The sequence below is a fragment of the Oryx dammah genome, unplaced genomic scaffold (genome assembly GCF_014754425.2).
Source record: "Oryx dammah isolate SB20612 unplaced genomic scaffold, SCBI_Odam_1.1 HiC_scaffold_1, whole genome shotgun sequence".
Taxonomy (NCBI): Eukaryota; Metazoa; Chordata; class Mammalia; order Artiodactyla; family Bovidae; genus Oryx; species Oryx dammah.
In genome coordinates, this window is record NW_024070185.1 from 98,268,986 (window position 1) to 98,512,778 (window position 243,793).

At 39.1% G+C, this 243,793-nt stretch overlaps 2 protein-coding genes and 1 long non-coding RNA gene across 3 annotated transcripts in view; 1 reads left to right on the top strand and 2 right to left on the bottom strand.

The window, feature by feature from the left end:
- Positions 1 to 26,079, bottom strand: part of SVEP1 (sushi, von Willebrand factor type A, EGF and pentraxin domain containing 1) — a 200,005-nt gene extending 173,926 nt beyond the window's left edge. Inside the window, exon 1 of the mRNA XM_040239945.1 lies at positions 25,055 to 26,079. Coding sequence (XP_040095879.1) covers positions 25,055 to 25,591 — 537 coding nt within the window. The 5' untranslated portion in view covers positions 25,592 to 26,079. The remainder of the gene's footprint in view (positions 1 to 25,054) is intronic.
- Positions 26,080 to 103,337: 77,258 nt separating this feature from the next.
- On the top strand, positions 103,338 to 196,631 carry MUSK (muscle associated receptor tyrosine kinase). The gene is made up of 14 exons (XM_040238549.1): positions 103,338 to 103,585; positions 116,674 to 116,800; positions 121,210 to 121,361; positions 126,154 to 126,281; positions 127,662 to 127,803; positions 157,323 to 157,447; positions 163,501 to 163,660; positions 173,908 to 173,914; positions 181,365 to 181,628; positions 186,808 to 186,983; positions 192,211 to 192,412; positions 192,919 to 193,110; positions 194,473 to 194,621; positions 195,793 to 196,631. Exons 1-14 carry the CDS (start codon positions 103,507 to 103,509, stop codon positions 196,473 to 196,475), a joined length of 2,586 nt encoding a protein of 861 aa, XP_040094483.1. The 5' UTR covers positions 103,338 to 103,506; the 3' UTR covers positions 196,476 to 196,631.
- LOC120862534 lies at positions 192,069 to 243,441 on the bottom strand. The gene is made up of 3 exons (XR_005720799.1): positions 243,228 to 243,441; positions 206,600 to 206,745; positions 192,069 to 192,376 (listed from the first exon to the last, which is right to left on the bottom strand). It is a non-coding gene; the product is annotated as an uncharacterized LOC120862534 (long non-coding RNA).
- Positions 243,442 to 243,793: the final 352 nt, after the last annotated feature.

Here is a 243,793-nt window from a genome sequence, read left to right on the forward strand (position 1 = left end):
CACTATGGAAAACAGCAAAGAGGTTCCTCAAAAAATAAATTTGAGTTGCCATGTGATTCAGGAATCCTACTGGGCACCTACCCAGATAAAACTGTAATTCAAAAAGATATGTGCACCCCTATTTTCATAGCAGCACTATTCACCATAGCCAAAACATGGAAACACCCTATATGTTCATCAGATGAATGGATAAGGAAGATGTGGTATGTACACACACACACACACACACTGTAATACTACTCAGCCATAAAAAGAACAAAATAATGTCATTTGCAGCAATATGAATGGATCTGGAGACTACCATTCTAAGTGAGGTAAGTCAGAAAGATAAAGACAAATACCATATGATAGCACTTATATGTAGAATCTAAAATACAACACAAGTGAGCCTATCTATGAAATAAAAACAGACTTATAGACATAGATAACAAGCTTGTGGATGCCAAGGGGTTGGGGGTGAGAGAGAGATGGGTTAGGAGTTTGGGGTTAGCAGATGCAAACCAGAAATACATATAGAATGGAGAAACAACAAAGTCCTGCTATAGAGCATAGAGAATTACATTCAATATCCTGTGATAAACCAAAATGAAAAAGAATTTTAAAAAGAATACACACACATATACATACATTTATGTATAAACTGAATCCCTTTGCTGTACAGAAGAAATTAACACAACCCTGTAAATCAACTACAATTTTTAAAAAATACCATAAGCTATTCCTACGACTTTCCTCATCCTTCAAATTGCAAAATTTCACCAAGGTTCATCTGTTATTTAGTTAACATTTTTAATTTGAGTACTCAAATATTCTTCAGTTCAAGGAATGTTTATTGCTTTACATTGATGAATAGTATATCTGGGAAAAAAAGGTATTCATCTGTTGGTTCATCATTTTTCCAGACACACTCTATTCTTTTATTTTTATCTCGTCCTACTTCCTTCTGAATTTGGTGGAAATGTCTCAAGCTTTTCTTTCATATCACTGGTTTTATGCGGTGTTGCTTTTCTTCTACTTCCAATTAAAAATTAATCCTGGATCAACAGATATCATACTAAGTGAAGGAAGGAGATAAAGACAGATATCATGATATCACTTATATGTGGAATCTAAAAACATGATGTGAATGAACTTGTTTACAAAATAGAAACAGATTTACAAACATAGAAAATAAACTTATGGCTACCAAAGGGGAGGGAGTGGATAAATTAGGAGTTTGGGATTGAAATATACACACTACTGTGTATAAAATAAACAGGATCTACTGTATAGCACAAGGAACTATATTCAATAACTTGTAATAACCTATAGTGGGAAGTAATCTGAAAAATCAGATATATATAATGGAATCACTTTGCTGTACACCAGAAACTAATACAACATTGTAAATTAATTATACTTCAATTTTAAAAACTCCTTAAAAATCACCTAAAAACTGGCACTTCAAAACAGAATCCTAGCATTGCATTTATTTTTCTTGTTACAATATTTCTTTGTTTCATAAAGTTTTCTCTTGATTCCTTTTAGCTTCTCAGGCAGTTTTGCTTTCTTTTCTCCCCTTTGTTTATTTCATTTCTCATCACCATTTCAGTGTTTTATTTACATATGGTAAGTACACATAACAAATGCTTTCTAGGATTTAGTTCTGTTTTTCATAGTGAATTCCTGAACTTTATCTGTATCTTACACTCTATCTTTATTTTACTTAGCAAAAAAATTCAAAGAAACCAGATAGGAGTTTTTTGTCCTTTTCCTCATCCATGAGTGAAGAGGTATAGCCAGTCAAAGTGTTTGCAGCAAATGATCAAGTGGGTAAATTAGTGTTGGAATACATGGCTATAACATTTGCTATCATTATTATTATTATTGATGAAACAAATTGAAGTGATTAGTGAAGAAAGAAAGAAAGAAGAAAGTGTCATTCGCTCAGTCGTGTCTGACTCTTTGTGACACCATGGACTGTAGCCTTCCAGGCTCCTCTGTCCATGGGATTTCCCAGGCAAGAATACTGGAGTGGGTTGCCAGTGAGGGTTAAAAATAAACCACACACTGTGCCTAGAAACAGAGGGTCTAGATTAGCACTGTCCAATAGAACTTTCTGTGATAATTGACATGCTACCTTTGCTGTTGAATAAAGTCGTCTCCAGGCACATGTGGCTACTGAATACTTGAAGCAACTGCAACTAAGGAACCACATTCATAATTTTATGAATCATATGAATTTATGATTCATACATTTAATTTTAACTAGTATAAATTTAAATTGCCACATCTAGCTAGTGTCCACAATGCTGGACCATGTAGGTCAAGCCTAGACACAGACTCATCCCTGAAGGGGAAAACACAGAAAGTCTAAGTAGGCCCATAAAAATATTCTGTCAACTCAAGACCTGTAAAATCAACTTGAAGATTCAGATGAATACAAAATTTAATGCTGAAATAAGAAGAAAGTGAAAAAGAAAAGAGGAAAGTAACATGATAGAACAGCACTTGTATCTGTAGGATTTAGAAAGCCTTAGCATCCTGAAAACAGGAGCTGAAAGTCATAGAAAGGGAGCAGGCTAAGAGGAAAACAGAAATATGCAGGAGAAGAAGGATCTGAAAAGCAAAGAAAGCCAGGAAACCAAAAAGGCAACAAAAGACAGAAATCCACCTTGGTGGTAGTGAGACAAAACAAACTTATGGTTACCAAAGGGGAAAGGGCAGGAGGAATAAATTAGGAGTTTGGGGCTAGCAGATACAAACTACTATATATAAAATAGATAAACAACAAGGTCCTACTGGATAGCACAGGGGAATATATTTAATATCTTGCAATCACCTATAATGGAAATGAATTTGAAAAAGAATATAGAAAAAATATATATATGTATAACTGAATCTGACTGTGTGGATCACAACAACTTGGGGAAAATTCTTAAAGAGATGAGAGTACCAGACCACCTTACCTGTCTCCTGAGAAACCTGTATGTGGGTCAAGAAGCAACACTTAGAACCTTATACAGAATGACTGACTGGTTCAAAATTGGTAAAGGAGTATGACAAGGCTGTATACTGTCATCCTGTTTACTTAACTTATATAGAGAGTACATCATGTGAAATGCCAGGCTGAATGAATCACAAGCTGGAATCAATACTGCTGAGAGATACACAGATACACAGAGATGCTCAGATACACAGATGATACCACTTTAATGTCAGAAAGCGAAGAGGAACTAAAGAGCCTTTTGATGAAAGTGAAACAGGAGAGTAAAAAAACTGGCATAAAACTCAACATTCAAAAAATGAAATTCATGGCATCCTACCCATCACTTCATGTCAAATAGGTGGGGAAAAAAGTGGAAACAGTGACAGAATTATTTTCTTGGGCTCCAAAATCACTGCGGACAGTGACTGCAGCCATGAAATTAAAAGACATTTGCTCCTTGGAAGAAAAGCTATAACAAACCTAGACAGCATATTAAAAAGCAAAGGCAGCACTTTACCAACAATGGTCTGTATAGTCAAAGCTATGGTTTTTCTGTTTGTCACGTATGGATGAGAGAGCTGGACCATAAAGAAGACTGAGTGCTGAAGCATTGATGCTTTTGAACCATGGTGCTGGAAAAGACTCTTGAGAGTCCCTTGGACTGCAAGGAGATCAAATCAGTCAATCCTTAAGGAAATCAACCCTGAATATTCATTGGAAGGATTGATGCTGAAGCTGAAACTCCAATACCTTGGCCACATGATGCGAAGAACTGACTCACTGGAAAAGACCCTGATGTTGGGAAAGATTGAAGGCAGGAGAAGAGGACGACAGAGGATGAGATGGTTGGATGGCATCACCGACTCAATGGACGAATCTGAGCAAACTCCAGGAGATGGTGATGGACAGGGAGGCTTGGAGTGCTGCAGTCCATGGGGCCGCAAAGAGTCAGACACGACTTAGTGACTGAACAGCAACAACAACAACGTAACTGAATCACTTTGCTGTATATCTGAAACACTGTAGATCAAATATAATTCAATAAAAATAAAGTTAATCTATACGACAAATAAGATTCAGAAGATCTTTGTCCTTTATTCGATAAGGCTCATTTCTCAAATGCAAAAGTAGACTAAAATTAAGTCTTTTGCTATTATACAACATAATAATTGTGCCAATTAAAACAAAATAATAACCTAAGGCACTAAAAAGGCACTCAATAAAATTTTCTGCCTTTTTATGAAGAAAAATTAGAAATAAAAAGATAACTCAGTAATATGATAGAGTATTGATCTCAAAGAAACACTGTAAGTCATGCTCAGCTGTGAAAATCAAGCATATTTCCCAATTAGATAAGGAGCAAATCAGTAATTCTAAGCATTTTCACTCTTATTTTAAATCTGTTTGAAATTTCTAGCCAAAGCAATAAGACAAAACCATAACTAGCATTGCATTTCTTAAAGTTTCTACTCTGTATCAAAAAAATCAAAATTAGAAAGCAGGGGACAAACTAGACAAATAAAGCTTATCAAATAGAGCATTAAGGCCTTTAAAATATAAGAGAAAACTTCTCTATATCTCTAAACAAAAAGATTTTGAAAAATAAGAGAAACAAGGGGCTTTTTTTTTAACAAAATAAAGACCCCCCAAAATGAATTATATTTGTCAGAAAATGTGAAAAACATTTAACTTTACTAACAACCAAAATAAAGTTCAATAATAGAAACACTATTTTTTCTCTTCTCAAACGGTCAAAGATTTTTTTAAAGTTAAAAGTTGTAAAATACGTGGGAAAGAGTACTTCTATTGAGAATGCCACCTGAACTGGTAATCTTTGGGAGTACAGCATGACTAAGTGGCCAAGGCTACAAAAATGTCCTGTGATTTGAACTACAATTATACAACTATCTTAAGGAAATAACCATGGAAACTCATAAAAAGTGATCAAGAGGATGAATATCTGAGAATAACTTGAAAAACAGAAACTACAAACAACATGAAATGTCAACAAAAGATTACTGGTTTATACTGCTGCTGCTGCTGCTAAGTTGCTTCAGTCATAAGTTACAGGCAATCATGAAATATCCTTATATTAATATTGTTGAATAATATTAAATGAAAAAGTAGCTAACCAAAAATAATGGTTTTATTACATTAGTGTGCATGTGTGTGTAAAGGTACTACATGTTCGTACGCATATGTACGAGAATGACTAACAGCGTGTACATCAAAATGTTAACTCTCTCTTGGTAGTATATTTACATGGTTTCATTTACCTCTATTTTTTACTTTTGTATCATTTCCAAAATTTCTCTTCCTTTTTTCTCTATTCTTCCCCTAGGGAATGTCATGTGAACTCAGAATTTTGAGTCTCACCCATAGACTAATGACTCCTAAATCTATTCAAATAAACTCATACTCCTAATGTGAAGCTCGAGTGGCCTAGTGGACACCTCTGCCTGAAGATGGCATATGTCCCTCAAACTCAATATATCCTCTCATGAACAAGTAATGGTTCCCTCCTCCTGTTTTTCAACTATGGGACCATAATCTATCCCATTTTATAAATCTACAACCTTGGAGTAATCTGTGATGCCTTCTTTGTGATCCATCGCTTACTGTAACCCATCCAGACCTATTTATCTCTGTATCATCTACCTGCCTCATGATCCGAGAGTCCCCGGCTTGGTGTAGGTACCAGATACTGGTTTTGTTTGGATCCATTGTCGGAACTGCCATCCAACTTCTTGGTCTGAAATACTGAACTAATCATGTTTAAAAATTCCATGATTTTTCCCTCCACCTACAAAATAAAGTCAAAATTTCTTTACAAATCTTTTTATCACCTAGTCTTAAATAACATTCCCAGTCACATTCCATACCTCATCCCTATCATCTACTTCCCCAACCTACCTCTTACACCATACTCTTGCTACATCATACTATTAAGAAGTTTTAAGACATATCATGCTTTCCTTCTGTTTGTTCTGTCTGGAAATAAACAGCTCTTTCTTATCTCCCACTATGAATATCTCCACTTGTACCAGCTCTTTGGAAGCCAGATCAAAGTTCATCTCCTCAGTGAAACTTTCCCAAACATTAAACCCACCTCAGTGTCCCGCACTACCTTCCATTACACCAACCCCATCATAATTACAGTTAACACATTTGTTGTTCAGTCGCTCAGTCATGTCTGACTCTTTGTGACCCCATGGACTGCAGCACGCCAGGCTTCTTGTCCTTCACCATCTCCCGGAGCTTGCTCAAACTCATGTCTACTGAGTCAGTGATGCCATCCAACCATCTTGTACTGTCATCCCCTCCTTCTCCTGCCTTCAATCCTTCCCAGCATCAGGGTCTTTTCTAATGAGTCACATACATCTGGCCATATCCCAAGCTAGCAAGATACTCTACTGCAAGACTGACTCATATTTTTACTCTACTGAAGATCAAAAAATAACTATGAAATAAGTGGATGAAACAATAAACAAGCAGATGTCTTAATTTTCACTAGCTATATGTCCAACATGCAAAATAAGCTAATAAATTACAGGCCAAAAATTTTGGTACAGTAATTTTGCTATGCAATTGTGAAATGAAAAAAAATCTTATGAATGTTATAGTTTAGACTTAATCCACCAAACCTATATTGAGCCTCTACTATAAACCAAGCACTGTGCTACAGATTTTTAATTATTCTATTTGATGACACAACAGAACCACTCACTAAAAGCAAACAAGCCAAAAGTAAAGCAATGACAAAAGGACAAGTAGAAAGACTATTCTGCAGTGACTGAGCTTTCCTCTTCATATTGTAATATAAAATCAGTTATATAGAGTAAAGTCTTATTTGCTCAGGCTTTCTAGACTGAAAAAAAATGCTGGCTTGAGTAAATTTAGGCTATTTTTTATAAGTCTAGCCAAATCAGTGGAGAAGGCAATGGCCACCCAGTCCAGTATTCTTGCCTGGAAAATCCCATGGACGGAGGAGCCTGGTGGGCTGCAGTCGATGGGGTCGCGAAGAGTCAGACACAACTGAGCGACTTCACTTTCACTTTTCACTTTCATGCATTGGAGAAGGAAATGGCAACCCACTCCAGTGTTCTTGCCTGGAGAATCCCAGGGACAGTGGAGCCTGGTGGGCTGCCGTCTATGGGGTTGCACAGAGTTGGACACGACTGAAGCGACTTAGCTGCAGCAGCCAAATCAGAAAAGACCCCGAGGGTCAAAGAAGAACTTAATCTCAGATTTATGGTCACAGAGTTTTTCCACCCACACACATGCTTTAGTTATTAAACACAGACACAAAACATTCTAAAGTGGACCCACTGGGACAGTACATCAAATTGAGAAATGGTGTGCACGGGAGTTGATGAGTAGTAGACTTAATCCAGACTATAAAAAAAATCAACAGAAGAAACACGCAAAAGATCAAACAATCTTTCAGTAATGCCAAATTCCACCATCCATTCTAAAAGCATGCCAGGAATAAAGAAAATGTGGATAGCAAAAAGTGCAGTTATCAGAATCCAAATGACAACAAAAGAGGGCTAAATGACATGTCACTCAAACTGCTAATTTACTACAAAATAATAAGATAAAAATTCAAATTTATGATTAACAGTGTTATCAATCTACTTATAAAATGATTTCAGCTGACATATTAAATGTCCATACAGTATAACTGAGTAGCTGTTAGCCCATAAAGTCAGAGATACTAGGGAGTCTATTCTTTTGCCCACATCAAGTGGTCAAAGGAGAAAGCAACCTTGAATGATACCTGAGTATCATTTAATGGTTTTACAAACGACTGAGGCAAAGAATACAAGGGTACTAACTTCATATAACAGAAAGAATAAACCAATGGGCAAAAACATGCTTGAAGCATTCTCATTAAATTTAATAACAAGGCTAGACTGTCTCATTACTTCTATGTGGAAAGTCTAATATAATGAGGCAAGAAATGGAAATGTGTAATTAAAAAATTTTGTATTTTTTCAGATGAAAGAGAATTAAATTGTGAGGAAATACTGAGAAATGTTGAGAAAGAGCCATGCATGGATGACTGTTTTAACTGCAAAGTTCTGAAATGACACTGACTGGTAATACTTAAAAATTCAGTTGTGATAAAATAGAAAGGCAATTTCTGGAGAATTTTACTGTATGGGGAAATTTTCAATTTGCAGCTTTAAAAATAAAACTTAAAAAACATTCTTTTACTACATAATTATATATGTACTTATACACATATGAAAATAGAGTAAAAGTAAAAACTATAATAGCTATATTTTTCTGTTTCACCTAAAACTATTAATTGATCTATTATTTACATAATAAGGAAAAGATACAAAAATTATTTGTAGAGAAGCACTTGCAAATGGAAGTCGGTAAAAATCTCTGAATGGTTACCCTTGAATTAAAGGTATGTGGACTATTTCAAGATAAAAATTGATGAACGGTGTTTTAACCATGCCTGGTAGTCAATAAAGATTTGATATCCACTGAGCTAGCTTAAGAAAAGCACAGGGGTTATTGGAAGTATATAAATATCTCTCTCCAAACCTAAGAGCAAGGAGAAGAAATGGGCTTTAAGAAGAACTGGAACCAGGAATGATCAAGCCACAGGAACCGAGGTGGCCGCTCCCTCCAACCTCCCATCTCTTTCCTCCTGGCGCCATGCTGTATCATATTTCAGCTTCTGTCACACTGACAGGATTCCTCTGGTTCTCCCTGCATCGTCTTACCTCTGTTTCCTACCTACTGGGAAAAAAGTTCTACTCTCTCAGAGTTCTTTGTGCCTGAGTCCAAGTTCCCAGGAGAAAGATTACAAATGATCCATCTGAAATGCTGGCTTGTCACCCACAATCCATCCAGAATGGGACAATCTCCACAGGGGGACAAAGGATTGAGGAGGAAGACGGGTGTGAGTCTCGGGGGGAAATGGATGTTGACATGGACTACAGAAGAAATGAGCTACAAGGGAAGGAAGAATCCAATGCTGTGCCTAGACCTGTCCAGCAGAAAAACTGCTTTGGAAATTCATGAGGTCAAACTGTCCTTCCAAAAAAGCACCAAATGCTAGGAAACATGGTGTAGAGAATTCAAGTGTAAACATGTAACTGAGAAAGTAGAAACACATTATTTATGATTCAGAGCTGTCAGGAAAGATGTCTTTTTACCAGGTATTTCAACAGTAACTATGAAGGAAAGCTTAGCGGGAGCTTGTACATGTGTGCATACTAAGTCACTTTAGTTGTGTCGGACTCTTTGCAACTCTATGGGCTGTAGCTTGCCAGGCTCCTTTGTCCACGGGATTCCCCAAGCAAGAAAACTGGAGTGGGTTGCCATGCCCTCCTCCAGGGGATCTTCCTAACCCAGGGATTGAACCTGTGTCTTTTGCGTCTCCTGCACTGGCAGGCAGGTCCTTTACGACTGGAGCCACCTGGGAGGCCCTTAGCAGGAGTTTAGAATATTCTAAAGACACAGAGAATCTAACCATTCTATTGTAAATATCTGGGCTTCAGGAACAACCCAACTTTTAAAAAAGCCAGACATATTTTACATCAACTGCACTGACGCATGGGAGATTTAAAGACGGCTGAGGTTGAGAGGAGATTCTCAGTTCATGAACTTACTGTGTCTTGTATTTGGTATGCTGCTGCTGCTAAGTTGCTTCAGTCGTGTCCGACTCTGTGCGACCCCAGAGACGGCAGCCTACCAGGCTCCCCCATCCCTGGGACTCTCCAGGCAAGAACACTGGAGTGGGTTGCCATTTCCTTCTCCAATGCAAGAAAGTGAAAAGTGAAAGTGAAGCCACTCAGTCATGCCTGACTCTTAGCGACCCACAGACTGCAGCCTACCAGGCTCCTCCGTCCATGAGATTTTCCAGGCAAGAGTTCTGGAGTGGGGTGCCATTTAGCCTAAATTTATCAAAAAAAAAATTTTAACTGTAACATTTATTAGCATTCTAAATAAATGACATTTGGAAGTTTATTTTTTCTTTTTTTAAAAAATATTTTTGTTTTGCTCTGTATTTCAATTTGTATGAAGATCTACATTAATTGCCATTACGGTGTTTCTTTTTTTTTTGCAAATCTCTTTTTTTTATCATTGGAATAAAACTGCTTTATAATGTTGTATAGTTTCTACTGTGCAACCAAGTGAATTACCTGTATGTACATATTTATCCCCTCCCTCGACAGCCTCCCTCCCAGCTCCCCCATCCTACTTCTGTAGGTCATTTTACAGAGCATTGAGCTGAGCTCCCTGTGCTATACAGCCGCTTCCCACTTGTTATCATGTAAGTGTTTCATATCTTTAACAAAACTGTAATTAGACCCCAAATGGTTTACAGTTGAGTCTGCATAGAAGACTTATCATATGTATATATTTAAGTGATTAATCAAAGACTGTAGTCATATTTACATCCATCATCATTCAAAGGTGTTGACTTTTAAAATTACTATAGTATAGTCTCTAGTGAATTAAACGATTCTTATAAATACATGCTTAGAACACTGACAATGTTCCTTAACTATGCACTCAAAATACAAATGAATCCAGTTCATTACCTAAGGTACTTAAAAGATTTGTCTAAGCATTGATGATCATGGAGCCGATTGCTAAAGTGAGGTTTTCTTATCTGAAGAAACTACTAAAATAGTCTTAAGGGTGATTGTTTTTCTTTTGTGAGCTGGAACGGCATATTAAAAAAAAAAAAAAAAAGGAATGTAATTACTCAGAGGAACACTGAGTATCCCAGATCAGGATAAATTAATTTAGTTGGAAGACCACGTTTTATACTGAGGCTTGGCAAATAAATTTAGAGACTTAAGTTTACACAGTAAGACATTTTGAGACATGGTGTCAAAAATGGACCAGCAGTGATCAGCCTTTCAGTAGGAGCTGTCCTTTCCCCAGAGGCAAAGGTTCCAATGCCTGCCCCGTTTCTGGGTCAGTTCTTCACTTCTCAGCTCTCTGATGGTATAAACTAGAGGAGGGTGCTAGGCAGATGCCAAAGGAGATTGGGTAGGGCTGCACCTGCGTGTGTCCTAAGTTGCTTCAGTAGTGTCCTGCTCTTTGTGACCCTATGGACCACAGCCCACCTAGCTCCGCTGTCCAGGGGATTCTCCAGGCAAGAATACTCCTGGCAATGAGAATACTCACTCCAGGCAAGTGAGTTGCCATGCCCTCCTCCTGAGGATCTTCCCAACCCAGGGACTGAACCTCCGTCTCTTCCATCTCCAGCTTTGGCAGGTGGGTTCCCTACCACTAGCACCACCTGGGAAGCCTGTAGGCCTGCACAGCATCCATGAACTCTGAGGACTGTATCACTCGCAGCTGGTGGGTGGCTCTCTTTAAAATGTGGACTGTTCATTGCTTGTTACTTTAAACCATGGGTCCCAGTGCCAAATGTGAGACCACAGAGAAAGTCCTACATCACATCCTGTTGCCAATGAGTACTTATAATGTAGACTTTTTACTACTCATTAGATACAAACAGCCTAAACTTTGGTATCTTTATTGCTAGAAACTTCCAACAATCACTGCCTAGAATCACCACTTTGGGAGCAACATTTAAAAGCCAAGCATGCATATTTTAAAGGAAATTGTGACTAAAAGGAGAGAAATCTTGGCTAGAAAAAGTACTGAGAAAAACACAAATAAGCAAATAAAAATTGCCTGATTTCTTTCAAAGTCAATGATAGTTTCATCTGGAAAGGTAAAACCTACAAAACAATCAAGATGAGGCTGTATTTGCAGACATGACTTGATTAGTGTAGGCCAAGTTGAAAGAGATGCCATTAGCAAAACAGTCTATCAAATAACACAGCTGAATGCGGCTGAACACCCCAAAACAGCAAGCAAACAGGCTGCCTATTTCTGCATAGGACAAAAATTGCGATTAAAAAAAAAAGAACTTTGAGAGCTAGGGAAGAATGGATTATGGAAAATGGGTCCTTTGAGGCATTTATTTACATGTGGTGATATTAATGGATTGTGTGTGTTAGTCGTTCAGTCCTGTCCAACTCTCCACGACCCCAAGGACTGTAGCCCACCAGGCTCCTCCACCCATGGAATTCTCTAGGCAAGAATACTGGAGTGGGCTGTCATTTCCTTCTCCGAGGAAATTAATGGATTAGAGAGCATCTTTCTGCACTGAGAATGTCTTTTTTTTTTTTTTTAATGAAGGAGAAGGAAAGAGTGGCTTTATTTCTTTGCCAGGCAAAGAGAGAGCACAGTGGGCTAGCGCCACAGTTACTGTCAAGAATGTCTTTGATGAGTGAAAGTAAGAGGGATTGACGGGTTAGTGGGTCAGCATCCCTCTCTGTGTGTGACAAGCCAAAAGGAGGGCCACGTTCCCCTAACCTCTCAGCAAGTGATGGAGTCAGTTTCCACCATCTGCACCCTCAGCACTCTGCTCTGTGTCACATCGTGGCCATCCGAACTCCTCTGAGCAAACGGCCAGACAACCACTGTCATCTGCGTGCAGATTTTTATGTGAGTTTCGATCCTCAAGAGGCATTGTGACACTAGGAAGGAGAAAGGGGACAGCTGGAGGGCGTAACAGAACATGTAGGGTCAGTGCTTTCAACCCAGGACAATCCTCCAGTTCGGATGGGTTTGGTGCAACAGCATTTGGTGCTTAACAACAACAACAAAAAGACTGGAATTGTTTCACTTCAATTTCCTGAGAATCAGCCTAAGTATCATTTTTATTTCTTAAATCTGAGCTGTAATGTGGGATAGAATATAAAGTTCTTAAGACAATTTAGGTAAAAGCTGAGATTTAAAAGGATTTTTATACTTGAGACCAGTCGCTTCAGGCTACACCTCCAGATGCCCCAAAGGCATGTCTTCAGTCATCTGTGTCCAGATGAGCAATGGTATGTCACTTCCCAGTAAGTAACACATGTTCATTATAACTAGTTTTTCAAAGGCAGAAGAAACGATTTAAATTAATAAATATATTACGTACTGATAACTATGGTTAATATTTTGACATTTTCTCCCAGTTTTACTGAGTACATTTATTTTATGAAACTGGACTTTTACATATAAACACACAGAAAGTTTTGGCTTATTTAATATGATATTTGGCCAGTTTACAAGGCCATTAAATCACCTTTAAAGATAGGATGTTATTGAATATATTTCACTATGAATATGTTTTTATTTTGTTAAACTTGGAACTTGGTTTTCTCTGCCTCTAGTTTCTGGACATAGCGTCAGCCATCAGAGTTACCCTCTGGTACCCCTATAACCCCATTCTTACTCTTCCCCTGGGAAGGGGGCTTCCTCAGCCTCTCCCTCTCCCCTTTTCTTTGGCCTTTGGCAGCCTGTCTGTGTTTTATAAAGATAGGTTCCATGTGTCCAGCAGCACCTGCTTCTGGGGATGCAAGTCAATCTAATTTAAAGGTTCAGTTTTAGGGAGTTATGCACCTGAGCCACATTCTGTATTAAGCCGATAAAGGCATTCTTGATTCTCCACCTGCCTTCTGCTGTATTATCATTCAACTGATTCAGAACTCAGAGATGGGAAAGGTGTCATCTATTAAACTCTTCCAAATCACAGCCAGATTGTATTATAATTCAACTGATTTAGAACTGTTGCATTATAACTCAACTGACTTAGAATTCAAGAAAGGTGGGTCATTTATTAAACCCTCCCAAATCAAAGCAAAATGGTTTCCAAATTCCTATTCCAAACAATGCTGGGATGAACAGCCTTTTACAGGAACCTTTGTATGTTTCTTGAATGATTTCTTATGAGAAGCTAGTTCTTTGATGGGTGATAACTTAGTTTTACTGTTCATACTTTTAAGACTGCAAACCTACGGACAGTTTACCATATCACTCTGGAAACATACCGCCAATGTTTAAATACACAGATGTATTGTGAATGCTCTACATGAACAGAAACACAGCTATTAAGAGAAAGATCTTGAAGACAGAGGAAAAAAATGTTCTCAAGAAGGTCTTCCTTGACTGAGGGAAGAGACCCTTACTCTAATAAAGGTGAGGAAGTATGGTTAAACATAGAGGCTCTTAAGTTTAGAGATGGAACTACTAAAAATTGAAAGAGTTCACATCTGAGAAAATTAGAGGTATATGTACTAACTGTATACACATTACAGACATTTTAAATATCACTGGAAATTTTATAAAATTGTATTTTACATTAGCAACCAGGATATCCTAGAACCAGTAGAGCACGATGGACAGTGAAACACTGAAAACTTCCAGGATCATTTCAGAGGGAATTAATCGTGCATCAAACTCATGTACCTCAAAATATATTTTCTATACCCACTCTTGAACTGGAAAGATAGTAAATGACTAAGTGGGCTTCCCAGGTGGCTAAGTGGTAAAGAATCTACCTGCAATGCGGGAGATGCAGGAAACATGGGTTTGATCCCTGGGTTGGGAAGATCCCCTGAAAGAGGAAATAGCAACCCACTCCAGTATTCTTGCCTGGAAAATCCCATGGACAGAGGAGCCTGGAGGGCTACAGTCCACCGAGTCACAGAGTTGGACATGACCGAGTGATTTGAGAACAGGCATGTGCACACAGATAGACACACACACACACATACACACACACACACACACACACACACTGACTAAGTACATTTACTCTATAAACTTACTTTACTCCATAAATGATTCAGTCTTATAATAATCCCTGCTAAGAACTTTATTTCAAATGTTTTTTCTCTATTAATCTCATAGGAAGTTTTGTCCTTAATTTTGAAAGACATCTATTTGCAAAACAAGCTACAAAACAAGGTAGCTGTCACTATCTCAACATATCTAGTTATCAGACCCTCTCCTCAAGGTTATAGCTTTCACATTCACTGAAGCTAAGAAGAAAGTATGCTCTGAATTCGAAAAAATGTTATTGTTTGACCCTTTACACAAAGAAATTGGCAACTGCTTGAATGACCTCATGACAAAGACAGATAGCAAGGAAGGTGAATATTTTAAAAACCTTTTCAACAAAATAGATTAAGAAAATGCACTTACTAATGGACTGCAGATTTCATTTTCTTCCCACTATCATTCATTTCAAGTGAAGCGCTGTAACAACATTCGTGGGCTACAACAACATCTCAGAGAATGTTTCCTATCCACAATTAGCCCCCAAGCTAAAGCAGGTTACTGTATGTAAGCAGATCCTATGCCAGAAATACATTCTTCATACGGCTGGGGGAGATTTAGAGAACAGTCTTAAAAATCTATGGGAAAGACCGAGATAATACAGAACAGGAAATTCCTTTTAATGTAGAAGTCTCTTAACCTGACAGCTTCCTCTGAAAAGTCAAAGGAGAACCACATTTTCCTGAGAAAGGTTCATTTGGGTTTACTAAACTGACAATAAAATATTGATTATATTTTGTGGGATGCATTTGTTTCCCCGTGATGCTCAGTATAATCTTTCATTTGGGGGTGAATGCCATATTATTTAGAAGCTTCTGGGAAACTAAGACAAGAAGTTTCTGTTGCCAAAATTTAAACAAATTGCTCAGGAACTTTCATATCTTCTTTCTAAAGAAAAAAAAGTATGATTTTAGCACAAGGACAAACAAAGGTATTTTGCAGTTAGGCAAGGTCTGGCTCTGCCATCTTGAGCTGGGTTAGGCCATTTGAGGAAGAAACAAGTGGATTTCCAGACATTTCTTTGGTCACACACACACACACAAACACACACTCTTCCTGACACACTGGTTTGGTAAAGACCCCTCATCCCTTCCTCAGTATCCACATTCTCCTTCCTCTTCAGTAATAAAACTCCATAAAGCTAAGGATGGGATTGAGACCAGGTTCCCTCAATGAGATCTATGTGAAAGTACTGTGTGAATTGCTACAGTCTTCTCAAAGACCAATGTGACTATCTTTGTCTTTTATTCCTTCTGGGGCCTGGCATGAGCCCCTGATGGTAGGAGCTCCAATAGCCATCTTGGACCATGAGGTAAGCAAAAGATGATTAGAGCAGAGGGCTGAAAGTAAAAACTCTGGATCCCCGAAGACAGAGAGCTGCCATATTTGCTCTGACTTTTCTAGTCAAAACTTAATTTGAGAGAGAACCAACTGTTTATCATGTTTAAGCCAGTGGTACTTTAGATTTTTCTACTACATCCAGCTAAATTTAATCTTAGCTAATTTATTGAGTTAAAAAGCAAGCTCAGAAGACAAACTAGAAGGGACTAAACCATCTCAGGGTCTGCCAATGATCTGTCTGTGTTAGAATGTGGAACACAATCAAGGATCACAAAATGAAATTCTAAGTATCAGGTGGTGGTGGTTAGTTTCTAAGTCATGTCCGACTCTTGTGACCCCATGGACTATAGCCTGCCAGGCTCTGTCCAGGCGATTGCCCAGGCAAGAATACTGGAGTGGGTTGCCAATTCCTTCTCCAGGGGATCTTCCCAACAGAGGGGTCGAACCCAGGTCTGTCTCTTGCATTGCAGGTGGTTTCCTGCATTGCAGGCAGATTCTTTACCTGGGCACAGGGAAGCCCAAGTGCCAGGTGCTGATTAGTTGTGAGAAATCACACCCAGAATTGTTACGTATTCTAGTCTGTCAAGAAAAGGCAATGGCACCCCACTCCAGTACTCTTGCCTGGAAAATCCTGTGGAGGGAGGAGCCTGGTAGGCTGCAGTCCATGGGGTCACTAAGAGTCGGATACAACTGAACAACTTCACTTTCACTTTTCACTTTCATGCATTGGAGAAGGAAATGGCAACCCACTCCAGTGTTCTTGCCTGGAGAATCCCGGGGATCGGGGAGCCTGGTGGGCTGCCGTCTATGGGGTTGCACAGAGTCGGACACAACTGAAGCAACTTAGCAGCAGCAGCAGCTAGTTTGTCAAGAGTAAAGCTCCAAACTCAGATTTTTTTAAAAAAATGCTATCTCCTGATTTTAAAATGCCTGCCAAAGTTAAAATATCTAGTAAATATGCATATATATTTTAAAATACACAAATACATACACATACATATACACATAGGCCATATATATCACACATATTGAAGGCCAATTGAAAAGCAGCCATAGAATGAATATAGTTTTAAAGCCACAGTTTTTGTCTTCTGGGTTAGACTGGCATTATATGTTCTGTAACACTTTCAATGTTCTGGAGATGGAATTCCCTGCTTCCCCCTGGCTTTTGATGCAACTCAACACATAAAGGTAATATAGTAAGATGTGGGTGGCGGGTGGGGTGGTGGAGGAGAAAGACCAGATGACAAATCAGATATCTTGATTGACTCTGCCTTTGGCCTTTACTTAGCCTTGTAAGTAGCATTTAGTTACCTAACCTCTCCTTGTATCCATGTCTTTTCTGTAAAACTAATTCTGTAAAATCATAACATAAAAGTGCCTTGTAAATTACAGGTCACTTTACAAATTAAAGGTATATCTGGTCAAGAATGAATACATTTAATAATTCTCCTTCATGGTCATTGTTAAGAGAAATCCTCTCTAGCACATTTTTACCTCGAGGACACTGGGAGAGGCTTTCCTATCTTTTGACCACAGAAGTGAACTAGAAAAAGCAGTCTACCCTTCCTCTGTGTTTAAGTATTAAGTCATCGACCAAGTATCTTCATGATACATTTTGACCAAACGTCACAGAATACTGGTAGCCAATAGTGACGTGTCTTTAACAGTAACACAGATACACCTTCTGAATACATTTCACAGTGCTCTGTATGCTGGGAATAACAAAACTAATAAAATATGCAGATACTAGACTAAGAAACTGGAATTCAATATTTGATAATTATTTGTGCACGTGCTCCCTCTCTCTTCCTCTCTCTCTCCCTCAAATGATTTTCAGTACCATCTTTACCTGGGAAATATATAAGAGGTCTGGTTCAGTTTAAGCACTGAGGCTTCATTCATGCATTCATTCACATGTCTAACGTACTGATGGGATTACAAAAGAAGTTCTTATAGAAGACCAAGGCAATACGAAAACTGTTTAAAAATTTAAGAAGCACAAAAGAGAGACCGTTTTCAGAAGCCCATTTAGAAAGATCATCTTTCTAGTATCAGTAAAGAACTTAGCTCCCTCGACAGAGAGCAATTCCTGACATTTAAATCAAGGGTCTCTGAGTCTGGAGGAGCTGAATCCAGTGCAGACTGAATGACTCCTTCCCGCCCTTTCCAACAGGGAAGGAGAACCTACACCTTCCTTATTCCTTCAGCATTCAGGTCATCAGAAAGACTGCTGCACAGATTATTATTGGTTCATTGTATGAAAATAAAATAGCTCTAATCTACTAGCCTCTCACACAACTCCAGGTTTTATCAGAAACATAAAAGTGGATACTTTTTTCCTACGAGGCTGAGAGCAGAATACTCCCCGGGTAAAGGCGTGAACACGCACCAGTGTGGACATATAACGATGATCTCCTTTCCTTGAAGCTGGGAGGAGTTTCTGCCTATCTATTCCCAGGCTTGTGTCCCTCTAAAGCGCAGATTTTTGGAGAGGCAGCATATTCCCCACCAGAGGATCATATTTCTGGAACTCTGGAGCAAAAAAGAACTTTTTTTCAAAGGAAGCTGCATACTATGTTTGTATAACAGATAGCATAAGTGAAGTGCAAGGAGGGGCTCTAATTTTATTATAATGTGAAATGCTTAGATGTTGAAGAGTTCTGCATGCAGAAAGGGGTCAATCCAAAGATACACACTTGAGGAAAGGCAATTTTTAAATACATGATGGAGAGAAAAACCAAGAAGAAAGGTTGTTCTGAAATAGTCATCCCTTGGAAAGGAAAAGCTGAAGAGCATTTCGTTTATTTTTTAAAAGACTTTCATGTAATTAAGTTCAAGGTGCTAAGTCTTTCCCCTATTCTATTGATTGTGTCTCTGGAAAGATCTGTACTAACTTCCAATTTCACTGCTTTTGTCCTATACTCTTTGATAAGTGTTGGGGGTGGTCCCCAAGAAAAAATATCTACATTGCAGTTCATCCATTCAAATAAAGTGTGTCCAAGCATATATTCTCTCATTAAGTGGTACAACTCTGACACGCTATAAAAAATGAAGCAACACTGTTATCCTTTTTGTTTTGTCAATCATATGTACTGACAGATAACAGCAAATTTCAAGTTGGTAAAGAAAATTCTCCATCTCGAGATTATAAGAGGAATAAGATGTCTGAATTGGGAGGGTAACCATGTACTTGCGAGTATGTCAATATATGTATGTTTATGTGTTTGTATATTTGTTTGCCTGTGTTTGTGGCTGTGGATAGCTGTGTGGTTATTCAGTTTCAAACGGAAAAGTTTTGAAAAACTCATTTTCCTGGGGTTTTGAGGTTTGAAAACCTCAAAAATGTACCTGTGATTTTCAATTTCACATCAAGGCTAGACCACAATCAGTTCCAATATCACCATTCTATGCCCACAGGGGAACCTAAAAAGCTGTCTCATCTCCATGAAAAAATGTCTAAATTCCCAAATCAAACCACACAGCTTATCATTTTCAAACTAATCTTGTGATAAAACAGACTTTGATCCCTTTGCCAAAATTCCCATTGAAACTTCTTCTAATGCCATTTCTAAACACTGATCATCTTTTATCAAATTTCTTCATGAATATCTCATTTAATTAAACCTAAGCATGCTCATCAGAGGCCTGGCAAAGTTACAATAACGACATGCAGGTTGCCAGGTTAGACAGGAACTGAGCCCAGCTGACCCTCTCCTGCACCTTCTTATAACCCAACCAAAATGAGAAAAGGAAAATAAAGTCAAGGGAAAGTTCAGTTAACACAAACGTTTGAGAAATCCCTGCTTGTTGGATTACAAATGGATCCAGACTGAAGAAAGGCACTGGGACCTCTTTGGCAATTCTACTTTCCAAGCCAGGATGTAGTATTTGGAAGGAGAAAGCTGAAGACAGAGCAGGTTTTGAGGAGAGCAGTCTGTACTCGACTCATTATGCATTTAACTGTTTTGGATCAACAATACTGAAAGGCCCTGGGCAGACCTGGCCAAGCCAAACAGAGGAGCTGGGCTATGGCAAGTTCTTCCTGGTGCCGCGAGGTTCTTCTCCACCAGGAGTGGAGGCCAGCAGAAAACAGCCTGTAAAACTGAAGCCTGCCTGGGGCAACTGTTAACAGTTCAATACACAGGGGGCATCTTTAGTGAGTTCTTTTCTCTCATAGAGGCCTTTCAAAGGTCACAAGACAGGGGGAAAAACACAAATGAAAAGTAGATTCAACACACTGATAAAATGGTAGATGCTGTCATCATAAACAAAATTCAAAGGCAAGTGAAACACAGAAAAAATACCTGCCGCAGACTTGGGGACAGAAAGGTTAATATCATTAAAATTTAAAGAATATTTGCAAATCGCTAAGAAAAAGAACCACTTGCAAATAAAAAATGGTTAATAATCCCAAAGTCTTTTAATAGGAATTTTTCAAAAAAGCTATATATGGCCAGTGTATTTAAAAAGTATATGAAAAAAGTGTTCAACCTCACTAATAAGAAAGGACAGTATAAAAATAAGATTCTATTTTTCACATATACTAACCTGCGCTGGCTGTATCCTAGATATGGACCTACGCACTGCATGTAGGAGTATAATTTGGTACACATTTTCTGCAGAGCCACTTGGCACAGGTTAGCAAAGGCCTTAAAAACAGGCATCTTCTCTGAAGGAATAATACCCACCAGTTCAAAAATTTGTATTAAGGACATTATTAGAGATATGAGCAAAGATTTGGTCTCACCGTGTTGCTCTTAACAGCCTGTGTGTATGTTAGTTGTTCAGTTGTGTCTGACTCAGTGAATCCATGGACTGTAGCCCTCCAGGCTTCTCTGTCCATGGGATTCTCCAAGCAAGAATACTGGAGTGGGTAGCCATTTCCTTCTCCAGGGGATCTTCCTAACCCAAGGATCAAACTAGGATCTCCTGCATTACAGGTGGAATCTTTACCATCTGAGCCACCAGGAAAGCCTATAACAGCCTAAATACCTGATAATAGGTAATTACATGATACAAATAAATGCACATCCTGAAATGGAATACTGTGTGGCCATGAAAAATGATAAAGTAGAAATGTATTTCTTATTATGGAAAAAAGACTGCAAAATATGATGGAAAAGTTAAGTTAAAAAAGATAATATACAGTATGATGCTTCTTTGGGTAAACATTATTTATACATGATATATGTACATGTATGAATATATACCTATTACCTAGACAACTGCAAAAAATATCAAGATGGATATGTGCCAAAATATTAAAGTGTATTTTCAGAAAATTTTTCTGATTATTTTATCTTCTAAGATAAATACTTATTATAAGTAAAATAAAATGTGTTTTTTAAAAAATGAATCAAACAGAAAAACAAGAATCTAGATATAGAAGTCATGTTTAAAAAATCAACATTTCTTTACATCAAGAATAATTGTTTAACTGCTCATATAACTCAGTAACAAAACAAAATCCAATCCAGTTGAAAAGTGTGCCAAAGACCTAAATAGGTATTTCTCCATAGACATACAGATGGCCAATAGGCACACGATAAGACACTCAGCATCACTAATTGTTAGAAAAATGCAAATCAAAATTACAATGACGTAACACCTCACTCCAGTCCAAATGGCCATTATCAAAAAATCTACAAGTAGGTGGCACTGGTGGTAAAGAACCTACCTACCCGTGCAGGAGACATGAGAGATGTGGGTTGGATCCCTGGGTTGGGAACAATCCCACTCCAGTATTCTTGCCTGGAGAATCCCAAGGACAGAGGAGGCTGGTGGGCTATAGTCTATAGGGTCACAAAGAGTCAGACACGACTGAAGTGGCTTAGCACAGCACAACAAATGCTGGAGAGGGTGCGGAGAAAAGGGAGCCCTCCAACACCCCTGGCGGGAATGTAAACCAGTGCAGGTGCTATGCAGAACAGAATGGAGGCTCCTTAAACTGAAAACAGAGTTGCCAGAAGAGTCAGAAATCCTACTCCTGGGCATATACCCAAGCAAAACTGTAATTTGAAAAATACATGCGCCTCTCTGTTAATAGCAGCACAATAACTAATACATGGAAACAACCTAAACATCAACAACAGATGCATGGATAAAGATGGTGTGGTGTGTATATATATATATATATATATATATAATGCAATATTACTCAGCCATCAAATGTATGGAATAATGCCATTTGCAGCAACATAAATGGGCCTGGAGATTATCATACTGAGTGAAGTAAGTCAGAAAGAGAAAGACAATTACCATATGATATCACTTATACATGGAATCTAAAATACAACGCAAATGAACATGTCTGTGAAACAGAAACAGACTCACAGATATAAAGAAAAGACTGTTTGCCACAGGGAAGGGAAGTCAGGGAGGGACGGACTGGGAGTTTGGGATTAGCAAATGTAAACTAGCATATATAGGATGGATTAATAATGAGGTCCTACCACATAGCATAGGGAACTATATTCAATATCCTGTGATAAACCATAATGGAAAAGAATATGAAAATATATGTATAACTGAGTCACTTGGCTGTATAGCAGAAATTAACACAACATTGTAAATAAACTATACCACAATAAAATTTTTTTAATTTTAAAAAATAATTGTTTAACATTTAATTTGTAAAGATGCTATTCATGATAGCAATATTGAATGGAATACATTTAAGTCTAAATTTGAAAACTATATGCAGGACTTAATTAGTAGAAATCTATAACTTTATTGAAGGATATGAAAGAACTGGTTAAAAATGGACATACTATAGTCTTGACTTGGAAGGACTATAATTATAAAATGTAAATAATTCCCAAGTTAATTCTATATTTTCTATATTGAAATCAAAATCTTGGCTGGTTTCATTTGGAATATGTAACAATGAATTAAAATTTCATATTAAGTAATAAATATATGAGAATTGACTTAAAGAGAAAAAATAAGAAAATGGAGACTTCTCACAATCAGGTATTTAAATAGATTGTAAAGTTATAATAATTAAATCATGTTTGCAAAGCTTAAAATTAATAGATAATAGGATGAACTATCCTATTATCCAGGATAATAAAAAATTCATAGGAGGCCAGGAGAAGCTCAAATACCCATAAACTTTTAGTGTATGACAAAAGAGGCATTCAATTAAATTAGAAAAGGATGAATGGCTGGTAAACACATGATGCTGGGGAAACTAGTTAACTATTAAAAAATAAAGTTAGACATCTTTGTCATACCATACACTAAAATAAGCTCCTGATAGATTAAACTGTGAGATGGGAAAATATTTCTCTGATATGGGAAATGAGAAAGCTATGCTAAGAATATAAGCAAATGTAGGATTTAAAGACAAAGTTTGATAGATTTGACTATATACAAATTTAAATCATCCATTTAACCACACTGTGATAAACAAAAGCAAAAGGCAGTGAGCTGGAAAAAACAATGCAGCATGTATACAAATAGTTACAGGTCTTACTATATGAAGAGCTTTTACAAATGATCAAACCAACAAACAAACATACACCATAGTTACAAAATGGTCAAAAACAATGACCAGGTAATCATCAAAGGAAAAATATAAATGCCCAGTAAATGTATTAGAAAATACGCATTCCACAATAAAACGAAAACCATTGAATTTGCTAAAATGATACCTCTGTTCACCTACCAAATAGGCAAAGATATTAAAAATATTGGCACATGTTACTGGTGACCCTGTGGCAAACTTACTGCTGTGGTACTCTGCTGAAGTGAAGTGAAAGTCATTCAGTTGTGTCCAACTCTTTGGAACCCTATGGACTATATACAGCCCATGGAATTCTCCAGGCCAGAATACTGGAGTGGGTAGCCTTTCCCATCTCCAGGGGAATCTTCCCAACCCAGGGATCGAACCCAGGTCGCTCGCATTGCGGGAGGATTCTTTACCAGCTGAGCCACAAGGGAAGCCCCAAAATACTGGGGTAGGTAGCATATTCCTTCTCCAGGCGATCTTCCAGACCCAGGAATCCAACCGGGGTCTCCTGCATTGCAGGCGGATTCTTTACAAACTGAGCTATGGGGTGGGGGGTGGGGGAACTCTGCTGATGGGAATGTAAATCTATACAACCCTCCAAGGCAGACCTGGACAAAATGTATCAAGTAGTTTACAGATGTTCACATCTCTTAATTAAGCAACTTTACAGAAATTCTTATTAAGGAAGTAATCAAAGGGGTCTATAAATATTTGTGTTTACCAAAACTTTTGTTCAACAACAGATGACAGGTCAAATAGATTATAGACTATAATAATCTAGCTAGAAAGGTCAGTATATAATAACTACATTATATTAGATATATACTCATATAGATCATTTCATGATATAACAGTGAAAAATGTAGGCTACAAAACAGCAAGACACTAGTTTGTTTTAAAGTATGAGCAGATGTGCATACTGGGCAAATATTCAACAATATGTAAACAGTGGCTTTTTAAGGGTGATGAGATTAGAGGGTTTTTCCCCCTTTTCCTCCGCTGGTTTCATTCATTCCACACACACTGGCTTGCTATCGTGTGCCCAACATCTCTATAGGCTCTAAATTTTCTTCAAATGAATATGCATTACACTGTAATCAGAAAAAATTACATTTTGGCAAAGTAAAAGTCCAGCATCTGAAACTGACTTCCTTCTTTTAAAAGTCTGGTAAAGGACTCAGAGCAACGAAGTGCATATTGAAAGTATAAAATCACATCCCAGAGAATTGGGGAAATGTTCAGATCACTCCACCTCTTACCTTTAGTGACACTTCCTAAAACATACTCACGTGTTACAGTTTGCCCATAGTTTGTTCCCACGACAGTGAATGTGAACAGCATCTCAAGGACTCCTTCCTAATAGAGTTCTCAAAGACCACTTAATGAGCCTGACATCTCCTTAAGCCTTTAAAATCCATCCTTCCAAGGGAGCCCCCTCCCTTCCACAACAGGTAGGTATGATTCTGACTTTGGAGATGGGGACGCTTGACTTGGGGTGCTATGGCTGGCCCGAGGCTGAGCCCGGCTTATAGCCGGGCAGGCGGTGGTGGGCGGGAAGGGCACCTTACCGCGGCTTGCTGGAAGGCGCCCTTGGTGTAGGTGCCACCGCCTCGGTAGGTGATGGCCGGGATCTCGCGGCTGAGCAGCGCGCACTTGTGTTGGTGCGCGCGGCGGGAGGAGATGTAATCGACGCGCGGCACCACGTTGTTCTTGGACGAGAAGGTCACGATGGCCACGCGCGTGGCCGTGGGCACCACGGGGAAGTCGGACAGCAGCTTGCGGACGAACTTGAGCTCGCTGAGGAAGTTGGCTTGGCCCACGCTGGACGACTCGTCCACCAGGAAGACGAGCTCCAGGCGCTCGCTGAGCTCCCGCAGCCGCCGCACGCGTCGCCGGAACGCCTGGCCCAGCCGCTCCACTTTGCTCTCCGCGGCCGCCGCGTCCTCGCTGGGCGCGGGCGGCTCCGGCAGCCGCCCGGGGGCTCCGGGCGCCGCCTCGGGGAAGAGGCGGAAGCTGAAATTGCGCGACGGGGACAGCTGCTGAAAGGTCGCCCAGCCTGAAACCAGCGCCAGACCCCAGCAACAAAAGGCCAGGCGCGCCCACATTGCGCTAGAGACGGAGCGGCCGTCCGGAGCGCAGGCGTCTGCCCAGCGCGGAGAGATGCTCGGGCGCCGGGATCGCCGAGGGGCGTGCGCGGCGCGGGGCGTGGGACGGCGGCCGCGAGCCTCAGCGCTCTCTCCTCGGACACTGGGGACACAGTCCAGACTCCTCCGGCAGCCCGAGAATTAGGGAGGGAAGGCGCGCGCTCGCTACCCCTCTCGCTCCCGTCTTTTCTCTCCCCTCACTCCTCCTCCTCCTCCTCGCTTTCCCCGAAGCCTATAAAATGTTTGAAGGCAAGGGGGCAGTCAAGAAGAATCTCCGGCTTCCCTCCTTCTCTCCCTCCTCTGTCTCTCCCTCTCCCCTCGCCTTCCTCTATCTCTGCCTCTATCTCTCTCCTCCCCCTTCTCCTTCTCCTCCCGGGTTCAAGCCAAAGACTCTCGGAGATTCCATGACACCAGAACCCCGCGTCTGTCAGGCTGTCAACATTCCCGCAGCAAGCGCACCAGCGCCGAAGCCCTGATTGATCCCATATGTCTGGCAGGAGCCGCAGAGGAATTCACTGGAGATGGATCCAGATACCGAGAGTGCCACAGTAATTGGAAACACTTTGTAGAGGAAAACACACACGGACTGGCCAGGGAGTTGAAAGCATCCTTTGAAAACTGCTTGCTCACCTTTTGTGTCTCTTTCCCCTTCTCCGGGGAAACCTCAAAGCCTTCTCCAAGTGAATGTTTTATTCGACTTTTGTGGTGGGGCTTTCTGATCGGTGGGGTGTGTGTGTGTCCTTTTGAGGGTCCCCTCCGACCACAATATATAGGGGTTGCATCTACCTCTATGCAGCCCCTAGAATGACTGTCGTGGCGCTGCACGCGTGCATTTATTCATCCGTTTGGTTACCCCTTCGTTCATTTAGCAAATATTTTCGAGCACCTGTTGTGTGCTAGGACACCTGGAATATAAGGAGGAACACAAATTGACATAGATCTTGTCCACAGGAAACTTACAGGGGAACAAGTGATATGACCATTAACCACGTATTTCATAAATAGTGTATATAATTACATCTGACCATGCTAAATTCTATGAAGATCTCAGGCAGATAGACTTGAGGAAAGGTCAGGGAAGCCTTCACTGAGGACGTGAAGTCTGTGATGAAATCTGATGATGAGTAAGAGTTTCTATCCTCCAGTCCTCTCTTATATGCCCATGGCCTGTTTCAACAGGTGAGACAGAGGCCTACCTCCTTGACTTTAAATGGCACCTAACACATAACTGCATACCTACACAGGTTGCCACCTTGGGGTAGTTTTTTTTTTTTTCCAAAACAAAACCCTGAAAGGGGTAGTGCAAGTGCAAAGAAGAAGTAAACTTTGCAAAAGAGATGGAGTAAACTTTGCAGAAGTAATTCTAGTGAGGAGTCAGGAGCCTTGTGCAGGTACGTTTCTGCCATTATATAAATCACCTGAACCAAGACACTTCCAAGTCTTAGCTTCAGTTTCCATATCTATTTCATGATGGAAATCAATAATCTCAGAATTTCCTTTGTCCCTAATGTCAGATGATTTAATTACATCTGTATTTAATGAAATATCTTCACAGTGTATATAATGGTTGAAGTTTTAGGACTCTGTAGTCCGTTTGCCTGGAATGAAATCTTGACTCTGCCATGCAGTCATTGTATGACCTTGACATCAGTTTGCTCATCTGTAAAATGGAGTAATATTAAATAATAGCATATTAAAGTTATTGTGAAGATATCATACAAAGTTCTTAGACTAGCCCTTAGAATATAGCATGTGTCTACAAATGCTGATTGCTATTATTTCCACATTTAATAATGAATACTGTTCAGATCTTTATTTTTCTAGTAATATTTCTTGACCGTCTACCATGCCAGAATATTAGATACTGAGGTATTAAAGCTGAGTAAGACTCAGCTCCAATCTTCCAGAAGTTCAAAGGCTATCAGAAGAGAAAACAGACTTTGCAAACAATTATAGAGCCGTAGGATGATTGCAAGGATGGGGAATAGGGAGCAAGAAGAAAAAATTCTCAATCTTCCTGGATCTTCCCGGGGAATAAGCAAGACCTCATTTGAGCTGAGACTGTTGAAAAAGAGAAAGTCTGTCCAAATTTCATCTACTCTGTGTTATTTCAAATACATCATTAAGAGCTAACATTTCAGGACCTTTATGTGCCAGGCACCATGGCAACCTCTATGTGTACTCACTCATATGTTCCACAAAAACCCAGAGAGATAGACGATTGTTTTAGTACTTTCTGGTTGCAAGCAATAGGCACCCAACTTCTCCTCACTGTAAACAAGAAGGGATTGCTTGGCTCAGTAACTAAACTGGAGAAAGGGCAAGGGTGGATTTGTCTCAAAAAAGCTTGGAAAAGGAAATCAAGAACGACCTAAGTCTTCCATTTTCCTCTTGCTTCTGTTTCTCTTAGAATGTTAGATTTAGTTTGTGTCTTCAGATTTATGAACTGAAAAGGAAAGACTTTTCCCCAGGAGCTCAAGTTAAAAACAATTCAACAAAAACAATGACCACCATGACCTTAGAGAAAGATGTCACTGAAGCATGCATGGGTTATATGCCCATCCCTGGCCCAACACTAGGGAGGGTGTGTGTTGTGCTTAGTCGCTCAGTCGTGTCCAACTCTTTGTGACCCCATGGACTGTAGCCCGCCAGGCTTCTCTGTCCATGGGGATTCTCCAAGCAAGAATACTGGAGTGGGTTGCCGTGCCCTCCACCAGAGGATCTTCCCAACCCAGGGACTGAACCCAGGTCTCCTGCACAGGCAGATTCTTTACTGTCTGAGCTACCAGGGAAGCAGTGGAATGCATGGGCCATTATAATTGCCCTAACTTAGGGCATATGCTTACTGTGGCAGAGACTGTTAGTCACCTATCTAGTACATCTCTTCTAGAAGGGTCTAGAAGAGAAATAGAGCTCCTGAGTTTTTGCTGGGCACAGAATTACCCCAAATGAAGATTATATATCCCAGCTTCCGTTGCAGATGGATGCAGCCATATAGCTAGGTTCTGGGCAATGATATACAAATCCTGGTTTTGTGTGGCAGCTTCAGAAAACCTCTTTAAAAGACAGCTGCTCCCTTTGTCTGCTGTCTCTTCCTTTCATCCCTTATTCCATTTTCTACCTGGAACATGAGCCTGGCAGCAGACATCTAGCAGCCAGCTTGGATCATGAGAATAATGGCCACATTCAAGCAACAGGTGAGTAGTAATCTAGAAAAAGCATGGATTCCCGCACACTTCACAGAGCAGAACCACCATACTCCTCTCAGACTGACTCTCTACCCCTTTTGAGTTTTCCTATTACATTCAGCTGAACTTGATCCTGTATAATAAACTCAAACCTGGAGCCATGGGAGCTATCCTCTCAATACATGCTTTCATAAATGCTACGGGAGAGAAAGGAGGATATAATGAATTACTCACTACTCCAAAACACATCACTTGTTTCATTTCATTGCCAAAAAAAGATGTATGGCCATGTATCATTCCAAAGGTTGTGAAGTACAATCTTAACATTGCTCTAGAAATCAGAAAGCTAGAAACATTTGGTGAACACAGCAAACAATTACAATATTGAGTCATATGAAATGGGAAAACAGCTGAGTTCAAAAAGAAAAATCGAGAAAATTCTGGGAAGCTTAATGCCCTAACATTGAAGAGATTCCTATAGAAAAGAGTTAAAAATCAGTTTTCGCAAGGACTTTCTGATCTTTAGTTGGGGATAGTAACTTCACTTGGTGCCTGCTATATTACCTATAACTATGGTGAAGTACTTAGGAGTGTTCAACTCTAGCAGAAGTTTGTAATTGAGCAACTGTGGGCATTTGATAAAATTCTTCTTTTCTACATTTTTCATCCCAGCTTTTCTTGGAATTTTTGTCTTTTTTGGCACCAAAAAAACCACCCAATTAAACTAAAATCGTTATTAAAATGTTCTTTAAAATTATATTTGTCGTATAGTAATGTGTACTTGTTCATGACCCTATTAAATAATATTACCAATCAACTATTCTAGTAAATGCCTTGTATTCAAAGTATTGATGAAGTAACGATATTCTGCTGTGGATCTAAGTGCACTGAAAGTTTCCTGGATAATTCTGACACATGCCCTAGGGGCAAGAGCATAAGACCAACATACTCTAGCATTGTATATTTCCAGTGAGCTAAACAGTCAGGTCTACATTACCTATGCTTGTGATAAGGAGTGGAGACTTAGAGCAATCTTGCCTGTATGTTATCAAGATTATTTCTCTGTGCTTGGCACTGCCCCCCAGAGCTCTCTATTGTGTTATGCTCTTTGGTCTAAAGCAGTGATTCTCCTGGAGGGTGATTTTGCACCCCCCTGACTTCCCTACTCCTACTACCAGGGAAGACCAGGAAATATCTGGAGATCTGTGTGTATAGGGGGGGACAGTGTAACCGGCATCTAGTGTAGAGGTGGGGAATGCAACTAAACATCCTATGATGCATGGGACAGCTCCCACAACCATTCAGCTCAACGTGTCAGGAGTGCCGAGGCTCAGAAACTCTGGCCTGTATGACAATTAACAGACACAAAATAAGATAAACTTTCAGTATAGGAAGTAAGTCAGAGAGAGAAAGACAAATATGTGTTATCACTTATATGTAGAATCCAAAATATGACACAAATGAGCTTGCCTATGAAACAGAAACATGGGCATAGAGAACAGACTGGCAGCTGCCAAGGGTTAGGGCAATTAAAATGGAAAAGTCTTCAGAAGCAGGAGAGCAAGCCTCTGATATGCTTCTGCTCTGCGTGGACACTGCTTGGATTCCGTGCGTACATGCAAGCACAGCAAGTCAGGCAGCACCTTAGATGAGACAGGGAGTGGGGTCTTGGATTCTTGAGCCCCTGGAGGTCTGGCCAGCCCCCTGGGTTCTAACCAAATGCTATGATTCACAAGGTTAAACACACAGCAGTGTAAAAAGTTTCAAGTAAAAGCAGAGCTGAAGTTTTGCATGTAAACCAGTCTGCAGCCTGGGATCATAAGCAGGAGCCCACCAAATTTTAATCTGAAGTCTCACCTGTTGGGTCAACACACCGCCTGGGACCTTTTCCCAACTGGGACTCCAGTTTGCTGTTAATGAGGGACTTCCCAGCGCTGTTTAAATCTGGATGCTGGTCAGCCCAGTTGCTGATATATGTGCTGTTACTATTCTCTATTGTTTCTATTTCTCTTCTTTTAATGACTGTATATTAAAATTAAGTCAATTAACCCTCTACTAACTATTGAAATTGTTTATGTGTGTGACAGGTGGCTTCTTTTGTTGAAGAGTCCTTCAAACCTAAAACAAAAATAAAACTTGCAGCAAAACACAAGAGGTTAGGGGAGGGATGGAGTGGGAGGTTGAGGTTAACAGATGTAAGCTTTTATATATATAATGAATAAACAACAAGGTCTTACTGTTAGCACAAAGAAGTATATTTAGCATCCTATGATAAACCATAATGGGAAAGAATATTAAAAAGAATGTATGTTATATATGTACTGAATCACTTTGCTGTACAGCAATAATTAATACAACATTGTAAATTAATTATACTTCAATTGAAAAAAAACCTTTCACTCAAGCAAAAATTAAGACTGAGAAGCAACCTAAAAGTACTGAAATGACACCATAGCCAGACTAAGAAAAATGCCCTGGGATTCATCTCATGACATAAAGACTTCTGTGAAAAAGGAATGTGTATTGGTGGTGTAAGGGAGGGGGGATACATCATATTTTTCTCGCTAGCTGCACACTGATAAACAAGAAACTGAACCTCAATCCCTGCCTATCCAATGGGACTTTTATTAGGGACATCCACCTCCACTCCACCCTTCACAGCAACCATCTTCCTGCATTAAAGCAGGTGCTGTAAAAAGGATGGATTTGAGGTAGGGGGGAGGGAAGGAGAAGGAAGAAAGCAGAGTGTGATGCTAGCTAAATGTCCTTCTGAGATGCCAAGAATCAAGCCCAGTTACTGGAAGCAGAGGGAGGAAAAGTTTCACTTTCCATGCATGCTGGGCATGGGGTCTTGTTTTAAAATCTATCACAGTGTTAGTGAATCACAGCGACAGGCAGTAGGGACAGGAGGAAGATGCCACCTGGTGACTGTATTTTATAAGACTATCTTTCAGTTGTGAATTTAATAAAAAACATTCTCCCCTGTACAGCGACTGTTTAAGTAGAATTATCGGAAGATGGAGTTCATGGAGTCCTAGCAGTGGACATTGTAAGCAATTAAACAATTAAATAAATAAAAATAAATGTTGTCAATCTGGCTTTAACACCTTGTGGTAGTTGTCATTTAGTCGCCAAATCCTGTCTGACTCTCTTGCAACCCCATGGACTGTAGCCACCCGGCTCTTCTCCACAGGATTATCCAGGCAAGAATATTGGAGTGGGTTGCCATTTCCTTTTCTAGGGAATCTTCCCGACCCAGGGATTGAATCCATGTCTCCTGCATTACAGGCAGACTCTTTACTGCTAAACCACCACGGAGGCCCAGTTTTAACACAAAATACAGATTTACAAAGTGTTTAAATAAGTATCATTTTATGTGCTTATTTCATTTAATCTTGCCATAAATCCTCAAGTAAATATAAAGGGCATTCCATTTCTATTGGTGAAGAAATAGAGCTGTATGAGGGGGCCATAATGTCTGGAAATATAAATGGTTTATTGCTGTTACATTTTAATGCCTGGCATGTTTAACGTGTTGGCTCTTGCTAGCAATGCAAGCTTGCAGTGAAGGTGGTAATTAACACATCATTTGTGTCCATCACTGCATCTGTATCTATAGTGCACGGCCTTAGATAACCTGATCTCAAACCCGACCCTCTATCCTCGAACCTATCCTCAGCTAAACTTTGTTAGGACTTACATCTTGAACTGGTGAAAGGCACATGGATTGAGAATTTTTCATGTGGTAACAAAAGGTACCCCCAGTTTCTAGAATGCTCTTGGACTATTATGTTTACAGTGATCATTGCCTTTACTTCTTCAGAGATAGTCATCCACAAAAGAGCGTGCCCAAAACATGGCCTGTGTCCTTGAATTTATGAACCAACTTTCCAAAGGTACTCTCTTCCAGAAGGACATGCATTGAAGGACTCTAGATTCACTGACAGGACCAGCCCTCATGCCCACTTAGAAGTAAGAGCTTAATGTGTTCATCTTTCATCATTTTCAACCTGTAAAAAATACAACAGTATCATTTATATTTATAGATATTATATCCAAGGTCAAGGCTTGAACCAAACTCAGTTTGTGATCTTCACCATAATTCTGGAGGTTGCTCTGCTAAAAACAAACAGTAATAATGATAAAAATTTTTAAAAGGCATATTCTTTTTATCTTTATCTCGTTTTTTTTCTCCCACCAGCATGTGGAATAGAGAAAGATCAGAAAAGATAATTAATTTCCTATTGACAAACTATGACACCACAACTCCCATGTGGAGGCAGCCATAATTATAGTTACTTTATAAAATTTAGTTTTAAATTATCATGCAGTAAAATTGACTTTTAGTGGGTGTGCAGTTCCATGAATTCAAACACATACACAGATTCATGTAACCACATCCACAATCAGGATACAGCATAGTTCCATCACTCCAAAAAGCTCAGTTTTGTAGTTACGCTGTCTCCTGACTCCTAACGCCTGGCAACCCAACTGATCTGCTCTCCATTACTGTGCTTTTATCTTTTCAAAAATCATACAAATGGATTCATATAGTATGCAATTTTCTGAGATTAGTTTTTTTTTCATTCAGCAAAATAACTTTGAAATTCATCTAAAGTTGTGTACAGGTTTTTGTGTGAACTTAAATTTTTATTGACTTAGGATAAATACCCAGAGGTAGGATTACTAGGTCATATGGTAAAGTATCAGAGAAGGCGATGGCACCCCACTCCAGTACTCTTGCCTGGAAAATCCCATGGACAGAGGAGCCTGGTAGGCTGCAATCCATGGGGTCGCGAAGAGTCAGACATGACTGAGCAACTTCCCTTTCACTTTTCACTTTAATGCATTGGAAAAGGAAATGGCAACCCACTCCAGTGTTCTTGGCTGGAGAATCCCAGGGATGGGGGAGCCTGGTGGGCTGCTGTCTATGGGGTCGCACAGAGTTGGACACGACTGACGCGACTTAGCAGCAGCAGCATGGTAAAGTATGTTCGGCGTTATAACAAGGAGCCACGATATTTTTCAGGGTGCTGCACATAGCATTGCTCACTCACAATAGAAATGCGTGCGTTCTAATGGCTCAGCATCCCATTCAGCACTTGGTACTGTGTATGTTTGTGTCTACATGTCATATGTGCATATATATTATAGATATGATTCTAGATTGATAGTACTCCTCTTTTTCTGTTACCTTGAGTCCATTATTGAGCCCATTCAGTAAACTTTAAATTTCAATTATTATGTTTTTCAGTTCTACAGTTTTCACTTGATTCTTCTTTATATCTTGCCTGAGGTTTGGGAAATACAAAAACAGGGTGAGCAAACACACACACACACGCTTTTCCACTCTAAGCCTGAATTTGAATGCCTCTTGTGAATCTCTCTCTTTGTGTGCCCATGCCTACTTGTGACTTCAGACTATAGCACTGAGCCACAAGGGATTTCAGAGGGGGGAAAGTGGTAAACTCACTGCTGATCAGTGGTATTTTATATTCTGGTCTTCTCCCCCAAGTCACCTGCTTTATTAACTTTTCTGAGTCCTCAAATCGTGGTTACATGCACCCTCTAGATGTTATAGTTGTCACTAGATGGGGTGGAATATACTTATACCGTCTTACTACTTAGAACTAGTATCACTGTGTGTGTACATGCTCAGTTGTTCACTTTACAGTTAAATAACAATTTTATTTTCCTTTACTACTCTTCCCAAGGTTATCTGCTCATTTAAACTTTCACTCTTTTTAAGAAAGTCTTAGTAATTTACACTCTAAGTTAGGAAATTGTCCTTAATTTAAATGCAGATTTAAAAATTATTAACTAAAACTTTTAAATAGCATGCATTTTCAATTATTATATTCTCCTCCATATAAATGGTATTATTTAGCTTCTTTCCAATGTTATACATTGGGTCATTTTACTTTTTCCTCTCTTGATGCTTTCATAAACATTTTATTTATTTTGTGGTGCTTTTTAGGGACCCAGTGCTTAGACTCCTTATTTTCTGATACATTAATTTATGCTTTTATCCTGAATAATATTTTATAGTTCCTTGAGTCCTTTATTCATTATCATTTATTGTCTTTTAAATAGAGCTCTTAAAGATATCATTCCTACTGAGTGTAACTTCAGCTAAACCTCATGTGCAGGGTCATTATTGTTTTCTGTGTGTGGTGGGGGGCTAAGTCACTCAGTTGTATCCAACTCTTTGTGACCCTTTGGACTGTAGCCCACCAGGCTCCTCTGTCCATGAGATTCTCCAGGCAAGAATACTGGAGTGGGTTGCCATGCCCTTCTCCAGGGGATCTTCCCAATTCAGGGATCGAACCCAGGTCTCCTGCATTGCAGATGGATTCTTTACCATCTGAGCCACCGGGAAAGTCCCACTGTTTTCTATGCAACATATAATTAGATTTTTATTTCCTCTTTGGTCCAGAAATTATTAAGTGGGAAATTTCTTTTCTTTTCATGTTATTATTTTAACTCTGAGTATTTGTTTGTGTATTTTGTTAAACTATTTTAAAATTAATTTTCAGTTTACTTCATCGAGGTCAGAGAACAGGACTGTACATTTTTGTTCTTATTAAAATTTCTTGTGACCTAATATATGACAAACAGTAAAACATACCATTAGATTTTGAAAAAAAAAAGATAAGCAGTTTTGGTTGTAAGACAAATTGTTCTGTCTTATAAATCAATGTTATTGTATACATTATTCAAACACTCCATATCCCCATTCACTTTAATCTAGTCCATCTGTTTAAGACTGAAAGTATGTTAAAATCTGGTACAGTCGTTTTTGACAATTTTTAAAATATTTTTAGGGTTTGCTTTGTATTTTCATGATATATTAAATTTTACCCACAAATATTTTAAAAGTTGTATTTGCTGTGAGTAAATACCTATTCATAAACAAGCTAACTACAGCTTCAACAACATAAAATTAGCCTCTATTCACTGAATATATATATTTACCTTGAATTTCACTGTGTCTGGATGACGCCTCCGCTTCACTATAATTATTATCATCAACATGATCAGCATTACTGTTTTCCGTTTGCTTGCTATTTCCTTACTCAGTCTTTTTTATCTCCTTTTTTAGTCTGTTTCTCTTTGAAATGCCTTTGGAGGAGGAGAGTAGAATTCTGATGCATTGAATGAGTGAGTGAAAGTCATTCAGTTGTGTCTGACTTTTTGCGACCCCATGACTATACAGTCCATGGAATTCTCCAGGATAGAATACTGGAGTGGGTAGCCTTTCCCTTCTCCAGGGGATCTTTCCAAGCCAGGGATCAAACCCAGGTCTAACACATTGCAGGCATATTCTTTACCAGTTGAGCCACAAGGGAAGCCCAGGAATACTGGAGTGGGTAGCCTATTCCTTCTCCAGTGGCTCTTCCAGAACCAGGAAAGGAGCCCAGGTCTCCGGCATTGCAGGCGGAATCTTTACCAACTGAGCTATCAGTGAAGCCCCATGCATCTGATGCATTAAGGAGACAAATATAATTAAATCATAAAGAAACCAGAAGATATAAATGAACATTTCTAAGATTGTAGCATGTAAAAGGTTTCAAGCATGTAAACAAAGGAAGAATCACAAAAAGAACCTTTAATTTATTTGACCACATAGCCATTAACACTTTTATCATCATAAAATATCATAAACAATTTAAAAGGACAATGACAAATTGGAAAATGGCAGAAAAAAAATCTTATCATCCTTATATATAATGCATCTTGTAAGTCTACATTAGCAAGGCAACTGAGAATATAGACAAAGGATAATGAAAAAAGAAATTCTAAGAAGAATAGATGCAAATGGACACCAGTCATATGAAAAGCTATGGAACCACATTTATAATTATGGAAATATGCATTATAGCAAAAACAATAAACTTTTTTTTGCATTTCATGTTGGCAAAAATTGATCAATATATATTCAACTGGAACTGGCTAAAGCTGGGTTGGCAGACACAAAGCACATGTGCTTCCATTCTTCCATCCCTCATTGAGGTTAAACACCACTTATTTATTTTAGCATTCTTTGCTGCTGGATCCAGATGTGGTCTTGAGCAGTCCTTCCCATCAAGGAGTACCAGGTCACCACTATTAACTCTAGATGGAATGTATTTGCCATTCCCAAATTTTGATAAAAGTGGGCTATTCTACATGGTTAGCCCTTTGCAGTCTGATTCAATAATATGATTTTTTTAAGGTATAATAATGATCATACAGGGCTTCCGAGGTGGCTCTAGTGGTAAAGAACCTGCCTGCCAGTGCAGGAGACTTGAGAGAGGTGAGTTCGATCCCTGGGTTGGGAAGATCCCCTGCAGAAGGAAATGGCAACCCATTCCAGTATTCTTGCCTAGAGAATTCCATGGACAGAGGAGTCTGGCGGGCTACCACCCATGGGGCTGCAAAGAGTCAGATATGACAGAAGCGACTTAGCACAGCACAGCACAGTGATCGTATATCCTTTACCTAGGATTCCTTTCTAAGGAGATAATCAGAAATGAGCACACACACATTTATGTACAAGGCTGGAATTTACAGTACTAATTATAAAAGTAAAATGTTGGGGATATTGGAAATAATCCTAACATATAATAATAGAATGGTTAAAGCATATTAAATACATAAAAGGAAAATCTAAATATTATGCTTATATTTTAAAAAAATTAATGTTATAAAAACACTCAATACATCCTGTTAAATTGGGCTGGGGAGGCTGAAAACCCTGTTATGTAAACTTTTTAAAAAAATATACACATAGAAAAACATGACAAAAGTAAACATATAAATATGTAACAATGTTTATCTTAGAGCAGTAGTTAGCAACTCTTCTTTTATCATTGTTTTAAGAGGGTGGAAAGACAGACTCTAACTCATCACAGGGGAGTGGCAAGACCACATGGCAGAAAATCATGTGGAAGGAAAGTATTATTATGGACCTCTTTGAAAAATATATTGTCACTCGATGTTAGAAGCAAATCTGTAACGTTTAGGAATCTCCCACCTGCTCTTTCAATTGGCAGCCTCATACTTGAGAATTTTAATTCTTCAAAGAGCTTTAATATATTCAGGGGGTCTTAAGCTAATGTAAAGTCTAAAAAATAGGAACTTCTCTCTCAGTTCACTACTTGATAAAGAACCAGTTTGCAGTAACACAATTTATCCCTTATGGAATGTGATTTGATCTCAGACTTACAATGTTTGCAAACATGTACAGTTTAAAATGAAGCAACATACTCTGCTAATTTCTGTTTATCCTGTTAATTCTTGCACTGTTTTCCTCCAGCCAGATGTTTCTTATGCTTAATTTGCCTAACAACATTCAGACTAGAAAACCATTCTAGCATTCAAATGATGAACCAACATACCCAGATTTATTTTCCATATCCTTGGCTCTTTCTAGGTCTGTCTTGCATTTTTCAGCATCTTTAATTTCTATTGAACCCAGATGGAATCTATGTTTGTCAGGAAAGAAAGAAAACAAAACATGTGACAGCACTTTATATTTTTCCGTGTTATGTGGAAAAGGCCTAAAGATATATATTCTTAAAATTATGCTAGTTTGAATGGTTTTTAAGACTATATCTCCAGACTCAAAGCTGTAATACTTCTAGAAAAAAACATAGGTAGTACACTCAGTAATGCAGGTCTTAGAAACATATCTTAGGATCTGTCTCCTTAGAGAAGAGAAAAATAAGCAAATGGGACATAAGCAAAGTTATAAAGTTTTGCACAGTGAAGGAAACCATCAACAAAACAGAAAGGTAACCTACTGAATAAGAGAAGATATTTGCAAATGATAAGGAGTCAATATCCTAATTATATATAAAGAACTCATACAACTCCATATCAAAAAAACTAACATCCCAATTAAAAAATGGGCAGAAAAGTTGAAGAGGCATTAGATGGTCAATAGGTATATGAAAAGATGCTCAACATCACTAATCATCAGGGAAATGCAAATCAAAACAGCAATGAGATATCACCTCATACCTGTCAGAATGGTTATTATCAAAAAGACCAGAAGTAGCAAGTGGTGGTAAGGATGTGGGAAAAAAGAGAACCCTCATATACTGCTGGTAGAAATGTAAATTGGCACAGCCACTATGGAAAACAGTATGGAGGTTCCTCAAAATGTTAAAAATAAAGCTACCATATGACTCAGAAATCCCACACGTAGGTAAATGAAGAAAACGAAAACACTAATACAGAAAGATATATGCACCCCAATGTTCATAACAACATTACAATAGATAAGATATAGAGGCAACCTAAGTATCTATCAACAGCTGAAAAGATAAAAAAGATGGCAATATATATTCAATATACACAGACATATAATGGAATACTACTCAACTATACAAAAGGATGAAATTCTGCCATTTGTAACAGCATGGATGGACTTGGAGGGCGAGTGAAATAAGTGCTTAGGGAAATAACTAGACAGAAAAAGACAAATACTGTATGTTTTCATTTATATGTAGAATCAAAAAAGTAAAACAAAAAGTAGAACAAAACAGAAACAGACACAGATACAGAGAGCAAACTAGAGAGGAGAGGCTTTCCCTAGAGGAGAAATATGTAGGAGAACCAAGATATATGATGGGGATTAAGAGATATAGACAAATAGATATAAATAAGTTACAAGGATATAAGGTACACATGGGAACACAGCCAATATTTTATACTAGCTTAACATGGAGTATAGTCTATAAAAATAGAGTCATCATGCTATACACCTGAAACTAACAGGGCAAGTCAATTATACTTCAATTTAAAAAATCGTGCACATCAGGTGTTTGATTTAACAAAGTGTGGTAGACAACTGTTGAAACGAACCCTAATGATCCCTACCTCTTGATATTCATTTTGGGTCTTTCTAATTCTTTCCCCTTGAATGTGGGGGTGTTCTTAATGATTCACTTCCAACAATAAAATATGGCTAAAGTGTTGGGATGTCACTTTCAAGATTAAGTCACAAAGACCCTGTTTTCCATTGTGCTCACTCTCTCCCTTTCCCACTCTGAGGAAAGCCAGTTGCAATGTCGTAACTAATGATGCTTGACGGAGAGGCCCACAGGGCAAAGCACTGAGGTCTCTGGCCAACAGCCAACAGGGGCCTGCCGTCGGTCAACAGCCAGGTAGTGAGTTTCAGAGTAGGACTTCTGGAGCCCATCAACAGTCATATGAGTGACCTTGGAAGCAGATCCTCCCACTGTCAAGCCCTAGGATGACCGTAGCCCTGGGCAACATCATGGCTGCAGGTTTGCTAGACACTTTGAGGCAGATAACCCAGTAACACCTGGAATCCTGAGCCTCAGAGAATGTTAGATACAAAAGGTTTATTGTGTTAATCTACTACATTTTAAGGTAATTTACGATGACAGTAGCAATGTGGGCACCTAAAGCCCATAAAGAAAGCTTATGTCTTTGACGTAAGAAGAATAAACAAAAGGGCCCATGTGGGTCAAAGAGTTCAAGGCAATCACTGTTATTTTTCTTTCTTTCTTTTCTCCTGCTACTTCATCCTGATGGCCATCTCAGTAGCATGCTCTATACAACTTGAGAGGAACCCTGGCTTTCCAGTCCAAAAACTAGAAAGAGGAATCTTAAGGGACAGAGCATATAGGGGAAATTTTAGGGAGAAGAGATCTGGAGAAAGAGATCCTCTAATTTTGTGTATGAACTGACCCAAGTCCTTAGTCATGAGCTGAAATGCAAGAACAGACACAAAGAACCATAGCTTTGAGAATGAAACTACAATAATAACCAATATCCATTATTCTAGACTAACTCCTATGAGGTATGTGCATGAAGCAGACTAAACAGCACAGTAAGGGTTTTGAAAATTGACCTTACATTAGACTTGTCATCCATAGAAGGAGAGATAGAATGTGTGGTCTAAACCTAACTGGGTTTATTCTCTATAAAAACAAAACAAAAGACAAAAAGAGGTATCTCCAGAGGATTTTAACAAGACCTAGAATCTTGCAATATAACATTCAAAATGTCCAGGATACATCTCAAAATTAATTTTTTAAAAATCAGGAAAAAAGAAAACTTGGATCACTTTTTCCTAGGAAGAGACAATCAACAAATGCAGACCCTAAGATGGTCTAGATATTTGAATTATCAAAGATAGTAAAGCAGTTATTATAGATATGTCCCATAAGATAAAGGTGAACACTCTAAAAATATATTTTAAAAGTAGAAGTTTTGAGTAGAGAAATTATAAAAGTGAATCAAATAGAAATTTCAAAACTGAAAAATGTAATATCAGAAATTTAAAAAAAAATCCTCAATGGGCTCAGTGGCAGAAGACAATGATGATAACAAAGGAAATATTCAGTAAACTTGAAAATAGACACATAGAAATTATCCAATCTGAAGAACAAAGAGTCAAAAATAGATTGGGGGTGCTGAAGAACAAAATCTCTGGCACCTGTAGGACAATATCCAAGTTCTAATTTTGTGTCATTAAAGTCCCAGGAGAGAGAAAAAATAGATTGGTGCTACACACACACACACATACACACACACAAAATATATGAAATAATAGGTGAACACTTAAATTTAGTGAAGAGATAAATATACAGATTCAAGAAGTTCTGAGACCCATCACAGGATAAACTGAAAAGAAAGAAATCCAGACATATCATAATCAAGCTATCAAAACCCAAAGATTCTATAAATACACACACACACACACACACACACTTGGTTGTGTCCAATTCTTTGTGACCTCATGGACTATAGCCCGCCAGGCTCCTCTGTCCATGGAATTTTCCAGACAAGAATACTGGAATGGATTGACATTTCCTCCTCCAGGGGATCTTCCCAACCCAGGAATTATCCAAGGGGTAAAATGTAATGCTGCAAATAAAGGAAGAACAACAGAAATGGTAAATATCAAGGTAAGTAGACTGTTTTTCTCCTTTTACACATTCTCTTCATATAAGTATAGCTATCACATGCAAAAATTACAGCATTGTCTGATGGGGCTTTTAATGTGTATTACAACTATAATATAAAGAAATTGATATAAGGAACTTAAGTGGATGTAAGGCTTCTACATTTCCATGTTTCAATAAAAAACAGAGACTTTTAGGTTAGATTTTCCAAAGGACTCAATTTTATGCTGACTATAGGAAACTCATTTTAAAAGTAAATATAGTGGATTGATAAGAGTAAAAAGAAGGTAAGAGATACACTGTGAAATCACCAATGACTTCCCTGGCGGCTCAGACAGTCAAGAATCTGCCTGCAATGCAGGAGACCCAGGTTTGACCCCTTTGTCAGGAAGATCCCCTGAAGGAGGGCATGGCAACCCACTCCAGTATTCTTGCCTGGAAAATCCCATGGAGAGAGAAGCCTTGCAGGCTACAGTCCATGGGATCAAAAAGAGTCAGACACGACTGAGTGACTAACACACTATATTATCACAGTCAGAGTAGACTTTAGAACACGGAAATATTATTAGGGGTGACAAAAGACACTAAATATTGATAAAGGGGTGAATTCTAGAAGATAAAATAATCCTAAAAGTGTATGCTTCTAACAACAGACCTCAAACTACATGAAGCAAAAACTGATAGAACTGAATAAAGAAACAGACAAATTAACAAATACAGTTGGATATATCTATGCATGTATATGTATATGTTAGTTCCTCAGTTTTGTCCAACTCTTTGCAACCCCTTGGACTGTAGCCATCCAGACTCTTCTGTCCACGGAAATCTCCAGGCAAGAGTTCTGGAGTGGGTTGCCATTCCCTTCTCCAGGGGATCTTCCCGACCCAGGGGTCGAATTCAGGTCTTCTGCATTGCAGGCAGATTCCTTACCATCTGAACCACCAGGGAAGCCTGGAGATATCTATAGTTAGTTATTAATAGAAGAACTTGACAGAAAATCAGCAGGGATAAAGAAGACTTAAACAATACTAACTGTCGTTTATAGAACATGCCCTACAATAAGAGCAGAATACATACTCTTTTCAAGTGTTCACAGAACATTCATCAACAAAGATGATATCTTGAGCCATAAAATGAGCCTTAATCAATTTATATGAATTGAAACCATATGAAGTATGTGCTCACTACAGTGGAATTAAAACAGAAATAAAAAATTAGAACATCTGGAAAAACACCAAACATTTGGAAAAGAAACAACCCATGGAGCAAAAAAAAAAATATCAAGAGAAGTTAGAAAGTAACTTTAACTAAATGAAAATGAAAATACCATATCATAATATATGGAGTGCAGTTAAAGTAGTACTTAGAGAGAAATTTATAGCACTAAATGCTTATATTTTAAAAGAAGGACAGTCTCAAGCTGATTTTTTAACCTCATATTAAGAAACTTGTGAAGAAAAAATTAAACCCCAAATGAGTAGAGGAAGGAAATAATGATTGCTTTATTAGGGGCATATACTCTCTAAATAAAGGAATAGGAATAAATGAAGTGGAAAACAGAAAAAACAGTAGGGAAGAATCAAGGAAACCAAAGAGTGATTCTCTGAATAAAACTCAAGCCCAGATAGATCATGCAGAGGAAAAAAGTTGCAAATTACCAGCGTCAGGACTGAAAGAGGAAATATCACTCTGTAGTGATATTTCCAACACACATCACAAACACAACAAAGGGATACTACAAACAATTCTATCACACAAATTCAACAACTGATATGAGATGGACCAATTTCTCAAAAATTACAAACTACCAAAATTCACCCAAACCAAATTGGGAGAACTGTAGAGCATCTATCTCAGGAAATGCTCCAGGGCTTTACTCAGGACCAGCCTGCACCCAGTGTGCAATTTCTCCAGCCTCAGGATACGTTCTCATCTCCATAGCTCCAGCTACCATCAAAGCTTCGTCCTGAATCTTGGTCCTTTTTTTCACTGGTCCACACTTTTTGCTATAAACCTCTAATTCTACCCCCTTCCCTTCCCAGACTATTGTTTACTGAGAGGTGAATTAATACAATTTTTAGGAATGGATAGGTTAGGTTTGCAGAAAAATTTGAAGAATCCAATTAGCCTCTCTTAGGAGCCCCTGTGCCCATTGCCCTCTGCCTAAACTTTCTCAGCAGCATTTATGTACTTTGTATTAATACACATTCAAAGCACTTGCCTGCCTCTCTCTTCATCCAGCAACCCTTCTCCCCAAATCACCAGTTTTCAGTAGCATGTGGCTTTTTTCATGAGTTTTATTTCCTGATTTAAAAGACCGATAGAGACAGAAAACAGCAGAATTCTGTAAAGCAAGTATCCTTCAATAAATAAATTAAAAGATCAATAGAATCCTCAGAGAAACTAAGCTCCTTGCCCGAAAAATTGATACAGGTTAGGATGCTCAAAGGATATCTGCCCTAACTCTTCACTCTATTTTAAGGGCGACCTTGATGTGTTTTATACAGCTTATGTCTGTAGATTTATGGTTTACGCATTAACACCTAGGGTCCTTCCTCTCCTGTCAGCTTTCCAGCTAGTATTGTGTTAATTTATAAAGTGAAAAATAAATAACCTAAAAGCATAGTTCTGAATTCTGTCTGAAAGTGAAAAAGAAAGTCATTTTTACTGATTTCTTATAATTTTGGAGCGGTATTCCCGAACTAACAATGCCTGTGAGGGACAAACATGTTCCCAGGCAGCAATTGCCAGCATCTGGATAGGCATGACAAGGTGCATTCCTGGCAATATTTTGAGAAAATACAAAAGCAATGGAGTGTGCAATAGACTCACTAGTTAAGCCATGAAGTTATACTGTTTAAACTTCCCAAGAGCCACCCCCATAATTAACATGGATTTCTTTAAACCACCAGAGCTGGGCTTCCTTCCTCTCCCACACGCCCTGGGAATTTTAACTTTCATCCAAGACCTTCCCTTAAGACCAGCAGGTCATGGTGTTTATGGTCTCGACAAAACTGGACTTTTCCTGTTGGTCACATATTGACTAGTTCCTCATTAAAGTGATCCCCACGTTGGCAGAAACACATGAATGCTGCCACCAGTGCTTCTCTGAGCTGAGCCCTAGCCCTGTCTTTTTTTTCCCCCCTAATTGGTGTATAGTTGCTTTACAATGTCGTGCTGGTTTCTGCTGTACAGCAGCGAATCAATCATAAGTATACATGTATCCCCTCCCTCTTAGATCTGCCTCCCACCCTCTCATCCCACCCATCTAAGTCATCACAAAGTACTGAGCTGAGCTCCCTGTGCTGTACAGCAGGTTCCCATTAGCTTGCCCCATCTTTTTTGTTTGTCTTTCAGAACCAGCATCAGCAAGTGCTCATCTTGCTTTCTAAGCAAATATAACTCATACTTACTTCTTTCCTACCTTTTGGCAGCAGCAGGCTCTGTTTACTATCCTCTCTTTCTCTTTCTTTATGCTCAGCCCCTTCTCTAAAGAGGTATTTTTTCTTTTTGTTCTCTTGTTTCCCTTTCTAAATCCCTAGGAGTATAAAAGCTAGGACTTGGTCTGCACTTTGAAATGTCTCCCACACTCGTGGCGTGACTGTCACTAGAGGGTTTATATTAGATTAAGTGAAGAAAACAAATGAAGTGTGAGAGGAATGAAGGATGAAAAAAACTCACCTGTGATAGCTCAATCAAAATGCCAATGATTCTTTACAGATAAAACATAATGTCACCCCATAACTTAAATTCTGAGAACTGCAGCCAGTTTTAGTAATCACTAAAATAAATGTGCCTAGTCTTTCTCCTTTAGAATAGTGATTTTCAAATTTGAGTGCCCATTGGTATCACCAGGGAAATGTTTTAAAATACTGGATACCTAGATCCCATCCACAAAGATTCTGATTTAACTTGTATGGGTTGCAGCCTGTGCACCAAGATTTTAAAAATTTCCCCAGGTGACTGTATTGTGCACCAAAGGGACTCTATCATGTAGGAAATTTCAGCAGGATCAGAAGTACCAGCAACATTTAATAAAACATAGATTGCTAGAGTTTCTGATTTGGTTGGTTTGGATGGGGGCCTTGAGAATTGCGATGTCTAACAAGCTCCCAGCTGAAGCTTATGGTATTGTCCCAGAGACCTCACTTGAGAACCGCTGCTTCAGAGAAATTTCATGTGCATCTGAATCACGTTTCTGTGCCTGCTGCTGCTGCTGCTAAGTTGCTTCAGTCGTGTCCGACTCTGTGCAACCCCATAGACGGTAGCCCACCAGGCTCCCCCCATCCCTGGGATTCTCCAGGCAAGAACACTGGAGTGGGTTGCCTAGGAGTCTGTTAAAAGATAGGCCTGCTTCAGCACAACTGGGATTGGATCTGAGATTCTGCATTTCTAATGCATTCTCAGATGATACCAATGCTGATTCCTGGACCACACTTTTTTTTTAAGGTTTTTAAAATAACATTTATTTCTTAAAAGTTAACATGTGCATAATTGGAAACCCCAAAGCACAAGAAGTAAAAAAGTCATTCATAATCACAAGCAGTTTACCATTTCATGTGCCCTTCTAGATCTAATTTGTCTATTTTAGCAACTAAACATCCATTTTTCTGTAATTAAGATCATACAATTATGTATTGTGCTGTTTCACACATCATGAATATTTACCATTTCAAAGTCCCCAAACTATGAGTATTTTGATAACCAAGAATACACTATAGCAACTCACTCTGGAAGGAAAAAATTATAATCCTGCCTTACTTGGCAACAGAAATTTCAGAGAAGACAAAAATGGCAACAGGCCTCTAGATAAAGATACTGGCAGAGTCTTGATTAAAATGCTACATTCCCTTAATGTTCAATTAAAGACAAGACATAAAGCAACAGAATACACAAAATATATGCTTCTAAGATGATTCATTATCTAATCGAAACTATTAAAGTATTAGCTACTATGTATGTTTCCATTGAATTAATTACTTAACAATGTATTCCTATAGAACAGCCAAGAGATGCACACACATCCGTGGTTATCATCAAAATATAAATATTCATTGGAAGGACTGATGCTAAAGCTGAAGCTCCAATACTTTGGCTACCTGATGTGAAGAGCTGACTCATTAGAAAAGACCCTGATGCTGGGAAAGACAGAAGGCTGGAGAAGGGGAGGACAGAGGATGAGATGGTTGGATGACATCACTGACTCAAAGGACATGAGTCTGAGCAAGCTCTGGGAGATGGTGAAGAAAAGGGAAGCCTGGTGTGCTGCAGTCCATGGGGTTACAAAGAGCTGGACACGACTGAGCAACTGAAAAACAACATAAATATGAACACATCGACTTACAGCCTTCCCTTTATACTTCCTTCTGCCCCTCTGCCATTGGTTTTTAGGGAGGGCTGTGTCTTCTGGACCACACTATTATAGCAAAAGATTAGAGTATAGGAGGTCAACTACTAAGAGTACTCATTAAATAAAAATGATTTTGTGAAAAGAGTTAGGAAAAAAATTGGTACCAAAGCACCAATTTGAAAGGAGTTTTCAATAGCAATTTCAATATCATTACACAGATAGATGATAAAAATATTATCAGCTTCTTTGGTAAATATTTGTTACAAAAGTCAATGAGTATTGAAAAATGTCAATAGGTAGTGGATACTACTCATACTGTGATCATCTTTCTTTCTCTTTTTTAGTTTTCTAGGCTTCTGCCTTCTCCTTCCACCAATTAAATGCTTCCTTTATGCATATTCCTGGTTTTGGCCCCATATTTTCATACTCCACACGTTCTCCTTGGTGACCTCATGTACTCTCAAGTATTCATGTCATGCAAATCTCCATTGACAGTCCAGACCTCCCTCCAAACAACTTGTTAATCACTATGGGCATCTTCAAACTCAGCATGTCCAGATGAAGTTATCTTCGACAACCCTTCGATCTCCTGCCCCAACCATTTCTCTCCTATTATCCACACCCCCCAAATTAACTTCCAGTGATTGTCATGACCCCCATAATAACCACTGGCATTAACTTTTCCATGTGAAATTCAGAATCACCTACATTCATTGATCCATGTGGTCTTTTCACTCATTCATCACCATTTTCTGCATATTTATATAAGAAGAACATCTACTTATCTCAGCAGTAGTCTTGTAATTATTTCAAGGCTTTTTCAAATATATTTCTGTGAATTTACAATGCAAAATATTCCATCTTTTAACTTTGTAACTTTGGGCTAAGAAAACAGTAATATTTTTACTCAAGTCATCTGGGTCTTAGAGATAGCATGTACTTTTGATAATTATATTTGAAATTATATTTTATACTTATCTTTAAAAATTATTTCAGGAATGTTATTTGCTAAATTGCTTTTCCTTTTTGTTTTCCTGAGTGTATTACAACTAATTTGCAATTTAAAGAAAAATCTGAAAAAGCTTATATTTAAACAATTTCAAATGAACATCACAAATACCAAATGATCAAATTAAAACATTAATAACTGGAGATGACTCACATGTTTCCTAGACTTACTGTCTTGTCTTAATGTTATTTTTCCTCGACATTAAAAAAAAAATTCTTTAGCACCATCTGCTTCTACAGCACTTTGCCATGTTTTAAAAATTTCATTCCCAGACTCTGCAGTTTTAAAATATCTCCATGAAAGTTTCTTAAAGGAAGTCAATTGGAACAAGAGTTTCCATTCCTCTCAGTTTGTTTCTTAACAAACATCAGATGAATTACTCAAGACACATGGAGCCACATATTTTTTGTTATAATCAGACACATCCCTTCTCATGTTCCCTATGACCTTATGGCTATATGGTGCCTGAAGAAACAGTATTTTATGTGCTGTATACACAACTTGTGCAATAATTTTACCTTAAAATATGTGGATCTAGTTCTATAATCTGAACCACAAAATGTGATGAATTTCCATGTAGTCTCATTCATTTTATAGATAAACACTTAACAAATGACTAGATTACCAAAATAAATTCTCCAAGGGACACAGATGGACTAAAGCAATAATTCCAGCAAAATAAATCTGATAAAGTAAATAGACTCTTCCTCTATGAATCAGATTCCTCCAGTTTGGGACAGCAGTAATGGAAGATTAAGTGGCTCACTTTTTCACTGTGTACAGCTCAAGTCTGATGTTGATTTAGAAATAGAAAGAAGTGGCATTAAGATAGTGATGGTGAAATTGTGATAGAAGAAATAGCAATAGGTCAACAGTTTTCTTAGGAAGTACAAATGTGGGTGTGAAATTGTTTACCAGTATGTTTATCCTTGGAGAAGGAAATGGCAACCCACTGCAATATTCTTGCCTGGGGAATCCTGTGGACAGAGGAGCCTGGTGGGCTGCTGTCCATGGGGTCGCACAGAGTCGGACACGACTGAAGCAACCTAGAATGAATGCATGCATGCATATTTATCCTGTTAGTCATTATTCAACATATCAAACACTAGCTGTGTCTAAATTCTAGACTAGCTTCTGTAATGAATCAGTAATTGTCTTAATAATTGTAAATGAAATTGATTCATCATCCTAGAGATGCACCTGGACTCCCTTCCTTCAGTATTTTCTTCTCTGGTCCAATTTTTTCACATACTAACCAGAATTAACTTTGTAAAGTTAAAATTACATCATAAGATAAGGTTCAAGCCCCCTAGTGTGGTTTACAGAGACTGGACGCTTTCACAATTACTTACCTCTCTGCCTTGCACTCAACCTTGACCTCCGGCCACACTGAATGACTAAGCATTCACAGCAGTTAGGCATTTCCACAGCCCAAATGCTTTTGCATCTCTCCTTGTCTGTCTCTTTTTTTCCTTGCCTTTTAGTTTCTGGTTTAAATATTTCCTTAGCTAAAACTTCTCTAAGAAATAAAACCTGGTAAGGTGAGCCTCTTATGCAGCCAAATGCTCTACACCTGAGTTCTACCCGTCAGGTGAGTCTCTTATGCTTTCCACCCTTGAGCACCTAACACAGAAACTTATTAACTTTTCTGCCTCTCCTACTGGAGTGGCTACCCTTCAAGGACAGTTGTTTGTTCTGGAAATCTTGCTGTGCGAAACAGGGCCTTGGTGATAATTGGCTGAATGAGTAAATGGAAAAATGGAATACATTTTTCCAATTTATTTTCATGAGGTCATTTTATAGTGGCTTGTGAGTGAAGTAAGGAAAATTATCCTTGGCCTTACTACTTGACTACGTGGACTTAAATATTTGATGGTAAATGCACATACTTAGGTGATTCCTTCCACTAAGTGGCTCAGTGGTAAAAAATCTGCCTGCCAAGCAGGAGACATGGGTTCAGTCCCTGAGTCAGGAAGATCCCCTGGAGGAGGAAATGGCAACCCACTCCAGAATTCTTGCCTGGAGAATCCCATGGACAGAGCAGCCCACAGGGTCGCAAAAGGGTTGGAACAACTTATCGACTAAACAACAACGACAACAATGCACAGGCTTCAGCATATTCTCCTTTTTAACACATTTTAATTTTAATTTATTATCAAAATGTTTTTACTGAAATCAGTCTTTCCTACTGAGAAGATTAACAGCTGATTGTTGCTTTGATGTATTATGATGAGTCAAAATACAAGGCAACTGCAAAATCAACTTAAATTTATTTTCTTTTCCTCTTTTTTGAAAGCAGAGTAAGAAGGAATTGCACTAACAAAAATTATTTCCTGGTTGAATTTTACTTTCATTTTTTAACTTTCCCATATTTTCCTAAACATTGACAATGAAAAGGTCAAAAAGGAAACCAATCAACACTTTTACACACAGGAAAGAACAGAAAAGATAATGGTTTGTTCAAATGAGAGATTAGTAGTATGGGTCATCTGTGACTTTCTTGCTACCTTTAAATTCTATAATTTTATGACTTCTCAATTGTACTATGTAAAAATTTGTAGATTTCAATCCATCCTACATACAGTAGGGATTCACCTAGAAATGTCTGTGAAATGTTCTCTCATGACAGAAATAATGAATGAAAAAGTTTACATCTGACTTTAGTCATAATAAAAGGTAAATGCCTTGCACACAGTAAGTACTCATGAAATATTAAATGAATAAGTCTACCAATTGGTCAACAAATGCTATTAATAAATGAAGTTTGTATATTAAAATCCTGTCTCTGCTGCCCTCCAGTGGCTCAATGACTTAACTCTGAAAGACTTCTATTTCCAGATCATTATTTGAGGGGAGTATGAATGTTCAGGTTTGGAAGACTGGCAGTTTTCTTGGGCAGTTTTGCATCTGTTCTCTGATATACCACCTTGGTGCATCAAGACTAAAGCCCCAAGACCAAATACATGATCCATCTCCTCCTATTTACAGAAGGTTTAACTTTAGCAGTAGTAACAGATGTTATCAATACGTAGTAACATTTTAGATTATATAGATTTTTCATTTGTAATCACATAAAACACCCTGTAAGAAATAGTGGTGGACTTCCCTGGTGGTCCAGTGGCTAAAGCTCTGTTCCCTCAGTGCAGGGGGCCTGGGTTCTATCCCTGGTCAGGGAAGTAGATCCCACATGCTACAACTAAAGATCCTGCACGCCACAATAAAAATCAAATACCCTGTGTGCTGCAACTAAGACCCAGCACAGTCAAATAAATAAAGTGAAAAAAAACAGTGAAAATGACAACAGTAATTGCAACTTTTATTAATATTAGAAATAGCTCTGGCCTTTCACTAGTATGAAAAGTGGGTGATAGTGTTGTTATATGCTTTTAGGCATGAGGGTTTAAAGAAATGATACATGCTAAAAGCAGCCTGGGATGCTAAATTTACATGTAATCTGAAAGTAGTGCCATATATAAAAATGTTCTTAGCAAATACTATCACAAATATCAGCTCTGCAATCAGGTGAGCTATAGAAGAGAATCTTTGTATTGTCTTGGCCTGTGAGAATTACATCCTAGAGTAGGTGCAAGAGAAAACCTTTTTGTTTCAAAAAAAAAAAAAAAAAGGATTTTTTGACATTAGCTGTGAGCTAACTGCCAGATCGCCTGTGCTTCAGGCCTCGTCCTGGAGTTTTAGATAATCATCTCCAACTGAATCTTTAAATATTTACCTTCTCTTGCTATTATAGTTCTTCTGGAATTTCCTTTCAGTTGTAGCCAAGTTAGTGTCTAAATTCCTTCCTAGTCTGCCACTATGTCTCTAGGTGATGTGATTCTTTCTTTTTTTTTTTTTTTTGCTCACCCACAATCTATCATCTTGAATAATAGTCTCTTACTTAAACGTTCTTGGTTTTTTTGGCTTTCATTCACTAACCATTTATTATATCCTTTTTAAAATTAATTTTTGCTGGAACATAGTTGCTTTATAATGTGTTAGTTTCTACTGACAGCAAAGTGAATCAGTGAATATATATATATATCTCCTCTTTTTTGGATTTCCTTACCATTTAGGTCACCACAGAGCACTGAGGAGAGCTCCCTGTGTTATATGGTATTTTCACATTCATTATTTATTTTATATGTAGTATCAATAATGTATATATCAATCCCAATCTCCCATTTCATCCCACCCTGCCTTACCCCCTTGGTATGTATGTCCCATTTATCCTTCATAATAATATTTGTGTTTTTATTAGTTCAGTTCAGTCGCTCAGTTGTGTCCGATTCTTTGTGACCCCGTGGACTGCAGCACACCAGGCTTCCCTGTCCATCACCAACTCCCAGAGTCTGCTCAAACTCATGTTTTCCTTAGTTTCAATTACATTATTAATTTTTCTTAGTATCAATTACATTATTAGAATTTTGTGTATTTTATTAAAGTTTTAATAAACTCTTGGGGTTATTTAACATTTGCATAATTTTTCTACTTTTTACTTCACAATAATTTTGCAACTTGTTTTCAGTTAATAATATGTTGGGAATATTATAAAAGAAAAATTATTTTTAAAACTAAATCCTAAGAGAATAATTTTCTCACCAAACCATTTTTATAACAGTGAAACATTTAAAAAGAATAAGTAAACTGAAATAAATGTCCATCAAAGAAGATGTATTATATAAATTCAATATCATAAAATGCAATAATATTCACTAATTAAACCTGTGTTATCTAAGTATTCATTTGTTTGTTACAAGTCCATAAAATATAAAGTTAAAATTACATTTTGTGAGTTAAAATTTTAAAGTATTTTAAAGTATTTTTTCCAGTTTACAAATGGATATCCATGGGGTATTGTGTGTATGTTTTATATGTTACATATATGCACACATACATGTCTGAAAGAATATAATCTAAGCTACTAACAGTGATTTCATTTATTTTTAATTGGAGGATAATTGCTTTACAATATTGTGCTAGTTTCTGCCATACATCAACATGAATCAGCCACAGGTATACTTATGTCCCCTTCTTCTTGAACCTCCCTCCCACCTTACATCCCATCCCACCCCCTCTAGGTTGTCACAGAGCACCAGGTTTGAGCTCCCTGCATCCTACAGCAAATTTACATTGGCTATCTATTTTACCAACCTAGATAGCATATTAAAAAGCAGAGATATTACTTTGCCAATAAAGGTCTGTCTAGCCAAAGCTGTGGTTTTTCCAGTGGTCATGTATGGATGTAAGAGTTGGACTATAAAGAAAGCTGAGCGCCAAAAGATTGATGCTTTTGAACTGCGGTGTTGGAGAAGACTCTTGAGAGTCCCTTGGATGGCAAGGAGATCCAACCAGTCCATCCTAAAGGAGATCAGTCCTGGGTGTTCATTGGAAGGACTGATGGTGAAGCTGAAACTCCAATACTTTGGCCAGCTGATGCAAAGAGCTGACTCATTTGAAAAGATCCTGATGCTGGGAAAGATTGAGGGCAGGAGGAGGAAAAGGGGATGACAGAGGATGAGATGGCTGGATGGCATCACTGACTCAATGGACATAGGTTTGGGTAGACTCCAGGAGTTGGTGATGGACAGGGAGGCCTGATGTGCTGTGGTTCACGGGGTTGCAAAGAGTCGGATACAACTGAGTGACTGAACTGAACTGAACTGAATGTATGCCCAAGGTTACTTTTTCAATTCATCCCTCCTTCTCTTTCCCCCACTGCGTCCGCAAGTCTTTCCCCTGACTACATCTCCAATGCTGCCCTGCAAATAGGTTCATCAGTCCTATCTTTCTAGATTCCATATATATGCATTAATATACGATATTTGTTTTTCTCTTTCTGATTTACTTCACTCTGTGTAATAGGTTCTTGGTTCATCCACCTCATTAGAACTGACTCAAATGCATTCCCTTTTATGGCTAATATTGCATTGTATGTACGTGCCACAACCTCTCTATCCATTCATCTGTCAGTGGACATGCAGGTTGCTTCCATATCCGAGCCACTGCAAACAGCGCTGCAGTGAGCACTGAGGAACATGTGTCTCTTTCAATTATGGTTTCCTCAGAGTAAACCTGTCAGTTAACCCAGTAGCGGGATTGACTGGTGTGATTTTATCTGTCGTGTGCTTGCTATTATCTTCATCTAGAACCAAAAATATCCCAACTTTCATTATTCTTCATGAGGCCTTTCACCGAATTCAGTTATGCCTTAAAATTCAACATGTATTATACTTTAATACAATTTCCTGAACACAAAAATGTTATGGAGATTACACATACACACACACACAAAAAAAAACTGGGATGTTTTTCATTCTTATTGCAACAACAGTGAACCGAGAACACACTGAAAAGTTATTTTAGGCCAAGTTTATGGTACTTCTGTTACGGCAGCCCTAGGAAACTAGTATTCTTTAGGAAATTATCCATTTTATCCAGGTTTTATAATTTCACTCATATAGAAGTCTATATATAAAACAATTTCTTATGATTTGTAATTCCTTCTGCTTCAATTTTGTTTTCTCTCCATTCTTTTTTGCCTTTTACTTTCTTTTTAAGTTAGAGGTATTTTGTCTATTTTATTTCACCTCAAAATAAGGATTTTGTTTATGAATTAGAGATATTGTTTTCTACTCTGAACCTCAAAAATTCCTGTTTTACCTTTACTATGTCTTTGATTAGGGCTTCCCTTGTAGCTCAGTCGATAAGGAATCTGCCTGCAGTGCAGGAGACCTGGGTTCGATACCTGGGTTGGGAAGATCCCTTGGAGAAGGAAATGGCAACCCACTCCAGTATCCTTGCCTGGAAAATCTCATGGACAGAAGAGCCTGGTGGGCTGTAGTCCATGGGGTCGCAAAGAGTCGGGCACGACTGAACGACTAACACTTACTTACTAACACTTACTTTTATCTCCTTGGTTTCTTTTTGTTGTTTACCTTTATTTTTTCCTTGTTTTTGGTTTATTTTGTTCTTGCATTTTGAGCTGGCTATTTAATTCATTTATCCTCATTCTTTTATTTTTATTCATAAACATGTTTAAGGCTTTGAGTTTTCCTCTCACCAGTACTTTAAATATCTTCAACAGATTCTGATATATAGTGTTTTCATTGCTACTGGTTTTCATTAATTCTGTAATTTCAGTTTGTATTTCCCTTTTCACCCATTAAGCAGAACTCATTTAATAGCAGGCTTTTCAACTGCCAGTTGGACATACATCTATTTATTTATTTATCATTAATAATTTTTCAGCAGATGTTGACAATTTGATCTCTGGTTCCTCTGCCTTTTCTAAAACCAGCTTGAACATCTGGAAGTTCACGGTTCATGGACTGCTGAAGCCTGGCTTGGAGAATTTTGAGCATTACTTTACTAGCATGTGAGATGAGTGCAATTGCGTGGTAGTTGGAGCATTCTTTGGCATTGCCTTTCTTTGGAATTGGAATGAAAACTGACCTTTTCCAGTCCTGTGGCCACTGCTGAGTTTTCCACATTTGCTGGCATATTGAGTACAGCACTTTCACAGCATCATCTTTCAGGATTTGAAACAGCTCAACTGGAATTCCATCACCTCCACTAGCTTTGTTCATAGTGATGCTTTCTAAGGCCCACTTGACTTCACATTCCAAGATGTCTGGCTCTAGGTGAGTGATCACACCATCGTGATTATCTGGGTCATGAAGATCTTTTTTGTACAGTTCTTCTGTGTATTCTTGCCACCTCTTCTTAATATCTTCTGCTTCTGTTAGGTCCATACCATTTCTGTCCTTTGTTGAGCCCATCTTTGCATGAAATGTTCCCTTGGTATCTCTAATTTTCTTGAAGAGATCTGTAGTCTTCCCCATTCTATTGTTTTCCTCTATTTCTTTGCATTGATCACTGAGGAAGGCTTTCTTATTTCTCCTTGCTATTCTTTGGAACTCTGCATTCAAAGGGGTAAATTATAAGATTCTTAATTCAAAAGTATCTTCTTCAGTCTGTCTAGCAAAATAGAACTTTCTAGATGGTTTTCATTTTTCTGTAGGGGATAAAGAGAATGATTATGTGCTCTTTGATATTTCAATTTCCTTTTGTCTTCTAAGATCTTAAGTTTCCATCTCTTGCATCTTTTTCTCATTTATTATGAATTTTCCAGGATGTTTTCCCCATCTGTTTAACCCCTATATCTCCCCAAACTTACCTTTTTCTAATTGCCTCCTTGCATCCTCTGTACATGTCTCAGTCCCTTCCATGAGGTCAGTACTCCTTTTCAGTATTTTTATACTTAGGTGTGGTTTTCTTTTTCTAGAAGTAATTTCTAGATTAGCCTTAAGCCCGCTGCCAGTTTTTGTTTTCTCACTTCAAGCAGTTTTTAATAGACTGCTTTGGCTCTCCATTGACACTTCTGTAAGGAATGTGAGCAGTCACTGGTATTTTGTTCTTTATTTTTCTAGTTTTACAAGTGATTGAAAGTTTGGACATTCTCTACTACTAGAGTTTGTACAGTTTTATTTCTTCTTGTTGTTCTGACTTTAAGAGGATATGTTGAGAGACGTGAATTTACACCATTGCCATTGCCTTCAGTTTAGTTCAGTTCAGTCGCTCAGTCGTGTCTGACTCTTTTGCGACCCAATGGACCACAGCACATCAGGCCTCCCTGTCCATCATCAACTCCTGGAGTTTACCCAAACTCATGTCCATTGAGTTGGTGATGCCATCCAACCATTTCGTCTTCTGTCGTCCCCTTCTCCCACCTTCAATCTTTCCCAGCATCAGGGTCTTTTCAAATGAGTCAGTTCTTTGCATCAGGTGGCCAAAGTATGGAGTTTCAGCTTCAACATCAGTCCTTCCAATGAACACCCAGGACTGATCTCCTTCAGGATGGACTGGTTGGATCTCCTTTCAGTCCAAGAGACTCTCAAAAGTCTTCTCCAATTCAAAAGCATCAATTTTTCAGCACTCAGCTTTCTTTATATATAGTCCAACTCTCACATTAGCTTCCCTAAATTCTCCCAAGTTTAAGTGGAACATTTTAATATATTATCATCATTAAAAGTAACTTTGTAAAAAAAATATATATTTTTAAAGCAAAGCAAAAAAACATCCTGTGAAGTGCATGAGATGCTTCACAGCAGAAGACATCTAAGTCTTCAAGCCTATGTTCCAAAAAGAACTGTTATGATGATTCTGGAATCACTACTAATGACCTTTGCGATACCAAAGGAACATGTGGAAATTGCAAGGATACTGCAAGTGGGTAAATGCTGTTGAGATTTTCACAGAATGGATTATGCAAGATAACTATAGCAATTTTGACTTTGAGCCCAAGTAGCGTTCTAGGATGATGCAGAAGGCATTTGGAGTTACTCAGATGAAGCACTAGTTGAACACGGGTTCATTGTAAAGAAGTACTCTCAGGTTAGCTAGACTACTGCTTTTGACAGGATGGGTCAATTTGGGAATAATGTGAATTATAATGAATCTGGAATTGAAAAGACATTTGTCAAATCCTTTATTACACCCTTTTGGGCAAGGTGGAAAAATATAAGCTGTATTATAATATCATCGTTTTCTTAGTTGCTCTAAGCTAGCAGACCAATTTGTGTTAGGTGCTCACTTCACTATATAAAAGAGGTCCAACAACACATTTTTTTACCCCATTCTAAACAATTTTTCCTTCTTTGTTTCATGTTATTTTACCCCAACTTCTGACCTGATTCATTTTCCCATTTATGACTTTACCATGAGGCTCAGAACTGTGGCTAATTACAGTTTGCTGTCTTAGCAGCTACACTTGGCTAGAATTCATATTCTCTCTTTAATTACTGCTGTGAAAAGGGCTGACTGTAAATTAAAGATGATAAAAGTATAAATAAAATGAAGGAATGAAAGAATGACAGACTCCATAATAAAAATTTTGAAAACTGTTTTTAACAGCACCAGAAATATGTAGTACTAAGTAAATTCCATAAGATTCCCCATATATATTCTTTTTCTTATTTTATGATGTTTAATTTTGATAACTACCATCTTCCCTGAGTTCTAAACATTTTGTTGTTGTTGTTCTGAGGAAACAGCCCCAAGATGATCAGCAGATGGCACTGCTAACTTGAGGAACTAATTCCTAGATGAATTAAAAATTGGAGATGCGACTTAAAAAAAACCAATTAACAGTCACCATTTTTTTCATTGTACTAGTGTATGGAAGAATAATGAGAAAATAAAGTTAAGGAGATGGAAGAAATTTTTAAATTAGATAAATAACATATAAAATCACTGTGAATATTTTAGTATATCAGTTCAATTCAGTCGCTCAGTCGTGTCCGACTCTTTGCGATCCCATGAACCACAGCATGCCGGGCCTCCCTGTCCATCACCAACTCCTGGAGCCTACCCAGACTCATGTCCATTGAGTTGGTGATGCCACCCAACCATCTCATCCTCTGTCGTCCCCTTCTTCTCCTGCCCTCAATCTTTCCCAGCATCAGGGTCTTTTCAAATGAGTCAGCTCTTCGCATGAGGTGGCCAAAGTATTGGAGTTTCAGCTTCAACATCAGTCCTTCCAATGGACACCCAGGACTGATCTCCTTTAGGATGGACTGGTTGGATCTCCTTGCAGCCAGGTTTTATAGTCAAATGTTAAACAAAAATGGAATATATCCTGCAAAAACTTAGTGACTAGGTTTTTTTTTTTAAATGAACAAGGTATTTTAAACAAATTGTTATGTCATCTTTCTCAGCAACATGATGTTTTATGCCTGTAAAATTATATCATAATTTAGTTAACTAATAACATGTCTGATATTTGGGTTATTTCCAATTTCTTATTCTCATAAATAATCCTTGTGCCTAATACCATGTTCACAAACATTACAAACTGAACTGTCTCCCCAGAGGAGAAATTTTTACAAGTAGAACTTCTGTTTCAAAATATATCTAGATTTTTAAGGTATTGTTTTCAAATTGGTCACAAGAAAGGCTATACTAATTTACATTCTCCTTTTTGCTTTATTTGTATACACTAAATATTATATTAAAAAGCCTTGGTGGACTTCCTTGGTAGTCCAGTGATTAAGAAGCTGCCTGCCAAAGCAAGGGACATGGGTTCAATCCCTGGTCCAGGAAGATTCCACATGCCCCAGGGCAACTAAGCCCACGTGCCCTAGAGCTCACAATCCACGAGAAAAGAAGCCACTGCAACGAGAAGCCTCCACACTGCAACTAGAAAGGATCCCCGGCTTTCCGCAGCTAGAGAAAGCTCACATGCAGCAATGAACACCCAGCACAGCCAAAAATAATAAGATAAATTAAATAAGGAAAGCCGACTCTATTTTTTTTAATGCATTTGCTTCAAAATAGGTACAAAAATTAACTTTTAAAAGTGTCTTTTATTAAATATTTTCTAACTTTCAATAGGCTTATTATCTGCTTGATTTTTAGAAAATTCATATTCAAGTCTTTTACACCTTTTGGAAAATAGAATAATCATGATTTCTCTGCTTAATTTGTAAGCAGTCTGTATATATTAGAGCTTCCCAGATAGTTCAGTTGGTAAAGAATATGCCTCCTATGCAGGAGACCCCAGTTCGATTCCTGGGTTGGGAAGATCCCCCGGAGAAGGGAAAGGCTACCCCCTCCAGTATTCTGGCCTGGAGAATTCAGGCCAGAATATACAGTTCATGGGGTTGCAAAGAGTCAGACATGACTGCGTGACTTTCACTTTTGTATATATATTAAGGTTATCATTGCCACTAAATATCTCAGTACCATTAGCTCAAGAGTTATTTAAGAGAGCATCATTTTACTTTAGAAAATATATTTATCTGCAAAGTTTATTAAATTTTTTGAGTATTTTTTAGAATTAATTTTAACAAATATCCCCAGGGCTTATGAAAAGGGCTGATCTATAATTGTATATTTTGCAGTCCTGTTACATTTCTCTTATTCTTTATATAATGCTATTTATTTTTGAATACTTGATTTCTCATGGAGAAGAGAGGCCAAAATTTTCAGCAGTTATGTTTCTCTTCAGTTATATTTGATTTTTCTTTATATATTATATCATTATATGATTATTTGATACATTAAAGTTAATAACTCATACTTTTAGTGTGGATCTTGCATTTCAGCTTAAAGTCTTTTACCTATTTCAATTGTTTCTTTAAAAAAAAACTCTCGAATTATACTTAGTATACCTAATTAATATATCAATTGGTACATTATTAATTCATTAGTTAAGAGATGCTTCTAAAGTGGTAGAAACGTTTGATCTTTTCAGTAGCTTTAAACATTTTACTCATAATATCGCCTAAGTTTTTTCAATGGCTTCTTCAAACTGTCCCACAGGTCTTGGGCTTCCCAGGCAGTGCTAGTGGTAAAGAATCCAGAGGAGGGCATGGCAACGCACTCCAGTATTCTTGCCTGGAGAATCTCCATGGACAAAGGAGCCTGAGGGGCTACAGTCCACAGTGTCACAAGGAGTCGGACATGCCTGAAGTGACTTATCACACACATGCATTCTAAATTAATAGAATTATAATTCCATAATATAAATGCTATAAAAGAGGATGTGTCTCTTAAGCACTTCATGTTTAGGGAGCTGCCTAGTTGGAATAAACTATTTCTCATGTAATTCAATGGACTTTTAAAAATAATAGTATTCACTTGACAGAGTTTTCAGGCTAGGTGTGTTTACCCATCAAAACATCTCCATGAAGCAGATATTATTATTATTATTATTACTTCTACTACAACATTTTAGGAATGAAGACCAGAAAGATTAAGTTATTGCCCACAGTAACACAGCCAGGATCCAAACCCACACAGCAAAAACATCTGAGTTTGTGGTTTTAATTCCATAACCAAGCCAGAGAGAGAGGCCTGTGAATAAAAACTTAATGTGCTGATTTTATTTAAGACTCTATAAGACAACAGTGTGTGGCACAGTATTGCTGGTGGCTGGGGTACCCAGTGGCAGCACTTGGCTACCACAGTGAAGATTGTTTCCACGGGTTAGGGAGTATTAGGAGACAGACCTTTAGGCAGGCCTAGCGACATTATTACAGTGAGCAGTAGAAACAGCGACAGTGACGAGGGGCACTGAAAACAGGCTAAGCAAGGTGCTGACCAAGGAAGCTGGGGCGAGACAGGAAGATAATCGCCAAGGAGCAGGTCTAGCCTCAGCTGGGAATTCAAGCACACACACTGTCCCCTGGGGACTTCCGATGAGCATGATAGATTCCAGGACCTGATGCCGCAGGAGGCGGTGAAGTTGAAAGCAGCAGATTTGGCTTATTTCTTGACAAATTGTCCTCCTTCTAGCTGTCTGCTGCTTTAATCTCCTTGCTTTCCAAGGGACTCTCAAGAGTCTTTGCCAGCACCACAGTTCGAAAGCAACAAGGAGATCAAACCAGTCGATTATAGAGGAAATCAACCCTGAATACTCTTTGGAAGGACTGACGCTAAAACTCCAATGCTTTGGCCAACTGATGTGAACAGCTGACTCATTGTGAAAAGACCCTGATTCTGGGAAAGATTGAGGGCCGGAAGAGAAGGGAGTGACAGAGGATGAGATGGTTGGATGGCATCGTTGACTTGATGGACGGAGTCTGAGCCAACTCCAGGAGATGGTGAAGGATAGAGAAGCCTGGTGTGCTGCAGTCCATGGGGTCGTGAAGAGTTGGACACAACTTGGTGACTGAACAACAACCTGTCTGCTAGTGTGGCCTAGAAAATATAGGACTCTACTCTGGGGATGGGGAGAAGCTTTATTGACAAAGCAAAGGCAGTATAATCTACTTGGCAGGAGTTACATTTGCAAAAATCGAAAGATTGGTTTACACGGCCACAGTTCATATGTGACCTGCAATGCTTTGTGATGGCTTAGATCCAGTTATCCTGATCCTATAAGTCTTTTCACTAAAGCATCTGCAAATGATAAAAATAGGGCTTGGAACATAGCTAACACAGGATTTAAAAAAATCACCCATGGGACTTCCCTGGTGGTCCAGTGGTTAGGAGTCTGCCTGCCAATGCAGGGGTAGTGTTAGTTACTCAGTCATGTCTGACTCTTTGTGACCCCGTGGACTACAGCCTGCCAGGCTCCTCTGTCCATGGAATTCTCCAGGCAAGGATACTGGAATGGGTTGCCCTTTTCTTTCTCCAGAGGTTCTTCCCTCCCCAGGGATTGAACCCAGGTCTCCTGCATTGCAGGTGCATTCTTTGCCATCTGAGGCACCAGGAAAGCCCCAGTGCAGGGGACACAGGTTCAAATTCTGATCTGGGAAGATTCCACATGCCACTGGGCAACTAAGCCCATGTGCCATAACTATGAGTCCTCGAGCTTATGCTCTGCAACAAGAAGCCACTAGAATGAGAAGCCCATATACCACAACTAGAGAGCAGCCCAAGCACGGCAGTGAAGACCCAGCACAGCCGAAAATAAAACACAATTTTAAAAAATTTAAAAAAGAATCACCCATGGGTTATACACCATAGTGTTTCTCATGAGTGATTACTAAACTAGCCAGAGTAGATATCTATCATTTCACCAGCAGAGCTGAAGCCCTGGGTGATCTTAGGGAAAGCATACACCTGAGAGTCTTGGTACAGACACCTCTGGTGACCACAGGCCTCCCATATTTCAAGCAACACTGACCCTCAGCTGAAAACAAGTGTCTCTCTTAGGGGCGAAATCAGTGACCAATGGACTGAGAGATTTTTGAATTTTGATGATAACGAAATGAAATTCTGTTAGAGTAACTAGCCAAAAACAAAATAAAACAAAACAGGTGACTTTCAATGGCACAAAAATTAGATTGGCCTCAAACTTCTATGTAATATTAGATACCAGACCACACTGAAGAAAAGTCTACACTCAGATCCACTGCCTTCCACCTGTGGAATCTTCAGTAGATACTCTCTGATTATACAAAGCTCCAGCAAATACATCCACTATGTATACTTCTTGAAAAGAAAAATATTTCACTCAACATAAAAATGAACCAAAATTCACAAGATGATTTTGAGACACAGAACTGAAAAACCCATGAATACTATATAGAATTACCTAGAGTGTTATGAACATGCCTACAAAGATGGGTATAAATGTGAAAATTATTAATTTATACATGCAGATGTATATTTAAAAGCAATACAGCAGAAATTAATACAACATTGTAAATCAATCATACTTAAATAAAATAAATTGTTTAAAAAGGTAACACAAAATTATGGTGAGGAATTTAGGTAGTCAAAAAAGTAGAGAGGAAAAAAAAATTATTTGTAATTCTGTTTATGAAAAAAAAAAAATCTTAACAGAATATTTCCTCCTACTAGGGATATGCATGTTGTAAACCATACTGTAAGTTTTATTCTTACATTTGAAAATTTAATGGATAAAATATAATAGTCTGAATTTCTAAAAACATAATTTTTAACACTTCTACATAATATGATATTCTACAGAAATCCCATAATTTCAAAAGATTTCCCTTTGGGAGCCATTAGATCATGTAGTGATGTAAATGTCTTTTCATCTCTGCATTGGATAGAGTCCTGAAAACGAAATTTAGTGAATTAAAAGATATTATCTTTATAAAGTTCTTGATAAAAATTTACAATTAAGGGATTCCCTGGTGGCTCAGTGGGAAAGACTCTGCCGTCAATGCAGGGGACCAGGGTTTAAACCCCGATCTGGGAAGATCCCACATGCTCTGGAGCAGCTGGGACCATGCACCACAACTACTGAGCCTTACTCTAGAGCCCAGGAGCTGCAGTCACTGAAGGCCTAGAGCCTGGGCTCTGCGATAAGACTGCACAGCATAACCGGAGAGAGCCCCCGCAGGCCCCAACTAGAGAAAAGCCTGGGCAGCAACAAACACCCAGCACAGCCAAAAATAGATAGAGAAAAATTTAAAAATCCTAATTAATTTATACAACCAGCATTTGTGTGGGAAAGTATTGGTCTCACTATGTCATCAATAACAATGATTATCTTTAGCAAATATAACTTTCCAATTAGGAAGGCACGTGTGTGGGCAAAGTCACTTCAGTCATGTCCCACTCTTTGCGACCCCATGGACTGTAGCCTACCCGGCTCCTGTGTCCATGGGATTCTCCAGGGAAGAATACTGGAATGGACTGCCATGCATTCTTGCCTGGAGAATCCCATGGACAGAGGAGCCTGGGGGGCAACAGTCACAGAGCATCGAAAGAGAGTCAGACGCAGCTAAAGTGATTTAGCATGCACGTCCACCTTATGGCTTTCACAAAACTCAGACTGGGCCATTTTCCTTGGGTAAATGTGATTGGCCAAGGAGTCAGGCAGTAAATGTTCTGTCTTGATATGTTATCTTAGCACACTTGTCTATAACCCGACCTCACACACCCGTCAACCAACGAGACCCACTTTTACCAGCCCATCCACTGCTCTTTCCAGCCCTGAGCTAATGTCCTATCATTGCACCATGCACCATATAGAGTGAAGTAAAGCAAGTTAGGGTTTGGGTGGGAGTACAGCAAAGGAGATCAAGCCAGTTCATCCTAAAGGAAATCGACCCTGAATATTCACTGGAAGGACTGATGCTGAAGCTCCAATACTTTAGCCATCTGATGTGAAGAGTGACCACTGGAAAAGACCCTAATGCTGGGAAAGATGGAGGGCAGGAGAAGAAGAAGAGGAGACAGAGGATGAGATGGTTGAATGGCATCATGGACTCAATGGACAGGAGTCTGAGCAAATTCTGGGAGACAGTGATGGCCAGGGCAGCCTTGTGTGCTGCATTCCATGGGGTCAGAAACAGTCGGACACAACTGAGAGACTCAACAAAAACAACAACAACTGTCTATTACATGCTGCCTGTTGACCAACATTCTCCTTTAACTTGCTATTTAGAAATGGGGAACCAATTCTTACTGGTACATTTGATTTAATGCTTTGATGAGATGAACCTTAATAATATCAGGAATTAAGTCATTTTTGCAGTCACCAGCTGCTGACTGGTACCAAGTCATGGCTTGTACTTTATCACCACCATACCAACTGCACAAAGCTGATGGATCCTGTTTTTCTCTCCAAGGTGGAATGATAACTTTAAGAAACTTTATATACACATTAACATTTACTATTTACATTTCTTTGAATACTAATTAGTTTGAGAATTTTCATGTTATTCAGTTCAGTTCAGTCGCTCAGTCGTGTCCAACGCTTTGCAACCCCATGAATCGCAGCACGCCAGGCCTCCCTGTCCATCACCAACTCCCAGAGTTCACCCAAACTCATGTCCATTGAGTCGGTGATGCCATTCAGCCATCTCATCCTCTGTCGTCCCCTTCTCCTCCTGCCCCCAATCCCTCCCAGCATCAGGGTCTTTTCCAATGAGTCAACTCTTCGCTTGAGGTGGCCAAAGTACTGGAGTTTCAGGTTTAGCATCAGTCCTTCCAATGAACACCCAGGACTGATCTCCTTTAGGATGGACTGGTTGGATCTCCTTGCAGTCCAAGGGACTCTCAAGAGTCTTCTCCAACACCACAGTTCAATTCTTCGGTGCTCAGCTTTCTTCACAGTCCAACTTTCACATCCATACATAACCACTTGAAAAACCATAGCCTTGACTAGACAGACCTTTGTTGGCAAAGTAATGTGGCTGCTTTTCAATATGCTATCTAGGTTGGTCATAACTTTCCTTCCAAGGAGTAAGCATCTTTTAATTTCATGGCTGCAATCACCATCTGCAGTGATTTTGGAGCCCAAAAAGTAAAGTCTGACACTGTTTCCACTGTTTCCCCATCTATTTGCCATTAAGTGATGGGACCAGATGCCATGATCTTCGTTTTCTGAATGTTGAGCTTTAAGCTAACTTTTTCACTCCCTTCTTTCACTTTCATCAAGAGGCTTTTTAGTTCCTCTTCACTTTCTGCCATAAGGGTGGTGTCATCTGCATATCTGGGGTTATTGATATTTCTCCCTGCAACCTTGATTCCAGTTTGTGCTTCTTCCAGCCCAGCGTTTCTCATGATGTACTCTGCATATAAGTTAAATAAGCAGGGTGACAATATATAGCCTTGACATACTCCTTTTCCTATTTGGAATCAGTCTGTTGTTCCATGTCCAGTTCTAACTGTTCCTTCCTGACCTGCATACAGGTTTCTCAAGAGGCAGGTCAGGTGGTCTGGTATTCCCATCTCTTGTAGAATTTTCCACAGTTTATTGTGATCCACACAGTCAAAGGCTTTGGCATAGTCAATAAAGCAGAAATAGATGTTTTTATGGAACTCTGTTGCTTTTTCCATGATCCAGTGAGTGTTGGCAATTTGATTTCTGGTTCCTCTGCCTTTTCTAAAACCAGCTTTAACATCTGGAAGTTCACGGTTCACATATTGCTGAAGCCTGGCTTGGAGAATTTTGAGCATGACTTTACTAGTGTGTGAGATGAGTGCAATTGTGCTTGTTATTCATGTTATTAGGTCTTTGTAATTCTACAACTTATGTCCTTTGTTGAACTTTATGTTAGAAACGTTTTCTTATTAGTTTATATGAGCTCTTTGGGAATGAGTAATCAATTGTAATTTCTGTAACAGATATTCACCCTTAATCTCTCTTAGGTAGAGAATGGTCCTATCTCACTCCTGATACCTATAATAAATTCTATGTGCATTAGATTCCTGGACATATTCTGATCTTGCTATCACTTCTTCCTAAGGGAGAAGCAGGATCATGATCCACTTGATGAGTTTGGGAGCTAAATCTATGCATACATAGCTCAGTACTGTTTTCAAGGGGCTTCCCTGGTGGCTCAGCAGTAAAGAATCTGCCTGCCAATGCAGGAAATGTGGGTGTGATCCCTGGGTCAGGAAGATCTCCTGGAGAAAGAAGTGCAACCCACTCCAGTATTCTTGCCTGGGAAATCCCATGGACAGAGGAACCTGGCGGGCTATAGTTCACAACGTCCCAAAAGAGTTGGACATGACTTAGGGACTAAACAACAACCCCTTTCAAGTCTTTTCTAATTTGAGAGCAAACATCCCCCCCACTGAGACAAAAGGAACAGCTTCTTTTCTGCTTTCTCACACTGTAGGTTCAACAGGTGCAAACCCCAAATGTGAAGACTTGGGTTGCTCCAAGGCTGCCTATGACTGGACAGGTGGTGGTGATTTAGTTGCTAAGTCATGTCCAACTCTCTTGCGACCCCATGGACTGTAATCTGCCAGGCTTCTCTGTCCATGGGATTTCCCAGGAAAGACTATTGGAGTGGGTTGCCATTTCCTTCTCCAGGGTGGACAGGTACATAAACCAATTCAGGGGCTCTGTGATAGCAAACTGACTTGTCTATTTCCCTGTCTGGCAATACTCTCCAAAATTAGCTTAATAATAATTCAGTATTTGGCCTCTATCTATTGACTCATTTCCTTTATATTTCAACTGGTTCATTTGTTGGGCAGGGGAGAAGGATACTATTTACTGAAACTTTGAATTCCTATAATTTGTTTTTTAATGATGTGGTATCTTAATAATACAAAGTAGTTTAATTTTTATAAAGTCAAATGTTTCATTGCTTTCCTTTATTCCTTACATTGCTTTTATCCTTAGAAAATTTGTTTGCATGCTAAGATCATTCAGATTTATCTATAGTTTCATCCAGCACTTACATAGTTTGGTTTTTTGTTTAAATCTTTACCATATGAACCATCAGGGAATTTGAAATTATCTTATGAACACGATGTAAAGTGTAGATTTCTTTTCCAAATAATTAAGAAAACACCCTGGCAGAACATTTTTGAGTAATCCTTTTTATTCACAAACTTGCAATGACCTTATCATATACTAAACTACAAAATATGTACACATGGCCTCACCCACAGCACTATCAGGATCTGGGACCTACAGGACCAGGGTGTGGTAAGGAGCCGGCAGATAACTCTAGTGGAACCAAGAGCATTGTGTCAAAGATCAGGCCATCTAGACCTGGCAGTCTGGATTCTTGCCAGCAGTGCTGAGACCCAAGGAGGGCCAGGGAGCCCCAGGAACACCAATTAATGTCCCAGATAATGAGCCTATACTGCTGCCTTTGAGAGGACTGGGTGCTGGTGGGCATAGCCAATGGCTAACAGTGGCTGCAGCACATCACTGGGGGCCGGAAGTCCATGGTGAGATGTAAGAACAGCAGCTAAACTCTGTCTAAACTTCTCTTCCCTCCACCAGTGATAGATGAGCACTGAGATGGCCCATCTGGTCAGCATCTACCCAAGGTAGCCAAGGTGTTCCTGGCATCTGAGATCTCTTCCATTCTGTGCTGTGATGTGTCCCCCCATACCTGCCTGATGGTCATCAGGGCTCAGCAACTACTACTAATGTACCAGATCATGTAGTGAGGGACTCGCCACTGTTGTCCTAACTCAGGGTCTTTTGGTGTGTTTTTTTCCCTCCAAGGGTCAGGGGAGGTGGTAGTGGTGGAGCTGTGTGGTGGGAGCCTGAGTTTCTTTGACGTTGCAAGACTGGATTGGTGATCTTTGTTAAAGCAACCAAGGAAAACAATACCCCTCTACGCATACATATGCTATGCATACATACATATATTCATCTATCTGTGTGTTTACATACATATTAGTATATGTCATGTCTCCGGATTGTCAATTATACACCCTGTTGCTTCTTTTGTCAAAGTTCTATTTTCCAATTATGATAGCTTCATATCTTTTTCATTAGGTAAGGAAGATGGTGAAGGACAGGAAGTCTGGGAGATGGTGAAGAACAGGGAAGACTGGTGTACTGCAATGCTTGGGGTCACAAAGAGTTGGACACAACTGAGCGACTGAACAACAACAAGGCAAGTTCAACTTTGCACAGTCTCGTTGTATGAATACATGTTATAATAAAATACCATTTTATCAAATTTGCTAGCAAATGTTAATCTCCTACAATAAACTTTTATTATTTTGTAAGTGTGATATCTACACATTGTTCATCCCTGTGAATCAGGCGTGGACTGGACTGTGGTTTGCACTACCAGCTGGCCTGCTACATGACTGAGAATGGTCTCCACCAGTCACAAACTACATCTGTTTGTGCCTCTGTTTGTTAGACAATCTGGCACCAGGAACAGCTGAGAAGAAAGATTGAAAACAGCTTGCTTGATTGATGTGTCTAGAGTTATCTCTAAATCCAAATAAAATGTTAAGTGCTAACAAGAAATCATAAATCAGGCTTGTCTCTCTCTGAGCCAGGAGAAGTCTCACTAAAGCTCTTATGACACCCATTTGTGAGATACTGGCTTGCATTCAAAAAGAGATTTTAGACCTGCTTCTTCTACACAATTAATTAGGTTACATTTCTAACCCAATTGAGCTGTGAGGTGTAGCGCAGGGCCGAGCATTAAAGTCATGGTGGTTAAAACTGTTGGAACTAGGGTTGTCCACCAGGTAAGAGGAATACAGCACCAGCTAAGAATGCAGAAGGTGGTTGATGCCAAAGGCTATGTTGGGAGAGCAGCTGTGATCCAGGAGATGTGTTCGTGGGCAGTGAGATGGACAGGGTAGCTGAGCAAAAGTCAGTAGGACATCAACCTGGGGGACACCCCAGTACTAAACCTTCATGAGTAATGACAAAAAGTTTTCAAAGGAACCTGTATACACTGTAGGTGGGAATGTAAGTTGGTCCAGCCACTATGGAAAACAGTATGCAGGTTCTTCAAAAAACTAAAACTAGAGCTTCCCTCTGACCCAGCAATCCCACTCCTAGGCAAACATCCAGACAAAAGTATAATTCAAAAAGATACATGTACCCCTATGTTCATAGCAGCACTATTTACAATAGCCAAGACATATGCGCATGTGTGTGTGTTCAGTCCAACCCCAGACTGTAGCCCACCCGGCTCCACTGTACATGGAATTTTCCAGGCAAGAATACTGGAGTGGATTGCCATTTCCTACTCCAGGGGATCTTCCAGGCCCAGGGACCGAACCCTCATCCTTTGCATCTCCTGCATTGGCAGGCAGATTCTTACCACTGAGCCATTTGGGAAGTTCATCCAAGACATGGAAACAACCTAAATGTCCATTTACAGATAAATAAAGAAGATGGAATGCTACAATGGAATAGTACTCAGCCATTGAAAAGAACTGGATAGACCTAAAGATGACCATACTGAGTAAGCCAGAAAGAAAAGACAAACACCATATGATATCACTTATATATGGAATATGAGGTTATGATAACCTCAGTTATGCAGATGACACTATCCTTATAACAGAAAGCAAAGAGCTGACTCATTGGAAAAGACCCTAATGCTGGGAAAGACTGAAGGCAGGACGAGAAAGGGATGGCAGAGGATGAGATGGTTGGATGGCATCGCTGACTTAATGGACATAAGTTTGAGCAAACTCCAGGAGATGGTAAAGGACAAGGAAGGAAGCCTGGCATGGGTTCACAAAGAGGTGGACACCACTTGAGCAACTGAACAACAACAAATATGTGGAATATAAAATACAACACAAATGAAGATACCTTTGAAACAAAAACAGACTCACATACATAGAGAACAGATTGTGGTTGGCAAGGGGGGAGGGGTGTGGGGAAGGGAAGGACTGGGAGTTTAGGCTAAGCAAATGCAAACTAGCATATATCGGACAGATAAACAACAAGGTCCTCCTCTATAGCACAGGGAACTATACTCAATAATCTATGATAAACCATAATGGAAAAGACTATAAAAAGGAATATATATATATATATATACATATAATATATATACATAAAACTGAATCACCTCACTGTATATCAGAAACTAATGCAATGTTATAAATCAACTGTCCTTCAATAAAAAAAGCAAGTTTTCACATTTTTATCCTTGTGAAAACCCTAAAGGCCACATGAGAGTGCAAATGGACCTCTTCTTTAGTCAGAGCTTTTTAAAAATAAACTTCCTAGTTGTTGTGTTAGATGCCACTGGTTAATACTAACTATGCCTAATCTTGGCAGAAAAGTAATTAATGGAAGAATATTGTGAAGTTTACCGAATCAGCGGGAAGACTAATGAATCAAACTTGGAAAATGGGCAAAAACCCAGGAAGGTCAAGCAGGAGGCACTGTGTCAAAGCCATACTGCAGAAGCACTGGGCTCTGGTGATGTCTTTGCACCAGCACCTCCACCCTCTACCGTGGCTGCCGAGTGCCATGTCGGTGAGTGAATTCTCAAGTGCCTTTGGCTTTTGCTGATTTACTTAAGACTGGAAGTCATGGTCAGGAACATCTGATTGACTGATCCTGGTCATGTGCCCACCTAAGTTTGGAGGCAAGTCGGGGAGAGTCTGGAAACTTGGGCTTCTTTAATGTAAAGCTCGGTCTTGATGCCTTAGCAAGATGTTGAGAAGAGAAGGTCTGGGTGTTAGGTACCAAAACACATACACACGTGTACACAGACACACACACAAATATACCAACAATGAATATCTATGCCTGAAATTTCAACATTTGGAATATTTTTTATAAACATCTATTTCTGTTTTCTGCAATAATTTGTTTTTAAAAGTCCATTTCTTAAGGTCTAATTTTTTCCACTTTTTGTGAGAGAAATATTTTTTGTTTACTCATTTTTTTGACAGGGGCATGGTATATCTTCACATTAATAGGGTGTTTACACACATCTGGACTTCCCCAAACTCTCCCAGGTCTTCATAAGGAAGGCTGGTTTCCAGCTCCTTCCTCCAGTAGCCCAAATTGAGTGCAGAGAGATCCAGGCAGTGGGCAGTCCTGGTAGATAAACCTCATGTCTGAGATTTCTGGGCAATGCAGCTGCCCAAGACATACGAGGAAGAGGGTTTACCTATGACCTGATGGTCCATTTCAAGCCCTAGACCATATAAACTAATGTATATTTATGGAACTTAGGATTTCTTCTTCATTTTTGAAAGCCTCTAATTTCTAACAAAAGAGATTTGCAAGGCAGTCTTGATTATCTTTTTTTAAGCAGATCCCATATGTGTCATAATTAACAAAAATTCTAACATTTGGATGGTACCTGCCCTGGTTTTTGATGTGAATGTAACTGTTTCTCCATTTCTTTGCTCATTTCACTAGCTGTTGGGAAGAGAAATTAGATATCTGTTGTCAAGTGGCTACCTTCCCACATATGGCAACAAGATCTGTTTGTTCTTTTTATATTTCATTTCACCTCTTCCTTTGAGTTCTTGTCTCATTGCTTTCTCTTGGCATTCTTAAAGCCAAAATGAATGAGGCGAGCAAAGAAGTAGTGCATTTCTCTTATATCCGACATCTTGGAGAGGTGGTTGCCCTTGAGATTTACTGCTCTCCCATCTACCTAATTAACAACTGCTCAGCTCAAGAGCTCTCCTCTATGAGGGATGATCTCAGAATGGCCTCACCATTTGTGTGACCCCCATCAGCATGCAGAGTGCCCCCCACAGTGCTCTGAACACACCTCTCTCGTGCCTATCATCATTGTCATGCACTCACCCATCCCCCTAGTCAGACTGTGAACTCTCTGCTAGAGTTACTGGTTGCTGGATCCTCAAGGTCAAGTTGAGTTAGTGAAATGAATGAACAGGTTTGGGAAGGAGATAGCAAAGACAAGAAGAAAACTTTTCTTTGAACCTCTAGACTATTCCTAAATTGGTAACATGCAAGATCTCTCACACTTTGTTCAACCAGTCTGGGAGGACAAATGGGAAGAAAAAAGAAGAAAGAGCTAGATTACGGGGCTGATAACTATTTCTGTTTATTCTGTTAAAAGCAGAATGCGTGTGTAAGAGGTTCACATTGTAAATAGTTACCAAGAGCAAATAAAGTATATAAACATAGTCTTTGATAACATTTTCTATATAATTCCCATTTCTTTATAATAAAGGCACTATTCTGCATTTATTATTAGAAAAACGAATTATCTGCTGTGTAAGAGCTACCCATCAGCCTCAAGGCTCCTAAACAATATACAATCTTGTCTTTTATGGCTCTCAGCTGCACCCTGCCTGGAAGATGCTTTAGACATGAGCCAACTTTTTACGTCGAACAAATGCCCAGTAAAAGACACTTCGAATTCCAGTTGGGCTGAACTTGCCCCTGCTCCAGAGGGCACATAAATGAATAAATACATCGTGCACACACATTATGCACGCACGCAGTCCTTGGAGCAGCTGTGTTATATTATAAGTTGGAGGCCTTTTGTTAGTTCAGATGTTTCAGGTCTGTAAAAGCACTCTGGAGAAGAAATAAATATTATGAGTAAGTCTCGTTTCCAGGCTTGTAGTGGGGAAACACTTACTAGCATGGTTTACTACAACTTTATACTCAAACAATCTCGTAAAAGAATACCAGGATTACTCACTCAGCACATGACGGCTAAGACAAAATGGTGTTTGTTTTATCCCCTAAATATTCAAAATGTGATTTCATTCAGACCATTTCCCAGATGAATTTTCTCAGTAAAACTAATCAGAATAATCATGGATCATGGACTCATTTTTTTTTCTTAGAGCATTCATCTTTCTTTCATTTCACTAAATATTAAATACTAATAAAACTTCACAATGAGAGAGATAAGGTATATACATCTGAACTGTCCAAGGAAAGTCAGGAAGTTGGGCAAGAACTCACACAGAATCCAGATCATTTCATCTGCGGATCTGGGGTTTTTTCTTTGAAGGCTCAGGGTCTGAGGTTGACAGATTTGGTAACAAGAAGAGAATGTACTGAAGACTGATATACATGTGAACTTATTAATTTACAAGGAGAAATGACTCTGATAATAAGCAAAACACTAAAAGTCTACCTATCAGTGCATTCTCTTTGTATTATTAAGCTCTATGTGAAGCTAAATTATAATAATATATTTAATGGACATAAAGTCAGAACAAGGGGACAGGGAGAAATTGATTATTAATGGCACTGAGAGCCTGATATGTCCATCTCCCTATGAGGTCTTGTTAAAGAGATTAGAAACACTTTGCCATGCTCTTCCCAAAGCCTGGTACATTCTTCCCTCATTCTTCACTGACTTTTACTAATCCATCTAATCTTAGCTTAATTATCACTTTCTTAGAGAGACCTTTTCTGGTCTTCTTATCTAAGGAAGGGGCCTCACTGTACACTCCAGGGCACTCTGTAACTTCTTTTTATAGCCCTTCCCTCAGTTTGTGCTTATCTACTTATTTATTGTTCCAAGTCCGGTCTACCTGTAGACTGTAAACTCCAGGAGAGCAGGCACCCTGTTTGTTTTGAGTTCTACAAGGTTCTCAGCACCAGCCATAGTGCCTGGCACCTCTGTAAGCATTCAGTACATATTTGTTAAATGAATAAATGAATGTTCATCCCCACACTGCGTGGAGTCATAGCTAAGAGCACAGGTGCTGGATTCAGGCTCCCTAGATTGAAATGCTGGCTCCGCTTCTTAATAACTATGGGAGCTTGAGCAAATTACAGAAGAAGATCCCCTATCTGTGAAATGAGGGCACTGAGCATGCCTGCCTCACAGCACCCTAATGAGGATTAAATAAGTTAACAGATGTAAATTACTCGGCACATGCACTGGCACAGTAAGCACTCAAGCAGACTTAGCTCTTAACAGTTTCTTTCAAAAGACAATTCTAGGAAAAACTGAAAGATTGGTTGGTAAAACTCAATGTCCCTGGGATATTATTGGGAGGCATATGTAATCAATACTAATCTCTGAAGATATGTATTTATGTTTCCACGGTTTAGCAGACCATCTTTTTAATTTAAAAATCCTTTATTATTAAATATGTGGATATATTAAAACAAGCCATATCCAAGCCCCTCCAGCCTGGAATTCGCTTTATCTTCTGACGTTGTTGTGTGTATATGTACTGATCCACTATGCATGGGCAACAGAGCTTACTTAACTTTAATGGCAGTTGAATTATTCTCATTTCTGAGTTCTTGGAAGAGCCACCTCTGTAACAATGAATTATGGACAACAACACTAAAGGTGAACATTGTGTAAAATTTAGGAAGGAAAGAGGAAAAACAAAATAAATACACTAAATTCTGTTACAACAGAGGTAATCATTACTGTATTCATTTGTTTTAATGGTTTTACTGATAAACACCAGGGGTATGTCCCATATTGGACAACTATATATTATAATGTTAAAAGGCAAAACTTTCCTGGTTGTCAGAGTCTCACACAATGATGTATGAGAATGCACTGTTAAAACAGCTATCTTTCCCCCTCACTCTGTATACACATGAAGTGTATCCTTTGATCACTAGCTGTAGGTCCTATTCAAAGAGCTATTTCATGTTATTTTCATGTACAACTGAGTACTTTTACTTGAAAATACATTTATTTATTAAAACCTGCTCCTTCCTTAACTTTAAGGAAGTTAAAGTTCCTGATTTGGGTTTGGCAGACCATCAGGCCAGCTAAATCAGGCCTTTCTGATATGCCTTTCTATATTTAAGCCTTAATTTGTCCCTTTTCTCCATGTTGGGAATCTTCATTTTCTTTTTCTCTCATATAGGAACTCTGCTGTTTTCAGTCCTTAAGATTTTAATCATGAATATTCCACAGACTAAATCAGTGCACTGAATCTCAGAATTGGACCAAACTCAAAGATCTTCTTTGCTGAGTTTCTTCTTACAAGAAGCAAAGCAAAACAAAACTACAATAAAATATTAATAAAAGAAATTAGACAAAAATAAATGAGAAGATAGCTCACATTCATGAATTGGAAGAGTTAATATTGATATTCATATTACCCAAAGCAATCTATAGGTTCAGTTCAGCTCTGTCAAAATTCAGATGGCATTTTCACAGAAATAGAAAAAAAAACCATTTCAAAATTCATATGCAACAAAAGAACTGAATGACTGAAGCAATTCCAAGCAAAAAGAGTAAAGCTGAAGGCATCCCACAAACTATATTACAAATCTATAGGAATCTAAACAGTATTGTATCGGCACAAAAACAGAAACAAGGATCAGTGGAACAGAATAACATGTTAGGTAGTCAGTTGAACATGAGTGGGTCCTGCCCCATCCTGGACAGGGTCAACTTTTTCTCCCTAACCCGGATGCTGGTAATCAGAGCATGCACAGAGATTCTCCCTCTTCTAGTCAAGGACCACTGCTAAATTTTTAGCCATATCAGGACCGAGCAAGAAAAAACTGATGGTATAGTTTGGCATAGGCACACTCAAGATCTAAAAGGTGGCTCAAAGCAACCCAGGATTCATAATGCTGTATTTGTAATAAATTAGCATTGTGTTTTTGCTCCCACCTCCACCCTCTGGGGGTTTTGCTTGAGTGCTTCTAGGTAAGCTGGGAGAAATGTTATATAACCTAAAGCTATCAATAAATTTATCAGTCCAGTGACACAGAAACACAGAGAGGGGCCACCACTCTAAAACACTCAACTCTACTCCACTGGGGAGCTGCTTCTGGTTTCCAAACAGCCTCTGTCATCCTTTCTTGGGAACGTACTTTCACTCTGCTTAATAAAAATCTTGCTCCTTAAAACTGCTCTATGCCTCTCAAGTCAATTCTTTCCCTTGAGAGGGCAAGAACCAAGGAAATCATCGATCTACCAGTGATGGACAGACAAGAAATAAATCCATACACATATAGTCAGCTATAATTTTTTGACAAAAGAGATAAGAATACACAATGAGGGAAGAATAATCTCTTCAATAAATGGCATTGGGAAAATGATATTTCCATGCAAAAGAATGAAATTAGGGCTTCTCTGGCTGCTCAGTGGTAAAGAATCTGCCTGTCAGTGGAGGAGACGTGGGTTTGACCCCTGATCCAGGAAGATCCCACATACAGTGGGCAACTAAGCCCTTGCACCACAACTACTGTGACTGTGTCCCAGAGCCTGGAAGCTACAACTACTGGCCCATGTGCCACAGGTACTGAAGCCCAAGCAACCTAGAGCCTGTGCTAAGCGCCAAGAGAAGCCAGTGCAATGAGAAGCCTGTGCACCACAGTAAAAGAGTAGCCCCCACTCCCCACAACCAGAGAAAGCCAAGATGCAGCAACGAAGACCCAGCACAGCCAATAAATACATAACCTTTTACTAAAAGAATGAAATCAGGATAAAACATATACAAAAATTAACCCAAAGTAGAGCAAAACTTAAATGTATGCCCTGAAATCGTGAGACTTTTAGAAGGAAACACAAAACACGGGAGAAAATCTCCTTGATACCACTTTCGACAATGATTTTTTTAGATTTGACACCAAAAACAAAGTGACATTTAGCACATTTTCATGTATCTATTAGCCGTTTGTATGTCTTGTTTGGAAAAATGTCTACTCAGTTCCTCTGCCAATTTTTAATTTATTTTTACTGAGTTTGATGAGTTCTTTATATATTTTAGATATTAACCCCTTATCAGATATATGATTTGCAAATATTTTCTCCCATTTGGTAGGTTGCCTTCTCATTTTGTTGATGGTTTCCTTTGCTGTGCAGAAACTTTACAGTTTGATGTGGAACAATGGATTGGTTTCAAATTGGGAAAGGAGTACGTCAAGATTGTATACTGTAACCCTGCTTATTTACCTTATATGCAGAGTACATCATGTGAAATGCTGGGCTGGATGAAGCAGAAGCTGGAATTAAGATGGCCAGGAGAAATATCAATAACCTCAGATATGCAGATGACACCACCCTTATGGCAGAAAGTGAAGAGGAACTAAGGAGTCTCTTGATGAAGGTGAAAGAAGAGAGTGAAAAAGCTGGCTTAAAACTCAACATTCAAAAAATGAAGCCCTAATTTCATCTATTTCCCCAAACAGATGGGGGAAAATGGAAATAGTGACAGACTTTATTTTCTTGGACTCCAAAATCACTGCAGAAGGTGACTGCAGCCATGAAATTAAGAGACACTTGCTCCTTGGAAGAAAATCTATGACAACCTAGACAGAAGATTAAAAAGCTGGGACATCACTTTGCCAACAAAGGTCCGTATACTCAAAGCTATGGTTTTTCTAGTAGTCATGTATGGATGTGAGTTGGACCAGAAGGAAGGAGCACCAAAGAATTGATGCTTTTGAACTGTGGTGTTCGAGAAGACTCTTGAGAGTTCCTTGGACAAGAAGGAGATCAAACTAGTCAATCCTAAAGGAAATCAACCCTGAATATTCATTGGAAGGACTGATGTTGAAGCTGAAGCTCTAGTTCTTTGGCCATCTGATGTGAAGAGTGGACTCATTAGAAAAGACCCTGATACCTTAACGGCAGGAGAAAGGGATGGTAGAGGATGAGATGGTAGGATGGCATCATCAACTCAATGGACATGAGTTTGAGAAAACTTTGGAAAGGACAAGAGAAGCCTGGTGTGCAGCCATTCATGGGGTCACAAAGAGTTGGACATGACTGAGCAACTGAACAACAGTCCTATGTATTTATTTGGTGGTAATAAAAGCAAAAATAAATACATGGGACTGCATCAAACTAAAAAGTTTCACAGCAAAGGAAATCATCAACAAAATGAGAAGGCAACCTGCCAAATGGGAAAAAATATTTGCAAATCATATATCTGATAAGGGGTTAATACCCAAAATATATAAAGAACTCATCCAACTCTGTAAAAATAAATGAACAAATTAAAAAATTAGCAGAAGAACTGAGTAGACATTTTTCCAAAGAAGACATACAAATGGCTAACAGGTATATGAAAATGTTTTCAACATCACTAATTATCAGTGAAATGCAAATCAAAACCACAGTCAAATATCACTTCACCCCTATTAAAATGACTATCAGCAAAAAACAAGCAATAGCAAGTTCCAACAAGGATGTGGAGAAAAGAGAACAATTTTACATTGTTGGTAAGAATATAAATTGGTGCAATCCCTGTGGAAAACAGTGCAAAGGCTACTCAAAACATTCATAATAGAACAACCATATGATCCAGCAATCCCACTTCTGGATATTTATCCAAAAGAAACGAATGTCAAAAGAATGTCTAATGACATCCAAAATAATGTCAGAGGGCTATCTGTACTCTCATGTTCATTGCAGCATCATTTACAATAGTCAACAAGTGGAAACAACTTAAGTGTCCATCAATGGATGATTAAAGAAAATATGGTATATACATACAATGGAACATGGCTGCTGCTACTGCTGCTAAGTCGCTTCAGTAGTGTCCGACTCTGTGTGACCCCAGAGACGGCAGCCCACTAGGCTCCCCCATCCCTGGGATTCTCCAGGCAAGAACACTGGAGTGGGTTGCCATTTCCTTCTCCAATGCATGAAAGTGAAAGTGAAGTCGCTCAGTCGTGTCCGACCCTCAGCGACCCCATGGACTGCAGCCTTCCAGGCTCCTCTGTCCATGGGATTTTCCAGGCAAGAGTACTGGAGTGGGGTGCCATTGCATACATATATTAAATTATAACATTGTACATTTTAAATAATTATAATTTTGTCAATTATATCTCAATAAAGCTGGAAAAAACCTACAATTTTTCCATTTGAATTATCAATTACAAAGAGATGTGTTAAAATCTTCACAATGGTTGGAATGGTGCCACAATGGATGTGGATTTGCCAATTTTTCATAGTAATTCTATACATTTTTGCTTTATATAATTTATGCCTATGCTCTATGTTATTTATATAAACTATGTATATATCAGGTGCGTGACACTTTAATATATGACAGTGGGTGAAGAATGGGTAGACATTCATGAAACACAATGTAATATAAAGCATCTATATTGTGACTCTCTCACATATGTGCTCATGTGGGACCTTGGCAATCAATCGTGGCCCTCTATCCTGATCCTGAAGTTGTTACAGAATATGTTTAACATAGTACTCTGTGAAATCATCAATTCACCCCTCAGGGTAATTCTTTTTTGCCTTCTCCTTCCCCAACATCTTACTGTCCTCAAGAATTGAATACAATAAAAAGATGAAATCTCAGATAAATGGGAGGGGTAAGAGATTACTTTTTAATAAATGGAGATTATTATGTATTATTCAATTTAATTTATTAAATGGAGATTATTAATAAATGGATTATTTAATAAAGAAATCATTTAATAATTATACTTAAAAAAATATACTTCCACTTTCCATCATACTAAGAATGATTCTGAATTGATCACAAAATTTAATATAAAGATAACAAACTCCTAGTTGGTTTAGAAGAGAATATAGGTGGTTATTATCTTTTCTTGGGATCCAGAGATACAGACATAAAAGCAGAACCCGGTAGAAGGCCTAAGGAAAATGTTTGCTAGATTAGGTTTTATAAAAATTAAAATCTTTTATTAGTCATAAAAGGCAAGCTAAATAAATAAGGGACAGTTTGGTAATGTATATAATACTTAGTGAAAGTTGCTCAGTTGTGTCCGACTCCTTGTAACCCCATGGACTATACAGTCATTGGAACTCTCCAGGCCAGAATACTAGAGTGGGTAGCCTTTCCCTTCTCCAGGGAATCTTCCCTCCCAGGGATGGAAGCCAGGTCTCCCGCATTGCAGGCAGATTCTTGACCAGCTGAGCTACAGGGGAAGCCCATATAATACTTAAGTTCTTACTATATTACAGGTCTTAATAAATTAGAAAAAGACAAACATCCTAGAGGCAAAATAGACTAAGAACAAACTCACATAATTTACAATAGAAGTATTAACAACCAATATACATATTGCAAAAGGTTACATTTCACACATAAAAAAACCATAAAATACCTATTTTATCCATCAAATTATCATAGACAGAAAGCCAAAGAGCCTATTGTTTCATTTACATATGGAATTCTAAAACAAATGAACAAACATAGCAAAGCAGAAACAGAGTCATGGACACAGAGAGGAAACAGGTGGTTGCCTGAGGGGAGGGGAGTGGTGGGGCGAGAGAAATAGGTGAGGGGGATTAAGAGGTACAAACGTCCAGTTACAAAGTACGTGAGTCATGGGAATGAAATGTACAGTGTGTGGAATACAGTCAATAATAATGTAATGCCCTCGGATGGTGACAGATGGCAACTGGAATTAGCTTGGTGATCATTTTGTAATGTATAGAAATACTGAATCACTTTGTTGTGTACCAGGAATTAACATAGCATTATAGGTCAATTATTCTTCAAAAACAAACTTACAGAAAAGAAGAGCAAATTTGTGCTGATCAGAGGTGGGGAGAGGGGGAGAAGAGGGGGTGTTGGATCAAGATGATCAAAAGGTACAAACTTCCAGTTATAAGTGAGTGCTAGGGATGTGATGTACAGCATGATTGATATAATTAATATCATTGTATGTTATATATGCAAGTTTCTGGGAGTAAATCCCAAGAATTTTTATCATAAGAAAAAAAAAAGAAAACTTTTTCCTTTCCCTTTATTTTGTATCTGTATGAGATGATGAATGTTCACTAAACTTACTGTGAAAATCACATCCCAGTGTATGTAAGTCAAATCATTATGCTGTATGCCTTAAACTTATACAGTGCTGTATATCAACTATGTCTCAAGAAAACTGGAAGAAAAATTATCATAGATAGTTCAAACATGATATCATGATAGAGTGAAAATTGGTGACACTGGTAAAAATATCTGGAAGGAAATATTAAAATTTATATCAAAGTCTTCATAAACATGTAGACTCAGTTATGCTGTTTCTTTATCTAAAGGCCAGAGGATCACATGAACAAGAATGGATGAGATGCTGATATTTTACTTCTAAGATTAGAAATTGAAAATTAAAAAAAGGGGGAATGATTGCACTGATGACAGTATATCTGTATATTAAAATAAAATCTGTAATAATCAATGTTCATAGATATGTACACAAAATAGTATGCAGTATCCTTCAAATGTTAACATATTTTCTATAATGTGTAATATGAAAGAAGTTGAGAAATGAGTGTATAAACATGGCAATAATGTTTGTTTGCTAAGTCTGGGAAGTACTATTAAGTGATCAACTATTGTTTTTATTGTTCTCAAGGTTTTATCATTGTTTTCCTTTTTTTGTGTGTGTGTGTGCTACAAATGGCTAAAAATAGAAAATGATTTTCAAAAATAAAATGGCAGCAAAGTATCTAAAAATCACATCAGACTACTGCAGTCTTCAAATATTTCATAATCCAGAGAAGTACAACCACTGACAAAGAAACATCCCCCAAATCTTACTTCACACCAAAGCGAATCACTGAAAAGGTCTCCTTGAGTATGTATTGTAGCAACTCCTAAAGTCCTGTGTAAACTGCTGCCCAGAATCTCCAGAACTTGCCCTAGTCTGCGCAGTTCAGCCTGGCCCTTGCACTGAGCTAAACAAAAGTAACCTCTCCTCTGGTCCATAGGCCACACACATGCAGGTTTTGCAAGAGGGCCAGAGGTACGGTTGGTTTGTCTACCCTAATGCCGGTGATTACCAGGACATTACAAAATAAGACTTATCTGTGGGTTTATATTTTTATTAAATGAAATCTCCTGAGAGTGTCAGGGTTATGCATAAGCCACATTTATTAATCCTTGCATCAGCTCGAAGAGATCACTACAAAAATAGACTATGAATAAATTGACCACATCATGGTTCAGTTTGCAGTGTAATTTTCCAAGTGTTATTTTGTGCTGCTGAGCTGCTGAGGGGCTAAATGAAGGCTTCTCTTTCCATGGGGTGGTATGTTTTTCAGAACTGGAAAATTCTTTCCAAGCCACTTGGACATCAGTACACACTTCCTGAGCCCTTATTTATCCAGTACATCAATATAAGGGTACTGTGTTGTTTATAGAAATGCTAATGCTAGAAGATGTATCTAGCATCTTGTCCACTTCGTTTAAAATGATTGAATTCAATCACACAGAGAAGCATTTTCACGATCTGTGTGTACAACTAGCAATTATTGCTAGGCAAGGAGAAGGGAGAAGCTGACTATATTCCTTTTTTGATTGTTTAGTCACCTGGCAAAAATAAGGGCTAGTAATTTTGGGAAGCAAATGCCAAAGCTACTTTAAGTATGGTGTCAACAGTTCAGATATATCATGCTTTTGTTTTCAGAAACAAGGATTTCATAAATCAGATTAAATCAAATGGGAATTTAATACACATAGAGATCTCCTAAGAATTTAGCACATGAATTGTCTGAAATTTTCTTCTATGCTCATGTTAGCACTTAAATCTGCATGTTTGAAATATTCCTGACAAGGTCACCAGCAAGCACCACAAGGCCAAATCAGATGGACACCTCCCATCCCTAAACTGCCTCACTCCCAGCGGCATTTGACCAAGTTAACCACTCCTTCCTGCTTGAGGAGGGCTTCGCAGGTGGTGCTAACGGTAAAGAATCCGCCTGCCGATACTGAGACACAAGAGATGTGGGTTCGATCCCTGGGTCAGGAAGATCCCATGGAGAAGGAAATGGCACTCTACTCCAGTATTCTTGCCTGGGAAATCCCAGGGACAGAGGAGCCTCGTGGGCTACAGTCCAAGGGGTTGCCAAGAGTCAGACACGACTGAGCACCAGCTTTAGGAACTTCCTTCTTCCCACAAGAATACACACGTCTGGATTTCTAGCTTGTCTGGCAATCATTTCTCACTCTATTCTGCCTTATTAACTCACTCTTCTCAATATAGCCTCTAAAAGTTGGCATTCCTAATAGTTCAGTCCTGGGGCCTCAAGTATGTTCTACCTATGCTTTCCCATGACAATCTCTGCTGTCTAATGAATAAACATCAACATGCTGAAAATACCCAAATTCATATGGAAGCCCAACCTTCTCTTCTGAGCCTCAGGCCCTAAATCCAATCAGCTTAGCAGACATTTTTATTTGGATATCACATAGACATCTCAAACTTCACATCCAAATTAAAAATCATAAATAAGAATATTTTCCTTCTTAAGCTGCTTTTCTCCTTTAAAAAACAAATCCAATCTTCAGCATCTTAGTAAATGACACCACATCTACCCAGTTATTCAATCTAAAACCATGAACATCACTTTGTTCCTCCTCCTATTCACCAAATCCTGTTGTTCTCACACCCCAGATGAAGGAGCAGTCTTTTTATAACCTGATATCGGAAGTGACATACCATTGCTTCTGCTGTGTTTTATCCATTAGAAGTGAGTCAATAAATCCAGACCACACTCAAGGAAAAGGGATTACCAAGGGGCATTCCGCGTTTGTGGGCTATCTAAGAGGCTGTCTAAACACTCCACTGCTGTTCAGCCAGGCTTGGTAAGGATTGCTCTGATTCTTCTTCAGTGCTCCAAACTCTGCCAAGAGCTTCTCTCCTTACATTGCCACATGGCTCAGTGGAAGCAGTTGTCGATGTTTCTTTTGGATTCCAGTGCTTGGCATGAGGCCCCGTAATGACCTGCTGAACTGAATTGAATTGTATGTCTCTAAGCCATGGTCAGAATATGTAAACAGTGCTGATAGTTGGAACTCAACAGAGAAATAAAGCTTATAAAATGGAGGCAATCTAATTTAGTGTTCTGAATTTCCTTCTGAGATGATCTGATTCAGCGTTCTCCAATCTTTTCCACAGGGCCCTGAAAACAAATCTAATGTTTTTGAGGAATATATGGTAGGAATCTGGGACACACCAGTTACGATGATGAGGAAGAAGGAAGGATACAAGTGGTGAGAAACAGGAATTACTTTCTCATCCTTGCAAGGGGTTTAGATGATGGGTTTGGGTCTTCTCTGCATCTCTCTGTCTCAGGAAATTCCAGATGAAGTTTAAGACTGGGGAAAGCAGAAGAGATGAGGATACAGAAGGGCAGCTTACAGGGCACTCAAGTACCAGCTTTATTACAAGGGAACTGAAGGAGGACATTTGCTTACCACTATCCTCAGGCTCCCAAATGATAAAGGCCAGGGAATGCCCAAATCAAATTTACTCTTTTCCTGTACACAGAATATATGCCTAGAATTCCTCCCTGTCATTTCCCCAATGATTTGGGTAAATAACATAATGTTTCTTTTCTACAAAAGGTATAGACTCAAGCATCCAGCCCGAGGACTTCAGTCCTTTTTTCTCTGGTGTTGAGTATGTCTTCAAACCATCATTTCTCAAGCTGCAAAATGCAATTCTGCATGGCATAGCACTCCAAACACTACTCTAGAGGAAAGAGAAAACTAAGATCTATAAAAGTAAGCCAAGGAAATCCCTCTTAATGCTTCACTCCCTAATCAAAAGAATCTACTGCCAAGGCCAATATTCCTAGGGAGAAATGAGGATACTGTTTCATTTATTCATTTCTCATCATAAAATAGGTACCAGAGGGTACAATACATCTGGAACTCTGCTAGGCATAGGAATCGCACAAATAAAAGATACACAAAAATCAGCCTGCAATAAGCTCACATTCACGAGCAGATAAAAATCCTATTGTACAGTGTGTTATGACAGAGACGGGAACACAGGTTTGGAGCGCTAAGGAGAACAGAGGAGATCCTACCTGGGTTGAGTCATCCAATGAGACTTCTTAGGGAGATAAGAACCAGGTGGATTCTTGAAAGACAAGCCATGATTGGCTAAAAAAAAAAAAAAGAAAGAAAGCAGAAGAGTAACATTTTATAGGAAAGGAAGCCATGTCAAAAGCAGAGGCCAGAAAGAATGCAGTGATTTCAAGGTAATACAGTTACTCCCCAAAGAGTGTGAAGAAGGGAGGCGGGGAGGAGAGGAGGAGAGGTGAACAGAGGTTTTTGTTGCTAGGGAGTGTGAAGTTTATCCCCCAAATCAGTGGGAGGCCATAAAACATTCTAGGCAGGAAAATAATGTGGCCAACTTTGTATACTAGAAGGAACTCTGACATCAGTGGAGAGAAATGATTGGCAGAGAGACCCATTAGGGGGCTGCTGTGGTGAACAGATAATAAATTTAAAAGGCAGTGAGGGCATTAAGAAAGGGACAAGTTAGAAAGGCCTTCAGAATGTAAATCTGGTAAGTCTCACATTCAATTTAAGGTTAAAGGAAAGAAAAAAGAAAAAGCAGGATGTCAGGGATGATTCACAGCTTAATGACTTGGAAAGTTAAGTAGAAGATGGTGATACTGACCGAAACAAGAGATAAAGGAGTTCCCACATTTCAGGGAAGATGATGAGTTTAGTATTGGACATATTGATGTTATGGGGACTTAGGACCAATTTCCTCTGTCACTAGGATCTTGGATTCATTTAAATTAAAGACAGATCTTTTGGTCGGTAGGAATTTAGATTCCATGTTTTGAGAGCTTTGTAAATATGTTTTGAATTAGATTTGGTCATCTCTGAAATCATAATACCTTCCCAAGCTATCTTCCCACAATCCCCAAAATAACTTCCCACTACTCCAATAGGGATTGGAGCATATAGGGGGTCAAACAATGGAGACCATCTTATTCAAAGATACAGATGGCTGTAGAGGACTAGCTCTTTGTCTCTTATTAACTTACTCTAAAGAGACTTTAACATTGAAAGTCATGTTTTACAGGTAATTTAGAGCCACATTAACTTGAAAAAATTTTTTATTGGAGTATAATTGCTTTACAATATTTTATTAGTTTCTGCTGTACTACAAAGTAAATCAGCTCTATTTATACATACATCCCCTACCTCTTGAACTGCCTTCCCATCCTCCAAAATCCATCCATCTGGGTCACCACAGATGGAGAAGGCAATGGCACCCCACTCCAGTGCTCTTGCCTGGGAAATCCCATGGACGGAGGAGTCTGGTGGGCTGCAGTCCATGGGGTCGCTAAGAGTCGGACACCACTGAGCGACTTCCCTTTCACTTTTCACTTTCATGCATTGGAGAAGGAAATGGCAACCCACTCCAGTGTTCTTGCCTGGAGAATCTCAGGGACAGAGGAGCCTAGTAGGCTGCCGTCTATGGGGTCGCACAGAGTCGGACACAACTGAAGCGCAGCAGCAACAGCAGCAGCAGCAGCAGAAACAACAGCAGCAGCAGACATATGTCAATGCTGCTCTCTCAATTTGCCCCACCCTCTCCTTCCCCCATGTCCAAGTCCATTTCCTATATCTGCATCTCTATTTCTGCCTGAAAAAGTTCTTAATTTATGTTCAACTCTTATTTATTAGACATATTCCATATGCCAGTCACTCTTCTAAAGTACTTGCCTTCATAGAACTCACCAATAAGAGGAAACATGTATTCTCCAAATTTCCACTGACATCTTCATTTATAAGACTTTGGAACTAAGTCTTATTTCTGGAGATGTGTGGGTTTCCCGCAATATTTTAGCCCAGTGAAAACAGTAGAAAACCATTATGGAGATATGGCCTATAAATGACAGTTTTGTCTTAAAGAGTCCCTTGCAGGGATGAGGAGAGAAAGCAAAGTCTGAAGGGTTCTGTCCTCTCTGATCTCACTGTTAATTCTAATTGTATATTAAATGTTTTTAAGATTAAAAATATTGCATCTCACAAAAAAAACCTGTATCTCAACCGTTGAGTTTCAGTTGCTGAGGGACAGTCATGTAAGTGACCAGATATACAAATGTCTCCAAAAAGATATTTAATTCAAAGGTACAGGCGAAGGAGTCGTACGTGCATAGATATTATCTAATGCTGTAAAATGGTTAAAACTACTCTCAGAATATGTATGCAAAAAAAGGAGTGCCAAGGACTTGACGCTGGAAAAATCAATATTTAATTCCTACATGGTAGAGAAAGGATTTTATGAGGGAGATGCCAATGAATGGCAAGAAAAACAAGAAAAAGCACTACACAGAAAAACCAAGTGGGAAAAAAAAACCTTCAAGCAAAAAGAACTGCCCAGTATTGTCAAATGCTGAGGAAAATTCAAGCAACATACCGAGATAACTATTAGCTTAGCAAGTTTTGCTTTTTCTTTTTTATATTTTGCCTTTTGAAAACTTTATGTAATCAAATGTATTCATCCTTATATGACTTGTAGGTTATGTATCATATGACTTTTCCACATAAATATACACATCTATTTTTTTCCATGTATTCATCTAGTACTTTTGCTTGCTCTGGAATTTTGCTTTGGTGTAATACATGAAATATATATATATAATTAATAATTTTATATGGCTGCCCAGTTGACATGTTATCTTTTCTTAGTGACTTAAAACATCATCTTTATCATTTTAATTTTCCATTTATCTATTTATAGTCTAGTACCATACAATTTTAATTATTATGGCTTTCCAATATCTTTCACTTCTAGACAAATTACCCCTTGTTAGTCTATTTTTTCACAATTTTCCTTGACCATTTTTCTATATATGGATTCTAAATCAGTTCTGTACTTCTAAAAATACTATTGGAATTTTATTGGGTTTATTTTAAGGTAGAGGCCACACACTATCTTGGGGAGCAATAGTTCTGCTAAAACTGTGACTTGCTCTTTTTCTTCTTGACAAACTGCAGTAGGAATAAGTGAAATGCTATTACAAGTAATTCTCCTTTAAAGTTTAGACGTCCAGCTTTAAGCAGGATTACCGGAACAAGCGTACAGGCATAGGACTGATGTAAAACTGAAGTTCCAGTGGAGGGGGAAATACACACTTCTCTATAAGAACAAAACAAACCTCCAAACCTCTCCATCATTTGTGTGCTTGCCTGACATCATAGGTGTTAATGTTACCAAACCAGGTTCACTTGCCCTGGGTGCAATAAGCCAGACCCTGAGGTGCCAAAAGTTGCTGCCAAGAGAGGGTTTATTTAGGAGGCAGCCAAATGAGGAAATGGGTGAACAAATCTCCAATCTGTCTTGGCAAAGTTGAAGGGCTCAGGATATTTCTGGGATAAAGCTGGCACATGAGGAACATGGGAAAAGGCGACTGGAGATAATAAAGAGGTGGGGCACTCCTTGTTCTGCGCAGGTGCCAACTAAGCTACCAGCTTCAGAAGGGTGGCAGCGGCACGTTCTGAGGGTGGCACTCTGGGTTCTCTGATGCCAAAATGTCACTGAGCAGACACCCACGCATGCCCATGTCAGTGGTCCTAACCAGTCTTAACTGGCTTGAGCTCAAACCAGACACAGCTGACTCCAGGTTTTTGAAAAAACAGCTTGGGCAAAGATTTTATTGTTTAGGCTACAAGGTGCTTGAAGGAAATGTGAGTTTTGTAAAAAAAATAATAATAATAATAATAAGTTTGATCCAGTGAAGGCAGGTTAGTTTATTGTCAATACCCTTGGTTTCACTAAAACACCGAGATAGGTAAATGCATAAGAAGGTCATATTCAATACTGATGATGAGCTAAGTAGTTAAAATCCAATAACCAAGTCGCCCATTCATAATCCTGTGAGTGACAAAAGCAATGGGTAAACACAAATGACAGTAAATCGGTGGAGAAACTCCCAGGTTTCTAGGGCCAAGAATCTCTGATGCTATCATCTCCTGTTCTTACATGGAAGTCATTAGCTCCTGCATCTCCCCAGAAAACTAGAATACTTTGCAGGGTGAGATTAGGTTTGAAGGCAGGTAGTACTGTTTTTGCTTTGCTTTTTAACGAGGCACCAGGAAGTAGAAGGGAAGCAGTGACTTGGATGAAAACCCTGCATGAATCGTCTGGTCTCCTAGAAGTTCGGGAATATTTCAGCTTTGCGTGCTAAGGAAGTTACTTTTGGTCCAGAGAGGAGAAGCCCTATACTTACCTGCCTTCAAGTTTATTAGGCTGAATCCCACCAGAAACCTAACTGATCTCATCAGTAGTTATGAGGACGTACTGGGTCACCATCTGAGCCAGGCTGCTGGCCATGACTGTTCACAGCAATTTGTAAAGAAGCCTGGATGATTCATCTCCATACAGCAGGTTACATCTGAAGTGATCTTGGGACAGCATTTGCCACCTCCATCCTTCTTCCAGAGCCACTGGATAACCATGTTTGCCGTTTCCCTGATTTCTCAGTTTGTATTCATCAGAGAAGATAACAATCACCTTAACTTGATCACTTAACCTTGACTAGTTCAACCTCTAAGCTTGTCTAAGAGGTTGAACCTCTAAGAGGTTCAAACACCACCATCATATGAAGCATGTACTCTATCTACAGTGTAGATGCAGCGGTTTGAGGGCTGGAGGGGGAATCATACTTGGAAGCCAGACAAACCTGCATTAGAATTCTGCCTCCATCATTCACTAGTTGCAAGACTTTGGCCACATTTTGAACCTTTCCAAGCTTTAACGTTCTTATCTGCAAAGTAGATACTTATTGTTGCAATCAACCAAAAAATGACTCTGGTTAATTTAGGAGCAAAGGAATTTAGGGGAAGGATATTGAGTAGCTTATGGAATCCCTGGGAACACTGAAGAGTCAGGCAGGAAGCTAAGGCAGTCAGGTGGCAAGCACTCAGGCCAAGATCTCAGCAGAGGAACAGCCTGGTCAGGGTGACACAGCTCTGCACTTGAACATGGGCATAGCTGCTGGCACTGCCATTGCCGGACACTGGATACTGCTGAGGCACTGCCATGGCTGCCTGCTGCTCTTGGCACTCCTGCCACCAAATACTTGATGCCACCACCACTGGAATGAATTCTAACTACCACCTTCTTTGTGAGACATGCACCAGATTCACAGTCCCAGCAAAGGCGTCTGACTGTCTAAGCTTAGGTCACTTATCCATATCCAGCTAGCAGGGGTCACAGGCGTAAGTATTCACTTTTCTTAGCTTTTTCAGGGACAGCAGAGATTTGCCTCCAACCAGAATTCACACAAACACAGGAAGAGGTTCAAATACTGAGTTTGAAAACAAAAACAAAATTTCACTGGAGAAGATAATATCTTTCATGCAAAAGATGTTTTTTTACAATTAGTACCTGGTCATAAAAGGACATTTACAGTTATCATTTTTTAATATTTATCACTTTGTTCAAAACACAATAGTCTTGTCCTTGACTCTTTACATAAATTTTTTTTTTTAAAGACTTGGTATTTTCAGAGTGGTTTCTAGGACTTCCCTGGTGGTGCAGTAGATAAGAATCTGCCTACCAATGCAGGAGATACAGGTTCAATCCCTGGTCCAGGAAGATTCTACATGCCAAGGCACAAATAAGGCTATGTGCTGCAACTACTGAGCCCGAGCTCCAGAGCCCATGTGCAGCAATTACCGAAGCTTGCACACTCCAGGGCCCATGCTCCACTACAAGGAGAGACCCACGCACTGCAATGAGGAGCAGCCTCTGCTCACCACAACTAGAGGAAGCCTGCATGCAGCAACAAAGACCCTGAGCGGTCAAAACTAAACAAATAGTTTTTTTCTGGAAAAAGGATGAACCTATATTGACACATCGCAATCATCCAAAGTTCGTAGCTTACCTTAGGGTTCAATCTTCATGCTGTACATTAAATGAACAGATGTATGATAATATATATGTCCATCATGATGATATTATACAGATAATCTTCACCACTCCAAAATTTCTTGTTGCTCTGCTTATTCATCCCTTCCCTCCTTTCCCTGCCCCTCAAAACCACTGATCTTTTTACTATCACCAAAGTATGTCTTTTCTAGAATGTCATATAGTTGTAATCATACATTATGTAGCCTTTTAAGACTGACTTCTTTCTCTTAGTAATATGCATTTAAGTTTCCTCCATGTCTTTTCATGACTTGATACCTCATTTCTTCTTAGCACTGAATAATATTCCATCATCTAGATATACCACTGTTTATCCATTCACCCACTGAAGAACAGCCTGATTGCTTCTGAGATTTGGCAATTATGAACAGAACTGCTATAAACACCTGTGTGGAAAAGACCTTGATGCTGGGAAAGATGGAGGGCAGGAGGAGGCAGGGGGTGGGTGGGTGGGCAACAGAGGATGAGATGATTGGATGGCATCATCAACTCAATGGACATGAGTTTGAGAAAACTCCAGGAGATAGTGAAGGACAGGGAAGCCTGGTGTGCTGCAGTTCATGGGGTCACAAAGAGTTGGACACAACTTAGTGACTGGACAATGAACCACAAACACCTGTGTGCAAATTTTTGTGTGGACATAAGTTTTCAGCTCCTTTGGGCAAATACCAAGGAGTGCAATTGCTGGGCCATATGGTCAGAGTATGTTTAGTTTTTCAAGAAACCACACAAAGTCTTCCAAAACGGCTGTACCATTTTGCATTCCCATCAGCAGTGGATGTAAGTTCCTGTTGCCCTACATCCTCACCAGATTTTGGCCATTTCAATAGGCGTGCAGTAGATAATTATTTAAAGTACTTGAGAATCCCACTGGCAGCAGGATTAAGGGGTTGACCAGCCTATGGCAGAAGACTGAGGCAAGCAAGGTAGACAAAACCTGAAGAGTAACAGCAGCTCCATACATTTCTCTAGCAGGTAGCTGATGAAATTGGCATTCCCAGTAGGCAGGGTGGAAGACTTCTCCCAATGCCACTTAAGTCATATATAGAAACTTTAGAGTCCTTGAACTGTCGCCACATTAGAATTTTCCATAGATTTTCAGACTGATCTCTTGATGCTGCCAGAGGGATTAGATGAACCAAGAAGAAGTGCTGAATTCAGAATATGAACAGGCTAGAAGCCCCAGAGAATACTTTTGTTCCATAGTCTAGAAAAGCTAGAGAAGTAGATCCATAATCTGGAAAAACTCCTGTAACACAATGGAGTACAGAAAATGTATTTCAAATGGACCTAGGGTATTTGATATAGAAGCAGTATAATCAATCTTCAGGAACAAGTAGAGAGGTGGGTGAAAGTGTGACAAGATGATTGATTCAAAAAAGAAACTGTTGCAACAAATGGGAATAGCATCATGCTTCACTTACTGGTTATCCCATTTGTGTTCCAGGAAAAGCTGGGTTTCTTCAAGAGGCCACCTGACTGTCCTTCCATTTATTCTCTAGATCCATTTCTCCCCTCCTCTGTGTCTGTGGAAACCGACTTCTTTGGAGTCTACCAATGGGTTTTCTTGCCCTCCTATTTCCTGTTGGTTTTGGCTGATGGCAAGAATTTAACAAAAATCAAAGGCATCCTCATGAGCTGGCTGAATCCCTCAACCAAAGGTCTTCACTCCTATTAGAAGATTTCTCTCAACACAGGCATCTCTGCTTCTTAGGTTCCAGTACCTGTTTTTCATGCTTCTTAAGCCCTAAGGCCTAGAGATGGCAAAGGGCAACTACTTGTTAGTGGTTTACAGTTTCCACACTGATACTTGTGGTTTCCCAACATTTTACACCTTTGCACATATTCCTTTATTCTGTTTGAGTGGGCCACCTGTTTTGTTTTGGGACTCAGACAAGCATCCCAAGATATATAAGATATTCATTGCCTTGTTGTTCAGTTGCTAGTTGTATACAACTCTTTGTGAACCCATGGACTGTGGCATGCCAGGCTTCCCTGTCCAACACCATCTCCTGAGCTTGCTCAAACTCACATCCATCAAATCGGTAATACCATCCAACCATCTCATTCTCTGTTGTCCCCTTCTCCTCCTGCCTTCAATCTTTCCCAGCATCAGGGTCTTTACCAATGAGTCAGCTCTTCACATCAGGTGGTCAAAGAACTGGAGATTCAGCTTCAGCATCAGTCCTTCCAGTGAATATTTAGGGTTGATTTCCTTGAGGATTGAGTGGTTCGATCTCCTTGGTGCCCAAGGAACTCTCAATGGTCTTCTCTAACTTCAAAAGTTAAAAAAAAAGTTCAACTTCTCCAGTTCAAAAGCATCAATATTTTGGTGCTCAGCCTTCTTTATGGTCCAACTCTCATATCCATACATGACTACTGGAAAAACCATAGCTTTGACTATACAGACCTTTGTTGACAAGGTAATGTCTCAGCTTTTTAATATGCTGTTTAGGCTGGTCATAGCCTTGCTTCCAAGGAGCAAGCATCCTTTAATTTCATGGCTGCAGTCATTACCTGCAGTGATTTTGGAGTCCAAGAAAATAAAGTCTGTCACTATTTCCATTGTTTCCCCATCTATTTGCCATGAAATGATAAGACAAGATGCCATGATCTTTTAGTTTTTTGAATGTTGAGTTTTAAGTTAGCTTTTTCAGTCTCCTCTTTTACTTTCATCAAGAAGCTCTTTAGTTCTTCTTCACTTTCTGCCATAAAGGTGGTGTCATCTACATATGTGAGGTTATTGGTACTTCTCCTGGAAATCTTGATTCCAGCTTCTGCTTCATCCAGTCTGGCATTTCGCATGATGTACTCTGCAATAGAAGTTAAATAAGCAGAGTGGGTGACAATATACAGCCTTGACGTACACCTTTTTCAATTTGAACCAGTCCATTGTTCCATATCTGGTTCTAACTGTTTCTTCTTGACCTGCATGCAGGTTTCTCAGGAGGCAGGTAAGGTGGTCTGGCGCCAGGGTCCAGCCCCCGCAGGATCCAGGGAAACCCGAAGGAGAAACGGCATCAGCGATTGATTGAGAGACAGAGAGATAGATAAGAAACTAGAGGAGAGAAGAAAAGAGGCTGGAGTTCCTTGGTTTATACAGGAAATCAATAAAGTCTCAAGACAAGAGACTTGCACTGTCTACGTGAGGCCACAGGTGCCCTCCCAGTCTCCCGGGGGAGTGAAGGCACAGGGCACCTTCCCGTTCAGGTCTTAGAAACCCAGGCAAATAAGTAGACACGAAGGATCTCTGTACTCCAGATGGGAACTAGCCTGAAAGAGAGAGTAAGAGGAGGAAAATGATTGACACGAGGAGATCAAGCTGCTTTGATGAGCGAGAGCCATAGCTTTATTTTTAAACGGTACTTATATACCTTTTTTGTACATAGAGGAAATGAAAGATGCAAGGTCATACAGAGTCAGCCCAACATTCCAGCAGTATTGCCCTTATTGAAACCATGAGTTTTCTGCATACCTTTTCCACAAAAGATGCTGTGTACAGTATCTTCTGGCCTTGGAGGCCTGTGAACATTTTATGACCCTCTTTTGATAAAGGCTGCTCAACCAGAAAACTTATTTTCCCTCAAAGTGTTTTTTTTCTTTATACTTCTAATCTATGTCAGCCTCAGAAAATGCCAAACAGAGTTACGTTTTTCACAGAGCAAAGGTACAATGAGTTACAAGAAAGAACCAATTAGCTCAAAAGTTTGATACAGTTAAATTCAAGGCTACACTTGTTTTTCTAGCATTCTCACTATGTTAAATAATGTATTCCCAGGTGCACAGTGGATAAGAGATATGGGAACTTAGCAACAAGCATTGGCCCAATAATGAAATCCTACATCAGCACTAGCACTACTCTAATAACTTTTAACTCTTTCAAAGACTCTGTTTTAGGCTTTCCGTGCCTCTCACAGTTGGGAGGCTGTACATAATCACATGCGTAGCTATAAGGGTCTGGATATACCTGCCGAGCAAGCTAGAATGCTAACAGAGGGGGTTTGATTTGAAATATTCCTCTCATGTCCAGGAGACTTGTTAGCTATAGCCCTAAGTTGATTTTCTCCAGAGAAAAGTGGTCAGGGTTAGCCCCCTATTAATGTCAGAGGAGTTGGTGAAAGTCATGAAACAGTAAAACAGATTCTGGTTTTGGGGTAGATGCTTGAGAAAGCCTAGGGAGCCCTTTGAGTTCTGAAGCCTTGCTTAACAGTTCTCTTTCACATGACTTTGTCATGGGTGGGATCTCCCATGGCGGCTCCCAGCAGTCTGGAACTACCATTTCATTAAGAATTTTCCTCAGTTTGTTGTGATCAACATAGTCAAAGGCTTTAGCTAGTCAATGAAGCAGAAGTAGATGTTTTTCAGGAATTCTCTTTGCCTTTTTTATGATCCAGATGTTAGCAATTTGATCTCTGGTTCCTCTGCCTTTTCTAAATCCAACTTGAACATCTGGAAGCTCTCAGTTCACATACTGTTGAAGGCTAATTTGGAGAATTTTGAGCATTACTTTGCTAGCGTGTGGGATGAGTGCAATTGTGCGGTAGTTTGAACATTCTTTGGCATTGCCTTTCTTTGGGATCGGAATGAAAACTGACCTTTTCCAGTCCTGTGGCCACTGCTGAGTTTTCCAAATTTTCTGGCATATTGAGTGCAGCACTTTCACAGCATCATCTTTTAGGATTTGAAATAGCTCAGCTGGAGTTCCATCACTCCACTAGCTTTGTTCGTAGTGATGCTTCCTAAGGCCCACTTGACTTCACACTCCAGGATGTCTGACTCAAGGTGAGTTATCACATCATCGTGATTATCTGGGTCATTAAGATCTTTTTTTTATATAGTTCTGTGTATTCTTGCCACCTCTTCTTAATATCTTCTGCTTCTGTTAGGTCCATACCATTTCTGTCCTTTATTGTGACCATCTTTGCATGAAATGCTCCCTTGGTATCTCTAATTTTCTTGAAGAGATCTCTAGTCTTTCCCATTCTATTTTTTCACTCTATTTCTTTGCACTGATCACTTAGGTAGGCTTTCTTATCTCTCCCTGCTATTCTTGGGACCTCCGCATTCAGATGGGTATATCTTTCCTTTTCTCCTTTGCCTTTCAGTTCTTTTCTCAGCTATTTGTATGGCCTCTTCAGACAACCATTTTGCCTTTTTTGCATTTCTTCTTGAGATGTCTGCTGCTGCTGCTGCTAAGTGGCTTCAGTCGTGTCTACTAGTATATAATTAAATACTCCATTTTCTATATTCACTCAATTATTTAAAGTTGGAAATCTCTCTTAATGAACAAATCCATCTGATTCTCCTTTCCATATTTGTCCTAAATCTATCCTTTCCTCTCCATCCACACTGTTAAAACCTTTGTCCATCATGTGAATAGTAACAGCTTCAGAGCTGGTCTCTGCTCTAAAAAATGAGCTTAACTATACATAAAGCAAAATGGCCCAAGGTCATGGGCTAAGCTCCCAAGGTGAACTCCTAAACTCGTTTAAATCTACCTACCTACATTCTTGAATACCTCCCTTTTCATTGCTTGTCCCCACTGTCCATTACCTACTTTCTTTGTTATGCAAAGTATCACCACTTGTTTACTGATCATGTCTATACTCATTATGGGGCTTGTCAGGTGGTGCTAGTGGTAAAGAATCCGCCTGCCAATGCAAAAGACATAAGAGACGCAGGTTCAATCTCTCGGTCGGGAAGATGCCCTGAGGAAGGGCATGGCAACCTACTCTAGTGTTCTTGCCTGGAGAATCCCAAGGTCAGAGGAGCCTGGCAGGTTACAGTCCATGTCGTTGCAAAGGGTCAGCCATAACTGAAACAACACAGCACGCGTGGATGCGCACTCAGTACATCCACTTGCTGCCTATCATAATACTTCATTCTGTCTCCTGGAATGCTGCTTCCCTGGGTTAATATATCACTGACAGATACCCTTTCCTCCCCCCATCCCTAAAATAAACCTAAACCATTCAACATCTGTTATGCAGAAAGCTGAGACGTGCTAGAGAAAATAATTACACCAGCATACATGAGAATCAGTACAGCTCTATATGAACAACCTCATTGTGTGCTCCCTTCTCCAGAATAACTGTTTTAAATCTCCTTTAACCAGAGGTTAAAGCATCTGCCTGCAATGCAAGAGACCTGGGTTTGATCCCTGGGTCAGGAAGATCCCCTGGAGAAGGAAATGGCAACCCACTCCAGTATTCTTGCCTGGAGAATCCCATGGGCGGAGGAGCCTAGTGGGCTACAGTCCACGGGGTCACAAAGAGTCGGACATGACTGAGCGACTTCACTCACAACCTCATCTATTTGATAGATATGATAGAAGTCATCAGATAGAAGTTACTGAGGGCTCAGTAACTTCTTTGTCATTCCTGCCTATACATTTCCATATTTACCCCTTCCTGGAGAAAGGCATGGCAACCTGCTCCAGTATTCTTGCCTGGAGAATCCCATGGACAGAAGAGTCTGGGCTACAGTCCATGGGGTCACAAAGAGTCAGACATGACTGAGCAACTAACACACACACCCCTTCCTCATCATCTTCTATTACAAGATCTTATCACACCTGCCTTTCTTGAGACCTTGATTTGTTTATTATCTCTTTTCTAGCCTGTGTCTTTAACCTCTTTCTCTCTACAAGATACTTCACAGCACACCTTCAAAATAAATGAAAAGTAAAAATTCTGTCTTCATCCAACCTCTGCCTCCAGTTGCTTTACTTTCTCTACCCTTTCAACATCACTCGTCTTGAGAGAATCATATTCACATACTGTCTCATTTTTCACACCTCTTATTCATTTCTCAATCACTGTATACTACTGTGATTTCTTACCTCATTCCCCAGATCCCAGAGATTATCCTTCATCAATATCATAAAATACATCTATGCTGCTAAATTCAATGGAAGCCTTTCTTACTTGACCTCTTAGTAGCATTCTGAACACTCTTGGAAAGTAGGCTTTCCTGGAAATGCTCTCTTCCCTTTCCTTCCCTTTGTTTACAGTCATCTTTTTTTTTTTTTCCCTGTCTCACTAGCTGCTCCTTGCCAATCTTTTTCTCTAACTCTTTATCTTCTACTGACTTTTAAAGGTTTGGCTATTTCATGGCTCAATTCTGGGGCTTCCTCTTCATCTACACTCTCCCCTTAGCATCAGCTGATTCATTTTATAGCTTTAAGTGTGGTCTACATTCCCATGACATTTCCTGCTCCTAGAATGAAGGCCTTGCTGAGACATAAAAGATCCTGAATGACTTTGTCTACCTGCCTCTGTAGGTTCTACCCTAACTCTATACTCCAAACACGCTGACCCTCTTTCATTTCCATCACATCACCATGTTCCTTCATGTTCTGGGTCATTTCCATATTCTTCACCCACTAAATATTATGGTCCACTTCCAGACCTCCCTAGTTTAGTCATCTGGCTTTTACTTATTCTGCAAGATTTAGCCTCCTTAGTACCTTCTCAGAGAAGCATTTCTCAAGCTCTCAGACTATCAGGCTCAATTCTTATATAATTTCACAGCATAACGTATCTCTCTAGATTATTATTTAGTTAATTATTTCCTTTAGTCCATCCTAAAGGAAATCAGTCTTGAATGTTCATTGGAAGGACTGATGCTGAAGCTGAACCTCCAATACTTTGGCCACCTGATGGGAAGAGCTGACTCATTTGAAAAGACCCTGATGCTGGGAAAGATTGAAGGCAGGAGGAGAAGGGGACAACAGAGGATGAGATAGTTGGATGGCATCACCGACTCAATGGACATGAGTTTGAGTAAATTCCATGAGTTGGTGATGGACAGGGAGGCCTGGCATGCTGCCGTCCATGGGGTTGCAGAGTCAGACACAACTGAGCGACTGAACTGAACTAATTACTGATGCAATCATATAATATTAACTCCATCACCAGACATATTTTCTCGCTCCATTGATTTCTGCCAAATGTTCAGTCTATAGTAGGTAATCAATATAATCCCTTCATTCATTGAACAATCATTTTAAGAGTCCTTCCCAATTTTATAAGGTATGGGTTTCCAACACATTGATGTACCTCTAACTGCCATCTTGATAATTAATCAGACATTACATTCAGTTGTGAACACAGAACTCTTTGACTTCCCAGGAGTTTTCTAGAAAGGGCAATCCACATGGCATTTCCGACCCACTGTTGACTACTGAGGCAGAAGACTAGGTCATTGCCCTCTGTGATCCTTAGAAGGGGCTCCTTGCCCACGTCACCAGATGTGTGAGAGCAGGGTGCAGAGCAGGAGCACTAACTTAGTGATGTGTTGATTCTAGCAGGAATGAGGCCAGTTTCATCAGCTGCTGTAGGGTTGAATTCCAGTGTCAAGTTCAAGATATGGCTCAGCATGGTGCTACTTGGGGTCTCGGCCAGCCCTTGAGATGAAGAAGCAGAGATAGCAGAGGTGGGAAGGCAAATTTACTTGGTGGCTGAGTGCATTTTATGAAAGGGAAGACTCACCACCAGCCCCATAGTCTCTCCACATGCTCCAAAAAGAAGTCAAATAATTGACTGCCACCCCATCTCCACTCTCTGTGGCTGAATGAGCCTACTTTATAAGGAATAGTTTTGCCTGTATTGCAGGATGGAAGGCCATTTTGCATCCAGGGTCCAAGAAACTGCTGCAAGGACCATAATTAGCTGACAGCCTCCAACTACAACATTCTGGGGTCTGATACAGTGTTCACCTCTAAGCCACACTCTTCACAGGATTCTCTTACAAACAGATTAACAGATTAATTTTACTTATTTTTTTGTTTTTTCTAATTTTTTAATTGAAGTATAGTTGATTCACAATGTTGTGTTAGGTTAGGTATTCAGAAAAGTGATTCAGTTCGATACACACACACATATTTTTTTCAAGATTCTTTTACCTTATAGGTTATTACAAAATATTGAGTGTAACTCCCTGTGCTATACAGTAAGTCCTTGTTGTTTATCCATTCTACATATAATAGTTTCCATATGTCAATCCCAAACTCCTAATTTATCCTTCCCCCACTTCCCTTTGGTAACCATAAATTTGCTTTATATGTCTGTGGGTATATTTCTATTGTGTATAAACGTTCATTTGTATCATTTTTTAGATGTGGTATATTTATACCACGGAATATTTCTCAGCCATCAAAAGAATGAAATAATGCCATTTTCAGCAACATGGATAGACCTAGAGATCATCATACTAAATGAAGTAAGCCAAAGACAAATATCATATGATATTGTTTATAGGTAGAATCTGTAAAAATGAAACAAGTTGTACTTCTGTACAAAACAGAAATAGATTGATTCATCTTAAACCAGCCCTCGTCCACACATTCTGGCTTTCCCTCAACAGAGTTTGGTCTCCCCCTAGTTTCACACGGTATTATTGTCACCTTCAGGCTCAGGTCGTGGTGGAATTTGAAGTAGGGTCACATGTCTAGAAAATGCAGTTCCTACTGGATCAGAATGAGCACCATCAATGCTTGCTCTGTATTTTAGGGAAAAGGGAAAGAGAATGAAGAGTGCTCATTCCCAAATCCTCCTCCTGGACATTTGAAGAAAGAAGTCCCTGAAGTTGCTCACCTTGGACTTGCCTTTCATGCTGGTGGTGATCCTGAGTTTAACTTTAAGCTCACAAATCTACAGTCATCCATACCTCCAGAAATCTGTGCTCTCCCTAGTGCTGCTTGTGGGAATGGCTGAAGTCTTTTCATCCTGCTGATTCTTAAATTTCACATTAAAGTAAAAAAGTGCTCATTCAGCTAATGTCAAAGTTTCCCATGAGATACATGGCATTCACAGATGTTCACAGAACAGAAACCACATCAAATTTATATCTCTTCTATGAAAAATTACACCAGGATCATTTCAGTCAAAATTTAAGGAATCAGATTCATATTAGTCAAGCCAAAAAGAATAAAGGAATTTATTAACTCCAAAAACAAGGAGAATCAGTGGCTACATCTGACTTTGCATATTATTTCCTATTAATGAAGCAGGAAGCCTCCAATAGCCTTGGTTTACCTAGTCCTCACAGGTGGTGATCTAAAAAGAAGGAGCTTATTTTGTATTACGTCCAGTAAAATAAGAGGGAGACCTTGAGCTATGTGTCAGCTTGAGGTGTAAGCCCATTTCTGAAGCAATCACTATATCTAGGTAGTAGAGCTATTCTACGCAGAAAATATTTGCAAAATATACAATGGATCAATAATATAAATTATTTTCTTCAGAGTATTTTTTAAAACTCCTATAAATTAATAAGAAAAAAATGACTAAAGAGGAAAATAGATAAAAGTCACAGAAGAGGAAAATGAAAAACAAATATATGAAAAATTCTCATTACCAACAGTAAGAGTGGACCACAAGTAAACTAAAACAACACCAAACCCTTTTTATTCTACTTAAACGTACACATTCAACAGTAAGTGTTGATGAGATTGTGGGGAAATGGATTCTCTTATACATTGCTGAAAGTGAAAGTGAAAGTCGCTCAGTTGTGTCCAACTCTGCAACACCATGGGCTATAGCCTGCTAGACTCCTATTTCCATGGAATTCTCCAGGCAAGAATACTGGAGGGGTTGGCCGTTCCCTTCTCCAAGGGATCTTCCCAATCCAGGGACTGAACCCAGGTCTCCCCCATTGCAGGCAGATTCTTTACTGTCTGAGGCTGAGGTGTGGTTATATATACCATTATACATCCATGATTTAGAAATCTACATAGCCAACAGAAGCAATGAGATAGTGCTGTATATTAACCATGTAAAAGTCTCCAAGACATACTGTTCAGTGGGAAAAGGCCATTTGCCTAGGAGAATGTTTTGGAAGAGTCTGCTGCAACTGACAGCTCATGACTGCTGACTCAGTGGACTCATGAGACCAAAGAATAAGAGAGACACCAACATAAGCAGAAAAACTCTTAAAACCATGCGATAAGTGCAATGAGAGAGAAATGCACAAGAGAACAGAGAAGCCCAGAGGAGGCAAACCTAAGGCAACTCTGGGAAGATGTGGGAGTTTTAGTCTGGAATAGCTCCCAGGAGATGGTGATCAAGTTGAGATAGGTGGGAACCAGGTGGAAAGGAGGAGAAAACACTCCAAGAGGAGGAAACAGTAGGAACAATTCATGGAGGCTTGAAAGCTGTATTCAGTGAACCATCAGTAGGTTGCTACATATTAAAACAGAGACAGGGATTGTAACAGAGGCTAAACAGACAGGCAGGGTCCATCAGGCCTTCTTTTGTTAGAGAGGTTTGAATTTTTTTATGTGATGAAGAGCCACTAAAGACTTTTGAATAGGACAGGTGTTCTAAAAAGAGATTAGTGAAAGTGTTAGTCACTCAGTCGTGTCTGATTCTTTGGACCCCATGGACTATAGCCCACGAGGCTCCTCTGTCTATGGAATTCTCCAGGCAAGAATACTGGAGTGGGTAGCCATGCCCTTCTCCAGGGGATCTTCCCGACCCAGAGATCAAACTTGGGTCTCCTGCATTGCAGGCGGACTCTTTACCCTCTGAGTCACCAGGGTAGCCTGAGAGGACAGTGAGACACAAGGCAGAGAGAACAGATAGGAGGTGACCACCATCATTCCAAGAAGATGAATGTCTGAAAGGGAGGCTGGGATAGGCTGAGAACAGTGAGAATCAAAGGAGGGGAGGAAATCAAGGCATATCAGGTTGGTACAATCTGTAGGAATTAATTATGGGATGGATGCAGGTGGGGGAGCGAGAGTTGGGGAGGAATCATGCTCAGATACATCCAGAGTTCTGAGATAAGTACAGGAGAGATGATGAGCTGACTCAGAAGATCAGGAAAACTATACCTCAGGGAATACAATGATGGTTACAAAAGGCATCTGGTATTGTCCTTCTGCTACTGTCTTAAAAGGGATTCTAGAGGGATTTTCTTTCCCTTGTTCCTCCAGCCCTACACTTGCATTACTGGCCTAAGGGGATACTCACCAGCTGGCCGTGTCTATCATTACAGCTAAGTCTGAGAATTCCTGATTATACTTAGAGCCGGTGGAGCTGCTGACACAAACAGTCATTAGCAGACGACCCTTTTGGAACAAACTATGCTTTAAAATGTAAACGGTGGAGGCATTTTCCTTGCGTTGTCCAGAAAGAACTTTCTGCTGCCTGAGCCTGGATTAATCATGAGAGAGTTCGTCAACATTCCACTGGTACATATTCTTACTTTGGTTGCCTTCAGCGGGACTGAGAAACTTCCAAAAGGTTGGTTTCAGCACTCTTGTTTCCTGTTGCCTGTGGCTGTTCTAAGGTGCATGCGTGTGTTCCTATCGTGACTGATTCATGAGGGCAGGCTTGGGTTTTACTTGGTGAAGTGGGGGTGCAGAATATGGAGAGGGAGAAAGCTATATAAATAAGCAATTGATGGATGGTCTCCATTCTACTGCTATCCATCCCCTGCTTAAGCTCGACAATAAAAAGTTGAGCCATTCAGTGCATAGAGTCCTCATTTGTAAGGGAAACATTAACAGGTAGACTGCAAGTTATTGAGGTCAGTTTGTTTATGTGTATGTCAAACTTCAGGGTGGTCTAAATGGATGATGAAAACCTTTTTACATCAGGTTTGCCAGGAATGTATCAGTCCCACTCCCAGACATCCAGAGTGTTTGCTTCTGAATAAAAATCACTTCCATTTTCAGTTTCAGCTTTGCAAAACTCTTAATCAATATTTGAGTTCCTCCCAAATGAAAATTAGAGAAAGACGCACACAAGTTGCCTATAAAAGTCTGAAGAACAACGGGTTCTCCATAGGAGGCTGGAGTCATGATTTGGTTTGGCAAGAGACCGTGAAAAGTTTTTTTTTTTCAGAGGCTTTGGAATGTACCGGAAATAACACCACCTCAGGGGAAAGGAAAGCAACTTAAGAAACTGACAAACACCTGTTGCAGTAGCAAGAATGTCCACAGTTTCTGGCCAGCATATTATGAAACTGAGACTAGTGTATTTCAAATCAGGAAGAAAGACAGGAAAATAGGTGATTTGCAAAGTGACTGAGGGCTTCATTGAAGTCTTTTTACAAAGACATGAGAAAGCAAATGGAGAAACATTAAAAAGTTTTCTGATTAAATGGACTATTGTTTAGCAGCCCGGTCATGTCCAACTCTTTTGCGAACCCATGAACTGTAGCCCCTCAGGCTCCTCTGTCCGTGGGCTTCTCCAGGCAAGAATACTGGAGTGGGTTGCTGTTTCCATCTCCAGGGCATCTTCCCAACCCAAGGACAGAACCCCCGTCTCTTGCATTGGTAGGGAGATTCTTTACCATTGAGCCACCAGGGAATTAAACACATTAGAGTGAGTAAAAAGAGTTCTGTGAACTTATGACACATTCAAATGAATTATTTTCCCTTCATATTACTTTACCAAAGAACTGAATGGGTTTGTATTGTGTAGATAAGCGAAGGTAGTCATATTGTATGTTAGATGGAAAACATAGCATAGATTTTGTGGTTCACTAGAATTTCTGGAACCACAAGGTCAAAATTCACATACTAAGAAGATAGAGCTTTCTTCACCAACAGTCTGATTTCACAGATTTATGTTGTTTCATTGCTTTCTTTTTCTATTTTATCTGCACAAAAGGGTATCTTTCAATGCATTTAAACTTTTGTCAATTAATACTTTAAGGTACCTCCAGATAAAAGAGAATCTATATCTTTTCAAATAGCTAATAATAGCCAGAAAGACGTAACATTGGCTTCAGATTATTTTAATGCTTCCTGATCACACAACGGATGTCCGGAAGGGCAGCACCTGGATGTCTGGACTTATGGATTGTCGTAAATTTATTTGTGCTATTCTAAACCATAAAGTTACATATAAATGACATGGTTAGATGCTAAAATGTACTGAAATCCAGTCTTACAAGGAACACAACAGTTGATTTTCTAATTCAAATTAGAATCCCATGCGTGAGAAAAACAAAACCCAACCTCCTAATTTCTATCTAGAAAGAGATGATTTGTACTTTCCAAACTTTATAGGTAAAGCACACTGTTTCTATTTTGAAAAGTCACAAAATATAGTGGCATAAATGTAACAACGCCAAAATCCCGAGCTCTAAATAAAATAGCCAGACTGTTACCCTAACTTTGTTTATTTGTTTATAGTTTATTTACTGCTTTAATTAGATTGTAAACTCAAAAAATTAAAGCAATATTTTTGTCTATCCTACTCAAAGAGAGTATTTGAGTATTATTGAAAGAACTAAATTAATATGGGTTTAACATCAGCCTTAGCCAAAACACCAGGCCTGGAACAGCAAACATTTATTAACTACACTTACCAGTTCTGAGAATAAACACTATCATGAAAATACAATCCTTAATATTTTACATGTTGAAGTGCATGGAATATGTTGATACAAAAAACACATTAATATGTGATTATTTTAGTACTATTAACAGTAATGAAATTATGCTACACGAAATATCTATTTTGTGTAGATATCTATTGTTTTCTCTATTCTTGGCAGAAGGCAATAATGGGAAGAGGTTTTTTAGGTGGTACCCCTTTTTCCTAAGTCCTTTATTGTGAATGAATCAAGACATCTGCACTATAATATATCATAAAGTAAACTGACACAGTTAAAATAGTGCAAGAGTATTCTGTGGATTCTTTTCCAATCATCAGCATATGATTTCAAGAAAATTAATAACCAACTTTGTAGAATAGCTTATTATTATTATAGTTTTAGTTTAATTTAGATTCCTAATGTTCAAAGACAAAAGGAAAGTTCACTGTCTTTCTGAATCATTTTATCTGGTGATACTTTCAATCAGTATCAAACCACAAGGAGGAGGATTTTATAAACAGTCATGTATGAGAATAGCCAACATTTCATTGAACATTTGCCTTAACCACATTTTTCAAAAATATTTAACACTTTATCAGGAAGTACTAAGTGTAGAATGGGATTTTCTGTAGGAGTATGGGAGTTCATGAAACAACTTTGAATCTGTTCTATGCACAAAGAACTCCTGTCCAAACTCCACTCTTGAAATTATCCCATTACTATCATACCTAGAAGTTCTTGAGTCTTAAGTGATTTATCTTTAGATATATGTTAGTGATTTCTTCTAAATCATATGTATACAGGGATAGGATTCACAGATTTGACATATGACTAAGTCAGAACGGGCATAGCTGTCACGGAAATCTGGGACACCGAGTACTGGATGAATGTTTTATATTGACATACACTGAAAGAGTAACTCATTCCATATTTGGGGAAACAACAGTTGCTTTAAATATTATTGACTTTAAAGAACAAAGTGCAGAAATGGCAAGATTTTTACCACAAATCCAGTGGTGAAGTAGGCAACTTCTCAGTGAAATAGGACATGCAGTTATTGGGGGAAAGTGATAAGTGAAGGATGAATAGAGGACCTAAAGGAAGTGATCCCATTCAGAGAGATGAGAGACGTGGACCAGAGAATGTAGCAGGACCACATGTCCATGCTGGGGTTGGGGACTGCACCCCCATAAGTGGTCCTGATCTTCACCCTTGTATTACTTTATTCAACAATAACTTTGTGAACACAGGAGCAGTGAGGACAGCTGGTTGGATTAGTTCAAGACTGGTACTTTCCAGGGTCAATGCAGCTAAAGGACTAGAGGGTAAGGGAGCTGAGACGATATGGCAACAAAGCATGCCGTCTAAGCCAAAAAATGAAGAAAGGGAAAGGAGGATACTTCAGGCCTTGAAAAGAATGTTAAGATCAACTTCCTTTTTCTAGTCCCCAATGCCTTTTGGTGTCTCTTTCAGGAAAAGACGCCTTCACTGTGAGCCTCAGTTTTCTCCTAAGGTGAAGTACCTACCAGTGTTCAGCTTACAATGTTATACACTAGGCGGAGGACTGTCAACTACTGGCGAAATGACCCCTCCTGGGGAACAGGCACATTTTAGATGAGTCCCTGTGAAATCATGCCTTCATACCGAAGGGATGCCCCTAGGAGAGGTCGTTTCAGAAATTCTAACAGACTGACCCAGAATCCCTACTTTCCTGTCCTCAGCGTCATTTCTGAAGGCAAAGACCAAGAGTGTGTTCTGTGACAAAGAATTAATGATATGCCATTGATAAGTGACTAAACACAGCACAGTAACTACTGAGATTATCAATGAACCCTATATAAGTTCCAGAGACTTCATAATAAAACAATAACATATTTGATTACATCACCAGAAGTATGTGTTTTGTCTAAGATATGACAAATGTTGAGCAATACTGAATATCCTCTTTCTGTGGGGGATTTGAAAATTTTCTAATACCTATGTGTTTTCTCATACTGAAAACACAATACTGTATTCATGATGCTAGAAAAGCATGAATATGTTCCAAGTCTGAGCCCTAATTTTACTAGAACAGAAAGGAGCAAATACACCTGACTGTTTACTCAGTTATTTGGTTATGTCAATCCGCAAATGGTCAATCTGAAGTTGGTATGGCAACGACCGTGTGTTACAGTCCATAAAAGGATAACATTACAACTGTCTCATCCAGCAGCCAGTATTCGAGTTCAGTTACTCTTTACTTACAGAAAAGCACTGTGTTCATTTTTATGTATTTGTTCATGTGGTCCTTGGAAAGAGGGGAGAAATAGTGTCCCAGTTTAAATAGGCCCTGGCTGAGATGAAAGCTGGACAGTAGAAAGAAAGCAGAGACAGTCTGCTGATTCTATAAATATCATTAAATACAACTATGTGATTGTGTCAGTAAAAATTTAAAAGCGATTTGTTTGGATAATTTTGGACTGTGGGCAAGGTAGGCTTAACCAACAATATTTTGCTTATAGAAATTGATATTAATGTCAGTCTTATTTTTTCCCTTGTCTGTGAGTAACTAGTACTACACTGAAGACATGGTATAGCTTAGAGTTAAAAGATAAGAATTTTTAATCAACCTTACCCATGAAATTCAGTTCTATCACTTCCTGCTGTTATTTTGTTTAGATAAGTTACTGAACCTTGCATAGCCTTCAATCCTCAACTGCAAATGAGAATAATAATAGTATCTGCCTTTATGCTTATTGTGATAAATAAATAAGATCATGAATGAAAAGTATAACTCGTGGCTGATGGCAGGTTCTTAATTTTAGATGTTAACCTTATTAAAAACACAATCAAACCTCACATAAAACCATCATGCCACTAAACACTAAAGGAAGCTGTTCTTAGTGATAACTCATATATTTCTCCATGTTTCAGCTTGTCAAGACATTCCAAGATTTATTTCTTTGATTTTAACTGACCTCAACAGAGTTTGTGCCACCTCCCTGGAAAGATAATATCAATAGTATATCTGCTTCCTCTGTCACTTCTGGATCTGCATATTGAATGAGAAGAAACTAATGAATCAAGTTTGGGGGTTTTAGTAAAAATAATACATGGCATTAAGAATGATAACTGAAAACACAAGATATGCAAAAGTCTAAGAGAGAAAGTCACCCATACTTTCAGACTATTAACACATTAATACCCTAAAAAATAGATATAATAAGATTGTTTATGCAATTCTGCTGCCTACCAGGAACTGTTATATAAACAGGATGCTATTTATACAGTCATTGTAAATGGTAAGATTTGAAGATATTGATAATGTAGAATATGTTCCTGGGTTAGTGCCTCTCTGAGGAAAAAAACAAGGCCCTGATATGTTGCCTTTGTTGACTGCTGTAGTGCAAATGCTTCAGTCATAGCCGACTTCAAGGTACAAACAAAGACTGGGTTGGGAGATGTACAGTAGCACAGCTGTGTATGTAATTTCTACAGATATTAGATGTAAATAACCCCAATAACATGGATAATAGAAAAATGTAGTAAAATAATCAGGAAGTGATAAACGTTGAGTATTACTTCTTTGTTTTTAACATAGTTATTTTAAATGTAAATTTATATAATTTAGTTTTAAATAATGGCTCTATTCAATTGCCTTGTTAACTTTCTGAAAAATTAACACTTGACACTTGCAAGCCAGTATAAGCCAGTTCCAGCAGACCACAGAAGCTGTGAGCCTCTTTTTCCACTTCTGCACAGTTAGGAGTACAATTATTCTGTTTTGTGCAGTGAAATTCATCTATTACCTTTCCATTTTGAGATTTTCTTGGGGGGATGCTTAGTTGCTCAGTCATGTCTGACTCTTTGCTACCCTTTGGACTGTAGCCCATCAGGCTTCTCTGTCCATGGGATTTTTCAGGCAAGAGTACTGGAGTGGGTTAGCATTTCCTCCTCCAGGGGATCTTCCTGATGCAGGGATCAAACCTGCATCTCTTGTGTCTCCTGCATTATAGGTGGATTCTCTACCAGCTGAGCCACAGAAACCAGGAGAATAACTCAATAGTTCAGGTTTCTGTCTCTAAATTATGGAATAAAATAACATGTACTACTCCCTAGGAGCCAAGAACAATGTTAAATGCATTATGTACGTTTATTTACTGTACGTAATCATCATGTCAAGCTTTAGTCAGTTCAGTCGCTCAGTCATGTCCGACTCTTTTGTGACCCCATGGACTGTAGCACACCAGGCTTCCCTGTCCATCATCAACTCCTAGAGCTTGCTCAAATTCATGTCTATTAAGTCAGTGATGCCATCCAACTATCTCATCCTCTGTTGATCCCTTCTCCTCCAACCTCCAATCTTTCCCAGCATCAGGGTCTTTTCAAATGAGTCAGCTCTTCACATCAGGTGGCCAAAGTACTGGAGTTTCAGCTTCAGCATCAGTCCTTCCAATGAATATTCAGGATTGATTTCCTTAAGGATTGATTGGTTTGATCTCCTTGCAGCCCAAGGGACTCTCAAGAGTCTTCTCCAACACCACACTTCAAAAGCGTCAGTTCTTCAGTGCTCAGCTTTCTTTATAGTCCAACTCTCACATCCATACATGACTGCTGGAAAAACCATAGCCTTGACTAGACAGACCTTTGTTGGCAAAGTAATGTCTCTGCTTTTTAATATGTTGTCTAGGTTTGTCATAGCTTTTCTTCCAAGGAGCAAGCGTCTTTTAATTTCACAGCTGCAGTCTCCCTCTGCAGTGATTTTGGAGCCCAAGAAAATAAAGTCTGTCACTGCTTCCATTGTTTCCCCACCTATTTGCCATGAAGTGATGGGGCTGGATGCCATGATCTTAGTTTTCTGAATGCCGAGTTTTAAGTCAACTTTTTGACTCTCCTCTTTCATCAAGAAGCTCTTGATGCCAAGCTGATGCAATGGTTTTATCGTTATCTCTGTCTACAGCTAAAGAGGCCAAGGCAACTAGTTAAGTGACCCAGTGGAGATGGGAAGTGATGGAGCAGGGATTTGGATTCAATCCCTGGGCTAGAGCTTCTCACTGTCTAATTCCTGTTTTGTTCTTGTTGTTTAGTCACTAAGTCATGTCTGACTCTTTTGCAACCCCATAGACGGTAATCTGCCAGGCTCTTCTGTCTGGGGGATTTCCTAGGCAAGAATACTGGAGTGGGTTGCCATTTCCTTCTCCCAGGGATCTTCCTCACCTAGGGATCAAACCCACATCTCCCGTACTGGCAGGCGGGTTCTTTACCACTGAGCCACCAGGGAAGCAGTTCCTCAGTAGTCTGTCTTTCTTTTTAAACAATGAAAGCATTCAATATTATCCATTATCCTTCAGGTCCATCATTACCTACAACCTTATTATCATATGATGTTTTTAATCACTATGTATGTGACTATGCAATTGATCACTTATTTTGTTCATCAGTTGTTTAGAAAAATCTAGCTTTTTTTAAGAGGTTGACTTTCTAAAACTTTTATCAATTACAAATTTACTTCCATTGCATTGGAAAATTAACATTTCTGTGGCATTTGGATTACATCCTATAATTTTTATTATGAAGATAATATATATTCATCTCCATGCTCAGTCATGTTCAACTCTTTGTAACCCCAAGGACTTTAGCCTGCCAGGCTCCTATGTTCATGGAATTTCCCAGGCAAAAGAATATCCAATACTGGAGTGGGTTGCCATTTCCTTCTCCAGGGGATCTTCCCAACCCAGGGATTTGAGCCTGCATCTCCTGCACTGGCAGTTGGGTTTTTATTATTGAGCCACCAGGGAAGCCCAATAATATATATTAATTTTATATATTTTAATATATAATATGTCATAATATTTTGCTGTAAGATATAGCAAGACAAAGATAAAAATTTATACATAATGCTCACAAATAGGAGATAAATGATAATAACATCTTGGAGTTCATCCATTTTTCCATTCCTATGTGTGTAGGTGTGTATAATTTTCTTTAAAATTTTCGGAGCCTATTGCTGCTAAGTCACTTCAGTCGTGTCTGACTCTGTGTGACCCCATAGATGGCAGCTCACCAGGCTTCCCCATCCCTGGGATTCTTCAGGCAAGAACACTGGAGTGGGTTACCATTTCCTTCTCCAATGCATGAAAGTGAAAAGTGAAAGTGAAGTCGCTCAGTCATGTCCAACTCTTCGCGACCCCATGGACTGCAGCCTACCAGGCTCCTCCGTCCATGGGATTTTCCAGGCAAGAGTAATAGAGTTGGGTGCCATTGCCTTCTCCATTGGAGCCTATTACTTCATTATAATATCTCCTGGTAATACTAATTTAAGTTTGAGTTGTTTATTTTGAGTCTATATTTATTAAATTACTTACTTATTTAACTTGGCTGTGCTGGGTCTTAGCTGTGGCACTTGGGACATTTCATTGCAGCCCATGGACTCCAGCTGTGGTGTTGCAGGCTCAGTGCAATTGTGGTGCGCATGGGCTTCAGTTGCCCAGCAACATGTGGGATCTTAGTTCCTGGACCAGGGATTGAACCTGCATCTCCTGCATTGCAAGGCGGATTCTTTAACCACTGGACTACCAGAAGTCCTGAGTCTGTATTTTTAAATAATTAAATGTCTTGATTGTTATCTTGTTGATGGATTGTTTCTTTTATCATTAAGAAGTCTTTCTTCACTCTTCAAATGCTTATCACTTTATACTGAAGTTCATCTTATATTAGTACTATTACTCTATTGCTTTATCACTTTGAGTAGTGTTTACTTCATATATATTTTCCATTCTCTTTATTTGCAAAATTTGTTTTAAAATAATTAGATATGTCTTTTGTGGGTTTTAATCACATATCTGTCTTTCTACAGATCAGTTCATACCATGGGTGTTTACTGTGATTTCAGATGTATTTGGGCATGTTTATTACAAATTAATTTGTATCCTCTGTTAACCACACCTGTTCTTGACTCATTTATCCTCCTTTTCTGCTTCTTCATTTTTTTTTTTAATTGATACAGTTTTAGTTTCTTTTGTTCTCCTGTTGCTTTGGAAATTTTGATTTTTAATCTATTATTTTGATGGTAAGAATAATGAAATTTTAACAGTATGCTTCTAACTTTATATTATCTTCCCACATTTGTAGTTATTCAGTATTTTTCATCTTCCTGCTTACAGAAAAGAACTTAGAATGTTTTAACAATCTGATGAATTTCTCCCCTATATTTTCATCTTATAATTGTTTACCTAGAATTCTAGTTCCACTTTTTTTTAATATAAAAATTATTGAGCTTTTAAAAAATATATTCCACAATATCTAAAATTGCAGTTTTATTTTACCACCATCTATGCTTACTGTGTGGAGAAGGCAATGGCAACCCACTCCAGTACTCTTGCCTGGAAAATCCCATGGATGGAGGAGCCTGGTAGGCTGCAGTCCATGGGTTCACTAAGAGTCGGACATGACTGAGAGACTTCACTTTCACTTTTCACTTTCATGCATTGGAGAAGGAAATGGCAACCCACTCCAGTGTTCTTGCCTGGAGAATCCCAGGGACGGGGGAGCCTGGTGGGCTGCCGTCTATGGGGTTGCACAGAGTCGGGCACGACTGAAGCGACTTAGCAGCAGCAGCAGCAGCATGCTTACTATAATGGCTCAGTTGTAAATAATCCTCCTGCCAATCCAGGAGATGCAGGTTTGATCCCTGGGTCAGGAAGAACCCTGAAGAAGGAAATGGCAACCTGTTCCAGTATTCTTGCCTGGAAAATCCTATGGACAGAGGAGCCTGGCAGATTACAGTCCATAGGGTGGCAAAAGAGTCAGACATGACTTAATGATTGAACAACAAATGCTTACTATAGTTTCTTGTCCCTGGCCCCTTTCTTCTGGGTACAAGTTATTTCTTACAGAGATTATATACTTTTGGTAACTGTTTCAGAAAAGGTCTCAGTGGTAAACATTTGTCTGCATGTTTATTTTGTCTTCATTTTAAAAAATGATTATCTAATTTGGCTATAGATTTCCAGGCTAGCAGTGATTTTTTTTCTCAACCTTTTAAAACTATTACTCCAATGCCTTTTGGGATCAGTTGTTGCCAAATAATACCAAGTGAGCCTAACTGGCATTCTTCTTAAAGTAATTGATCTTTTCTTTCTAGTAAGGTTTAAGATTTTCATTATCTTTAATTTTCTACAGTTTTAATATAGTGTATCTAAGAATGAATTAATTTTTCTTTATCTGGCTTGATGCTTGATAGAAACTTTCAACCGGAATATTCTGCTTTATTTTTCAAGTTTGAAAAATAATCAGCAATTTACCCCTTTACATTTTACTTCTATGCTATTTCTTCTATTTTATTTTTCTGGACTTCTATTAGAAGTTTATTAACTTTTGTCCATCTTTATGTCTCTTAACTATTAATACTTTTCATTCTTTATTTCTTTGTACTGCATTCTGTATATTTTAACTGTTATTTTAGTGCAAAGTTGGAGGAGAGGGTGGGCCTCAATGCCTAGATATAAAACATAAAAGATGTCATCTCACCTAAAAATTCTTCCCTCTTCTTTCAGTTATTCTCTTCTCAATCTTTAAAGAAAATGTATGCCTTTTATAAAGTTCTCAGAAATAGAGTTTGGTTCATTTAAACAATACATTAGTCAATGTGCTAGCCCTCCAGATAGAGAAGTCTGAGACATGGTTCCTGACCCAAAGGTCAAGGTTTTTATAACTTAGCATGGGACAGAAACATAAACAAATCATTCTAAGAGCATATGTGTGGCAAGTGCTAGAAGAGTGACATAAATAGGATGACCCAAGGTTAAAGAAAACGGTATTTGGTTCTATCTAGCAAGACAGGGAGATTGGGAGGAGACGATACTTGAACTGGACCTCGTGAAAAAATTTACACTCACAAAAGAGATATGGGTTAAATGGGACCCTCAGGCTCTGAGTTTACTGAGAAGATAAGTTTCATTTAGAAACTGAATGCATTTTTTTCCCCTACAATGATGTACCACCTCACACGAGTCAGAACGGCCATTGTCAAAAAAATCAAACAGTAAATGCTGGAGAGGATGTGGAGAAAAGGGAACCCTCTTGCACTGTTGGTGAGAATGTAAATTGATACAGCCACTAGGCATGCATTTTCTATGCCCAGTGTGCCAATTTGCTCTTATTTTGTGGAGTTTTCGCCCTCTGCGTGTATGCAAAGTCACTTCAGTCATGTGACTCTTTGTGACCCTATGGAGTGTAGCCTGCCAGGCCTCTCTGTCCATGGGATTCTCCAGGCATGGATACTGGAGTGGGTTGCCATTTCCTCCTTCAGGGGATCTTCCCGCCTCAGGGATCAACCTGCGTCTCTTCTGTCTCCTGCACTGGCAGGCAGGTCCTTTATCACTAGCTCCACCTGAGCATCGGTGTATAAATATCTATTTGAGTGCATGCGTGCTAAGTCACTTCAGTCCTGTCCATCTCTGTGCAACCCCTCTGAGTGACTAACCCCTCTGTTAGTCACTCAGTTGTGTTTGACTCTTTGTGACCCCCAGGACTGTAGCCTGCCAGGTTCCTCTGTCCATGGTTTTCTCCAGGCAAGAATACTGGAGTGGGTTGCCATTTCCTCCTCCAGGGGATCTTCCTGACCCAGGGATTGAACCCTCATCTTTTACATCTCCTACATTCTTTACCAATAGTGCCACCTGGGAAGCCCCATCTATTTGAGTTACTGCTTTCACTTATTTTGGACATATGTATACCCAGAAGTGAAATTTCTGGATCATATATTAATTCCATGAACAGAGGAGCCTGGTGGGCTACAGTCCATGGGGTCACAAAGAGTCAAATACAACTGAGTGACTAACACACATATTAATTCTCTGCTTAATTATTTGAGCAACCACCATCCTGCTTTACACAAGTGGCTGTGCCAATTTACTTTCCCACCAACAGCGCACACAGGTTCTAATTTTTCCACATCCTTGCCAACATCTATTGTTATGTATTTTTTGATTTATAACCATTCTACAGTATGTGAAGTAGTATCTTAGAGTGGTTTTGATTTGCATTTCCTCAAAGGCTAATCATGTTGAGTACCTTTTTATGTGCTTGTTGTCCATCTGTATATATTCTTTGGAGACAGGTTGATTCAGCGTCTGCTCATTTTTTTTGTTTGGGTTATTTTGGATTATTTGCCTTTATATTACTGAGTCTTTTCCTAATCTGTTTGTAGCTATGTGGATCCTCTATAAATCCAACGAAGCTTCAGCTTCAAAGCTTCTCATTTGCAGGAGCTCCCTTTGAAGACTTCCAATGGTCTCTAGCAAAGTGTTCATATTGTATTTTATTGAATAAAATACAATATGAATAATATGCATTAATGTATTTTATTGAAATTTGGGAAAAATGATTTTTAAACAGGAATTGTTAAGATGGCTTCCTCTTTTCACACGAACTTCCCATCAGTGACACTTTTCTTCCAGTTGACTGATGTGAGAGAGGCAATAGATATTTTGTATACATAATTGTATATATTTTTTCCTAAAAAGGATATCTAAATTATATTAACTCTGGGCTTCACAAAACCAGGCTCTGCCTCCACTCATATATAATAAATTCTAAGCCCAACTCTTCTTAGAGCCTCCTCTTTTGATTCTCAAATGCTTAGTTTGAAAGCAGCAACAAAATCCTCTGTATAAAATTCTTCCCCCCTTTTGGCAAATTTTTGCTATGGGGCAACATCATTCTTATTCAGGTCCACTGTGGCCTCTGACTGCTTACAGTGAAAGTGAAATTTGCTCAGTCATGTTGGACTCTTTGTGATCCTGTGGACTATACAGACCATGGAGTTCACCAGGCCAGAATACTGGAGTGGGTAGTCTTCCCTTTTCCAGTGGATCTTCCCAACCCAGGGATTGAATCCAGGTCTCCTGCATTGCAGGTGGATTCTTTACCAGCTGAGCCACAAGGGAAGCCTGACTGCGTACAGAAGGGTTAGGAAGCAGCCCCGCAGAATGCTCTCCTTTCACTTCTCCTCTCCTTTCAGCCCCTGTCATCACCACTCCTCTTGAAACAGTGGACGCCTTAGTTGAAGAAGTTGCTACTTTCATGTGTGCAGTGGAATCCTACCCCCAGCCTGAAATTTCCTGGACCAGAAATAAAATTCTCATTAAGTAAGTATTCTGCCTTTTTTCACCAAGAATGACCAAGGCTGCCTTGGGATTTATCTTTGTCGTAAATGCAATCACAGCTCTTGGCAGTAGTAAAGTTCACCTTCTAGAATATTTAAAATGTAACTCCCACATTTGATAAATGTAAGATCTGAACTTCAGTGAGGTTAAGGGAATTGTCCAATGTAAAGTGATTTAACTGATATGGCAGAGTCAGGGCTGTTTCCTAGATCCAGGTTAGGTCCTAGAGGAAATTTCACAGTAATTAGAAAACACTGTGGTATCCTAATTCTGGGGGTACATGTTCCAGGACATTCTGGGGAGTTAATAGGCCCCAGCCTCATCTCCTGTACTTTCAATATCCCAATCAAGTCATGCATTTTATCTAGGAATCTGACCTCTAGGTAACCATTACTTTTTCTTTTGAAAGTCAGAAAGGACTCCAGATGTATATAGTGAGGTAACCTCTCAAACAGTAAAATTTCTACTTGGCGTATAAAGGTTATACTATACTTTCCTCATTACAATAGCTATCTGACCAAAAATACTCCAAAATATCTGTAACAAAGGGAACCACAAGCTTTCTAGAAGGCCACATACCTTGAGTTAGGGCTAGAGTGTTTAACTGCTCCATAGGCTGGGGTCCATGAACTTGGATGGCGAAAAATTATGTGTTTGTTTTCACTAAACTTTAACTGAAATTTTGTATTTTCTCCTATTATATGTGCTGTAATGTGGGAAATTACCCTGGGTTATGGAAACCTTCAAGTACTCTATCAGGCAAGTTATCTCAGAAATCCTGGAATAGGAAGGCTTATAAACCAAATTAAGATGCTTGAAATACAGTTTATTAAATCAATTTAAAATACCCAATGAAACAAAAAGACAACCTACAGAATGGGAGAAAATATTTGCAAATTATATAACCAATAAGGAGTTAATATCCAAAATAAGTAAACTGCTCCTACAATTCAATATCCAAAAATAAAAACAAAAAACCCACTCAAAAAATGGGCAAAAGAGCTGAACAGACATCCTTCACAAAGACATATAGACAGCCAACAGGCACAAAAAACGGTGCTCTACATCACTAGTTATTAGAGAAACAACAATGATATATCACGTCACACCAGTTGGGTTGACTATCATCAAAAAGTCTACAAATAACAAATGTTGGAGAGGATGTGGTGAAAACGAAACCCTTACACACTATTGATGAGAATGCAAGCCGGTATGGCCTCTCTGGAAAACAGTATGGAGGCGTCTCAAAAAGCTAATAATACACGTACTGTATGATCTAGTCATTCTACTCCAGGGTATAATCCAGAAAAAAAGGAAAACACTAATTTGAAAAAGTACATGCACCCCAAATTCATAGCAGTACTATTTCCAATAGTCAAGACATGGAGGAAACCCAAGTGTCCATAACAGATGAACAGGTAAAGAAGATGTGGTACATATTTACAATGGAAGCTTACTCAGCCATAAAAAAGAATGAAATTCTGTCATTTGCACCAGGGTGTATAGACTTAAGAGAATATTATGCTTAATGAAATAAGTCAGAGAACAGCAAAGACTGTATGCTACCACCCACAGATGGAATCTAAAAAGTAATACAAATGAATGTATGTGCAAAACAGAAAGAGACTCACATAGAAAATAAACTAATGGTTACCAAAGGGGAGAGGGAAGGGGAGTGCAAATTAGGGGTACGGGATTAAGAGATACGTGTGTGTGTGTGTGTGTGTGCAACAGGATATACTGTATAGCACAGGGAACTATAGCCATTATCTTGTAATAACTTTTAATGGAGTATAATCTGTAAACATACTGAATCACTAGGCTATGTACACCTGAAACTAATATAATACTGTAAATCAACTATACTTCAATAAGAAAGAGGAAAATAATTTATATTTTGAAAATTATACTTATGTCCCTCACAATCTACAAGCAATTTATATACTTTAAGCAGCAATGATACAACAGATTATAAATCTTGAAAGTTTCTATTTCACAGAGTGGCTGGACTCTTAGTCCACAACCACATCTGCAAAATATTCCAATATTCACATTTTCCATGCAAACTTAAACATAGCAAAAAATAAAAGCAAAGCAAAAATTACATGAGAGTCAGTATCATGGCTATCCCCAGTTATTTAAAGTGATTTAATAAACTACCCAGTGATTATATCATCCTTAGTCACATAGACCAAAAATTACTATATCTCTTTTTCCTCTTTAAAATCAGTGTGTGATGGGGACCATCCATCGAATTCGAAATCAAGAATCCATTTCCTTTACATTTTTTGTTTTCAGGTTGTATTATTTTTTCCCATTTCTGCTATAACAAATTACCATAAAATTAGTGGTTTGATACAACACAAATTTATTATCTCACAGTTTTGGAGTTCAGAAGTCTGAAATCGGTCTCTTTGGGCTAAAATCAAGGTGTTGACAGGGCTGCATTCTTTCTGGAGGCACTAGAGGAAAATCTGATTCCTTGCCTGCATTTCTTGGCCCTTTGCTTCATTTTGAAAGCCAGCAACTGCATAACTCCAGTCTCATCACATCTCATTCTCTGATCCTCCTGCTTCCCTCTCTCATCTTTTAAGGACCCTCACTATTAGGTGGCACGAGTGCTTAAGAATCTGCCTGCCAATGCAGAGACGTAAGAGTTGTGGGCTTGATCATGGCCATCCACTCCAGTTTTCTTGCCTGGAGAATCCCACGCACAGAGAAGCCTGGCAGGCTGCACTCCTGGTCGATAGGTTGCAAAGAGTCAGACACGACTGAAGCGACATAGCATGCAAACATGCGTGATTACATAGGGCCCATCTGGATAATTCATGATACTCCATTTTAAGATTCTTGACATCTGCAAAATCCCTTTTGCCATGTAAGGTAACATATTCACAGGTTCTGGGGATTAAGACATGGATCTTTGGGGGGTGGGGTTACTCTGCTTAATATATACTTGTTGCATAAAGCATTTTTATTTGGTCATAAAACTCACTTTAGGTTGACATTTCCCCTCATATTTCTTTCCATTGTCCTGCTGCTGCTGCTAAGTCACTTCAGTCGTGTCCGACTCTGTGCAACCCCATAGACGGGAGCCCACCAGGCTCCCCTGTCCCTGGGATTCTCCAAGCAAAAATACTGGAGTGGGTTGTCATTTCCTTCTCCAATGCATGAAAGTGAAAATTGAAAGTGAAGTCGCTCAGTCATGTCCGACTCGTAGCGACCCCATGGACTGCAGCCCACCAGGCTCCTCCATCCATGGGATTTTCCAGGCAAGAGTACTGGAGTGGGGTGCCATTGCCTTCTCCTCCATTGTTCTAATTCCCTTCGTAATGTTCAGGTTGTGTGTCATTTAGTGAGATAATATATGTAAAACATAATTTTTACAGTTTCAGCCTATTTTCCTCCCTGTGTATCCCATGGAACTAGAACTGTGCCTGGCACTTGTTAGGCACTCAACAAACATTTGATTAATAAATGAACAAATACTTAGTCAACTGTTAGTTAATTCAATATATATATTTAACCCTTTTTTTCCATTTTTTAAATTGAAGTATAGTTGACTTGGGACTTCCCAGGTGGCACAGTGGTAAAGAATCTTCCTGCCAATGCAGGAGACACAAGAGACGCAGGTTCAATCCCTGGGTCAGGAAGATCCCCTGGAGCAGGAAATGGCATCCTGCTCCAGAATTCTTGCCTGGAAAATTCCATGGACAGAGGAGCCGGGTGGGCTATTGTCCAGGGGGTCACAAAGAGTTGGACATGACTGAGCGACTGAGCACAGCACACACACAGTTGATCTACAATGTTGTGTTAGTTTCAGGTGTATAGCAAAGTGATTTAGCATGTGTGCATGGGTGTGTGTGTTTGAATATTCCTTTTTAAGATTCTTTTCCATTATAGGTTATTATAATATATTGAATATATTTCCTTGTGCTATACTACAGGTCCTTGTTGTTTATCAATTTTATATATAGTAGTGTGTATCTGTTACTCCCTTTCTGCAAGTCACATGTATGTGTGTGTTTGTGTGTTCATTATCTAGCTGCTATTCCCAGTAAATATGGGAGAGGACTCATATCTTGGGTAATGATATACTTTCCTAAATAAAGTAAATTTTATGTTGGGTGGGTCCTATCAATAGACATCACCTTTTGAAATTATTTTTGAAGGACTCAGCACTGCTTTGATTACTTCAGCCTAGGAAAGATTAGAAAATATTAGCTTTCTACTCCCAAATAAGCTTATTCTTTTATCCAGAACTTACTAAAGTTTCCTCTTCCCTTTAATCTGCTTCATCCACTGGTAAATCATCTGCTGGATCATATAATCATAGTAAAAAAAAATCACAGATGGGGCCCTAACCTGCCATAATTGTCTGTGACCCACAGGCTCTTTGATACCCGGTACAGCATTCGGGAGAATGGTCAGCTCCTCACCATCCTGAGCGTGGAAGACAGTGACGATGGTATTTATTGCTGCATTGCCAACAATGGTGTGGGAGGAGCTGCGGAGAGCTGTGGAGCTCTACAAGTGAAGATGAGTGAGTGGGAAAGAGAATCATCCATTGATTTCTAAGCTGACTTGGTACACTTTGAAGCAGAGAGTAAACAGAGCCTCTTGCATATCTGGAGGTTGGGCAGCCAGACAAGTTCAAGTTCCAATCACAACCTTGAGACAGTTCCACACTTTTTATTCCTGCCATCACCCAGCAGCCTACAGGCAAGCCTCATCGTTTTCTGCCTTCTCCCATTTTCTAGCCTTTTTTATGACTCTTTATTTGCACCACCATGAAATCTTTCACCAGGAACTCCTCTTTAAAATCTTTACCCTATACCTTTAATTTAAAACAGTTTCGTTACAACCAGACACCCTTTTAATCTCTAACCTCTTTGCAGACACTTATTCTACCCTTTTGCCTTATTTCAAACTTTATTTTCTTGAGTGACTTTTTAAGCTTGAATGACTTTTCTGTTTAAAGGGAGGCTGTTTATTTCTTACCCACTTCAAGTCAACAAGACTAGCAGGTACTGTGGGTTCATTGCTGCTTTTAAGCCATTATATTTTGTATTTCTGTGCATAACCTTTCCTTTCATGAAGGCTTATACCATTTTGACCTCTCTCTCTAACTCTTTTCATCATCTACTCACTTTGAGGTCCTCTCCCATACTTCTCAAAGATTTTGATTCCAGATTTATTATCTTTCTATCCACTCCTACTTCTGCCATTATCCTAAGGGATTTTAACAGCCATGACACAGAACCACTATTCACTTCATCCTATAGTCTCTTGACCTTTGCAAGTCCTGTGATGTTAACCTTAACTCTTTTTCAGTCTATCCAATCTATGATCTTGGTACCCCAGGAAATAGACTGTATTTCAAATATTAAACCCCACTAGGTCATATCCTGAACATGGACATTTCTATTTCCGGCTCTGTCTGATGAGGGAAGTGGTTTGTCACACTCAGGACTTGCCTCCAAACAGAAGGGACAAACTTTATCAGTCTCTTTCTCAGCTAAGAACAGAGTCCAGCTCCCTCGTGCCCTTCTTCCCACTCCAAACCATCACCATCATGGTCATGCTCCTGCTCTTAACTCCTTTCTGCTCTGTTTCACTGACCCCCCAATGGACACTTCATTCAGTTCTCTCTTCACTCCGTTCTCTCTCCTACGTGGTGTGGCGTCATCATGCAGACTTTACTAGCATCCTCAAATCTCATGAACCCTTGTGCCCCAACACCTGACGCTTGTAAAGTCTCAACCATATAATGACATAACCTTTATTTTCTCCTCTCTGACATCATACTATTGATGGGAAAAATCACAGAAATATGCATATTAGCACCATACAAAGGATGGTGGAATCCAGTTTCACCTGTGACCTTTATTGTGAATTTTTGTTGTTGATTTCCATCACTATTTCTTTCATCTTTTATCTTTCAGTTTTGCTATTATTGTTTTGCTGGAGGAAGTCACTTGCTGCTTCTTTTCAGTGTGAACACATGAGATGTATTTTATGAATGTTTGCATGGCTGAAAGTCTTTATTTCGCGCCCAATCTTGAGTAAATAATTTGTCTCAGTACAGAAGGGAATTTTAAAAGGTTTTCCTTTAGGTTTTAATAGACAATTATTCATTGCCATATGACATTTTAGGTTGAAGATAAGAAATCTTTCTCTTATTTGTTTACACATAAATCCTATGTTTATCCTAAGTTTTTTTGGATTTTTCTAATTCTTGAATTCTTAATGTTTCAAACTGACAAAGATACAACAGGCTTGGGTTTTGTTATTTCTACGTAGTCTTAGGTGAGCCATTTTGCTCTAAAAACCAAAGGTTGTTTTTTTTTTTTTTCCCCAAGTTAGCTACACCTTTTTTCTATTTTCTTCCTCTTCATTGATCTCATTCTTAAACTTTTAATCAACCAATATTAGGTTTCTTTTTTCGGTTTTTTATAACTCCAAGTTTATCCTCATATTTTCTACAGACCTATCTTGATATTCTACGTTCTAGGAGATTTGCTTGACTTTTCCTTCTATTTCATGTATTTGGTCTTCAATATATGCTGCTATTCTGATGTTATCTTTAAATACTTTGACCTAAAAACCCATATTTTTAACTTCCAGGTGTTCTTTCTTCCCTGATTGCTCTGTTTTTCATAGCCAACTCGATGTGTTGCATGGTGCAATATTCACTTATCTAAGGATACTATTTATACATTTTTAAAAACCATTTTCCCCCCTGCTTTCCTTCTGTTTTCTTCATGCTAAGTTTTGATTTTATTTTGGTTCTTTTCCTTCATGATCGTGGTCTTTTTCAGATGTCTGTTAATCTTTTATGTTCATCACACCTAGAAATGATGTCCGAGATTAACTGTAATAGGTAAGTAGTGAGGACATCATGGGAAAAGCTGTTCTGGAGATTCTGAGAGTAAGTAGGTCAGGATGTACCCACAAATAGGCTTTCTCTCAGCATGTGGGGCAGTAAGAACACCAAGTAAGGAAGAAGGGTCTATTTTGCTGATCAATGAAAGTGTGATTCTGAGCATGTTTAAGGACTTGACTGCTTTGTGGTACTACTTTTCCTTCACATATTGTTCATTCTGGCAGTAAATGTTCTTGATTTGGGTTCCATCCCCCTTTTCTTCTTCTCTCCTCTTCTTTCTCCACTCTCTCTTTGGGAAAGCTCGCCTTGTGTGGGTACACGCTGATGTGGCCATCCCAGTTGTTATTTTGGAATGCTTCTACACTGCTTGCTAACAGCTGTTTCCTGAGACCCTCAAGGTCCCTACCCCATTGCTACTCCTACTACCTAGGGGTCCAACAACCAAAGGCTCAATTTTGGCATAGCAGGACACCCAGCATCCAGCTTCAATGGAATAACCAATTCTGATTAGTCAGTGCTCATGGCTCCACCTGAATCATGCTCCCTTAGAGTGGGGAGTCCATCACTCCACATCAGTACTCAATTCATTTCTAGTTTACTTCATCATCAAAGTAAGCCAGAAAGAAAAACACCAATACAGTATACTAACGCATATATATGGAATTTAGAAAGATGGCAATGATGACCCTGTATGCAGGACAGCAAAAAAGACATAGATGTGTATAGCGGACTTTTGGACTCAGAGAGAGAGGGAGAGAGTGAGATGATTTGGGAGAATGGCATTGAAACATGTATTATATCATGTAAGAATCGAATTGCCAGTCTATGTCCGATGCAGGATACGGCATGCTTGGGGCTGGTACACGGGGATGACCCAGAGAGATGTTGTGGGGAGGGGGTGGGAAGGGGGTTCATGTTTGGGAACGCATGTACACCCGTGGTGGATTCATGTCAATGTATGGCAAAACCAATACAGAATTGTAAAGTAAAATAAAAAATTTAAAAAAAATTATAAATCAAAAAAAAGAAAAAAAAATTCTCACAAAGGTTCTCCTGACTTCTCATCAACAGATGGCAAAGATAACTTTTTCACTGAGGGAGATAGTAGTTATTTGCTTTAAACAAAGGTTTTCTGCCTAAGACATTATCTGTGACTCAGGTCTGCCATAGGGATCAGTTCAGGGAGCCCAATGAAAGGAATGAATAATACTGTCTTTGATTATATCACAGGCATATCAACTCCCAAACTGAGCTTTGATCAGTAGCTGTGTGACAACTCTACCCACAATCAAGGTGCCTAGTCATTATCTAAATGTACATATTCATTGTCATTGATAAGAAGGAGCATTGTATGCTTTACATAGCAGGCAAAGTAACAAAGATGATATTTTCCTAAAACATGTCTAAAGCTTGTCATGTACTTTTGCCAGAATGCAGGATCATACCACCTGTAAATGTCAATCAATAACTAGATTAAAAATCCAACCAAACCATGTCCCCTCAACACTCAACACACACAAACACACACACACAATTGAAGTAGAAGAGGAAAAAAATCCTGATTTCCTACTCTTCTATGTCAAAGCAACACATTGATTATGGCACATGACCTGAAAGAAGTAAAATGCATCCATTTCTCAGTAGTCTATCCTGCTAGACAGACTCTGTTTGATAGTCCTCTATTTGATATCTATAACATAAAATCCCTAAGGAAATAAATTTAATTTTTACTATTTTATGAATGCTTCACATAGTAAAATAACTGGCATCCTGAACTTGTCAATTCTTCTATACATTAGATTTAATAATTCTTCCTCTGAAAGCTCAGTATTGGAGACTAAAAATTAACTGACATAAACTATTTCTTCTGAAAAAATTAATTTAGGAGTGTTTCACAGTACATACAAGTTTGCTTTGCAGAGTAGAGTTACTCTGAATTGTATTACAGAATTTCTCTGATTATAAATATAGTAATATCTGATTTATTTTCTAGAGGACAAATGTATCTAATTTTTAATCATCAAATTTAATGGTCAAATTAAGATGGAAACTAAAGGGACAGTAGGTCATAACTCAGAACTGTATACAAATGTAAACATAGCAAACCTTTATTTTCATGTTTTCATGTCTATTGCTATGAATTAATGTGAGTTGTTACAGCAACAGCTTATTTTAATCAACTTTTTATTAACTATTTTTAAAATTTTATACTCCTAATATGTTTATGAATTGATTTTTTTCAAGTAAGATAAAACAGAGGTAACCTAAATTAAAAACAATTATTTTTGCTTGATATCCACTAAAAACATGGCTCAGCACTTGGTGAGTTCTGTATTATAATACACCTAAGAATATTTTTAATAGATATTAAGAATTAAGCATAAAGTTAGAAATTCTAAGTTTAGTAAATCCAAATTGCCTTTTTAATTTTTCCTTTATTTTCCTTTAGAACCTAAAATAACTCGTCCTCCCATAAATGTAAAAATAATAGAAGGATTAAAGGCAGTTCTACCATGTACTACAATGGGCAATCCCAAACCATCAGTGTCATGGATCAAGGGGGACAGTGCTCTCAGGGTAAGTGATGATTATGTTAAAACATGTATGCACACCGTATTTTCAAATACAACAATCCTCTGCAAATTCAGTCACACACTTAAAAACTTTTAGTATAAAATATTTTCCATGTACAACATTTTAACCAAACCTAAATATTTGAACCAAATCTAAATATTTTCCATGTACAATATTGTAACCAAACCTATATATATATATGCAAATTGTAAGGCATTCCAGTTGGGGCTGAGAAGAGAGAAAAGAGATAGGGACCAGTAGTGTTAAGGATGATAAAAGAGGCAGAGCAAAGCTAAGCTAGAGTCTTCTTTGCTGGTTGGTCAGTTGGTTGGTATTTGAATCATTTATTTTTTCTTTTAACATTGAATCTTTGAGACTCAAGAGATTTTTTTTTTAGAAAAGGAACTAAGCTTCAAGTTTTAGACCTGACAAATAGCTTCTAGAAGGAGAGAGAAAGAAATGAGATTTGGAAAAAAAGGAATGAGAATATTCTGGAGTGAAGTTAGAGCATCAAGACTCAGGACTGGTGACCTTGACAATGACCTCAATCATATACAGTAGTCAAACTTGAAATACATTATTCAATCCTTATTTTGTACTGCTTTTGTATGTACCTACATTTATTGATAAATTACTATTCTGCATCACCATTGTCTCTTTCCATCCTTGCATAACCTACTACGAACTCAGTGAGGTCACAGACAATATGTTTTTCATATTACTATACTCAGAGTATTCCATGGGGGGATACATAGGTGTTGCTCTCTATCAATGCATTGAAATACAACATAATATCAATTAGCTTTGTTTTATTTAAAATAAAACAAACAAAATTTTCATTTTTATGATAATCTATATAATTTTCTGGCCTTCCTTTTGTTATATTTTCTACACTAAAAGAAGGAGTGGCTCTATATATACTACTGAATTTAGATCAAAGAGAATGTAGATGTAATATTTTAATTATAAAGACCAGTCTTTGTATTTTCTGTAGAGTTTTACAACTTTTAAAAGGATCCCATATAGGCAGTAAGTACGCTTATTAAGAGCAATGCTTTTAATCAAACAAACTTGGGTGTGATATATTTAGATATCAAATTCTAAAATAAGGCTTGTTGATTTAGGACATCCAATAAGCTATGAGGTCCTCGTGTACTGAAAGAAAATAAAAATAACTATATCTTATGGTATTGTTATTGAAATTTATTTTTATAAGGGAATCTTATACCATCTCATTTATTATTCTATATTATCCATAATAAATGTCAAATAAATGTTAAAATAATATTTCTGATGAGTGAAAATGATGACTTGATGAAATATAGCAAATGTATTCTTGACAGACTCATGTTCATGCAAAATTCATGTACCTATCTCTGGCAGGAAAATTCCCGGACTGCGGTTCTTGAATCTGGGAGCTTAAGGATTCATAATGTACAAAAGGAAGACGCAGGACATTATCGATGTGTGGCAAAAAACAGCCTTGGGACGGCATATTCCAAACTGGTGAAGCTGGAAGTGGAGGGTAAGGAGCTGCGTTTCTTCTCACGACAGTGTTAGCAGAAGGCCTCATGCTCTACTGTGAAGGCTGTACTTCATCTTGCAAAACAGACAGGCTGTAGGGAGTTTAGTGCCCTCAATTATTCCAGATATTAGGCCATCAAGTCAACACTCAAAAATTGAAAGGAGGGGAAAAAAGTTCCTTTGTTTAATAGGTCATATTCCATCTATATTCCATCAATTGACTGAAACAGACTATAGTAGTAAAACAATAGGATACCATTTCAGAATATCTTCCTGGCTTGGACAACTCTCCCTTGTTTATCAATTTGAAGATACTCATCTTTCTCAGCATAAAAGATGTGTCTTTAAAATGTATCAAAAGAAAAATGTAACTTCTTTCCAGACTCTGTTCAGTCACAAAGGTTAAGAAAAATAAAATACTGACTCAAAATGTATAACTCCAAATGGTCTTACTTCTATGAGTTATACTGTCAAGATATTTTACACTTTTTAAAACGTTCCTTGAAGTCAGTTAATTCAACAGCTGGTTGTGAAAGATCTTCACTGAGAAATCAGAATCCAGATTGAGCTAGGGATTCTATCCATTTGGTTATCAGCTCCCTCTTGACCTGAAATTATATCAATTTTGCTTAAAAAGAGAAACTTTCAGCATACCTATACTAGGTGAGGAAACTGAGTGCAAAACTTTTTCCACCTTTTCCTGTTTTAAGCCTTAGAATTAATCTCTCTGGTTCCCAATTTTCTTATCTGCAAAGTGGGGTTTACTGTGAGTATTCAGTGAGATAAGTTACTGGTTGTATTTTAGCACAGTGTCTGGCCCTTTATAAACATTCAACAAATGTTGACTGTAAGAATTATCACTTCCTTTTCTGCTTTACTGTTATCTGATCAATAACGTGATTATCACACATTGACACAAATTAGATTTCAATTGGGAAAGGTTTCATAGTTTCCCCTAGCTTACTTTGATGTCACCTTTCTCTTGAGCCAAAACTGACCCCTTCCTACATTTCTTCCTTCTCAATCACAGTTTTCTATTAGCTCCTGTAAGATTATCTTTATTGCCTAGCTAGATATTCTCACAGCTTTAATGATCTTATTTCTATTAACTGTTCATGGAAAGGAATGAAATTGGAGGAAACTGTGGTTGTCAGACATAAAAATGATATATTTTTAGCACAGCTGCTAGAATTTAATATCTTTTAAATGATCAATGCTATTTAAAGCTCAGAATGCAACCATCACCTGATGTAACTCACTGAGTGAAAATTAAATAAACATACAAACACATTTGGTCACACTTTCAGACACAGTGAATGTCTGCTTGGATTCAGTGTTTCCTTGAACTATGTGTGGAGGGATACAGAACAAATGTTAGCCATTTATAAATAATATCATGAAGATTTTCCTCTTCAAGGCATGAAATATGAGCCTTCTGATTCATGCCATAAAACACTGATTGTTTAGGTTACTGTCTGCGAAGATAATGGAACAATTTGCCTTAATTTTGGCCTAGAGAAAATTATCATAAATTTCATTAGTTGGAGTTCAATTACACAGCTTAGTCTTACCTTGCCATTTAGTTTTGTATCATGCCTATCAGTAAAACAGAATGCTCTCCTTCCTAACATTTAAACGGTCATGTTCATTGTGTTAACAATTAGTATATGCAAGACATTTTATTCAAGCTGCTAGTATTGAAAGCTCATAATATCATTTAAAGGTACTTTACCAGGATGTAATAAGCTCATTTTAGCACACATGTCTATTTCTACTTCATTCTAGTCCCTATTAAAGTAGTCAATATACATGAAAACATGTGACATGCTTAACACAAATGCTGGTATATACTACGTATTTAGTAAATAGCATCAACTAAAATTATTACTATTAGAACATAAATATTGCCGCAAATCTGTTTGGGCTCTTGAAGCTCTGTGAGGTTGGCTTCTGCTTAAAGAAATAGTTGAGGCATGTCCACAAGATATAACACAGACACGACCTATTTAAAAGAAGGGTCAATTAAACCAACAACTCAGAGCAGGTAAAAAGGCAACTAAGAAGTCGGGGAAGAATCCCAATATGCCTGCAAATGCCTGCTGTCTTGGCAACCGTGAGGGATGAAGATAAAGCAGGGTCACTCAGGACAGATGAGCATTTGTTACTCATTGTGTCAGTAATGCTGTAAATTAGTTTAAGCAAATCAGAACGAGAGCCCTGTAAGAGCTATTTGATGTTGGGCTACATTTATGGCAAATAGGTATACCAGGAAAAGATAGGGTTTGTCTGCTGTTGTGAGCGTCTAGTGAGGTTAATCTTGCCAGTTTATACAGATTTGGTACAGTGTGTTCACTAAACCTTAGCAGCCATAATAAAGGTGAAAGAAATACCCTTGGACACGGAAGTGAAGTTCCCTCTCTAGACTGCCATCCTCAGGCTGTTGGGTCACTGGAATGGCAATGTAAAGATATTTTAGGGGACTTCCCTCGTTGTTCAGAAGTTAAGACTCTGTGCTCCCCATGCAAGAGCCTGGGTTTGATCCCCGGTCAGGGAACTAGATCGCACATGCAGCAACTAAGACCAAGCAGAGTCAAATAAATCAAAACAAAACAAAACAGGCTCTTTGCTGTCCTATCTTATTAAAAAAGATTCTACCTTTCTGCCTTGCCTTAAAAGGTTCAAAGAGTGACATGCAAAATTACTGATGGAACAATCTAGTTTAACCATGACCAAACATGGATATCTTTCTAAAAGGACAAACAATGCGATGTCTAACATTTTAAAACACTAAAAGCTTTACAGGGATTATTTTATTTAATTTTCACTAACAGTCAGTGAGGAAGGGCCTATCATTGTACCATTTCAGGAAACCGAGGAACACACAGGGTAACTAACTCACTCAAGGCTGCACAGACAGAGGCACCTAAGTAATGCCAAGTACAGTCTGTTCTGTTAAATAACAGGAGAATCATGTGTGACATTGTCAAGATTAGAATCAGAATGGGGATGGGGGAAGAAGCCAGAAGTCTGTGAATGAAGGAGAATGGGAGTTGAAGAAGAGAGATAGTAGATGTAGATTTATTTTTTCCCAATAAAGAGAAAAGAGATGAGTCCAAAAAGTGAGCAGTAGTTGGAGGCCTCATTGGCACACAGGTAGTGTGGTTTTGCATAATTTTTCTTTTAAAAAAAATTGAAATTTTTTTTTAATTGGCAACGTTAAAATATTAATGAGAAGGAACCCAGAGAGAAGAAAAATCTGAATATACAGTAGAGAGGCTGAATTTTCAAGGGGCTGTGGTACTGGTGAAGGTAAAAGAAACGAATTCAGCAACAAACATTTTATGGGGGTGACCACGTGACCCAGTTTACCCTGTTCTGGTGTACACCTCTCATCCTAGAATAATTATTAATAGAGTCTCTCTTTTACTTTCAAAAATATCCTGGCTTCAATGGTAAATTACACGATTATTGTGCTTAGAGAGGAAAAAGAAACTTTCTTCCTTGAAATAGGGAGAAAGGAGAAAGGGGGTGTATTCCGGTATAAATGAGTTCATAAATTATGTGGATGGAATTTGAGAAAGCTCTGTTCTGATGGGTTCTGTTTCCTGTAGGAAGTAGGAAGTAAGATTATCTTCTGAAAATACTCCTATAAAGGGGGGCAAAGGGATGAGGAGGTTTTTAAATAGCTGTGGGTAATGGGGGAGATGAGTCACAGGAAAACTAAGCTTGCTGGACAACATGAAGGTTTCAGCAGAGAACAGGACGAGGAATACAGACTGGCAGCAATTTGCTTCATTCTGGGTTTTTCCTGCAGGGTTGCACAGCAGTATAAGTCGGAGAAAGTAGAAAGCCAAATCCAAAGGCAAGATATAAGCATTGGAGCTTTGCCAGGAAGGAAAAGAGGGCAAGAAAGTTGAGAATATTGTGAGAGAATGCTTGAAATGATGACTCACGGAATCTTTATGTACTAAATACACAAACCTGGATTCAAACACAGAGTTCCAGCAACATGATAGACAAGATAACATGAAAATCTTCCTACTACAGACATTCAGAAATGCCAGCTTAGTTGTAAAACTCATAAGGAAACAATGTAAATTTTCTGAAATCAGGAATGAATAGAAATTTGAAAAGCAGAGCAGTAAGATCATGGGGCGGTTGGACCTTGTCCTCCATGTAATAAGACAGGTGCCCATTTCTTTAATGTGTAAAGTCAGTTTTTAGGACTCTTAAAGGGACAGAAATCAAAGTCTTTTGCCCCTGTGAAGTGGAAGCTGGCATTGATAGCCTTGTATAAAGCTGAGAACCATAAAAGTTAAAAGGTATGTCAGCAAAACTCTACCCATCAGCAAAGAAAGGCAATACAGAGGCTTGTCTAGCTCTCCATAAGAAGAAAAAAGTTTTCTTATGAATGAATATCCAACACTCAGGACTATATCTCAATTATACTTGATTTTGAATTCATGCTGCCAGCACAGCCAGTTAAGAAATCCCCAGCTAGAGAAGTTAACATAAAAACTAGTCCTAGGTCTTCCAAGAAAACATAGAGATGGCCCACAGGCACATGAAAAGATGCTCAACATTGCTAATTAATAAAGAAATACAAATCAAAACCACAATAAGCTACCACCTCACATTGGTCAGAATGTCTATTATCAGAATGTTTACAAATAATTAAGTCTAGAGTAGGTATGGAGAAAAGTGAACCCTACTACACTTTTGAGGGAAATGTAAATTGGTGCAGCTATTATGGAGAAAGAGTATGGAGTTTCCTTAAAAAAACTAAAAATAGAACTATTATATGATCCAGCAATTCCACTCCAGGGCATGTATCCAGAAAAAATGAAAACTCCAATGTGAAAAGATGCACCCCAACATTCATAGCAGCACTGTTTACAATAGCCAAGACATAGAAGCAACCCAAGAGCCCATAAACAAATAACTGGCTTAAGAAAATGTGGTATATACATACCGGAATATTACCTGACTATAAAAAAGAATGAAATAATTGTCATTTGCAGTAACATGAGTTAGACAAGGCTGTGGTCCTAGTGTGATTAGATTGACTAGTTTTCTGTGAGTATGATTTCAGTGTGGCTGTCTTCTGATGCCCTCTTGCAACACCTACCATCTTACTTGGGTTTCTCTTACCTTGGGTGTGGGGTATCTCTTCACGGCTGCTTCAGCAAGGCACAGCCGCTGCTCCTTACCTTGGACGAGGGGTATCTCCTTACCGCCACCGTCGCTGGATCGTGGAAAAAGCAAGAGAGTTCCAGAAAAACATCTATTTCTGCTTTCTTGACTATGTCAAAGCCTTTGACTGTGTGGACCACAATAAACTGTGGAAAATTCTTCAAGAGATGGGAATACCAGACCACCTAACCTGCCTCTTGAGAAATCTGTATGCAGGTCAGGAAGCAACAGTTAGAACTGGACATGGAACAACAGACTGGTTCCAAATAGGAAAAGGAGTACGTCAAGGCTGCATATTGTCACCCTGCTTATTTAACTTCTATGCAGAGTACATCATGAGAAATGCTGGACTGGAAGAAACACAAGCTGGAATCAAGATTGCCGGGAGAAATATCAATAACCTCAGATATGCAGATGACACCACCCTTATGGCAGAAAGTGAAGAGGAACTAAAAAGCCTCTTGATGAAAGTGAAAGAGGAGAGTGAAAAAGTTGGCTTAAAGCTCCACATTCAGAAAACGAAGATCATGGCATCCGGTCCCATCATTTCATGGGAAATAGACGGAGAAACAGTGGAAACAGTGTCAGACTATTTTTTTTGGGTCCAAAATCACTGCAGATGGTGACTGCAGCCATGAAATTAAAAGACACTTACTCCTTGGAAGGAAAGTTATGACCAACCTAGATAGCATATTCAAAAGCTGAGACATTACTTTGCCGACTAAGGTCCATCTAGTCAAGGCTATGGTTTTTCCAGTGGTCATGTATGGATGTGAGAGTTGGACTGTGAAGAAGGCTGAGCGCTGAAGAATTGATGCTTTTGAACTGTGGTGTTGGAGAAGACTCTTGAGAGTCCCTTGGACTGCAAGGAGATCCAACCAGTCCATTCTGAAGGAGATCAACCCTGGGATTTCTTTGGAAGGAATGATGCTGAAGCTGAAACTCCAGTACTTTGGCCACCTCATGCGAAGAGTTGACTCACTGGAAAAGACTCTGATGCTGGGAGGGATTGGGGGCAGGAGGAGAAAGGGACAACCGAGGATGAGATGGCTGGATGGCATCACGGACTCGATGGACGTGAGTCTGAGTGAGCTCCGGGAGTTGGTGATGAACAGGGAGGCCTGGCGTGCTGCGATTCATGGGGTCGCAAAGAGTCGGACGCGACTGAGCGACTGAACTGAACTGCAGTAACATGGATCTAGAGAATATTATACTTAGGGAGGTTAAGTCAGACAAAGACAAACGCTATATGAGTCATATGTGAAATCTAAAATATAATACAAATGAATCTACATACAAACAGAAACAGATTCACTGACACAGAAAACAAACTTACTGTTAAAAAAAAGGGGGAGAAGGAGGGAGGGAGGGACAAATTAGGAGTATGGGATTAACAAACTACATAAAATAGATAAGCAACAGGATTCACTGTATTGCATAGGGGAACTACATTTGATATCTTTAACCTCTAATGGAATATAATCTGAAAAAATAACTGAATCACTTTGCTGTGCACCTTAAACTTATACAATATTGTAAATAAACTATAATTTCAAGGAAAAAATTAGTCTCAAGTCAAAAATTTAACAACAAAAAAGCTGAAAAACAAAACACTTTACACAGGTTAGGGTTTAGATAAAGCCACACTGAGGGTGCATTCACAATGCAAAATTATCACATCCACAGGAAACCACTTGCCTTGAGTGAGAGGTAGCTAACACAATATGTAAAGAGATTTAAGCCCCAGGAAATCCAGTTAACAACACAATATAATAAATACTCTCAAATGAATATGTTAAAATGAAACACACAAAAGGAGGAACAACAAAAAAGAAAAATACATTAGGAAGAAGAAAGGCAAGTCTGATAAAGAATTAAATATAATTTTAACAAGTGAAAAATATAAAGACTAAAGTTAAAATTCAGTGGATAGATAATGGTATATTACCCAAAGTAAGTTTATCGCAAAGTTGTTTATAATAGCATATTTAAAAATATAATTTAAATTTGCATCAATAAGAGGCTGACATTATGTGATGAAATTCATGTGGACCATTAAAAAGGATGAGATCAGTCTATAGTAGTAACTTCTATAACTATCCACCATGTATGTAATTTGGGTATGTTTCCTTTCTCTGAATTTCAGTTTCCTCACTCTAAAACAGGGGTAAAAATAGCACCTACCTCTTATGTTGTTGTAGTGACTACATGAATTATTACTGGCACATAGAAAGCATGATATAATTATCGGCTGTCTTTATAACAATTAATACTTATATAGTGCTTACCGTGTACAGTGAGAAAGAAAATGACAGTTGCTCAGTCGTGTCCGACGCTTTGCGACCATATACAAGGCACTATCTTATTTCTTTAGAAATATTAACCCATTAGAAATATTAATGTGCTCATAAGTTAAAAAAGTAAGTCAAAGAACAGTATGTTATATATTATACGTCGGGCTTCCCTGGTGGTCAGCTGGTAAAGAATCTGCCTGCAATGTGGGAAACCCGAGTTCGATCCCTGGGTTGGGAAGATTCCCTGGAGAAGGGAACGGCTACCCACTCCAGTATTCTGGCCTGAAGAATTCCATGACTGTACAGTCCCTGGAGTTACAAAGAGTCAGACACTACTGAGCGACTTTCACTTTCATACATTGGAGTAGAAGTAACAGATTGTTAACTGTCATCTCTGCATACAGAATTACATGAGGGGTGGTTACCTTTCATCATACACTTTCTATCATACCCTTTCTATAGCTTTAGACTTTCTGAACTTTTATACAGAGACCTTTATAATTAGAAAGAATGAAAGCTTGTACCTATGCTTTGGAAAAAATTACTTCTTCCAAATATACTATTTTAATCAAGTGACATCAACCTTTCTGTTCATTGGTTTGATATACTATTTTTGTAGTTCTGTTGCTCCATTCTGCTTTAGAACAAATTCAGGGATGGAAAAAGTTTTGTCAAAGGCAATTGATTCCTATATTGATTATATATTCACTACACTGGGGTATTGAACCAAAGACTGTTCAGGGTGGGGTCATAATAAACAGAACATGGAAACTGCCATTTCCTTAGGGGAGGAATTAATCCATAAAGACAGTAAGTTGAGAAAGTAAGGGAGCCAATTAGATGGAGTGGGAAGTGAAAAGTTTCAGAAAGTGGCAGCTGCTGTGAATTCTCTTCTCGTTTGACTCTTCTTTCTTCCTTATGAGCAGAAACCTAAAGTTTATGATTCTATAGTGGCTTGGAGGATCCCAACTAAAATTCCATTTGGGTTCTGATTTCTCAGTGAACATCTTCTACACTTGGTTAGGTGTTATTGATTCATAGGTAAAATAAAGGTAAGTTTCCATAGAAAAGTGAAGTACTCCTGGGTGAAATCTATATAGGTATGTTGACTTGCCCTTGGTAGGGAAGTCTTTGGTTTCCCAGATTCCATATTCACCTGGAAGGCAGAAAAGAGATGTCAACCTCACAACTATGGAGGCTCTTCCTTTGGAAACGTTAACCCCTCTCTCAGGTACCTCTATGACAACAGGCTTTAGGACAGGCCTCATGGCAGGATAGATGAGGGCCAGAGAAATATGAAACATATCATGTTTCATAGAAAGTTCCATTCTCTAAGTGCTCATTTAAAAATTTTTTACCATATTTAGAGTGAATTCCCAGTCATTGGTTTTTTACAACAAGCATTGGCTAATTTCTTGTTTCTTTATCATGCATTTCAATAAATCAGGAATTGGGATTTGTCTCACCCAGCTTAGAGGCAATCCTACTTCATTTGTGGCTTCTGCCCTTTAGCTAAGAAGGTTCCTTAGCTGTCTCCAAATATGAGAATGCATATACAATTATAGAACAAAGATAAATCAATCATATTTCCCAGAAAGATTTCCTTATATTTAACTTCAGATATTGCTTCTGTTGAGATCACTTCTTTTAATTAGTTCCTCACAGAGGTAAAAATATCTTTTTCAGCAGCATAATTCCATGTAGCCTCACCCCCACTTGCAACCTCTGAACAAGGATTCTTACTGCATTAGTTTTGTTTGATTGAAAATGGACAAGGTAATTTCTCAGGGCCCTGTAGAAATAATTACCTTCTAAGTCAAGAGACAGCCTTGTCTCCCTTTCCAACCTACTTCATGTTCTGTCTTAGGCATGTGAGCATCCAAAGAATGATTCATATCATTTCTCCTACATGTCTTTTTTAAAAATTAATTTATTTATTTTTTATTTTACTTTACACTTCTGTATTGGTTTTGCCATACTACATGTCTTTAACTAAAACAGTTTTCCCCTGAGTACTCCCAAGTACTCCAGAGCACTCAGTACTCCTGAGTACTCAGTGGCAGAGCGATACCACCTTGAAGTATGATGATCTGAGTGATAGAGCTGGAGTTATCAAGGAATCAAGGGAGGCTATGAATGACCTCTGAAGTACCAGTCTTATTTTACTTTCCTGATTTTGACCTGAGGGATATTCTTCCTTTAAAAAATGTGTTTCATAAACATCACAGAAATTAAAAACGTTTAAGATGATAATGTAGTCTTTTTATAGACAGAATAATTATTGTTTTGAAATTTTTTTAATCATTAGGAATGATCTATTTTAAAAGTTACAAATAGCTAATTTTCTTATATTCCCCTTACATTCTTACGTATTTCCCTTAGACTTCCTTTATATACTTCAATTTAATTATTATGAAATGATTTACTTATTTGGAGATGAGCACTGATCTTATGCATTCTGTGAATATAACATTCAGACAAATCAAACTTTGTGTGTAGAAACTGGTTAAGTGTAGAAGATTTGAAATCCCAGTTAAAATAGATGGATATTGGAACAGATTGGACTCCCTGGTGATGGCATTTGCTATTACTACCTCATTTTCCCTTGGAGCTTTAAGCCATTAAGGAAAAGATTGGGCAGAAGAGAGGCTAAAACCAAGGGTTCTCAGTCAGTGACCACCAGTGGGAAGAGGGTACTCGGCACCAGTACAGAGCTGCAGATGAGAGCCCGGAAGCAGATCTAGAAGAGAACAGAACCCATCTAGGTCTAGGGTTATTGTAGGCTCCTCTAATGTTTAAACAACTCCTTGTTTGCAGGAGGCCTCAAAAATAGACCCCTGTCTCCACACCTGGGAGAGGCATTTTGGGGAGTAAGGAGGAAAGGTGAGCCACCTGGCAAATTTAATTGGCTCCCATGCAAGAGTTCCCAACACTGGTCAGGGTGCCTTATTGCTGCTGTCTGTCCCTTTCTCTGCAGTCTGAAAAGCTTCACCGTATATCCTTAGGAATAACTTGCTCTGTGGGAAGCTTCTGTTGTTGATTTTTTGCAGACAACACAGTACATAAAATAAGTGGAATTCTAAAAGACCAAACAAATACATATGTACATAAGATGACCCCGAGGCAAGAGATCTAAAAGATCAGAACTGTTTTCAGAAATGTTAGACTTCTGTCCATCTTCTTTGCCAGAGATCAGGTTTCCTTACTGCATCTAGAAAAGTAGAAGTGAACATGTAATGTTTACACACATTTGATTGCCTTTTTCCTTTGTTTATGCTGCAGCTCTTAATATGACAAATGCCACAGAGAGAGGTATTTAAACCCCCAATGTGTGTTGTGCTCTCAATGATTGCAGTTTTAATAAAATTTGCAGTGGCCCTGTTCCCGGCATCAGTTCTATCTGTTTGATGCCACTAACAGGTTTGATTTGCTGTCATGATTACACTGTGTATTTAAAAACCAAAGAAAAGAAAGAGGCATAAACCTTTGATATTCCTGGGGGCTATCATAGGGAAAATTAAATCTGCATGATTAATGCGGTGCATGCGCTCAGAAAAGGGTTTGACCCATTGATTTCCACTTTAGGGGAGATTATGCTGCATTCTCATCTGAAAAGTTCTGTAGTGCTTTCAGGAAACAATGGTAACATGGTCCTTTATTTGAACAGTTGTCAGTAATGTTCTCTAAGGATAAAAAAGTTGTATTATTATGCACTGAACATATAATACTTCAAGGTAAAGAACAGTTAGATTCTCTTCAATTGGTCTGAAGAAATGTGCTTCAAAGATTTTTCTTCAGTTGTTTAAGATACTAGAATTGATATAATGTTGACAGTATATTGTCTGAAATGAAATTGAAAAGTTAAGGAGCTTAGTATACTGGCTAATAACATGGGCTCTAGATTGTAGAAAACTGTCTGGACTCGAGTCTAGAGCAGCAGCTTAAGTTCATATCCTGGCTCCAGCATTTACCACTTGTGTAACTTCAGGTAGGTTACTTCCTTTCATAGTACCTCAGATACCCTACCCATAAAATAAGGTGAACACTATGCCCTATCTCATAAGTTGCAAAAGGATAAACCCAAATACTACATTTAAAGCTCTCACAATAGTGGTTGGCACAGAGTAATCACTCAAATAATAGTCATCAATGTAGTTCTCGGACTAATGAAACTTTGGTACAACAAAAGCAATGACTTAAGCACTTGGGAAGACATTCACAGCTCTTTATTTCACATGCCATCTTCATCTTTGAGGTAGAAGCAATCAAGTTCAATTGCAAAAACTAAATTTTTACTTAAAATAGAGTTGATGTTTTATTAACTTTGGTTTTATTAGAAGAGTAACCAAACACTTTAAAACCTGAAAGGGGCCCTAGAAGTTATAGCTCAATCCCTTAATTTTCAGTTAATGAAACTTGAGACCAGAAAAATGATTACTTTATTACTTTACCCAACTTAGCCAAGAACAAGGATGGCTTACCCCCTAAACCAGGACATCTTTCATAACCCCATTCTTGAGTCTTTTCTTTCTCTATGTTTATGTTACATGGATGAGAATTCTGGAGCATTGACACGCTTTAGCATCAGATAGACCAGAGTGTTAATTCTGACTCTGCCACTTACTAGTTATGTGACATTGGGTAATTTATGTCACCTCTTTGAGTCTATTTCCTCTTTGTGAAATGGGTGCAATATGACTTGGAGTGTAGGGTTCTTAAAAGGAGCTGGGATACCATGTAGATACTGTATGTGTCTACCAGCTCTTTGATAAATACTGACTGCTATGGGTATTGTTGTCTGTTGTTTACATTGTTATGATGCTGGACGACTTCTATCCAGAGAATATTGCTGGTTAGTCTTCTCAAGTTTCACAAATAGAATGTCAACATTACCAACTGCTTCTCTTGCTTCCAAAGAATATAAATCTCCTCTCAATCAGCAATGCTTTGTCCCTGCATTCTTGATACTTGTTAGAGATTAATAACTTTGGTTTAGCCCTATTGTGACAAGTGACATAAGGATGCTTTTCTAAGGTGCTATATGAAGATATGCCTTTACCAGCAAACTGGAAAGAGGCTATATAGAATCAGCATGTCCCCTACCCAAATAGTGTAACAATATGAAAGTCAAGGCAGGCTCAGTGCAATATCCCAAGCTTACATCATATTTTGCTCACTACAGAAATAGCTGTTTGCCAAAAGCCTTCTTGAAAATATTGATCATTCCATCACTCACTGCTTTGAAAAACATCTTAAGTGAGAAACTGCTTTAAAATTTTTTTCTACCTGGGGAGAAAATAAATGGTCTCTCTTGAAAACTGGCATTTTGCTCTCCTTCCTGTAGTGAGAACTGTATACTTCATTTTTTGCCCCACCTTGCATGTTTTTCAGAATACAGTTTGAAGCTTTGTCATAATATTTGTTCCACTAAACCAGCAAGAGGTCTCCTTTTCTTGAGACAAACGTGTTGTTATTTAATGAACTGTCACACCATTGATCATGCTCACTTCAAAAACCTCTATGGAAAGAGATGGAAATAACTAAGTTGATGGACTGATGGAACTCTTGAAGGCAGTGGTTTTCAAGCATCAGTGCACATGAGAAGCAACCACAGATTTTATTAAAAGATACAGCTCTAGGTGGCATTCCCCAGAGATTCAGACCTGATGGGTCTCTCTTAAGGCCTTTTAACAACCTCCCAGATGATCCTCGCATAGGTAGTCTATGAACCACACTTCATGAAACCTGGGTTCGATCCCTGGGTTGGGAAGATCCTCTGGAGGAGGGCATGGCAACCCACTCCAGTATTCTTGTCTGGAGAATCCTCATGGACAGAGAAGCCTGGCAGGCTACAGTCCATGGGGTCACAAAGAGTCATAATTTTAAAATGATTCTATATCTACCGTCTCATTGGGGTGGGAACCTACAGTTTGGAGGTTCTATGGTCTGACTGGGGTATCCAGAATTCCATTTCAAAGCCTACCAAAATGTTTCCAAACCGAGCCACTTGAGACAACCGGGATATTATGGTGTCACTTAAGATTAAGGTTATAACTACTGTTTCTTTTCCCATTTAAAATTTCTGGCTAGCTAATAAATAAATAAATGTTTTGAAAATTCTGGTTCTTATTAAACTTCAGCTTCTTTGCCTGCTGTCAGGGCTCAGGTATCTTCCTTTTCGTAAGATTAGGTCAAAGTGTTATTTAAAAGTAAACTAAGATTTTGATACATACACTGTGGTTATGTAAGATGTTAATGGGGCTTCCCAGGTGGTGCCAGTGGCAAAGAACCTGCCTGCCAATGCAGGAGAGGCAAGAGATTTGGGTTCACTCCCTGGGTTGGAAAGATCCTCTAGAGTAGGAAAGGGCACTCCACTCCAGAATTCTTGCCTGGAAAATTTCATGGACAGAAAAGTCTGGTGGGCTACAGTCCATGGGGTCGCAAAGAGTCAGACACAACTGAGTATTCACACACTATGCAAGATGTTAACAGTCGAGGAAACTGCATGAAGAGTACCTGGGGACTTTCTTTCACTTCCTTTACAACTCTTCTGTAAATCTAAATTTATTCCCAAATAAAAACGTTTGGGAAGGGTAAACTAAAAAAGGCTTCTGTCCTCATCATTAAGCAGTTTAGCATCTCCTCCCATTAAAACCAGAAAATAATTATTTTAAGAATGAAAAAAGTGAATCAGAGCCGAGATTCAACTTTTTTCTTGGCTTACAGTTAAACTTGTAATATATTTTTCAGGACCATTTTAACAAAAATATTCCTAATAGCTGCTCTCGTTACATCTAGGACTGAAGTCAAAACAAGTTGACTTTGTGTGGCTCTTGCCTGATTTCCTTGGTAAACACATCTTACTCACAGTCATTATTCACCATCCATATTTACAAGCTAAGAAAATGTTATTATCTCAAAGGCCACAGAAATGTTCCCGACCCAAGCCACTTTAGAGAATAGGAATGTCACAGAGGCAGGCCAGCCTGATTATGAGGTGGGAGTCACTGTTTGTGAGGGTACTATGGATGTTTTTTTAAAGGAGCTTGTGCTCCAGTTCCTTCAGAGATGGAGCCACAGTGGATAAACCTCTTTATGCATTGCTCAGCTTCAAAGGGGACAGAAATGTAAACAGTGGCAGCACACCAGGATCAAGTTTCTTTGCTTTAGCCATCAAGAAGTCAGGAAAGGAAAATCAGGTATTTACTTAGGTTTATCATTACTATTGTCAAGCTTTCTTTTAATGATTGGAAGACAAAAGAAGAATCTGTTCAGAAACAAAGTACCCCAGAGTCTCACTATGATTACTTTTCAACCACCCTTGAGCCACTTTTCTTTAAGTAAAAAAATTAAAAGTTAAAATGATCTTTCTTGTTCTCTGTGGTGGCTGTCTACTAACAGGCATCTCTGACTCCATAATTCTGAAAATACGATGCTAGATGAGACATCTAACCTATTTAAGAATAGATTCAAATAGTCTAATATTGATTAGCATCTATGTTTTAAAATAGAATCTGAAGAATGAATTTCTCTTTCTAGAGTGATTCTTCTCAGACAATTGAGGAAAGGATTTAAGCTCATGCTTTTAACACCTACAATATATGGGACACTGCCTGCTAAGGAAGACTGAAATTTAAAATAAGACAAAATAGCCTTCTACCTTTGAAGTCAGTTGGAAGAACAGCTGTCATCAGTCAGGAAGACACCATAGAGATAGAAACAGGAAGGAAGGGAGGGAAGGAGGGAGGGAAGGAGGGAGGGAGGAAGAGCAAGAGGAGATGGCTTCAAAGTCAGCCTTCAATACTTTCTAGCTATGTGTCAGTTGCTATATTAACTTCCTTGTACAGATCATTTTACTTAATCTTCTCCATAATCCTACAAGTTGGGGGTTAACAGGTTCTGCATTTTCTGCAAGACGACACTGAAGTCCAGAGTAGCACAGATCGAACAGCTAGTAAGCAGCAGAGTGAGGACCCAAACTCAGAGCCGCCTGCCTGGTTTCCCATAAGGGGTACTGTACATAACTGAAAGGAAATATTATTTTGATTTCCCAATTTCTGATTATGTTCTTAGCAAAATCCTAGAAAGTTATTCTTATAGTACCAGATGGTCAGAGATTTTCTTAGGATATTGCCCAAGAAGAAAATTATAAATGTCATGCTACAAAAAGCAAATAATGTACTATTTCACCCTCCATTGAGACTTCAGTCTAGGTGGCCAATTCCTGTTATTCCTTGACTTTCCTCATTCTTGCACTCAGAAGGATGGAAATCATCTCACACGTGTGCCTGTTTTCTCTTCTGGTTTCATTTCTTTCTTTCTGTAAGATCTAGATGACCTGTATTAATTTACTAAATGTATTCCTTTTATCTCCACTAGAGAACTTTGATGGCTTTCCCTCCTCCCATATAACAATACGTTCCACCCCCGTCCCCCAGCTTTCTTCTCCATCAACTAATACAATAAATTGAGTAGGAAAAACTTAATTTACCTCTTTAGAATCAAGTCATAGTCACACAGATATACAGTCAAAACTGAGGAGACAGACTTTAATAAGAGCAAATATAAAAATGAGTATTGGATATTCATGACTTTTAGTGGAATCAATGACCTAACTGCATCATTATATGAAATGCAAACAAAAACTTGTGCAAATTTATATTCATAGAGGTAGAGTATTTAGAAAGAGTCTAACTATTCACTGAATTTGTGAGACTCTAGGTGTGTTAGTTTTAGTTTCAGGTACCACAGATAAGAGGATAACTTAAGAAAAGAAGGGAAGCTAAGCAGTTCAAAAGTGAGAAGTCGGGATGGTAAACTAGGGTTAGCATGTTGGAAACAATGAAAACATGTGATGGATTTTATTTTCATTTCTGTCCAGTAGGTAGAAGTAGGAACTGTGTCTTGTGGGTAGTAATTATAAGGAGACTGATTTTGGATTGATTCAGGATATATACATGTACCTGTTTTTTAAACACGGCTGTTTAAAATGGGTTGAAACTAAGTTCTCCATAAATCAAACTATTCAAGAAAATGATGGATATACTGTTTAACTTGGATGTTGATTATATCTCAGATTATTCCAATATGAGAAATCTCAGACTCTCCATTCTAAATGTTCTACTGAACAATCCCAAGAAAGCAGAGAAGGAAAATGAATGACTATCCAACACTTTTTTCAAAGTATTTCCACAAGAGGCTATGCTAGACTTTAGGGGAAAAAATGACACAACAAAAATAAAGTATGCTCTGTTGCTCCCTCCTCCACCCCACAAAGATTACAAATCACGTTGGAAGACAAGATCGATGCATTACACATAAAGTGATTAAAACAGAGTTTATCAATTAAGTAGACATAAAGACCATGAAACAGAATATATGTAAAATTGATAAGAGGTAAAACAGTTGGTTCAGAAGTCAAGAGGGATGGCGGTAGGGTAGGCAAGCAGGATACACAGTAAAACCAGGACTACAGAGTTTGACCTTGAAATAACAAATAATCTCATACACTGTGTGACTGTATGCAAACTGTAATAGCGTGCAATTTCTCTAACTTAAAGTAACCTCAACTGTTTATGCATGTGTGTGAATGTGTGTACATATGTGTATATATTAATACATAGCATATATAAATATGTATATATTTATATACATAAAGAATCTTCCCGCAGTGCAGGGGACGCAGATTCAATCCCTGGCTTGGGAAGAACCCCTGGAGAAGGAAATGGCAACTTACTCCAATATTCTTGCCTCGGAAATCCCATGGACAGAGGAGCCTGGCAGGCTATAGTCCATGGGGTCACAAAAGAGTCGGACACGACCAGAACAACAACACATGAGATACATATTTGAATTTTGTGTGTAAAAAGAAATTTTGAGAGTCGATATACGAAAGTTTAATTTCTGGTGGGACTTCCAGACTTCCTTTTAGGAAAAGGGCAAATCTTAGAGCTTCTTTGATCCCCTGAATTGGTTCTATATATCTGCAGTGGAGGAAATGGGTGCATTTGTTTGACTGCTTCCAATTCCAAACAAATCAAGCAAAATGAGTAATAATAACAATGATAACAATAACAACAACAAAGTGAAAAGCAGCAAAGGAAAAATCAGCATTGCCCTCAGAGTCTACTTCAAAATATAGTCCAGTCCAGTAAAAGACCATTAGTGTAAAATTACAAGGAGGCTGAGGATTTACCTGCACTTGCTCTAGAACCCTAAAAAGAGTAGTGTACGAGATGAGTAAATAAGGTTCTCAAAACTACTGAGGCCCTTCAACTTCAGTGGAGCAAAATTCTGGAGATATAGCAGACAAATAACACAGATTCTTAACGTTCCCTTCTAAGTCCCCTGCCCCTCTCAGGCACCCATAGTTATTTCGCTGGTTCCAAAAAAGCAGTTGTTCCCCCCCTCACCCCCCGCAGGCTTAGAAATAAGTACAGTTGTGCTAAGGAACTCGAAAGACATGCTCAGCCCAAAGACATTCAGTATAATTTTTCAGGCCCAATCTGGGCTAACTATGGACCTTCACTTATTTCTTCTGATTAAGGTCTTTGCTCCAAGCAGGGACTCTCTGCAGTTTTCTAGTGTCCAGATGGACCAGTTTTTAGTATGGAAAAATCTCATTTTTATCCAATATGACCTTGATATTAAAAAAAATAAAATAAAATAAGAATGTGTCATGGACTTGACAGAAAGAGTAAAATCTAACTGGGAAGTTATAAATAAGTTCTCCTAAATTTAAGAGTATTTGGCATTAAATTTAAAAATGAGGCTTTCTCACTGTGATGCTAGGTAGAACAGAAAACTTTGTGTCTGAAAGCTGGAGAGGCAGTTCTGGCTCTGCATCCGCAGCAAATCTGTGAGTTTCCAATTCCTTGTCTGAAAAGTGGGCTGAATAATATCAGGTATGTATCATCATAGGGAAACGGCTAGCGTTAAATGAGATAATGTACGTGTGTGAAAATACCCATAATCTGTAAGGAACCATACCAATGTATTCTTATTTCTAAAAGTAGATTAACAAGAGCATCGCTATTTTATACTATAAACAAATATTGTACTTGGCTTATCACTAAATCAAAGAAAGGTCTATTCTAACTACACATCAATTTTAAAAAAAAGGTCTAAATTGACACAAAACACATCTTTACAATAGAAAGATAAAACTTCATGTGGGATCAATCTCTGATTTGGTTGTATTAAATATTTTGGAACAATTAATTTAGTGGATGTCTCTTTTCTAGGATTTTTAAAAACTGAAAAATTCTCAATTCCATATACTCAATTTAGACCTTTTTCCATTTTTCGTTGTAGCTTGCTTTACTGTTTTTTTTCCCTGAAGGATAATGATGAGCTCCTCTCTGCTCTCTGGGCAGCCTCTGGGAATCAATACAGAGGAGAGAATCTCTCTTGGTTGTAGGCTCTGTTCTGCAGAAACCCCCTAATCCTCTGTTTACCACAACAGGAGTCTATTGCCATAGAAATGATAGCTGAGATCCCAGATTCAACATCACTGCCTTCACAGCAGGGCCTCATAAGAGGAGAAGCCATGCTAACAAGGAGAAACACAATCAGTACTACTATTATCAGAATAGGAGGCAGTTTGTTGCCTTGAAAGAAAGGGCAATTGTCAACGATGAAATTAAAATGCATGAATGAGCTATGTTGTTGGGTATGCTGTAGTTCATTTTCTGTGTGGTACTGCCTGACTAAAAGCAATAGTTTGAAAGTTTATGTCATTTGATAGTTTGCTTTTAAAAGGTCAGTGGTTTCCCTTGATTGCATTTGTTTCTTATTGAAATAAGAAACAAGCAGGTCCTAATTCATCTTGTACAGTAACATTTCTGTGCTCAAAGATTTTCCTTTTCATGATGTGTTGTTTTTGTTTGTGTGTTTGTTTGTCTTGTTCCTATTAATAGAAGAGAGTGAACCTGAGCAAGATACTAAAGGTATTTTTTTTTTCCTTTCTGCACTGCTTCTTTTATAAACATATGGTTCTATTCACTTGTTTATTTCTCTGACCTTACAAACAACTCTGAGTGCCATGATTTTATAAGGAAATAACAAACAATGTATGGGGAATATTAATTCAGCATTTAACAGTGTTATTAGATGGGCTGCTTTATATATAATATAGTTATTGAGGATTTACGTGTATTAAGAAAACCTTGAATGAACAGAAATAAACTCTGTATCCTAGACTCTGAAAATGCAAACAAAATGAAATGACATAAATCAGCCTGAGAATATAAATGTCACACAGACTAGAATGGAAAGTTCCTCTGACCAAAAGCCTTGGGGGTGGGGGGCCAGGAGGTGAGGGTGTTACAGTCTTTGGAGACTTGTAAAAATGTCAAGGTGCCAGCTGAGATTTTTATTGTTATTACTTCAAGTGGACAAGTATTACATAACTGCTCCAAACCAAACCAAATCAATCAAACTGTTCTAACTTTTGTGTATTTTGGATGAAATTCACAAGTTCTCATATAATACAGTTTGGCTTTAGGAATAAACCCTAGGCTGGTATTCTTTGAAACAGCCCCTCCTTATCTAAGTATTTCAAATAAGGTATCTGAGATGTTTTCCTATTTACACATCATGCTGCTTATAACTAAATCTAGATAAAATCATTTCACCTGCATCTGTATGATTCTGAGGGATTTTTTCATTTATTTTTAGTTCCAGTTTTTGTTTGTTTTCAATTTACTCTTCTCGGTGCTGGTTTGAATCAAGTAACAAAAGATCTCTTTAAGAGAGGCTAGAAAATAAGAAAGAAAGAAAGGAATGAGAAAAAAAAAAACATGCAAATCCATGCAAGCTCATTACATCCTTTGAAGTAATTGCTCAGAAATACAATTTACAAGGGCCTTAAATATTCTTCTGGTCCTACTCCCTTTCCAAGAAAAGAGAGGCAATTCATTTCAAGCCAAACTGCTTATTAATTTCAAGATTTAATTTGAGTCCCCTGCCTGTTAGGCTTTCCATTACACCACCAGTGAAATTTCAGAGTGAATAATGTTCCATCTCCTTATTACAAATTCAGACTACCCCTTAAAATGACAACCAATGACAAAATTTATTATATAGCTGAAAGTATTTTGAAAAATGGAACAAGAAAGAGGGAGCAGGGTAGAAGGAGGGAGGGCAAGACAGAGGGAGGGAGGAAAAAAAGAGACAGATAAAGGAAATGAGAATACAATATGGTTATGTTATAAAGGACTTGGAATCACTGGCTGCTTAAGTCCCATTTTGAATACAGGATTCTCAACCTGAAGTTATTAAAGTAAACTTATCCCAGAGAAAATAAAGCCCAAAACTCAGGACTAGACACCATGAAAGAAAACCCAAGGATAAGTAGATTGCCATGTCTATTTTACATGTTGCAGATGAATAGTAATGTGCTTGCCCTCAGGAAAGCAAATGGGAAAGAGCTCACAGTGAAGGGGAGAATGACAATAAGACTATCTATAGAAAGAAGAGCTGAATAATTTTTTCTTTAAAAATCCATATCAAAACAATTACCAACATTTTTCAGATGACCAAGTAATTCCATGCCCTTTCTACCAAACAGCTTGTTTATGTAACAAAGCACTTTTATATTGTCTTTCATGCAAAGAGAAGGTGAAACAGGGATATTCAGGGGACATTTATTTGATATGAAACCTATCACATTACTTTTAAAATGGATGACTTAAAATGAATTTAATGGGAGTTTATTATTGAACTGTGTTTAATTTTATTATTACAGGTGTATTGTTATCCATGGAGCAGTTTGACACTTATTTTTAATGGCAACTGGCTTTTTGTTTTTTATGTTTGATAAATGTGGTGAAATTTCTTTCCCCATCCCATTACCTTTTCTGCTTGGAACTGGTAACAAATACTGATGGGTATAAAAATATCAGCTTTATTGCTGATAAAGCTAGGTTGAAAAAGAAAGCTTTCTCTCCTTTCATCCAACAATTAGATTCATGTAACTTCCAATTCCTCCCCACAGCATCCACATTTCACCTGGAGTTGTAGGATGGAGAAACCCGACCTGGGGAACTTATCTATGGGACATTAACCCCATACCCTTCTTGTTCACTGGATAGCTGGGAGAAAGATGGCCCAAAGAGGACAGATATTCATCATGTAGACAAGTCCTTTTTTCCAATATCACTAATCAGAGGAATCACTCATTTATTCATTCATTCAACAAATATCTATTGAGTGCTCACCATGTACCACACTGGGTTCAGGATCGATTGCTCAGTGAATCAATCAATCAATTATCTAACTATCAATCAGCCTGTGTTAATGCATAAAGCAAGCTCCACTCTTCTGGTGCTTACATTCCATGAGAAGAGACAGCCAAAACAGAAATTATGCAATTGAGATGCAGACACAGAGAACAGACTTATGGACAAGGGTTGGGGAGAAGAGGGAGAGGGTGAGATAAATGGAGAGAGTAGCATGGACACATATACATTAACATATGTAAAGAGACAGCTTGGGGGAATGTGTTATATGTCTCAGGAAACTCAAACTGGGGCTCTGTTTGAGATGGGATGGGAATGGGCGGGAGGTGGGAGGGAGACTCCAGAGGAAGGGGATATATGTACACCCATGGTTAGCTCATGTTGATATATGACAGAAATCAAACCAATATTGTAAACCAATCATCAATCAATTAAAAATAAATATTTTTTAAAAACTAAAAAAAAAGGCAAAAAAAAAAACTGTAAAAAACAAAACAAAACAAATTATGATGTGATGTAAGGGTGATGGGCCAAGAAAACATTATGAGAAGAAGACAGTTGGGTCAAAACCCAAAAGCTGTTTGCCATCTTCTTTGAGAGAGGGAAACTCGGAAGAAAAGTGAAAACTATCCTTCAATAATGAAAAAAGAGGCAAGTTTCTATTTTATATGGGCTTCCCTGATAGCTCAGTTGGTAAAGAATCCGCCTGCAATGCAAGAGACCCTGGTTCAACCCCTAGGTCGGGAAGATTCGCTGGAGAAGGGATAGGCTACCCACTCCAGTATTCTTGGGCTTCCCTGTGGCTCAGCTGGTGAAGGAAGAATCCACGTGCAATGCGGGAGACCTGGGTTCAATCCCTGGGTTAGGAAGAGCCCCTGGAGAAGAAAAAGGCTACCCACTCCAGTATTCTGGCCTGGAGAATTCCATGGTCCATGGGGTCTCAAAGAGTCGGACACGACTGAACGACTGTCATGGGCTTCCTTGGTAGCTCAGATGGTAAAGTGTCTCCCTGAAATGTGGGAGACCGGGGTTGGATCTCAGGGTTGGGAAGATCCCTTGGAGAAGGAAATGGCAACCCACTCCAGCATTCTTGCTTGGAAAATCCCATGGATGGAGGAGCCTTGTAGGCTACAGTCCATGGGGTCGCAAAGAGTTGGACATGACTGAGCGACTTCACTTTCACTCTGTTTTATCTTTTGGCAAGAAGGTGAGAGTCCAGGAGAGACCAGCTTTCCTTTACTTCCTGGCCTTTTCCCCTCCTCTTATCCCACAAGGCTCAACAATGAAACCCATGGTCAACCAAGGGTATATCTGTCTCTGGAGAAGGAGACCAACAGCTTGTCAACACAACCCTACATTCATGAAGCCACTTGCAGTGCCAGCAGTGATCTTTTCTGTACCCTCGTGTGCCTCACTGGACCAGAAGTTTCTGACATGGGTCAAGGCAGCACATTAATTAAATGAACTCCAAGGCTATGTTGACCTCTAGAATGATAATGGACTGTTTCACTTACCATCTCACATAATTCTTAGCTGTGTTGTGCAATATAGGTCATCAGAGGTTTTGCAATGAGCCTGAATGATATTCCAAATAATGTAATGCCAGCCAAAAATAAAAGCAAAAGCCCTAAATTACAAAATAAATAAATAAATAAACCTTCCCTTATTACTAAATTTCCAGGAAGAACTTAAAGTCCCAGATGAAAATAATTGCCTTTGAAAATTAAAGCAGAAAAAAATCTAAATTTCCTACTTTTCCAGTTTCTTATGCTTCTCATCTTCAGCCAGAAGCTTCTCACTCAGGTTCAAGGGTACACTGACTAGTGTCATCTTTAGAGCTGCTGGCCACACTTTTCCAGAATTCATGGAATTGAAATAATCCTACTCTTAATCTCGCAAGGATCCTGACTTTTTTCTTTCCAGATTCTCAGAGACAATGGGACCTATAAAATGATCATCACAGTAGTCTCACCCTCACAAAATTCTGGACACACAAGTATAGCCCTAAGTTCTCCAAGAGCTATTTCAGCCAAATGATAAACGTGGACTCAATTATGTTGTGCAATCTAAGTCTTTATCATCTTTGTGAAAACATCAGAAAGGAAGCGAATCCCTGGGTGGACTCTTGTTCAGATGCCTGTCACTCTGTATTAGTTGCCAGGAGTCCACAGCCTGCAAATGAGGACCAAGCTGGGAGAAATCTCAACCAGGTGGTCAGCTGGAGTACTGCTTTTGTCACTCTGAAGGCAATGTACGCTGCCTCCCAGCTGGCTTGTCCTCTTGAGATATTTAGACCTTCTCGTGGGTATAGCCTCTGTCATCTAGTCTTGATTGACACTTCCCATAAACCGATCCAGCATATTCACAATTTTTAATTTCCCATTTCACCTTAGAGCCTTGTTTTTCTGGAATTCCAGCAGAAGCGCAGCCTTCACTCCCTATTTTAAGCAACCATTTTAGCCCTGACTACCAGGCTCTCAGAACTGGCTCCATAATTTGTGGATTGGTTGCAAACGGCAATGCAGGGCCCTTCATTCAAAAATTACTTATAATTTTTAAAGACACAGGCAGAAGAAAAATAAGCTAAGCATGGGGCCCTCTAAGCATGGGGCCCTGGGAGAGTATACAGGTGACTCGCTCTTGAAACTAACCCTGCTGACCACCATGATGACTGCTATTTTTCTTGCTATGGAATTTTTCAGGTTGTAAATACTGCCTGCTAGTAAAAAAAAAAAAAAAAAAAAAAAAAATTCAAGCCTTAGTATTAGTCGCTCAGTCGTGCCCGACTCTTTGCCACCCCATGGACTGCAGCCCTCTGTCCATGAGATTTTCTAGGCAAGGATACTGGAGTGGGTTGCCATTTCCTTCTCCAGGGGATCTTCCCAACCCAGGAATCGAACCTGGGTCTCCTGCACTGCAGGCAGATTCTTTACCAACTGAGCTACAAGAGAAACCCCGTAAAAAAAAAAAATTCAAGTCTACATTTTGTTTTAACTTGTAGTCATCTGCCACAGAGCTCTGATCTAAAACTGGTGTGGTTACTGGGCATATACCCTGAGAAAACCACAATTCAAAAAGATACAAGTATTCCAGTGTTCACTGCAGCACTATTTACAATAGCCAGGGCATGTAAGCAAGCTAGGTGCCCATCAACAGAGGAATAAAGAAGTTGTACATACACACACATACACACACAAACACACAATAGAATATTCAGTTCAGTCAGTTCAGTCGCTCAGTCGTGTCCGACTCTTTGCAACCCCATGAATCGCAGCACGCCAGGCCTCCCTGTCCATCACCATCTCCCTGAGTTCACTCAGACTCATGTCCATCGAGTCGGTGATGCCATCCAGCCATCTCATCCTCTGTCACCCCCTTCTCCTCCTGCCCCCACTCCCTCCCAGCATCAGAGTCTTTTCCAATGAGTCAACTCTTCGCATGAGGTGGCCAAAGTACTAGAGTTTCAGCGTTAGCATCATTCCTTCCAAAGAAATCCCAGGGCTGATATCCTTCAGAATGGATTGGTTGGATATTACTCAGCCATAAAAAGAAACACATTTGAGTCGGTTGTAGTGAGGTGGATGAAACGAGACTCTGTTATACAGAGTGAAGTAAGTTAGAAAGAGAAAAATAAATATCATATATTAATTCATATATATGGAATCTAGAAAAATAGTACCGATGAACCTATTTATAGGAAAGAAATGGAGACTCAGATACAGAGAATGGGCTAGTGGATACAGCAGGGGAAGGGGAGGCTAAGACAGATTAAGAAAGTAGCACTGACGTATATACGTGATCACATGTAAAACAGATGGCAAGCAGGAAGCTGCTGCACAACAGGAAGCCCAGCCCTGTGCTCCGTGACAACTGAGAGGGGTGGTACAGTGGCGAAGGAAGACTCAAGAGGGTGGGGACCATGTGTGTGCTCAGTCACTCAGTCTTGTCTGACTCTTTGTGACCCCATGGTTATAGTCTGCCAAGCTCCTCTGACCTGCCTCTTGAGAAATCTGTATGCAGGTCAGGAAGCAACAGTGAGAACTGGACATGAAACAACAGACTGGTTCCAAATAGGAAAAGGAGTACGTCAAGGCTGTATATTGTCACCCTGCTTATTTAACTTATATGCAGAGTATATCATGAGAAACACTGGGCTGGAAGAAGCACAAGCTGGAATCAAGATTGCCGGGAGAAATATCAGTAACCTCAGATATGCAGATGACACCACCCTTATGGCAGAAAGTGAAGAGGAACTAAAAAGCCTCTTGATGAAAGTGAAAGAGGAGAGTGCAAAAGTTAGCTTAAAGCTCAACATTCAGAAAAGTAAGATTAAGGCATCCAGTCCCATCACTTCATGGGAAATAGATGGGGAAACCGTGGAAACAGTGTCAGACTTTATTTTTTGGGCTCCAAAATCACTGCAGATGGTGACTGCAGCCATGAAATTAAAAGAGGCTTACTCCTTGGAAGGAAAGTTATGACCAACCTAGATAGCATATTAAAGAGCAGAGACATTACTTTGCCAACAAAGGTCTGTCTAGTCAAGGCTATGGTTTTTCCAGTGGTCATGTATGGATGTGAGAGTTGGACTGTGAAGAAAGCTGAGCACCAAAGAATTGATGCTTTTGAACTGTGGTGTTGGAGAAGACTCTTGAGAGTCCCTTGGACTGCAAGGAGATCCAACCAGTCCATTCTGAAGGAGATCAGCCTTGGGATTTCTTTGGAAGCAATGATGCTGAAGCTGAAACTCCAGTACTTTGGCCACCTCATGCAAAGAGTTGACTCATTGGAAGAGACTCTGATGCTGGAAGGGACTGGGGGCAGGAGGAGAAGGGGACGACAGAGGATGAGATGGCTGGATGGCATCACGGACTCGATGCACATGAGTCTGAGTGAACTCCGGGAGTTGGTGATGGACAGGGAGGCCTGGCGTGCTGTGATTCATGGGACTGCAGAGTCGGACACGACTGAGCGACTGAACTAACTGAACTGAAGCTCCTCTGTCCAGGGAATTTTCCAGGCAAGAACACTGGAGTGGGTTGCCATGTCCTCCTCCAGGGGATCTTCCTGATTCTGGGATTGAACTCACTGTGGCTCCTGCATTGGCAAGTAGATTCTGTACCACTGAGCCACTTGGGAAGCCCCAGGAGGGAGGGGTATATATATATATATAATTATAGCTGATTCGTGTTGATGTGTGGCAGAGAGCACCACAACATTGTAAAGCAATTGTCCTCCAATTCAAAAAGAAAAACTATTGCAGTTACTTCTGAACTCTCAGGACTGAGATCTGTGTCCAGTGTTTCTCCTCAGAACCCTACCCTTCTTCAGGTTTTAGGTTTTCTAGTAACTTAACTATTTCAATGGCAGAAGTATGTGTCCCCTGACATGTTTCTCTGGAGCTGTGGGGTAGGCTCCACTGCAGCTTTAAAAAATTTTTAATGTTAAGATTTTTTTAATCTTGTAAAAAAAGTAGACACAGTAATATAGTAAACTCTCACAATACCATTATCCAACAGCAACAGTGAGCAATAGTCTACCATTTTATCTAACCAAGTACCATTTTATGGCTGCTAGTTTATTTTAAAGCAAATCTCAGACATAAATTCAATCAATGAACATGTACTTGAAGGACTTTTAACACAGTCACATTACCATCCATCCCCAATTAGCACTCGTTTCTTAATACCATTTACTACCGGGATTGTGCAATTTTTATCTGGTTGTCTCTAAAATGTATTTTTATATCTGATCTGTTGAATAAGAATCCAAACAAGAATCCACACATTACACTCGGGGCTATGCCTCTTAAATCTTTCTCAATCTATAATAGTCCCCTCATTTTATTTTTTTTCCTCTCCAATGTTATTTGTTTTTGGGGGAAACAAAATATCTTGCCCTGTTCAATTGTCTGTATTTGGGATATGATTGAATTGTATCTTCATAATGGCTTTTTAATGAGAACTAAATACTCTTTCTATTTACTTTATTTATGGTTGTGTCACACGGCATGTGATTTGCAGGCTCCTCCTTGACCAGGGATGGAATCTGTGCCCCCTGTATTGGGAATACCAAGTCCTAACCACTGAACCACCAGGGAAGTCCTCTCATAATGTTGTATAACATGTTCCTCAACCCTCTATTCTTTTGTATATTGGTAATTAGACTCCTGTACTTAAAATCAGGTTCAATTTCGTTTTTACGTGGGGCACAAGGGAAAGATTCAGCTTCATTTTAAATAGTAAATCCACTCTTTTTTATTTTTTGATTGAAGTTGGCACCTTTGCATGGAAGTTGGCACCTTCCTTGCTTTCTCTTTCTCCTGGCTTTTTGGGTTCATGTTTGTATTTCTAGCATGCTCTTTCAGATTTCATCTCGTAGAGTCTTCCATATCAAAAGATAGGAAAGCGAGTTAATCTGAGCAGGCAAATCTGAAATCAGAACCTGCAAAAAGCATACAATTGTCAAACAAATTATGTCCTCCTATATCTCTTTGAATTATGCAACCCTTTTAAAGAGCTATTAAAAAATCAGACCAACTTTTAATACAGTTGAATTTGATCTTTCTTTGTCCTGTACATCTTCTGTTTAGTATTTACTGTCTCCTCTGTACCTTCCTTTAGAATCCAAAATCCACAAATTCTACAAGTTTAGAAGAACTAAGCATCAAAGCATTGTATTAATGGGAATTTCATAGTATAATATTATGTGTTGTACTTAAGTCCTAGAAAACAAAAGGCCAGAGCAAAAAAAAACTTATACTTGCAATCAATGGGTAATTAAAAAGATTACATAATGATCTAGAAAACACTGGATTTGAAGTCAGAAGACTTGAGTTCAGGTTTCTCACCCATTAGTTTTATTACTTTGGGGAAACAAATTAACTGGGATTTTATTTCTACATCTATTTAATAAGAGCAGAAATTAGCTGATTTCTGAAGTCTCTCTCAAGATTACTGATTCTGTGATTCTAAGTATCCTTCAATTTATTGTACATTCTGAACTTCATCTCCACTCTTTAATCAAAGATAAAATTTCTTTTCACACCAAAAGAACTTCCTCTTATCTAGTAAGCAGGCATTCAGCCTTAGAAAAGAATAAAATTACTCATTATCCTGTCCATCTTTGTCTAAAATATTCCTTTTCTTTTTGACCCTGCATGCTCATTTCACTCTCGTAAAAGTTTAACAGATCTTGTCTGTCATTCTACCATGATATAGTTGAAGACGTAAAGCATTAATTCAACTACATATTATTACTTTGGTAGGCACTCTCCTAGGTACTGAACAAAACAGGCAAGGTTTTTGGTTGCTGATGACTCACAATCTACTGCAGGGAGACAGACAATAGATAAAAATAAATAACTTCAGGTCATATAAGAGGTCTATAAAGTCAGTGAAATAGGATGATGGAAAAGTGAATGGGAGAAAGGTTAGACTTTACATCAGGCAGTCAAGAAAGGCCTTTCTCTGAAAGTATCACTTAAATGGATACTTAGATGATATAAGAAAACTACCACAAGATGTACAGGATGCGTGCTCTAGGCCAAGGGATGGCATGGGCCTCATCTAAGTTGGGAACAAGCTTGGTGTATCCTGGAGTGGTGAGAAGCGTAGGGTCACAGCATAAATGGCTGAGAAGCCAGGGCACAGCATTTGGTATTATCCTTAAGATAGAAGGAATGTGGAGGATCCTTCACAGGAGACCATGATCTGATTTGCATTTCTTCAAGACTACCCCAGCTTGACCATTCCTAGTGGGAGAGTCACTCACCACTTCTCTTTTCCTAACAGTTTTTGCCAGAATCCTGCGGGCTCCTGAATCCCACAATGTCACATTTGGCTCCTTTGTGACCCTGCGCTGTACAGCCACAGGCATCCCTGTCCCCACCATCACCTGGATTGAAAATGGAAATTCTGTGAGTGCCATCTATATGGGGACTTGTCTGGGGAAGACCCATTGGTGGTGAATTTGAGGGCAGAAGACATATTTGTAGAGTTACCATGATCTCTGTCATTGGTCTCACCTGCATCTCCTTTTTTCAAATTCTTCCAATATTTTCATTCTAGAAATCACTGTCTAGAAACTGAACTTCAAAGGTTTACTTCTTTCCTTATATCATAGGGAATAGTATAAAACCAAATTTATTCTTTACACTTTTGTGTAAAAGGGAAGTGGTAATAATTCCTTCCCACACAAAAATAATCAGCTGAAGGATTAGTTCACTCCTGGAGCCTAATTTGATGAAAAGCAATCCACAATTAGAATACATGTCTGTTAGTGCACATTTTATTTTCATTTCTAATACTGGTAATAATAGCTAATATATAGTATGTGATTGCTATGACTAGGCCCTGCTCTAAGCACTTTCCATAAAAGCATTCATTTATTCATTCTACAAATATTGATTATCTCCTGGGCATCAGGCATTATTCTAGACATTGTACATACAGGCTCACCCAGAACAAGTAAAGTTTCCTATCCTCAAGTTTCTTACACTAACATGGGAAAAAAACAAACAATAAAATAAGCAGACAGTAGAATCTATACTCTGTGTGAATAGTATCCAATGTCATGGAAAAAAATAAAGCAGGAAAGTGAGAAACTACAACCTCAGGAGGAAGAGTCTGTTTTCAATAAAGTGGTCAGAGAAGCCTTATTAAGATGAAGATATTTAAGCAAAGAGCTGAAGGAGGAGGCTATGTACATAACAGGGGGATTACAACCAGGCAAAGTGTCTGAGATAAGGGTATACCTGGTATGTCAGAGGAACAGCAAGTAGGTCAGTGTGGCTTGAGGAAAGAGGTAAGGGATGTGTATAAGGATTGCAGATCCTACAGGCTTACTTAGGTCATGTATACATTTGATTTTATTTGGGTGGAATGGAATGCCTCTGTAGGTCTGTTTCTGTTGTCTGTTTTACTGCTGACTTTCTTTCATTGTGTTTTGTTTCCTTGTGTGCCTAGTTATCTTTGACTACCTGTTCATTGTTTTGAAAAAATAAAAAAATGTCAGAGGTTAACTTGAGGTCTAGATAAAGGTTCTTTTCTCCAGAGAGTTTTTGTTTGTTTCTGCTAGTGACCAGGGGCTACTACCAGTCTTTGATTGGCTTAAACTTGTTAAAGTAACTTGTAATCTTGTTCTTCTTTAGCTCTCTAATTAAACTTCAGGTATCATTTACAAATCAAATCTTATTTGACAGTACATTTTGTGGCTTTTCCATGAAGCTGTAGGAGCTGTCTTAAGCCTTTCAGAGTCCAGAGTGCTAACCATTACATCATGGAACCCCACTGTCTTAAGCCTTTCAAAGTAGTATAAAGAGATGCCCTAAGAAAACTTGGGAACTGACAATATGACTTTACTAATTTGTCTCACTCTTTAAAAGGCTTGTATGAGTTTAGAACTGAAAGATATATGATTATTCTCTGTTGGAGTTGAGGAGTAATTTTTAAAAGCCAGATGGTTTGAGTTAGTTTTGGTCTTACTGAGACTCCAACTTCATCTTTCAAGATGTGATTCACAAAAACACAGAAAGCAAAATAGATTCTTTGCCGGAGATTCTAAAACAGGAATAAAATAAACGAACAGTGACTTTCTTCCAGAAAGAAAGCAAAAGGACATCTGCAGTTCTCATGGTCAGAGAGGGTTTGCTCTTACAGCCAAGTTTTGTTCTTGGTGCTACTATCCAAGTCCAACTAGAAACTGAGATGACTGCCCTGCATTGATGCAAATCACAGGAAATGGAGGCAATTTTAGGCATTTAATGTCAGACAAGTAGCCAACCAGAGAAGTCTATTGAGAACAGGGAAGAGTCCACAGACCTGGGATCCTTTTGGGTGGGCAGGATTAAGACAAATGCAGAGCTGGGAGCAATTTGGCACAGAATAAGACAGGATTTGAACTGCGCCCTTTAACTAACTATAAGGCAGTGAACTAACTTCACTAACACATTAAAGTACTAAAGTACAATAAGTACTTTAAAAGATGTGAACGTGTCTTCATCCCCATATATGAACATGCCAGTAAACTAAAACCCTAAATGCTTACAGCCAAAGAACAAGAGAAAGGCAAGGAAATTGCCCCAAAGTGGTAAAAAATTCTTTTGCTTTCTTCCTATGGAGATATCATTCATTTTTCATGAAAATTTGTAGTCTTAGATGAACTCAGAGTGAGCAGTAATATCTCTTTTGTTTTACAGTGTTGGAAATAATACTTTGGTATGGCTACAGCAGAGATTACTTTTCTAAAAGAAAATATCCTCATATTTTGATAACCAGATTTACTTAAAGTTAAATCCAACTCTATTATTTTGGCATTCAAATAAAAAATTTGCACATCTCTCTTGCTTTGTCCAAAAGCTATATTTATAACTCCTAAAACATGTTAAAAGTTCAATCATTTTAATTTATTAGAAGAGGTTTCAAAATGGACAGCCAAATCTGTATTGAAGATTGTGGTTTTTGAATTTCCTTAAAGGGAAGCTCACTTATATTTTATACATATTTTTAAGAGGCAATTTTTTTTTGGTTTAAAGGACATGAGCCATGGAAACATCTTCTCTTACTGACTGTGTAAACCCAAGATAATTACATATATCAAGTGGAATATATTATGTGGAATATCTCAGCAGCCAGATTGAAAGAGGTCAATATTCATGGCTATGTTGATTAGAAACAGAATGGGAAATTTTCTCAGTCAACCTGTTCCTTTTTCTATGATGCATAAAGAGACATTATTACAAGTCCCTAGACAGGGACCATACTAGGCCACATCCTAAAGTTCCCTGAGCTAATCCTAGCCAACTGGGATTATTTGCTGCATGACAAGGTCATAGAAGCCAGAATACCATTCAGAGGTCAAATTATGATAAAGGTATAGGATCCATAACTGGGGGTAAATTCTCTCCAAACAGCATTATTAGTGCTATGTAAAAAGTATTCCACCTATGTTGTCTCCTTCAGAAAGCTTTTACCTACGTTTTATCAGGTGTGAACTACTATGCCTCTTTAATAGAGTTCCTGTCCGATGGCCTCATCTGAGGTCATAGTCTTACCCCTACACACACAACAGAGAACTGTTTACCCAGTACTTTCAGGTCAGTGTGCCTGGGTGACTTGGGAAAAAAACATAGTTATTGTAATACCAAATAAAGTCACCTCAATGAAGTCCTCCACTTTGCCTCAGCATACCTTGCTTAAAGCTCCCAGGCATAATCTGAACTCATCCTCTTGAGCTTTTAAATCTGAAAGGCCAAATAATCAAAATGCAGGGCAAAGGGGTGTTCTGAATTTTAGGTCATCAAAAATACTAAACTGTTGGTCAGATTGCTCCATGAAGAAAGAAAAACAAATTCAAATGATGACTAACAAGGCCTGCTGTGCATGAGTCACCAACTGAATCAAGCCAGGCCTCTGGAAACAGGAGGAAAAGCACTTAGGAACCACATCATCATCAGGCAGTGAGCCTTGGGACTTGATGGTCTACCCGCCGGACTAGGTCAGCATCTGGATGATGTCCAGGAGGACGGGGGTCAGGCGACTTAAAACTCATTTCTCTTTCCTCCCAAGAATGTTTTCGGTGACCCTGAGGAGTGACTTTCTTAGGTGTGAACATGAAAATAGTGCAAGTTTAGTCAGCATTTAGGGGATTACTCATTTCTGAGTTGTCTCCTAGGCATCGGCAGTACAGATCTACTTCTTAAAAGCAGCAGCAAACTTGCAAAGGAGGAAGGTAACTGTTCTACAGATTTCACATGTATAAACTGGGAAGGGATTATATTTATAAACAAAATATCCTCAGAGCATAAAACATACTAACTGACAGAGGTTTGTGCTCTTTAGCTTTTTTCTCATTGTTGCTTTGTATTAAAACCTGGGGAGAGTCCAAAATGTTATTTTGCCAACAAAGATCTACTATAGAGCCCAGGGAACTCTACTCAATATTCTGTAATAACCTTTATGGGAAAGAATCTGGGAAAAATGGATCTATGAATATGTGTAACAGAATCACTTTCCTGTACACCTGAAACTAACACAACGTTGTAAATCAACTATACCCCAATAATTTTTCAAATTGTGTTTCAAATTGTTCAGTCCTTTCCATCTAACTGGGACACTCAAATCCATAGGAACTTGCACTGCTGATAAATATGATAATGATGCATTCGGTTTGAATTCCCAGCTGCATGTATGTCTCTCAAAGATATTTTTTCCTCTGCCTTGTCAGTTTCTCATAGAGTCCAGGCTGCTTATCTGGGGAAAATGCCACAATACTTGATCTAACCTGGGAAGTTTCCCCAGTTAAGGTAAACTGATGCTCACATAAACCAGTGTTTCTAAAAGAATGGAGACTCATAGTACAAGATAAAGAATAAAAAGACAGGAGCTAACTGAACAAACTTTCACTGCCTAATTGCGACAAAGAGTGCTTGCTTCTGGGGCGACCCAGCTACCTGGCAGCAGAAGCATGGGAACTTGGTCTCACCTCGGGGCTTCCCTCCCCCTTGCTGATCTAAATGTGAATCCTCCCTCAGGTGAAACAGTAAAATATCTTGGCTCCAAGTTTCTTACTCCTAGTTTCATCCTCTATTACTAGACAGAAAGATCTTTTTCAAGACCACCAAGGTACTTCTACTCCTGCTCAAGGTAAACCATTAGCTGATTCCTGATTGTCAGTCCATTCACACTTCTCTCAAACTAGCAATTTCCCCCTCAGATAAGCAATGATAATGAAAAAAAAAAAAAAGATTGAAAAAATGGTAGAGTGCTTAAGAAAGCAGTGAAGAAAGAATCACCAGTTTAAGAAATGTCACCACCTTAACAATGACATTTAAGTCAGACGTTTATTTTGTTCATGATTGATTTGAGGTTTTGTTGTTACTGTTCTTCTTTTCTAATGACTATTCAGTTTTAGGACTAGGCAAGGCAGTAAAACACAAAGATTAAAAGCACAGACTTTGGGGGTCAGACAAACTAGCATGTAAATTGGAACTCTGCAACCCAAAAGAATGTACTGGGAGCTGTCTTTCTGAGAGTTGGCATGCTGATGACTAAAGAGCACTTAGGTACATTAACCTGTCAAATATGCTATAATATGGCATTGGTAGCCTGGCTCTTCAAGGATATTTGATTTTCTGATATGGGACACAATCCAGAAACAGGACTGACTTCACAACCTTTTTTTTTTTTTTCTTGTTAACCATCCACTATTTGTTGTGCATTTAGGGGGGAAACTGGAAAAGAATTATGAAAATGAGTCCAAAACTCTATTACCTCTCATAATTGACTGTCTCTAACTTTAAGACATAGAGACATATCTTGGAGGATACACACAGGGTATCTTTTCTAGCTTGTGTTATCTACTGTCACACCACAGATGTCCTGAGCCTGATCACTTAAAACAAGAGCCATTTATTAATGCTCACAAGTCCGTGGCTCGACTGGGTGGTTTTGCTGATTTGGGCTAGGATTGCCTGATCTTGCTGATCTAGCTCCTGTGATTGGCAGGTTGACTAGGAGCTAGTGGGTTTAGAATGGCCTTACTCATATATCTGGGGGTTATTATTGGCTGCCAGGTGGATCAGTGAGGATAACTGGGCCATAAGTGCCTCATCCTCTATCAGGCCCACTCTGGCTTGTTCACAGGAGGTCACAGGTTCTAAGAGAAACAAAAAAGCAAGCCACAGTGTGCAAGAACTTTGCAAGTCTCTGTGTCTTTTGAAAAGACAGATTGGCTTGATGGTCACAAGCCAATCAAGACTCAAAGCATGAAGAAAGAAGCAACCTCGGAAAGGAAGAGCAACAAAGTCACATTGTAAGGTCATGGGTGTTGGGAGACAAAAGTTGTTGGCAATTTTCGCAATCTACCACATGCCTTTTGATCCTAATCCTTTTTCTTTCCAGTCTACTTTATACAGCATATTAGAAATTCTTGACCTAATTCTATCTTCTTTTTCCCCCCCGACTCCACCAGGTTTCTTCTGGGTCTATTCAAGAAAGTGTGAAAGACCGAGTAATTGACTCAAGACTGCAGCTGTTTATCACCAAGCCAGGACTCTACACGTGCATAGCTACTAACAAGCACGGAGAGAAATTCAGTACTGCAAAGGCTGCAGCCACCATCAGTATAGCAGGTAGGATGGCTGTTCGCAATTGCACTCTTTCAGGAGAGGAGAAGGGGACGACAGAGGATGAGATGGTTTGATGGCATCTCTGACTCGATGGACATGAGTTTGAGCAAGCTCTGGGAGTTGGTGATGGACAGGGAAGCCTAGAGTGCTGCAGTCCATGGGGTCGCCAAGAGTTGGACATGACTGAGCGACTGAACTGACTGACTGAGGAGAAGAGAGAGTTGGTACTATTCCACAACATCCTTCGCTAGGGAACATCTTTTCTTTTCTTTTAATCTCTTACTCCAGGCTCATTTGGGATATTTCTTCCTCCATAGGGACAACTCCAAAGGTTGACCAAAATAATTGATTTTGGGAAATTCATTGCTTCAAAAATTAAATTCTTAAATGCCTGCCTAAGTGATATGAAACAGCTTCCAGGAGTTCATTTCTTTCCATATCTTTCTCTTTCATATTCTTTTCTTCCCTTTCTTTTTTTATTCTTCCCTCTCTCCCTCCTTCCCTACTTCTTTCCTTCCCTGCATTCTTCCTTCTTCCCTCCCTCCCTTTCTTTTTCTTTCCTTCCCCTCCTCTTTTTTCTCTTCCTCCTCGTTCTTTCTGGGGGTTAATCAAGCTTTCCAAGGCTCTCAAAGAGTAAGTTGGCAGATATTTAACATGCTTATGCCAATTTCCAATTGGCTATGTTTTAGGGCATTTTTACTTATAAATATATTATCTACCTTATGGCTTTTCCCCTTCTTGTTTCATGCAAGTGATAGCAGGATCTGCAGATATTTTCAAGGAAAAGGGCTGACACATGGATTTCTAGGATATTTGTGTTGAGTTATAAAGGTTTATTTTTAAAACTTACATGTCCCAAAGGCTTCTGAGAACATCTGTGGAATTCCTAGAGATGGAAATAATCCCTGTATCAGGAAATGCCAGGCATGATAATATTCATAGCATGCCTACCATCCAAGGGTCAGCGGAGAGATGCTTGGCCTCACATGTAAGGTAAGCACTGGTAGAACCTGTATCCAGAGCCAGTTCCCCAGAGCCTGGTATTTCTTACTACAGTGCCACTTCTTTGATCTTCCCTGATGAGGGAATTTCTAGTAATGCTTGTGATTTTTAGCATGAGGTGAATAAGGACACAGAGAAATACATAGGGAGCACTGGACAAGGCTGGCCCTCTGAGGCATACCCATGAAGGAAAGAGATTTCAAAACCAGATTCGTTCCACCTTCTCCTCCAAGAATATATCTGTATCTTGAGATATCACATCAATTATTCAAGAATTTCCACTGATGGGAAGTCATATTCCCAGAGAAGGGTGAGATTCTTAAAAGTAAATTCAACTCACTTTAACAAATAATAATAAGCTGACTACTCTTCACATACCACTTGTTGTCTATGAAGCACTCTTACGTGCATTTATTAAATACACTAGGCTCAGTCCATCGCATTAGGTAAAGGATGCAAACTTAATTCATGAATGGGATCATCAACAGTGGAGTCCAAGTCTTCCAGGGACTCTCAGTCTAAAAAGGAAGACTATCAGTCACAGACATCACGGCACAGACTATGCTCCATGCAGAAGCACAAAGTACAACAGCAGGAAAGAAGAGAGTTTAAGGGAATCCTTCGAAAAGAGGTACCATTTGAGTTAGAGATGACAAGGTCAAAGTGAGTCCAGAAAATAGCAAGTCATGATGGAGACTGAGATGAGGTGGAGGAGAGGAAGAAAGGTTTGAAATGTGAGATCTAGCTGGATTATGAAGTGCCTGAGTAGGCTGACTGGACTTTTTAATCAATGGGAAGTAATTTAATTTTTTTTAGAGGAGACAAGTGAATATGGTTAGATATATTCTTTGTCAAATCAACAGATGTCAGGTGTCAAAAGATGAGGGGGCATGGCATGGTTAGGTTATTCCAGGAGTCTGGAAAAGTTATGAAATTCTATATAACAACAGCAACAATTGGTAAACAGAGAAGAGGAGAGATGCATGAAACTTATTAGGTAGATGGTAGGTCAGGAGAGAAAAGATAAGGTTTGAAAAGTGTCTAAACGTGGTACAAGGAGTTTAGATGTGTCTGAGATTTTAAGGAAAATGTCTAGGACAAACAATAACAGATAAAACAAAAGAACATGAGAAGGTTCAAGAGATAATTAAATGATTACATTTTTGATGCCTTTAAATTACTTGGAATGATTCTAGTCTCACTATCTTATGTTTTGTTTGATAATTGATCAGGAGCCAGTGTTCAGTAAATATATATTTATATAACTATATCTATATGTTGATAACATATGTATGTGCAGAGAGAGGGAGAAATAATTACATATGAATACTCAAATCCAAGAAAATAAACTGATCTAACCCAGCTTAACCTATACATCCACTGGTTAGAGGAGAAAATAAGTGTTGCTAATATGAAGAAAGTTTCATTTCTGGTCATTATTCAGGCATTCAAAGATCAATTCCCCACCACGTCTCTTCCTCTTCCTACTTCTATCTCTTCCTTACATGGAAAGAGAGAAGGAGTCTTGGATTTATGCAGTGGTGTCCTCTGGACCACCCTAGTCTTTGGTAACCAGAGTCTACAGCTGTAGAACTAGTGAGCTCATCTCTTGGCTTGGTGGGAACCCAGAGGACCTCCCTGTCTGGCTCAGCCCCACTGAGGCTCTTCCTGTAGCAGTACAGTCCTCTACATCTCGGCCAAATCCTTCATCAATTCCCTCTCTAGAGTCTATTATGCAACCTTTGCCCCTTGATCACCTTGGCGCTCTCTGCAATGCCATCCATGCTAAACTCCAAGTCAGCTCCTTCTTTATCCCTCTTGAGGCCTGTAGCAACTTCTGAATCACTTCCATGTTATAAAAAAAATCCAAAGAAAATTTAGACCACTAACTCAGTCCTGCTGTCTACCCAACTGTGTCATACTACCATTTTTGCATTAATGTGGCTGACCTCATGTCAGGTTAAAGGGCCCTTGTAAATTCTCTGTTTCTGGAGTCCCAAATAAGCAGGAAAAACCCCTGCTTTATCTTTGTGTAATTTATCAATATATCTCTCTTCTAGAATTTTGGTCCAGAGAAAGGAACCTATAAAATGTGTACCTTAATTCATCTATTTCACCTTTCTGTAATTTCATGTAGAATGAAACCAGCAATGATTTGACTTTAGTCAATGGGTTTGGAAAGTATGAGGTACTGTTTTTGAATAACACTCCCTTACACAGCTAATTCATAAAAAGCCACAAGACCCATTCATTCATCCCCGATCTGTTTTTCCTGTTGCATCACACTTACTATGAGACTTCAAGCTCCTCTACTTTTCCTAAAATTTCCTCATGCACATTTTAAAAGGGTATCTCATGAGTGCAATGGAATAAGACATCTGAACCCCTTGAGACACCTGCCATTTTTATTTCTCTCCTTAACCTGTTCACATGGACATCACCACATGGTCAACACCAAAATCAGATTGATTATATTACTCACAGCCAAAGATGGAGAAGCTCTATACAGTCAGCAAAAACAAGACTGGGAGCTGACTATGGCTCAGATCAAGAACTCCTTATTGCCAAATTCAGACTTAAATTGAAGAAAGTAGGGAAAACCACTAGACCATTCAGGTATGACCTAAATCAAATCCTTTATGATTATACAGTGGAAGTGAGAAATAGATTTAAGGGTCTAGATTTGATAGACAGAGTGCCTGATGAACTACAGAGAGAGTTTCGTGACATTGTATAGGAGGCAAGGATCAAGACCATCCCCAAGCAAAAGAAATGCAAAAAAGCAAAATGGCTGTCTGGAGAGGCCTTACAAATAGCTGTGAAAAGAAAACAAGTGAAAAGCAAAGGAGAAAAGGAAAGATATACACATTTGAATGCAGAATTTCAAAGAATAGCGAGGAGAGATAAGGAAGCCTTCCTCAGTGATCAGTGCAAAGAAATGGAGGAAAACAATAGAATGGGAAAGACTACAGATCTCTTCAAGAAAATTAGAGATACCAAGGGAACATTTCATGCAAAGATGGGCTCGATAAAGGACAGAAATGGTATGGACCTAACAGAAGCAGAAGATATTAAGAAGAGGTGGCAAGAATACACAGAAGAACTGTACAAAAAAGATCTTCACGACCCAGAATATCACGATGGTGTGATCACTCACCTAGAGCCAGACATCCTGGAATGTGAAGTCAAGTGGGCCTTAGGAAGCATCACTATGAACAAAGCTAGTGGAGTTGATGGCATGCCAGTTGAGCTATTTCAAATCCTGAAAGATGATGCTGTGAAAGTGCTGCACTCAACATGCCAGCAAAGTTGCAAAACTCAGCAGAGGCCACAGAACAGGAAAAGGTCAGTTTTCATTCCAATCCCAAAGAAAGGCAATGCCAAAGAATGCTCAAACTACCGCACAGTTGCATTCCTCTCACACACTAGTGAAGTAATGCTCAAAATTCTCCAAGCTAGGCTTCAACAATACATGAACCATGAAATTCCAGATGTTCAAGCTGGTTTTAGAAAAGACAGAAGAACCAGAGATCAAATTGCCAACATCTGCTGGATCATCAAAAAAGCAAGAGAGTTCCAGAAAAACATCTATTTCTGCTTTATTGACTATGCCAAAGCCTTTGACTGTGTGGACCACAATAAACTGTGGAAAATTCTGAAAGAGATGGGAATACCAGACCACCTAACCTGCCTCTTGAGAAATCTGTATGCAGGTCAGGAAGCAACAGTTAGAACTGGACATGGAACAGCAGACTGGTTCCAAATAGAAAAAGGAGTATGTCAAGGATGTATATTGTCACCCTGCTTATTTAATTTCTATGCAGAGTACATCATGAGAAATGCTGGACTGGATGAAGCACAAGCTGGAATCAAGATTACTGGGAGAAATATCAATAACCTCCGATATGCAGATGACACCACCCTTATGGCAGAAAGTGAAGAGGAACTCAAAAGCCTCTTGATGAAAGTGAAAGAGGAGAGTGAAAAAGTTGGCTTAAAGCTCCACATTCAGAAAATGAAGATCATGGCATCCGGTCCCATCACTTCATGGCAAATAGACAGAGAAACAGTGGAAAAAGTGGCTGACTATTTTTCTGGGCTCCAAAATCACTGCAGGTGGTGACTGTAGCCATGAAATTAAAAGACACTTACTCCTTGGAAGAAAAGTTATGATCCCCCTAGACAGCATATAAAAAGCAGAGACATTACTTTGCCAACAAAAGTCCATCTAGTCAAGACTATGGTTTTTCCAATAGTCATGTATGGATGTGAGAACTGGACTATAAAGAAAGCTGAGCGCCAAAGAATTGATGCTTTTGAAGTGTGGTGTTGGAGAAGACTCTTGAGAGTCCCCTTGGACTGCAGGGAGATCCAACCAGTCCATCCTAAAGGAGATCAGTCTTGAATGTTCATTGGAAGGACTGATGTTGAAGCTGAAACTCCAATACTTTGGCCACCTGATGTGAAGAGCTCATTTGAAAGGACCCTGATGCTGGGAAAGATTGAGGGCAGGAGAATAAGGGGATGACAGAGGATGAGATGGTTGGATGGCATCACTGACTCAATGGACATGAGTTTAGTAAACTCTGGGAGTTGGTGATGGACAGTGAGGCCTGGCATGCTGCAGTCCATCCACGGGGTTGCAAAGAGTCAGACACGACTAAGCAACTGAACTGAACTGAACCTGTTCTTTCCAGTTAGAGTTGCTAAATGCCTCATAAGTATCCCCTTGTCATTATTTAGGAAACTACATCTCAACTGTAGGGTGCTCCCTATTTCAGGAAATAGGGAACCAATATTCCAGGAAAGTGAGGCCACTCTGGTGTAAAAGGGATGCATGGAACCACATTAATTCAGAATGACGTCAAAGCATGGTCTTATGCTTGCCAGATCTCTCAGAGCTTAGTCATGACATCTGCTTTCTCCGTTTCTGTTTTTGGCATCTCTCTCCATTAGCCTCATTAGTGCTTCCCTGGTGGCTCAGACAGTAAAGCGTTGCCCTCAGTGAGGGAGGCCCGGGTTCAATCCCTGGGTTGGGAAGATCCCTTGGAGAAGGAAATGGCAACCCATCTAGTATTCTTGCCTGGAAAATCCCATGGACAGAGGACCCTGGTAGGCTACAGTCCATGGGGTTGCAAAGAGTGGGACACGACTGAGTGACTTCACTTTCTTTCTTTCTTTTCTCCATTAGCCTCTGAGGTCCAGAGCCTGATGCTTCCCCTTGACACTCTGGCAATGCTTCCTTACCTCAAACTCTCCTTTCTCCCTTTTCAGCCACCCCATCCTCCCCTGGTGTTTTGCAGTCAACGGTACTTTTTGTCACATTCTCTGCGTTTCACTTTGAAGCTTTTACTCCATCTGTTTATTTACGTATCCCAGCAGGAAAACTGGAAATGGAAAAATCTTTTCTAGGGCTCAGGATTATGTCTAATGATATTTCTAGGGTTTGAAAGACAACAACAAAAATAAAGATCATCCTTCATTGTCCCCAGACTCTTCCATGAATATGTCCAGATTCATATGTATTATTTGGGAAACCTGATATACTTTTTCTGACTCATTTACATTTGCTGCTAGTCATCAAAAGGAGCCAGAAGAACTTTTGGATCCTCTCCCTATGAACCAGGAAGTTCCATTTCCCCTTCAGTCACAACCTCAAAAGGCTCAAGTTGTCATTTAAACTCACCAGGATGCCATGTTATTGGCAAGATGCCTGCGCTTTGTCCTCAGAACCCTCAGCCCTGTGACAGAGACCAGCAAGACAGCCCATGATCCCTGTAATGAGCATAGTCCTGGAAGAGCCAAAGGCCATCCAAATAGACACAGGTATTAATTCTATCAAACATTTAAAGAAGCCTTAACAGCAGTCTTTATTACTCTGATACCAATGCCAGATAAGGACAATACAAGAAAACCAAAGATCAATATCCCTGATGGATATGGTTGCAAAAATTCTCAATAAAATCCTAGCAAACCAAATTCAACAGCACATTAACAGAATCATGCTTCATGATCAAGTGGGATTTATCTCTGGGATGCAAGAATGGTTCAACATACACAAATCAGTTAATATTTGTCTTTATCTGACTTAATTCAGTTAGTATGATAATCTCTAGGTTCATCCATGTGCTTCAAAATGGCACTATTTCAGTCTTTTTTATGGCTATTATTCCATTATATATGTACGTATGTACATATATATGTACATATATCCATATTTTTAAGGATAAAAATATGATCCTCTCAGTAGATGCAGAAAAAGCTTTTAACAAAATTCAACATACATTAAAAATAAAAACTCTCAGCAAATTGGATATAAGGAATGTACTCCAACCCAGTAAGGGCCATATATAACAAACCCACAGCCAATATCATACTCAATAGCAAAATATTACACACTTTTCCTCTAAGATCAGAAACATGACAGGCGTGCCCATTCTCACCATTTGTATTCAACATCGTACTGGAAGTCCTAGCCCAAGCAATCAGGCAATTAAAAGAAATAAAAGGCATCCAAATCGGGAGGGAAGAAGTAAAATTGTCCCTGTTTGCAGATGACCCAGTCTTATACATAGAAAATCCTAAAAACTCCACCAAAATCTGTTAGAACTAATCAATGAATTAAGTAAGTTCTACGTATAAAATCAACATATGGAAATCAGTTTTTTTTAATACACTCATATCTGAAGAAGAAATAAAGAAAACTATCCCATTTACAACAGCACCAAAAACAAAAAAAAGTACTTAGTAATAAGTTTAACTTAGGAAGAGAAAGATCTGTACACTGAAAATTACAAGACACTGATGACAGAAATTAAATGGCAACTCATTCCAGTATTCTTGCCTGGAGAATCCCAAGGACAAAGGAGCCTGGCCAGTTATAGTCCATGGGGTCGTAAAGAGTTGGACACAACTAAAGTGACTTAACATAACATCCTGTGTTCATATATCAGAAGAATTAATATTGTTAAAATGTCTACACCACCCAAAGCTATCTGTGGATTTCATATCAGTTCAGTTCAGTTGCTCAGTCGTGTCTGACTATTTGCGACCCCATGAATTGCAGCACGCCAGGCCTCCCTGTCCATCACCAACTCCCGGAGTTCACTCAGATTTCATATACTCCTATTAAAATTCCTGTGACATTTTTCACAAAAACAGAACAAACAATTCTAAAATTGTATGGAATCAAAAAAGATCCCCAATAGTTAAGTAATTGTAAGAAAGAAGAACAAACTGAAGGCAACACACTTCCTGGTTTCAAACTATATTACAAAACTATAGTAACCAAAACAGTATAGAACTGGCATAAAAACAGACACCTAGACAAATGGAAATGAATCAAGATCCCAGAAATAAACTCACACATATATGTGAGTTGGCACATATTTGTCCATTAATTTATGACAAAACACCAAAGAATATACAATGGGGAAAAGATAGTCTTTTCCATGAAAGGTACTGGGAAACAAGAAAACCATGTGCAAAAGATTCTATTTCTGTTCTGTAAATAAGTTCATTTGTATCAGAGTTGAGATTCCACATATAAGTATCATATGATATTTGTCTTTATCTGACTTAATTCAGTTAGTATGATAATCTCTTGGTTCATCCATGTTGCTGCAAAATGGCATTGTTACAGTCTTTTTTATGGCTGAGTATTATTCCATTATATATGTATGTATGTATATGACATTTTTATCCATTCATTTCATATTTTTATTTTCTATATCTTGAGCTGATGTTTCACATTATTACAGAGAAAATATAACTTTGGCCTCTGTTTCATAATAACCATAGCTAACTGAATACACCATCATGTTTCACATTCTCTGCCACGTCTCACAGTCACACTGTTGGGTCCCTTGCAATGTTCTCCACAATTGTGAGACCTGGGGTAACGTAGCAGGAGCACACAGCTCCCTCTCCCACCAGTGCTTCAGCCACCATAGGCAGAGAGCGTTCTTATCAACAAAACAGACCCCACCCCTCAGCATTTCATGGTAGTTTCATCTGGTTTCCAACTGATTAAAGGTGTTTGCTTTCGTTTTTAATAAAAGAGAAAAGAATAAATGAATAACAGCCAGTAGCTGCACTAAATTGCTACCAGCTGTCCCACAGCTAGTACCAAGAGGTGAGCATTCTTTTTATAATCACGCAGCTTTTTCATATTAGATTGGCTGTATGTTTGAGAAGAGAGCCAAAGTTTTATTGGCTTTTCCAGATAATTGAAAAGATACTACAAATATTGATGATGGTTGGAAATTTTTAGAATTTTAAAAATAACTAGTTTTGAGATAAAAGCACTTGTTTATAATTGCAAGGTTCTTGAAGCCCTTTCCTGCTCCCCATTCCCCCCGCCCCCGACCAAAGAAATGTGACTGGAGAAATTTCTGTATAAAACACACGGAGGTCTAGTGAATCATCCTTTGATTCTCTTAATATTCTTGAAAAGACTGACCACCTTTAAACAACTTTGATTTTTTTGTCCTCTCACTTGCCATTGAAATAGAAGCCTATGTAAGTTTGATATCTCTTCCCAGCTTCCATGGCTGGGTTCCCTTTGATGTTGGTTCATCTCCATGGTACAGAATCCTCTCTTCTTAAATTGAGGGCTTGTTCATATTCAGAACCTTGGTCTTTTCATGTTTCAACAAGTTTCCTTGTCCAGCTGCTATTAGATTCTGTCTTTACCCCTTCTGAATTATATGCCATTTTCTCTTTAAGAATTTCCTCATGTTTCTTCCATCTGTTCTACCCAGAAAATGTGGGGCCCCTTGTTAGAAAATTATTAAGTGTTTCAAGATGATCACAGCAGGACACTAAACTAAGCATGGAGCCCTTCTGAGTGTGAGACCCTGTATGACCACGTGAGGACAGCAGGTCTGTGAAAATAATGGCTCCACCACCCATCCCCTCTTTCCTTTTTCTGTTCAGCCCTCCACTCCTTGCTTTCTTGTTGAAAAGTCCCTGGGTGGCCAACAAAGGAAAAACTGGACTATGATCCTGCCTAGGCTAATGATGCCATGGTTGACTCATCTTAAAAAGAATTCAGTTCCTAGAGACATTTAATATTTTCTTACTTTCCTTAATGTAGGATCTGGCCTCTTAGCAGAGGCAGAGAACTTTTCAGAAACTTAGAGGTATCAAAATTATCTCTTACAAGCCTTGAGATGAAAATGTACTAACCTTTGTTTCTTTTCTCCTTTACTTTGATTTCCTGTGGAAACTCCCTTTCCTGGTACTAGAATGGAGGTAAGGTATTGTTATTACACCAATGTTTTGTTTTGCTTTGTTTGACATGCCATTTATTATCTATTATTTGTTGAGCACTATAATCTTTCAGAAACTCTCTAATTTCTAATCCTTTAAATACTTTCACAAAAAGATGATGAAGATAGGTACTATCTATTGAGTACTTACTATGTATCAGGCGCTATGCTAAGAGTTCTACATATATTTTAAAAATTTATCCTTGGGACATCCCTATGAAATAGGTACTATTATTATCCCTACTGTATGGAAAAGAAATTAAGAGAGTTACTTGGAATTGGAGACCATAAGTGACTCATACATCAAGTAAATGATAGGCTTGGAAAAGAGAAACACCACTGACTCCCAAACGCTCCCTTATAGCTTTATCCTGCAGATAAGAAAGTAACACCTTATAACATTCTGAAATTTACAATGTTTTATTTGCACAAATTGACTTTCATAAAAATTCTATGATGTGTGGTACCTATTTTAACCTAATTTTACAAATGATGAAATCAAGATTCAGAATGATAGTGTGTACCCAGTTGCTCCGTGATGTCCTACTCTTTGGATTGTACTCTACTCCATGGATGGTAGCCCACAAGGCTCCTCTGTCCATGGAATTTTTCAGGAAGGAATACTGGAGTAAGTTGCCATCTCCTACTTCAGTGGATCTTCCCAGTCCAGGGATGGAACCTGTGTCTCTTGAGTCTCCTGCATTGGCAGGTGGATTCTTTACCATCGTGCAATCTGGAAGCCCCCATCAAAATGGTTGATTAAAATAATAATAATAGTTAAGTTCTGCAGACATTTTAAGCACCACTTTTCTCATATTAATATTTCAGCAACTTTATGGGACAAGAACTATCATCCCTCTTTCTTTATAAGAGGAACTTGAGGCACAAAGAGCTGTCCAGACCACATAGCTAACTACAAAACCTCAATCTGAGCTCAGATCAGTTCAGTTCAGTTCAGTCGCTCAGTCGTGTGTCCAACTCTTTGCAACCCCATGAATCACAGTGCACCAGGCCTCCCTGTCCATCACCAACTCCTGGAGTTCACTCAGACTCACGTCCATCAAGTCAGTGATGCCATCCAGCCATCTCATCCTCTGTCGTCCCCTTCTCCTCCTGCCCCCAATCCCTCCCAGCATCAGAGTCTTTTCCAATGAGTCAACTCGTGACATGAGGTGGCCAAAGTAGATAGTCAGAGTCAAAAACACAGATTTATAACTATAATGCTAACCCATCTAGCACATTTAACAGGACCTACAACTCAAGCCATTGATTGTAATTCCATGGAATGAAATCATTCATAGCCTAAATAATAATTCATAGCCTAAGAAAATTTAGTGTGTTCTCAATCTTTCTCCCAATTCATATAGCTTTGATGCATTTATTTACCTGATAAATAAAATTATCAGGTATTTGAGAATTAGGTGGCTTCACCTATTTGAGAATTAGGAGGCTATCACAGTTCTAAGAGACAGCATACTGACCTGAAGGATACAATAGAGGAGCTGAATACTTACTGAAGAGATATGTGGCATATACATGGAAAAAGGTACATTGAAATGCAGGTCACCCGTAGAAATGCAGGTCATCCCTTTAGCATGCCTGTCTTCTCTATGCATCTTTAAGCCACTCACTCTAGGAAACTTCCCTGGTGGTCCAGTGGTTAAAAATCCACCTTGCAATGCAGGGGACGCAGGTGTGATTTCTGGATGGAGAACTAAGATTCTACGTGCCACAGAGCAATTCAACCCACATGCTGCAGCTACTGAGCCCATGTGCTCTGGAACCCACGTGACACAACTAGAAAGTTTCATGCACTGCAATGAAAGATTGCACATGATGCAATGAAGATCCCGCACGCCACAACAAACACCTGATGCAGCCAAATATAAAGAAATACGATTACGCTGTTAAAAAAGACTAACTCTAATTCTGGCGCTATATTGGAAAGTGGAGAAATGAAAGAAATTTTATGTATTCTCTGCACCCAAGGAATTGACATTTTACTAGGGGACATATACATACACACACTGGGTCTGGAAGATCCTCTGGGGAAGGAAATGGCAACCCACTCCAGTACTCTTGCCTAGAAAATCACATGGACAGAAGACCCAGGTGGGCTACAATCAAAGGGTTGCAAAGAGTTGGACATGACTGAGCGATTAAGCACGCATGCACACACACACACACACACACACACACACATTATAGAACCACATAATAATGGAAGCATGCACAAACCTAAGGGCTCAAGGACAGAAATCATTTGCATAGAACTAAATGCAAATGCAAATTTTTAACTGATTATAGTCAAATAAATGCTAACTAAAGAAACTCCCATACCATTTTTCACTTGTGGTATCACAAGGAACTTTGGTTTTCTGCAAAGGACAAGACAGTAAGTATAGGGATTTGTGGGCCATACAGTTACTGTTGCAACTACTCAGCTCTGCTATGGCAGCACAAAAGCAACCAAAGACAATTTGGAAATGGATGAACTGGGCTGTGTTCCAATAAAACGTAACTTCTGGATACTGAAATTTGAATTTCATTTAATTTTCACTCCTTTTGATTTCTTCGACCATTCAAAAATATAAATACCATGTTTAACTCACAGGTGATATAAACAGGGGCAGAGCGCCAAGTTTGACCTGACCCCATCTTAGAGAAGGTGCAGGCATGTGTGCCAAGTGTCCAACTCTTCACCACGCTATGGACTGCAGCATGCCAGGCTCCTCTATCCATGGTGTTCTCCAGGCAAGAATACTGGAGTGGGTTGTCATGCCCTCTTCCAAGGGATCTTCCTGACCCACAGACCCAACTTGCATCTCCTGTACCTCCTGCATTGCAGGCAGATTCTTTACCTCTGAGCCACACAATCACATACAAAGACATTAGACATGAAAGGATAAAAACAATGCCAGTTTGCTTTGGAGACTGAGGGTGATGTAGAGCCTTGACCATTGCATAAGTACAATGAGAGGCTGGGCAGTTGCTATATAACAAAGGTGTGTCACCATCGAAGGAGAGGTACAGTTCTCACATTGGAAGGCAGGAAAAGAAGGTGTGGCATTTCCACTGAGGTAGTGGGGTTGTCCCCACCAACCATGGCATGGCTGGTCATCTGAATGTGCCATTGGATAATGTATTCAATGGGAGTAGATGTCTCTCATAGAAACTAGAACATCACATTTTAAAACAGTGGACCCTTGCACAAGTCAGTGGCTGGGGCACCAATCAGTATCTTATAGTCGGCCCTATGTCTATGTGGTTCCTCCATATTCACATTTTGCATCCTTGGATTCAACTAACCACGCATGGGATGGTATAGGACTGTAGTATTTATTGAAAAGAACTGCGTATAAGTGGATCCAAGTAATTCAAACCTGTGTTGCTCAAAGGCCAACTGTATTCTACTGAAAGGGAGTCACACATGCTAAAGCAGAGAGAAAATAAAAGCAAAAACGCAGTAAGAATCCTTCAAATATTTCATTTGATCAAGGAGAGTTGCCTGTTACAAGAGAAACTAGAAAGGCTGGGATCAAACATCAGTTGCTGACTCCAAAAAAGAAACTATACAGAAAGAGAGGTCAGTCAGGTTTAGTTTGTCAGGAGGCGAGAGAGGGACAGACTGCAAGTGCCATATTAACTAGAATTTTTGGAGGAAGTTTGGCAGATTATTCCAAAATGACCAGCACTCTGTGAACAGATCCCTGCAACCTCTGTCCCATTGCTGAATGCGCAACAGAACCGGCTGCCTCTGCTGTTGCTCCATCTGCAGTCTCAAGAGCTACATGTGGAGAAACATGACTTCAGCTGGACAGAAAGGGGACTCATCACTTGCAAAAGGCAGAAGGCACCAATGGAAATTTTTTGCATTCATCTTTTCCCCTAGGTTTTGCTGTGAGCTCCTTAAAAAAAATTTTAAGTGATAAGATTAGGAGGTTGAGGGAAAAACAATGGCCCAATTGGCTTCCATATCTGGCCTCAGAAATTTGATCATCACATAAAATTTGAGGTTTATAAGTTGCCAAAATAAGGGAGATATATTACATAGTATACATACACACACACACATATATACTTGATGCTAAATATCCCTTGTCTTGTGGGCTAATAAAGTAACGATAATCTATGAAAGCTGTCTTTAATGCTCACAAAACATCAGCAAGACAGAAAATTAGCAAGAACATACACTTTGTATGGTTTTTCCCAGGATGCAAACAGTTTTCACAGGCTGGTTATCGTCAAGCTGGTATGAAGACAAACCAAAATTAAAACCAAGATCTTCTCCCTTCTATTAAAAGCCTATTCTGCTTTTTCTTTTTTTTTTTTTCTTTTGCATTTTGTAGCTAGTGCTCAAAAATCAGTGAGGACTCAGTGCTATTAATTCACACTGAGGTTGTTCCAAAGATTTTTCTAGGGCTTTTTAAAAGAAAAGCAGCAGAAATTCAGAGAAAAGAATTGGTTAATTCATTATTAATAACCCTTATCTCTCAGGCTACTTTCATTAACTTTTCCTTTGTGTAATTTTTCTTAGTTTCCAATTTTTTTTCAAAAAAAAATGGTTTTGCTTATGTAATTAAAGAACAAAATCATGAACTTTTCATTTAAAACTATTAATGGAAAAATAGAGAAGTGTTATTCAATAGTTATCATATGATAATGAAACAGATGATTAATTCTCAACTCAGACCAGGAGAAATAAATATTTAACTTTTACATGATACATTTTTTTTAAGTGAAAATAGTCACACTTCCTCTCTTTTTAAGGAAGGATTATCAATATGTATGACATTTTGTAAAACAGTTTGAGTTATTTCCAGTTATTAGGTATTATTATTCAGTTTCTTAAAGCACAGTATCCTTGCTTCTCTCGAACTTTCTTAGTGTCTTCCTACCTTGGGTTTCCTCAGAAGTTGAGTCATGAGCTGTTTCTGGTGTTTTCTCAACCTTATAGGGCCCAGGTTTTCTTGGGAGTTTTGTGTTCCCTTATTCAAAACCTTCATTTTTAAAACCCCCAATAAACTACAAGTAATACAATAAAATTCATGTTAACTAATTAGTAAAATGCTAATATGAATTAGAAAATGATTCTATATTAGAAAACATTATTTTAAAATATAATATTTCATGGAAGTTCATTGCTTTACCTGAATGAGTTGTATCTCATTTAATAGATTTGCTTCAAAGACAAGTCAATGATAATTTCGAATCAATTTTTCAAATTCAGATGAGATCTGTTAGCAGTTAAAACACTTCAATTAAATAAATTTCAGTTGTTTAGTTTTCTTTTCTTGAAATCCTTTATATAAAGATAATAAAATGCTAAATTCCAACAGATGTACAAATCTAAATGAGAAAGCAACTTGAATTCGCATCACGTTAACACATCTGATGGAAGGCATAAAGACATGTTGAGACCATTACAGTGCCTGCACGTAATAAGTGCTCAATAAATATTTGTCAAGTGAGTATCAGTTCAGTTCAGTTCAGTTGCTCAGTCGTGTCCAACTCTTTGCAACCCCATGAATCACAGCATGCCAGGGCTCCCTGTCCATCACCAACTCCCGGAGTTCACTCAGACTCATGTCCATCGAGTCAGTGATGCCATCCAGCCATCTCATCCTCGGTCGTCCCCTTCTCCTCCTGCCCCCAATCCCTGCCAGCATGAGTCTTTTCCAATGAGTCAACTCTTCGCATGAGGTGGCCAAAGTACTGGAGCTTCAGTTTTAGCATCATTCCTTCCAAAGAAATCCCAGGGCTGATCTCCTTCAGAATGGACTGGTTGGATCTCCTTGCAGTTCAAGGGACTCTCAAGAGTCTTCTCCAACACCACAGTTCAAAAGCATCAATTCTTTGGCGCTCAGCTTTCTTCACAGTCCAACTCTCACATCCATACATGACCACTGGAAAAACCATAGCCTTGACTAGACAGACCTTTGTTGGCAAAGTAACGTCTCTGCTTTTGAATATGCTATCTAGGTTGGTCGTAATTTTTCTTCCAAGGAGTAAGCGTCTTTTAATTTCATGGCTGCAGTCACCATCTGCAGTGATTTTGGAGCCCAAAAAATAAAGTCTGACACTGTTTCCACTGTTTCCCCATCTATTTCCCATGAAGTGATGGGATCAGATGCCATGATCTTTGTTTTCTGAATGTTGAGCTTTAAGCCAACTTTTTCACTCTCCTCTTTCACTTTCATCAAGAGGCATTTTAGTTCCTCTTCACTGTCCTCCATAAAGGTGTATAGGAGCTATAATTCTCAGCACTGCATTAAGGGAAGAGTGGATATGTGGAGAAAACATCGGCAGTATTTTCATTTTCCTTACTGTCCTCTTCAATCATTATAACAGATAACTTTTTAATCTTATTTTTATGCCAGTACTTTTATTACCTATGAATAAATACACAATAACCTGGGTTCAGGATAATTATTTACATCACTTTATAGAATATGGCATCTTAAGTGACCAGATGACTTTCCCTAAGACATTTGGTGAGAAAATGGCAAAATTGAAGATGCTACTTAGCTCCTCTGAGAGTCATAGAGACTCTTATCTGAGAGTCCAATGCTTTCTCCTCCCTGTGTGCCTTTCTTCTTATTCTTTAATGGAATGTTTGGAAGATATGTGGGTGGTAGGATCTGAATATTGAAGATGTGTGCCACAAAATTAAAATGCTTACCTATCATAACATTTAAATAAATTAAGGGAGAATTCAATGGACAGAGGAGCCTGGAGGACTAGAGTCCAGGGGGTCACAAAGAGTCAGACATGACTGAGCTTTGCTTTGCTTTGCTTCCCTAGAGGCTCAGTTGGTAAAGAGTCTGCCTGCAATGCAGGAGATCTAGGTTCGAACCCTGGGTTGGGAAGATCCCCTGGAGAAGAGAATGACAACCTGTTCCAGTATTCTTGCCTAGAGAATCCCATGGACAGAGAAGTGTGGCAGGGTACAGTCCACGGGGCCACAAAGAGTCAGACACAACTGAGTGACTTTCACTTTTCACTTTTCATGTTCATAAAGCTGCAAGTTTGGGGATCAGACCAATTACTACACACAGTCACTTATTAATCATCATGATGGATGTGTTTTGTAGATGTATTTGTTGCTACGTCAGCTTATTTGTAAGAAATGTGGAGTCATATTTTATTTATGATGGAAATAATAAAAAATACTCCCACACATTCTGGCCTTGAGAGTTTCCAAAGTTTCCACATGGTTATCAATTTGGATCTTCATCACAACCTCTGGAGTAGCTAGAGGTAATATAATTGCTGCTGGAAATGACAATATTCAGATGGAACATTTCAACCAATTTGCCAGTACAATCTTCTATTTCTGTGATGCAGATGTGGAAATGGAAAATAAACAAAAAGGCAGATTGAATGCTCAGAAACAGCATGTGATCCGGAATGTTGTTCACTGCTTCTTTCAGCAAGCCACAGAAAGATAACAAAGGCTACTGCGCCCAGTACAGAGGGGAGGTGTGCAATGCTGTCCTGGCAAAAGACACTCTTGTTTTCTTCAACAACTCCTACGCAGACCCTGAGGAGGCCCAAGAACTACTGGTTCATACTGCCTGGAATGAACTGAAAGCAGTGAGCCCATTCTGCCGGCCAGCTGCTGAAGCTTTGCTGTGTAACCACATCTTCCAAGAATGCAACCCTGGGGTGGTACCTACTCCTATACCCATTTGCAGGTAAAATTAACAAATAAATAAATGGGGAAATTGTGTTTGTCTGCAAACAGGGAAAGTTTTCAAAAGAGGAAGTTGTCATGTACAGGAGTAAAGGCAAAAGCTGGCTTTTGTCCAGACTACAAGGTAATTAATTGGACAAAATTCTTACCCTATAAATCCCTGATGGATGATACATTATTATACATGGGACTTCCCTGGTGACTCAGATGGTAAAGAATCCACCTGCAATGCAGGAGACCTGGGTTTGATCCCTGAGTCAGGAAGATCCCCTGGAGAAGGGAATGGCAACCCACTCCAGCATTCTTGCCTGGAGAATTCCATGGACATAGGAACTTGGCGGGCTACAGTCCATGGGGTCACAAAGAGTCAGACACAACTGAGCAACTAATGCTTTAACACTGAGCTAGAAAATATCATAAAAGGTATAATATTCTATGATATTTGTTATTGTTTACATCATTTTCATATTCATAGATATCCCTGCTTTCTAGGAAGTAAAAAACAAAATCCCAAACTAACATGAATTTCATTGGTAAACCAAGATAGAGAAAATAAAGACTATAAAGTGTTTCAACATTATTTGTCAATAAACATGAGATCTTGGTGAGCATTTTAGAATATCAAGATACATTCCACCTAATATTCTAATTTAAGTACTGACACTCTTGTCTCATGGGAGGGGTGGAAGTAGTTATAAATATTTCTTTAAATCCCCCATACCCTTTAAGCATTGAAATTTATAAATTCAAATTCAACAGAACTATCTTTGCCTCTATTTACATTTTATATAGCAAAGATAGGAATCAATATGAATTTTGAGCTAACTAGAACAAAGTTCAAATAGTGTCTGTACTATTTTCTAGGTGTATATCATCTGGGCTAAATTCAGTTTCCTCATTCGCAAGATAGAGTTGACAAGATTAAAAGATAAACTGCATCCATGGCATATATTAGAAACTGGATAGATGCTGTTTACTTGTCAAGGAAACAGGAAGACTATCAACATAGAACATTTCCATCTGTTTCAATGAAACCGGGAACTAGCTAAATACTGAAATAGTTTTTAAGTGCTCTATTTAGCATACAAGGACTATGGAGAGGTTATTAAAACACAGTGCTCCATTCTTCAACTTACTGTGGATTTTGAAGGTTTGGAGACATTTTAAGACTAATACAATTTGTTATTTCTTCAGTTAAGAGTATGTTTTCATCAGATATGACATCTAGATATCTCTTGGGGAACAACCAGAATTAAATTGAAGTGTCCTTCATACGCTAGAACAAAATAAATTTATTGAGTAACTTTCCAACATTTACGCCCTAGACCGGTTTACATGCTTAGGCCACAGATGTCCTTTCTCAGGACTGAATATAACTTACATTTTTTTTTTAGAAAAAAAAAATTTGTTCTTTTTCAGAAAAAAAACCTCTTTCATTGAGATGTCAAATTTATTAGAATAGCGTAATTATCTCTTAAATCTGTAAGCCATTAAATGTTTTTTCCTAATTTCAGTTGCTATTTGAACAAGTATTTTTAATCTGAAAATTGTTTCAATTTTTTAATCCTTATAAACAATTTATTAATATTGGGGTCAAAAAATGAGTCTAGAAATTTTCACATGTTATTGTTCTTTCTCTCAAATATAATCAATAACTGTTTAAAAATTAGACATTTAAAGAGGCTTGGTCTCTGCTTTTAAGGTACAAAATTCATATAGATTATATAGGTGTTAGTGTCATGAGTAATTAAGTTGTCCGATCCTTTCTGCTGTTAAATGAGTTTTGCCTGTTTGATTCAATGCAGTAAACCCTTCCACAATAACTGTTTAATTCTAAGAAAATTTTCCTGCAGTCCTGGTAACTTCTGCTTTTTGTACCAATAACATTAGGATTAAAATTGGGCTCATTGTAAAAAACTAGTAAGTTTGCTCTTCAGATATTCTCATTTTGTCTCCTTGCACTTGTATTATATCTTTTATAATAGTTTCTGTTTGCCTTGGTATTTCAAGGTGGTTCAGAAGTCTCCAACCACATTATATTTTACTGCTACTTATGTGTAAGACTTTTAAACACATACTATTCGTCATGGTTTTCTAATCATAAACAATAACTTGATCATTTGTGCCTCTTTCAATGGATGATAAGGAATTTCATTTATTCAGTAAACATTTATTGAGCTCCTACTGGGCTCTAAGCACTATTCTAGGGCATTTGTCCATGGGTTGTATATTGCAGCAGCAGAAGTCAGTGAGCAAGATACATGATAAATAGACAATTTATATATTACCTTAGAAGGTATTAAGTGTCATAGGAAAGGGAAAAAGTGCACCAGAAGTGCCAAAAGTTATATTCCGGAAGTGCCAAAGGTAAATGTGAAAACGGAGTGCTATGGGTAGTCCTAATTAGTTAGGGCAACTGTACTGAATCCTCCATACTTGCTTTTTGAAACTTTTTGTAGAATTATAAACCAGGTTAGTGTTAGCCAATTATGTTGTATTTGCATTTTGGGGATATTCTTAGCTTTTACATAATTGCATAGTCATGTATACAGCAAGTACCTGGAAGAGTTCTCTGTGTTATTTATCCCTGATCTCAGTCATTTGTTCCATAGAAAAATCCTGTTGTTGTTAAGTTCTCAACTTTGATTCACCTCTTGTTCAGCTAGAATAGAGGTGTTACACATTACATGTGAAAATTTATTTTTTATAATCTTACATACATGTGTGTTTGACTGGTACTTAAGTCTATGCTACCTTCAGTTTCCCTTAACATTCTTGCATACTGACCAGTTGTGGGGGCTGTGCTGTAATGAAGACCATATAAGGGAATCCTGAATTTTGGTCCTTTGTGGGGAATATTTTTCTCTTGCCAGATAGTGGTAAGATTATTTCTTTATTTCTTGAGATTCAAAATACTTGTAAAACTCACCTGGGAGTAGATTTCTTTCCTATAAGTAATATAAAAATAACGGTTAATATATTTTCTTCATCAGATTTATATCCTTTTTAAGAATGTTTTCTTATAGTATATCTCTGAACATTTTTCTTTTTTATGTGCTCTAGTTTCTTGTTGGGATACATTGTTAATTTGTACTTTGAATTTCATGCTTGATTCTCACTGTCCTTATTGCCTTACCCACCATTTTCATCTTTCATTCTTTCTTTCTGCATTCAGTTAGAACTTCTAAAGTTTTCCTCTATCATTTGTTCAATATCTTGCCAAGTCATTTCTTTTTCAATGGAGATTTCACGTTTCAGTGAAACAAAGTTGTCACTTTTTTGTAGTCTTTATTTTCTTCAGTCACCGTCATGTTTAACTTAACCCAGTTTTCAATCTACTTTCCTTTTCATTTTGATTTTTTTCCCTGGTGAAAAACTCTTCTGTAAAGGCCATGCTTCAGTGAAAGGCTTCATGTCAATGAAAACAAAAAAAAAACATTTTTCAATTCTCTAGTGTGTTTTTAACTTATAATAAAAAACAACTTGCCCAGGTATTTGCTTTCTCCACATACTGTGGGGCTAGTTTTCTCATATGACCCATGTTGCTTTGGCACAGTTTAATTATAACATCTGAACACAAAAAGATGCGCTTATGTGACTCAAGGATGGAACCAAGCATAGTGAGAAGCAAGCCAAGCAAGGTTTCTACAGTTCTTCAGCTTCTCAGGAGGCTGAAAGCCCCACTGCTTCCCCTTCCCTTGCAGACATATTAAGAATCTACATCTCATTGTTATACTCATGACCCTCACTGTATCCCTTCACTTCTGTATGCACAGCCCAGTCATTTTACACATGTTCATTCGGTCCATATTGCTAAGTGGTTGCCTGGAAAAGTGGGAGTATAGGCCTGAGTATTAAAAAACACATATGTATATGTAGGTACACATAGACATGTATGGACACACACTCCTACTCTATACTTCACATATTGAATGAATAACACTGCTATTATCCTTAATTTCTTTCATCTTTAATATCCTTTTATTATGCATCCCAAGCATCTTAATTTGGGACTAACCTGGTTTCTCCTGTGTGCTGCTGCTGCTGCTGCTAAGTCGCTTCAGTCGTGTCCGACTCTGTGCGACCCTATAGACGGCAGCCCACCAGGCTCCACCGTCCCTGGGATTCTCCAGGCAAGAACACTGGAGTGGGTTGCCATTTCCTTCTCCAATGCATGAAAGTGAAGAGCGAAAATGAAGTCGCTCAGCCGTGTCCAACTCTTAGCGACCCCATGGAGTGCAGCCTACCAGGCTCCTCTGTCCATGGGATTTTCCAGGCAAGAGTACTGGAGTGGGGTGCCATCTTATTTTCTATAAGATAAACTTGAACAAATATTAATCCACAAAATTCGATATAATCCAACTAGTCTACCTAGTCTTTCTTCAGCCTCTTCACTCATGTGTGTGTGTTAGTCTCTTAGTCGTGTCTGACTCTGAGATCCCATGGACTGTAGCCCACCAGGCTCCTCTGTCCATGTAATTCTCCAGGCAAGAATAGTGGGTAGTCATTTCCTTCTGCAGAGTCTCCACTCATAGTACAACACAGAGATGACAGTTACAGCTTCATTTTCACATGGACATTACTCTAGCTCTCTCAGATGAAAGCACACACAGCAATGGGACAGGACTCAGCTTCTCCAAGGGTAGGGCAGGGTATGGACCCCCAAGCTCTTCTATAACCATCCAGGAGGGTGATGTTACTCTGTTTCAAAGAACAAAGCACACAGAGACACTGACTGTGTTCCTCAAGCCCTGCCCATCAGCCCTGAGATTATAGAAAAACCTCTCAGGCTGGAGACTGCTTGACAATGATCCATGACTTTAGTGTGTGTGCTTTTAAAGTTCTGTATAACTTGTTTCCGAACTTTTGTAGTGATTTTAATATGAAGTTGAGAGAAAACATACCGGGGATTTCTAATCTTTTTACCTTTTGAACTTGAAAGTTCTTTCCTCCAGTAGCATTAGTGATGTTTTATAAACAAGATAGTATTTCATCTCACAGGATAATATACTATATATTTCATTAAGTCTCATGTTATTTACAAAAGGATCTATACAAGGACACTTTTGCAAGAACAGACAGTGTACTACAATGATGCTTTGAAAATACAGGATTTAGGCTCCAATTTGGTTTCAGTGTGCTATGATTCATTAAATTTTGTTCTCCTTAAATCATTTTAGAGAATACTGCTTGGCAGTAAAGGAGCTCTTCTGTGCAAAAGAATGGCTGGTGGTGGAAGAAAAGACCCACAGGGGACTCTACAGATCCGGGATGCTTCTGTTCTCCATGCCAGACTGCAACAAACTCCCCAGCATGCACTGGGACCCAATGGCCTGTACCAGACTGCCATACTTAGGTAACAGAGTTCTCTTGAGATGTTGGAGGTTCAGAGAAATTTACTATTTTGAGGAAACTAAGGTGTGAATTTAAATCTCCTATCATTCTAGGCATTTCTCATTTTTTTTTTTTGAGTTCTGCCTTCTTTCCATACCTAATAACAGAATCCTACTGCTATCCTAATTGCACCAGTTACCAGCATAAGGATTTATTCCATTTGTTCTAAAAGAAATTAAAGAGTACTGTTCAGAACTGTTGAAGATCTTACCTTACTTCATAAGCAGATCTGATGACAGCTTGTAACATTTTTTGGAATGTGCAGAGCAATGGCTAAGAAACATCTCATATTTTGTCAGAGAAGTGGAATAAAGAAATAAAGTCCTCTTTCTTAGCCAAGGAAGCAGATTTTTCAGCATGCAAAAATAAGCCACATGTTTGAAAATGCTGATCTCACGAAACAAAGCTGAATGGCTGCATGTTGCTTTAATGAACTTCATTTGTAAGGAACTGTGTGGTTAGCCCTAACAGCTGGATTCATTCCAAAGACGCAATCCTTTCACATTTGAATGCAAAAAATGTTTTCCCGTTGTATATTAAAAAGCTGAAAGGGAACTTGTATTTCTTAGCACTCTCTCACAGAACATAGGAGCTATCGGGATGTTCCTAAAACAAATTTTTATCCTTTCCCCTTCAGATTATAAAAAAGAAAACCTAACAAGTAAGTATTTTTGTTTGTGCCCTTGAACCTTATGTGTATGTAACTGGATTCATGCATGCGTATTTACACCCATATTTCATGATGTCTAGGACAAAGTACAGTCTCTCTCTTAAAGGCTTTTCACTATATTCATCCAGGGTAGAATATGAAGGCAGATCATTGGAGATCCCAGTTTATAGCTCCTAATTAGGCCATGGAGAGCACCAAATTTAGTGAATGGTATAAATCCTATTTCCATCCCAAAGTTATTGAGCAGCATTGTCCCTTCGATGGCCATAAAATAAGCCGATTTAAATTATCACCCTTTGATTTCACATTCATGATTTTTATATCACATAATTTTTTATAGAGGAAAAAAGTGTTTTGTGCCCTTGAAACCTTATGTGTATGTAACTGGATTCGTGCACGTGTATTTACCTCCATATTTCATGATGTATATGGACAGAAGTATAGTTTCTCTTAAAGTACAGTCTCTCTTCATTGAGCCAATTCATGCTCTTTCTTTGTGACAACTGATCCTTCTTTTGGAAGATAGGTGTTTTTTTTTAAACAGCCAGTTTTCAGTATATAGTTTACAGGGTCAAATCAAATGGTTTTAAAGGAGTCATCTCAAAATCTCTAGGAAAGAATTCTGCAGTCTTATCTATAGACCTTCCCCAACTCAACAATGAAACTTGTAGGTACCCTTTTAGAAAAGCAGGGGGACTGCTTGATTCAGGCTCTAGCATATGCTATTCCTTTTTTGTGCAATACTATCTCTCCTGACTCCCCCTACCCCCTTCCCCACGGCCACACCCACACATATGCCTTTGACCAGTTACACCTACTCACTCTTAATATTTAACTTAAAAGTTACTCTAGAAAACCTAGCCAGAATGCCGAAACCTGGACTCGGGCTACCCCTGGATTCTCACAAGCATCCTTGTGCTCACCACTCTTGTAACACTCTTTATATTTTATTGTAATTATCTGTTTTCTAATTGCTTCCCAGCTAAGTACTTTTAACATAGAGAGTTGTCATTTCCACCACAGTGTCCTTGACACTTAACAATCAATATTCATTTAATAAGTCCTTTAATATGTGGATGAATGAGTGAATAAGACTCCTCTGATGTTCAAAGGCAAAGGATAAAAGGAGAAAATTGATGAGAGAAGAAAAAGATTAAAAGGAAAGAAACTGGAGACTCAAATTGATAAGGTGGACCCAACGAGATAATTGATATTGCTCTAGGGAAGATGAGGGCAAATCGATCAGAAACAATAAATAAGAACTGAGAAAGTAAAACTCTCCTGAAAGAAGAAACAATTAAACCTATAAACAATTAAATGCATAAAATTCTTGTTGAACCTGTGCCAATTTTTCATCTTGAAAAGAAATCTTACTAAATCATCATGGCTTATTCTTACTATGCAATTAATTCCATTTTCTGATAGTATTGATAAAAAATTACCCTTATATATACTAATAAGGTTACACTGCCAATTTCATAAATTTCATTACATTCCTTCACATGTTAAATATGGTATGAATGGCTCTGGTGAAATGCAGAAACAATAATAGTCCCCTCTCTCTTTTAATGATTGTTTCTGCTTTTTTATTAGCAGAAAGGTTCGCTCTCCAATTTAAATCCCCCTTCCCACTCATCTGGTGGCTCAGCTGGCAAAGAATCTGCCTGCAGTGTGGGAGACCTGGGTTCGATTCCTGGGTTGGGAAGATCTCCTGGAGGAGGAAAGGCTACCCACTCCAGTATTTTGGCTTGGAGAATTCCATGGACTGTATAGTCCATGGGGTTGCAAAGAGTCAGACACGACTGAGCGACTTTCACTCACCCTTCACTCCCACTAATCTTGGATTGATTTTTTAAATCTTTGAATGTCTCAGTCCAAAGAAAGTCAGAGCAGCTTTCAAACCATCACAGAGGAACCTGAGAAGTCTGTAATTTCCATCACTGCTGTGACGCTTGATGAGAAATGCTATCATTGGTCCTGCACAGATATTTTATTTATTTTATTTTATTGCTGTGCTGAGTTCCTTCTAGTTCTAGGTGCCTGCTGGAGTCACAGGGGTGACCAAACTCAGTCTCCATAAGCTTTAAAACCCACTTACTTGGCTGTTGGTGCTCAGGGAAAAATCACTGTGTCCATAACTAGACTAAAAAGTCATACATGGGCATCCCTTATAATCTCTGCTTTTACAAGTATCCTATTTCAAATGGCTTCAAGCATTGACAGCAATGAAATTTTTCCTTTGACTTTGTGATGTGTTATATTAATATAGCTCCTTCTATGAAATCATTGTGTGTGTGTGTTTTACTATATTGCAGTTAATTGTTAATATTTCATTTAGGATCTTTTAAATCTATGTTCTATAATCTATGTCTGCACTTTTCTCCTGTGCTAACATTGTCAGGTTGTGATATTAGTATTATAACTTCCTGAAACAACCTGAAAGATTTTTCTCTTACTGGAACATATTATAAAATTGTATCTCTTCTAGACTGAAAGAATGTAATCATAATACTATAATGACTTAAATTTCCTGGTTATGACTATTTTCAGATTTTTTTCATTCTTCAATTTGGTAATTAATATGTTTCTATCATTTCCCTCAAGATTTTAAAAATGTAACTCCATAGTTATATATTACTTCATATTTATTGATCTTTGAATCTATTGTTAAAATGACTTTATCATTCCTAATTTTGTATGTTTGTGCCTTTCTTTTTCTTTTAAAATTAAAATGCCACTGATTAGTCTACTTTATAAATATTTATAAGACTATTGACCTATTTTTAAGTCTATCATTTCTGTTTTGTATTCTAACTTATTAATTTCTGCTTGTACATGGCTGTTACTTTATCACCTGTTTTTCTTTGTTTTCTGTCAATTTTGTTTCTTTTCCAATGTCTTGAATTAGATGTTCAGCTCATTCACTTTCATTCTTTTAATCTAATGGAAGGAGATAATACTATGAGTTTATCACTGAGCACATCTTTGGCCAAATCTCATAAACACTGTTAGGAAGTTATTTTGTAATCTGTAACTATGGCTAATTTCTACTCTTTGATTAAAAGGTTATCAAATTTTTTCTTTTTTTTAATGTCCTATTGGATTTTATTTAATCTACTATTGATTGCATTTTGATCAAAGAATAGATCTGCATAATTTCTTCTTTTGAAATTTACTTAGATTCATAATCTTAGTAATTATGACCTGACAAAAAAGATTATGTCTATTGGTATCCCACAAATATTTAAAAATAAAGTTCATCTCTCTTTTTAGGATACAAAGTTCATTCTTTACTATTAAGACATTCTTGTTAATTATTAAAATATTTTCTATCCATGTTGTCTTTACTCAATCAAATAAACGGATTTAAAATATAATTTTAAATCTGTTTATATGATAGTGTAATCCGTTTAATGATAGTGTGGTTTTAATAGATATACAATGGACTTTGCACCCCATGAACAGAGAGGTTTAGTATGACACCTTTTGGCTTCCCTGGTGGCTCAGATGGAAAAGAGATTTAGTGAGATTTAGTATGACATCAGGGGTTTTCCCAGTGGCTCAGATGGTAAAGAATTTGCCTGCAATGATCAGGAGATCCAGGTTCAATCCCTAGGTGGGGAAGATTCACTGGAGAAGGGGAATGGCAACCCACTCCAGTATTCTTGCCTGGAGAATTTCATGGACAGAGGGGCCTGGGCGGGGGGGTGGGTACAGTCCATAGGGTCGCAAAGAATTGGACACAACTGAGTGACTAACACACATAGTTTTGGTTTCCAGCAGTAATACAGATTTTACCTTATTTGTATATTGCACTGACCTTTTTAAAAGGAGTTTGAAATGAAATTGATTGTTAGATGAACCAGCTTTCTCATTGTGTCCTACTATTTCCATTTTCCACATTCTTCCATTTGTTTTTGTAAATCAACAATACACATGTATAAAAGCTCAGCTTCAGACAATCCTAACTTTAATTTCATAAAAATATTTTATTTAATAACAATTTCCATGATTGTTGTCAGGTCATAAACAATATGATGTGTGTAAAGAACACTAGCTCAGGATCTGCATTTGTCTTGGAAAAAACATGTTCTTTCTGTGTCTCATCTTTAAAATTCTATGAGTCTATAAGCTGGATAACTCAGACAGTAAAAAAAATCTGCCTGCAATGCAGGAGACCCCAGTTCGATCCCTAGGTTGAGGAGATCCCTTGGAGAAGGTAATGGCAACCCACTCCAGTACTCTTGCCTGGAGAATCCCAAGGACAGAGGAGTCAGGTGGGCTACAGTCTGAAGGGTCACAAAAGAGTTGGCCACGACTGAGTGACTAACACACATAAACTGGATTTACTTACAACTGGACCTCACTGGATTCTTACAATTGCACTTCATAGATATAAAACCAGGGAGAACCTGATACATAAACACATGGTCTTAAATCTAGTTTACTGATTGCTTGAATACAAAAGTTGCTTCTTAAAAGTTTAAGAATGAATGAAACCACTGTTGTTGACTTACAGCATTCCCGCCAATGACATCCTCAAAGCCAAGTGTGGACATTCCAAATGCGCCTTCCTCCTCCTCGCCCTCCTTCTCTGTCTCACCTACGTACTCTATGACAGTAATCATCTCCATCATGTCCAGCTTTGCCATATTTGTGCTTCTTACCATAACTACTCTTTATTGCTGCCGAAGACGAAAACAATGGAAAAATAAGAAAAGGTGAGATTCTCGTTTAAGTTAATCACTTAACACTTTAAAATTTTTATTTATTTCACTGGAGATGGGAGGAAGCTGGAGATGGGAGGAAGGATATATACAGTCTCTTTATGACACGCATTGCCTTGTTTTAAAGTTAAGCACCCCCATCACAATCTTTAAAAATGTCAATGACTTTTTGCATAGGATTCCTTGTCCTAAGGTTAGTTTCTTGCAGAAGATAGAATCTAAACCACAATTTGGAAGAATATGGTTGTTCCTGCTCCCCATTAGCTCCCTCAGCCCCACTGCCACTACCAGATTGGATGGTGACAAAATTCCTAAAGAAAAAAAAAGTGTCTTTAGACTCCAATCCAAAATTCTTTGTTGCTCTAAAACAGAAGGATCTTCCATAAACTTAGCATAATTTCTTTTGTTTCCTCCTAAACTCCTATGTCTCTGTTGAACCTGAGTACAAAGCTCTCACCTGGTCCTCAGCTCATTATTGATCTTACCTGTCTTACCTGCAGAGAATCGGCAGCAGTAACCCTCACTACTCTTCCTTCTGAGCTCTTGCTAGACAGACTTCACCCCAACCCCATGTACCAGAGGATGCCACTCCTTTTGAATCCCAAATTGCTCAGTCTGGAGTATCCCAGGAATAACATTGAATATGTGAGAGATATCGGAGAGGGAGCATTTGGAAGGGTCTTTCAAGCAAGGTAAAGTTGCTCACTTTAAAAAAAATCTATCCACTAAAACACCTTGGGTCTGAATAGTTACCAGGCCATAAACTTGATGTCTATGTAATTATGCATAATATTTATTATCAAATTAGCTAAATCTTCACATCATTCACCTTATTGTTTTGGGTACTGTAGTTTGAGTCTTGATAATTTTCCCTCTTTGCTGGAAAATAGGGTTGTATTTATGGAGAGAATCTTTACAAAGTGTTCTGATGATAAGCAATTTGCAAAATTGAATATTTTTCAGAAGGGAATTTTGTCAGACATTTTAAATCAATTTCTTGCATTGCTTTTAGTATTATTTCTAAAATCTCTTCCATTTTAAATTGCTATAGTCTTCATTTAAAATTTTGTTTGAACTAATGTTTCAGTTTAAGAACTCAGAGCCTGACATGCGTAGATATTAAATAGATGTTCACAGAATGGCAAGACAGAAAAGGGAAAAAAGTAATATAAAAATGGAAGATAACAATGTGCTCAAGAAAGGGCCAATGCTAGCCCAATTAATGTCTTTGTATGAGCTGGAATAACATAACTTCTCTTCATGTAGCTCCACAGATACACAGCTTGGCCACAGAAGGTAGACTTGGTTTTAATCACCGATTGTCACTTTGGCCTGTTGCTCTTGGGCAGGACGCAACATTATCTCTACATATAGTGGCCCTAGTATGGAGGTTATATGATTAATGAAAATCTCATGCAAATATTTATTGGGAACCAAAAAAAAAAAAAAAAATGAAGGGCTCCCCAGGTGGCACTAGTGATAAAGAACCCGCCTGCCAATTCAGGAGATGAAAGAGACGCAGGTTCAATCCTTGGGTCAGGAAGATCCCCTGGAGGAGTGCATGGCAACCCACTCCAGTGTTCTGGCCTGAAGAATCCCATGGACAGAGGAGCCTGGAGGGCTACAGTCCATTGAGTCACAAAAAGTTGGACACGACTGAAACTACTTAGCATGAATGAAAAAAGTTGAAAGGGACACTTTTAGGCCTTTAAATATAAAGATGAAAAAGTCACGGTTCCTGCCTTCTGGGAATTTAGATTCTAGCCAGAGATTAAGGGATTACAATGGTAATCATCATCTGGGCACTTCTGATTTCCTGTTATTTATAAATAATGCATCTTCAACCTTCATCTGTGGTGAAAATAACACTAGTGATTTTTAATTGGAATCGAGAAGTTTTAAGTGTGACCTGCCGTTGGCATCTTTCTTTGGTTCCGTGGCTTTGGGAAAGGCTGCATGAGTCGGGGGGGTGTGTACAAACGTGGGTAGTTATCATGTGACTATGTGGAATACTCCTGATCTTTGATTTCTTGCTCAATAACTGTATTTCTCAGGGCTCCAGGCTTACTTCCCTACGAACCTTTCACAATGGTGGCAGTGAAGATGCTCAAAGAAGAAGCCTCAGCAGATATGCAAGCAGATTTTCAGAGGGAGGCAGCCCTCATGGCAGAATTTGATAACCCTAATATCGTGAAACTCTTAGGTACGGAACTCTTAGGTACAAGTGGAATATAGAATATTTTCTGTACCAGGGAGTAGAATATTTCCTTAAGTCACCTAAGTTCAAAAGGTTAGAGTTTTAAAAATTTTTCTGAGAAGTGTTTTGTCACTTCATTAACTTTCTTTTACCAATTTTATATTTTGATTGTTCATTTATTTTATATAGTTCATATAAATATACCAATTGCTAAAGTCCCTAGAATTAAAAGCTAACCCCAAAAGAAGCAAGCCGAGATAACAGTATTCTCATTTCCTTTCCTTTCTGAACAGAAACTTCTAATTTTTGCCTGAAAAAATCATGGAGTTAATAATCTATTTGTATGCTGGTGTGAAATTGTGACCATCTGACCTAATATTTCAAGTTGTCCAGTTTCCCTCTCAAATACAGAAAGATTTTAGAATTAACAAATGCCTTTCTGGTACAAATGCCTTTCTGGTACGCAAAGAGTCGGACACGACTGAGCAACTGAACTGAACTGAACTTTTTGGTACTAAATCTAAGGTTCTATTTATATTAACATTTTCTTCTTTCTGGAAAATAAATGTTTGTAAATTTACCTAAATGTTTAACTGCGGTAACCTGAATATTTCATCTGAGATCTTTGACTGTTTTTCCCCCCTTTTTCAAATTTCACAAAATAGTTTCCTTATCATCCTCCTTCAGAAAGGAAGCAGAAAAACAGAGCAATTGTATTACATACTCAAAGAAAACATCTATTTATGAATTCATTTGCTTAATATTTATGGAATACTTGCTCGCCAGAAATGTGGTAGGTGTGTGGAATTGAAAGAAGACTTAAGACATAATCTATTTTTAAAGGGATAAAATGTTGGGGGAAAAAAACCTCAGCTGAATGGATAATTATAACAGGCTGGTAAGTAGGATGCAGGACTAAGGATAAATAATAATGGAAGAAAATCTGATCCAGGAAAGGTCAGGCACAGAGGCCCCCTCAGAGGAGGGATAAATCAACTGAATCTTAAAAGAGAAGTAGATGTTTACACAAAGAAAGGGGGTCAGGGTTCGACTATGATGCTGTCAGTAGAAAACTAAGGCCCCACTTCTTCTGATCTGGTCATTTGCTTTTGGACAATGTTTTCCAATGTGTACTTTAGAAACGCAACCTCTAACAAGGGGCCTATTTTGGTTGCAGGAGTGTGCGCGGTGGGGAAGCCCATGTGCTTGCTCTTTGAATACATGGCCTACGGGGACCTCAATGAGTTCCTCCGCAGCATGGCCCCGCAGCCTGGACGTGGCCTCAGTCCCAGCGACCTGTCCCCCGGGTCACAGGCCTCCAGCCCCGGCCCCCCGCCCCTCTCCTGCGCGGAGCAGCTGTGCATCGCCAGGCAGGTGGCTGCGGGCATGGCCTACCTCTCCGAGCGCAAGTTCGTCCACCGCGATTTGGCCACCAGGAACTGCCTGGTGGGTGAGAACATGGTGGTGAAAATCGCTGACTTTGGCCTCTCTAGAAACATCTACTCGGCGGACTACTACAAAGCCAATGAAAACGACGCCATCCCCATCCGTTGGATGCCCCCTGAGTCCATCTTCTACAACCGCTACACCATGGAGTCTGACGTGTGGGCCTACGGGGTGGTCCTTTGGGAGATCTTCTCCTACGGCCTGCAGCCCTACTATGGGATGGCCCACGAGGAGGTCATCTACTACGTGCGGGATGGTAACATCCTCTCCTGCCCAGAGAACTGCCCCCTGGAACTGTACAATCTCATGCGTCTGTGTTGGAGCCAGGTGCCTGCAGATAGACCCAGTTTCAGCAGCATCCACCGAATTCTGGAACGCATGTGTGAGCGGGCGGAGCACAGTGGGGGTGTCTGAGGTCCCAGATGGGTGAAGAGAAATCTCCAGTCTCTTCTCGGACCCTGGGAGCCAGAGGAGTGCAACGCCCAAGCCCCCAGGAGACCCAAATAGCAAAGAATAGTAGCAGACATGGGTACCATGCTGCTTATTTCTCAGAAAAAAAAAAAAAAAAAAGACTGGGCAGAACTCCTGGAGTGGGTGGAAATTGGGTGAAGGGAAAGGCAGGCGAGAAAACGTGTCAGATAACCGGAGGTAACTACTCTTCCTCATGGGGAAAGTTTGTATTACATATTGTACCGGAAAGAATACCACCCTGTTCAGTTCCTGAATTAGCTGGCAGCAGAATAAGGCTCTGCTGTATTAAATTTTAATATGAACTGCGGTTGAGAGCTTCATTTTTAATAGAGTTCATTCCTGTCCATTAGGAAAGTAGTGTATCTTCCTGTAAGAAATTTAGCTCAAGCACAGAAAACTCCAAAGAAGGAAAAACCATTCATTGTCCCCTCACCCAAAGATGGGTGTTGGTTTTTTATTCAATTTCTTTCTTGAGTTTAATGCACACTTCTATATTTGTTTGTATTCGACAAAGTTGTGGTTTACTTTATTGATAGAGGGTTTCCAAGGAATAAAGTGATAATCAGCAAGGTTATATTCTTATTGTGATTTTTAGTTCTCTTTTTGTTTGTTTCTTCTTTAGAAGTTTTCCTTTGTGCACACATGTCATGAATTTAATCTGCTTGCTTTATTCTTACAGGTTTTTTTTCTGAAAATGTCTTTTGTGTCTATTTACCTTTTTTTTTTGAAAATTTTATTGGTACCTTTTTCTTTGTCTCATCTTTATTTAGGACTTGGTTTGTTTTTGGTTATTTGGCTATTTTTTCCTCTTATTTAACCTATACAACAAAAACATTGGCAGAAATAGTAACTTTCTAAGTAACATTGTGGACTGTTACATATATACCTTTTGCAAAGTATATTACTATTACTATTTTCTTCTGTACCTGCTTTTGAAATTACCCGTTTCAAAGTTGTAATTCATTAATTTTATTGCCATAGACTATTGCACAGTTTATAACATGGGAATTCACAAGATGCTCTTGTGACTGAGTTATTTCAAACTGATTTTGTTCATTCTGACTTTTTTTTTCCCTTCTAGAAATCAATTTGATAGGTAGCAGGATTAACACATGGCTATTCACCAACTTTCTGCATGACTATTCACTTGTCTTGTTACATCTTATGATTCTTGAAAAAAGCAAGACAAAACAAAACTCTCTGAAACTCAGATTCTTGGTGCACAAGACTTCCCAGTGGAGTCCATACAATATATCTTTATCTGAGGCCACATGGATGATATGAGTTTCTTCCTGATATTATATAAACAGATTCTCCTGAAAAGCAAATAAACGGGAAAGAGAAAATAGCAGTCTACTCTATGGCCAGTTTACCTTCAAACCTAATTGGTAGTAAGGACAGTGGAGAAATGGTCTGAATTCTTGAAAGTAGATTCTCCGGCTGTCCTCCAGAGGGCTCTACCTGATATCTCCAATTGCACCTACAAACAACAACTTTGTCATCTTTGCTAGAAAATCTGCAATGCCTTGTTCATAGTCACCGCAGGCAACCAAGACAGAAACACAGTTTTCCCTCTCTTTCACCAAAGAAAACTCTATCAGTTTTACTTTCTAAAGCCCTCCTGCACACACCACCTCCCCTTCGAAGCGACCACCCACTATTCAATCTCTATTGCTATCTCTTCTCTCATCTTTCTCCCATTTCAGGCCAGATAAGATTCCCTGGGCTATGACAATACAAACTGACTCACAATACAATATGACTCACAATTGTGATTTACAAATAAGGAAGCCAGGAGTTAGGACTGAGACCTTGAGAAGTGCCTTCGATTCAAGTCGTGATTTGAGACAGTCATCCAAAGAGCTAGATGAGGAATGAGGTTGCAATATGAGTCTAAGACAGAAGGCCAAGAGGCCAGCAAAGCAGAAAACTTGGAGTGGACCACCATCAAGTCTGGAACGTTCCTACAGACACCCATGGCGTAACACATGTGCAACATATAGGCTCTGAAAACGTCAAAGACATCTTTTTCCTCAGCTGACAGAGTTTATTATAAAAGAAAAGCCATGAAGTCAGGCCAATCAGAAAAGCTACTCTATTGAAAAGCAGGGGGACTTCCCTGCTGGTCCAGTGGCTAAGACTCTGAGCTCCCAATCGCAGCGGCCCCGGGTTCAATCCCTGGTCATGGAACTGGATCCCACATGCCACAACTAAAAGTCCCACTTGCTGCAGCTGAGACATGGCACAGCCAAATGAAAGAAATAAAAATAAATTTAAAACAAAAGAAAAGCAGAGTCAGGGTAGTGAGAGGTACTTGGAGGACCTGCCATGGGGCTGGTGCAGCCGAGGTCACGTTGCACTTCAGAGCTGGGTTTCCACCGGCCTGTTCTGTTGTCTGCCACTTTGAGCTTGCTTTGCTTCCTGCCCTACTGCAGGGTAACTGCCCTTACTTTCCCATCTCTTCCTCATGCCTTCTACAGCCTCACAGATTCTCTGTCTGTGTGCCCGTTAGACGCTGGTGTTCAAGATCTCAAAGCAAAAATAATCATAGATATATCGGTAAATATAGTGAATGAATAAGTGGACAAGAAAGTAACTATAGTAGAACCCATCCAATTTTATTAAATATTTAAAGGAACTGAAAACTAAAATAGCAACAAGAAACCTCATGATAATAATTGTAGTAATACTATCAGCTGGCATTTCTTGAATACTTACCACATATATTCTAAGGCCTCTAAATATATGTATTTATTTCAATTAAAGTAAATGTATTAACTTAAAACACAACATCCCTGTGATGTTGTAGTATCATTATGCCCTTTTTTAGGTGAGGACACGGGCACAGAGAGGTTGTGTAACTGGCCTAATCACACAGAGCAGCAGAGCCTAGGTTGTGACAAGAGGTTGAATTCTCAGTCACCACAACCAAGCTGCTTGTAATGATTCCAGAGGAAACAACTGAAACTCGACTCTGTGGAGGTGATTTATAATTTGCATCTGGTTTCAAAGCATACAGTATATCCCTTCTACTACCAATTTTCTACCCCATTCTTTTCACTGAACAACAAAATGTATATTTTAGCATTGTTACTTTTATTTTAAAAAATCCAACTGATGGAATGTGCATATTTTGTGAACTCTAAATGCATTTTTAGACTATGTCAAGATCACTGTCTTATTTCCTTGGTGCTCGTCCCAACGTTCTGTATCTCAGGGACAAGGGCCCAGTATTTACCAGTATTGTTTTCTTTTGTAAATACAGATTTCTTTTTCCATTGTAAAATCAGTGTATAAATTTAAAAAAGATCAGGAGAGACATTTACAGGGCTGTTGTCATCAACGGACAGGACCAGCATCAGTAAAGCACCCACAAGTGATATTAAGCGGCACAATATTAAATGTGACGAGTTCCAGGGACTGTGTGTAGCGCCAGAAGAATGCATTTGCTGGTATCACAGTTGAGCAGGAAAGGGGCCCTCCTTCCAGTCTGCAGGATATTATAAACCTGTTCTATGTCATTCACTGTATTTCTAAGAGTGCAATTTAATTTCTGAATAATATTCCTTTCTTTGGATGTACCATAACTTAGCTATTTTCCTATTTTTAAAACATTTGGGTTTTTGAACTGAAAACATTTGAGTTTTTTCCAATTTTCACTTTTACAAACAATACTGCATTGGTCATCCTCATTTGCACATGCCATAATAATTTGCTTATAGAAATTCTGAGAAAGAGGATATCCAAGCCAAATGGCATGCACAAAATTAAGGCTTTTGTTATGTGTTGTCATATTCTCTAGAAACACTGTTCCCATCTCTGCATTGTACAGGGGATGTCATAGCCCTAAACATATGCTGTCATACACAGAGAATTAATTCTCTGTATTTTAGAAGGCTTTTGTCTACTTGATTATAAATAAAGATGATCTCATTTTTATTTTTAAATTACTAATGAGATTGCACTTTCCTTGTTTCTAGGTCATTTTATAGCTCTTATTTTGGGAATCATCTATAAGTCATTCTTCTATGGCATAGTTCATTTTCTGATTGATTTTAAGTCATTTTATTTAATAAATAGTAAACCTTTGTTATACTTTGCACAAAACAGAAAAATATGTATATAACTTTTATTTAAAAATAGCATTTGCTTTATTATTGAAAAAGCATATTTATTTTTTTGAAAAAAAAAAAGCAATAATATACAAATAAAGAAAATGAAAAAACACCACTAGTGGTAACTAACATTAACTCATGATAAATATTGTTCCAGTCTTTTTCATGTAGGTAAGAAGGTAGATGAGTAGATGAGAGAGATATAGACAGACAGATAACCATTTTAAATGAAAACAAGATCAGACGGTTGTATTGGTTAAAGCTTTGTTTTTACCAGAGTGTATCAAACATCTTCAATATCAACAAATATTCATGTATCACATCACTTCTGATGATGAAATAATATTCTGTTATATGAAGTTACAACTTACTTAACTATTATTCCAAGGTTGGACATTTGGTTCATTTCTGTTTTTCATTATAAAATACAGTATTTTTATAATCCTATAGTTAAATTTTGTGAGCATCCAGCTCAAGTGATTTCTTTATATATAACTCCTACAAATAGAATTTCTAGATCAAAGGATATACTTTCAAAGCTTTTAGTACACTGACCAACTACCTTCTTGAATTATCAGTATACAATCTTCCAGCTAGATAACAGTCTTTTTCTTTCAATTTCAACAATACTAAGCGTGAGCATTTTAATAATTTCTGGTATAATAGTTGAAGGTGTTCTTTTTTATTTTTTGTAGCTTATGCTTACATTTCTTTAAATAAGATAAGATTGAACATTTTTTCAGTGTCTTGAGGATAGTTGATTTACTCTGTGATTTGCCTCCTACTGTTATTTTTCTATTGAGTAGATTTCTTTCCTGCTGCTTTATAAAAACATTGTATATATTAAGGAATTAAATTTTGTCATACATGTTTCAACCACCTTTATCATGTTAAAAATGGACACTTCTGTTTGTCTTTTAAGATAGTAAAAGATTTTATTAATCAGGAAGGAATGTTGAATTTTCAGTCTGTTGAGATGACTGTGGCTTTTTCCTTAATCAGTTACTATGTAGAAATGTAAGAATTGATTTTCTAATGTTGAAATATTGTTAGGTTCTGGGAATAAACTCTCTTTGGGTGTCATATCAGTCTTTTGATTTACTACCAAATCTGATTTATTAACATTTACTTGCATCAATATTTATAAATTCATGGAATTAAAAGTTTATCATTTTTTTCTCTGTTAGAGCTTGGTATCAGTATTATCAGTTCAGTTTAGTTCAGTTCAGTCACTCGTCGTGCCTGACTCTTTGCAACCCCGTGAACCACAGCACGCCAGGCCTCCCTGTCCATCACCAACTCCTGGAGTTTATACAAACTCATGTCCACTGAGTCAGTGATGCCATCCAACCATCTCATCCTCTGTCATCCCCATCTCCTCCTGCCCTCAATCTTTCGCAGCCATCAGGGTCTTTTCAAATGAGTCAGCTCTTCGCATCAGGTGGCCAAAGTATTGGAGTTTCAGCCTCAACATCAATCCTTCCAATGAACACCCAGGACTGATCTCCTTTAGGATGGACTGGTTGGATCTGCTTGCAGTCCAAGAGACTCCCAAGAGTCTTCTCCAACAACTCAGTTCTAAAGAATCCATTCTTCAGCACTCAGCTTTCTTTATAGTCCAACTCTCACATCCATACATGACTACTGGAAAAACCATAGCTTTGAATAGACAGACCTTTGTTGGCAAAGTAATGTCTCTGCTTTTTAATATCCTGTCTAGGTTGGTCAAAGCTTTTCTTCCAAGGAGCAAGTGTCTTTTAATTTCATGGCTGCAGTCACCATCTGCAGTGATTTTGGAGCCCCCAAAAATAAAGTCTGTCACTCTTTCCACTGTTTCCCCATCTATTTCCCATGAAGTGATGGGACCAGATGCCATGATCTTAGTTTTCTGAATGTGGAGCTTTAAGCCAACTTTTTCTCTCTCCTCTTTCACTTTCATCAAGAGGCTTTTTAGTTCTTCACTTTCGGCCATAAGGGTGGTGTCATCTGTGTATCTGAGGGTATTGATATTTCTCCCAGCAATCTTGATTCCAGCTTGTGCTTCATCCGGCCCAGCATTTCTCATGATGTACTCTGCATATAAATTAAATAAGCAGGGTGACAGTATACAGCCTTGACGTACTTCTTTTCCTATTTGGAACCAGTCTGTTGTTCCATGTCCAGTTATGCTTGTTGCTTCCTGACCTGCATACAGATTTCTCAAGAGGCAGGTCAGGTGGTCTGGTATTCCCATCTCTTTCAGAATTTTCCACAGTTCATTGTGATCCACACAGTCAAAAGCTTTGGCATAGTCAATAAAGCAGAAATAGATGTTTTTCTGGAATTCTCTTGCTTTTTCCATGATCCAGTGGATGTTGGCAATTTGACCTCTGGTTCTCTGCTTTTTTTAAAACCAGCTTGAACATCTGGAAGTTCACAGTTCATGTATTGCTGAAGCCTGGCTTGGAGAATTTTGAGCATTACTTTGCTAGCATGTGAGATGAGTGCAATTGTGCGGTAGTTTGAGCATTCTTTGACATTGCCTTTCTTTGGAATTGGAATGAAAACTGACCTTTTCCAGTCCTGTGGCCTCTGCTGAGTTTTCCAAATTTGCTGGCATTATTGAGTGCAGCACTTTCACAGCATCATCCTTCAGGATTTGAAATAGCTCAACTGGAATTCCATCACCTCTAGCTTTGTTCATAGAGATGCTTCCTAAGGCCCACTTGACTTCACATTCCAGGATGTCTGGCTCTAGGTGAGTGATCACACCATCATGATTATCTCGGTCGTGAAGATCTTTTTTGTACAGTTCTTCTGTGTATTCTTGCCACCTCTTCTTAATATCTTCTGTTTCTCTCAGGTCCATACCATTTCTGTCCTTTATCGAGCCCATCTTTGCATGAAATATTCCCTTGGTATCTCTAATTTTCTTGAAGAGATCTGTAGTCTTTCCCATTCTATTGTTTTCCTCTATTTCTTTGCACTGATCATTGAGAAAGGCTTTCTTATCTCTCCTTGCTATTCTTTGGAACTCTGCATTCAGATGTCTATATCTTTCCTTTTCTCCTTTGCTTTTTGCTTCTCTTCTTTTACAGCTATTTGTAAGGCCTCCTCTGACAGACATTTTGCTTTTTTGCATTTATTTTTCTTGGGGATGGTGTTGATCCCTGCCTCCTATACAAGGTCACAAACCTCTGCCCATAGTTCATCAGGCACTCTGTCTATCAGATCTAGTCCCTTAAATCTATTTCTCACTTTCACTGTATAATCAAAAGAGATTTGATTTAGGTTATACCTGAATGGTCTAGTGATTTTCCCCACTTTCTTCTATTAAGTCTGTATTTGGCAATAAGGATTTCATGATCTTAGCCACAGTCTGCTAACAGTCTTGTTTTTGTTGACTGTATAGAGCTTCTCCATCTTTGGCTGCAAAGAATATAATGAATCTGATTTTGATGTTGGCCATCTGGTGACATCCATGTGTAGAGGCTTCTCTTGTGTTGTTGGAAGAGGGTGTTTGCTATGACCAGTGCATTCTCTTGGCAAAACTTTGCCCTGCTTCATTCCGTATTCCAAGCCCAAATTTGCCTGTTTCCCCAGGTGTTTCTTGACTTCCTACTTTTGCTTTCCAATCCCCTATAATGAAAAGGATATCTTTTTTTGGTGTTAGTTCTAAAAGGTCCTGTAGATCTTCATAGAACCATTCAACTTCAGCTTCTTCACCGTTACTGTTCGGGGCATAGACTGGATTACCATGATATTGAATGGTTTGCCTTGGAAATGAACAGAGATCATTCTGTTGTTTTTGAGATTGCATCCAAGTACTGCATTTTGGACTCTTTTGTTGACTATGATGGTTAGTCCATTTCTTCTAGGAGATTCCTGACCACAGTAGTAGATATAATGGTCTGCTGAGTTACATTCACCTGTTCCAGTCCATTTTAGTTTGTTGATTCCTAGAATGTTGGTGTTCACTCTTGTGGTTTAACCTGTTTGACCACGTCCAATTTGCCTTGATATGAACCTAACATTCTAGGTTCCTATGCAATATTGCTCTGTACAGCATCGGACCTTGCTTCTATCACCAGTCACATCCACAACTGAGTGTTGTTTTTGCTTTGGCTCCATCCCTCCATTCTTTCTGGAGTTATTTCTCCACTGACCTCCAGTAGCAAATTGGGCACCTACTGACCTGGGGAGTTCATCTTTCAGTGTCCTATCTTTTTGCCTTTTCAAACTGTTCATGGGGTTCTCAAGGCAAGAATACTAAAGTGGTTTTCTATTCCCCTCTCCAGTGGACCACGCTCTGTCAGAACTCTCCACCATGACCCATCCGTCTTGGGTGGCCCCACACATCATGGCTTAGTTTCATTGATTATGATAGTTTCCAAAACTTAGGAGTTTCTTCTTCTAGATCTTTGTAAGTTTATTAAAAATAAGTATTACTTATTAATAAAAGCAATACATACACAGGGTCTTTTAAACACCCCGAAGAAGTATACAAATAAAAAAGTCACCTCTTCCAAATCTCTAGTTCCAGCTTAAGTAAAAACTACTTTACCCCTTTCTAGTTTCAGTTCTGCTGACAATGACCACGGCAATTCTAAGAAATATGCTTAAATCTCTTTCTGAATTCATCAGTTAAAAAAGGTATGTAATACCTCCCTTCATGAAACATGAGCATGTTAGAGCACTTTTACTAAGACACCTCTCAATTTTCTAAATTGTTACTTAGCTTCTATTTTAAATAAATCATTTATCATTATAACTTTAAAAAATGCACTTAAACATCAGTTCCCCAAGATAGTAGACATGAACTCAAAAATAAAGAAACAGGACCTAATTGAACTTACAAGCTTTTGTACAGCAAAGGAAACCATAAACAAAACAAAGCAACAACTTACTGACTGGAAGAAAACATTTGCAAATTATGTAACTGACAATGGCTGAATTTCTGAACTAGGCACACAGCTCACACAACTCAATAAAAAGGAAAATCCAAAAAATGGGCAGGACATCTAAATAGATATTTTGCCAAAGAAGACATACAGATGGCCAACAGACATGTGAAAAGATGTCCGACATCACTAATTATCAGAGAAATGTAAATCAAAAGTACAAGGAAGCACCACCTCACATCCGTCAGAATGGCAATCATTAAAAAGTCTACAGTTAACAAACGTTTGGGAGAATGTGGAGAAAAGGAACCCTCTCACATTGTTGATGGGAATGTAAATTGGTGCAACCATAATGGAAAACATATGGAGGTTCTTTAAAAACTAAAAATAGAGTTGCTATATGATTTTGCAATCCTACTCCTGAGCATGTATCTGGAGAAAACTATAAAGTGAAGACACATGCACGTCTGTGTTCACTGCTGCACTATTTGCAAAAGCAAGACGTGGAAACAACCGAAACGTCCATCAGCAGACACATGGAGAGAGAAGATATGGTGTGTATGTTTGTGTGTGTACACATACCATAGCTTCTTTATATATGTGTGTGTGTGTGTGTATTTATATAAAATGGAAATAAAATAATGCCATGGAAGCAACATGGATACACCTAGAGATTATCATACTAAGTGAAGTAAGTCAGAGAAAAATACCCTATATCACTTTTACGTGAAATCTAAAATGTGACACGAATGCACATATCTACAAAACAGAAATAGATTCATAGAGATAGAGAACAGACTTATGGTTGCCAGAAAGGGGGTAAGGAGGTTAGACTGGGAGTTTGGAATTAGCAGATGCAAACTGCTCTATAGAGACTGGGTAGACCACAAGGTCCTACAGGATAGCTCAGGGAACCTATATTCAATATCCTGTGATAAACCGTAAAAATATGAAAGAGACTGTATATATGTATAATTGAATCACTTTGCTGTACAGCAGAAATTAACATGTTGTAAATCAACTATACATCAATAAAATAAATATTTTAAAAATACACTTAAACAAAGCTTACCCATTGACTCTGGACTATGGAAGATACAATCAAAGCTTCCACACTTCCTTCTACCACTTTTTCCCTCTTCTCTGTGTTCTACCATGTGTTTCTAGGCTGTCCAGCTGTTTCTATGCTGTCAGGATCTTTAATGTTTGTACTTTTCTCTGCAATGAATAAAGATTTGAGTATTGACTGTAGGTTGATTCTAAGCATAGGAAAAAACCAAAACAAAACACCTACAACAGTGTGAATATGTAATACTTAAACATTGCCACACAAATAGTGGTAACTAATAAAATATTTTAATATCCATTAACAGTTTATCTCTTCTATTTCTTGGATGAAATATAATTTAAAATATCACAATATTTTATGTTCTCTTCTGTTCTTTAAATTATTTTTGTCTTCCTCTTTCTTCTCCTTCCTTCTTACATTTTTATTTTCCATGAAAGTATGGTGATGGTTAATTTAACATACACCATTGCAAATGAAGATTGTTTGGACTCATACTGGTGGCAGGAGTATAGTTCCTCTGCAATTTCATTGGAATGTTTACACAGCATGGCCTCTCTTTAACAGGATGGCTCCCTGTGGGCTCTGCGAACGTGGCTCACGAGGAGGGCATAGGCAAGCTAAGTTAGAACTTCCACAATCCCCAAAGTGATTAAAAAAAAAAAAAAAGACTCTACTCTGAGGATACAGTACTCAAGTGTATTTCACTTCTGGAGAGGGCTATTATTCCTTTACTTTTTCATCCCCTATGAGAGTCTAGTCAAGGCCATGGTTTTTCCAGTGGTCATGTATGGATGTGAGAGTTGGACTGTGAAGAAAGCTGAGCGCCAAAGAATTGATGCTTTTGAACTGTGGTGTTGGAGAAGACTCTTGAGAGTCCCTTGAACTGCAAGGAGATCTAACCAGTCCATCCTAAAGGAGATCAGTCCTGGGTGTTCATTGGAGGAACAGATGCTGAAGCTGAAACTCCAATACTTTGGCCACCTCATGCAAAGAGCTGACTCATTGGAAAAGACCCTGATGCTGGGAGGGATTGGGGGCAAGAGGAGAAGGGGACGACAGAGGATGAGATGGCTGGATGACATCAACGACTCGATGGACATGAGTTTGAGTGAACTCCAGGAGTTGGTGATGGACAGGGAGGCCTGGCATGCTGTGATTCATGGGGTCGCAAGGAGTCAGACACGACTGAGCGACTGAACTGAACTGAACTGATGAGAGTCTAAGATTTCCTGGTATTCTACTCTACCTCTGTATCTAGATTCAACACACGAGTGCCCTTCCCAGGAAAATTTTCCAGTCTATTCAGAGAGCAATTTCTTGCGGCTCCAGCTGGTAGAGAAGCCTCTCCATCCACCTATTCTACATCCAAGCCTCGAGGTGATCACTCGGATTGACAACCCAGAGCCCATGCCTGCCCACTGCATCTGCTGACTTGGAGCCTGGAGTCGTTATTCATGTGAGGTTACTCCTCATCTTCCCTAACAGCTGGCTCCTGTGTGCTGCAGGCTGCAGTTGATGGTTTCCTGTGTTATTCATGAATAAGAACATTAGATACCCTCTGCTGTCCAAATATTTGTCGACATGATGGGACTTAGATTGGTTTGGGCATGTTTATAGATTTATTCTCATTCACACACATTTACTGTCACATCAGTGAAAGGAAAGAAAAAGAGGGAGTTCAGTGAGCCTACCATTTTGATCAAGAAGCCTCTCTGGAATAGTTGCAGTTTAGGAATTACCTGCTCACGCCTTCTCAATCTTCATTGATTCTGTGTCCCCTCCTTCTCTCAGCCTCTTAAGATTGGGCCATGCCATAGTTCAGTCCTTGGGGTGGATCTCTCTTTTATGTATTGTCTCCCTTAATGATCACATCCAGTCATCTCATTCATGGCTATAAATACCACCCATGTGCCAAATATTTTACGTTAGCTCAAACCCCTCTCCCCAGTTTCATACTCATACTTCTAACAAACTATTATAGATGAGAGCTTCAAATTCACCCCCCAGAGCCTGGCTCTCTGGCCTGTTTCTGTGCATGATCTATGATCAAATGTGAAAAGTGCTTCACAGCTTGGTGTTGCCTCTCATATCAAGGAGTCTCAGAGCCTCTCCTAAATGAGAGCACACTTCGTGTCCAGGCACTGCCACAGACTTGGTACTTTATTCTCAAGGAAGCATTTCAGTATCTTCCAATACCCTCTCCCATTTCTACTGCAGCTTCAGAAATTCACCAGTTTTTCTTTCTTTCTTTCTTTCTTTTTTTAACAAGGAACGGTTTCTCATTCCTGATTTGCAGTGCTGATGTGCATGTTTGCATTTTTTTAAAACATGGTCTATTTGTCATGCTAGGAGAACTGGGGAGGGAAGAACTTGATGCTGTGCTCATTTCACCACCTAAGCAAGATCTTCCTTATTGCGGGGACAATTTTCCCTTTCAAACCTTCACAGCAAATGTATTTCAGGTCATCACTCTTTTACTTGTTTTAGATCTATTTAAGTAGCACAGACACCAAGTTTAAGTGGCACAGATATCAAGATATATGCACACATAAACTTTTACTTGGGTCCTGATCAGGACAGAAACAATGGTGCCACTCACTTAGTGACTTTCAGTCACAAGAGTCATCACAGCATTGAGATATGGTTGAAATCTACATCAGCAGGAGAGACTCATAGGCTAAGAGGGTCTGCTTTTTAATGAAGTCTTTGCCATTCAGCCATAAAAAGAGTGAATGCCATTTGCACCAACAGAGATGGACCTAGAGCGTATGATATCAAGTGAAGTACATCAGAGAAAGACAAATACGTGATATCACTTATATGTGTAATCTAAAAAGAATGATACATATGAACTTATTTACAAAACAGAAATAGACGCACAGACATAAAACAAACACGGTTTCCGAAGGGGAAAGGTAGGGAAGGATAAACTAGTAGTTTGAGATTAACATATACACATGTAAAACAGATAACCGCAAGGACCTGCTGTAGAGCACAGGGATCTATACCTGACATTTTGTAATAACGTATAAGGGGAAATGATCTGAAAAAGAATAGATGTGCGTGTGTAACTGAATCACTTTGCTGTACACCTGAAACTAACACAACATTGTAAGTCAACTATACTTCAATAAAAAAATTTTTTAAAATAAAGTTAAAAAATTTTTATGTTTTTAAAGTCTTTGCCAGTGCATTTCTTACAAAGATGTATGTGTGTCTAGATGTTTGCCTTGCCTTCTAAAATATTATGTTATCTGAATATAAAACAAAATTGAAGTAGAGAGAAATAATGATGACTTCTCAACCTTTACATGTCTTCCTTATGGGCTCCTCCTTAATTAAAACTTCTAAGAGATCCAAAAGAGATACTTTTTCTTATACACTTCATCCTCATACCTGTAATTATGCAAGTAGCCGCCACTCCTCCCCTTTCAAACCACAGGCTCTGGAAAGTATATTACACATTTAGAGCCCTTAAGGGGAGCCACCTGCACTGCCTAAAGTTATGTCAGAGAGATGCTAACCACAAAACACTCCAGGCTGAGACACACAGTTATTTTCTGGGTGTGCTCTTAACTATTTAGAGCTGTGATTAAAATTAGAAGGGTAGGCATAACACTGCTTTCTGCATTTCTTTTTTAGCCATGTTAGCGCCAAAGTGGTTTGTATGATGCTCGTTATTATTTCATTTGCTGTTTTACTCAAGGATGAACCAAACATATGATTTAAAGCCAACTCTGCTTTTGCTATTTTGGTTTTTTAAATTATTGGTATGTATTATACTGGGTTGGCCCAAAAGTTCATTCAGATTTTTCCATAACATCTTATGGAAAAAATGAATGAACTTTTAGGCCAATCCAATATTTAAGGATCTTAAAGAAGTCTAGCTTAAAGACTAAAAAGGAAGTCCAGCTTTAAGGAAGAGAAGCTATGACAACTTAGACAGCATATTAAAAAGCAGAGACATCACTTTGTTGACAAAGGTCCATCTAGTCAAAGCTATGGTTTTTCCAGTAGCCATGTATGCATATGAGAGCTGGACCATAATGAAAGCTGAACACTGAAGAATTGATGCTTTTGAACTGTGGTGTTGGAGAAGACTCTTGAGAGTCCCTTGGACTGCAAGGAGATCCAACCAGTCCATCCTGATGGAAATCAGTCCTGAATATTCATTGGAAGGACTGATGTTGAAGCTGAAACTCCAATACTTTGGCCACCTGATGTGAAGAACTGACTCAGTGAAAAGACCCTGATGCTGGGAAAGATTGAGGGCAGGAGAAGGGGATGATAGAAGATGAGAGGGTTGGATGACATCACTGACTCAATGGACATGAGTTTGAGCAAGCTCCAGGAGTTGGTGATGGACAGGGAAGCCTGGTTTGCTTCTGTCCATGGAGCTACAAAGAGTTGGACGTGACTGAGCAACTGAACTGACTGACTGAAGAAAGTCTATGGAGTGCCATGTCTCATTCATTTTATCTTCACTCATTTAAGTCACTTTTCTCAGGAGAGAAGAAAGATGTCAGGATCACTCTGTCCACAGTACTCTGCTCATGTCACTTTGCTTATGGCAACCTGAAGTCAGAATCACTGTGCTTTCAGTCTATCCCCCAAACTCTCAGCTGCTGCTGCTACTACTGCTAAGTCGCTTCAGTCGTGCCCGACTCTGTGCGACCCCATAGACGGCCGCCCACCCGGCTCTTCTGTCCCTGGGATTCTCCAGGCAAGAATACCGGAGTGGGTTTCCATTTCCTTCCCCACTGCATGAAAGTGAAAGTGAAGTCATGTCCGATTCCTAGCGATCCCGTGGATTGCACCCTACCAGGCTCCTCCATCCATGGGACCTTCCCGGCAAGAGTACTGGAGTGGGTTGCCATTGCCTTCTCCGTCCAGTTGCCAACTCAGCTCAGCAGTGACAGGCAATGAGGGATAAAATAACTGAAGAAGAAAGGTCTGCAGAGGGGTGACATTGAGTAAGCAAAGATCCACAGGTAAGTTCAACGTTTAAGATGGTAAAAAAAAGACCAAGAAATGCCTGAGAAACTATAATTTTTAAGTTTTAATAAGAAGCCTCTAATTTTTTTTAGGAAAAACTCCTTTACCTCAGTCTCTATGGCTGAAAAATTCAGTGTCCAATTATGAGATCAGTTTTCTAAAGCTTGATGAAATCATCGTTTTCGATTTTCAAACACAAGACAGTTTTGGAAGGAAGCATGCCTCTACTCAGCCAATTTTCCCAAAACCTTGGAGAGATTTCAGTTTTTCTTCTGAAAAGCCTCCTTTCTCATTGCAGTACACGTGAATTTAGCTAGCACTTGCCCAGAACTTATCATGACTAGGTAAATCATTATATCTACAGCACAATCAATAAAATGACTCTAATATATCACAGCTCGAAAGTTAAAATGATTAACCCTTTGACATGAATCTTTTACACTTAGATTCTTCACTTTAAAAATCCGTGTAGACTTTTTTTTCCACTGAAGATTGCCTTGTATTATTTAGTAGCCCGCCAGTTTTCCATTTTACGACAAATTGGGAAAATATTTTTATATTTTAAATATGAACATTATTTTAATGGTTGTATAATAAACCATTACATACATGTTGTGTTATCTGGGCTTCCCAGGGAGCCCGCAGTGGCAAAGAATCTGCCCCCCAATGCAGGAGATACAAGAGACCCAGGTTCGATCTCTGGGTCGGGAAGATGCCCTAGCGTGGGAAATGGCCACTCCCGTATTCTTGCCTGGAAAATTTGTTGGACAGAGGAGCCTGGCTGGCTGCAGTTCATGGGGTCCCAAAGAGTCTGGCATGACTGAATGACTGAACACACTCACAAGTGTTATCTAGGCAGACAGGAGACACGGCAGCAAAAGACAGACTCAGGCACTGACTCAAATCCCAGCAACTAACTTCATCCTTCTATGCCTCAACTTTCCTCATTGATAAAGTAAGACCTAGTTCATAGCTTGCTGAAGAATTAAATGGGTTAAAAATGGACAATACTTAGAAAAGTGCCTGATACATAGGAAATACTACCAAGAATTTGCTAATATGTGTCTAGTATTTACGATTACATAGGAAGCTGCCATGAATCATAGCTAAATGTATAGCTTCCATGAAATAAAGCGTCAGACATGACTGAGTGACTTCACTTTCGCTTTTCATTTTCATGCGTTGGAGAAGGAAATGGCAACCCACTCCAGTGTTCTTGGCTGGAGAATCCCAGGGACGGGGGAGCCTGATGGGCTGCCGTCTCTGGGGTCGCAAAGAGTCAGACACAACTGACAAGACTTAGCAGCAGCAGCAGCAGCATGAAGTATAGCTAAATCACTGCACATACTTTTTACTGTTTCCGAAGAATACAACGGTTTCCCTGGTGGTTCAGTGGTAAAGAATCCACCTGCCAATCCACCTCTGAGTTCAGAAATCTTGCAACAATTTACACAACCAAAAGCAACACATGTAAGTAACACTTTCTTATACAGGGTACCTCTTATCCATTTTGATAAGGGAAAAACTATTTCCTTGCTTTAATATTATTTATTTTTTTAATTCCTAGAGACACTGCAAATTTTTTTCATGTATTCTTATCAACTGTTTTTTTGGTCATTTTGTAAATTGTCAAGTATGTACTTCTTTTTCTTTCCAACTGATTGTCTTTCATCTGTTCTAGGTTTTGGGGAATCTCTTAGAATGCGTAACTTTATATTCATTATCTTTACTCTCATTGTATTAATTTCATATCATTTTCCTTTGGGATAGGATAAATGATTTTCATTCATTACATGTCTTATCTAAAGAGCCAAGCTACTTTTAACTGTTTCTATTGCATCATTATTTTTATTGAATTATTTTTAATAATAATATATTCACATGAATCGGCCTCTAGAGGTTATAAAAATCTATACAGCAGGCTTTCATTTCTGGAAAAATGGAGGAAGTATGCTTTTCCCTATTCCACTCACTACATACAACTAAAAACCTTGATCGTCACATGGGAAACAAAGGTAAGACTATGAAAAGTGGAGAAAAGTAGGCAGATCAGTTCAGAAGGAGGAATGACACAGTGGTGAGTCTCCTAGATTTTCATCTGGCTTCAAATATCTCAGATTTGGAGCTGAAGAAGCTGGAAACCCAGAAGCACCAATGCACATACACCCCTAAAGGCCCTAACTGAAGCCTGCTCTCTATAGCCAGGAAAAAGGGCAGGCTAAGACAGAGAACTTCGAAACAATAATTGCTGTAGTCTTCCTCCTTACCACAGAAAAAATATAGTCCTTTCCCATCCAGGCCAGCCAAGGCTGAAATGGGGCCTATATTTCCACTCTCACCCGTCCATAATGAGGGGCTCAAACCCTGCAGAAGTAGCATTGAAAAAATCTGACTCAAGTCAGGAACTAAGACTTTCATCCCCACTGGATTCTAAATGTGTGCAGAGGAAGCATTTGAGGCAAGTAAACTATAAACTGGGGAGGTTAGAAGAGTGTGAAGGGAGGCAAAGTTTCTATGCTGCATTTGAACTGGTAGAATGTCAACCCCAATAGATTGTGACAGGTTACATACAAACATACAATGGAATATCTGGAGCAACCACTAACCAAATTATATGAAGTGATATACTTAAAAACACTGCTGGTAAATCAAAATGGAATTCTAAAAATTGTTCAAGTAACCCACAGGAAGTGAGAAAAGAAAAGAGAAAGAAAAAATAGAACAGAAAGTAACAAACAAAATGGCAGACTTAAGCCCTAGCATGTTAATAATTATATGAAGTGCAGTTATTGTGGGATTTTCAATGTTTGCATGGGCTTCCTGCTCAAGATGGGAGATGGAACACATGTCTTTGCCTCACCGCCTGGGGTCTCAGTGGACGATAGATTTTGATACATTTCTGGAAGACAGAAAGCAGATGGAGTCACGCTGACAGAAAACAGAACATAGGAAATAAAAGAAGGATGGAGTAGACACAGGAACCATTCTTCTTGGCTAACCCCTTGTGGCTATTTCCCTAGATCTACTAATGAAAGTGTTATCACCTTGCAAAGGGGGTAATTCAGGCTGTATGAATGGTGATCTTTCTATTGTCAGTACCTGGGCCCTATAAGTAAATATTTTGACCACCACACCTAATAACAAATCTCCAGCCATTCCTTCCTCCTCCAACCCACCCACTAATTTGTTATTTCATTCATATGACTAAGAGTCACTGATTGGCTACTAAATGCTAGGCACTGTTGTAGATGCTGGGGAAACAAATAAATGTGCAAAGTCTCGGAGGTGGTAGTTTCCATCATAATGGAAAACAGTAAACGTGAAAAGAAAGACATAAAGGTGATCATTTTAAATAGCAGCAAGCACAATGAAGGTAGAGAATTTGTGCATACATCACAAATAAATGTATTAACTATATATGTATAAATGTATTAACTATACATATATTATAAATATATTAACTATATATATTATAAATGTACTAATTATATATATATATTATAAATATATTTATATATATATATATATATAAAATAGCATTCCAAGGGCTGTTTATACCAGTGGTCCCCAACCTTTTTGGCACCAAGCACTCGTTGCATGGAAAACAATTTTTCCATGGCCAGTAGCAGAGGATGGTTTCAGGATGATTCAAGTGCATTAGATTTATTGTGCACTTTATTATTATTACATCATCTCCACCTCAGGTCATCAGACAGTAAATCCCAGAGACTGGAGCCCCCCTGGTGTATACAACACTTACCCCAAGTGATGGAGATCTCATCACCATTAGCAACTGGTGCAACTCTAGATTCCCATCCCTAGAGATGCTTCCTGGTACCACTTCCAGGCCACTGTTTTAGGTCAGGTTCCGTAATAGTCACACCGAAGACAAGGATTCCTGTGCCACTGATTTTTTAAGGAAATGTTTGGGGCAGGGGTGGGGGGCAGGGGTAGAGGACAGGGAGGGAATCTTTAGGGAGGGAAGGAAGCAGAATTGGGCAGCAAAGGAACTGGGCAAATGGGGTGGTTTCAGCTAACGTGTGACTCAGCTTGACCTCACTGGGAGCTTTGGAGCATGAAATATATTCCAGAGGTTGTCCTGTGAAGTGAGTGAAAGTTGCTCAGTCGTGTCCAACTCTTTGTGACCCCATGGACTACACAGTCCATGGAATTCTCCAGGCCAGAATACTGGCGTGGGTAGCCTTTCCCTTCTCCAGGGGATCTTCCCAACCCAGGGAATGAACCCATGTCTCCCGCATTGCAGGCAGACTCTTTACCAGCTGAGCCACACGGGAAGCCCAGGAATGCTGGAGTGGGTAGCCTATCCCTTTTCCAGCGGATCTTCCTGACCCAGGAATTGAACCAGGGTCTCTTGCATTGTAGGCAGATTTTTTACCAACTGAGCTATCAGGGAAGCCCAAGAGGTTGGCCTACCCAGTGGTAAAGGCAATGTATTCTTAAACTTGTGCTTTGATCAGCTTTGGGCAAGAAGCTGCCCCTGGGCACACTGGGAAGTGGTGGATGCAATCTTGTTTAAGTATCATGACACATTAACATTTTATGCTGAACACTTCCCCTCCTACTGCTAGTGGGTGTGACATAAATCCTGGTAACACAATCTATCTTTTAAGATGGTTCAGGATCCAGCCTTCCCTTCTTGCTGAAGCATCAGCTGAACTTGAGGAGAAGGAAAGAATGTTCCAAATTCAACCTTAGCTGGCTACCAAATGAATGAGATAGAAACTGCCTACTGCACATTTTCTCTATGCAATACTAATAGCATATATTTAGCCCATTCATTGGACTTCTTTCCTACAAGAATGCCTCCACTGATTCCTAGTCATGGAAGGGTGCATTCCCCCAGGCTTTTGGAGTCCTCAAAGTATCACAATTGCCAATAAGAGACAAGAAAAGAGAAATGAGAAGAAGTAGTGAGAGAATCTTCTACCTTCCTCATTATTTACAAATCATCACGTGTCCCCAATTTCTGTCCTGGATGCAAACTGTGTTGTCAGCATTTTAAGAAGAAATTGAGAAATTTTTCTGTAGCTCTGACGTATATAATTTCTGGAGTCTACGCCTCTACGTGCTGGAAATACAAAAGGGGAAGTATCCCAGTTCAAGTTTAGTAAACTATAACTCTTCCTGTTGTCAAGGATTTCACAGCTTCGCTCACACTTGGGAAAGCTCTCAGAACAGATCTGACAATATTTCACAAATACCACAAAACAACTTGCTCAGCTAGGAAAATTCCAAGCTTGGCACTAAACAATGTAATCTATCAAATGGCACCAGCCAGTCTCACTCAACATGATCAGTACCAATTTTTTCTTGGACTAGAGGGGGCCCTGACTTGGGCCCCACTCTGGTCCTTCTCTGGACATGACCTTTCTCGTGGGGTAAGGAGTCTGAGTTGCCAAGGAGACATGCCTCCCTAGAGTCAAATTTCCCTCCTTTTAAACCATGTTCCAGGTATCAGACATCCTAGAATTTCAGACCTGGCACAACCCTTTTTCTCAGTTCCTCTAATCCAGACTGGACAGTTCTGGTATATGCACCAAGGGGCAGCTGCTCTGAAAATACTAACACTGATGTGTGCATGAGATCCTTCATGTGCTGGGCAGACTCCAGGATGGGAAAGAAAAAGAGATGATGGTTCAGAGTTCAGTTCTTCCCATACTATCACATTCTAGAAGGGAGCTCCAGTGAGTTCCAGAATTCTAATTGTGTGCATGTGTGTAACGGCATTAATACATAATACTATATTTAGCATTATTAGCATATATTAATTATATCTATTCCAATCATCATAGAATCATTCCAGGAACTCTGTGCCTCCAGCTCAATGTTCTTAGTTGCTCTGAGCAACTATTCGCCCTAGGGGTCTTGCCATCTCACCAGGACATCTAGAGAGTGGGTCTCCATCATAATTAGAAACCAAAGACTTTGGTCCCCTTCCCAGCCTTGGAGAGTCTCGTCCTTTATGTTGTTGATTTCTTACACCTAATCTCTCCAATTATTTTAGGCTTTCTCAAGGGCCAAGAAGAAAGACTGTACAAGCAGCTCAGGCTTTAGGCACTGAGAAAATATCTGTGGCAAAGGAAATGATGGGTTTTAGACTAGGAACAAATTTTAGAGGGAAAAGTCATCTCAAATATCTCTAAGTTTTCTAGCAGCAAATAGAAAATGCAAAGTAGTACCTCCACAATCATGTAGGATATTTGACTTATTACATATTTACATTTTAGACAACTCTATAAAAATTTATTGTATTGAATATATGTGCCTATATTCTTGGGATAGATTTCAAACAGCAGAAATATGAGATATTATTTGAGGGTCCTTCTTAGTTAAATAGAGAGTGAGGTCATTGATTTCACATTTGAAGGGCAAAGAGAACTTTTTGTCCTTTGAATTTGCTTTTCCAAGAAGATATGGTTAGATAGCATCACCAACTCAATGGACATGAATCTGAGCAAACTCTGGGAGATACTGAAGGACAGGGGAGGCCTGGTATGTTGCAGTCCATGGAATGGGAAAGAGTTGGATGTGACTTAGCAACTGAACAACAACCTTAACACACCCCACAGGCAAGATGGACTAATTGTGTGGAAGCCAGGGGTGTCCTGGAAGATACTCAACTCCTTATGCCTGACATTCAAAGTTAGGAGAACTTGTTTGGGATGGAGTGTAATGATCTGACCAAGTTCTGCCATCAGGAAAGAATAATACAGTCACCACCGCCCTCACCAGGAGGGAAGGGAAGTTTGGGATAGTATCAGACCTCCTCATAGAGCTATGAAATTCGGTAGGGGAGGCTGGTTCTGTACAGCATGAGGCTGAAGAAGGAAGCAGTTCTGTATCAGTGACATACATAAAGGTTTGCTAATTCAAACACTTGCCCAAGCACAGAGACGTGTTTGGACCAGCAGAGACACCTCTGCACCAGTGGACAGGCAGGCTGCTTCTCCAACAGCAGCACCTACAGCAGGACTGATGGACCAATCCATCCTCCCAGTTCCCTGCCTCCTCTGGGATGTTAAGACAGAGCTGGCCCTTTCTGCTTAGGGTCCTTGACCATTGAGGATCTAAGAGGAGAGAACTCAAGAGGAAGAATCTATGGGGGTTTGAATTAATAATTGGAAAAATAAGAAATGGGAATATATTTGCTTCCCAAGCTGGAGAAATAGGTTAATAAATACACAATCAGAATCGCAGATTTGTTCACACCATGGTGCAGAGAAAAGAGATAAAATAGATTCTTTTTTATTTTCTCAAGTATTCCCACCAGCTGCACAGACGGGAAACCTATGGTTTAGTTTACCGTAGTACACCTGGCCCAGTAACATTATTTAGATAGCCCTTTAGGAATGTAGGCACCTCATGTGAAATTCTTTAGTTTATGAAACCAAGCAGGACCCTATATGTCTCCTGGGCATGGAAGCCTTTCTGTGTCCCCCATTTCTTATTTATAGGGAATAAGCTTCAGCTTCCAGGAACCTCTCTGAGGCCTAAAGAGCAGATTCTAATCAGTTGCTAATCAGGAATGGAGGGGATGCAGAGATAAGGGAGGAGGAGACCTGGGCAAGTTCGATGCATGAAGCAGGGCACTTAAAGCCTGTGCTCTGAGACAACACAGAGGGATGCGGTGGGGAGGGAGTTGGGAGAGTTCAGAAAGGGGGTGCACACGTGCACCCATAGTTGATTCATGTCAGTGTATAGCAAAACCCACAATATTGTAAAGTAATTAGCCTCCAACTAAAATAAATTAATTTTTTTTTTAAAGAAACTGTGCACAGCTGATTTACAATGTTGTGGTAGCTTCAGGGATACAGCAAAGTGATTCAGTTATACATATACATATAGAAAAAAAGCTTATCCCAGAATATTGTGTTCCCTGTGTTAATTATTCTCCAAAATTAAAATAATAAATAAAATATTTTTATTAGATTAAAAAAAAAAAAAACTGCAGGGCTTCCCTGGTGGCTCAGTGGTAAAGAAACTGCCTGCCAGTGCAGGAGACACAGGTGTGATCCCTGATCTGGGAAGATCCCACATGCCACAGGGCAACTAAACCCGAACACCACAACTCTGGAGCCTGGGCCCCACAGCAAGAGGAGCCACTGCAATGAGAAGCTCGTGCACTACGATGAAAGATGAGCTCCCACTTGCCACAACTAGAGAAAAGCTCATGCAGCAATGAAGACCCAGCCCTGCCAAAAATAAAATAAAAAACTAAATAAACATTAAAAAAAAGAAACACTAGTGCAGCCTTGGGGCAGGGTCCTGGTTCAACCTCTAGGACACACATAACAGTATCTGTGAGCTCCTCTGAAGAACTAAAACTCCCAACAAGTGGAAATCAATGGCACCCCACTCCAGTACTCTTGCCTGGAAAATTCTATGAACGAAGGAGCCTGGTAGGCTGCAGACCATGCGGTCGCTAAGAGTCAGATACAACTGAGCGACTTCCCTTTCACTTTTCACTTTCATGCATTGGAGAAGGAAATGGCAACCCACTCCAGTGTTCTTGCCTGGAGAATCCCAGATACGGGGGAGCCTGGTGGACTGCCGTCTATGGGGTCTCACAGAGTCGGACACGACTGAAGTGACTTAGCAGTAGCAACACTTGATCAAGCATTTCTCATTCCAGAGAGAAGTTCACAGTTTGATGACCTCAAGAACCACAGAAACTCATCAGGAGACCCCTGAGACCAGATTAAAGGAATGCAGGCCCTGCACACATCCCGATCCTCATAAGCATCCCTGCCCTTGAACCATCACTCTAAAACTCCTCACCAAATCCCCCCCAGGTTGGGACACACAATTTTGAGGACATCAGACCCCCTTTGTCTGGCAAAACAATAAAGCTATTCTTTTCTACTTCTCCCAAAATTCTGAATCCAGAATTCAATTTAGCACCAGTGCACAGAGGCCGTCTTTTGACATCACTGTCAGATGACTTTACCCAACCTCCATCCCTCTTCAGGATGGTATTCGAGCAAATGGCAGAGAGATTTGCTGACCTTATGAAAGCAAGAAAAGGGGGTCCAAGATTGCTTGCTGTGCCCCTGGATCCTTGCTGGTCCCCAAAGAAAGCTTGTCCCCTGGACTAGTGACCGCTGAGTTATGCCGACCTGTTATATATTATCATATAAAACCAGAGAAGATGGTCCAAGCCATTTGGCCCCATCGCAAACACTCTACCTCATACCAATTGTAAATCAAAGGGAAAAAAAGTTCAATTGAATAAAGTAGTTTAATTGGAAATAGTACAAATGAACAAACAATGTTGGGAGAAATTCATAGTACAAGATTGTCCACAGGGTATTACAATGACAATGTTAATGGAAGGCCTAACTGTTTTAATATATGTTCTTTTCCTCCATCAGCACGAACTGGTTCATTGAAATTAACAGATTCCAAAACAAGCCCAAACATGTTTTATTTACATTCTAGGAATTATGATTATATGCCTTTCATGATTCAATGGTCAAACAAAATTCCAGCCAGCGATAAGTTTTCCAAAGTTCTGGAAAAAACAGGCATGCTGTTTTGCATGTGTTTAGAACCATTGACAATGACATTGTGTATATATAATGAAGAGTTTCTTTTCATTTTATTTCAAGCCAGGGCACAGTGAGAAGCCTCCTACCAAAACTAAGGCAAAGGGATGAAAGAATTGCTCACCCTCCCTAAATCTTAAACTACTCCAAGATGGACACAATTAAACCAGAGCTTTGTATTGCTGGACAGGCCCTGGCTGCGGACCAGCCCTGCAAGATGGGTAGTTTGCCTGAAGCACTTGTGAGCCTGGAATCTCTTGGGCAGAACCCTTGGCTGGAGAAAAATTTATCTGCAGGAAATATCTTTGCTGGGGGCAGGTGGAGGGGGGTGGGAGGACTTAAGGGTCAACTTTACTTGAGTTTTTTTTTTTTCTTCAGCAGAGAGATTTCAAAACAATCCTCATTCATGTCTAAATGAATCTTTCCCAGCTAGATTAAAGATGCTGTTAAAGGCTATGGAAGAGTAAGGGAAAGACTATTCTGTTAAATTAAACCTGCAATTACTAGGGGCCATTTGGTCTTGAAATAGTTAGCACCAAAAGGCAACAGAGAGTGAATTTGATGAGTATGTGCCTTTGGAAAAGAAGTCTTTAAAATTAATATCGTTTTTGTTGATGTTGTAAAGGAGAAATTGAACAATAAGTTGCTATAAGTGGTAGAAAATGGACAATGTTAATACAGTCAGCCCTCCATATCTGTGGGTTTTGTATCCATGGATACACAGGGCTGACTGGACCAGCCATTTTACATAAGGGACTTGAGTATCCTCAGATTTTGGTGTCTGTGGAGGTCCTGGAGCCATGGATACTGAAGGATGAATTAATTGATTTACTTATATTCCTCAACTTGAAATTTTAACGTTTGGTAATCTTTATTTGGAAGGGGTTTATTGTGGGCTTTTCAAGGTTTCCATGATCTTCCAGTTCAAAATGGGAAGAGGAAACACATGGATGTGTCTCACCATCTCCACACTCAAAAAACTAATATCACGGCATCCAGTCCCATCACTTCATGGCAAATGGAAGGGGAAACACGGAAACAGTGACAGACTTTATTTTTGGGGGGCTCCAAAATCACTGCAGATGGTGACTGCAGCCATGTAAAAAGACGCTTACTCCTTGGAAGAAAAGCTATGACCAACCTAGACAGCATATTTGGAGAAGGCAATGACACCCCACTCCAGTACTCTTGCCTGGAAAAATCCCATGGACAGAGGAGCCTGGTGGGCTGCAGTCCATGGGGTCATGAAGAGTTGGACATGACTGAGTGACTTCACTTTCACTTTTCACTTGCATGCATTGGAGAAGGAAATGGCAACCCACTCCAGTGTTCTTGCCTGGAGAACCCCAGGGATGGGGGAGCCTGATGGGCTGCCGTCCATGGGGTTGCACAGAGTCAGACACGACTGAAGCGACTTAGCTGTAGCAGCAGACAGCATATTAAAAAGCAGAGATGTTACTTTGTTGAAAAAGGTCCATCTAGTCAAAGTATGGCTTTTCCAGTAGGCATGTATGGGTGTTAGAGTTGGACTATAAAGAAAGCTGAGCACCAAAGAACTGATGCTTTTGAACTGTGGTGTTGGAGAATACTCTTGAGAGTCCCTTGGACAGCAAGGAAATCCAACCAGTCCATCCTAAAGGAAATCAGTCCTGAATATTCATTGGAAGGACCAATGCTGAATTTGAAACTCCAATAGCTTGGCCACCTGATATGAAGAGCCAAATCATTGGAAAAGATGCTGATGCTGGGAAAAATTGAAGGCTGGAGAAGGGGATGACAGAGGATGAGATGGTTGGATGGCATCACCAACTTGATGGACATGAGTTTGAGTAAGCTCCAGGAGTTGGTGATGGACAGGGAAGCCCGGTGTGCTGCAGTCCATGGGGCTGCAAAGAGTCAGACACAACTGAGCAACTGAATTGAACTGAAGATGAGCAAATTACCAAAATATAATAATGACCTTTGAGGAAAAAGTCATTTTTCACATAATTAAGAAAAATCTAAGAAAAATACACTGTAATTTGTTTTCTCCTAAAAGTTTGAGATGATACTGAGGTGTTGTTTTTCAGTCCCTCAGTCATGTCCAACTCTTTTCAATCCCATGGACTGCAGCACACCAGGCTTCCCTGTCCTTCACTATCTCCTGGAGTTTGCTCAGACTCATATCTATTGAGTCGATGATGCCATCCAATCAACTCATCCTCTGTCGTCCCCTTCTCCTCCTATCCTCAGTCTTTCCCAGCATCAGGGTCTTTTCCAATGAGGTGGCTCTTTGAATAAGGTGGCCAAAGTACTGGAGCTTCATCTTCAGCATCAGTCCTTCCAGTGAATATTTAAGGTTGATTTCCTTTAGGGTTGACTGGTTTGATCTCCTTGCAGTCCAAGGGACTCTCAAGAATCTTCTCCAACACCACAGTTGAAAAGCATCAATTCTTCAGGACTCAGACTTCTTTATAGTCTAACTCTCACATCTGTACATAACTCCTGGAAATACCATAGCTTTGACTATATGGAGTTTTATTGGCAAAGTAATGTCTCTGCTTTTTAATATGCTGTCTAGGTTTGTCATGGCCTTTCTTCCAAGGAGCAAGTGTCTCTTAATTTCATGGCTTCAGTTACCATCTGCAGGGGTTTTGGAGCCCAAGAAAATAAAGTCTGTCACTGTTTCCACTGTTACCCCTCTGTTTGCCATGAAGTGATAGGATTGGATGTCATGATCTTAGTTTTTTTGAATATTGAGACTTAAGCCACCTTTTTCACTCTCCTCTCTCACCTTTGGGCTTCCCTTTTGGCTCAGTTGGTAAAGAATCCACCTGCAATGAGGGAGACCTGGGTTTGATCCCTGGGTTGGGAAGATCCCCTGGAGAAGGAAAAGGCTACCCACTCCAGTATTCTGGCCTAGAGAATCCCATGGATTTGTGTAGTCCATGGGGTCACAAAGAGTCAGACACGACTGAGTTACTTTCACTCACTCACTCACTCACTCTCACCTTCATCAAGAGGTTCTTTAGTTCCTCTTTGCTTTCTGCCATTAGGGTGGTATTATCTGCATATCTGAGGTTACTGATACTTCTCTTAAGAATCTTTATTCCAGCTTGTGCTTCACCCAGATCTGCACTTCATGTAATGTACCCTGTATATATAAGTTAAATAAGTAGGGTGACAATATACAGTCTTGGTGTACTCCTTCCCAGTTTGGAATCAGTCCACTGATCCATGTCCGTTTCTAACTGTTGCTTTTTGACCAGCACACAGGTTTCGCAGGAGGCAGGTAAGGTGGTCTGGTATTCCCATCTCTTTAAGAATTTTCCACAAGTTTAGTTCTGATCCACAGAGTCAAAGGCTTTAGCGTAGTCAATGAAAAAGTAGAAGTTTTTCTGGAACTCTCTTGCTTTTTTCTATGATCCAATGGATGTTGGCAATTTGATCTCTGGTTCTTCTGCCTTTTCTAAATGCAGCTTGTACATCAGGAATTTCTTGGTTCATGTACTGTTGAAGCCTAGCTTGAAGGAGTTTGAGCATTACCTTACTAGCATGTGAAATGAGTTTAATTGTGCAGTAGTTTGACCATTCTTTGGCATTACCCTTCTTTGGAACTGGAATGAAAACTAACAACTATAAGAACAGTTGCTATAGAAAAGGAGAGAAAAATAATGGGGTTTTAAAAATATTTTAGCTAAAAGAGAAAAGTTAACAGAAAAAAATATATGGTTGAATAATTGAATTAATGAACCAGTTTATGAATTAATGATCTCATTTCTTCATCTCTCATTTTATGCACACCCTTTGCTATTTAATATCATGATGACTTTTCCTGTTTGTCTCTGGGTTTGTCCAGGTGCATTCCCTTAGCCAAGGATGCTAGCAAGTGACATAGGAAGAATCTTGAGAGACATGTATTCCCTTTCTTCCATTTATACCATTGGCATAGAAATGTCTAAGTTAGGCTTCTGGGTGTATGAGAGAGCTGCATGGGCAGGGCTTCGTGCTGGTAGCCTGCCAACTCTTGGTCATACTATCAAGCTCAGCTGACATTTGAAGAATTGCCCATTCAAGTCTCAGCTAACACTCCTCCTTAGGAAGGCTTTTCCTGACATCTCCACCTGATGGATACCCTCCTGGGAAATTTTACGCATCACTAAAGGTACTATTCAAAGTAGACCCATCATACTAAATGACCTTGTCTATATCTTTGTGTTCATGTTGACTGTTTGTTCTACTTGAATGAAGACGCCATCAGATCAAGGACCTTGTCCATCTTCCTCACTAGCGTTTCTCCAGTATCCACAGCAGTGTCTGGCATTTAGCAGCTCATCAGTAAGGATTTCTTAAATAAATGAATTTTAAAATGAGTGAATGAGTTGGCAGAAAGAAAAACTGAAAAGAAGACTGGTTATTAGCAGTGATAGTCAAAATATTTACCAACTGATACGGGCCATATTAGACAAATTAGGGAGATCACCATCCACAGCATACCTGGAGGCCACCCTCTTCCTAGATGAATGACACTTTACTTAGTTGATCTAGGGAAGATCCAGAGAATTCCTCAAGTACAGTAGCCACCCCCTACCTGTGGTTTCACTTTCCTTAATTTTAGTTACCCCATCATTGCAGTCTTAAATTATTAAATGGAAAATTTCAGAAATAAACAATTCATGACTTTCAAATTTCAAGATGTTCTGAGCAGAGTGAGGAAATCTCACACCACTCTGCTCTGTCCCACCCAGGACATGATTCATCCTTTTGTCCAGTGAATCCCGCCTATTCACTGTCTTGGTTATCAGATAGAATGTCTTGGCAGAGTTTGTGTTCAAGTAACTCTGATTTTACTTAACTGTGACCCCATAGTGCAAAAGTAATGATGCTGGCAGGTCAAACATGCCAAAGAGAAGCTGTAAAGTACTTAAATCAAGTATATATATAAAAGTTATCAACTTCAAGCTGGTTTTAGAAAAGGCAGAGGAATCAGATATCAAATTGCCAACATCTGCTGGATCATCGAAAAAGCAAAAGAGTTCCAGAAAAACATCTATTTCTGCTTTATTGACTATGCCAAAGCCTTTGACTGTGTGGATCATAATAAATTGTGGAAAATTCTGAAAGAGATGGGAATACCAGACCACCTGACCTGCCTCTTGAGAAATCTGTATGCAGGTCAGGAAGCAACAGTTAGAACTGGACATGGAACAACAGACTGGTTCCAAATAGGAAAAGGAGTGCATCAAGGCTGTATATTGTCACCCTGCTTATTTAACTTCTATGCAGAGTACATCATGAGAAACACTGGACTGGAAGAAGCACAAGCTGGAATCAAGATTGCCAGGAGAAATATCAATAACCTTCAATATGCAGATGACACCACCCTTATGGCAGAAAGTGAAGAGGAACTAAAAAGCCTCTTGATGAAAGTGAAAGAGGAGAGTGGAAAAGTTGGCTTAAAGCTCAACATTCAGAAAATGAAGATCATGGCATCTGGTCCCATCACTTCATGGGAAATAGATGGGGAAACCGTGGAAACAGTGTCAGACTTTATTTTTGGGGGGCTCCAAAATCACTGCAGATGGTGACTGCACCATGAAATTAAAAGACGCTTACTCCTTGGAAGAAAAGTTATGACCAACCTAGATAGCATATTCAAAAGCAGAGACATTACTTTGCTGACTAAGGTCCGTCTAGTCAAGGCTATGGATGTGAGAGTTGGACTGTGAAGAAAGCTGAGCGCCGAAGAATTGATGCTTTTGAACTGTGGTGTTGGAGAAGACTCTTGAGAGTCCCTTGGACTGCAGGGAGATCCAACCAGTCCATTCTGAAGGAGATCAGCCCTGGGATTTCTTTGGAAGGAATGATGCTAAAGCTGAAGCTCCAGTACTTTGGCCACCTCATGTGAAGAGTTGACTCACTGGAAAAGACTCTGATGCTGGGAGGGATTGGGGGCAGGAGGAGAAGGGGATGACCGAGAATGAGATGGCTGGATGGCATCACTGACTCAATGGATGTGAGTCTGAGTGAACTCCAGGAGTTGGTGATGGACAGGGAGGCCTGGCATGCTGTGATTCATGGGGTCGCAAGGAGTCGGACACGACTGAGCAGCTGAACTGAACTGAACTGGATAAGTAAAGAAAAAAATCGTATGCTGAAGTTGCTAAGATCCACAGTGAGGACAAATCTCCCAGCTGTGAAACTGCAAAGAAGAGAAGTTTGTGCTACTTTTGCGGTTGCACCTTAAACAGCAGAAGCTATGGCCACAGTGCATAAGTGTTTAGTTAGGATGGAAAAGCATTAAATTTGTACAATAAAATATTTTAAGAGAGAGAGATAGTACTCACATAACTTTTATCACAGTATATTGTTATATTTGTTCTATTTTATTATTGTTGTTAATCTCTTACTGTGCCTAATTTTTAAATTTAAATTTTATCATAGGGGTTTGTGTGTATATAGAAAAAATATAGCAGATGTAGGGTTTTGTACTATCACAGTTTCAGGGAGCCACTGGGGGTCCTGGAATATATCCTTTTTGGATAAGGGTGGGGGTGTGTTACTGTATTTCAATGTTTTAACAACTGAGTTAGCCTCTGGTACACACATTTTGGGAGAAGGCAATGGCACCCCACTCCAGTACTCTTGCCTAGAAAATCCCATGGGCAGAGGAGCCTGGTGGGCTGCAGTCCATGGGGTTGCGAAGAGTCGGACATGACTGAGCGACTTCACTTTCACTTTTCACTTTCATGCATTGGAGAAGGAAATGGCAACCCACTCCAGTGTTCTTGCCTGGAGAATCCCAGGGACGGGGGAGCCTGGTAGGCTGCCGTCTATGGGGTCGCACAGAGTCGGACACGACTGAAGTGACTTAGCAGCAGCAGCACACACATTTTGAAGACGACACTGGTGATTAGGACAGCAATGGAACTGTACAACAGTAACAAAGTTCCATAAACTGGACAAATATATCATATGACTCAATTCTGAGCGGTCAGTAGTATCACCTTGGTACCCCCAAATCTTACAGTGCTATTCCTGGATCTCGTATCAGTGGCAATGTAAAACGAGGATTGCTGAGCTTCAGCATCACGCTCTCAGGCATTGCTCTTGCTTTAAGGGATTGAAGTCATTTAAGGAAAAGAATGAGATCACTTACACTTCTTGAAAACTCTTTCCCACTTCACCCACTCATATTTCTCTGAAGTCAGTGAGCCACTACTTCTTCTTGGCAACAAAGAGCTGCCCTCTCTTATTTCCCAACGTCCCCCTTCTCTGCCAAGATAATCTTTCCCAGACAGGGGCATTCAGGAGGAATAGAAGTCTCCAGAAATGGGAGGGAGGGGGGAATCCCACAGAAAAGGCCCTGGCAGGGCTTAGTTAAATGAATTCCACATTTGGATAGGAACCAGCAGCTGACGCACATATGAGAAGCTTAGGAGAGAATGTGTACCAAATAGTTCACCAAAACCAAGAAACAAAATTTTAATTTTCAGGTCATGGAGAAGTCTTATTGAAAGAATGCACCAGTTAACTTTCCATACCAAATGTCTGCTAACTGCAAAGGGCAAGTTAACTACTAACTAAAATAATTAACATTATAAAATGTCACTTTTTTGGTTGAAAAAAGAAGAAAACCTGTTCAAGCCAATTTTTAAAGAGAGTGATGGTTAATTTCTTTAAACGCTGTTTCACTGAACAGACAAGGATAACTACTAACAGTCTCTTGGAAAATCTATCAAAAATGAATGAGAGACATTTTTAATGACTTCAAATTGTTACATCCCATTGCTTCAAGCATGCATAAAGATAGATTATCATCACTGTATGAAATATCCTGTTTCTTAGAAATATCTTTCCCCATACATATGAACATTTGAAACATCAGCCCACAAAATAATACAATGATTAAAACCATAAATAGGTTGGATGTTAACTAATGAACTTTTCCTTTTTTTAGAAAACCAGCAGCATTATTCGAGAAATGGATAAAAGAGTTGCAAGTACCGAGTTTTTAATCCTACCTCCTGCTGCGAAGAGGCTGTTAAATATTTGTAAACAGAAAGCAACCCTAGAAGAAAAGCTTCTGATTAATGGCAGCAAGTCCTTCAGGAAACACCCTACTTGAAAGATATTTTTTTCCCCACCTAAAGTCAGAGAAGTCACTAAACCCTCCCCACCACAGCTTCAGGAATTTTTTTAATAGCTTGTTTTTTCTTCCCAGAACCATTAACATTGTGGAACAGACAGAATTCCAGCATCCCTACATTTCATAGATAACAAAAGGAACTCACCAAGAGCCAAAGTAATGGGAAAAGTTGATGAAAATCATGTAGTCACAGCAGAAATTTTCTTAAAGACTAAACTTTGGTCTGTTACCAACTTTGGTCTGTGAAATCATTTTGTCTCATCTGAAATCAAGAGGTAACTAACATGGTGCATCCCATGCGACATGGTGTCCAGGGGAGACCAGCCTAGAGCAATGACACTAGATTCAGGGTTTAATCAATAACCTAACGACAAGAATTGGGAACAAAAGAGACATATAGATATTCCTGTGGAGAGAAAGGAGGTAAGGAGTAGGCTGTGATGATTATGGTTGTTAAACAAAGGTGTTATACTTTATTTCATAGTTTGGGATGACTCATTGTTTTATAAAATCCCCGGCTGAGTCACTTCATTATTATAAGCCAAGAAAGATGAAATGAGAGACTCAGCTGGCTTGCATCCTTACTAGCCTGGGGCAGAGCCTGGCAACCCAAAACCTGAATGATGCTTGAACTGGTTCCATTTCCCTTTCAAGTAGACTCCACATCAAAACTGGTACAAAATCTCTAACACTTTTTCACTAATTACAGAAGGGGCCACTAATTTATTTTGAGGATCAATGTAGAGTAGAAAGAGAAGTTATAAAATATCACTTATCTCCATGTTGAAGTAGTAGTTTTAGGCACTTTAGTGATAAAATGTCAGATATAGCTAATTGCTAAACCAGTTGGAACAAAGCTTGCAACCAAGGTCAGACACCTGGGAGATAATAGAATGACAATATGTAAATATTGAGCAAAAGCTGAAGACAGACCAAAGTGAAAAATGAAGAGCTCAGAACACCAAATGTCATAGAGGGAAGTCTAGACACCATGGTCAAAGTGGGACATTCAAGATTAAGGCTGTAGAGACTACTACTCAGCCATGTGCCGTGCCAAGCCACTTCAGTCTTGTCTTACTCTTTGTGACTCCATGGACTGTGGCCTGCCAGGCTCCTCTGTCATGGGATTCTCTGGGCAAGAATATTGGAGTGGGTTTCCATTTCCTTCTCCAGGGGTCCTTCCCAACATAGGGACTGAACCCAGGTCTCCCACATTGTAGGCAAATTCTTTACCATCTGAGCCACCAGGGAAGCTCCCCATAAAAAAGAGTGAAATATTGCCATTTGTAGCAACATGGATGGACCGAGGAATTATCATCCTAAGTGAAGTAAGTCAAAAGAAAAAGGCAAATACCATATGATATCACTTACATATAGAATCTTAAAAAAAAAGACAAATGAACTTATTTACAAACCAGAAGCAGGCTCACAGATATAGAAAACAAATTTATGGTTCAGTTCAGTTCAGTTGCTCAGTCGTGTCTGACTATTTGCGACCCCATGAATTGCAGCACGCCAGGCCTCCCTGTCCATCACCAAGTCCCGGAGTTCACTCACTCACGTCCATCGAGTCGGTGATGCCATCCAGCCATCTCACCCTCTGTTGTCCCCTTTTCCTCCTGCCCCCAATCCCTCCCAGCATCAGGGTCTTTTCCGCATGAGGTGGCCAAAGTACTGGAGTTTCAGCTTTAGCATCATTCCTCCCAAAGAAATCCCAGGGCTGATCTCCTTCAGAATGGACTGGTTGGATCTCCTTGCAGTCCCAGGGACTCTCAAGAGTCTTCTCCAACACCACAGTTGAAAAGCATCAATTCTTCGGTGCTCAGCTTTCTTCACAGTCCAACTCTCACATCCATACATGACCACTGGAAAAACCATAGTCTTGACTAGACAGACCTTTGTTGGCAAAGTAATGTCTCTGCTTGTCAATATGCTATCTAGGTTGGTCAGAACTTTCCTTCCAAGGAGTAAGCCTCTTTTAATTTCATGGTTGCAATCACCATCTGCAATGATTTTGCAGCACCAAAAAATAAAGTCTGACACTGTTTCCATGGTTTCCCCATCTATTTCCCATGAAGTGATGGGACAAGATGCCATGATCTTCGTTTTCTGAATGTTGAGCTTTAAGCCAACTTTTTCACTCTCCACTTTCACTTTCATCAAGAGGCTTTTTGGTTCCTCTTCACTTTCTGCCATAAGGGTGGTGTCATCTGCATATCTGAGGTTACTGATATTTCTCCCTGCAATCTTGATTTCAGCTTGTGCTTCCTCCAGCCCAGTGTTTCTCATGATGTACTCTGCATAGAAGTTAAATAAGCAGGGTGACAATATACAGCCTTGACATACTCCTTTTCCTATTTGGAACCAGTTTGTTGTTCCATGTCCAGTTAAAACTGTTGCTTCCTGACCTGAATATAGGTTTCTCAAGAGGCAGGTCAGGTGGTCTGGTATTCCCATCTCTTTCAGAATTGTCCACAGTTTATTGTGACCCACACAGTCAAAGCCTTTGGCATAGTCAATAAAGCAGAAAGAGATGTTTTTCTGGAACTCTCTTGCTTTTTCGATGATCCAGCAGATGGCAATTTGATCTCTGGTTCCTCTACCTTTTCTAAAACCAGCTTGAACTTGTCAGGAAGTTCATGGTTCACATATTGCTGAACCTGGCTTGGAAAATTTTAAGCATTACTTTGCTAGCATGTGAGATGAGTGCAATTGTGTGGTAGTTTGAACATTCTTTGGCATTGCCTTTCTTATGTATTGGAATGAAAACTGACCTTTTTCAGTCCTGTGGCCACTGCTGAGCTTTCCAAATTTGCTGGCATATTGAGTACAACACTTTCACGGCATCATCTTTCAGGATTTGAAATAGCTCAGCTGGAATTCCATCACCTCCACTAGCTTTGTTCATAGTATTCTTTCCAAGGCCCACTTGACTTCACATTCCAGGATGTCTGGCTCTAGGTGAGTGATCACACCATCGTGATTATCTGGGTTGTGAAGATCTTTTTTGTACAGTTCTTCCGTGTAGTCTTGCCACCTCTTCTTTATATCTTCTGCTTCTGTTAGGTCCTTACCATTTCTGTCCTTTATCATGCCCATCTTTTCATGAAATGTTCCCTTGGTATCTCTAATTTTCTTGAAGAGATCTCTAGTCTTTCCCATTCTGTTCTTTTCCTCTATTTCTTTGCACTGATCACTGAAGAAGGCTTTCTTATCTCTTCTTGCTATTCTTTGGAACTCTGCATTCAGATGCTTATATCTTTCCTTTTCTCCTTTGCTTTTTGCTTCTCTTCTTTTCAGAGCTATTTGTAAGGCCTCCCCAGACAGCCATTTTGCCTTTTTGCATTTTTTTTCCATGGGGATGGTCTTGATCCCTGTCTCCTGTACAATGTCACGAACTTCAGTCCATAGTTCATCAGGCACTCTATCTATCAGATCTAGGCCCTTAAATCTATTTCTCATTTCCACTGTATAATCATAAGGGATTTGATTTAAGTCATACCTGAATGGTCAAGTGGTTTTCCCTACTTTCTTTAATTTAAGTCTGAATTTGGCAATAAGGAGTTCATGATCTCAGCCACAGTCAGCTCCTGGTCTTGTTTTTGTTGACTGGACAGAGCTTCTCCATCTTTGGCTGCAAAGAATACAATCAATCTGATTTTGGTGTTGACCATCTGGTGATGTCCATGTGTAGAGTCTTCTCTTGTGTTGTTGGAAGAGGGTGTTTGCTATGACCAGTGCATTTTCTTGGCAAAACTCTACTAGTCTTTGCCCTGCTTCATTTCGTATTCCAAGGCCAAATTTGCCTGTTACTCCATGTGTTTCTTGACTTCCTACTTTTGCATTCCAGTCCCCTATAATGAAAAGGACATCTTTTTTGGGTGTTAGTTCTAAAAGGTCTTGTAGGTTTTCATAGAACTGTTCAACTTCAGGTTCTTCAGCGTTACTGGTTGGGGCATAGACTTGGATTACTGTGATATTGAATGGTTTGACTTGGAAACAAACAGAGATCATTCTGTTGTTTTTGAGATTGCATCCAAGTACTGCATTTCAGACTCTTTTGTTGACCATGAAGGCTACTCCTTTTCTTCTAAGGGATTCCCGCCCGCAGTAGTAGATATAATGGTCTACTATAATGGTCTAGATATAATGGTAAATTTCTGGTTACCAGAGGTGAAAGGGAATGGGAGAAGGATAAATTAGGAGTTTGGGATATGTAGATACAAACTACTGTATATAAAATAATTAAATATAGGGAGCTAAGTCCATTCTAAAGGAGATCAGTCCTGGGTTTTCTTTGGAAGGAATGATGCTAAAGCTGAAACTCCAGTACTTTGGCCACCTCATGCGAAGAGTTGACTCATTGGAAAAGACTCTGATGCTGGGAGGGATTAGGGACAGAAGGAAAAGGGGACAACAGAGGATGAGATGGCTGGATGGCATCAACGACTTGATGGACGTGAGTCTGAGTGAACTCTGGGACATGGTGACGGACAGGGAGGCCTGGCATCCTGCGATTCATGGGGTCTCAAAGAGTTGGACACGACTGAGCTGAACTGAACTGAACTGAAGCTATTTTATAGCATAGGGAACTTTATTCAGTATCTTGTAATAACCTATAATGGAAAAGAGTCTGAAAAAGAATATATATTAATATATGGGAGGATATATTTGTGTGTGTGTGTGTTAGTCATTTGGGCTTCCCTTGTGGCTCAGCTGGTAAAGAATCTGCCTGCAATGTGGGAGACCTGGGTTTGATCCTTGGGTTGGGAAGGGAAAGGCTACCCACTCCAGTATTCTGGCCTAGAGAATTCCATGGACTGTGCAGTTAGTCATTTAGTCAGGTCTTCCTCTTTGTGACTTTTTTAAAATTTAAGTATGGTTTAGAATGTTGTGAATAACTGAATATATATATATATATATATATATATGCGCTTCAGTTCAGTTCAGTTCAGTCGCTCAGTCGTGTCCGACTCTGCGACCCCATGAATCGGAGCATGCCAGGCCTCCCTGTCCATCACCATCTCCCGGAGTTCACTCAGACTCATGTCCATCGAGTCTGTGATGCCATCCAGCCTTCTCATCCTGGGTTGTCCCCTTATCCTCCTGCCCCCAATCCCTCCCAGCATCAGAGTCTTTTCCAATGAGTCACCTCTTCTCATCAGGTGGCCAAAGTACTGGAGTTTCAGCTTTAGCATCAGTCCTTGCAAAGAAATCCCAGGGCTGATCTCCTTTAGAATGGACTGGTTGGATCTCCTTGCAGTCCAAGGGACCCTCAAGAGACTTATCCAACACCACAGTTCAAATGCATCAATTCTTCGGTGCTCAGCCTTCTTCACAGTCCAACTCTCACATCCATACATGACCACTGGAAAAACCATAGCCTTGACTAGACGGACCTTAGTCGACAAAGTAATGTCTCTGCTTTTGAATATGCTGTCTAGGTTGGTCATAATTATTCAGTTATATATATATATATCCTTGTGCTGTGTCACTCAGTCATGTTGACTCTTTGCAACCCCATGGACTATATAGCATTCCAGGCTCTTCTCTCCATGGAATTCTCCAGGCAAGAATACTGAAGTGGGTTGCCATGCCCTCCTTCAGGGGATCTTCCCAACCCAGGGGTTGAACCCAGATCTCTCGCATTACAGGCAATTCTTTACCATCTGAGCCACCAGGGAAACCCAAGAATATACATCCTCACATATTTATATAACTGAATCACTATGCATATATATATATATAAATGAATCCATTTTCTGTACACCAGAAACTAACACAACATTGCAAATTTACTGTACTTCAATTAAAAAAAAATTAAGGCCATGGTCATAGAATTAAAGGAGTATATGCTAGGTGTCAGAAGCCATGCAGAGTAACCCGAGAAGCAAACTCCGTAACAAGAACAAACATCAATAACAGACAAGTACAGATAAAGGAAACAGATGCACAGAGTGGGGAGACATGAGACTCAAGAGCTGAGGTCTTAACACCTCCTTAATCCTGGTTCTCATACTGTTTTAAGTCCAGCTGCAACTCTGCCCTTGAATAGCCTGTGAGACTTCTGTATTCCTATAATAAACTCCATGACCCCTTTTCTTTAAGTCAACTCCAGTTGCTTCCTGTTACTTGCAACCAAAGAATTTTAACTGACATAGCACATGCTCCTTATAAAGACCCTGAAGCAAATTGCCAAGTCCTTCTCCAGAAAGTTCATCAGGATTCATTTACCCAACAACAGGGTCTGTTTTCTTCCACTCTTACTAACTCTGGATATTTCCATTCTTTCAAATCTTTACAAACTCTCTTTTATATTCTAATGGCTGGCATCTGCAGAAATAGCATCTGCACATGATGGCTTTGCCATAGAAATACAGAAGGAATGGGTATCAGGGAGAGATTTCGGACTTAAGGAACAAGCACTCCTATTGACATAAATATGTGTTGTCTTCCGATGAGAAAATTATGAGATCATCTGTGGCTAAATATGGGATAGTAAGATCATGCTAAACAAGGGGATTTTGGAATGAATGGACAGAAGGGTGGATGTGTGTGTGCTGCCTCATAGGCTAAGAGATACAGAACACAGTAGCTACCTCTTGGGTCTCAAGGAAATCACCCAACCCATCAGGCTTCCTTCTTCTTATGATCCCACTGATGTCCACAGCTGATTCATCAAAAGGATGCCTATTCCACCATACTATATGGCTAGGATGGTAAAGAATCTGCCTGTAATGTGGAAGACCCAGGTTTGATTCCTGGGTTGGGAAGATTCCCTGGAGAAGGAACAGCAACCCATTCCAGTATTCCTGCATGGAGAATCCCATGGACAGAGGAACCGGGAGTGCTACAGTCCATGGGGTTGCAAAGAGTCAGACATGATTGAATGACTAATACTTCCATAAGGCTATAATAATCACAAAAGGGTGGTACTGGCAGTAGAATAAACAGAAAAAAATTCCATGAAAAAAAACAGACAGACTGAAAAAGAGTGTATATATATATATATATATATATATATATATATACACACACACACACACTATATATATATATACACACACTATGTATATATACACACACTATATATATATATATACACACTATATATATACACACACACACATATACCATGCATATGACAAAGGTTAGATTATAAATCAATAGGAAGAGAATGAACTACTAACAAATTATATTTGTTAGAACTAATTATATTAGTTAGAACTAATATGTATTTGTTACGTTTGGTTACCAAAACCCAGTATCTTCTCTAGCCAGTTTAAGCAGAAGCATATTTATTGCATAGTACTAAATGGCTTAAAGAATTAATAAGAGTACTGGAAAAAAAAATAGAACATGGGCTATATTTCCAGGAGTGACTCCTAAAGCCACATGGCAGGTCTAGGCTAAGAGAGTTGGTGCCAAATTGCTAAGTTCCTTCTACTATTGCCAGATCTAAAACTGTACAACATTTGCTATTTTCTTTATTGGTAAAATCTATGCTGTATACCTTACCTTTCTCCCCATTCAATTCACTTGCAAAGTCAAGTCTCATACAAGTACATCTTTTTCACAAAACCTAAATCACATCAGAAATACTAGCTACACCGTTCAGTTCAGTTCAATCGCTCAGTTGTGTCCAACTCCTTGCAACCCCATGAATTGCAGCATGCCAGGCCTCCCTGTCCATCACCAACTCCTGGAGTTTACCCAAACTCATGTCCATCGAGTCAGTGATGCCAACCAGCCATCTCATCCTCTGTCGTCCCCTTCTCCTCCTGCCCCTAATCCCTCCCAGTATCAAGGTCTTTTCCAATGAGTCAACTCTTCGCATGAGGTGGCCAAAGTATTAAAGTTTCAGCTTCAGCATCAGTCCTTCAAATGAACACCCAGGACTGATCTCCTTTAGGGTGGACTAGTTGGATCTCCTTGCAGTCCAAGGGACTCTCAAGAGTCTTCTCCAACACCACAGTTCAAAAGCATCAATTCTTCGGTGCTCAGCTTTCTTCACTGTCCAACTCTCATATCCATACATGACCACTGGAAAAATCATAGCCTTGACTAGACAGAACTTTGTTGGCAAAGTAATGTCTCTGCTTTTTAATACTCTATCTAGGTCGGTCCTAACTTTCCTTCGAAGGAGTAAGCTACACAGAAGTGAATAAATACTAGGGGACTTTTAGCTTTCTCGCATGTGCAGTGCAAGAGGTGCATTGGAAGAGAAATAGATGGTGAGTAGACCAGTTCACACAGATCAAAACAACCCTCAGAGAATTTGCATATATAGAACCAAGTTAGAGAGTAGAACAAAATACAGATATATTTAAATATACTGTGCCTTATGATAAGATACATAATAATAGAACCTGAAAAAAGCCCTAATTTCTCAGTATGAAATAGCCTAATTATGGTACATATGTGGACTGTCATGCATCCATTTGAAGAATTAGAGGATAGTTAACGATATGAAAAGATATTCACAGTGGGGTCATTGAATTTTAAAATCAGATGAAAGAGTATGAGGAGTATAATTCTATTTTGTGAATTATTCCTATAAATTGTGTTACACTCATTAATAGATATATGTAATATATATTCAACTGATGCTCTAGAACAAGACACACACCACACACACATTTTTATTTGGAGAAATAAAATGAGAGTGAGGAGAAAAAAGGTTATACACCAAAATGATAACACTGACTGTCTCAGAACAACGGGATTGCGGGTTCCTTTTCTTTTTCTTGTTTATAACTTTAAAATGGATATATAACAACATAATATCTATTATTACAAAAGAAGGTTCCTTTTTATAAAGGAAGATAAATCAATATAATTTAGAATCAAGATTTTTAAAATCCTAAGTAAAATATTAGCTAAGAAATATTTTTAATAAATTAACATATAATGAGAATGTACTATTTGACAAGACATTATTCTTAGTGCTTTAAATGTATTAATATATTTATTCTTTACAACAACCAAAGAGGTAAACACTGTTATTTTCATTTTACATGAAGGAACCTAAGACAAAAAAAAAAAAGGTTAAGCACTAGTTCCATTTGACAGGCAAGGAATTCATTTTTCTTCCTTTCACGGGAAGGTATAAAACGATTCACATGCTGAAACTCTGAAACCCACTGTGGCTTTATTTGGAGATGGGACTCCTAAGGTGTCTTCTAGAAACAGACCAATGAATCCACAGTGACCAGGTAACACAAGGAGGAGAATCTCAGGGCAAAGGCCAAAGGGAGGGGAGGGGAGACTAAATCAAGCCCTGAGCCTTTGGAATGAGAGCACTGACTCCAAGACTACCAGAGAACTAACCCTAGGGAGTGTCAAACAGTGAGAACTCATACAAAGGAAACACTTGAATATAAGACCCGGCATCACCCAACCACCAGTAGCACCCATGCAGGATGCCTCATCTTAACAACAAACAAAACAAAAATACAGCTGACAGTGCTAATGTTGATATCAGTATTTAATGTTAAGTTCTTGTTAGCTAACAATTACTGGGCACCAACATATCAATAACAATTCAATTCAGCTACTTAAGGTGTACTAGTCAATGGGTTTTAATATATTCACATACATGTGCATCCTTTATCACAATTAATTTCGGAACATTTTCATTACTCCAAAAAGAAAGTCCACACCTTTAGTTGTCACCACCCACCTCCACCAATCACCCTAGACAAAATATTTGACAGCAAATCTATTGTACCTCTGCAACAACCCTATATAATTGGGACTAATATTCCCCCACACAGATGAAACTTGAGCCACAGATGGTTAAGAAGCTTGCCCAAGTTTATATAACCAGCCAGCAGTAGAATTGGGACTTAAATTTGGGCAAACTGCCTTCAGAACACTTCTCTTAACTATAATGTTATGCCACCATCACTACATTATATTACAAAATTAAAATTTGTGAGCAAGTAGGAATTATTACAAAAATCAAAACCATCGCCAAGAAAAATAAATGCAAAAAAGTAAAATGCCTATCTGAGGAGACCTTATAAATAGCTGTGAAAAGAAGGGAAGCAAAAAGCAAAGGAGAAAAGGAAAGATATACCCATTTGAATGCAGAGTTCCAAAGAATAGCAAGAAGAGATGAGAAAGCCTTCCTCAGGTATCAATGCAAAGAAATAGAGAAAAACAATAGAATGGGAAAGACTAAAGATCTCTTCAAGAAAATTAGAGATACCAAGGGAACATTTCATACAAAAATGGGCTCAATAAAGGACAGAAATGGTTGGGATCGAACAGAAGCAAAAGATATTAAGAAGAGGTGGCAAGAATACATAGAACTGTACTAAAAAGATCTTCACGACCCAGATAATCACAATGGTGTGATCACTAGAGCCAGACATCCTGGAATGTGAAGTCAAGTGGGCCTTAGGAAGCATCACTATGAACAAAGCTAGTGGAGGTGATGGAATTCCAGCTGAGCTATTTCAAATCCTGAAAGATGATGCCGTGAAAGTATTGTACTCAATATGCCAGCAAATTTGGAAAACTCAGCAGTGGCCACAGGACTGGAAAAGGTCAGTTTTCATTCCAATCCCTAAGAAAGGCAATGTCAAAGAATGTTCAAACTACTGCGCAATTGCACTCATCTCACACGCTAGCAAAGTAATGCTTAAAATTCTCCAAGCCAGGCTTCAGCAATCCATGAACCGTGAACTTCCAGATGTTCGAGCTGGCTTTAGAAAAGGCAGAGGAACCAGAGATCAAATTGCCAACAGCCGCTGAATCATTGAAAAAGCAAGAGAGTTCCAGAAAAACATCTATTTCTGCTTTATTGACTATGCCAAAGCCTTTGACTGTGTGGATCACAATAAACTGTGGACAATTCTGAAAGAGATGGGAATACCAGACCACCTGACCTGCCTCTTGAGAAACCTATATGCAGGTCAGGAAGCAACAGTTAGAACTGGACATGGAACAACAGACTGGTTCCAAATAGGAAAAGGAGTATGTCAAGGCTGTATATTGTCACCCTGCTTATTTAACTTCTATGCAGAGTACATCATGAGAAATGCTGGGCTGGAAGAAGCACAGGCTGGAATCAAGATTGCCGGGAGAAACATCAATAACCTCAGATAAGCAGATGACACCACCCTTATGGCACAAGGTGAAGAAGAACTAAAGAGCCTCTTGATGAAAGTAAAAGAGGAGAGTGAAAAAATTGGCTTAAAGCTCAACATTCAGAAAACGAAGATCATGGCATCTGGTCCCATCACTTCATGGCAAATAGATGGGGAAACAGTGGCTGACTATTTTTCTGGGCTCCAAAATCACTGCAGATGGTGACTGCAGCCATGAAATTAAAAGATGCTTACTCCTTCAAAGGAAGATTACGACCAACCTAGATAGCCTATTGAAAAGCAGAGACATTACTTTGCCAACAAAGGTCCATCTAGTCAAGGCTATGATTTTTCCAGTAGTCATGTATGGATGTGAGAGTTGGACTATAAAAAAAGCTGAGTGCAGAAGAATTGATGCTTTTGAACTGTGGTGTTGGAGAGGACTCTTGAGAGTCCCTTGGACTGCAAGGAGATCCAACCAGTCCATCCTAAAGGAAATCAGCCCTGGGTGTTCATTGGAGGGACTGATGTTGAAGCTGAAATTCCAATACTTTGGCCACCTGATGCGAAGAGTTAACTCATTTGAAAAGACCCTGATGCTGGGAAAGTTTGAGGGCAGGAGGAGAAGGGGACGACAGAGGATGAGATGGTTGGATGACATCACCGACTCGATGGACCTGGGTTTGGGTGGACTCCGGGAGTTAGTGATGGACAGGGAGGCCTGGTGTGCTGTGGTTCATGGGGTCGCAAAGAGTTGGACACGATTGAGCTACTGAAATGAACTGAAATGAACTGAATATCTATTTCTAGCGGGGGAAAAAAGATTGAAAAAGATTCCTGAACAAGCATAGAAGAATGCTTACATACCATCTCAAGTAGATATAATACCTCATAATGACACAATGAAGCAATACATAAGTAATAAAGAATAAAACATGTCCATTATCATTACCCTAATAAATTTATTCTAGAAGTTTCATCCAGTACAGTAAGTCAGTAAAAAGAAAAAATTGAAGTTTCTTTTGAAAAAGAAAATGCAAAAAATTATTTCTAGAGAATAGACTACATAAGTAGAAAAATACTAGACAATCAACTTCTAAGTCATTTTTAGTAATACAACATTCCAGTAATCTAAGAAACTTCACAGACCATTATGAAAAATACAGGATAAATGTGTGTGGGATTGGCCCGAGAGAGTCAGCTTAGGGCTCAAATCTGTCTTTCAGCCTGTACAGTCCCCTGTAATCATTAAGTCCTGCTTCACTTCACAAGAATGCATCTCAGTTAAGATTCTTTACATTCTTTTTCCTTGTTTATTTTGCCCAGAAAAATACTTGAAACCACAATGTTAGATGGATCATTTATTTTTGTGTTTCAGTATTTTAGCTAGAAGGAAGAGAAGAGGATTTTTCATGGATCTTTAAGTTACAGTGATTTAGACATTTTATTAGTTACAGGATTTATCACCCAAGTGGAAAAAAGGAAGAACTTTTGCAAAGGAAGAGTGGAAAAGCTAAGGGGCAACAATACATATTCCCTTCTTCCCTGACTTAGTAGTCAAAACCTCCAGGAGTGTAGAGAAAGGGCCCTTCCTTTAATGTCCATGTGACTGAGGAAGTTACAGAGTGACAATATCTTAAAACATCTTCCAGACTGCTGGTGTCCCTCGGGAGCCAGACTGATGGGAATCCACAGCTTCACCTGTCCTGGAGCCCAAACATATCTGTTCAACTAGAAGCAATTAGGACTTTCAAGAGCTTCGACCTAATGAACTTACCAGATATTTTTTTGATAAATTGTCATTTATGCATCTTTATCTCCTCCCTACCATAAAGGCTTCTGTGCTAAGTTGTCAGTATATTAATTTACCTTCAGAAACAGATCGATAGCTGAGGTGCACAGGATGAAAACTGACTTGGGGTGAGAACCCTAGTCTGAATCTCAGATTTATCCATTTAAACACCGTGTATAATCTTAGCTGAGCCACTTAATACCCACCCTCCCTGCCCCCCGCCATTCACTAAAATTATCCTCATAAATGTCAACAATAACCTGCCGGTTTTCAAGTATAACAGATCCTTTTATTAAAATCTCACTTAAACTTTCCGTGGCTCTGGACCCTGCCGATCCCCCTTCCCCCCGGGTTTACAGACCACCACCTTTCTGATTCTCCTCCCATCTGTCGGACGATTCTTCTTATTCATTAGCTCACTTCTCACATCGAGGCTCTGACTTCAGCACTCAGTTACTCCAGGTAGCCTCATCCAAATTCAGATTCAAGTCCCAGATCTTCATCCTGAGACCCAGAACAGTAGACAGGACATCTCCACTGGAACAACCCATAGAGACTTAAACACAACAGATCCCAGATGAGCTAAATAAACATCTACCCTCATGCCTCCCACACTGTCCAAATCTGAAAACAAGTTCCTCAGGTGAGGATGATGCTGCTGGCTTGCGGATGGTCCTTTGAGTAGCCAGGTTTGAGAATTAAGGCCTCTTTTTACAATCCCGACAACCGGACTGTCAAGTCTTGTGAATTCCACCTTGTTAATATCATTTTACTCCTCCTCATCCCCACCCCCACTGCCTTAGTTCAAGATTTTATGACATCTCCTTCTCTCTACTGATCTCCCTAACACCTTTCTGGACCACGCTAATTTTTCCTACATACTCCTTAACTTTATCAAAGGCAAATCTAAGGCTCTTCTTTGTCTCTCCATGGCTGTATAATTATTTCAGCTCCCTTATTTTGTGCACCAGGTCCTGCATGGTCTGCCCTCATCCTATCTTTGGAACTTTATCTGCAGTCACCTACCCACATTCCTTGCCCTTCCAGGAATTACCTCTATTTTCCCAAACACATCATGCTGTTCCATGCACACTTGTCCACCAATTCTCTCTTCCTTCTGTTGCAATTTCATTCCAAAACCCTAAGTTTACTCTTCTCTCATCTTCCTAGAACAATTCATTCACCCCTTTAGCAAAACGTCTTCCCTTATCCTCAGTGTGACAGGTTACATTCCTGCTCAAAGTTCTTCACCATTTTGTCCATTTACATTTTTGCCATGGCTTCAGCATGAACAAAGGACTTTAACTCTGAGGGCAGCTTTGTGCCTTCCTTCGGCCAATAACATAGAAGCAGAGATGATAACGTGACAGTTCCTTGTCCGTTTAAAAAAACTTCTGACCTCAGTACGAGAAGAACATGTCTGACTCTGTTTCCATAGCAGCAGGAGAAACTCATGGAGTCAGACTTCTGCGGCGAATTGACCTGAGCCCAGCTTTGTCAGCTAACCCTCAGAGGACCCACAGACCTGTGAGATAAGTCCTCACTGTTAAATGGAAGTGAAATTTTGTGGGTGCTTGTTAGGCAGCGTTATACCAATAGATTAACTAATAAGCCAATGCG

What these genes read in the sequence shown, in the direction of transcription:
- MUSK (XM_040238549.1), top strand. Translation starts at nt 103,507, where the DNA reads ATGAGAGAGTTCGTCAACATTCCACTGGTACATATTCTTACTTTGGTT. An exon ending in GACTGAGAAACTTCCAAAAG is followed by an intron (nt 103,586 to 116,673) that starts GTTGGTTTCAGC and finishes CTCTCCTTTCAG; the next exon opens with CCCCTGTCATCACCACTCCT. An exon ending in AGCTCTACAAGTGAAGATGA is followed by an intron (nt 121,362 to 126,153) that starts GTGAGTGGGAAA and finishes ATTTTCCTTTAG; the next exon opens with AACCTAAAATAACTCGTCCT.